General features: G+C 46.3%; 14 protein-coding genes and 2 long non-coding RNA genes across 34 annotated transcripts; 8 read left to right on the top strand and 8 right to left on the bottom strand.

The window, feature by feature from the left end:
* The first annotated feature begins 27,749 nt into the window (after nt 1-27,749).
* Nucleotides 27,750-46,258, top strand: GOSR2 (golgi SNAP receptor complex member 2). Of its 4 annotated transcripts, none has more exons than XM_064582897.1 (6): nt 27,789-28,245; nt 34,485-34,549; nt 35,966-36,102; nt 36,934-37,066; nt 39,555-39,695; nt 42,926-46,258. In XM_064582897.1, exons 1-6 carry the CDS (start codon nt 27,975-27,977, stop codon nt 43,085-43,087), a joined length of 909 nt encoding a protein of 302 aa, XP_064438967.1. In that variant the 5' UTR covers nt 27,789-27,974; the 3' UTR covers nt 43,088-46,258. The 4 variants fall into 4 exon arrangements, with proteins under 4 accessions (XP_064438968.1, XP_064438967.1, XP_064438970.1 ...); XM_064582899.1 differs by having other exon boundaries at nt 28,093-28,245; nt 35,994-36,102; XM_064582898.1 differs by lacking the exon at nt 39,555-39,695 and having other exon boundaries at nt 27,750-28,245.
* Nucleotides 46,259-71,729: 25,471 nt separating this feature from the next.
* Nucleotides 71,730-73,078, bottom strand: RPRML (reprimo like). Its single transcript, XM_064582901.1, has one exon. The coding sequence runs from the start codon at nt 72,341-72,343 to the stop codon at nt 71,981-71,983; it is 363 nt and encodes a 120-aa protein (XP_064438971.1). The 5' UTR covers nt 72,344-73,078; the 3' UTR covers nt 71,730-71,980.
* A 20,261-nt stretch (nt 73,079-93,339) lies between these two features.
* LOC135363028 (lysozyme-like protein 6) lies at nt 93,340-95,626 on the top strand. The gene is made up of 3 exons (XM_064583316.1): nt 93,340-93,475; nt 94,575-94,761; nt 95,461-95,626. Exons 1-3 carry the CDS (start codon nt 93,340-93,342, stop codon nt 95,624-95,626), a joined length of 489 nt encoding a protein of 162 aa, XP_064439386.1.
* A 2,105-nt stretch (nt 95,627-97,731) lies between these two features.
* On the top strand, nt 97,732-114,120 carry LOC123842537 (RAD52 motif-containing protein 1-like). Of its 3 annotated transcripts, XM_064583049.1 has the most exons (7): nt 97,732-97,928; nt 98,300-98,479; nt 101,272-101,394; nt 101,786-101,954; nt 102,933-103,031; nt 105,855-105,940; nt 107,428-109,258. In XM_064583049.1, the coding sequence occupies exons 1-7, from the start codon at nt 97,815-97,817 to the stop codon at nt 107,527-107,529; spliced, it is 873 nt and encodes a 290-aa protein (XP_064439119.1). In that variant the 5' UTR covers nt 97,732-97,814; the 3' UTR covers nt 107,530-109,258. The 3 variants fall into 3 exon arrangements, 1 of the variants encoding a protein (XP_064439119.1); XR_010408630.1 differs by lacking the exons at nt 105,855-105,940; nt 107,428-109,258 and adding an exon at nt 114,049-114,120 and having other exon boundaries at nt 101,877-101,954; XR_010408629.1 differs by lacking the exon at nt 107,428-109,258 and having other exon boundaries at nt 97,734-97,928; nt 101,877-101,954.
* Nucleotides 100,087-158,137, bottom strand: LOC135362996 (uncharacterized). Of its 2 annotated transcripts, XR_010408631.1 has the most exons (5): nt 157,117-158,137; nt 154,136-155,705; nt 148,776-148,862; nt 100,970-101,063; nt 100,087-100,420 (listed from the first exon to the last, which is right to left on the bottom strand). It is a non-coding gene; the product is annotated as an uncharacterized LOC135362996 (long non-coding RNA). The 2 variants fall into 2 exon arrangements; XR_010408632.1 differs by lacking the exons at nt 100,087-100,420; nt 100,970-101,063 and adding an exon at nt 120,800-121,633.
* On the top strand, nt 107,874-154,370 carry LOC123842581 (leucine-rich repeat-containing protein 37A2-like). Of its 3 annotated transcripts, XM_064583026.1 has the most exons (14): nt 107,874-111,679; nt 114,049-114,120; nt 119,622-119,693; nt 123,775-123,846; nt 124,523-124,603; nt 132,609-132,680; nt 133,247-133,321; nt 143,831-143,949; nt 146,135-147,948; nt 148,344-148,448; nt 152,449-152,498; nt 153,835-153,889; nt 153,971-154,113; nt 154,208-154,370. In XM_064583026.1, exons 1-14 carry the CDS (start codon nt 107,874-107,876, stop codon nt 154,308-154,310), a joined length of 6,639 nt encoding a protein of 2,212 aa, XP_064439096.1. In that variant the 3' UTR covers nt 154,311-154,370. The 3 variants fall into 3 exon arrangements, with proteins under 3 accessions (XP_064439096.1, XP_064439097.1, XP_064439098.1); XM_064583027.1 differs by lacking the exon at nt 119,622-119,693; XM_064583028.1 differs by lacking the exons at nt 119,622-119,693; nt 123,775-123,846; nt 124,523-124,603.
* A 5,199-nt stretch (nt 158,138-163,336) lies between the features above and the next one.
* On the top strand, nt 163,337-183,938 carry LOC135362994 (RAD52 motif-containing protein 1-like). 9 transcript variants are annotated; one of them, XM_064583045.1, is made up of 10 exons: nt 163,338-163,559; nt 166,485-166,628; nt 169,988-170,076; nt 171,392-171,623; nt 172,261-172,442; nt 173,322-173,948; nt 176,017-176,200; nt 176,506-176,583; nt 177,566-177,664; nt 180,276-180,361. In XM_064583045.1, the coding sequence occupies exons 4-7, from the start codon at nt 171,480-171,482 to the stop codon at nt 176,036-176,038; spliced, it is 975 nt and encodes a 324-aa protein (XP_064439115.1). In that variant the 5' UTR covers nt 163,338-163,559; nt 166,485-166,628; nt 169,988-170,076; nt 171,392-171,479; the 3' UTR covers nt 176,039-176,200; nt 176,506-176,583; nt 177,566-177,664; nt 180,276-180,361. The 9 variants fall into 9 exon arrangements, with proteins under 9 accessions (XP_064439110.1, XP_064439115.1, XP_064439114.1 ...); XM_064583044.1 differs by having other exon boundaries at nt 176,438-176,583; XM_064583043.1 differs by having other exon boundaries at nt 176,417-176,583.
* Nucleotides 177,698-219,048, bottom strand: LOC135362993 (leucine-rich repeat-containing protein 37A-like). Its single transcript, XM_064583037.1, is given in 11 exon segments — nt 177,698-183,484; nt 183,880-184,509; nt 184,511-185,691; nt 187,874-187,992; nt 198,474-198,548; nt 199,121-199,192; nt 207,411-207,491; nt 208,168-208,239; nt 212,319-212,390; nt 216,322-216,393; nt 218,765-219,048. Coding segments are annotated over 11 exon segments (2,871 nt in total). The 3' UTR covers nt 177,698-183,271.
* A 65-nt stretch (nt 219,049-219,113) lies between these two features.
* LOC135362995 (leucine-rich repeat-containing protein 37A3-like) lies at nt 219,114-220,087 on the bottom strand. The gene has a single exon (XM_064583050.1). The coding sequence runs from the start codon at nt 219,351-219,353 to the stop codon at nt 219,114-219,116; it is 240 nt and encodes a 79-aa protein (XP_064439120.1). The 5' UTR covers nt 219,354-220,087.
* LOC123842139 (leucine-rich repeat-containing protein 37B-like) lies at nt 220,087-222,507 on the bottom strand. Its single transcript, XM_045871548.3, is given in 1 exon segment — nt 220,087-222,507. A coding segment is annotated over 1 exon segment (1,233 nt). The 3' UTR covers nt 220,087-221,274.
* A 93-nt stretch (nt 222,508-222,600) lies between these two features.
* Nucleotides 222,601-232,668, bottom strand: LOC123840828 (RAD52 motif-containing protein 1). Of its 2 annotated transcripts, XM_064583048.1 has the most exons (7): nt 232,471-232,664; nt 231,920-232,099; nt 228,998-229,120; nt 228,438-228,606; nt 227,356-227,454; nt 224,444-224,529; nt 222,601-222,953 (listed from the first exon to the last, which is right to left on the bottom strand). In XM_064583048.1, the coding sequence occupies exons 1-7, from the start codon at nt 232,582-232,584 to the stop codon at nt 222,852-222,854; spliced, it is 873 nt and encodes a 290-aa protein (XP_064439118.1). In that variant the 5' UTR covers nt 232,585-232,664; the 3' UTR covers nt 222,601-222,851. The 2 variants fall into 2 exon arrangements, 1 of the variants encoding a protein (XP_064439118.1); XR_010408628.1 differs by lacking the exon at nt 222,601-222,953 and having other exon boundaries at nt 228,438-228,515; nt 232,471-232,668.
* A 1,563-nt stretch (nt 232,669-234,231) lies between these two features.
* On the bottom strand, nt 234,232-237,081 carry LYZL6 (lysozyme like 6). The gene is made up of 4 exons (XM_045870577.3): nt 236,923-237,081; nt 235,665-235,823; nt 234,859-234,937; nt 234,232-234,301 (listed from the first exon to the last, which is right to left on the bottom strand). Exons 1-4 carry the CDS (start codon nt 237,059-237,061, stop codon nt 234,232-234,234), a joined length of 447 nt encoding a protein of 148 aa, XP_045726533.1. The 5' UTR covers nt 237,062-237,081.
* A 17,164-nt stretch (nt 237,082-254,245) lies between these two features.
* Nucleotides 254,246-257,680, bottom strand: LOC135362909 (uncharacterized). Of its 2 annotated transcripts, none has more exons than XR_010408342.1 (3): nt 257,594-257,680; nt 254,917-255,008; nt 254,246-254,838 (listed from the first exon to the last, which is right to left on the bottom strand). It is a non-coding gene; the product is annotated as an uncharacterized LOC135362909 (long non-coding RNA). The 2 variants fall into 2 exon arrangements; XR_010408341.1 differs by having other exon boundaries at nt 254,917-255,175; nt 257,594-257,656.
* Nucleotides 257,681-258,063: 383 nt separating this feature from the next.
* On the top strand, nt 258,064-259,794 carry LOC123840826 (reprimo-like protein). The gene is made up of 2 exons (XM_045870576.3): nt 258,064-258,823; nt 259,698-259,794. Exon 1 carries the CDS (start codon nt 258,064-258,066, stop codon nt 258,424-258,426), a length of 363 nt encoding a protein of 120 aa, XP_045726532.1. The 3' UTR covers nt 258,427-258,823; nt 259,698-259,794.
* Nucleotides 259,795-274,990: 15,196 nt separating this feature from the next.
* LOC123842579 (leucine-rich repeat-containing protein 37A2-like) lies at nt 274,991-278,549 on the top strand. Its single transcript, XM_064583315.1, has 2 exons — nt 274,991-275,518; nt 275,826-278,549. Exons 1-2 carry the CDS (start codon nt 274,991-274,993, stop codon nt 276,963-276,965), a joined length of 1,668 nt encoding a protein of 555 aa, XP_064439385.1. The 3' UTR covers nt 276,966-278,549.
* A 743-nt stretch (nt 278,550-279,292) lies between these two features.
* LOC123841944 (leucine-rich repeat-containing protein 37A3-like) lies at nt 279,293-281,392 on the top strand. The gene has a single exon (XM_064583314.1). The coding sequence runs from the start codon at nt 279,332-279,334 to the stop codon at nt 281,390-281,392; it is 2,061 nt and encodes a 686-aa protein (XP_064439384.1). The 5' UTR covers nt 279,293-279,331.
* The last annotated feature ends 1,548 nt before the right edge of the window (nt 281,393-282,940 follow it).

Below are 282,940 nucleotides of genomic sequence, written 5' to 3'. Positions count from 1 at the left end.
GGAGAAGCAGGCTCCCCGCGGAGCAGGGAGCCCGATGCGTGACTCAATCCAGGGACTCCAGGATCATGACCTGAGCCGAAGGCAGTCGCTTAACCAACTGAGCCACCCAGGCGCCCCTGTCCTTTCTAATTTTGTGTGTGTGTGTGTGTGTGTGTGTGTGTGATCCAGAATCCACTTGAGAATCAGGCCTTGCATGTTGTGGTCATGCCTCTCCAGCCCCCTGTGATCTAGAACAGTCTCCCTGCCTTTGTTTTCATGCCATTGATATTTTAAAGCGTTCAGGGCAGCTGTCTTGTAGAATGTCTCTCCATTGAGATGTTTCTGATTGTTTCCTTATGACTAGATTCTGGTTCAACATTTTGGTAAGAATTCTCCTTGGGTGATGGGTGTCCCTCTCTGTGTGGGCTGTGAGGAGCCGTGGGATGTTGGCTTGTCAACATGATTGGTGATGTTGAATCTCATCACTTGGCTCAGGTGGTTTCCACCAGATCTCTCTGATATGAAGTGGCCCTTTTCCCCTGGTGATTCATGATTCATTTGCGAGGTGATGTTTTGAGACTGTGGGAATATCTTGTTGCTCAACAAACATTTTACCCAAAACTTCCAGCATCCACTGATGTCCTTACCGAAACTGATTGCAAATGGCGATTTTCGAATTCCATCATTCCTTGCCTATTTTGTAGTTGGCATTCTGCTATAAAGAGCTTTTCCTTCTTCCTTACCCTCCCCGGTATTCTTTTTAATCTTCACAATCCACCTTGCAGGGTAAGAGTTGTTACCCTCATTTTTTTTTAAGATTCTATTTATTTATTTGAGAGAGAGGGACAGAGCACGAGCAGGGGGAGGGGCAGAGGGAGGGGGAGAAAAAGACTCCCCACTGATCAGGGAGACCGACATGGGGCTCGATCCCAGGACCCTGAGCTGAAGCCAGATGCGTAACCGACTGAGCCACCCAGATGCCCCAAGAATGGTTACCCCCATTTTAGAGATGAGGGAACTGAGATCTAGGGAGCTTCAGTCATTGGCTGAGTGAGTGGCAGAAGCAGGATTCAAACACAGGCCCTTCTCCTGTTTGAGCCCTCACCCACTGCCCTCTGGAATCTTCTCAGATTTCTGGGTTTCTTCTCTGATGACTCAGCTCCGAACAGGGGGTGAGGAGCGGTGCCCTCTCCCAGTGGAGTTCCTGTAGCAGGTGGGAGATAACTGTAGGGCAGCAGGGGTGGGGTGGGAGACAGAGATTTCCTCTCTTGGAAATCATGAGATGGCCTCCCACCTTAGAGGCTGTGTAGTGCTGACAAATCCGTCTTCGCTGCTCCCTGAGGCCCTCCACCCCTGCGGGCTGTGTTCCATTTTTTGCTGGGCTCCTAGCTCTGTGGAGTATGACCATGGTGACCCCAAGTCCCAGAGCTCTGGAGAAGGGCCCAAGGTCAATTACTCTGCCCCACTGACTCCTAAAGACACAGGGAATGATTCTGCAAGTCTGATTTCCGGTCAGGGAGTTAGAGTCACTGTCTAGCCAGCAAGCATACTCCGCCTAAATCCTGCTCCAGGAGAAAGGTTGTAAAGGCCCAGAGGCAGGAGCGGTCATTGGAGTAGGGGACATTCCGGAATGAGAGCAGTGGGGTGGAGTCCTCTGCCTACCTCCTGCCCTTCCCATTCATTCTCCACTTTTACTTTGTTCTGTCTCTCATCTGGGATCCCTTCCTATAGCCACTTGCTCAGCAAACCCGTGTGCCAGGCATGCGCTGGGATGCCCCGGTAACAAGACTGAGACGCTGGCTTCAGGGAGGTCATGGACAAGGAGACAGGCAAGGGAAGAGGTCACTAGGTGCTAAGCTCTGTGAGAGATGCCTGATGGCACTGGAAGTCCGGCGCCCTTCCCCAGGTCATCAACTTTAGTTCCCACTGCAACCCCTGGCATATATACAAACATGATCCCCATTGCACAGATAAGGAGACAGAGGTTCAGAGAGGTTCCCTGCCATGCCCAAAGCCCTACAGTACATGACAGGGCTGGCCATTAAACAACCCCTTCGTGCCTCTTGTCCCAAGTGCAGGGCGGGGCACGGCTGGTGCAGAGACCAAGGCACCAGGGAAATTTCGAGGGTTCAGTGTGGTTGCTGGGGTCCCCTCCCTCTCCCTCAGTCCTCCTGCTTCCCTCTCCCTCTCGCTCCTCCTTGCATACCTGCAGAGCTGAGGCTGACTGCCTCTGGGGTGTCTGATCCCCTCTCTGCACCCCCCCAACCCGTCCCTCCCCTAGTCCCCAGGGGCTGTGAGGCCCACATTCCTCCCCGGCTCTCTCGGTCCCATTAATGTGTTTACGCTGGAGCGGGCCCAGGGGAGCCCGACCGGACTCTCCCCACCCCGCCCCGCCCCCACCGTGCAGTGGACAGGTGAGAGGTGGAGGCCGGTGAGAGTCGCAGGAGAACCTGACCCAGAGTCCAAATTCCTGCCCCCGTCTGAACAAGTCCAGGGCGGCCAACAGTAGCCCCCGGGTCCCCGCACCCCTTCCCGCACAGCCCCTCCAGTGGCTGACAGGCCCTAATCTCAGCTGTCTTCATGCAGCCAGCCCTCCAAGCTTGGGGTCACCTGACGCCAACACAGTTTAATTCAGAAGCTGATTTCTGCTTGTCGGCAACATGTCATTTCTGAAATTGCTTTCTCTGCCCAGAGGCGGGAGATGTCAGAGCTGCGCAGGTGTTACCGCGGTGCCGCCCCCCCCCCCCACCAAGTTCAGGAAGGATTAAGGGGCATGGGGGGTGCACATTAGATCCTCCAGCTCTGCTTCTCATGTTTCCCCAAAGGCCGGGGGCCAGGGATGGGAGATGCTGGGAACAGCCTCGGCTTTCCTCTCCTGCCCAGAGACAGAGGCCCAGAGGTGGGGAAATGAAGCTGCTGCCGCCGCTGATACTGACCATATCAACAGGACATTGTTTCGAGCATGTTCTATGCAGGTGCCAAGCACCTTGCAGAGTGCCTCTCATTGCCCTATTTGAATCACAAGACAGCCCTCCAAGTTGGTGTTGTCCCTCCCTTACAGCTGAGAAGACTGAGGCTCAGAGAGGTTAGATCTCTTACCTGAGGTCACACAGCAAGTAGGTGGGGGATCTAAGACTCAGACCCAGTGAGGGCATCAGCCAGACCGGGATTTGGAGGGCATCAGCCAGACCGGATGTGGCCCATCAACAAGAGATGGGCCACAGGGTTGGGAGGACTTGGGGGCTGGCTTCTAGGCTTGCTTCATGGCTTGGCCTAAATATCTTCACTGAAATTTACCTGCCCCCCTCAACTCCTCCACCCCTGCAACCCCTTAAATCGTTGTTTGCCCCCTCATTTACATTTTCTTAGCATGTTGCATATACCTTGACTAGCAAATAGCTCTTAATATTGACATTCTTTGCCTTATTGGATGAATGAAAAGATGAATGAACCAATGAATTTGTGAATCTTGCCCTCCATACGGTTCCCTGCCTAGCAGCGTCCTACCAGAGCAGGCTTCCTGTTTCAGCCTCCCGGACACCCTGGCTCATCACCAGCCATGCTCCCTGCCCTTCTCTCTCTCCTTTTCCTTCCCCATCACTCCCTCATGCCTCACCTTCCCCGTTCCCAGGACCCTCTGCTGCCCCACCATCAGTAACAAGGCCGCTCAGAAGCCCGAGCCTGAAGCTTCCACAAGATGAGAGCTGCTTTCTGCAGCCCCAGGCCGGAAATGAGCTAATCAACTGGAAAGTAGCCTGTTGGTCTCCTTATAAAGAGGGTGTGTGGGCCAACCCGCCCTCCCCGAGGAGGTCCTCACCCCTCACCTCCACCTGCTTCCCCAGGCTGAGTTTCTCCCCTGCCTCTCCCTTCAGCACTTCAGAGGACCCCCAGCTGTGCGTACTTGACCCTTGCCTGGGCCAGAGCTAGGACATGGCTGGATTGGCTGGTGTAGATCCCAGGACAGAAACTGTCCTCACCCACCTCATGCATTTCTTGCATTAGTATCAAGCATTCACTTCAGTCAAAAGGCACAAAGCAGTACCAGCTGGACAGGAACTCATCAAAGATCCATAGAACTTCGGACCTAATGGGCTCTTCCCATTTTACAGATGAGGAAACTGAGTCCCAAGGCAAGTAGCCGCCATAACATCCTGAACGCATGTTGGGATCAGGGTTGGGCTGGCGGCAGGGGGACTTCTGAAGTGGGGAGACACTATTTCCCGACACATGGCTCTTCCCTTGTGATCATTTATTGAGGGGTACTACTTATGTTCCAATTACAAATTAGGGTTTAAAAAAATGAAATCAGGATCCACTTCACAGAAGGTGCTTAAATGTCCACGAAGAAAGGATAGGTAGTCTTTAAAAGTCAGATAAACAGAGTTCTAGGTGAGCCAAGCAGCCACGTTACCTTTCTTCTCTGAGCCTCATTCGTTAAAAGAAACGAACGGGACAAAAAGCTCTATATAGGTATCCCTCGATAGATAGATGATTGATAGATAGATAGATAGATAGATAGACAGATTGCATACATAGTATGCTTATATGTGCCAGGCGCTGTGCCTGGCCCTGGGGATGAAGCAGTTAACGAGGCAGGCACAGTCCCAGCTCCTAAAGGACAGAAGACAGATAAACAAGTCGTCACTGTTCAGTGTGATAAACTGACAACCCTGGTCGCCCCAGGCAGCTGAACCCGGTGGCTGGGGAACAGGGGTGGGAGCCTAGGGAGGCTTTTCACTGTATTCCTTGTTGTTGCTCTTGGATTGTGAACCATGTGAATGCATTACTTACCCCCGAAAATAAACAAAATAAAAAATAGAATGAAAATCAAGTGTGATGAGTGGTGACAAGGGATGAGTACAGGGTGCTTTGGGGAAGACAGGGACGGGGGCAGGTAAGCGGGGTGCAGACCTGGCCTGGGGAAGTGAGAGAGGGCTCCTCGGAGGAGGAGAACCCAGCTTCAGCCTGCCGCATAGCGAGGCCTTGGCCCGGTGAGGAGCTTGAGGGGGGGATAAGGGAGGTGCCGGCGGGGAGGTTATGGGGTGTGCAGGGTCGTCGAGGGGCTCAGACGGTAGTTCTAGAAAGGGCCTGGCACATGATGTGCTTAATATAAAACAGTCGCTACTACTATTAGCCTCCGATTACGGCCGCTGCCGTTGGCGGGGACGAGGGAGGGGGCCCTCATGTTGCTGCTGCCCCTACGGTATATTCCGGGGCCTCCGGGAGTCCCTTGGCGACGGGCGCTCCCGGCACTTGCGGCGGCATTTTATCGTCCACGTGGACCCGGCCCCGGGTGCCGGGCGACAGAGAGAAGGCCCAAGCTGAGGGTGCCTTGTTCCGGGGAGGGGGTCCTTGGCTCCTCTCGCCGCGGTTCCCCCTCGAACACAGGGCCCAGACAACCCTGGATTTCTGATGCAGAGGACGGCTGCCTGGGTCCTTTCATTTCACGTCACAGCCCAAGAGACCCCCCCCAGGCTGGGAAGGACCACGGACCCAGGACAGCGTATGGCATAGTGGCGAAAACCAGCATGGTAAGCACGAAGGGTGCACCAACCCCTCGGCCTCACCACCACCCCATCAGCAGCAAGGGACTGAAATTACTCCCCCATTTTACAGATGAGGATGCCGAGGCATGCAAAGGTTAAGTTAACCTCCACGAGGTCACGTTCTTGAGGCCATGCGGTCAGGCTTTGACCCCGGGCGGCCTCGTGGCCACTTCCCGGCCCCAAAGCAGAGCTCCTGTGTCTCAGATTCTCTCTGTATGTCTGCTCAGCCCTTCCCTGCAACAGGAAGAGAACCATTTCCTCCAACTCAGTAAAGCCCACTAAGCACATCGAAAACCTTATTTGTGTTCTGGACTTAGAACCCATGATCACAACAATAAAATTTTGAAAATTTGATTTCCAGGGAGGCCGGATGGTCAGGAGTTGACTACATCTAGATGCAGGATGGGGTGGGGGTGCACAGTTCCCTGAGAGGTGTTCCCTTTGGAGTCAGGACCTCTGGGGTGTGACAGCCTTAGCCTGACAGGAAGAGGGGGTCAGTATGTGACCCTGTGGCTGGGGTCCAGCGGGGAAGGGCCCTGACCCCAGGCAAGCTGTGAGCTAGTGAGCCACAAGGAAGCAGGGCTGGCGACCATGGCCCCTCTCTACTTCTTGGGAGAAAGCAGGAGTCACGTAAGCACAGAGCTTCATCGTGGCCTTGGTGGGGTTCGGCCAGCTGTCAGTGGTCATGGCCTCCAGCCCCTGGGTTGACCAAATGGACTTCAGATCTCTGACTCCTAAAACCTAATTCAGACCTCTGCCCTCTGTGTTCCTGGCCCCCCTTCTCCCTGGCACTCAGTTGACCCCCATCAGCCGTGAAGGTGCGTGGTAGTTACAAGAACATGTATTTTCTTCCCTTCCAGACCCTGGAGGGAGGATCTCCACACAGCCTTCCGTGTGCTGGTTGCATCTCATTGACTCCTGAGTGAGGCCTTTGACTTTGGACCTTTAGAGAGTAGAAGAAGGCCTCCTGAAGCAACAGACCCCAGCCTTGCGGACAGGATCAGCAATCTGTCGGACAATCTCTACGGACAGATCTCTCTGTGCCGTAATTTCTACATTCATCTGTAAAATGGGGATATGCTAACCCCTGCATTGTGAGGATTCCACTCATTAATACAGGAGCTCATAACAGGCCCGGACCACTGTCAGCTCTAAACCAGCGTTAGCTGCTATGATCATTACCATCAGCGCTCTTCCTGGAAGACTCTGCCCCCCAGGCTCCTGGGCTACCCCTCTCCTACCACCACTTGGGCCCTGCCTGAGCCTCCATCCCCGAGGCCCTGCCTCATTCCCTGTTGGCTGTGTGTCTCTGTCCCTGGGCCCCCCTCCCCCTTTGTCCCCTTCCCTCCCTATTAACCCACTGCTCCTAATGCCTTTGGCCAGCTAATAACGCTGCTGTCAGTTCAGATTAGAGCCCATTACGTTCCTTCATCTCAGCTTAAAATTTTTGTGGTTTCCCAGCTCTGCCTAAAGTGCTCCACAAGGGGCAAGGGCTGCCCAGCTGGAGGAAGCTTTGGGAGAAGGAATGCGGGGTCTGTGAATTCCCCAGGTGGGTTCCTGCCTGGGACATGGAGCTGCACTGGGGGGTGGGGGCCAGGAGGAGTGGCCCCTCTGTGGGCTGTGAGCAGGAGACCAGGGAACTGAGGGTCTTGGGATCTTGACCTCATTGTCCTGGGGTAGACTCTCAGCCCAGCGTCCCCTGACAGACAGAGTCCACTGAGGCCTGCGTCTTGGGTACTCAGTCCAAGAGGAGTCCTGGAGTCACAAGAATTCTGCAACTGGGAGGCTCCTGGCCAAAGCATGGGGCCAAGCCTCTCTCCTGAGCCCTGCTCAGCCTTGTTCGGCCCTTCCCTCCAGGGGTCTCGCCAGCCACAGTGTTCCTCGGGAAGAGACAAGAGTGGGAGCAGGGGGCTGGGAGGGGGTTGCGTGCAGGTAGGGGGGCAAGACAAGCAAAAGGCCACTTTGGTGTGTGCTCCCCATGGCCCGGCAGGGAGTGTGCCAAGGACTTGGCCAGCCTCGACTTCCTTAATTCCCACAACAGCCACCTGAGGTAGGCTCTCCAGTCACACAGCTAGGAAGGGAGAAAGCAGGTTTCAGATTCAGGTTGGCCTGTCTCCCTTGTAGAGCATCTAATGAAGGTGACAGAGGAGGGGCCCCCTGCAGCTCTCCGGGCTCTCCCGGGCAAGTCCCAGACCCTGGCAAAGGTTCTGGGTACAGAACCCTGACAACCCACATCTGGGTCTTTCCTGCTCTGGGACTCAGGTTTTACATTTTAATCATCACATCTAACTTTTGTATAGGACACTCCCATTTACAAAGTGTCTTCCATGGCTATTATTCATTTGTTGAGCACCCCAGCAGCTCCCAGGGGAGGCCGAGACATCTCTTTTTGCAGATGAGGAAACCAGGGCTCAAAGAAGTGAGGCCCTTGCCTGGGCTGCAGGTGGAAGATGGTGAGCCAGAACTCAAAGCCAGATCTGCGGGAGCCAGGCATGCAGAGGCGGGGCACCGCGCTCCTGCTTCTCTAAGGGGAGAGTCATCCTTTACCCCACCCTCTGCAGGGTTCCCAGCCCTGTCGCCTGCTGCCTGAGAGCTAAGAGATTTCCAGCGGGTACCCAAGTCGGGGGATCTCATCCGGGCCCCTTTAACCTTTCCCTGTTCCAGTCCCCCTGTTCAGTGGGGAGGATGTCAGTTTGTAGAGAGTGTCCGGGAGAAAATGAAATGGCTCCCATATCACCCGGCCCAACAGCCTTCCGGCTGCGATGTCCTCATCCACGGCCCAGGCTCACCCTGTCACCAGGTCCTGGTCCTTTTTTGTGCTTTACTCATGAGGGTCAGAGGATCACTCTCTGCAGGGCCTCAGGGACCCCAGAGATTTCTTGGCTCCAGATGGAATGGTCTCTGTTTCTAGTGAAAGTTAATGCCAGTCCTCCAAGTTTCAAAGTCCTTCTTTACACTTCTTACAGGCTGGACACGTCACAGCTCTGCTTGGAACCGTGGCTGTCATCCCCAGGTGTGCCCCTCAGCCTTTCCCCACCATCTCAGCTCGTAGCTCCAGGCCCTGAGCCCATGTCCCAGGCCCCAGCCAGCCGATCCACTTCCACTCTCCCTGCATGTGGCCACATTTTCCCGCTTCTGAGCCTCTGCTCGTGCCAGTCCTGCTGAGAATGCCTTTCCTTCCTTTGTCCACTGTCCTCACTCCTGCCCCACCTTAAAGCTATAGAAAGAAGCTTCCCACGGCTCCCCAGAGTGAATCATGCCTTCCTGGGAGCTCCTACCATCAGACCGCTTTTCCCTTTACCTTGACACTAAGCGCCCTGCGTTGCGGGCACCTGGGCAATCATCTCCCTCTCTCCGCTCCCCCTCCCCGGACTATGAGCTCCTTGGGAGCAAGGCCCGGCTCTCATCCACCTCCATTCCTGCAACAGTTCTGCCCCTTCTTCCTGCCGTCTTTCCTTCTTCCATTCCTCCCTCCTTCAACAAATATTTGTTCCACGACAGTCAAGGGCTGCCCAGCTGGCAGAAGCTTCAGGAGGTCTGGATGATAAATAAATTATCATTCACCATGGGGAGAGGTGAGAACAGCACCAAATTCTGAGTTGAGGTTGGAAGCCTAAAGAAACCAAACCGGAAAGGCTCTGGTTTCTAGAGGCTGGGAGAAAAGAAAGAAGCAAGGAGCCTAATTCATCCTTCTGGGCATGGGCAGTTGCTGGCCACACAGGGCTATGGGTCCCTAGAGGGGCCAGAGAGTGGACACCATGCTTCCAGGGGCTCCGTGGGGGTGGAGGCGTGTTAGTGGACATCTTTGTCAGGACACACAACGAAGACGAGCACAGCGGGCCACCCTGCCTACAGTCCGTCGGCAGCACTCAGCAGCCCCTCCGACCCCGGCTTCAGTTTGTTCTAATAACTCAAGACCGTAATAGTCACCTACATCCATTCTTCAGGCCAGTGAACGACGGCACCCTGGCCTTGACAACTCGCAGCTAATCCCTCTGGTTCCTTTCAGTGTAAAGAGGAGAGATTGAGGATACAGCCCACACCCTCAAGGGACTTCCAACCTCGTGGGATTAACCACCCGGCAATGTGATTGAGTGAGTCCCTTCCCTTCTCTGGGCCTTAGGCTCCCGCTCGGCAGTAACGAGGAGGATCAGACTCTCTGACCTTGAGTCCTTGCCAGCCTCACATAACTCCAAAGTAGGTTCTACACATAAGGTCACTGGGTGATGTGGAGGGATCATAAGTCCCCCTAGGACAGGTGCCAGGAAGTCTACCAATTGGATAATTAGGCTTGCCCCGACCCCTCATCCCTCGAGGGAGCAGATGTGGACCTCAGCTCCACTCCCCGCAGTGGCGGGCGGAAGTGCCGGGCGCTGTGGGGGTCCCCTGGTGGAATGTGGCTTTGGTGGGTGCTGGGACCGAGGGCTCGGCTGACAGATCTAAGGCTGCCGCCTGCCACCAGCTCTCCATAGGGCGGCTTGCCGGCCTCCCTCCTGTGGAATGAGGAGCCCTGCTCCCCCCTACCTGGCGTTTAATCTTTAATGCAGCCCCAACTGCCCTCGGGCAGGACCCATCAACCCACCCGCTCTGATAAAAGCGATAATTAGCTCTTTTTCAACTTTTCACTTCTCCCCCCTCTACTCTGATGTGTGAGCATTGGGAGAATTCCAGCTAATGGGTCTGCCCTCAGCCAATTCCCCGGCCCATGCGGGCCGGAATGCACGGGGTCATTAGCGGGGCCTCCCGGGCAGGGGCCTGTGCTTGGGACGTGCTTGCCTGCCCGCTCTGGGGTGCTCCAGCCACCCAGGAGAGGGCCCGGCCTCAGCAGAGCAGACCTGCCCAGACCTGCTGGATCCCACTGTCCTCGGTGGTGGCCCCTCCCTGCACCTCCACAGAGCCCACTGGGAGGTGGCCTGAGGCTCCCATGGGGCCAGGCCAAGAGGACAGGAGGCCACCCATCCCCAGGCATCGCCCTGCTCCCAGGGCAGGGAGCCCAGCTCGGGTTCAGCCACCGGTCAGTGTGGAGGCTGCTGGCTGGGATCCCCCGAGTCCCGCCCCGTCAGTGACTTGTAATAACTAACTTGTGTGCTGTCCCTTTCAAAGTGCCTCCAGATAGCTTAGCTCAGAGGAGTCCGCAGCCCAGGGCTTAGCCATGCAGGCTCAGGAGCTGCCCTCAGGACTGGGGGTGGGGGGTGGAGGGGGCAATTCTGGCTTAGCTCCTTTCCCCTTCTTCTGACCAGCTCGGGCCAATGCTCACAGACTTCTTGGCCAACCTTGTACCAGAGGCTGCCAGCACCCAGAACCATGGGGCCTCCGTCACTAATGCCACAGGATGAGAGGCACCCAATTAGCCAGGGATACCAGAGTCTAGAGCTACTACCTTAGTGGTCGTAAACAGGGTCCTTGATGTCTAGGATTAGAGGTCCCCGTTAGTCAGGGCCACCTTCTTCTAAAAACCCAAGGCCACCTCCACCTGCTGCTGTTGACCACTAGAACCACTTAGACCCACAGGACACAGGCACCTAGTACCCAGAAAAGCCCACCCAGGGCTGCCATCAACCAAACCTCGAGGGTCACCATGAGCCAGCACGTCGAACCACAAAGTTGCCGATGTCCGGTCCATCCTTGGACTTGTATGGGATTAAGGAACTTTGTGGTAAGGTCACGTTGGCACTTAGCACATGGCCTCTCTTGCCTAGGCTGTGGGTATATTTTCCTTTACTGACTCTGCAGCAATAAGATATCACGGGGTCTTGTGGGCGGCTTCTCCCACTGCCTGAACTTCTTCCCCTTGCTCAGCTGGGTCCTGGATTCTCACTGCGAACTTTTCAAAGAGGAAAGCAGGTAATGTGTGTCATGGGGGTGAGTTCTGGATACCCAGCATCCATCCCTGAGTGGGGCCTGTTCAGCGAGAGAGGGAGTGCGTGGCCTTTGAATGTAGTCTCCTCATTTTCCAGAAAGTTATTGAGGAGTGGGATCCAAGGACTTCCTGGAAGAGGCGACATTAGTTCCCTAGAGACAGAGCAGACTATCAGGGACAGGGACTCCCTAAATCACAGGCTCTCCATCCCAACTACTCAAGGGCTAACATTTCTCCATGCTTTTCAGCTTTGGACGAGACTGTGACCTTGCTGAGACACCCAGGCAAGATGTGGAAGAGGACTCTTCTCTCTCTACTTCTCTACCTTCTCCCAGCCAACAAATACACAGCTTCAGAATATCACAAATGTACACAAAGTTCCAGGGTTTTAACAATGGAACTCTTAGTAATTTCAATTTTTAAAAATGGTATACATTTTCTTTTTTTTTAATTTTATTTATTTATTTGAGAGAGAGAGAGAGAGAGTGCATGAGTGGGGAGAGGGGCAGAAGCAGAGAGAGAGAGAGAAGCAGACTCCCCACTGAGTGGGGAGCCCCAAGTGGGGTTTGATCCCAGGACCCTGAGATCATGACCTGAGCTGAAGGCAGCTGCTTAACTGGCTGAGCCACCCAGGCACCCCCCAAAAAGATATACATTTTCAATAATTCCAATAGGATCCTTGGACTGCTACCTCAAGAGTTTCCACTGCCAAGTTCAAGGGTCCCCCAGGAAGTGAGCTACGTGGTTGCTCTGTTCTCCTCTGGCCACAGCCTGTGCACATGGCTGTTGTCATGAGACGCGGTCTCATCTCTCGCCCACGGGGGGCCTCCAGCTGCCCCACTGTGTGTAACGAGGGCCACAGGCGAGACCTGCGGGGGTGACAGAGCCAAGGGGTGAGGTAGGTCTTACGGCAAGAAGGGAAGTGAAGAGCAGAGATAATCAAACAGAGATAAAGGTCATGCTGGGGGTTCTTGCCTTGTGGAACCACAAAATTCAGGAAGGATCCTTGTCTAAGGGAGCCAGCCTCAACAGAGAGTCAGATGGCTGTCTATTTCGAATAATCGCAGCACCTAGAACCCTTGTGCATTACAAGCCTCATACCCTGCTGGTAGGAACATAACATGGTGCAGCTGCTTTGGAACACACTTTGGCAATCCCTCCAAATGTTAAACATGGAGTTACCATATGGTTCAGCTGTTACACACCTGGGGATTTACCCAAGAGAGCTGAAACATATGTCTGGACAAAAACTTGTGCAGGAGTGTTCCCGGCAGCATTATCCACAATAGTGAGAAGGTGGGAACAAGCCAAAGTGCACTAACCAGTGAATGGATAAACCACACCATCTACCCACACAATGGAATAGTATTCCGCCATCAAAAGGAATGACGTCCGGATGCCCAGTGCAGCGTGCGCGCACCTTGCCACTATTCGGCTGAGTAAAGGAAGCCAGTGACAAAACATGGCACATTGCATGATCCCGTTTACAAGAAATGTCCAGAAGAGAAAAATCTATAGGGACAGAAAATAGAGCAGTGGTTGCTTAGGTCCGGGCAGGGGTGGGGGAGTGGGGAGGGAGGATCAGGAGTGGTTGCCAACAAGCATGGGTTTGGGGGGGCAGGTGGTGAACAATTCTCTGAAAGTAGGGTCGTGGTGATGGTGCACAATTCTGTGAATGTACGACAAACCACTGACTTGTACACTTGAAAAAGGGTGAACCTTATGGTCTGTGAATTCTCCCAATACAGCTGTTATTTAGAAAAGTGCTAGGAAACGGTGTCAGGTGAGTTGATTGTTACTGCATTTAATTCTTACAGAGACCCGCCGGAGAGCTAGGGAAGTGGCCTAGGAGAGCAGTGTGGAGCACAGAACTTGCAGTCCTACTGTGACCTTGAACAGGTCCCTCAGCCTTCCTGAGACTCATAGTCCTCATCTGTAAAATGGGTACCATGATCCGAATGCTATACACACAGTACGACCTGGAGCGCATGGGCATCATTGCCATTAGAGATAGTACACGACGTCCTCCCATTCTTTTCTACTTCTCAAGCCCCCTAAAGTCCAGTCACTCTTAGAGGATGAGGATGATGAAGAATAAGGAGAAGGAGAAGCGTTTATGAGGGTCTTATATCTGCTTCTCTGTCAAGTCACCTACCTGCGTGTTCAGCACTTCAGGACACGGCAGGGTGGGAAGACTATGGTTGTAGCTAATCTCTATCAGGCATTTTTGATCTCACAACATTTTTTTTAAGCAAGCTCTATGTCCAGCGTGGGGCTTGAACTCAAGACCTTGAGATCAAGAGTCACATGCTCCACCAAGTGAACCAGCCAGGCGCCCCGATATCAAGCACTTTTGCAGCAGACTGATGTTGGTTTGTTTGTTTTTTTCATTTCATCTCAGAAAAGTGGTCTAGTCTGGAGATATCATTAATTCATTCATTATTGAACACCATCTACAGGCCAAGCTCAGTGCTCTAGGATAGATAGACCAGGCCAGTCCAGGGTGTGGTCCTCATGGGGCTTCTATTCTGGGGCTGGGGGAGGTAGATAATAAAGAAGTAAACATAAAAGGATGCATTTTCTCACCAGCTATAATGCAATTGAAAGAAATAAAATAAAGGTGGGAGGGACTACCTTATACAGGTGTTCAAGGAAGTTTCCTTGAAAAATAGGCTTGTGGGCTAAGATAGGATTGGGGGCATGTGAGGTACAGGGAAGTGAATTGGGAACGAGCCTGGCACATTTCAGGAACAGCAAGAAGGCCAAGGTGGCCGGAGCAGAGGGAGCAGCAAGGGGAGACCCTGACGTAGACAGGGGTCTCTTACGCAGAGCAAGCAGGTCTGCATTAGGGACTCGGTTTTTGTATGTAGGGCCGCGGGCTGCATGGGAAGGCTCTCCAGACTTCTTGCGAGGGGGAATGAGAGGGGAACAGCAGTTCCCCAAGGCACGGTGTCTAGTATGGTGTCTCCCTATGCTCACAGCAATGGAGTGGGGCTGGGTCATTTGCAACAAATCTTTTGGTTTCCTCCACAGTGTGCAGTTGCCAGGCATCATCTCTGAGCAAGCTGGAGCAAGAATTTTACCCCGGAGATTCCTTCTGGGGTCTGCTATGGATCCAGCTAGATGAGCTGCCCCCTCCCTGAATGCTGCCTCGTAAGCATCTTCCTTCTGGTTGGGCCACATGGAGCACACATGTCATTTTCTCCTTTGCTTTAGATCAAGCCCGGTCTTTGGCTGTGAATTGTTTATGAAAAAATGGAGGCTCACGGATGCCTACTTGTGCATACCTTGTCAGAGACAGATGGGGGCGGTGTCCATGCAGGAGACTGGGCAATGTACTGGAGAAGGCATTTTGCTCATACATATGTGGGGTTCAGAGTAATTCAGGGGACACTAGATAGTGCGCACGTGTGTGTGTGCGTGTAAGAGAGAAAGAGAGAGAACGCTGTGGCAGGAAGTTTTCACTTGGCCAAGTTTTAACAACAAACAAGGAGCAGTTTGTGGCCAAGTAGTCCTTCTAGAGGGAAAAACAAACAGAGCAGGGAGCTGAGAGAGCCAGGGGTGGGTTTACCGCTCCTGGGGTGGGGGAAGAAACACAAAACGCCTGGATTTTTCATCAATTGTCAACAGACACTGTGAGTAGCCAGCTACCCCTTCTTGCTAAAGAGAACCCCAGTTCTGATGAGATACCCATCCCCTCCGGGGAAGAGATCTCCACCCCCCAGCTCAGGGGTAAATCCAGGTGTGATCATCCCTTTTTCCCTTTTCAGAGATTAATTTGAACATGGGCAGGTAACACAATACTAACCAAAGAGACTTGAAAGCAAGTTCTGCTGGGTTTGTGAGTAAGTTTCCCTCTCTCTTAAAAAGGGACATGAGAAGAAACTGTTTCTCTTACGTTTCAATTATTTACAGCATTGGCCTGCAAGACCTGGATGTGTGGCAGCCACTTTGACACCACGAGGTGAGCTGGCAAGCACTTGGGGCGTAGTCAGGCTGAAAGAGAGAAAAAATCCTAATTCTCAGGGATGCCATTGAGTCCATGACCCTGAGCCCCCTTGCCCAGTGTTTCCTGCAGAACTCTGCCTCTCCCTTGGAAATGAGGTGCTCCCATCTCCTGGGCCTCCACCTCCCAAAACACAGAGCCGGAGCTGCCCACTCCCACCACCAAGGAACCAGCTCTGGGATCTTGGAGCAGGTCTCCACTTGTCCTAAAACCTCTGTTTTTACACAGTGGCCCTAGTGATATGATCTTAGCCTGCATCACAGAATCCAAAGGTCCCCCGTGAAGATGATGCTTATAATAACCCACCCCTACCTAGCCAGAGTGGGCCAAAGCAACAAGACACAGTTGTACCCTTCTGCTAAGTCATAGCTGATCCCTTTTTGTACGTGTTGCACATGCATGAGAGAGGAAGGCCTGGTACAGGGTGGCATGGAAAAGAAGGAAATCTCTGGCCCTGTCTAAGGACTGACCCATGACCTTGACTTCTTGGGCAATGAACACGGACAGTTAAACCATCATTCCCAAAAGTTCACGGTGCGTCCAGGCAGCTGGGCCAGCCCAGTGGAATGTGGTTGCTTCGTCCCACAGCCCCTGGACTGTGTGTATGTGTGTGTGTGGCGGGGGGAGTGGGGGCAAGGTGGAGAGATTGTGTGCCTCTGAGTGTGTGCCCAGCCCTGCAGACCAGGGTCCTCCAAGGGACCTGCCCCAGCGTGAAGGAAAGACCCCGCCCAGCAATGACGAAGTGGCTGGGACATTTTTCCACAGCATCTGGGAGGAACAGGCAGGGCCGGATGTGGGCCGCTGACCTTCTCCCTTCCTCCTCGAGAGGAAGCTCCTCCTGCAGCCACCTTTGTGCTGACTGCTGGGCGGTTACAAATGCCTTCCCTGCCTGTCCGATCTCTTCCTGAGAGTGAGGGGCAGCCCAGCCCAGCCCAGCCCCCACCCTGGAGAAAGCCAGCCCAGGAAAGGAGCTGCAAGCCCTGGCTTCTGACCAGTGCTGATGGGCGGGGTGGGAGGCAAGGACCAGAGGCCAAGCCGAGGCCTTCCCCGGGCCTCTTCTAGAGCTTGGCTCCCTCCCCTCTCCCATAAGAAAATAGACACAGGGTCAGAAAGAACTTCCCTGAACGAATAGGACAGAGCCTGCCAAAGGTCTGGACTGGGACCAGCAGATGGATGGTGAGCATCTCTGGGCAGGGAAGGTGATCAATAAAACACTCCTGCAGCATGTAGCATGTGCCCTTTATAATTATCACCTTATTTAACACCCCCTCCCAACCCTATGAAGATGGTGCCATCATTCTGCTCACTTTACAGATGAGCAAGTTGAGGCACAGAGAGGTTAAGCAACTGGCCTGAGATTGCCCATCCAGGAAGCGGCAGAGCCAGCTTTTGAACTCAGGCTGCAGAATTGTTGATGCTCTTAACTCATATGCAACCCTACCTACCAAAGATGCAAAAATAAGAGCACTGCTTGAGCACCCATGTGTGCTAGGCGCTATCACAGGGTCCTGGCTGCAACCCACCGCCTGAGAGACCAGCATCGAACTCTGCCATGGCTACACCGCACTTAGGGCGATGAGGGTGATCAGAGCTCTGTTGTGAAGGCACCAAGGGCAGTTATACTGGGAAGCGGGAGGGCAGGACACAAGAGCATGAATTCCATCCGATCACCGCACCCACCATGTGTTGTGCCGGGTACTTTCAAATATGTGATTTCATTTGATCCTTGTAAAAACCTCATAAGGAAAATGTAGGTCAGAGTAGTCAAGTAACCTACCCAAAGATGCACAGCCAGCCGCTGGCCCCCACCTGCGTCTCTCTGATAGCAAGGTCAGATAGCTTTCCACTATCCTAGGAGTGTAGTAGGAGCACATGCCAATTAAGGAAACGGGGCTCAGAGAATTCAAGTAGCCTGCCGAGGTCAACGGGGGCAGGGGGCTGAGCCAGGATTTGAACGTAGGCCTTTCTGATGCCTTGATGAGCAACTGTCAGGGTTTGAGGTTCTTCTTGGCCCTGCTATTCTCAGGACTAGAGGGCCCCAGTTGGGGTTCCCTTGGGAGGGAATGAGAGAAGGGAAGTCCATACTCTTGTCCCTCCTGGCAAAGAAACCTAACTGCGGCTGTGAGCTGAGCGCTCAGGGCACCTGAGGCTGGCTGATCCCCAGTGTGTGAGGAGGGTGGGCCAGGCGCACGTTGGCTTCGGTGGGGAGGATGACACTGGTCCTCCTACCTAAGGGGCCCTTCCCACACTCCAACCCCAGCGCTTGGCTTACACAAGGCTTTGGAGACCCCCACTGCCACCCAGCTCTCCTGATTTAAAAAAAGAAAAGATAGTAAATATTGCCTCTCAAATTGTGTGCTACTTTCTTAAAAGCAGGGGCAGACAAAAAGGCCCCACCAATTTCTGCCTTGCCTGGGGCCCTGTAACCGCAGCTCCAGTTGGGGGGGGTGGCGTAGGGAGGTTCAGTCCCAGCACTGTGGGTGAGCAGGTGGGGGCCAGCCCAGCCTGGGTTGCCAACCCCCTCATCCCTCTCCAATGGAATGTGCTTGATTTCAGGAGGCTAAGGTTTTGGGGTGGGGGAGCTGCAGAAGTCCCCTTTAAAAAGCCAAATGTTCAGGCAGGCCTGTGGCCCTGCTGTTTGACGGTTCTTGATGGATGAGCCCCCAACCCTCTTGTCGAGCCTCCTTGTCCCCCCTCCTCATGCAGCCCCCTCACTCTGTGAGGTCTGGCTTGTGCAAGGAAGCCTGTCAATGTTGGGACACGTTGGCCCCATGGCCTGCAGCGGACGGAGGCCTCTGAGGGATGCCTGCTGTCTGGCCCTCTCCTCAGAGAGCTCCTGTAGCCCCATGCCTCAGGGTCTTGGGCGCTTCCCTTTCAAAGCTGCAAAATTATCGCCATTAATGCAGCTTCTCTCCCAGAGGCCCTCAAAGTACAGCGAAGAGGCCTTAGCTGTGGAGGATTCACAGCTAGATCTGGCTTATTTGGGGTTGACTTGGTGGGGGTTGAGTGGGGTTTTTGCCCTGGAAGGTGGCTGTTAGGATCACCCTGGGACAGCGGTGAGTTCAGCTGTGGACCCCTGTGGAGATGTGGCTCCTGCCTGGGTCCCTCTGAAGGAACCGTAGTGGAAGCTGACAGAGCTGGGGGCAGGGCAGGTGGCAAGTGAAGTTTCTAGCCCCATCCTGAGAATGAGTGCCTCCTTAAATTCTGTGCCCTTGCTACCTGGCTTGCCTTATCCTGGACCTGAACCTGAAGCCCCATTCATCTGCAATGGAAAGCCTGCCTTGATCACTCTCAGACGCCATTCTGAGACTCTGTGGACCCAAAGGAACCCAGAGGAGCCCATATGGCCAGGCTCTGCGTTCCGAAGAACTGAGAACCCAATTTATGCATCAGCATGTGCCAGTCCTGGGGGGCCTGTCCGGGTGGGACAACTTGAGGGGAGAAGTACTATTCAAGTCAGCTCCCTGCCCTCAAGAGCCAGCAACCTCAGAGGGAGGCCAAGGGCAAATACTCCAGACCAGGGCTGCCCACATAGAAACATAGCAGAAGCGATGAATGTGAGCCACATATTCCGTTTTAAATCTCTAGAAGTCATAGTAACAAAGGAAGAAGAAACAGGTGAAATTCATTTTAAGAACATTATCGTTTCACTGTGAATCAGTGTTAAAAGGTACTTATATATTTTATGTATTTTTGTACTAAGTTGGTGAAAGCCGGTGCATATCTTATACTTACAGGACACATTGATTTGCATTAACTGCACTTCAGGTGCTCTGTGGCCACGTGTGGCTAGCAGCTTGTGACAGCGCATGGAGCTTGGACTGTGGGGGCAGCACTTTCATTTCTTTTTTTTTTTTAGATTTTATTTATTTATTTGAGAGAGAGAGAGAGACAGCACGAGTAGGGAGGAGAGGGAGAAGCAGGCTCCCCACTGAGCAGGGAGCCCAATGTGGGGCTCAATCCCAGGACCCTGGGATCATGACCTGAGCCGAAGCCTAACCAACTGAGCCACCCAGGCGTCCTGACAGCACCTTCATTTCAAGGGGAGAAAACAACCAGATAGGATGTACCAAGGTATGGCAGGTTAGAGGCCTTGGAGAGGGGCCTAGAGACTCCTTCTTAGAGACTTTTCAGTCTGGATCAGCCTGCTTCACTTCTTGGCATGTTGAAGACAAGGCTTCAGGGATGGTTCCTGAGCTCTGGTTCCCAGACCTGCACTTCTAGAAGCCCTGACTACAGGGCCTTGTCATGTGTGTGTCACCCAGAGGTAGGGAGGTAAGCCCTGGACTGGAATCAAAACATGCAGATTCCAACCCCAGCTAGGCTTTGAACTCTGGGTGATATGCGTAGGTCACATCCCCTCTTAAGGACTCAGCTCCTCTGATGGTAAATGAGCAGGTTGATTGGTTATCAGTTCACTGGTTATCAAGGGCATGGGAGGAAATTTCTGCATGCCTCCTGCTTCCCACTCCACACCTAAAACCCAGAAGACTCAGTGAAGGGCAGAGATGAAAGGGGATGGCACAGGGGTTCCTACATGCTTGGGGCAAGCCCATGGGGCTGTAGAATAGAGGACTTCTAGATTGGCACCCTTTGCCAGGTCCCACTAAGTTGTCACCTGCTAAACACCAACCCCCAACACACACACACTGGCCTGCTACAGCTCTAGTCAATTCATGGATGTATGTTGAGCCCTCATGTGAGCCAGATCCTCAAAGTACTGCTGCTCAAGGGGCACATGTTGGGGTAAGGCACTGTCTCCTGACATGCAGATGGAGTGATTGCTGAGGACATTCCCTTAAGCCCACTGCCTCTCTAGCCTAGATTAGTTGAGCAGATTGATTGGAAGACACTAGCAGGTCTTTGTCCTCAAGAAGCTTATGATCTAACCTGGAGACATATTATCCATGGAAAGCCAACACTCCCAGGAGGTGAATGCTAAGGCACAGAGAAAGATGAAGACAAGAGGGTAGAGAGGCTGCTACAGGATGGGCGGTCAGGAAGTCGGCTGGAGGAGGGGTTGGGATCTGAGCCAGTTTGGAAAAGGGATAGATCACTTTAAGGAGCCACAGGCCCACAGGTATCAGAGGATGAGAACACACAGTGTGTTTGGACACCCCAAGTGGGATCTGTGACTCAAGCCCATGGTCAGGCAAGGAAGCAGAGGCTCTGGGTTTGGGAGCTGGAGATGGGCCAGACCAGGAAAGGTGAGTTCCAGGCCAAGGAAATAGTAGCAGGGAGACACCGATGGTCCCCGAGCAGAAGACGTGCATAAGGTAGTATTTTAGGCAGGTGGATCTGAAAGCGATATGCCTGGAGAGGCAGGTGGGCGGTGGAGAGAAAACTGGAGGCAAGAAATTTACTCAGGAGGTCTCGCAACAGTCACTGTGAAAATAATGAACCCTCGAATCTCATGCAAAACCCTTCGTTTCCCTTCTCATTAATCCTCCTTCAACTCGGTAAAGTACACAGAGTGGGTATTATTGTCGCCGTCTAACAGAGAAGGAAGCGGAAGCTCAGAGGAATGAATTGATTTGTCCAAAGAATCAAGTTCAAAGGAAAATCAAACTCAGGCTCTCTGTATCCAATACTGAAGTCTTCCTACTATCCTGTGCCTCCATGGTCCAGGAAAATGCGAACCCAAAAGGAGGAGATCGAGAGGACCAAGGAAGGCTCTTGGGATGGGTAAAGTATGTTCAGAGGAAAGCGGAACTCAGTTGAGCCACGCATCCCTCAGAAGTTGCCACACTTACCTATCGACCAGGTACACCTACTCCAGCTGAAGTTGCCATGCCCTGGCTGCTGGCTAGTGAGGACTGAGCGCAGGCCACCCACTGGGTCACTTTGGGCACTTAAACTCCCTGAGGCTTGGTTTTCTCATCTGTAATTTAATGTACCTGCCCACAAGGGGCTTGTAAGGAATGAATGAGATCATTAGAGTCCAGAGGGCAATCTCTCAGTTCCTCAAGTCTGAATTAAGCCAATCTATTGCTCCATGTGCTGACACACAGACCTCCTTGTCCCCCGCGATGAACCAGGCGACCACCACCCTCCCCCCTACAACAACTCCCAACCTCATGCTGCCTCTGCCTTCCTCAGACCTCCTCTCCTCCCTAGGACACCCGCAGCACATACAGCCTGCTCCATGTGACCCCAAAGAGCCGAGGACCAGAAGGCGTTTCTCTAGTCTGGCAGAGGGCCTCCTAAAAACTGTGCTGATCCCCACAAATGCCTAATGACCCTGGGAATCACTTAGCAAGAGGAAAAGCCAGACCTTTGCCCTGGCTCTGTTCACAGGTGATGGGGTTAATCGGGAATTCTCTTTTCCTTGCTCAGGGCTGTCGGTGGGGGTCTAGCTCCCCGATGACCTGGGGACACATTAGCAATGATAAGTGGGGCTTTCCAGCCCCTTTTATCCTGTTTACAATACATTGGCTCTCCTTGGACAAAACCCTGCTTCCCCCACCTTGCTCCTGGCTGTTATGTGCTACATGAGACAATTTGCTGATGGACTGTCCATGGAGGGCAGCTTCCTTGGACCCCCCTCCCCACCTCCCACAGCACCCGGGGCAACATCCCCTCCACCTGGTGGGTCCTGGAAGGAGCCACAGATGCTTGTTTTTCTTAGCTCATTGCAGCCTCTGAATTCAGAAATGCCATCCCCTCTGTCTGCTCAGCTTTAATCGAAGGGGTTGGGGAGCAAACCCAGAGGCGGTGAGATTATGTTTCTCTGGCTTTGGAGAATGACTAGGGTTTTGTTGCTGTCCAAAGCAGAAGCCATCAGAGGTGTCTTAACTTCTCTATGGCAAGGCCCTCTTTGGGTTGAACGGCAGGATGAACCAACAGCCCCTCGGGGGGCGGTGTGTGGTTGCAGCCTGGACCTAGCTCCCCTACCCACCGTCAGCTTGGGCAAGCAAGCTCATTTCTGTGAGGCTCAGGATGTGTGTCTAGAAAACCGGGGTGGCGATGCTGGTCCTGTCCCCTAACCAGGTACTTACAAGCACAGAATGAGAACCTGTTGAGAAAGTACTTGAGAAGGAGGCATTTTGTTTAACACTCTGCACTGGTTGCAAGTGATGAGGCTTTCAGCAAGAATGGCCCCTCTGGGGGCGCCTGGGTGGCTCAGTCGTTAAGCGTCTGCCTTCAGCTCAGGTCATGATCTCGGGGTCCTGGGACTGAGTCCCGCGTCAGATTCCTTGCTCAGCGGGGAGTCTACTTCTCCCTCTCCCTCTACTGTTTCCCCCACTTGTTTCTCTAGCCCTCTCTCCGTGTGTGAAATAAATAAATAAAATCTTTTTTTTTTAAATAAATAAAATCTTTAAAAAAAGATGGCTCCTGTGATGCAGGCCGTTTCTAATTGCCCAAAAGTCGACCCTCAAATAATTCTGGGCTTCCGAAATGGCAGGCAGGTAGAATACTGAGGAGAACAAGTTGATTAAAACAGAGTCCATTGCAAGGCAACAGATATTCAGCAAGCACATAACTAATACCAGTCACTGAGCTGGATGCTGGGAAGGCGCAGCGGAGAAAGCCCCATCTCCCGCCCTCAGGCTGGTGGACACAGAACTGGGACACCCGTGACAAGTGCGAAGTAGGAGCACCAGGTGCCAGAGCGGCACGGGGGAGGGGTTTCCCTCCAGCCTGGGTGTCAGGGGTGCTCCCCAAGGGAGGTGAAACCAGAGCTGAGACCTGAATGAGTGGGAGTTAATCGGGCCTGAGGCAGAGGGAAGGATGTCTGAAGCACAGGGAATAGTGCATGCAAAGGCAAGAGGACACCAAAGCCGTTGTGAGAACAGCTGCAATCATGTTAGTGAGGATGGAGGGAATGGCCAGGGATGTGGTCAGTAAAGAAGGCTCTGCCTGCCAAGATAAGAATTTTTTACCGGGTTCTGTAGGCACCAGGGAGCTATCAAAAATCCCAGTGTAACTATGACAGCAAATCTCTGTGTTAGAAGGATCGCTTGGGCATCATTCAAGAAGATGATTGAAAAGGGGAGGGAGTGGTTGAGGAATGATGGGACCTCTCGACGGGCTCTCATAGTCCGGTAGGGGAATTGAGCTGGTATGCTGGTGTGTGGCACAGATGGGATGGACAGTAGGGGCAAGGGGGCTCAGAAGGAAACAGGACTAGGAGATGCGCCGGGAGCGGGGGGCAGAGACCAGGGTGGGGAGTATAGGGAGCACTGACAGTTTAGGAGAAGGAACCGAACGAGGCAGCCAGAGACACACAACAGATTAATTTGGTTTCAGAGACAAGAATTAAGTTCCATCAAATTGGACAGGTCAAAAATACTCTTCAGAGGTTTCAAGTTTAGCACACCACAAAGGGAACACACAGGTTGATCCCGAGTTGGTGTGCCAAATCCTGGAACCATAGAACGGTGTGGCACCTCTTGAAGCTTAAATAAAAGGAGAGAGCATGAAGGCATCGTATTGATTTTCCTGAAATGTTGCTTGACTCCATTAGCCAAGGCTCAAAGCCCTGCAGACGTTCCCCATGCATCTGTCCTGTCAGCATCCCAGCGTCATCTTTCTCTACTGCAGCGACCCTCTGCTCTGGCCCAGAGGAACCACACAGACTGCCCGGGACTCCCTCCACCTTGCCAAGTTTACCTCCCGGCTTGCCAGGAATGCCCTGCGCCTGCCTCTCCATACGTCTTAATCTTTCCTGTTACTTCAAGGTCCAGCTGAAATCTCATCCCTTCTGGAAAGCCTTCTTTCATCATCCACGTTCAAAGGTATCTCTTCCTTCCCTGCATTCTGACAGAACCTAATTGTCTTTATGGCATTGTTACCTTTTCATAAGTCCTGTACCCTGTCTCTCCATCTAGATAACAAACTTTTTGAGGTCAGGTATTTATTGCTGTATAACAAACTATCCCCAAATTCAGTGGCTTAAAATCTCATCCAGTTTGCTGTTATCTCTTGATTTCCTGGGACAGGAATTCAGGCATAGCCTGAGTTCGATGATCCTTCAGTTCCATTCTTCTTCCTGTTGAGGTCACTGGGTGAAATTCAGCTGGCAGATAGACTAGTACAGAGGGTACGAGATGGCTTCTCCTACATGTCTGGTGCCTTGGCTGGGAGATCTGGCTCAGCTGAGCATGTTGAGTGGAGCACCTACACATACGGGCCTTCCAGAATGATAGTGTCAGGGTAGTTGAACTTCTTCCAAGGTGACTCAGGTTTACCAGCATGAGTGCTCCCAAAAGCTGGGTGGAAACTGCAAGAGTTCTTATGACCTGGCCTTGGGAAACCCAGCATTTCTCTTCTGCCACATTATATTGATTACACAAGTCACTAAGTCCAGCTCAGATTGAAAAGGAAATGGAATTAGACTCCATCTTTTAATGGGAGCAAAGAATATGAGACCACCTTTATTCTGCAACATGATATAGTCCTAAGATCCGGGCAAGTGAAGTCCCTGGCCCAGGTCCCAGGCCTGTGGGACCCCACTTTGGTGTGCTATTTCTGAATTTTTCTAAGTCCCCCTTCAGTGGCTGGGATCATTTTCCTCTGTTTCTGCACTTCGGGATACTGTCCAACCTTCCACCCCATACGTGGTATCGATTGACCAAGTGCCCTGAAAAGCTCCAGAGCCCATGCCTGTGGGTTGTCCAGGGCGATCTGGCAAGAAGATTGCTTCTGTCTACCAGCACAGTATTTCTTTTGTGGCATTGCCCAAGGTCACCCCACCTGAATGGTACTGACTTGCTGATTTGGGGTGATTCCCATTCATACTGGATACAGGATGAGTTCAGGACTCTGGGCTACTGACAGTCCACCATTGACCCTTGGAGCTGAGCCACCTGTTTGGGTCCACGTCATGGCTCTTGCCAGCCTGTGTTCTGACCACAAGCCTGCCTCCAGTCTACAACACACCAGAATAGTGGGGCTGGCAGCATTTTTTGCCCCATGTGGGGCTCCCCACCTTCCCTGGTAAGGGTGATTACCCCACGCCCACCACAGGTTTTGCACTGCACATCAGGCAGTCCACCAGAGGTGGCCATGTCTGTCTTCTCTGCTCGAGACAATTACTCTGCCGACTGGCTTTTACAATCAATGTCTTCTCTTTCCTTTGATCACTCTATTGATGTCATGAGCCACTGAGTCAGTCTTAAGTAGGGCTAGGGGAAGGCCATGTATTCCTTGCATGAATGGGACTTCTTTTTTCATCCATGCACCTCCAGACTAACTACCCTTTCTCCTCTGCCAACTGGTTTCAGTGTGGGGAAGGCAGGGGTGCAGTCAACACTGAAAGAGATCATATTCTAGGAATGCAGGGATTAAGGCCTAAAGAATGGAAGAAAAGACATAGTTGGAAGATAGATATATATATACATAATATATAATAGCTTATATATAAGTTATATTATTATAAATTTATACTAAAAAATTCTTAACAGTGAATTATTATTCATCTTTTCCTGCATACCCTGGGGAAAATTTGCCATTAGTGTCATCATCAGTGAAGCATAGTAACAAACTTTGGGTCGTCGGTATTCATGTCAGTGTGAAGGTTGATGCAGCATCATGAGTAATAATGTAACTAGCTTTAAAGAAATAAATCAAGACTCAGTTCGGGTATCATCTTCTCTTTGAAGTCCTCTTGAATCCCCAAACTAGGCTAAGTGTCACTTCTCTGTCATCACATAGTTCGTAATCACCTCTATTCCACACTCACCACATGATATTCTAAATATCTCTGTGGATGTTTCCCTTCTGTGTAGATGTGTATATTAAAGAAGGAAAAGTAAGACAAAATCAAAGAGAGAGACAAACCATAAGAGACTCTTAACTGTAGGAAATAAACTGAGGGTTGCTGGAGGAGAGTTGGGTGAGGGATGGGGTAACTGGGTGATGGGCATTAAAAAGGCCCTTGATGTAATGAGTACTGGGTGTTATATGCAACTGATGAATCACTAAACTCTACCTCTGAAACTAATAATACACTATATGTTATTTAATTGATTTTAAATAAAAAATAAAGAACTTCTATGGCAAGCTGATGGATGTTTTATTCATCTTTGTGCCCCAATCCTTGCATTGTGCCTGATACATAGTATGAGTTTAATGAATATATGTATGAAGATTCATGGAAAGAGACCACTGGACTAAGTGAGGTAGACTCTGGTGAGCTAGAAAACAGTTCTAGGAGAACAGAGGAGAGGTTGGAAGGCAAGCCACCCACAGAGATGTTGGCAGTGTAGATCAACTGTCCAGATGGCTTAGTCATAAAAGAAAATGAGATAGAAGTTAAAAATGCAGCAAGATGGAGGGATGGAGTTTTCTTCTCTTTAGAGAAAGCCCTATGCCCATATAAAGACCTAAGAGCCTGAGAAGCAGAGGGGAGGTCCTCTGGACTTCAATTTCCTTATCGGCCTTACCCACCTCACGGGGATGCTGTGAGGTCCAAAGAAGAGCAAAATGTAGGTATAAAAATTCTTTGAGAAAATTTAAAATTTCTATCCAACCTCTAAAAGCTTCTAACTACCTATAGAATTTTTAAAAAATTTGTAAATAAAAATCTACACGTGACATTTAAGATCCTCCATGATCTGGCTCCAACTTTCTTTCTAACACTACTATTGCCCCAAGCTCCCTAAACCCAGCCACGGGAGGTCTAATGTTCTTTCTCACGATTTTCCTCTTCTCAAGCTATATCCTCACCTTCAAATGTCCTTCCCTTCATCTCTATTTAGTCCATGAACCCTTTGTGCTTTTCTTCAGAAAAATGGTACTTTGTACCATTTATAGCACTTATTCTACCTGATCATGTAGCTTGAGGGCATAATTAGCCCTCTCAACAGACTATGAGAGATGAGACGTTTGAGGGTAACTTACCTTGTATTCCTCCCCCCAGGATCTGTGCCTAGTAATAGTAGGTGCTCATGAATAAATAAATATTAGAATAAATGGAAAAATGTTAGGGAAAGAATGTACATGAGTGGACAGTCTCTTGGGACACAAAACTGGGTGGGCTCCAGGATACAGGAAAATAAAAGCATCAACTTGTCAAAGGAAGAGGAACATCTCCTCCCTTGAGAGGAACTGCAGATAAGCCTGGGAGGGTGGACACGGGTTAGGTCTACGTGGAGAGACCGAAGCGTCCAAATCCTTCAAGCCCCAACTCAAATGCCAGCTCCTACATTAAGTCTTTCCTGAATCTCCGACGGGGCTGACCCCAGCTCGGCTCAGTCTCTTTGGACTTTCTCCCTTGTAGATGTTTATTTGTACTTTTATCTTACTTCCTTTCCTAGAACGCGACCTCTTTTGAGGGCAAGAGGAACCCGGTTTCTCCCACAGCACACACGACACGTGGTAACCACTCATTCATTGTGAGTTTATTGGAAGGATGAATGGGGGGGGGCAGTAAACGGACAGATTTGACATAGGAGAAGCTTGGGTCAGAAAGGCCAGTGAAGAGCGAAATCTCCGGACCCACAGTTAGGTAGTTTACAGCGAAGGGCAGGTATGCACCTGCTCTCCCGCAGCCGGGCTCTGAGCACCTCACGTCAGTCCTCTCCGACTGCCCTTGTCAAACGCCTGACTCGATGCTGACGATCGCCCCCTGCCAAAACCTATGCTTCCTCGTCCCCAACCTGCGGCAGCGCCTCTGACTACACTTAGCCTTCTCGCCCGGGCCTCTTCTCCCGTTGCCCTCCTCCTCTCTCGCCACCACCGCCAGCAGGGCGCGCGTGGGGACAGCCCTGGTCGGCAGGAGGGGGCGGGTCCTGCGACCGGAAGCCGGAAGCCGCAAGCCGGAAGCGGGGCTGGGAGGACGTGTTCCGAGGAAGCCAGGGCCGGACCGGCGGGGCCGGCGACATGGAGCCGCTTTACCAGCAAACGCACAAGTGAGGGCCGCGTCGGGGCACGGGCGGGGGCGCAGCCAGGCTGGGCGAGGCCGGCTCCCCTGGCTGGGGCCTCGGGGCGTCCGCCAGTGTGGAGGCCGAGTCCTTCCGCCGGGGCGCTGCCGGGGGCAGCTCGGAAGCGCTCCATCTCTGGCGGGATGCCCAAGTCAGCGGCGGATGGAGGGTCCCGCCTGATGCGTGGGGACGTTGGGCCGGACGGCTCCTGGGATCTTCGAGGCCGTGACTACCTGCTAGGTAGACTAGGCGAAGGGAAAGTCACACTTACAGATTATACTACTTTGTCCAGCACCTGCCAGCTTGATGCTCTGGGTTGGTAGAGCTGGTGGGGAGTGAGGCCCCTACACATAGTTTACTATTTACTTGGACCAGTCAAGGGACGTCCGAAGAAAGATCTAAGGTGTGGCCGGATGGGATGGAGGGTAAATGAGCAGTACAGACGGAATCTTCTTTAACAATTTGGAAAGATCCATCACTGGACTAAGGTCGTCAGAAAAAGCTTCCTTGTAGCCCACAGCTCCTAAATGATGTCAGCCCCTACTCTTATTGACACTGATCTTGTTGCTGCTGCACTTTTCCCCTTTTTATTCTGCTATGGTTTATACTAGAGAGCATAATGATGGAGTGTTTGGTTTGGGTGAGTGAAAATATAGAGCCTACTTTGTAACGGTATTAAAATGACAGAATTTGCTCTCACCCTGGGAGCCTCAGTCTCATATAAAAATTATAGGAAGGGGCTTTAAAAATTTGACCTATGAGTCAGTTGGAAAAGGAATGACAGTTCTCACGTTGCTAAGAAAGGGCAGGTCTTTTAAAGTCTGTCTTTCCCCTCAAGTACTGAACCTGGGAGTTCTGATTCTAGACTTCTTCACCTTGTTTTTCTGATCTATAAAATGTTAGTTTTGGGCCAGTTAAACTTCCAGGCTCCTTTCAGCTTCATAATCCTGGTGATTGAGTGTCTTGAAGAAAACACACAATTCTGTGAGCATCAGCAATTAACTTTTGCAGTTGCGAAAATTAATGATTGTAGCTGAATTGACACAGCAGTAACTGAGCATATGAATTGCACTGGAACTTTGAACCCAATTTGTGGTTATCTCTTGCCGTGTCCCTGAAATTACATTGAGATCAATACTTTAAAGTTATGTATCTTGAAAACTCCTGAACCGCCTGAGCAACGAGTGAAAAAAAAAAAGATGAAAATCAGAATAAACATCTTACAGTTAAATAATACTGCATTCGGATGAAATTTGTAGAGGAATAAGTAGCCAGGCTTCTATTTTTGATATTCCAGTGGTTGTAAAGGTGCCCATACTTGTCCCCTATATCGTCCAGCCTCATTCACCTTATTATCCCCAGAGATTCTGATTCATTAAGTCTGGAGGACAAGAAGCTCTATTTTTAAAAAGCTCTCCAAGTGTTTTTGATGAGCAGCTGGGTGTAAAAACTATTACTTTATCTCAAGACCAGTTTTTCCTTTTTTTGATTTTGCCTTCTGGTGGGAGGCTAATTATAGTAGAGGCAAAGTCAGGGAGATGAGAATGACCAGATGGTTCCCACTACTTTTAAGTAAAAACAACCGCAAAGGTGTGTGTGATGCTATGTAGGTTACATAGCAGTTTCATACTGCATTTGGATCTCTGAGCCTTTAAATAATGGTGATTATTAGTACCCTATTTTACCTAAGACTGAGGTGCCAAGGAGTTAAATGACTTGTTCATGGTCCCTCAGCCACTACATAGTGGAAGCAGAACTTGCATCCAGTATCTTTTAACTCCAAAACATTCCTGCTCACAGTGGTCAGAGGCAGCGTGGATACAAAGTGGTGTTTATGAAGGGGGATGATGGTAGTTCCATGACTTTTAAAAAGCAATTTCATTCTAAAATTCTTCCTAGATCTTCTACATCTTTTACAGACTTTTTTTTTTTTTTTTTAAGTCAGCTACAGTGACTTGCTATCAGATCTCTCTGCTTATTTATGTTACTACCCAAGCCCACCATGACTCCCATGCTGGACAGGGCTAGGACTTCCGGTTTCTAGTGTCCACACCCCCAAGTCATACCTTTGTATCACCTGTTCCTTACTGGCTTCAAGTGTGTGGTCTGAATTCCCAGTTCAGTTTAAAACAGATTTCCCACTTGGTATATAGTGGTTCCCACCGTGCCATTCATACTTGCTTTGTTATTTTGCATTTACTTCCTCTCAGACATGCAATGTAGAGATTGGAATAATTTTCTTGGCTCTATCTCTCCTAGTTCATTCTAAGCATAGATGGGAAAAGTCAGTAATGTTTCCCTACAGACTAAAGTTTATCCGTTTTAGCTTGGAAAATAGTAAAAGCCACCTGAAGGATGTTTATAGGGTGGGTGTTGCCATCATCTCTCCCTCTGTCCTCATAGAATTTAAGATCTGGAAGTGGGGGTGGTGGTGCCTGGGTGGCTCAGTTGGTTAGGCATTCTTGGTTGCGGCTCAGGTCATGGTCTCAGGGTTGTGAGATTGAGCCTGGTGTCGGGCTCCGCCCTGGGCAGAGAGCCTGCTAGGAGTTCCCTCTCTCTCTCTCTCTCTCTCTCTCTCTCTCTCTCTGCTGCACACCTCCCCCCGACTCGTGCACATTCTCGCGCGTGCTCTCTCTCTCAAGAAATTTAAAAAAATAAAAGGGACTGACAAGATCTTCCATTCCAACACACTTTGGTCAGGAAAAGGCTTTATAAAACCCAAGACAGTTCATGTACCCTGTGTTTAAGCATGCAGGAGCTCTTGTTTTTCTTCCTTTTCTTGAAGAGAGAGAGTTCATAATTATTCTCGGGGTTCTTTTCATGGGGGAGGGGCACACTGCGCTGAGATCTGTCGTCTTGAAATTTGCACCTTTTGGTTCTGATCTCCCTTAAGGAACAGCAGTGGAGGACAAACCCGTTCCTCTTCGAATGTGTTAACTCTAGATACTTGAAGAGCACCAGCTGCCCCATTTAATTTAGGGTTTTTTCCCTTTTCTTTCCTCAGAGGCTTACTATCACTAGCTCTTTTGACCATTCCTCTTTGTGACTTGAGTTCTAGACTTTCCCGGTCATCTTGTTCATCCATCTTGCATTAGGGGAAGCCTTTAATAGACAGTGTCCTTTAACAGATGGCTCCCAGAATGAAGTGCCAGTCGATATTGTACATTGGACTTTTTTTAAAAAGTCTTAAGTCAAAACGCTTTTCGTCCCTGACAAATTTCATCTTACTACTTTAGCCTAAATGAAAAATGTTAATACTTGTTTTGTGGTACAATATCCTACCTGTTCATTATAGTACAGAATCATATGCAAACTTCATAAGCGTAAGTTGGTTTAAAAAAAAAAAATATTGAACAGAACATAGAGCCAAAGGCAGTCCTGTGGTAGAATGCTAGGAATCTTCCCTGGCATCCCTTGGGTACCATCATGTAGCCCACCGTGAAGCCCTCATCCTTAAAGTTTAAAATACTTGTCAATCCAATGGGAGAAATGTGATATCTCATTATTTTTAATTTGCATTCTCCTGATAACTAGTCAGGTGGAGTGTCTCTTTATATACCTATTGGCCTTTTGGGTTTTCTTTTCTGTCAGTTGCCCTTTGCCCATTTTACAGAAGTGCTTTGTTTGACTTTTCCTATTGACTTATAGCATTTTTCTTAAATATTCTAGACATTAGTCCTTTCTCATCTGCTCCAGGTGTTTTCCAGTCTCTGCCTGTCTTTTTATTTATTTATTTATTTTAATAGTGCCTTTGCTATAGAAAAGTTGTTTTAATGTAGTCAAATTTACCAGCCTTGTGGTTTTTGAGGTTTGGGGGATAGTTTTGGTTATTGTCTTGTTTAAGAAATTCTTTAACCTGGGGCGCCTGGGTGGCTCAGTCGTTAAGCGTCTGCCTTCGGCTCAGGTCATGATCCCAGGGTCCTGGGATCGAGTCCCAGATCGGGCTCCCTGCTCTGCGGGAAGCCTGCTTCTCCCTCTCCCACTCCCCCTGCTTGTGTTCCTGCTCTCGTTATCTCTCTCTCTCTGTCAAATAAATAAATAAAATCTTAAAAAAAAAAAAAAAAAAGAAATTCTTTAACCTGAATCATAATACGTACTCCTGTGTTTTCTTCAGAAAGTTGTTTTTTTTTTAATTTAAATTCAGTTACTTAACATCTAGTGTATTATTAGTTTCTGAGGTAGAGTTCAGTGATTCATTGGTTTCTTCAGAAAGTTTTAAAGCCTCACTTTTTCCGTTTGGGCTTTAAACCATTTTGAGTTTATTTTTGTGTATTATGTGAGATACCGTCTTCTGTGTGGGTAACAAACTGAGCCTTTGGCATTGATTATAGTCCATTCTTTTCCCACTCGTTTATGTCATTGAGTCCCCAAACACAGAGGACTCTTTCTAGCCTCTGTTCTTTGCTCTTGAGTCAGCGTTGGGGTCAGGGTTTGTCTGTCTCTGCACTGCTACCATATTGGTTTTATTATTACAGCTTTGTAATAAGTGTTCATAGGAGGTGGGGCAGGTCATCCCTCTCATACTTAACTCAGAGTTGTCTTGGGATATTTTTTGCCCCCCACCCCTTTTTTTATTATGTTCCTGTTCCTGTCATTAATGCTGCTAATTTTCAGATTTGCTCTGTGAAGCTACCATTGAGAATTTACCTCACTGCCTACATGCAGGCCTTCTGTGAAATCCTAATTCTCCTTTCCTTCAGTGTGCCATGCAGTCCTCTACTGCTGTTTCTATGGTAACCTGATCCAGATGTTGGTTAAGTCAAGCTGCATCCCTATATCTGCCTCCAAATCTCCACGTGCCCCATTCTGAACTCTCAGGACTTACCTTACTGGAGTAGCAGTCTGGTCCCACCATCTCTAGTAGTGATTTCTAGTTTCCTCTCAGGGCCATGGGTCTCACCCAGGTGCACTCAGAGTCATTGGAGAGTTGGCCTTGCTTCTGGTGCCATGGGTCATGTTTAGAGGCTACAGGAAAGCCCTGGAAAAGACAAGAGGAAGTTGAAACCAAATTTGGGCTCCTTTGCTTGCATTGGTCAATTTGGGTTCACAGTTTGTGGTGCTCATGGTGGAGGATGGCTGCTGATGTTTCCCTCAAGGGTTGGAGAGGAAATAAGAGCTCAGCAGATTCCTTCCCTGTGCTTCTAAGGTACAGAGGCCAAAAGCACCAGGAACCAGTTGTCAGGGGCAGCATAAGCAGTAGTCCAGGCCTGATCACAGAGGCCTGCTAGGAAGGGCTCCGAGGGTGACCTTGGCCAAGCCCTGGGGAACCTCCAGAGAGTGCTCTAGGGCCTGATGTCTGGGACCATGCTAGGGGGCCAGGGTACGGTGTTGCATTTCCACACAAGATAGCAAGCGCCTGGTATTGCCAGGGAGAGGTGTTTACCAAACAGGAGATCCCTATCTTTCAGGACCTTCTCTGATCGTTTTCTGCAGCTCATCACCTCATCCCTTCTCCCCTCCGACCCCAACTCTCTTTCAGGCCGGCCAGCCTGCTTGTAATCCACATGACATGCCTTTTTGCCTATCATTTTCTTCATCTCTTCCCTCCCCAGATCATGTCTCCCCTCTTCAGAATGATCTTCAGAACTCGCTTCGCCCCACCAGTTTCCCCCAGCGTACTCGTTTATGTTTGTGCCTTTGCTTGACACCAGCACTCCTCCGCTTCCTGTTTGTTTATACTAGTACGTATGAGTGCTCTCTCAAATCTGGGGACTTTCCATGTCCCTCTGGCCTGTCATTGCTAATTACCTTGTTTCTCGAGGACCAGGATTATATCTGTCCTGCCCTTTGACTCTCCCTAGTACAGACCAGCACTCGGCACATTGGGTCAAAGAACAGAGAGTGGGATTGGCTGGGTCCAGATTGAGGTTTATCACTTGCTGTGTGACCTTGAACAAGCTACATAACCTTTCTGGGCTTCAGTTGTCTTATTTACAAAATGAAGATGATAATGGTGTTTTCCTCGTGGGGTTATTGACTTCGAGAATGTCTTAGATGTGGCAAGTGCTCAGTAAATGCTGCCTGTCAGTATTATTATTCATATCCGTGTTAAATTATTAGAAACCCTGCCAAAACATGTGGCCTAAAGTGCCACTTACAAATTTTACAGTTCAGCGATGCTGTCCATTTAAATCAGTTACATGTTGGCATCAGAAAACGTGTCTTTCCTGACCAAAGCACTGTTGATTACTCCTGTCTCGCTCATTTCCTCTCTCTTCCTTTGATAGGCAGGTCCACGAGATCCAGTCTCACATGGGACGCCTGGAGACGGCAGACAAGCAGTCTCTGCACTGTGAGTAATTAACTATGGAGACCAGAGTCCTTTCTCTGATGACACGATGCTAATGGGCTGGGTTTCCTGACCGCGTTTCTGCCTCAGGGGCTTAATGATTCAGCGCAGAATGAGTTCTGTTGTTAGGGTGGACAGAAAAACCCTCTGGCAAAGTCGCTGACTTCCCTCATTGCGCCCTGTGGAATCCCACCAGTCTTATCCCCCATTACCCCTCCACTCAACCTGACATGGCCCTATGGGAATGGACATTCTCTCCTCCATCTGTCTTAATCTAATTACCGAGCGCTTAGAGGAATGTACTCCCTACCAACTCAGAGATACTCAACTGGAATCGGTCATTTCTTCTGAGCTGAGAACTGTGGCTTTTTAGGAGGATTATTCAGAAACGAATAGCAGTATTAATTAGTTTAGTTCCCACACCCTGGTTTCTTTGGAGAAGAGCTCTGCTTTTTGTTTCGAGGTTTCTTTGCCGTTGTAAGGAAAGGTCCTCTCTCGGAGCTGGTGAGACAGGCACCGCTGGTTCCCCACACGCTGCGGAGGCCACCCCGTCACCTCCCTGCCTGGCTGTCAGCACGCCCGATTCTGGCCACCTCTGCCTCCTTTCCACAGCCTCAAAAGCATCTCTGGGTTCTGTGCCCACCTCGTTCTCATCTAAACTGTATATCAGCTGTAGGTTGGACAGGTCCACTGTCATGTCTTTCTGGGGCGAGAAGCAGTCTGGGTGCCTTTCTTCTGTGCACAGATTAGTGTCCAATCGGCTCTGTTTGCCTTCCCAACATTCCCATCGTCATACGATTAAAAATGGAAAAGCGGTAATTTCGACTGTTTATCAAAAGGGATAAGGAAAATGAGTGTATTTATCATATCTTTACCTCTGTGGATTCTTTCCTGGGCCTTTCCTAGTGATATTTGGTCGATCTTGGGGACATCAGCGTCAGCCTGCCCATTCTTACGGAAAGCCTTAAGGGAGCACTCCTCTGTGTTTCACACACTCATCTTCCCCTTTGCTTTTTTTTTCTTTTAACCTCATTACTGTAGGGAATTCAATTGGCAGCCTTTTTACTAGATATTTATAACTCGTATCTGAGAATAATCTCAAAGGAAAAGAGACCTCATTCTGTTTCAGAAGATACTGCATTTTGCTTAAAATATTTCATTTCTAAAAGCAAGAAATTTATTTCTACAGATTCATCTAGCTTTTTTAAAAATTGGCATTGTTATGGCTTTAACAGTTACGTGTGTGTGTGTTTAGAACAACATTTACAGAGTCACTTAGTATAACTTGAATTTTTTCCAGTTACTCACTAGTATATGTGTTTTTCTCCTTTTAAAATGTGTTTCTTTGAATTTATCGGATATGGAAAAAAGATGTGTTTAATGTATCCTTCTAATTTAAGTTTGCTGTCTCTTTTCCAGCAATTATTCTTTTTTCTCTTTTGTGCAGTAGTAGAAAACGAAATCCAAGCAAGCATAGACCAGATATTCAGCCATCTAGAACGTCTGGAGATTTTGTCCAGCAAGGAGCCCCCTAACAAAAGACAGAATGCCAAACTGTGAGTGCTCTGACACCCTCAGCCCGTGAGGGCTAGCCCAGGGGAGGCTAGCGAATATTCTGAAAATCCATTTACGCATTGAAAAATGAGACTCTGTAAAGATAAAGTTCCCCTAAAGGGCACGATTCCCTTTCAGTGATGCTTCCTCAAAATAAAAACCCTGTAAGGTTAGTGGCTCAGAAGCCTCGTGTCTCCTCACGTTGGGTCATTTTGAAATTTTGCCTCCGGTACTGCTGTTCTGACCAGACCCAGGGCCACTTGAAGCCTACTGCTGTCGGAGAGGTTGGCTCTGGCCTTTGGTTCCTGCTGCCTTCTTGGGTTGAAATGAAATCTTGCCCTTAATCACTTCAGTCAGTCTGTTTATAGTGAGATGCCAATCTTACGTTTGATACTCCCCCATGAAATTAAAATGAAACCCCCCTCACCACCTCCACCCCAGCCCCTGCTCCCGAAAGTTTTATGAAACTTTGTTGGTGCTTTACTCGAAAGATGCCCTTGGGCTTCTTCTTGGAAAGCGATACAGTCCATCGAAGGTCAGGGAGAGGTCCTTGAGCCTGCTTCCTGTCACCTGTTCCCTGTCATGCATCCAGACTCAGAGACCAGCAGAGCTTAAGTAAAGCTGCTGGAATCTCGTGGGCGACCACCCGACTGGAACCACAGGCTGCTGCTTTTTTTTCACCATCCTCGATCAAAATCAGATGATGCTGTCGGGGATAATGCGAAGCGGTGTGGGGAGAAGGGAGGAAGCATCTTCCTTGAATACAGAGCCTGGCCACTGCAGTGTGCTACCTCGGGTTCCTGACATGTAGTCTCGCTCTCCATCAATTCCAGGCGTGTTGACCAGTTGAAGTATGACGTCCAGCACCTGCAGACCGCTCTCCGAAACTTCCAGCATCGGCGGTACACAAGGGAACAGCAGGAGAGACAGCGAGAGGAGCTTCTGTCTCGCACGTTCACCACTAACGTAAGCCGGGCTCCGGGGTGGGGGATCTGCAGGTACCTGGCAGCTCCCGGGAGCTGCGGCTGGGGTCTTGGAGCTTCATCCTCTTCGGGGATGTCTGAAGGCGACCGAGGAGGAGGAGACTAACCAGAAACGACAGTGGCCTTCGTGCATTGCCGCCGACCCTAGACCCAGACAGGGAATCTCTTTTGCTGACACAGAAGCCCGACAAGGAAGCGGTTACACCGAGGGAACGGGCAGAGGTGAAAATGACCTGGTTGGACCGGGAGGTGGAAGTTCATGTGGTGGAAACGTTTTTTTCTGGTCAGATAGAGACATGATGATGAGAACGGAGACCGTTTGTGAGGAGGGCAGCGTCCCAAAGCTGCCTTCGGGCGCTCGGCACGGCTCTGTCTGCAGCTCCAGGGTCGGGTCCGTGAAAATGTTTTTGCCCCGAATCTGAGCAGCAGTTTGGAGGAATTTGTTAACAGATATTTTGTTTTGGACAGATTGCTTAACTTTGAGCCTGTTCGAAAGTGGCCTGTTGGCTTGCATGTTTGATTTGGGGGACACCCTTGGCCCTGCCCTTGGGTTTCGATAGGATCATTTCCTGCACACGGCTGTACAGCACGCTGGCCTTTTGCGTGTCCTGCATCATATATTTCCACCAGGCGAGGTGGGTTTGGGGGCCTTTATGTTTTTTGTTTCGTTTTACAGAGAAGTTCATTTTCTGATGAGGTCTTAGCGTTCTGAGCCTGCCGTTAGAATTCAGATCAGTCCACATGTCACAGAGGTTTGTCTTTTTGCCGCGTCCCCACTGGCAGTAAATCTCCCTGAGTGTTTCAGAATGTGCCCGCATAGATTTTGCTTCTCTAGGGTAAGCAGTCACATATCAGTGGTTAACAGTTGGAAAGTGTAATGAGGATGTGCTTGGTGGTAGAGCGGTAAGCGTAGTTCCTTTCCTCTTTTTTTGGTAGTTTCCAAGTTTTCATAGATGCCTTTCAAAAGCGTAATGAACTATACAACACACTAAAAGGTTTGTGGGCTTTTGATAGTCATGGCACTGGGTATTCAGGCCTGTTTTAGGCCAGGGACGATCACTTAGAATTATTTTGTTTCTCATCAGCTTGGTGTGGTGCGGAGCACACAGTGCCCTTAGTAAAACTTGACTTGCCAAATGAACTACTTGCTGGTCATTCTGTGAGCTAAAACTAGGATACGTTTTTCTGAGCGATGGTGCCCCATTAGCTATTAGAGGGTAAGAAAGATTTGTATATAAAAGGCAGATCTGCAGATGCTGGTCAGGTGAAGAGAAGTCGCTCATTGATTCATTCAAACGCTGGAGTCTTTCGCCCCCCTGAGCACTGGCCATGTGCAGAAAACACTGTTGAAGGTGCCGAGAGTAAAGCTTGGGAAGAAAGGCAAAGCCGGGGCTCCTCCCTGGGAGACGCTCCCGTGTGAGCCGCAGGGACAGAGAGCAGGTGCGTGGGAAATGATTCCGGACTTGTGCAGCAAAGAAGGAGGTGGTTTAGCCTCTTGGTGGTGATTGAAGGAGGTGAGAAGGGCACTGCTTGCCAGGCCGAAGAGTGTGCCATGGTCAGGAGGCAGGAAAGCGGAAGTACGGCCAGTCCCGACCGGGACTGTATACGGCCCACTTTGGTGTAAACTTAGAGCCCCAGGACCAGTCTCAGGGTTTGTCTCCACAGGGTGGTTAAGAGGGCAGGGTCTGCACTCAGTAGTGAGATGCAGGCCCTGCTGGACTTAGCAGCTCCGCCTGATCTCAGACAAGCTGTTCCACCTCTCTGGGTTTCAGTTTCTTCACCTCTAAAATGGGGACACTATAGTAACTATGTCGTCATGTTAAGAGTGAGGATTAAGTGAGCTTAGGGTAATGCGCACACAGAGGGGAAAGCACTTGATCAGTGTCTGTTTTTCCCTCCCTTCCTTTCTTTACAGCCCTTTCTTGCCTGCTTAGGAGAATTGTCATTCAGGCTACCATTAGCCTTCCATGGAAATGGGCTCCTCTGTCCTGAGTCTCCCATCTAATGGCAGAGATAAGCTGTAGATAAAACAGCTGCAGAACCAAAGCAAACCTTTAATACTGTGTTAAGGGAAAGCCAAGGAGAGGAACACGTGGACCACGCTAAGTTCATAGTCAGGGAAGTAGTCAGAGAAAGCCTTTAGGAGAAGGCCAGCGAGGCCTTGAAGGCCTGATGTTTTTCCTAGGCTGTGGTCATGGTAGAGAGGCAGGAATGAACGGGCCTTGTGTAGCGGGACTCATTTGCAGAGTGCCAAGTAGGAGGGAAGTTGCTCTTCCTCTGAGCGAACAGAGGCCACCCCAGGTCTTGGCTTTGCTTTCTCCTCTCTGTTAGGTTCCTCTGATTCTTGCACCATTTCCTCTGGCTGTTCCTCTGGCTTGGCCTTGGCCAAAAGGCAGAGCGGCCAGATGCGGTGGGACCCCAGGAGCTGACCAGCCAGCAGAGCTAATCCAGTGCCTGCGTCTCTTTCACAGGACTCTGATACCACCATCCCAATGGATGACTCGCTGCAGTTCAACTCCTCCCTCCAGAAAATTCACCACAACATGGATGACCTCATTGGAGGAGGGCACAGTATTCTGGAGGGACTGAGGGCCCAGAGACTGACCTTGAAGGTGGGGGCCCTTCTGGGGGACAGGGAAAAGGCCCCTTGTTTTGGCCTCATCCAACGGTTTGGTACCTGCGTTTACATTGCGGTTCCGTATCCTCACATTTTGAGATTTTGATGGAGTCTGGGATCCTTCCTATCAGAGCTGAATTATTGTGAGTCCACAGGTCACCACACTATCTTCGCCAGGAGCTATTTCTTGTGCTTGCAGCGAAGCATAATTTAGCATCTCTCGGTGTCTAGGTCCTTTTCCATTTACTGAACCTGTCATGAAAGTGACTGCTACAAAAGGAACCAATAAGACCAAGAAATTCCACAATTTCAAAAATGACAGAATCCACGATTCTAAGAAGGCAGATGCGGCCGTATGGGGCACCTCCCCTTCCCATGGCTTCCCAGAGAGCACTACACACACACACACACACACACACACACACACACACACGACCACCTTGGAACCGAGACCTTTTGTGCTCCTGTAACTGAGCCCCCGTGGGTGGGGTCTTAGGGCCGCCCTGGTAGGCCGGCAGCAGACGGCTTCTAGAGCACCAGCCGTTGACCCACAGCACCGCTAGCACTCTCGTTAGTCACAGGTGTTTCTAGAAGCCCTGCCGCATTGGCTGAGACTCAAACCTCCCCCCACCCCACCCCCGATCCCGGGAGTGGTTTACAGAAACATTACACAGATTCTGATGTCAGTCGTGGTGTTTCAGCCTCAGCCCTTTTCCTGTATCAGCGCTGATGGATAATGGGGTGTGGGCTGTGCCTATTATCAGGGTGTGGTCCCCTGCGAACGAAGCACTCCCAGCCACTGAGCTGTGAGAAACAGTCACTCGGAAGTGTGAGCCTTATCTTAGTTTTTGTTGGACCACGTTGAGCCTGTCAGCTCCGCAGGACTTCAGTACGTGGCTGGACAGCCCCTGCCATCTTTACGAAGGAGAAGGTCAGGCGAGCCGTGAGGGACACTTGACCTCCTGCCGCTGGCCGTGGTGCTTCTGATGGTCTAGAAGTGTGGTCTCTGACAGCTTCACAGGTGCCCCTCTTTCCGAGCGGCCACCTGCAGTAATCTCAACTGATAAGTGATGACTCATCTGCCCTTTCTTTAGAAAACTGTCCATATCCCAGAAAAACAGTAAAACCCTTTTGTTTATTTGTGTTAGAGAGCGTGTGCGAGAGCGGGGTTGGGGGGAGCTTGCAGAGGGAGAGGGAGAATCTTCAGCAGGCCCCATGCCCATCAGGGGCTCGATCCCACGACCCTGAGATCATGACCTGAGCTGAAATCAAGAGTTGGGACACTTACTGACTCAGCCCCCCAGGCGCCTCAGTAAAACCCTTTTAGAATAAGACTCACCGTATTGCACTAAGGTCGACCTGGTGGGGGTTAGTTAGAGCTTCTTGTTAAACCCAGTGTTCATTTCCCAGCAAAGTCTGGTGTCACGGGGGGGTCCAAGCAGCATCTGCCCCTAGGCTGTCCCCAGAAGGAAGTGCAGGGAAGCCTGAGAGGCGGGTGGGGTTGGAATGTGAGTTTTCTAATTCACTTTCCTCCACGCACCTACCCTACTTGCCTTTTGTCTCTTGATTCCCGCCACCCGCCTCCCACCCCGCTTCCATCCGGGGTTTTCCTGCCTAAACCATTTGAAAGGAATATAGGAGAGAGCATGAAGGAACTGGGCCGTGATTTGGAGAAATTTGTGGTTGGAAAGGAATACATTTTTTTTTTGAAATTTATGTTAATTTTCAGGTGATTTTAGAAGCTTGATACTTGCACTTTGTACAGTGATGAAATAATCTGCTCTCAGAGCTAAGCAGAATCTTTAGCGTGAGCCTAAATTTTACCATCACTGTCGTGGAAAAAAACACATCTCTGGCCTCCTCTGGCAACAGTTAAGTTGGACTTGAGAGATCCCTCTCAGGCTTATTCGTCATTGCCTGGGCTGAACCCAGGTTTTGAATTCCTGTCCTCATGTTGTTTTCACTTCTGCCTCTTCTCTCTTGCTCGTTAATGCATCGTTCATTTAAAAAATGCACGGAGGGCATTAGATGCCATCCGTAAGGATGCGGTGGGTGGTGTGTATGGAAGTAGGTTAGGGTCTGCCCCAGGAGTCATTTATACTTGTTACTTCGTAAGAAATTGAGTGTGCTTAAAAAGAAAACTTAGAAAGCAGAGAGGAAGGGCACGCTGGGTGGTGTGTGCTGTTGATTTAGGAGTAAAATACCCTTTTGGCTTTGGTGGCGTTTATGTAAGGGGTCGCTGTGTTGGTGTCTCATTCCGTGTCACCCACGTCAGACCCTCTGGTAAACATGGATGTTGACCCACACGTTACACCGGAGAATCCCAGAGGTTTCTACTCTACAAGGTGAACAGGTTAGGGAGCAGAGGAAGAGTTTTTTGATGTTGCCCTTTCAAAAAAAATACATAAAACATTCCAACATAAAAAAATTTTCTTGAGGTATAATGTACATACAGGTGTACAGATGTAATTTGCCTGGGTCATTGGATTCTGGCAGACGCGCACCCCTTTGTAATTCACACTGCTGTCCAGACAGAGACTCTTTCCATCGGCCCTGGACAATCCGTCCTGCTTTTCCCAGCCAGATGATTCCTCCTTCCAGGCAACCATTGTTTTGATTATCTCACCATAAAGGAGTTTTGCCTGTTACTGAACTTCATATAAATGTATTCGGAAGTGTGGCTTCCTCTCAGGAGTGTTTTCCAAGCTCTTTCATATTGTTCATGTCGGTCATTAGGTCCTTTTAATTGTCAAGGAGTGTCTCCATCATGCAGACTCACCGGACATTGTTTACCCATTCTCTGGTTGACGTACACCTGGCTTGCTTCCAGTGTTTGGATATTCTCCTGTGTTTTCCTTCAGAAGCTTTATGTTTAATTCTGCGATCCATCTCAAATTCATTTTTGTGCATAATATGAATTGAGGATCTTCTCACACACGTACACGTATATGATATACAGGAGACGTGTGTGTGTGTATGTCCGTGATACGTATGTGTGCTAGAGTCCATTGTTCCAGCACATTTGTGGAGAAAACTTTTCTTGCCTCCTTGCTTTGCTCTGGTACCTTAATCAAAAGTCATTTGACCGTAAGCGTCGATCTGTTTCTGATTAATGCTGCATTTTATGTGCTTTAGGCATGACCAGGAGACTGTCTGTTGGTAAAGTCCCATTCCTTGGCAAGACGAGTTGATCATTGTTTTCCGTTCTCTGCTTGTCTGCCCCAGGGGACTCAGAAGAAGATCCTCGACATTGCCAACATGCTGGGCTTGTCCAACACCGTGATGCGGCTCGTTGAGAAGCGGGCTTTCCAGGACAAGTACTTTATGATCGGTGGGATGCTGCTTACCTGTGTGGTCATGTTCCTCGTGGTGCAGTACCTGACGTGAGCCAGCCACGGCCCAAGGCTACCATCGTTCCCGCCGAGTGAGCGTCTGCGTGAGAGTGTGTGCGTGAGCGCGAGAGGGGGGCCCAGAGGCTGCCTTCTGAAATGTATGCCCTTCTTAACTGTGAAGACCACTCGGAAGTAATTGTGATCTGTAACCTAGTGGGAGTTTCAAACCTGCTCTGTGTTCTGTGGTACCTTGGAGGGGGGAGTTAGTGCCCCCACGATGCACGGCGCTTAGGAAATGAAAGAAGTACCTGTTCTCTCTCTCTCTTTCTTGCCCTCACTGGGGGAGGAAGTGACGGTAAGGGTAAGGGAGGAAGCAGGAAGGAGAAGATGGCTTTGCCGGTTTTGTCCACGTAGCTGCTGCGCACCCTGGGAAGGCTTTCATAGTGAGCCTTGCAGATAGGACTGTCCACTTTGTCATCGTCTGGCCTCCTGGCTCCTAATGGGTAGGTCAGAGCAGAAGCAAAACGAAGGAGGGGAAAGAGGCCTTCTTTCCCTACATCGTTGTAACAGATGGATTTCCATGCTCTTTTTTTTTTAAAGATTTTATTTATTTATTTGAGAGCAAGAGAATGAGAGGGAGGAGGGTCAGAGGGAGAAGCAGACTTCCCGCCGAGCAGGGAGCCCGATGCAGGACTCGATCCCAGGACTCTAGGATCATGACCTGAGCCGAAGGCAGTCACTTAACCAACTGAGCCACCCAGGTGCCCGATTTCCATGCTCTTGTTACTAGCTTCCCCCATCCGCCAGGGACATGCAGGTGATTAACTGCCGGTACTTGTCACCCTTCCCTGGAAGCAGCTACCTAGAGGAGACAGAGGCACTGATGCTATTGCAGAAGCTCGTAAGATTTTCCCCATGAGGGTGTTGGGTGTTGCTCCTTTCTAAAGTGAGGCCAGTATTATTCCCTGAGAATGTTCGGTCTTGAGACTGAAGACCCTGATCGCTGATTTTTTTTTTCCCAGTGGTTAATAGAATGGGTGGTTTCTGCGGTTCCAGGACTGCAGCCTGGGGTCACGGCCAGGCCCTGGTGGGCCTTTGCCCCTGAGAAAGTCGCCGTATGCGGAGGTTAGTGTTGTGTCCATTACGGCGTCTTCTCTCGTTTTAGCGTCTCTGATTCTCTGGCTGTCTTCCCTTCCCTGAAATCTAGCAGCTGCCAGCCAGGCCCCCATTCTGCCCAGCCAGTGTGGGCAGGCACCACCCTGGAGACATCCCTGGTGTCCTGTGGGTCTCTGTTGTCAGGGACCAGGACATTTTTCCCTCTCTGACCAACCCTGGATCAAGGCTGCACCAGGACCTGGTGCACTGTGGAATTTATTATAAAGCCAGCCTCTCTGTTGTGAGTGAGCACTGCAGGTTCCAGAAAGACGTGGTTAGCATGTGTTTTCATCTGTCACAGGCCCTACCAGCCCCTAAGCTCACTAGCCTTGTGGCAAGACATAAAATAATACTTGGAATTTCCCAGAACTGGAACCCGGGTCAGTATTAATCCACCTGGGATTGTCCTGCCCCACCTGCGTCCTATGTTTGTTTTTTGTCACCTGGACGGTCATCTGTCTTCTCTTCCTTTTCTGTGTGTGTTCCATTCCACCTCCCTTGTTTACCTCCCACCTGTTTCTGTAGCAATTTTGGTCTTTTTAGGCATACCTTCTGGCGAATGTGTCTTAATTGTCACAGATTTTTCAACATGAGTTTCCCCTGGCACTGATTTCACACTTGGTGGGCCCTCCATTGCTCCTACCCCTCTGTGCTAACCAGGGGCCCTGGGTTTCCAAGGAAGGGGGGGTCTAGGACCCCTTCATAAAAGGGTTGCGGGTCCTGCCGGAGTAAGAGCAGTGGCCTGGAGGGTAGACAGAGGAGTCTGGGCGTCTTCAGACCTAGGTCTGACTTTGGGGAGGTGAAATTTCCAGCACCCCTAGCCCCCCTGCCAGCACGGGGATCTCAGCAGTCCATAAAAAGGGTTCCATAAAATGGATTTTTGAACTGCACAGACCCGGTTGTCCTATTCCCTTGGGCATCTAAGGATCCTGCCGAAGAGCATCCTTTAGAGGAAGGTGCGTAAGGAACAACTAAGCCATGTGGACCTGACTCGGGGCGGGGGCGGGGGGGTGGGCGGTGGGTGTGGAAACTCCCCCAGCACCCCGTCCTGCACGGCTGATGTGATAGATCTATTTGTAGTGTACGCCAGCGTGCTTCCACACACGCCCTCCCAGTGAGCGCTGGTCTTGGTGAGCCAGAGCTAAGGCTTTCTGTCCTGCTGTACTTAGAGAGCCATCCTCCCGACTTTGTAATAAAAGTTATGAAGGCAGTTCGTGGGTCTTTACCACCTGGGGCTAAGGAACAGCCCCCACAGTGTGTCTGGAGACCCAGAGGCACTGAGATGGCACAAACTGGCTTTCAGGGCCTTGTGAGGAACACCCCTTGGCCTAACTGGGTGCTCCTGTCTCCACAACACCCCCCTCTCCCCTGCCAGAGCGAAGGGAAGCGCTCCAGGCTGGGGAAGGAGCACCCTCTGGTGGAGCTGGGGTGAAGTCTTAGGTCACGCAGGTGCACGAACCTCCAGGGGACAGGATCTGTGACCCTGTACAGGATTTGGGTGTGTGTGTGGCAGTTGAAGACAGGTGTTTTGTCAAAGAACTTGGGATTATCTTCATTCCATGGACGTTTACTCCAGGGGTGACCACTTTAAGAAAAACCAAACTCAAAGACCCAAGTCAGTAGGAGAGTCTTGATTTTTATACGAGGCTTCAACTGCTGGGATTTCCCAGGGTCTTTTGCCCTGATGAATTTAAGTGGATTTGATTTGCAGATTTGCATTTACACCCATTGTTTTTGAAACACGTCAGTTAAATAGAGTTGAGATTGATACATTTTTTAGAAAATTGTCTTTTATAACTAATGGCCCCTTTTTTAAAGTTTCCAGGCCAGAGATTCTCAAACACTGCTCTGTGGCCAGGGGCTAGGCTGGCTGCCTCAGAAGCAGCTGGGAAACTTTTTTAAAATTCTAGATTCCTGGGGGCCTATCCCAAACCTTCTAAATTAGAGTATTTTTTAAGTCTCTAAGGTAATTCTGATGTGTGTATTTTGGAACCACTGTCTTTTAGACACAAGGCTTTTGTCTTAATCAAAGATGGTATCATTTGAAAATAAATGCTGAACTAGGCGGGCATATATGTGTAAAAAACAAAACTTATCAAGTCCAAAATAAAGTCTCATTTGTTTATATCCTATCTTATTCCAGAAAAGATTTGAGGAAATTTACAGGCACTAACTAAAACAGTGCAGTATGAAGAAGTGACCAAGAGCGAATCAGAGTAGAGTGTCATTACTAAGGAAAAAAACCCAAATGCAAGCATGAAGCCCTTCCAGAATTGTTCTGGGTCTGGTTCTGAACCCCAGCAGCCAGAACAAAGAGAGACGCATGATCCGTTACTGTCTCAGTGCGAGTGGCGATGTCATTTGCTCATAGGAGAACCCAGACCCTTAATACTGCTAGCTTGTGTGTGGTGGCCCTTACCGGAAGTCAGGTGTGGTTATTCTCCTGGGTTTCCCTCCCCTCTGCTCTTCACAAACCCTCCGAATCAGGTCATGTATTATCCCCATTGTGCAAGGGGCTGAGATTTAGTGACTTTCTCCAGGCCCCACATCTGTCTGGCTTTATAGCCCAAGCTCATAACCATGGTATCGAGGCGCCTCCCGTGCCCGGGATGAGGGGCAGGAGATGTAGGCAGGATGCCAGGATTGAGTTTAGGCTGTAAGGCACTTGTGCCTCACAGGGCAGGTTCTCTGTCCGAAAGTATTTTCCTAACTGAATGCCGGAGAGGGGATTTGTGGGGAAGTTTCTCAAGTGGAGAATGGGCGTTGTACTCAGGCCTCGCCACTAGGGAGCGACATAACCCTACCTGTGGCTGAGCTGTCCAGCACCGGGCTCTGGGCCTGAGGCCTGGTATGTTTGGAAGAGGAGGAAATAGCCGTACACTTGGGTTGGTTCCTTTTAGATACAAAATTCCCTGCCGAGTAGTGGTTCTGGGCTGTTCCTTGGGGTTCTCAGGATATGGCCAAAAAGGACCTGAAATGTATTAGTTCTGATTTTCAGACTCCCCTGCCGTTCAGTCTTTCCCTCAGCACATGGACATTATCACAAACAAGCATGGAAAACATTTCTCAAAGCGCGTGTTTGTTCCTACTCCCCTTTTTGTGTCCTTTCGTTTCATGTGGCACGTGGGACAGGAGGGAGGTGGGATGGGGCAAGGGCATCTGGTAGGTCCTTGGCGCCCTCCAGTGCAGTTGGTAAGTTCCCTGCCTTAGGAACCCCTCTGGGAGCATGCCCTCTCCACCTCCTCCCTACATCCTTCTGGCACAGGGGTCTCAATCTTGGCTCTACACGGGGATTCCTTCCAGAGCTTTGTGGGTCTTACCCTGATCTGATGTAATTGGCCTGGGTGCACCCTGGGCATGAGGAGTTTTAAGGGTTGTCCAAGCGATTGAAACATGTAGACGAGGGTGAGAAAGACTGCTTTAGCCCTAGAGCCTTCTACCCGAGGTGAGGCTGTCCCCCTGTGAACTTCCCTGTGGCCACACCAGGGACCCACGGCCCTGAGCCGCTGGGGTGGGCTTCGGGAGGGTGGAAGCTTCACTCTCCCATCAGGTGGGGGAAGGGGCCAGATCCTTCCTGGCCAGCGGGGCCCCCTCATTGACTGGCACCTCTGTGTCTGTTGGCCGAAGCACCTCAGTGGGACAGGCCAACCTCGCACTGTCACCTCTGGTGCACCTGTCAGCCCTCCCCACCACCCCCTCCCCAGTTCTGCATCCTCCCTGGACCGCTTGGGCTTCTTGGAACCTTCTGCACCTTTGCACAAGATGTTTCCTCTGGGGTGTGCCACAGACACCCCACAATGCCGTGTCCCCTCCAAGAAGCCTGCCCCGCCACCCCCCAACATACCACTGGCACCGCGCATCTGGGGAACGGTGGCGGGAAGGGCTTCACTACGGGGACCTGTGTGCGTCCTGCGTACGGAGACAGAGGTGTTCAGTAGTGGTTGGGGCCACTGGCCTGTAGGAGGGCACTTGATGAGCCCAGCCCATGCAGGTAACCGGTTTCTGAGAAATGGGTACAATGGCTCAGCAAAGCTTTTGTGGCCAGGCCGGGAGGAAGCCAGAAGGTTCAAGGCCACTGATTCCACTAGCCATGTGCTATGATTGAAGTAAAAGGGTGTGGGACTTTGTGAGCAAGAATGCATCGAGGACCGTTAGGGGAGAGGCCAGTAGGGTGACCAGTTCCTCTTGGTTTTAAAGCTCAGAGTCCTGACTCCTGGTAAGCTCCCCGGGCCGGAGCAAATCCGGATGGTTGGTCACCGCAGCCACGCTAGAGGCTCAGACCACCCTGACGGATGCAGAGCGCCCAGGGATGGGGACTGTGACCTTGGAGGCTGACCCCTGACCTAGGGATTCCACTAGTGGGGGCTCATCGGCCCTTCCTCCTGGGCACCCGTGATGCCTCCCGGAGAGTGGACGTGGCCTTGACCGGGCCCTACAGCCGAGCCCGCCCGGCGCCCCAGTCCTTTAGGACGGCAGCCACCAGAGCCCGGCATGCACCTGGCACCCTGTTCACTGTTTCAGGGCCCAGGTGGGTTGGAAGCAGCCCCTGTCTCTGCAGCTGCAGTAAGGAGCAGTGAGGGCCCAGAATCCAGGGTGCAGGCGGCAGCCTCAGCTTTGGGGTAACCCCCATCCCGTGTCCCTTCCCACAGCAGATGCGGGGCCCAAGTGACCTGGTGTTTGTAGAGACCCGGAGGTCTGGGGGCCACGGCTGCTTCCTGGAGAGCTTACCAAGTTGGGATTCGGGGTCTTGCCCCCAGAGCTGCGGAGCTGCTTGATTTGGGGGGCGGCCCGGAGCTCAGGGTATTTGTTTGAATTTTCCAGGAGAGTCTTCTGCACAGCCAAGGTTGAGACCACTGCTCTAAATGCCTCCCAGGTGTGACCGGTGGTTATTCCTGTCTAACTGGGAGGACGGGAAGGGCTCACATGAAACAACTGGAGAACAGAGTGCCCTGCGGATGTGTCCAGGGTAAGGGACAAGAGTCTAGAGTGGCTGTCACAGTGGGCTAACTAGGAGGGGCTTTCTGGGAGAGCGAGGTGCTGGCCACAGTTAGAGAGCTCCGACCAGCCTGGAGCTGCCAAAGGCAGCAGGGAGCGCTGCTGGGAGGGCTGACGCCGGTGTCCCCTTGGCTCACAGCTTCCTGGCACAGGAAGGTTGCCGCTCAGAGGCCCGAGAAGCCCGAGGTGGAGCCAGATCGCTGGTGGGCAGTAACTCCTCAGAGGCAAGCGGGGGTGCCCGCCCTGGGCAGCCAGGAAGCCATGCCACCCCCCTCCCCGGTCCAGCCAGCACAATGGGCTCCCTGTTCCTGACCCTGGGACCGCGTGGGCAGAGCCCACCGTCTGGCTCTACCCACCTCCAGGCCTGCTCTGCGAAGAGTTTCCCGTGCCCAGGGCGTGTGCAGAGACGGAGGCAAGGAATTGGGAAGTTGGACCTCTGTAGGAGGAGAAGACTCACCGCTGCTCCTCCAACCTCTCCACATTGGCATGAATAGCAGCAGATAAAACCCTGAACTCTCCTGCATGTTGTCCAAGTTCTGGGTGCTGTATGCACGGGGCGGGTATAAATTCAGTGTCCTCGAGAATTTCTTCCAGGAAACTTTTTGCCTTCCCCCTCCTTTACTCCCTTGGCAGAGGGCAGCCTCTTTCACGGAAGCAGAGCCTCTGGGAAGAAGAGCGGAATTCCAGAATGGAAGTTGTGGCCGCCTCCTTCCAGGAGAAAACACCTTGGAATCAATTTTCTGAGGTCCTCCATTTGGAGGGAACAGCACTTAATGAACGATGTAGAGGGCCTGAGATACTTAGGGGCGAGGGAAGCTCAATCCTAGTATTGTACCCTCTTACTACAAAAAGTCAATTTAATAATGACAAGGGGGCGCCTGGGTGGCTCAGCCGGTTGAGCATCTGACTCCTGGTTTCGGCTCCGGTCACGATCTCGGGGTGGCGGGAGCGAGCCCTTCATTGGGCTCCACGCTCAGTGGGGAGTCTGCATGTCCCTCTCCCTCCCCCTCTGCCCCTCCCCCTGTTCACGCTCTCCCCCCTTCTCTAAAATAAGTCTTTTTAAAAAATGACAAGAGATTATCATTGGTGGTGGTGGTGATAGGTGCCAAGCAAGTGGATTGGACACTAGAGACCATGTTCAGAGGACAGTTTGTCCAGACAAGGGTGGGAGTGGTGACGGAGCACTTCCTGGAGGAGGGAGGATTTGAGCTGGGTAGAGAATGGATTCGTGGCCAGAGCTGTGGTACTGACTGATATTCCTGAGGACTCGGAGGAGAGCTCAGTTCTCAGCTGGCTGGGTTTGGGGTGTCCTGTGGAAAGGGTGGGGAAGTATTGTGTAGGAAGCAGGAAGGGGGTGACAGGAGGCACTGGTGTGGATGCCAGTGTGGGGGTCCCTAGCTGTCCTGAAACCAGAAATGTGGGAAGGAGCCCTGCTCACACCCTGGACTCTGGCCCCAGGAGCTCAGTAAAGGGGTGCATGCTCGTACGGCAGCCGCATCTGGTGTGAGGGTGCAGGAGAGCGGATGTGCTGGGGCTCTGGGTGGCCAGCCTCAGGAGCAGCCAGCAACCTGGACTCCCCCGACCTGGTGAAACCGCCAGATGGGCTTGGGTTGGGGGGGCTGGCACTGCTGCATAGCCTGAGAGCCCCTAACAGCTCATTTTCTTGATGGTGACATGCGGATGAGACCTAGTGGAGAAGTCAGCCTGGTGTGGGGTGCGGACAGGCTCACCTGTCCTGAGGAGGACCTGACCCCCCAGGACCCTGTTGCATTTTTTGAGATGTGACGTAGGGTGATGGCGGTGGTGCCATGCTGTTTGGGATGCGGCTGGCAGACGTGGTTTAGAATCCTGACTTTTCCACTCTTAGCAGGGCAGCCTTGGGCCTAACCACCCCAACCTGTTCCTCTGTGTGTATCATGGGAATAATACTACTACAGAATGGTGGTTCGTATGGCCACACTCGGAGCTTTGCCAGGAAGTGGCATTGATTTGTAAGGAGGCAGAAGAGTTTATGATGGGAATCGAGCAGGCCTGGGTATGCAGCTCAGCTCCATCCCTTATTAATTGTGTGACCTTGAGCAAGTCACATCACTCAAGCCTCTGTTCTCTTACCTTCTAGGGATGAATAGCGCCCATCTCCCAGGCCGGCTGGGGGCCAGTGAACATTGCAATGTAGATAAAGTGCTTCCTGCACGGGCCGGGCCATAAAGAGACAGTAGCTGAAGTTGTGTTGTTAATCTGCATTGCAGAAGACCCGAGTCTGGTCCCTTCCTCTTCAGCTTGATATGCTGGTTAGTCAAGGATCTGATATCCCTGCAGAAAGTACCACCAGTCTCCTCCAGTTGGACTGGGTTTGGGAATAGGTATCGTGTGGATATAATACTGAATTTGGCATCAGAAGACCTGAATTCAGGTCCCCACTTGATTACCCCCATCTCTTTCTCGATCTCAGTGCCCTCATGTGTGAAATGGGGATGGTTTTAATGACCTCCCTCAGAGTTGTAGTGAGGACAGAATGATCGGGCATGTGGGGACCAGTGAGGATGCTCTGGACTGTGAGAAGCAGCACCCCCAACTCCAAATAGCTAAACACTGAGAGCTTGTGGAGCTGGGGCAGGCTGCAGGGTTGGGCGATTCAGGGCTCGGGGCCCTCACGCCTCAAGGGCAGGCTGGGGACTGCCTCGGTTCCCTGAGGGTAGTGGAATTCTGGGGAAGGGATGGAAGAGAGGCCAGAGTGATGGCTGAAAGGTCAGACTGGAATTGTTGCCCGCTCAGGTTCCTTAGTTTATTCACTCAATAACTGGTACTTGAGCACCCACTACGTACCAGTCATGGGGCTGGGCCTTGCAGCACCAACGTGATTTCACAAGGTCCCATCTGTAGGAGTGATCTACTGTTGTGTGACAAGTCACCACAAACACCCAGGGGCTTAAAACAACAATACTCAGTGGTTAACCTCACGTTTCCATAGATCTGGAATTAGGACAGGGCCTGGCTGGGACGGCTCGCCTCTGCTCCATGGTGCTGGAGTCTCAGCTGGAAGATTCCAAGGCGGGGGCGGAGAATCATCGGAAGGTTGAGTCACGCATGTGGTGCTTGATGCCCGCTGAGCTCTCAGCCAGGGCCGTGCGCGGGACCGCCCGCACAGGCTGTGCCTTGTGGCCAGGCCTTCCTCGCAGCGTGGCGGTTCCCAGAGTGAGCGGTGCGAGGGAGACGGCCAGGTAGGAGCTGTATCCCTTTCATGACCAAGTCTCAGAAGCCACATGCCATCAGTTCTGCCCTACTACCTGGGCTGTGCCAGTCTCAAGCCCCCCCCCCCCACCTCTCGGCAGGGGGAAAAGTGTGAGTCACAGTGTTAGGAAGAGCAGGTGGGATAAACCCATGGGCCTGGCCGTCTTTGGAAAGTACAGCCTGCCACACTCCCCTTGAATAATGCACACATCTAGCTCACAACAATAAAACGTGCAAACTCTATTACCATAGGTACCAGGGAGTGTCTAGCCACCTGAGACACTGGGGGAGGCTTTTGAGCTGAATCCCCAGATGAGTCAGATTTGACCGAGCACAGCTTGGGAGGAAGGTCTCAGAGGGAAGAGTGTGAGCAAAAGGGTGTACCCAGGAGGGGTGGAGCTCAGGCTTGGGGTTGAAAGCCAGACACAGTTCCTGAAAGCAGGGTCATTACTCTCTGCCCTCCTCCATTCCCCACCCCTCTGCACACAGTAGGCACTTAATAAATGTTTGAATTTGGAGTGAACAGTGTGTGTCAAAGTGATGCAGTTGGGCCTCCTGGAGGAGGTGTGGGATGAAAACAGGCAAGAAGTCACTGTTTTATTGTAGGAACCTGGCGTCCTCCTTCTTAGTCGCTGGCTTTTCTGTATTTTTTAGTGTCTCTGAAAGAGTTCCCAGGAGCTGGTAGCAGTACCCAAATCGCTTCTTTTTCCTGGCCCTCGCCCCAGGCAGGATTCTTAGGTCCTCTTCCCCTGCTTCCCAGACCCCAACCCGCACTGCTGCCCCTCTTAGGGTGGGAAGGAGGCCGCGGGCTGAGGAGTCTGGGATGGAGGTGGCAGAGGGGGAGTGAAACGGTCAAGAGGGAGGGGATGGAGAATGAGGGGAGAGAAGATTAAATTGGTAAGTGTGTACAGTGCCAGAGCCCAAGTCCCACGCTGCAAATTGCTTTTTCCCTTGACACTTGTCCCAGAGAAAGGCCCAATTAAAATAGCACCTACTGGAAGTGGCAGAGTAATTGCAACAGGCAACTGGTTCAGCCCATCTCCTGAAGCGCGGGGCAAGTCTCGAGCTTCAGGAACATCCCTGTGTGAGTTCAGACCCCCCTGAGCTCAGGGGCAAGAGGGCCCGAAGCAGCAAAGACCAGCAGAACAGGGGCTGCCCCAGCATCAGGCCTGTCTCAGACCTGGTACAGCAGCCTGAGAAGAGCCTGGACATGTCTCTGGGGGCGGGGCGGGGTGGGGGGGGCAGTCTGCGTTGGCAGGGTAGTTCAGTGGGCTGGCACGAGGGGTTGAGATGAAAACTGCCGGGTTCTAAATCCCAGAAGAGAGGAAAAGTGAAGGAGGAAGGAGTCTCGGGGATCACCAAGGCTGACCTTGGGGAGAGTGACTTGCCAAGGGTCATTTAGCCAGTTGGTAATGATCGATCTGGAATCAGAGTGGAGGTCACCTACTCCCAATCCAGCATCCTGCTGCCCACGGGCATTCACACCATGCCCCCGGGCCTGGCCCTAGTGTGTGGCCCTCACCCCAATACAATCCCATGGCCTGGCACTGTACTATTTTCTAACTCAGGGTGGCAGCCCCAGAGGCTTTTCTGATTTGGGGGCATCTCCCAAGGCCCCTCAGATATTGACATGAACTGGCAGGCACATTGCAGATCGTGATGACCCTAAGAGGATGCAAGACAGAGGCGGAGAGAGCCCATGCCCACAGCCGGGATAGTGGGTTCCAGAGGTGCCCACTTGCCACCATAGTGAAGCCTGGTGGTAGATGGCATTCTCCCCGTTACCCACTAGACTATAGCTCATCCACCCAGAGTCAGTTTCCATGGTAACAGCAAACTCCTTACCCATCATTTTCATCCTTAAAGATTCCTACCCCAGCTGCCTGAGCCTGGGCTCCTTGCCCAGCTGCCACACCAGGCAGAGCTCCAGATCCCAGGTTTAATGGTAAATTGTCAGGCTGCCAGCTAGGGCCTCCTGGGAGGTGCCTGGTAACTGGCATAGCCCTTGAAAATGACCATATAATCACTTCTTAATTGGGTTAGGAACTTGCTCCCAGTGGCCCCCTCTTGCTCCTGTGTCAGAACCACCTCCCTCCTCTCCTTTGGAGCTTAGCAGTAGAGATCTTCCCCATTCCCCTCTGCCCAACCTCCCAGACCAAGATAATGCTAATCAAGGCTTCTCCAAAGCCAGCTGCAGCTGCTAACCCGGGGGCCATTGGCGGCGGTGGGGGGGGGGGGAATCCTCTAGTCTGTGGGGCCCAGGAAGCCTAGCCTCCATGGCCGAAGGGCAAGAGAACACTCAGGGTGGTCTGTACATCCCACCCTCCCTCACCCTCCCAGCCAGCCCTGTTCATGGCCTCTGTGTGGTGCTTCCCCCTCTAACCATCACCACCTTGACTCCCCAGCTCCAAGTGCCCTCCCACCAGGAAGTCTTCCTTTCTAAACCATTTTTCTCTGCATCCTCTCCACATGGTTATATTTGGTTTCTGCAACATAACTTTGTATATATTGCGTCAGGGAGAGGGGGAGATTCCTGGACCTTTTTTCTTCTTTATGAAGCTATTTTCTGGTGTATTTTCTGTACTGGAAAATTATTGTAGTGGGTGTATGATGTTTATCTGCTCAGCATTCCATCTCTGGACTACAAGCCCATATGCCCTTCTGCTGGCAACATAATCTCTCTTTCCTATGTAAGACCTGTTCCGTGGGATTCAGCTAGGACTGCCTCCTCCACAGGGGGAAGCACCAGAAATAGGCCTCGTCAATCCGGGGACTCTTATCAGGAGGCCATAGTGGTTGGTTCAGGGATGACTACATGACCATGCAGAGCCAATCAGAATCTTCCCTGGTATTCCTGTGGACACTGCTGGTTCCCTGACCAATGTCCATTCTCCCCTTGGTTCTCACTGACAAAAGCGTAGTTTTGTTAATACAGCAGGAAGCCCGGTTGAAAATACTTACCTCTCTAGATTTTCTTTCCACTAGGAATGGTCATGTCACCCAGTTCTGGTCTATAATATATGGGGAGAAATTACTGGGAGGAACTTCTGGGAAAGAATTTCAGAAGGAACCAACTCAGCTGGCATGGCCCTTTTTAGCAGTAATCCTAAGTGATCACTGACCAAAGATGAAGACATCTTCACCTGGAGGCCTTTGCTCCTGCTGTGTGGAAAGGCTGCCTGAGAATGAAGTCCTCTAAGGTGGGGGGGGGGGGGGCGGTGCAGGGTGAGAAGGAGAAGACTGTATTAGTTAAGCACCTGGATTGAGCCATGCCTGAAGCCTCAGAACTTCCTAATTTGGGAAGCCAATAATCCCATTTCTACTTCAGTGGGTTTACATTGAGTTTCTCTTTCAGTGAAGGAGCCCCAAAGAAAACTCTCCATAAGACCAAGACCATGTCTTTGTCTCTGCTCTCCACTCCCAAGCTACCCACATCATAAGATGTTAGATGCGAAGCTGGCACACAATGAATAGACTTTGAGTCCCCCCAATTATTTTCTCAACAATGTTGAGTCAAATAACAGCTTGAAAACTTGAGATCTGAACTAGACTCATTGATATCAGGAACAGAATTTCCAATCTTTAAGAGACGGCTCAGGCCAAACACATGTTGGTGGCAGTACATGGTGTGGAATCCCTTCTCTTCACCAAACCATTCCTTCAACACTCACCTCCTCCAGGAAGGCTTCCAAACCAGGTCTTAACTCCATCATCCTTCCTACCTTTGTGATTACTTCCTTTCATTAGCAGTTTGGTCCAGCTGTACTTGGTTAGACGTATCATTTGGGCAGAGCTTATGTGTGTCATCCCTCCCACCCCACCTCCTGCTAACCGACTAAAGAGCTTTTTAGAACAGGGGCTATGTCTCCACCATCAGACTAGGCACATTCTGGGGTCAGGGCCTCTAACTCCTCTGTTAGATTGGGGGTCCAGGGGCTACCTCTCCTCACATCACTACAGGACCTGCACAATCAAGAATCATCTTCACACCTCATGAAATCTCATCAGCAGGACAAGAAAATATGGTCTGGACTACAACCCTGTAGAGATGGAGAGTGGACAGGGTAGGGGGAAAGAGCAGTTGGCAGGAGGATCCATCTTAACCTTCAGGGAAGAACTGATTAACAGCCCCTAAGATTAGTCCTGGATCAGATACGTTATTCAGCAACTCGTACACTATTCTAATTCAGGTCCTGTCTCCTCCTGTGCAGTCATATAAACAGAAATCCAGTCCCCACATAAGGCCAGAATTCTGCCTTACAAGCTTTCCTATTTCCCTTGTTCCACTACTGTTGTGTAATGATGACTCCTTTATTGGGAAGCTTGTCAAATCCGAGTAGACACTGAGGGGGCGGCCATGTGTATGCTGTCTCATGGCTCCCGTTGGATGGCAGCCCTGGAGATACCTGCGTAGCTGATAGTACCAGAGGGACAGGATCCCACCATCCTGCTCTGCTCCAGCATGTTGCAGTGCCACTGTAGCCCCTTGCCCCCATCCCTACACGGAACGCTTTAAACAGCAGTTGCGCAATGGGTAGAGGAAGGATGCTACTGTCGGTAGGGTCTTGAAGGTGATGCATTCCCAAAAGAGTCAGGGAAAGTTGTTCATTCTGGAAGGACAGATAACCTGAGTAAAGGCAGTGTGAGTGAGGTGGGTGAGGCTGCCATTGGAGCGCTGACTTGCAAGGAACTACTGAGAGCAGAGAGCAAAAGGGAAGAGGGGAAGGGCAGAGAGGACATTAAGGGCTGGTTGGTTTGGCGGGAGAGGAGGGATTTGACGGAAGCCCTTGAATGCAAGTTGAGTCTGTATTTGGTAGAAAAAGCAATGGGGAGACAAGGGCAGATCTTGGATAGGAGAGAGACATGCTAAAAAATAGTGCTAATGATCCCATCATCTGCATGTGGGAGGATGAATGCTCAGGGGAAAGGGAGGCGAGGCGTGCAGCCAGGGTTCTGCACTGGGGACCAGTGTGCATGAAGACGGTTATGGAAGCTGGATGGAGTTGAGGTCTGTGTGAGCAACTCCTCCACTTGTAGACAGGCTTTGTCTCTTGGAGAAAGGTGCTGGGAGCTCTAGCTCCGTTCCCCATCCAGGGATTGGTGGCCCCAGGAATCTGGGCTGCTGCTTTGGAGATCAGTTGCCACCAAATGTCACTGGATCTGGGCCACCCATTCAACCCACAGAGTGCAGGTCTCCTTGTCCTCAGCTGGCAGGACTTCCTTTCCATTGACAGTGACTGGCCAGAAAGCCTCAGGGAAGACAGAAATGGGAAGCAGGCCGCCAAGAAGCTTTGGCCCAGGTGAACCAACTTGGAGGGCAAGGGAGAGAGGTGAAGAGCCTTCAACCTCACCATTTTGCAAGCATCCATATCACACACCAAATAAGGAAGAAGATGGGACACATTTGCACAATAACTCAAGGCAGAGTCTCCATGGCAACAATTACCCAAAAATTCACTCCTGACAGTTGCAACAGCAGGAGCTAGCAAAGAAGACTCTGGGGGTGGGAGACATGCGTGGGGACTCAGAGGATGGCTTCCTTTTATTCTTAAACTGAAGGAAGTGCTGACGGCAGGAACCAAGGCGTCTCAGAGCCTGACTAAGCCAAGAACCATTGGAAACAGAAGCTGGAAGGAGCCTTAAAGATGAGCTAGTCTGAGGCTTGGCTGTGAAACCCTCCAGGAGGATGTGCCAGGTGGGGGGTGAGGACTGGGCCATCAGGGCGTTACCTTCCCTCCCCCACCAACTTCTGGTGGACAGAAGTTCTCCCTGCCTCCAGAGATCTTGGGATGGGGACAACAGATGGACCCAACTTCCTGGGAAGTCAAAGGCTCTGGGGAGTTTGAGTTTGCCTGAAGACGAGTCCAATCCTTAAAAATCTCACACGTGACATGGGTTGGGAGAACCGAGCTCTAGTCACTCTGCTCTCTGACTTGCTGAATGGCTCCCCACAGTGAAATGTGCAGCCTACCTTGAAGAACTATTACAAGGCTGAGTGAGTAGAGTGAGATGGGAAATGTTTTACCAAAGTCAAGTCCAACCCAAAGACATAAGAGATGTCTGTAGGGCCATGCAGGGCAATCGGATAAATTAGCTGCACCCAAGACTCTCCTCCTCAGGCAGAGACGTGTCCTAGGACAAGTGAGTCAGTGTCAAGAATGCAAGGAGGAACCTAGAGTGTGACCAGAGAGGGGTACAAGGAAGATGGTGGGAAGGTGGGGGTAGAGAGTGGCTTAGCAGAAGCATCATCTGCTTCCTACCAGCAGACAGATAGACAGTCTGACTGATCGAGTGAACTCAGAGGCAGGCAGCAAAGCATGCAACCTCCAATTTTTCATCTTTCATTTTTTCCCCAATTTTTAATTTTTTAAAGAAGTTGTTTACCTCAAAGGGAAAAGTATAATGCTTTCTTTTTAGAAAAACCTAAATCCACCACCCCCATCCCCACCCCCGTTCTACCTTTATTTCTCTTTGTCCAATAATGCTTCAGAGCCATTGACTAATTTTCAGCCTCTGTAGCTCAGGCTGCATTAAAAACTCTAGAGACAGAAGAGGTTTTTCATTTTTCCTTTGGAAACTAAGAAAAGAGGCAATTTGACTATCTTTAGAGCAAAGAAAAAGGCTCTGCTGGGTCTCATCTGCGTTTGGAAGTAAAACTTTGTTACCAACGCCCATGGATGGCAAACCCCTTCCACCAAGTATGGTAAGAAGGGATTAAGCTAGAGCATTTCTTGAGCACTTTCCTGTTCCAGGCTCTCTCCTGTGCCATCCCTCTCTCCACCCCGAAACTCTTCCCTTCCTTTTACTCTCCCTAACAATGGAAAGTCCCCCATCCTTGGAGGTCCTCAGAAGCCATTCTTCTCACTTCTGGACTGAGCAGGGAAGAGAGAGATACAAGAGAAAAGCCACAGGAGGAAGGTTGGCTGCATCCTCAGGCAGGACCTCCCAGCCCGGAATTCAGAGCGATGACCATGGTCCAGGCTTCAGGAGAGTCCCAAAGCTCAGTGGGGTCAGGACACTCGGAAGGGGGCCAGCCTCTCAGGACTGACCAAGTTCAATGATGAGCCACTAGAATGCTGCTTCCTAAACTCAGAACGGGAGGGGGATGAAGGCTGCCTATTCAGTCACTAGGCTACTCATGCTCATTATTCTGGGGAGGCCTTTCGGGGACTCAGGAGACCAAGGAAGCCAAAATAGAGCTCGGAAGGTCACTTGAAGAACAGAAACCATAGCAAGGAGGCAGTAGTTCTGAGGGGAGCAATACGTAGTCACCTACTCAGGGACCAGAAAGCTCAGCTCTCCCACTCCTTCATGACTTCATCCATTCAACAAACATTTGTGGGGTACCTACTATGCAGACATTTGCTAGGTACTGCAGGCACAGTAGCAGGAGGGAAAAGGCGGTGGGTCGGGGAGGTGTGGAGCTCTGTGAGCGACACTGTTCAGAGAATGGAAAGACAAGCCACAGATGGGGAGAAAATATTTGCCAGCCACCTCTCTGTCAAAGGACTGTATCTGAAATGCGTAATGAACTCTTCAAAACTCCACAATGAGAAAGCAGCCCCACTTAAAAACTGAGCTAAAGACACATCGTCAAAGAAGATATACAGATGGGAAATAAGCACCTGAAAAGAGTTCAACACCATCATTCACTAGAAAGTGCAAATTTAACCCACAATGAGATACCATCACACACATAGAAAGGCACACATACAAACAAATGAAACACACGCACACACCCACAACTGACCAAACCAAGTGCTCGTGAGGAGGGCAGCAGCTAGAACACTCATACTTTGCTGGTGGGAATGCAAACTGTAATAGCCGCTGTGGAAAACAGTTTGGCAGGTTTTTTTATAGAGTTAAACATCTACTCTCTGCATGACTCAGCAGTGCTCCTCCTAGGTATTTTCCGAAGAAGAATGAAAACTTTTGTTCACACATACACACAAAAACTACGTGAATAATTATGTTGGCTTTATTCATAATCACCAAAGCCTGATTCAGCCCAAATGTCCTTCAACTGAAGATGGATAAAAATAAAAATTTGACTTAAAAAAAACCCCGTGATACATCCATATGATGGAATACTGCTCAGCAATAAAAAGGAATGAACTATGGACACTTGCAGCAAGTGGGTATATGAGGCTAAGCGGAAGAAGCCAGACTGAAAAGCCTACCTATCATGATGCCATTTATTTGACATTCTGGAAAAGAAAAAACCATAGGGACAAAGAACAAATCAGTGCTCATCAGGGCCTAAGGGAAGGAAGGGGGTTGTGACTCCAAAGTGGCAGCATGAAGAAGCATGTTTGTCTGGTAGAACCCTATCTTGATTATGTTGGTGATTACATAGCCCTAAGCATTTGTCAAGGCTCTTAGTACTGTATACCCCCCCCAAAAAAAGTGAATTGTACTGAATGTAAATTTAAAAATAAAAATACATATAATGGGGACGCCTGGGTGGCTCAGTCGGTTAAGCGGCTGCCTTCGGCTCAGGTCATGATCCCGGGTCCTGGGATCGAGTCCCACATCAGGCTCCTTGCTCGGCGGGGAGCCTGCTTCTCCCTCTGCCTGCCTCTCCCCCAGCTTGTGTTCTGTCTCTCTCTCTGACAAATAAATTAATTAATTAAAAAATATACATATAATGACCACTTTGGAGAGAGTTGTTTTTTTTTTTTAAAGGTGGAATAAGAAAACTTCGTAGATAGGAGAGGTCATCAGAGTTTAAACATTTGAAGTCTTTGTTTTGTCCAGGATGAAGGCAGAGATACTGATGAATTTCAGACTGGTCAAGAATGCTGTTAAAAACTGAAGGTGACCACTAAGAGGAACAGAAATAAAATGTGTAACTTCTGAATTGGTAGAAGTCATGAAAGAAGGGGAAAAAAGAAGCAACTAAAAAAGTGGTAAAAACAAAACACCAAATAAGATGGTAGGAGCAAATCCAACTATATTAGTTATCACAAGAAATGAAAACAGATGAAAGAAAACAGATGAAAGGCACCAGGAAAAAGATTATATTTTTAAAATCCAGCTATATTTTATGTGCCTTACATAAACATTGACAGGGAAAACATACAAGGAAGAGTTTTTTTTTTTTTAAGATTTTATTTATTTATTTGAGAGAGAGAGAATGAGAGACAGCATGAGAAGGAGGAGGGTCAGAGGGAGAAGCAGACTCCCTGCCGAGCAGGGAGCCCGATGCGGGACTCGATCCCGGGACTCCAGGATCATGACCTGAGCCGAAGGCAGTCGCTTAACCAACTGAGCCACCCAGGCGCCCAAGGAAAAGGTTTTTAAAAAGATACACAAAGAAAATATTAACCAAAATAAAGCTGGTATAGAACTATTAATATCCAACAAAATGTGCAGCTTTTATTTAATATTAATACCTACTGTATGCAGAGCCCTTCCTAGGCTGGTGGGGTGATATGGGAGAAACAAACATGACACCCATCCCAGGGGACTGTAGTTTGGGTGGCGTCCACATGACTCTAAATTACTCTATGTAGTCAACAAATACTTTTCAGTAACTCTGTGCAAACCCAGCAAGAGATGACATTTCTAAAAAAAGAGACAGGGGAGGGAAACATACTTGGAATTCCAATGATAAAACTCATGTATTGATCAGTGTAGCAGTTGGTTTCCAAAGACACCTGCCAATGAACCATGCCTCCCAGTCTTCATGGCCTTATGTAGTCTCCCCTCCCACAATGCATCTGGACTGGCTCTGTGACTCATTTTAATAAATAGGATGTGGCAGAGAAGAAAATATGCCAATTCTGAGCCTAAGCCTTATGAAGGCCTGGCAACTGTGCTTCTGCACTTTGGGGACAAAAGCTGCCGTGTAGTAAGTACAGCTATCCTGCTGTAGAAACCAGCTGGAGAAGGAGAAGCCGTGAGACTGAGGGAGAGAGCGGCCCAGCCATCAGGGCTGAACCCTGCCTTCCAGCCGTCCCCGCCAAGGCTCCAGACAACCCCCAGATGTGCCCAGCTGGCCCACAGTGGCCCGGTCAACCCACAGAACCAGGAGACACAATAAAGTTATTTCAAACCATAAAGTTTTGGAGGTAGTCTGTTATGCAGCTATAGATAACCAAAACAGTCGCTTCTGAGGTGTGCCAGACACTGCTAAACCTTTTCCTAAATGCCGTTATTTAATCCTTTCAACATACTTAGAGATATGTATCATGAACACCCCCCCCCACCGATTTTACAAATGAAGAAACTGAGGCTTGGAAAGAATGTCTTACAACTAAGAAGGAGCAGAAGCCGGCTTGAATCAAGGGCCCTTCTTGATATGGACTCCACACTCCCAACCATCGCATTATGTGGCCAAGCGGGGAAGTCGAAGGCTGAAAAACACAAACCGTTTTGGAGTGAATCACAATGTCTGTGTCTCCCCTGGCATGAGCGCCCTTCAAGCTTTTCCCTCATTGTCTTTTTCATCCTGGACTATGGAAGAGTGAAGGGGTTCTGGAAAGATGATCAATAAGTAGGCGGATGGCATAAATTGGAGATTTTATTATAGTTTTGACACATTTCATAAAAAGCACTAATCATCCTCAGTGTTCGGTTGTCATTTGAGAAAGTGTAAATGCTGCATCTGCCACTGCCTATCTTTTCTTCCAGACAAAAGAACACATGTTCCTGACCAGGAAATGTGCTTTGTTCCCCACGCTTCATCACCACTAGAGAAGCCTGAGCTTTGGGACAGGTGGGGAATGGCTGCCTTTATAGGCTCTCCCCTCCCCCACAGCCCAGGCAGGCTTCCAGGACCATTCTGGGCCCATCCGGTGTTAAGAGATCATCTTAGTCCCTACCTCAGGTTCACAGATGAGAAAACAAAGGTCCCCAGGGGAGGTGTGGCTTCATCAAAATCGTACTGAGAGCTGTGTCAGAGTCAGGCTAGGACCACTTCCCCAGATTCCTTCTCCAGGGCTCTCTGAATTCTAAGACTCTCTGGAGTCTCGTCTCCAGCTGCAAGCAGGCACTGGACTCCTGATGGGGGTGAGTCTAGAAGTCTGTAAGGTGCTGAGAACAGCCAGGTCTTTTGAGAACGGAGCTGAGAACCCAAGAGCCCAGCAGCCAGATGTTCAGCACCACAGACAGCTCAGCTGGCCTAGGACTTGGGAGGCTGTTTTGCAGGGTCATGCGAGAGAAAGGGAGAAGTGTTAGGAGTGATCTTAGAGTCGATCCAGTCCACCCCCCCCCCCCCACTTGGCACAGGAGGAAACCCAGGAACATATAAATGGCTGGTCCAAGGTCACACGGCAAGTCAGGACAGAGCTAGAGAGGAGGCCCAGTAGCCCATCTCCTCACGCCTCCTCAGGGCCCACAGATACCTGGTCCCCGTGACTTATTAGGGGCTTAGCCAGTGCTTAATCTCCAAAATCTAAATCTCTTGCCTTTGGGGATGGCAAAGAAAGGAAAGGAATAAAAAAACAAAAAAGAGGAGTAAATAAAGAAACTGAAAGAGCACCCGGCCCTGATGGGAAGGTCTGTGATTTGGCCTCTAACTTCAAGTCCTTGACAGGAGCTTTCGACTTCCCCAAGGTGGTGTGGCCTTTTAGAAACAATTTAGTTACCATGGCAACCTCATCCCAGGTTTCATCTCCGTGGCAATTCATTGGGGTTTTTCACCCGCCTGGTAAGTACACATGTGACTGCCCATATGTACACTGCAGAAAAATTAATATACGATCACATTTTTAGAAGTGGCATATCTCATTATCCGAGTCTGCAGTCGGGAACGTAACAAGGCAGGTTCCAGGGTGGACAGGGGCCGTGACATCAAGGACCCAGAGCAGTCTTTGGGGCCGCTCAGCCTTCTCACCGCCATTGTGAACCTTTCCTAATCTTTACGGGTCAGTGCATCTTAAGCTCCCCATGGGCATAAATAATTTCTCCTCTTCCGTATCCTCCCTGGTGTCCCACCCATGACAAAACCTCAGAGTTGCCTCTGATGGCAAGAAGGGCTGGGATAGGGAGGAGGCTGATCCTTCTGACTACAACCTCTGCGGGACTCGGGAATGCTTCCTCCTGCTTCCTTTGTCCCTGCATCCCAGTTGGGGGCACCCCTGGCACTGTTCCCGCTCTCTGTGGCAGACCTTGCATGCCTGACCTGTGGGCTTTGGGCACCCTCTTCAACATGACCTAATCTGCCATCTATTTTCAAGGAAATCTTCATCACTTCTAGTCCACTGAGGGCACTCTTGCTGTTTTCCTGCAATGCCATGGATTTTCTTTACTGTCCGTCCTGATGTTTAGAATGATGTAGAGCCAGCTGGAGTGCTCTGTCTACCACCCTAAACTAAGCCCCTCTTTCTCTATTTTTATAATAACAGCTTTCACTTTATAGTCTGTCTAGTGATGGTGCCAGGTTGTTTCTCTTACCCTAAGCATCTTCCTCACCAGAAGTAGTACATTTCGTGATGGACGAGTCACCATCACATCTGCAACAGAGAAAAGTGAGAAGTGCTCACAAAAAATATTCCTCCCACATCCCAAACAATGAAACAGAAAAATCAAGGCATGGTTTCATTTCAAAATTTCGATTGAAATTGTGAAATGTACCAGGTATTCACCTTCTAGATATCCTTTGAACTCAGATAGACTTGAATTTGAACTCTGATCATACCAATGATTCACTGCGGTCTTAAATGAGTGACCTAAGCAATTTGAGCCTTGTCTTCTTAAGCAAAGATGACAACAATATCTGCCTTGCAGGAATGATTAGATACGGGTTATAGAAAAATCAGAAAGGATTATGAGATAAAATAGGAAGAGTGTTTCACTCCATTCCTGGCATGTGCAAGATCTTCTTTAAATGCTTATTAGCACCTAAAAGGGGAATCATTCCCACGAAATTTTATTTGCATCTGACCGAAGAGAGTGCCCACCCTCCTGCTTGTGTTTGATTTGGTTATATATCTTTGATCCCTATGATGAATGGGGCCCCTTGGAAACAGGAGCTGTGTCGTCAATTCAACAGAGGTTTGTGATATCCCTAAACTGAATAAAGCATCATTCTGGGTGCTGTAGAAAATACACACACCGGGAAGACAGTTCTCAGGGATAATGCAGTGAAGGAGACAGACATGAACACGGACCCATAACGGCAAGGCAGAGCAAGGCACATGCCACATACTTTGGCCGTGTGCCTGGTGGTTTGGAGGGTGAGCTCAGAAACCAGTCTGCCTGGGTTTGGATCCCTGTTCCACTTACTGGCTATACAACCTCAGACTAGTCTCTTAACTTGGCTGGACCTCGGTTTCCTCAAATGTAAGGATGTTAGTAGAAGCACCTCTTAGGAGAGTTAGAACGGAGCCTAACACATAGAAGGGCTTAATGAACATTAGCTGTTGTTATGTAGATGTCCAAAGATATGCAGCATTTTCAGAGTAGAGCTTGGGGGCTGGACCCTCGGAGCAGAGGGAGGAGTGCCGGGAAAGGGGCTGGCACCGAGGTGTAAGACAGCCCCTCCAAGGTCAACCAGCATCCTCACGACACTCGCAACCAGTTGTCCAACACCTACCGTGGGCAGAGCCCTGTGCCAAGCTCAGCCATCATCATCCCATGGACCCTTCTCAACAAACACAGGAAGCGGGCTTTATGATCCCCATTCGACAGATGAGCAGAGTGTGACTCAGAGCAGTTAATTAACTTGCTGCTGCGCACACAGCTGGTTCTGTAAAGTCTGAACTCATTCCATTCCCTTCGCCTGCTCCCCAACACCAGCGCGCCTGCACAGATGGTCACGAGGGTCTTGAGGATGCGGGTGGCAAGCAGGGCCTGCATAAGCCTGAAATGCGGGGGCATCTCTCCTGTGACCAGCAGCCCCTGACAGTCACTGAACAGGGAAGGGTCTTCTAATTCCGAAGCCTGGTTCCACCCGCAGAGATTTTGCTGTAATTGGTCTGGGGTGCAGCGTGGGCGGCAGGATTTTAAAGCTCAGCCAGGTAATTCTCATGAGCTGCCAAGTTTGGAAATCATGGGTCCAAGGGGAGGTCTTGCACTGAAAGCTTCACTGCTGATGCCTGGCCCTTGCTGTGGCTCTCCCCAGAGCCGCTCCGGTGCACCAGGACTGGGCCATGGCAGGGGCCTCCTCGGCTGGGGCCCCCTCCAGCCCTCTACTGCTCTGGGTCCCTCGTCCTGCCCCCGAGTCTTTCCTCGTCCTCTCCCTTCCCAGGTCTCCAGAGCCTTCTTATGGCCCAAAGTTTCCCAACCCCAGGAGGGGCCAATCCGGCTGCCCCCCTGGAAAGGACTCAAGACCCCAAATTGATCCCATTTGCCTCCCTGATCCCCGGCCAGAGCACCGCTCTCATTTTCCCCACACAGAACAAGGCAGGGAGACGGGCTGGTTTCAGCAGGAGGGGGTGATGGCAGCACGCTCCCCCCCTCTCCCTCCCTGCACTGAGGGTGAAGCTTCGGGAAGCAGAGAGGGGGCAGAGCCCAGGGCCCTGCTTTGAGGAAAGGTCACCCTCCCAGCGAGGCCTGGGCCTGGGGTGGTGGGCAGAGGGCAGAGTCCACCTGGGTAGGGGGGAGCCCCCTCAAGGCAAGTACCTGCTTTTTCTTTGAAGCCCAGCCACAGTCACTTTCGGTGTCACTACGGGAACGGGACCCAGACCAGGAACGGCACCCCAGCAAGAAGGCGAGGGTGGCATGCAAGGCCCCTGGAGTCCTTGCTGAACTTCCCCTTCGGAGCACAGGTCTGTCAGCCTGGCCCAGCTCACAGGGAAGCAGCAGCTCCTGCAGCATGACCATCGGTGATGGAGGTTGGCCTCTGCCTGTCTGGTTTGTCATCATCAACCTCCAGGTCCCCTGTCCTGGGCTCTCTGCCCAAGCATTCCATTGCCACACAGGCCCCACGAGAAACCGAGGCTCACAGCCAGCCTGCAAGCTCCCACCAGAAGCCCGAACCCCACGGGCTGGCTACGCCCCCCCCCCACAGTGGAGGCACAGAGGGTGGCCCCACTGAGTCCCCATGTGGATGGTTGTTCCACTATTGTGTTACCAGCGTCTCAGGGCAGAGTTGCCTTCAGCTTAGCGACCTCTCAGCGGCAGCCCCAGGAGAACCAGCCGCCTGGGACACAGCTGGTTGTACCGGAACCAGGGGGCACGCTCATAAGGCCCGGGTCTGCATGTCACCTGCGCCACCCTTTAGGTGCCGCTGTGACCTCGAGCCCACTACCTAACCTCTTTGGGCCTCAGATTCATCATCAGTAAAAAGGAAAGTGGGGATGATGCTAATATCTGCCTTAAAGAATTGCTATGAGGACGAATTTAGATAATGCCCTGAAAGCGAGTAGCAAAGCAACCATTCAAAAAGAAAAAAAGATAGTTTACCACCGTTGTAATCTGGTTTGTGGAACAGAGCACAAGGAAGGGTGCAAAGGAAGACTCAAGGTGTCCGCCGGGGTGTCTGTGTCAGGAGGTGTCCCCTGGCCTGTCCGCCTGGGTCAGCCCACGTGTGGAGGGCTACCGGGCCCCACCGATGTGGCCTCTGGCTTCTCCAAGATGGTAGAACACACAGAAAGCCAGATGTTGATCTTATAAGAGCTAGCTTTCTGACTGTTGCTTTATTTGTTTCTCCCGAAAATTCTAGAGTGTTCCCTGTGGATTAAGCTCTTTCTATCTATGGACTAGAATTGCAGATTCTTGAGTTTAAAGGCATATGGCTGCAAGAGTAAGCAAGTGCTGCCTCCGGGCTGAGAAGCTTGGCTGGCCTCGGGGGGTCAGGGATCCAGACATCCCGAATACCTCTTGTGACCTTGATTACCAAGAGGGAATCGTGAGCTGCACTCGATGGCTGCTATTCAGAAATCCTACTAAAGTCTTTTGTATAAAACGTGTGTGTGTGTGTGTGCGTGCGTGCGCGCGCACATGCGTGTTCCCGCGGGCATGTGCACCCGTATGTCTTTTCCCCCATATTGGAATGCTCGGTGTGAACCCTTTCTGTTTGTACCCATAACCATCACACGTCACCCTTTGCCTCTGAAACCTCCCTAAGTGCTCCAGGCTGCTCTTGGTCTGCTGCTGGCTTGGGGTCTGGGGGGGTTCAGGGAGGGGGACTCCCAGCAGCGAGCTGAGCACGTGTGAAGTGGGCCTCAACAAACAAGCAGGAAAGTGAGCGGATGTTCTGGAGTAAGCCCTCCCTCTGTCCTCCCTTCCAGGGGCCGTCTTGCTCGTGAGGGCACCTGACCCCAGAAATTGCATCCCTGACTCAGAGGGAGGGAAGCAGAGGGTCTGACTTAGTCCTTGATATTGGTGGAACCAGCGCCCAGGCCCAGGGCTAGTGGCCTTGAGAACGGATGTGAGTATCTGGGGCTTGGTGGGCTGCAGGCTGAGCTAGACTCTAGCTCTGCCACCCCCTTGCTCACCCCGGTGCCTGGTGCAGAGCCCGGTCCACAGCGGATTCGCAAGAGACCCTGGGTGAATGAATGAACTTGGGCAGGCCTGTTTAACTGAACTTTAGTTGCCTCTCCTACAAACTCGCCCACGGGAGAATATCTGCTCTTACTCACTAAGCCATTGTGGGAAGCAAACAGGACCACGTAGAGTCGAGTCTGGGGTCACACAGGCAGGGGTGAATCCTAGCTCTGCCCGTTCTTGGCTATGTGATGTCAGGCAACCTCTTTGAGCCTTAGTTTCTTCATCAGCAAAATGGGAGTAATAATGAAACCCCCCTCACAGGAGTGCAGCTCAGTGCTTCGCACACTGTCTAATACATTATTAACATGATACATTATTTTTGTCCTGCTTACGAAAGTGCTTTGGAAACTACAGAATGCGTTGCATATATGAATGACGATTTTTCTGTCCAAGGATCTCACTTCAGAGAACAAAATATATTTGGCTGGGGAAAACGTTCATGCAATAAACTAAAATAACAATAATCATAATAATCGTAGGTAATCACGTTATTATCTATTACATGTCAGGCTACTTTACACACATCATTTCCTGGGAGCTCTGGGGTCGGTTGCTTCCCGTTTTCTAGATGAGGAAACCAAGGCACAGAGAGGTTGAGTTACTTCCCCAGAGTCACAGAGCTAGGAAGCGTGGCAGCTAAGATTTCAAAGACCAGGGTCCCAGGTCATCTTTTGTGAACCTGGGACCTTCGGAGATTTGGCCCCAGCATCCTGGGCAGGCCTTGTAAGAGGAGCTCTCCCTGCCTGAGAGTAGGGGTGGGGAAAAGACTTTGGAGAAGCAGGTCCCTCCTCCGTCCTCCAAGCTCCAGGCTCAGGATTCTGATCCAGCCTCACCTTTCCCCGGCAGCCTAGACCTCATATGCTCTTATGTAACTCCGTTTCCTGCTCCCCTGCCCCCACGCTTTATATAAGACAGCTCAGCAAACACTGGGGGACCCCACTCGAACTCGCTGTTGTTCTCCTTGAGGCTGGAGCCTGTCTTTGAGTGTGCGTGCATGCGTGAACATACACTCATGCACATGTGCCCGTGTGTATTTGTACACGTGAGTGTACTCGTCATGGGATGGAGGGCACCAATACGCATGTGAGGACACAGACATGTCTTCATTGGCCTTTTTTTTCTTGCAGTGAGAATAAGGCTTCCCCACTACGGCTTTCCTTTTTCAACAAATTCAGGCAGCTCAACTCTTGAATGCCCTGCTCTTGCCCCGGTCACAGGTAGTAGCAGGTCCATGTTAGTAGAGGAAAGTTCTCACAGTGCTGACTCTCACTTGGTCAGCCAGGAAAGTGTCTAAGCCTCTGTTCCTCCTGGAACTCCCACTTGCCAGTCACTTGGGGTCACTTGGGGTTTTAAGGGAACCCCTGCGGCTGTCTGAGCTGCGTCCTGCAGGCATTGGGTCAGCTCAGGCTCCAGACACCTGCGCTACACGAGGCCAGATACCCAGGCTACCCACAACATTCAAGGCTGCTCTCCCCACATGGCGCTGGGCTACCTGCCTGTCCAAGCTATCAACACAATGTTCTCCACATTGTAGGTTTTGCCCCATGGACACTTCACAAGTAATCTCTGGCCCCTTTACTGGCCTGACCTGTCAAACTGGACGAATTCTCCCAGGTCTGAGATTGGGGTGGGGAGGTGGGTGGGCAGGCGACACGTCCCAATGATGAGGATTCTCACTACCCAGGAGGGCTCAGGAGCCAGCAAGATTCTGGATTCTTCATAGTCCAAGACCATCTATGCTTTTGTTGAGGTACTGTCCCCTCTGCCGGTGTGGAACTAGGTGCTGAAGACAGGGGACTGTGTTCCCTTCGCTTCTCTTCCCAAAGCCAAGAAGGGCTTCAGCCATCTTCCTTCTCATTCACCTTCACTTCCACGCCGGGCAAAAGAGGATAGGGAGAAATCCATTAGAACCCCATCCCCCACCCCCAATCTTCCAAGCACCAAGGTGCCGGCCTGGGGTCAGACAATGGGGTCTATACATAGGCTACAAAGCCCAACGTTCCTTCCTCCTGTCTGCCCACCCACCCCAGCCCATCCCAGACCAGACAGCAGAGCCACCCACTCCCCCTTGGCCGGTGAATGCCGAGGTTCTTAGGCATTAACACTGCTTTAAGTTAATTCTGCATCTGCAAGAGGTGGCAGGGTTCTGGGCAGCAGGGGGCATCTCATAATGGGAAGTTCGAAATTCCCTCCACACGGCTGCATTTGGAGGCCTTTCTGCATTTTAAACATCCTGGGTCCTTTGCACCACAAAGCCTTCACCTGAACTTGCTTTCCCCGCTCCCCAGGCGGCAAGGGCGTATTTTCAGCGCCCCACTACTACTCGTCCACACTCGACAAGGGTGGGGTCCAAACCAGCCCTTAGAGGAGGCTTTTGCCCCTGTAATGTAACTAGATCTAGCCACCCCCCCCATTAAATTTTATTTGACCACGGTCTTGAGGTATTAATTTTGCTGTTCGCCCCCTTTGCACTTAAGTCACTGAATTTTTTTTTTTTTTTTAATCTCACGGAGTAAATTAAAATTTCCCAAAGGTTTACTCTCCCTGCCGGACCAGCCCTTTCCCCTCCGGAGCTATAGCCTCCTTAGCCTCCGCGGAGTGGGGTCTCAGGAACCCCGGACCTGGGCCCCCTGCCCCGGCTCCGCAGTCAGGCGGCCAGGGGGCCCAAGGGGTACACACCGCGCTCCCGCCCGTGCCCCAGCCAACACACATCCCAACACACATGCACACACACCCCGGCGAGGTGCCGCTGGAAGCGGCCGGAAGCCCGACGGCTGCAGTTTTATTACAAGGTTTCTTCTCAAAGGCGACATCAGGCCGACAAGGCTCAGCGACTCGGATTCTCCAACGACTCCCCCCCCCCATCTACAGACCCCCAAACTCCCACGCACGTGACCGCGGCCCCGGGCGGCCTCGCACGACCTCTCCCACGCGGCCACGCCGAGGCGCACACAGCACCAGCCGGGTGTGGACGACCCTCTCCGCGCCGCCGCCTCGAGTCCCGCGGTGTCCGGGTCCTGGCGGGGGCAGGGGGCCCGAGGTCCGTGGCTGTCCCTCGCGCGGCCGGCGGAGCCCGCGCGGGGCACGAGGGTCCTGGTGTCCCTCTCGTCTGCTTGCGGGCCGGGCGGCCTCAGTACAGCCCCAGGATGGCGGCGCCCACGTCCTTGGAGGGCCGGCGCTCCTGCGCCAGGAAGTTGATCCTGCTCTCCGACCTGATGAGCAGGTTGCAGCCCAGGAAGAACACGCCGAAGACCACGGTGAGCGACAGCACGCCGAGCACAGCGATCTGCGCCCCGCGCGACCCCCCCAGGCTGCGCTCGTCGGGCGCCAGCCCCGCGGGGACCCTGTCGCTGGCGGCCAGCGGCGCGCCCCCGGGGCAGCAGCCCAGCCCCGTGCCCAGCCCGTGGCTGCGGTTCCCCAGGGCGGCCCCGCCGCTGCCGCCCAAGCCGCCCGCCGCCTCCAGGCCGCTGTGGTTCAGGAAGGTCGCGTTCATCGCCGTTGGGCGCCGGGGGTCTCGGCGCGCCGGCCGGGGCGCACGGGGAGGCGGCGGGCGCCCGCGCTCCCGGAGACGCTGGGGGCGGGCTGCGCGCGGGGAGGGGGGAAGGCGGGAGGCCGCCCGCGCGCCGGCGCCCCTCGCGCCCCCTGCCCCTGGGCGCCGGGCGGGAAGCGGCGGCCCGGAGTGGCGAGCAACAGGCGGCGCGGGAGCTGCAGCAGCCGGAGAGCCGCTCGCTCGTCTCGGTCGCCGGCTGCGCTGCGCGACCGCCCCGCCGCCCCTCCCCTAGCAACGGCCCAGGCCCCGCCGTCCCCCTCCGTCCCCCCGAGTGCGGGCGCCGGCAGGCGTCGGAGAGGCGGGCAGCCCCGCCCTCGGGCCGGCGGAGGTCGAGCCCCGGGGGGCAGCGGCGGACTGTTTCGGGGTGCAGGATCTGCCAAGGCGCCCATTCCGGGATTCGGTGCTCGTCGCCGGTACGTTCTTCCTGAAGTCTGCCCTAAATCTCGTCTCCGCTCTTCCGCGCCTCCTAACTCTTCCGACACATCAGGAGTAGCCGTGACCCCCGGCATGGGCTTCCCTCGCCTCTCTCTTCGCCGCCGCGGCGGTGGCGCTGGGTGCGGGGCGCTCCCGCACGGCCCTCCCCGCCCCTCCCCGCTGTCCCCGAGCTGCAGGTGTGGCGGCGGGGCGTGCTGCCTCCTTCCCACCCTGCCCCCACCCTGCCTCACTTGATTTTTTTTTTTTATTTTAATTTAAGAAGAAGTTTATTGCGGGTCCCCCCCCCCGCTTTCATTCCTTTTTACAAAAAAACGCATCATTGTAAACTAGAGAGTATGGATTAGCAACATTTAAAAAATCTAAAATAATCCTACCACCCAGGGTTGTCGACGTTACCAGCTTGGTACAGAATCTTCTGGGCTTTTTTCTTTGCGTGTCTCAATACATACGTATATTCAAATAACGATTCACTGTTCATACCTACTGTTTTGTAGCTATTGTTTTGCAGCCTTTTGTCATTTGTGTATTTTTAAGTAGTGATAAATATTCTTCTACAACAGTGGTTCTGAATAGCCTGGAGGACTTGTTAAGACCCAGATGGCTGGGCCCAGACCAGAGTTTCTGAAGCAGTAGGTTGGGGATGGAGACCCCAGGATGTGCATTTCTAACAAATTCCCAGGGGATGCTCTTGGTGGCTACTCCGGGGTCGTGTTTTGAGAACCACTGATCTGTAATACCAGTTTAAGTGAAGGGATGGTGTTCCAAGGTAGAGACTACACAATTTATTTTACGAAGGTGTTTATTTTGGGGTATTTTAGTTGTCCCCCCTTTTTTGTGTGGAAGGCAATATTACGGTAAAGACCCGGTAACAAAGGCTGTGCAGACTTTTCCATAGTCTAATTGTTTCCTTTATATTTTGAAAAATGGACCTGCAGAATCAAAAGGTTACATCCTATCAAATTGTTCTGCAGAAATATACCAGTTTAGGGGACACCTGGGTGGCTCAGTGGGTTGAGCATGAAACTCTTGATTTTGGCTCAGGTCATGATCTCAGGGGTCCTGGGATCCAGCCCTGCATTGGGCTCCCCCTCTCGGGGTGGGGGGAGTCGGCTTGAGGATTTCTCTCCCTCTCCCTCTGCCCCTCCCACCCCCCCACCTCATGCACCTGCGTGTTCTCTCTCCTAAAATATATATAAATAAATCTTTTAAAGATTAATTAGAAATATACCAGTTTACACTCTAGCCCTGTGGGGAAGGGGGGCATTGCCCCCGATCCTGGTTATTGTCATTATTTTAAGAATCTGCCTGAGTTTATGGGATGTGGGATGGTTTCTCACCCTGATGTAAGTTGCATTGTTTGAGCTGTGGAGAAGGAGGGAAAGCGTTTAGGAGTCTTTTCCATAGTCCAGGCAGAAGATGCTGCGGGAGGCTTGGATGATGCTCTTGGTGGTAGAGGGAGAGACCCGGGGATGGAAAGGGCTTGGCAAGTGGGAGTGAGGGGACTCACGACGCCCCCAGTATGAAGCATCTCAAAGCCACAGCCCCACCATTAGAACTAATTCACGTGTGTGTGCCTCCTGGGAAGCTCTTACATTTCTCATTTTAGAGACAAAGAAACTGACACACACACACACAGACACAGGAGAGATTGGGGGAAGAAGACCTGGCTCACCCTCCCGGGTCCTGGGAGAGCCGCCTGGCACAAGGGTCTCCCTGCCCTGACCACCCTTGAGAGCCGGGATAGAACAGGGAGACAACAGGTTTCTGGCCAGATATTTTGTCCTCTGCTTTTGACCAGTGGATTTCTTTAGAGAAATGCTTGGTTATGTCCTTTGCCCATCAGTCTCCCGAGACCAGCCCCTGAGCTTTGATATGCCCTGGCCATGGAGTCTGTGCTCCTGACTCAATGTCGCTCACGGTGGGCTGCCTGCTGTACAGAAAGCAGGGGTGGGAGGAAGAATGGTGGGGACCAGAGAGGCCTGCCTGCCCCAGCAGGAGGCTGTGAGGGGACTGATGGCTGGCCTTTCCTTTATTAAACACCTATTGTAGGCTCAGGGCGTTAAACATATTAGTACCTCACTGAATTCTTTTTTTTTTTTTTAAGATTTTATTTATTTATTTGACAGAGAGATAGAGAGAGAGCACAAGTAGGCAGAGTGGCAGGCAGAGGGAGAGGGAGAAGCAGGCTCCCTGCTGAGCAGGGAGTCGGATGCGGGACTTGATCCCAGGACCCCGGGATCGTGACCCGAGCCAAAGGCAGCCGTTTAACCCACTGAGCCACCCAGGTGCCCCATCTCTTAATTCTTATAACAGCCCCGAAAGGTAAGCATCTTAGGTATTACTGCTGCATCATGGCTTATCCCCAAATGTAGCCAACATCTATGACTTCACACAGCTTTCGCGGGGCCAGGAAGGCGAACGCAGCTTAGCTGGCAACTTCCAGCTCCGTGTCTCAAGAGGTTGCAGCCAGGGTGGTGGCCGGCGCCACGGTCGCCTGAGAGCTTGCCTGGGGGTAGAGGATTGGCTTCCGAGAAGGCTCCCTGACACGGCTCTTGTCTCAAGGCCTCAGTTCCCGTCCATGTAGACCTTTCCACGGGGCTGACATGCAGTTGGCTTGCCTCAGAGCCACTCTTGAAGAATGCGCCGGACGGATGGTGAGCAACTGGTGGGAGGGAGAGGGGCAGAAGAGTGAGGCTACAGTGTAAAATATGTTGGTTCTCTTTGTCATTTAGGTTTCACAGCCACCTTAGGGAGAGAAACCATTAGCCCCATTTGACGGATGAGAAAATGGAGGCTCAGGAAGGAGAGAGATTTTGCCGGAGGGCACAGAGCCGGTTGGTGACTGACACAGCCAGAATGTAAGCCCTTTGCTACCTTAAAACCTGACCCCGGCTTTTTCCAGCACTTGGTGTGTGGACGGGTCGGGGGGGGCTTCATTGTTAGGGAAAGACCCCCCCAGCCCCCAGAGCTTGGGGGAGGCCTCGGGAGCCTACGAAGTTGTCTGTCAACTGAGCTACCTTCTCTGCTCCAGAGACAAGGAAGCCAGGGCCTCTGGGCCCAGCTGCCACCCACACAGGACTATTTTTACCCTCCACCTCAGTGACAAGTCTGCATCTTCCAGCTCTGGAAAGGCCATCTGGGCAGTCTGGCTGTCCCAGGAAGAGCATCTACCCTGAGGCCACCGTTGATGCCCTGCTGTCCCCTGCAGCTGTTTTTAGATGAACCTTTAGCTTTCTGGCATGTCATGGCTGCCCAGGGTCAGTCAGGTGCCTCCCTCGCCTGGATTCAGAGGTTAATAAAACCTCCTTAACTAGTATCACTTACTAGATGGACTTTTCTGAACTAAAACGTTTAAATCTGCAGATATTTTAAATTGCTCACATTTCAAACAATGTTAAAAAGTGTCCTGTGCATGAGCCATTTTTTTTAAGGATTTTATTTATTTATTTGAGAGAGAGAGTATGAGCGTGGGGGGGGAGGGGGGAGGAGGGTAGGAGAGGGAGAAGCAGACTCCCCACTGAGCGGGGAGCCTGACGTGGGGCTCGATCCCAGGGCCCCCGAAATCATGACCTGAGCCGAAGGCAGGCAGACGCTCAACCTACTGAGCCACCCGGGTGCCCCCTGCATGAGCCATTTTTTTTTTTTTAAAGATTTTATTTATTTATTTGAGACAGAAAGAATGAGAGGGAGGAGGGTCAGAGGGAGAAGCAGACTCCCTGCCGAGCAGGGAGCCCGATGCGGAACTCGATCCCGGGACTCCAGGATCATGACCTGAGCCGAAGGCAGTCGCTTAACCAACTGAGCCACCCAGGCGCCCCTGCATGAGCCATTTTAATGATGAGATGAGAATGATTTTATTTTGCATCTTCAAACTACACACACACACACACACACACACACAGAGATGAAAAATGTAAATGGATGGCCATTGTATAACATACTTCAGGGGGAAGTCTAAGAACCTTTGGACGTAATTTATTTTCTGAAGTGGTCTCAAACAACCCCCTAGGATCCCGTTTACACTATTCATTTGTTTGGCAAACTCTCCCTGGAGCGGGCAAAGGTTGCCTTCTGTCAGGTTCCTACCCAAATGATCTCATGTTTCACGCTGGCAGAGGGGAAGTTAATAATGATTTACTGCATCTCTCACAGAATTAAAATAAACACGGTTGCCCGGTTCAGCCTTTGTCCCGCACACCAAGTGGAGAGCAGCGGAGGGCCCCCAGGCAGCTCGGGCCGTGGGAGCTTGACCCACAGCAGCAGGAGAGACTCTGCAGAAGTGTCTGCGCAGGAGTAGAAAGGGGCAGTTCCTGTGTACGCACCTCGAAACAGATAACCGAGACAGGTATCACAGGGATCATGGAGCTTCACACCCCGCCTCCCGCCACCTCACCTCCCACCACCTGTCTGATTTGTGTTTTAGAGAAAACCTGGATTTTGGAGATCTAGGATCTGTTTCTGCCTCTGCCCCTGATTGGCTGCTGTGACCATGAGCAAGTCAGCCACCCTCCCTAGGCCTTGACTGGCTCATCTATAAATCAAGGGACCTGGATCAGATCATCTTCAATAAATCTACATTTACAGAAACAGGTGGTGGACCAGATGGGCCATAGTCTACCTTTGCTTTACATTTCCTGTGGGGTTCAGAGAGCCTGGGGCCCAAGATCTGTGGCTGGTCTGCACCTAAAGCCCTGCCTGGGCCTCCATGATCCCACCCATAAAATAAGGAGCACGTTAATACCTGCATTCTGCAAACTGCTCAACAGAGGTGACACTGAGCTAAAGAGGTCTGATCAGTACAGGACTTCTCAGGGCCTTTAGTACTTTGGTATGCATTGTGAATTTCCTAGGGGGGGGATGCAGGATGCAGGGTTTAACTAACACAAAGTAGTATTTTTTGCACTATGTACCACTCAGCACGGCTTGGGAAATGCCCTGTGAGCTCCCTGAAGTCTCATTTCCTTCCCTGTAAAACAGGGGTGACCATAGCACCTGCCCCCTGAACTGTCGGGAAGGCTGAATGGGGTGATGCCTGGAAACGGGCCTGGCACAGAGTAGATGTTCAATAAATGCTGGCAGCTATTATTTATAATAAGATTCTCCCTTTCCAGCTCTGACATTCTGGGTTTCCAACTGCAGCATGTAATTAAACTCCAAAGCATCTGGCTTCCCGAGTTGAAAGAACAAGCCCGGAGGAAGGAAAAAGGAAGAGAAAGATCCTTCTGGATCGTCCATTTGTGCACCAGCCTCACTGCCAGTTGTCACAACAGGGGAACATAGCGAGATGCCAACCCCTAACGACAAGGCTTGGGGGAGTCTGGGGTTCTCTGCTGAGCTCAGATGCTGTGGAGCATATTTCAGAGGCAGACTGGGGAGAGGTGGGATCAGTGCCCCTTTAGACTCAAACAGGAGGACCCAACAGCATCCCCCTCATGGATCAGCTTCCCTTTCCCGCTGTCCTGGGCACAGTGATCCCGACCACTTTCCGGTATGTGTGACATGCTGGGGGAGCAGTGAAAGGGAGAGCTGAGTCAGAAAAGGTAAATAGGAGAATTCAGGCAAGGAAAGGCAATCCGCAGAGAAAGAGCATCTGCTATGGCTCAGAAGCCCGCAGGAGCGCAGGGCTGTGGTGGCGGGGGCCCAGGGGTAGGGTGGTAGTATAGAGGGTCATCAGGAGAGAAGGCTGAAGAGGGGGCGGGCACCTGGACCCCAGAGACTTTAGTAAAGTCAGCCATACACGTCAGTTACACTCCCCTGTATTACACACACACCCACTCACGCTCACTGTTTTCTGTAGTTTTCAAAATTTGACCGTGAACATGTATACCTTTTACATGAAGCATGTTCATGTATACGAAGGAAAATAATGCTTTTGAAAAAGAAAAGAAAATGATCACCCTTACGACCATGTGGAGGCCAGTTTGGAGGACTGCAACTGACCAGGTAAATGGTAATGATGAGCCACTCCACTCACAGACATCTCCCCAAAAGGATGGAAAACGGATGCAAATACATGTATGCGCATGCTCATAGCAGCACCGTCTACAATGGCCACAAGGAGGAAACAGCCCAAGGATCCACCAACAGATGGATGGGCAAGCAGAATGTGGTCTCTCCATACAGTCGGGTCTTACTCATACAAAGGAATGAGGTACTGGTGCTCGCTACGACATGGATGAACTTCGAAAATGTTACGCTAAGTGCAAGAAGCCAGACACAAAAGGTCACACCTTGTACGATTCCGTTTACATGAAATACCCGCAATAGGTAAGCCCACCGAGACAGAATGTGAGACTGATGGTTGCCAGGGGCTCGCAGAAGGAAAACAGGGAGCAGCTGCTTCATGGGTATGAGAGAAAGTCCCAGCAGGTCGGACCCTGAGCTCTCCCCACAGTTTGGTAATACAAGCCATTAAATCCTTAGCTATGAGTTAAGCTCCCTCGAGCTGACTTTTGGTCGCTTGCACCAGGAAATTATCTTATTGCAGTGGTTTTCAAATTGTGTCTGTCGTGGAACACCAGGGTTCCATAGAGATGTTATGTTGGTTCTGCAAAACTTTGAACGCCACAGGTGCTGAGGCTGATTAGAAAAAAAGAATTTGTAACCATCATCTACAGCCCCCAATTGACTTCCTAAACGTGCTACGTACATTTGCATTTGTAAAATATGTTCAGCTAACAAAATGCTTCTCTGACCTGTTATATGTATGAGTTCTAGTTAAAGTTTCATTTGAAAAAGCGTCCAACTTCTAAAAATAAACAGTATAAAATCACTGTCCCAAGAAAATGATCATTACATACTGGAAGGTTTAGCTTCTAGGAGACTCACTGCAGCTCTGTTTGTACCAGGGGTCAGCCATCTGTGGCCCATGCGCTACATTTGGCCAGCCCCTGTTTTTGTAATAAAGTTTTATTTAAACAAACAAACAAACAAAAAATAAATTCTTTTATGCATCCTGGCTGCTTTTGCACTACAATGGAAGGATTAAATCATTGCAACAGAGACCTCAGGTGCCACAAAAACTAGAACATGCATTATCTGGCCCTTAACAGGAAACACTTGCGAACTCCTGGTTCTTAATGATGAAAAATTGGAAGCAACCTAAATGTCCAAGAAAAGGGGATTGGTCAGATTACGAGAGAGCATCCCTTCAGCAAAGAGAATGCCAGGCCCCTGTTGAAAAATGATGCTGTGGCACAGTGACTCTCAAACTTGGCTGCACACTGGAACCCCCGGGGAGTCTAAAAGTCCCCTCCCTAGTCCAGCCCCATCCCTGATGTCTGGGCAGAGTGCAGACGTCAGTATTTGTTAAGCTTTTCCAGGGGGTTCTAACGCGGAGCCACTGTTGTAGAGGAATATTCACTGACATAGAAATATGACCACTCTGCATTGTTGAGGGAAGAAAAGCACATAATCTAACAGTCTACCCTATGACCCCTTTTTGGTCATTTTTATTGGTCATTTCTCCACGCGCTCACATTCCGGCCTTGCCTAGAGGAACAAGAGATGCCAAAACATCGACAGTGCTCGTCTCAGGACGATGTGGCTATGCGACATTTTAATTTTTTTTCTTTTTGGTTATCTGTATTTTCTATGTGTTTTACAATGAACATTGTACCTTGTACCAAGTATGAAAAAAGATAATCAGCTTAAAAAGTATACCTCTTGGGTTGTTGTTTTTTTTTTTAAGATTTTATTTATTTGACAGGCAGAGACGAGACATAGCGAGAGAGGGAACACAAGCAGGGGGAGTGGGAGAGGGAGAGGGAGAAGCAGGCTTCCCGCTGAGCAGGGAGCCCGATGCGGGGCTTGATCCCAGGACCCTGGAATCATGACCTGAGCCGAAGGCAGATGCTTAACGACTGAGCCCCCCAGGCGCCCCTATTTCTTGTTTTGAAAAAACAAAAAAACAAAAAAACCAACACTACGGAGATGAGCACTTAATCAAGTGAGGCGTTCCTGGGTCATGTGTGTATACAGCACGCCCTGGCGGGGGGGTGGGGGGCTGCCACTGCAGGTCCCAGGCTTGTGGCGACCCCAGGGCTCTGTGAGTCAGGCAGCCGGAGTTAAGCCCCCTCGAGTGTGAAATGGGTTGAGGGTGCCCACCTCACAGGATCAAAGGCATGGAGGTGCAATTTCTGGCACAAGGTAGTGCTCAACCAAGTCTGCTTCTTTCTCCATAAGCGGCTCCCAGAGTCAGAGCCTGCAGCTGGTCAGCTTCCTCATGCCTGCTGAAGGAAAAGGATTGGCTTTGCCCAAACTGGGCCCGTCCAGGTTCATCCGCAGCTGCTGGTCCCTGGTGCTGTTGGCAGCCGCCACTTAACGGCTCTGGCTTGGAATCGCTGCCGCCCCTGGAATTTTCCCGTGCTCCCCAGAAAGACCCTGGCTTCTCATCAACACTACCTCTTGACCCTCTTCTCCATATAACCTGCGTCCCCTCTCCCCAGATTGGGTCCCTCCTGCATAAAGAAGGGCTTTCAGTCTTCCTGGGGTTGCTCACTTTTAATCAACATGACAGTAGTGTCTGCCATTTATTGACCCTGCATGGGCCTGGGCTTACATCCTCTCTCTCTCAGCCGCAGCTCTGCAGGGCATGTGGTAGTGTTCCCATTCCACAGGTGAAGCTCAGAGAGGTGGAGGAACCCCTGCCAGGTCACACAGCTGGTGAGTGGCAGCCCTGTCTGGCTCCCAAGTTTCTCCCCCATACCACACTGCCTGCTTAGTTAGCTGTCTCCGTCCCGGCTTCTACTTCAAAAGGCAGACATTCTCCCACGTGACTCTAATGTGCAGCCAAGTTGGATAACCATTGGGTTTTTTTAGAAAGATTTTATTTGTTTGAGGGCGCCTGAGTGGCTCAGCTGGTTAAGCGTCTGCCTTTGGCTCAGGTCATGATCCCAGGGCCCTGGGATCGAGCCCTGCCTCGGGCTCCCTGCTCGGCGGGGAGCCTGCTTCTCCCTCTCCCTCGGCTCCTCCCCGCTGCTCATGCTCTCTCTCTTTCTCCCTCTGTCTCCCAAAATTTTATTTATTTGGGAGAGAGAGGGAGAGACCACAAGCGAGGGGAGGGGCAAAAGGATAGGGAGAAGCATACTCCCCGCAGAGCGCGTTGTTATAAAAGCAGTGATTCTCAGCATCGACTATGGAATCGCCTGGAAAGATTTTCTAAATGTCAGCAGTGGGGAGGGAAGGGTGGATTTGGGGGCAGGGGAAGTAGGTCGTGACTGGAAGGGGATACTCAGGACTTCTGGGGTGGTGGTAATGTTCAACTTTTTAATCTGGGTGCTGAAGACTTGGGTGTGGTCACTTCTGTGAAAATTGTTGCGTTGTACGTTTACGATTTGCGTCCTTTTCTACGTGTATGTTATTCTATAGTAAAAAAGAAATTTAATTAAGGAAATAAAAAAAGGCAATTGTCATCAGCTACCTCCCTGTCCCCTGGGGAAAGGTGCAGTCTGGGGCTCTGGACTCATCATCTTGAGGATGCTTTTCACAGCCTCGAGCAGTGGTTGGCCTTGGAGTGTGCGCCGTCTTTGGCAAGGAGCGCATCTGTTTTCTTGCTGCTGCTGAGTCTCGTTGGGCTGGTGCCACGCTGAGCTCCAGAATGCCCACTGTTGCTGCGGCGGAGGTACTCATCAGGCCCCACGGCTAGGGGCACAGCTCCCCCCTCCCCACAGCGGGACTCATACAACCCCACGCAGCCCAAGTCCCAGGACTTAGGGCGGCAGGGAGGTCAGCAGCTACAGCCCAGCACCTCCTGGGCCCAAGCCCTGAGTCCTCTGCTCACTTCTGCCTTGTAGCATAATCCGAGTCACTGGACACGGGTTCTCTGGTCTTCACTTACAGACTCTGCGGTTTTCAGCCGGACGCCCGGCCGTGTGAGATGAAGACGATTATTTCCCATGGTCCTTTGCAGCGAGATGTCGTCACGTGACTCAGTTCTGGCCAATAGAATGTAAGTGAAGTAGTCTGCACAATTCTGGGAGTTGCCCTAAGAAGAAGAGCGCTCTTCTTTTCCCTCTGTTCTTTCCCGCTACTTGGAATATGACGTGGGAAGGATGAGTGCCAGCAGCCATGTTGTGCCATGGAGCAAAAGACATGCTTGAGGATAAGAGAGCAACATGACGGGAGCTGGGGTCCTCTCTCTCTCTCTCTGCCATCTTCCTTGCCCCATGGAGCACCCTGTTGGCTGTGAACGGACTCCCTCAGGGCCTTTAACATGAGGGAGAAATGAGCTTCTACCCTATCTGAACCAGTAACATTTGGGGTTCTCCATTCCGGTCAACCCAACGGAGTCCTAACGCTCAGGGCTTCGCACTTGATCTTTGGCCTGAGTTCCCATCCAGTGAGAGAATGAGGGTCCTGGCTTGCTCCTCCTACAGACTGGGGCTCTGCCCCCCACCCCGTCTCAGGGGCTGAACCCTGCCACCTGCTGGTGCACCCCATCCATGCTGCCGGCAGGATTTTGTGTCGCTGGGCTTGTCTCTTGCCAGGGTGGAGGAGAGCCTGTCACTCCAGTTGCTTTCTTGGAGTGAGCCCTGCTTCCCTCTCATCCCCTGACCCTGGGCTCCTGCCCTGTGCCTGACAGCCTGGCCACTCTCTGGACAGCTACCGCAGGCCCAGTGCCTATAATACCTTCCCCAGTGGACAGGTCCAGGGGCAGCCAGTTCCTGAGATATAAAGACAATGGGACCTGCACTTCTTCATTCAACAGATACTCACTGGGGACCCAACAGTAAGTAAGATGAGGGGGAGAGGCCGTCCTGGGCAGCGGGTACGAGGGGTCCAGACGCAGCGCTGGAACCCATCACAAGAATTTTCCGGGGTTTCCTTTAAGAATATGCCCATGACCTTGGCTACCCGGGCAAGCCTGCACTTCTCTGGTCCTCAGCTTCCCAAATAAACGTGACAAGGCTGAACTGGATGATGTTTAAGATTCCGGGCAGGTCTGTCCTCCTATGAAGGGAGAAAGGGCCCCGGAGCTCTTCGGCCTGGCTTCGCTGCTCACGGGCTACTGCCTGACTTGGGGCCATAAAGCAACTCCCGTTTATTTATTATGATTCCATGAGTTGACCGGAGCTCATCTGGACAGTTCCGATGACAGCACCCTTAACCAGTCTGACTTCAGTGTGCTCGCATCGCCGTGGGGATCATCACATGTACCCAGAATCCTCGCAGAATTCATGAGATAATCCCCTGGGTAACTGAGAGTAAATGAGGGAAGTTTCTCTTTATAGAAATAATCCAGCTAATAAATGAAGAAGAGATGATGAAATGTCACCATGTTTAACCCCCAGGGAATTAGCGGGTCTAGGCATTGAGCATCAAGAGCTGCCAATGTCATAAGAAGGAGGCCAACTAGACATTATGTCCTTCCTGTGGGAGAACACAACACCTACTATGAAGTAGTCTTGCCAAAAAAAAAACCCCCAAAACAAAACAAAACAAAAACCGTAAAACAAAACCCAAACCTTCATCTGATCAAACCTCTAGACTCAAATACAGGAAATACAGAAAACAGAGCAATACGCTAAGCTACATTATAGCTTTGCAATTGTCAAAATCCAGACTCGGGACAATCTACAGGATACATGACGCCTTCTACAATGATAAGTTGCAGGGGAAGAGAGAAAGATGAAAGAAGAACGTATGGATTAAAAGAGATTTAAGAGACTTCAACCAATCACAACCGAGTGCATCTATTTCCATCTTGATTGTATCAGACTGTTGAAAATGCTTTTTGACAAATAATGAATCATGGAACAGTACATCAAAAACTAATGATGTAATGTATGGTGATTAACATAACATAATAATAAAAAAAAGAAAATGCTTTTTGACATGACAACATTGGAAATTTGAATAATGAATGTGTTATGATATTAAAGGATTATGGTTTTAAGAAAGACACAGAGAGATGATATGTGAATAACAATTGACAAAGTACAGAGAAGCACCCAGCAGCAGGGACCTATTATGAAATACGACTGGGAGTGGGGAGAAGAGACTGCTGGGAGTCTTACCCCCAGCTCGGCCATTAGCTCACTCGAGTCCCTTCACTTCCCCAGGCCTCAGTTTCCCCATCTATGAAATGAAGCCGATGGACCCAGTGTTTAGCTTTGGCCTCCTTTTGCTTTGTCTTCACATGGGCAGCCCCGGGAGCTTTTCCTTGGTACCCGTATCCACCCCACCATGTGGCCATAGGAGCATAAAATCAGCAGGATGGGCAGAAGCTCGGAGCTGTTGGCCCTTGCAGAACCTAGAACAGAAGAGGCCATCTCCCTTGGAGGATCAAGCTGCGTGGTCCCAGGTGGGATGTTTTCTTCAGGAGAGAAACCTCTGGAGGACTTCACTTACCCATGAACCATGGGCATGAGTTATCTGCTCACTGGCTGCTTTGACCTTGTTCTGATAACTGGGCGTTCTGGTGAGTTCTTTTAGGTCTGGTTATCTGCTGAGGACTCCAGTGGAAGTGGGGCGCTGCTGCCTCTGGACACAGTCCTCTGGGAACAAATGGACCATGCACTGAATGGCTATAGGTCACTTACCCCTGATTCCTTGGTGCTGGCCTCTGCCCACTTGCCCTTCAAGTACCATCCCTATGAGAGTATCAGTCCTACCACGGAGCCTCACACAGTGTAAATGCTCAGCAAAAAAAGAGAGAAGACTTCCTTCCTGGACCTTCAGCAATGCTTAAAATTCTCCTGAAACACCAGGAGCTTTATCTTCAGAAGGTTCAGCTGAAATACCCACCACCTGCTAGCCCACCACCCACCACCACGTTGGTGTCAAACCTGGGTTCAAATCCTTGCTCTACCTCCCACTAGTTCTGTGACCTTGGATGAGTTACTTAACCTCCCAGCATTAAAATTAAAAACGTTGGTGCCCAGCAACCCACACTTCCTGTATATGGGCCGCTGCTGGCCTCTAGTGGCCACTGGATAGATTGCACAGCGAGTTGGCCTGAGGACGATGACAGTTTTTCCCCACTTCCGCATCGGCCTGACTTGGGGGTTCTCAACCATGACAGACCTACAACTCCCTTTTCATAAAATTGTATTGTGTGTAATTGTAATATACCTGACCCAGGTATTGACATATACTAAAGACCTATTTATAGTGTGCGATTTTGTTTGACATATGTATATACCCCTGAATCCACCATCGTAATCAAGATAGTGAACATCTCCTCACTCCCAAAAGTTTCCTTGTGCCCCTCAGTAATTCCTCCCTCTGCCCCTTCCTGTTCCCCCATCCCCAAGCAACACTGATCTGCTTTCTGTCATTCTAGATTCGTTTACATTTTCTGGAGTTTCTCATAACTGGAACAATGCAGTATATGCCTCTTTCTTTTTGGTCTGGCTTCTTTCAGCGTTATTTTGAAATTCACCCATGTTGTTGTGTGTACCAATAGGTCATTCCTTTTTGTTGCTGAGTAGTATTCCATTATACGAGTGTACCACAATGTGTTTATCCATTCAGAAAGGTGGTAAATTTAAACATCAATAATAATGCCCTAAATAGAAGAGAAACTGAAGGAAAGTAATAAAATAATGGGTAAGTTCTGTGTAAATGCTCAGGCATGATCACACTGGAACATAAAGATGTAGTCAGATACTTCACCTATACATACAGTTACAACATGAACCCACTTTGCTCCAAAGCCCAGGGGTTGGCCACTCCGAGGGTAAAATGCTGAGTGGCCTGATGCATGGGGGCTGAGAGTGGGCGGAAAGGGTGGACACAGGCAGATTTCAGCTCAGTGGAAAGATTTATTTCTCACAGGGCTGACCATCAAGAAGGCATGTTTCCTTTTAAATGATCAGCATTGACACAGCTAGATCGAACCCTAAACATCCACGCTCTTGACTAACAATGTTCAGGCCCCAGAGAGATACTTCACATCTTACTCTAGATAGATGGGGAATGCATCTGCATGGAAAGGTTTAATGAAAGCTTAACAGGACCCCTGCTAGGTAATATCTCGGATTGCAGAGAGACTTTGAGCAGCAAAGTGCTTAGGTAAGAGAAAAGACGAATTAATGAACTTGTCAGATCTTTCCTCTCGGCCTGAATGCAATAGATTTGAACACAAAGAAATGTCCTTTTCTAGTAGTACTGAGTGTACAGTTTCTCCTTGCTTCATGTGCCTATTCGTGGTTCTGGGGGTACACATGAATTTGTACAGTACTTGCCTCCGTTGTAAATGGAAGCTGAGGAAATGTTTGCACTATCACATAAATCACATTACACATTACTCAAGTTTGTATATACATCTAGACTTTAAACATAACAATACTAATTCTTTACATTGGCAGCGAGATGGACATTGAATGCTAGAATTATGAATTTTAACGCTTTCATTTAAAAACTTACTTATTGGGATGCCTGGGTGGCTCAGTTGGCTGAGCGTCTGCCTTCGGCTCAGATCATGATCCCAGGGTCCCGGGATCGAGTCCCATATCGGGCTCGCCTGCTTCTGCCTCTGCCTCTCCCCCTGCTTGTGCTCTCTCTCTCAAATAAATAAAATCTTTTTAAAAAAAGAAAGAAAGAAAGAAAAGAAAAAGTTACTTATTTGGGGGGGCACCTGGCTGGCTTCAGTCGGTTAGAGCATTTGACTCTTGATCTCGGAGTCATGAGTTTGAACCCTACATTGGGGTTAGAGATTACTAATAATTAATTAACTAATTAAAAGTTACTTTTAAAAAATATTTACTTGAGAAAGAGAGCGAGAGAGAGAGAGAGGGAGGGAGGGAGAGTGTGCAAGCGAGCAGGGGGCAGAGGGAGAGGGAGAGAAATCCTCAAGCAGATTCCCTGCTGAGCAGAGCTGAAACAGGGCTCAATCCCACTGAGATCATGACCTGAGCCAAAATCAAGAGTCCAACGCTCAACCCACTGAGCTACCCAGACGCCCCCAAATTTACTTATTTTTAAATAAAAATTTAAATGAAGTGTATAATTTAAATAAAATTTAAGGTAAATTGTAAAAATTAAGTTACTTAATAAAATTTAATTCAGGGATGCCTGGGTGGCTCAGTCAGTTAAGTGGCTGCCTTCAGCTCAGGTTGATCTTGGGGTCCTGGGATCAAGCCCCACTTCAGACGCCTTGCTCAGCAGGGAGCCTGCTTCTCCCTCTGCCTATTGCTCTCCCTGCTTGTGCTCTCTCTCTCTCTCTCTGATAAATAAATTTTAAAAATTTAAAAAAATAAAATAAAATTTAATTCAGCTTTTAAAGAGTAGAATCATATATTTGAAGTAGTGTCTATTTGATATAAAATTTGATATTTATTAATACTCATGGGTACTTTGCCTTTTGAGTTATTAGATACTTTCCAATATGTAAAAAGCCTAACTTTGGGGGAAAACATTGGAAAAAACTAATAAAACATTTTTACACAACTTTCTATTTTTGATGAAAATATATTTACGGTTTTGTTCTTTGAATACAATTGTGTTTTTAGTCCTTAAATATTTTTTAAAAACTTTGTAATCGTAATGTAATTAGTGATTTTGCTGAAAGGAAAAGAAGAAAAATAAATTTCATAGACTAGTCATCATCACTGATGAATTAGGTATATGTTTATTACTCATTCGAACATTGTTTTTTGTTTTTATTTGAGAGAGACAACACGCGCTTCGGGGGGAGGGTGGGCAGAGAGAGAGGGAGAAGCAGGGTCCCCGCTGAGCAGGGAGCCCCATGCTGGGCTGAATCCCAGGAAGCAGGGATCATGCCCTGAGCCTGAGCCGAAGGCAGATGCTTAACCAGGCAGATGCTTAACAGACTGAGCCACCCAGGCACCCCTCCTTCCAATATTGTTAGCCCAAGCCGCAATGTCCTGCTGCCTGCTGGGAAGGGGAGTCTGGAGACAGAAGTACAGGGCAGCACTGTCCACCTAAAAGCTCTTCCTACCTTCTTACCGTCAGCCCCTGCCCTCCAGTTTCAGAGGGTAGAGTGGCCACCAGTCAGAGAACTTTCTTTTGCCTCCTTTCTGCTACAGTTGGTGGGAGTATCTCTCAGACTTCATTGGTGACGAATGACACTAAGATGGGCCACCTTCATGGGGAGATGACAGGTTGTCTGGTCACCACTTCCCAGAGGGTTAACCCTACGCTCTCCACCAGGCAGGTCTCTCTTGGCTGCAAATGACAGAAACTCACCTCTGCAGGAAGGCACGTTTAGATTTGAACACAAAGAAATGTCCTTTTCTAGTAGTACTGAGTGTACAGTTTCTCCTTGCTTCATGCGCCTATTCGTGGTTCTGGGGGTACACATGAATTTGTACAGTACTTGCCTCCGTTGTAAATGGAAGCTGAGGAAATGTTTGTACTATCACATAAATCACATTACACATTACTCAAGTTTGTATATACATCTAGACTTTAAACATAACAATACTAATTCTTTACATTGGCAGCGAGATGGATCGTAGGATCGCAAGAAGGGCGAGAGTGTGTTTAGGTCTCAGAAAGGGTGGACTCTAGGATTGGAATCTTGTCTGGACTCTGCTCCCTCTTCGGGGAGGTTTATCCTCTCAGATGGGCTGTATCCACATGATTCCACAGTGTCAGCTTCTGGCCTCACCCTTGAAGGCTTCCCGTGGGAAGCTGAGCTCCTCCCCTTAGTTTCAATTCAAAATGCAGTAGTGGGGCCCTAGGCACACCCTGTCCCCTGGAAGACAGGGCCCTGTGACCAGCAGTCTCCACTACTACCCCCACGGGGGAAGGAGCTCCCCACAAAGGCAGTACCATTCACTGAAGGGAAGGGAGGTGGGCAGCCAGCAGGACCAGAGCAATCTGCCCTGCCCCACCCAGTGATCTTCATCACAGTTATCACCGGTCCTTCCAGACCCGCCTGTACTTTCTGCAGGAAGCTTGAATGGGCCTCAGTTTGCATGGTTAAGACCAGAGTATTTCCAGGAGAATGATGACATCACAGAACTGGGATTCCAGAGGGCAGGCTGGCCCAGCACTCCCACCTTCTTTAGAACATGGGGAGCTGTGAACTGGGCGGGGTTAGAGTATAGCTCATGTGGAAGAGACTTTGTTCTACTGACTCTCGAGGAAAGCCCTGGCCTTTCTGGGACCTGGGGTCAGAGAAGGCTAGGAGAAAGGTACGCTTTGGAAGGGGAGGTGGGAATGCACCAGCCAGAAGGACTTTATTCCCCCATGGAAACCCCAAGAGGGGACTTCATGGGCAGAGATAGAACTCCCTGCTTCCCAAGGCTCAGTGACAGCTGTCTCTGAAGGAACCTATGGAGTCAGGGTAGAGTAGGGTTGCATGAGATATACTTATACTAAACAATTATTGGTGGCTTGTCTGAAATTCTAATGTAATCGAGCATCCTGTAATTCTACTGGCTAAATCTGGCAACTCTAGGGTGAGAGAGAGAAGCAAAAGAAAGTTCACAAGCTCAGGCTGGTATGGAGTGAGTCTTAGAAGATATCTGCGAGGTAACAAGGCCATCAGGGTAGCCATCTTGTCCAAGCAGAAGTTGCCTGACTCTGAAGCCCGTGGATGGAGGAACCCAGGCCTTTGCCCTTGGGAACATACACTTAGTTCAAGGGGAAAGATACACACACACACACACACACGCACGCACGCACGCACATGCGCGCGCGCACACACACACTTACTGACAGAAATAGCCCCATTTTTTGCTTTCATTGCACTGACAGTTTTGAAGAATAGAGGCCAGTTATTTTATAGATTTTCCCTCCGTTTGGCTTTGTCCAACATTTCCTTGGGCTTAGATACAAGTTATGCATCCCTGGCCAGAATACTATATAAGCGGTATGTGTCCTTCTTACGGTATCACTTCTAGAGGCATATGATCTTTCTCTGTCTTTCATTGGTGGTGTTAATTTTGATTGCAGGTTCCAAAACCTGTCCGGTTTCTTTGCTGCATGGTTGCTGTTTTTCCCATGCAACTAATATAGGATCTGTGGGGAGACACTCCGAGAGCATGCGTAGATCCAGTTCATCAAGCTGCCCACCACCTCAGATTTAGCATCCATTGATGATCCTTGCTCAAACCAATCTTCGATGGTAGTAGAATGATGATTTTCCAACTTCATGGCTACCTCCACATTTATCACTCACCCTTTTATTGTCAGGAAGAGTCCCCCCATCCCCCTTATGTGTCTATTTATTACTCTTAAGGACTCATGGATTCCTATCTCATTCAATAGATTATAATCTATCACTATCTTTATTTTGATGGTCAGATTGTCCCAGACTACCTTAGAAACCATTGTGCATTAGTTCTGCAGATATGACTCCAAAAGCACAAGCAACAAAAGAAAAAATAGATAAATCAGTCTTCATCAAAATGTAATTCTTCTGTTTCAAAAAACACCGTCAAGAAAGTGAAAGGTAGCCCACACAATGTGAGAAAATACTTGCAAATCATGTATCTGGTAGAGAACTTTTACAACTCAATAATAGAAAGACAAATAACTAAAAAATGGGCAAAGGATCTGAATACTAGACATTTTCCCAAAGATCTACAAATGGCCAATGAGCACCTGCAAAGTCACTAGGCACCAGGGAAATACAAATCAAAACCACCACATGATACCACTTCACACCGATTAGGGATTAAGATTAGAAGATTTTTGATCAGAAGGTGTTGGTGAGAATGTGAAAAAAATTGAACCTTCATACGCAGGCACTGCTGATGGCGCAGCCAAAATGTCTGGCAGTTCCTCCAAAGTTTAAGATTGATTTATTTATGTATTGGAGGGGTGGAGGGAGAGAGGATCTCACGCAGACTCCCAGCTGAGCGTGGAGCCCAGCCCTGGGCTCCATCCCACGACCCTGAGATCATGACCTGAGCCAAAATCAAGAGTCAGATGCTCAACTGACTGAGCCACCCAGGTTCCCCAGTTCCTCCAAAGTTTAAACTTAAAGTTACAAATGGCTCAGCAATTCCACTCCTCGGTATATGCCCAAAGAAATGAAAACATTTGTCCACATGAAAACTTGTACGTGAATGTTCATAGCACCGTCATTCATAATAGCCCCAAAGTAGAAACAACCCACATGTCTATCAAATGGTAAGTATAGAAACAGACTGTGGTCTATCCATACAATGGAGTATTATTCAGCCATAATGAGATCCTGATACATGCTACATCATGAATAAATCTTGAAAACATTGTTAAGTGAAAGAAGCCAGACACAAAGGCCACACAGTGTATGACTCTATTTATGTGACATGTCCAGAAGAGGCAAATCTATAGAGATAGAAAGTAGATTTGAGGTTGCCAGAGGCAGGAGGGAAGTGGCACAGGGAGTGACTGCTAACAGGTATGGGGTTTCTTCTTGGGTTGATGACAATGTTTTAAAATTGACTATGGTGATAGTTGTAAAGCTCCGCCAACACACTAAAGAACTATTGAATTGTACACTTTAAGTGAAGTGATGGTATGGCATAGTGAATTGTGTATTGTGAATTTTAGCTCAATAAAGCTGTTACCAAAAATAATGTTCCAGATTTGGCCAGTGGGTGCCCCTTGGAGCTGATTCTCTTGTCCATTTGACATGCTCCAATCCATATTTTGAGTGTTTCCTTACTTTCCAGCACAAGATAATCCGGACTTACCTCATGCCCTTTCCTACTCCAGCCTAGGAATCAACCTTTTCCCCAGAAGTCCGGCTTCCTGTTTGGGGGAAATGCAAAACCAAGATCGTATTTCCTTTAATCATCCTGACAGCCTTATTAAGTAGGTATTAGCGTATCTTCCTTTTACAAATGAGGCCCAGAGAGACCCAAGTAAATTGTTCAAGGTCACACAGCAGCCCTATCTTTGAAAGTAGGCAATGTGAATCCAGAGCCCTTGCTCCTCACTCCTCCCCCTACACAGAGAGAGTGTGAAGGTGAAGGTCATTCTATTGCTTTATGATATGCACCTTTGAGTGGAAATCAAAGTGTAGAACCCATAAACAGCTTCCTAGGACTTGCACAAGGAAGGGTATGCCCTTGGGAAAAGTCATGTGTCGTGTATCTGGGGGTGTGGGGTTGGGGGGAGTTCACCGTGCAGTGTCCTAGCCCTTCCCCTGCAAGCACATGCTCAAATCCACACACACAAACACCAGTGAAGTGCAGTTCTCATTAATCTCCTTTGCCATCCTCTCCCCCCACACTGTACCCAAATACTGCCCACAGCTAGGTGCCCATTACAAGAGTGAGAATAGCTAAAAGGGGTGAAGATCTATAGATGGAAGGGGATCAGCCTTGGTTTTTCGATGTTGACACTGGGCAATGGGTACATGAAGATTCATGATACTATTCTCTCTTATTTTGTAAATATTTAAAGGTTTCTGTAATAAACAAGTATACAATAATAAATGAGAGGAAAGAGAAATAGCCAGGTGGGGAGCTCTGTGTGAGCGAGGACATATGGCTGCTCTCTCCAGATTCCTCAGGCACTCAGAGAAGACCAGCGGCACATCTGGGAGAGCCTCAGAACCACGGACCCTCGACAGCACCTTCTCCCCTCCAAAGATGATGGGGACGCTACTCATGTCCTTGGTCAGCTGCCTCATTGCCATAAGTCAGGCCAGCCTCATCAATCGCTGTGACTTGGCCAGGGTGCTGTACAAGGAGGACTTGGATGGGTTTGAGGGCTACTCCCTCACTGACTGTGAGTGCTGCTTCTCACACTCCCCCCTCCCCCATTTCTCCTCCTCCTCTGGTCATGCCCTAGGTGGCCGTCTTTCTCTCTGTCATTCATCTTTCAAAGCCAAGTTCAAAAAGCAGCCCTCCCCAAGAAGCCCTTCCCAACATTCCATATTCGGTCCACAATTTTTTTTTTTAAGATTTTATTTATTTATTTGACAGAGACACAGCGAGAGAGGGAATACAAGCAGGGGGAATGGGAGAGGGAGAAGCAGGCTTCCCGCGGAGCAGGGAGCCCGATGCGGGGTTCGGTCCCAGGACCCTGGGATCATGACCTGAGCCGAAGGCAGACGCTTAACGACTGAGCCACCCAGGCGCCCCTTGGTCCACAATTATTAACTGAGCACTTATTATGTACCGGGAACTATTTTCAATGCTGGGGATAGAGACATCAACAAAGCCCCTTCCTCCACAGTGTTCACATTCTAGGGGAAGAGGCAAGCAAGAAGCACACACACAACTATATATGATAAAGGTTATGCAGAAGAATAAAGCCAGGGCAGTGATAGGCAATGTTGTCCTAGAAGGGGAAGTCGAAGAGGTGACATTGAGCAGCACTGGTCACCCAAATGTCTGGGGAAGAGCATTCCAGGCAGAGGGAGCAGGCAGTGCAAAGTCTTCATCCTACTCCGTGGTAAGGATAATTCCCTTTCGCCCAGAATTTGTGCACACCGCTCTTGTGCTATCCTTCTCCCCTTATCTTGTCCTGTGGCTTTTTAAGGTATGTATCTTCATCCTCCTACTATAGGCCCCTTGAACGCAGCATCGACATTTGACCCAGCTAAATGTCTGGCACTGGGCTTTGCACAGTTCCTGGCACACAGTAGGTGATCATTAGGTGCAGGAAGCATGGATGGACAGATAGGTGATGAGTGGTTGTACTGAGGGGCGGGTGGGTTGGACAAAGGGTGAGGGGACAAGCACATGGGTGTTTCTAGCCCACTTGCCCCATCCAGCCTCTTAGGCCTTGTTCCTTTCTTCTCCTTCCTGATCTCCCTCTCTCCTCCATCCCCCTCCTCCCTCAGCTCGGCACCCTCTGAAAACCCTCTTCTCCCTGTTCAAAGGGCTGTGTCTGGCTTTTGTGGAAAGCAAATTCAACATATCAAAGGTAAATGAAAATGCAGACGGCAGCTTTGACTATGGAATCTTCCAGATCAACAGCCACTACTGGTGCAATGATTACCGAAGTCACTCAGAGGACATCTGCCACGAGGACTGTCAAGGTCTGGCCAGGGCCCCAGGGTGGGAGAGGTGAGAGAGAGGACCAGGCTCTACTCACAGGACTTCTCTTCCCACTCAAAGCCTGGCAATATCCCCAGAGAGACAGCCCAAGGAGTCCATTTCACCCAGCTTTTCATGCAATGGAAATTATTTTGGTGCCCATGTTACAGATGAGCAAACTGAGGCTCATAGAGCCGGTGCTGAATGCCAGGCTGGTGGCCCTGAAGGCTCAGCTCTAACCATCAAGTACTAACTTTGGCTAATGATCTGATTAAAGGCCAAGTGCAAATTCCCCACCTCAAAGCCACTCCAGGAGGCTCCATAGGTCCATGACTTGGACCTTCTCCCCCTCCTTCATACTCTGATTAATATCCCTGGACTCTTCACCTGAAGAGCCTCCCTCATCAGGCAAGATTTACCTTGGTCTCTGTGCTGCCTGTTTTGACATTTCCTTTCCCTAGAAATCCTCAAACGTGGGCTGAACCACCATCTACCCTAGTTAGGAAGTATGGTGATAAACAGTTGTCCTGCCCCTCCTGCCCCAACCCCCAACACCCCCGACCGCCATTGTAGGGATGTCTAAATGGGCCTCTGGAAGGGAGGCCTTGCTTAATCTGGAAGTACTCAGCCCCCAGGTGGCGCATGCCAGCGCAGGGACAGCCATGTCTGCCTCAGTCTTTGGGACTGTCCTCTGTGTTCTTACAGGTACTCTCTCTCTCTCCCTTTCAGACCTACTGAGCCCCAATCTTCTCTCAACCATCAGCTGTGCAAAAAAGATTGTGTCCAGAGCAGGGGGGATGAAGAACTGGTGAGGAGGACACTGTGGGACTACGTTAGCGGGCAGAGCCCCAGGAAGGATGTAGTGACAGAGAAAGGCACACTAGGCAAGGACTAGACCCTTTCTAGTCCTCTCTAGGCTGTCTCTCTAGGCGTCTGTGGGGATGGAGGAGTCAAGTGCCTTGCCTACTCTAGAAATACCAAGCAGAAGGGACACTGATGACTATTAGGGCTGACCCTTTCTGGAGGGAGAGTCAATGGTTGTGCCTGAGATTGATTGATTGATTATTTATTTATCTTTTTATTTATTTAGGAACTCTCAGCCTCGTAAAATGGTGCTCTCCCACTTCAGAGGGAGATAGGATTTGAAAATGTGGAAGCATACTGAATGGGGGAAGCGGACAAACACCAGAGATAAGGAAATTTAAAGGAAGAATCAGAGGGGCCACAGGGGGACAGACCAGAAAGCTAGGAATGAAGGAGGTTCTGAGCACTGCTCTGCCTAAGAGACTCACTAAGAGTTGGGCCATGTATGTGGAGAAGGAGCTTACTAAGCGGTAAAGCAAGAACCAATCTTTCTCTCCTCAGGGTAGCGTGGAGGTTGCACTGTGCAGGCCGGCCCCTCTCCTACTGGATGACAGGATGTTTCTTGGGATGAGACGGGGGAAGGGCTGCTGTGGAGTCATTTCAGAGCTCCTCTTCTCACTCGGGAATTCTTCATCTCCTCTTCCTCTTGCCTCCACTTCATGTTATTTTCTTTCCTTCCCATTTACAAATAAAACTGACCAGAGCCCCAGGAATAAATGGTTTTCTCGGGCTTCCTCCTTGCACCCATCTAGGCCCAGACCTTCTGGTTCCTGACTGTCATTGCAAACCAAGAGGACCACAATGAAGAAGTTGTTATATTTGGGGAATTATTAAAGCATTCCTTGTGCAAAGAATGTGTTGATTTATTCATTTTTAATTCCACATATATTGGAGTACCTAATCTAGTAGGAGTGTGGTAGGTACTAGAAGAAGGAAAATAAACCATAACTATTGTTCCTGAGGTGTTCATAATCTACCCAGAGACATACACAATTAATGGGTACAATGAGTGGATACATACAATGAATACAACGGATAATGAAATGGGTAATAAAATCTACAATTTTTGGTTTGAAACAGCATCAGGATCCCAGTTATTCCTCCAAGCCAACTACTTTCAGAGTAAAAGAGAAAGTTCAGAAGTAGGTAATGGGTGGAGCTAAGGGTCTTGTATATTGAGGTGGAGAAAGTGCTGTTGGGGCTGATAGATGGTGCCAGGTGCCAATGATTTGGGTGGTTTCAGAGAATGGGCTAAAATCTAGATGTTAAAAAAAAAAAGGCATCGCTGTTTGGGATCTGAAGGTGCTGATGTGGAGAAAAACCTGCAGAAGGACAATGCAAAACAGAAAAGGGGCCGTTGGAGAAATGTCTTGCACATAGCTACCATCAGTACCGTTTGACTAAACTGTCCCACTTGGGCCACTGATGTCCCTACTTCTGAGCCTTGACTTTTGGATTTCACAGACCACTAAAACGTCAAAAAAGTTAACCCATGTTAAAATTCCTAACTTTTTATTTTAATACCCAAGTAAGAGTATTAATCAAAACAACTATTGTAAAACAATTTTTAACATGAAAAATGAACGTCATGGAGTGCCTGGGTGGCTCAGTTGGTTAAGTGTCTGCCTTGGGCTCAGGTCATGATCTTGGGGGCTCCTGGGATGGAGTTCCCCATCAGGCTCCCTGCTCAGCGGGGAGTCTGCTTCTCCTTCTACCCCTCCCCCCAGCTTGTGCGCGCGCGCTCTCTCTCTCTCTTGCTTTCTCAAATAAAATATTTTAAAAGTAAAAAAATAAAAAAGAAATTAAAAAAGAAAGAAAAATGAAGGTCATATTTGTAGCATAGTAAAATGGAATAGATTTTGTTTTATGAAAAAAAATTTTAAACCCTGATTATATTATCCTTTTCTTGTTTTTCCAAGGACTGGTGAAAACTTCCTAACAGACCAGCACCAGTCTGAAGACCATTGTTTGGAAACCTCAGGAGATGTTTTTAAAAAAAAAAAAAAAAAAAAGCAGCACTAAACACGACTTTGATGTGGTGGGGCTGCTGGAGGGGAAGTAGTCAGAGACCCGCCCCGAGTGGGAGGGGCCAGGGAGAGGACTGGGAACAGCCCTCGCCCCACCCCCGCGGGGCTGGCCCCGCCCCTCGCACGAGACCTTTTTAAAAAAGCGCGGGCCCGCCTTGCGCAGGCGCACTGCCGCTTGAACCTTAGCCGCGCATGCGCAGTGGTGGTAGGATGGCGGAGGTGGTCTCGTTTGCAGTTCCCAGCGAAAGCGACAAAACCTTGCTGGTGTGGGAGCTGAGTTCTGGGCCCACGGCCGAGGCTTTGCATGTGAGCCCAGTCAGGAGGGAGGGAGGGATGGAGAACGCCGTGTGCCCCCCCGCCCCCGTGACTGGGAGCCCTGGAGTCTGGCCTTAGCCTCACGCGCCTCGTAGTCTCCGCCGTGAGGAATCTTAGTTCTGGAGGGGACCTCAGCAGTCTGTCAGCCCCCACAGAGTTCTGAGAGGTAACTCTCAACAGCCAGCACGTGTTGCCTTCTAATGCTTCTCGAATCCTAAGATTTCAGAGGGAGACCTGTTCATGAAATGAGAAGAGCTTGGGGTTGTATGTGCAGAAGGGTTTAGGGAATATAAGGGAACGGGCAGTTTTGGTTTCTGGGCGTGAAATTTCATGCACTTACTTGGCGTGGGACCACCCCACAGCATTCTCTGTTCACAGTATTCTCCCAGTTGGACCTTCTGTATTCGCTCCGAGTCTTCCCAAACGCTGCAGTGGCCCGTCCTGGTTTCTATGGCATCATCAAGTTTTATTCTGCAAGGGATGCTCACAGAGCTCAAATGGCATGCCACGAGAAGCATCTTTTTCAGAAGTCTCCAGTGCAGGTGGGTCCAAACAGGAAATTCCTAACTCCCCTGGGACGGAGTGCTGAATTCCGTTATAATAGACTAGCATTTGTGCAGCACTCTGATTTACAGAATGCTTTCAGATGCATTGCTACATCGACCCTCCGGTTTCCCTGGGTTTTTGTTTGTTTGCTTTTTTTTAGACGAAGAAACTCGAACTGAAGACAGTTAAGTGACTTACTTACGGTTCATGATAATAACTGGAAGCTAGAGATCAAACCCCAACTTACTGATATTAAACCCCGTGGCATTTTATCCTGCCCTTTAATTTAAGAAATCTTAACAGGAAGAGTCTTGCTTGTATTTACTATTATGTGGATTTAAAATGACAAATCTAGGGGTGCCTGGGTGGCTCAGTCGGTTGAGTATCTGCCTTCAGCTCCGGTCATGATCCCGGTCCGGCTCCCTGCTCAGCGGGGAGTCTGCTTCTTCCTCTTCCTCTTCGCTCTTGTGCTCTCTCTCTCACTCTCTCTCTCAAATAAATAAAATCTTAAAAAAAAATGACAAATCCTTTCATCTGTTGTATTTATAAAGGATGCTTCATCGTCATTATCATCATCATCAGTCTCAAACTGCCTATTCAGGACTCCCTTCAATTCCCAGAAAATGGTTAAAACATTCTTTAATGCACTACAGGAACTTTATTCCATACTAACCATGCTGTCCATTTTACTTTCCCAGAGCCCCAGAATTATATTTCAGTATGTGCCTCAATTCAATCACCATTTCTTTATCAAGGACCATGTCATTTCCTCTGAGTAAGTGAGTGAGACTTAGATTTCCAAACCTTTCACTTTGTAATTGTATGTCTTTGTCAGCCTTCTCTAACTGGCTTCTTAATCTGGCTACTTCATACTGATGTGGCTGCCTATTCTTTTTTTTCTTTTTTTTTTTAAGATTTTATTTATTTGACACAGAGAGAGTGTGTACAAGTAGGCGGAGTGGCAGGCAAAGGGAGAGGGAGAAGGAGACTCCCCGCCGAGCAGAGAGCCGGACGTGGGGCTCCATCCCAGGACCCTGGGATCATGACCCGAGCCGAAGGCAGATGCTTAACCAACTGAGCCACCCAGACGCCCCACGTGGCTGCCTATTCTTATCATTTGCCTTTCCTTATTGATTTAACCTTGATTGAATCTGAGAACTCTGCTCAGATGTGACTCTAGGTATACTGCCTACTTATTCAACACCCTCTTCAGTCTTGGCTTCACTCCCTGTGATTGAAATGATGACCTGTCAGACGTTCTTTAGTTTGCAAACTGTGGTCTGCCTGTTTCTAGCCTGTGAAAAGTTCACATAGCCACTCAGATATTATAGATTATGAAACAATTACTTTGTATCAGTTGTAAGAAATGAGGTTTTTGTCTCTCATTGGACATTAAGATCATTTCATAAATTTAGGTTTTGAGATTTCACAGCATAAAGCCCATCACTGAGAGTGATGAAGGAAATGTTCTACAAGTCAGTATATAGTTGACAGGAGAGCGTATTCATATTAGATCTCTTTTTTTATTTAACACAGAACCTTGGGTTATTACCCCTGCTTTCCAAAATTGTTATCCAATTTACTTATGTGTTCTTTTCTACTTTGGCAACTACATATAGTTCCTGGTTGGGTTTGTTGTTGTTGTTTGCCTTTTATAAATACAGGAAAAAGAATAATGTCTTAAATAAAATAAATCAAGGAAAGGCCTAAGGTATTTGAGAGAGTTTTTTTCAGTAGCATGAAGGAAAATGGTTGGCAGCAGGAACTGGCAAGCTTTCCCAAGGTGACAACTATTTCTCCGACAGAGAGGCTCGGGGCCCTTCTGAAGCTTCCTTCATATCCAGAACAGCTCCACTATGGCTCGCCATTAGCCTCCCCTGCAGCACTCAACATTTAAAACTTCATCTTCATTTCTTCTTTCCAGCATGCAGCTTCAGCTGGAGAAAGTAATTTTATTTTCTTATCACCCATTCTTTCATTCGTTCACTCAATCAACAACAGAATGTGCTCGGTTTTAGGAATGAGAAAAGAGTAAGAGATGGTTCCTTCAAGCACTTAAGGAGCTTATAAACTAGTGATAGAGGAAGGTGCATGAACAAATCAATAAAGAATTAATAGTGCTGTGACTTCATTTGCATTATTTGAATCTTTATGAATATATTACTATACTACACCCTGCTTAAAGTTGAAATAGACATTTAAGACAGAACATTTAATAAATTCACCATAGAGCATAAGTTAGACTGGAAGTATTTGCATTCTCAAAGGAGCTTATTAATGCAAATGAACCTCTAGTTGTTTAGTTGCTTATAAAATTTTTAGAGGTATGTATATTCCTTGTTCTAACAGGTTAGTAACTTGGGGAGGAGGGTGCTGCAGGTTAAGGTCCTACCTCCCTGTCAGGTCCATCTTGTCGGCTCTTCAGGTCATGTTCTCGAACGAGCTACAGGATGGGACAACAAAAACAATTTCTTTCCTTTGCTCACCTACATAATTTGCTTCTGGAGGGCTTCCTTAGTGGCTTTCATCATCACTCTCACCACCAGAGGTCAGGGAAATCTTCCAATTCAATCAGGAGCCCTGGAAATGATGCAGAAAAGTACTGGAGCTTAAAAATAATGAATACCATTTATTCAGGGCTTACTATGAGCTCATTGCTTACAATGGTGTTTCCTTTCTAATCTTCACAGCCAGTCTCTGAAATAGGTATTGATCAATCTCAGGTGTATCCAAAATAAGCCTCTGTGGCAGGTTGTGATATTTTTCAGTCTCTCTCTTATGTCTTTAGGTTCGTCTGGGCACCAAACATAAAGCAGATCAACATCAGGCCCTTGCCCTAAATAGCTCCCAGTGCCAAGAATTGGCAAATTATTACTTTGGTTTCAATGGATGGTCAAAAAGGATCATCAAGGTAAACTTTATAGATTTTCTTTGGCTAATCAGACTCATTTCAACATTGAAATCCTGGACTTCAGAGAGGAGAGAACTGGGTGTGGGGAGAAGATGTGAGAGGCTTCTAAGTGGAAGGACCTGAGCATCGGCCTGCCACCTAGAATTAATACTACTTTCAATGACTTGGGTAGTGATGTCCAGAATTTTTGCCAGTATTTGTAGGGTATAGAGTAAAAAAAACTAGTTGTCTGTATTTAATAATGCATTTGCAAGTCCTACTTGATTTTGAAGCTATAGGACCTCAACTGTTAGCTGGGTTTACTGGAGTTTAGTTTTTATTTCTAATAACAAAACATCTTGAAGTCTATGTTGAGATCCTAGGAAGGACCTTTAATGTAAAATCCTAACAGCTTCAGGACCTTTCTGACCTCGAAGAAAGAGAAAATGAAGATGCTACGGTACCACTTGAGAAGCAGAGCCTGAAATTCTTCTGTGCTTTAGAGGTGGTGTTGCCGTCCTATGAGTGCAGGAGTCCTAGAGTTGGCATGGCCGAGGAGCCTTTGGAGAAGCTGGAAGAAGGTCTGTTTATGGTGGGGGTGGGGGTGGAGTGGAGTGGAGGTAGAATCTCTCTTTCTTTCTGAAACTCATCTTTTCAGATATATCATCAAGCCCTCCCCTTGCTAAGCTACTAAAACCCTGGGCAGAGCTTTTCTACCGTACAATACAGGTTTTTATCATACACAATACCTAAAAGAACTTAGCTTTACAATTCTAAAACTGACTTTCTGCCAAGAAATTTAGGAAGAGGGAAGTAATGTTTTTCCCATTTTTGGTTAAGAATCTGCCTTGTGCTAAAAAAAAAAAAAGAAGAAGAAGAAGAATTTGCCTTGTGCTAAAATAGTCCTTTAAATACAGATCTCTTGTAGCCTTCAATGATCCCAGCAAAATCATCATCTAAAGATTTAAATAAACCCTTGTGCAAATGTTCAGTCCTTTGCCTCCTATAAAAGGGCTGGTGTGTAAAGAATCAAATATAGATTCCTAGAAAAGGTATTCCAATTGGTACTGATTTTTCCAGAGTCCGTAGCACTTCGGCTTAGGGTTTTAAGGCAGAGGCAGGGCTGTTAGCAAATGGAGGGAAGTAGGTTCCCATGGGTGATGCTCAGGAAAAGACCAGGTCATGTGTGCTACCACCTAATCTTTCTCACTCTTCCAGCCCTTGATGCCCAGGAGAGTAGGTAGGGTCTGTAGGATTATAGTTTCAACTTGTCCATTTGAAATCTGTGAGTGATGTGAGATTTGTGCCACCTTCTTGGCTTGCATCTCCCTTCTGGTACTTCAGGAACTTCTGGGGTAGATCAGGGCAGTAAAAATGTGCCCGGCCAGGATATACCTACAGCAGAGCCATTCCACCAAGTGTTTGTCTTGTGCCTGCTCTTAGTTGCTAAGATAATGATCTACGAATCATGGATGCACTTTCATATCTAAACACATAACATAAAAATCAGTTATCATTCAGCTAGGTATTTTAAATCCATTTGTTTTGGTTGAATTTAGGGCCATTATCAGTTCTGATGAAAAGGAAAACAACCCAGAAGCTTGCTATTCAGAAGGCTGTGTCAGATGCATTCCAGAAACTGTTGATTGTGGTTTTAGGTAAGACTTTCTTGATTGTCCTTTACTTCTTTCTTTTCTTTTCTTTTCTTTTCTTTTGATTGTCCTTAAACAACTTCAGTTTCCATGAGCAAATAAACTCATTTTGAGAAGTTAGTTGGATGAAAACACTTCACATTCTTTTATTCACCAAATGCTTTCAAAGCAGCAGTCTCAAATTTGTTCTTTGTAGTATTTGTGAGGAAAAATGACAGTAAATATTATTGTCCCCAGGGTATAGATATACAGTGACTTGCCTCCGCGTAGAAAGTGCTTGATCCAGTGTTCCTTGATTGATTGCCCATAACACAAAGTAGTATAGTGATTGTAAGCTTTGGACATCTGTTGTTGAATCCTAACTCTGTCTCTTAGATTTCTGATGCAGTTTTAGGTTTTATAGTCAAATTTGAAGGTATTTAGTCTCTCTAAGCTGCAATTTCTTTATCTGCAAAATAAGGTTAATAATTCAGCTTACCTCATGGAGATATAGCAAGAATAAATGAGATGATGAATATAAAAAGCTTAGAACTATCTCTGGAACGTGGTAAGCAGACAAAATATGTTAACTTCTTATCATTATTATTTTCCTGTTGGAGAATTTATTAGATTATGCTTTTGCAATCAATTCAGTTTCAGTTTTTGTTTCTGGCACTGACATATTGGGTGACCATGATTCTTATGTAATGATCAGCTACATTTTTGTGAACCTTGAAAGTGGCCATCCTATTGAATGATGTTGATTGTATTCCCTATTGAGTTCTACAGTAGTATGAATGTTATAGGCTGTGCTCAAAGGAAATTTTATTTTTTTTAAATATTCTTTTATTTTAAATAAAATAAAAGAGGGAGGCAGGGGAGGCGTAGAGGGAGAGGGAGAGAGAGAATCAATCCAGGCTCAAAGGAAATTTATTTTATTCATTTTATTTTATTTTATTTTATTTTATTATTTTAAATAAAAGAGGGAGACAGGGGAGGAGTAGAGGGAGAGAGAGGGAGAGAGAGAGAGAGAATATCTTAAGTAGGCTCCACACGCAGCATGGTGCCCCATGCAGGGCTTGATCTCACAATCCTGAGATCCTGACCTGAGCCGAAATCAAGAGTGGGACACTCAACCGACTGAGCTACCCAGGTGCCTTTTTTTCTGGAAATTTTATAATTAGTGGAGAGTCCCCAAACAGTTGCTCCCCTGCTTCAGAGCCTTGAGTCTTAAAGACTAAGAAATCCTAGCTACGTTTCAGAGACCTTATTTGCTTGTAAGAGTTGACCGTGGATTGGTCTCAGGTTTTCAGCCTGGGCAAGTCTTCCCGTGAAGACTGACTTCCCTGGTCATCAGGTAGACTCTCCATTAGCTGTCAATTCTGAATGACAACCTTTAAGAAGCAAACTAAGCGTTTGGGTTGTTGACCTCTCCATAATATGCTATGGTATCCCTTGTACACATTCAAAATTCCTTGGACTAAAAAGTCTCGTAGCTGTAGTTTGCCCTAAGGTAAATTGTGTTGTCTATAAGTTACACGGGCCTGTTTCTGCCAATAAAGTGTTCAAATGCATGCCCTGCCCACCCCCCTCCAAAGCATTGTTCATTGTATCTGGTGGGATTTGGGTTCTCAGGGAGTAGACACTTGCCTTGTTTCTAATATGAAGTATCAGCCATAGTCCAGTGGTCTCTATTCCAGGTTTGAACTTACATTGACCCCTACCTAATATCTTACTGTTGTTTTTTTTTTTTTTTTTAAGATTTTATTTATTCATTCATGAGAGACAGAGAGAGAGAGAGGCAGAGGGAGAAGCAGGCTCCCAAGGAGCAGGGAGCCCGATGCGGGACTCGATCCCAGGACCCTGAGATCATGACCTGAGCCGAAGGCAGACGCTTAACCATCTGAGCCACCCAGGCACCCTAATATCTTACTGTTTAATCATACTATGATTGAACAGTTTTGCTTCCACAGTTTTAACGTCCTATGTCATTATTCCTTAGTTCCTATCTCTGAGATCATGAAGTTTTTTTAACCACATGGTTGATAACTTCACATATATTTTTTCACAGATAGTTATGATAGTGGTGCCTAAGTGGCTGAGTCGGTTAAGCGTCTGCCTTCTGCTCAGGTCATGATCCCAGGGTCCTGGGATGAAGCCCTATGTCGGACTGCCTTGCTCAGTGGGGAGTCTGCTTCTCCCTCTCCCTCTGCCCCTCCCCCCTGCTCGTGTTCTCTCTCTCAAATAAATAAATAAAATCTTAAAAAAAAAAAGTTATGATAAAAACTAAAGTGTGAGATGAGAAAACTTCTGAGAAGATGCTTTTATTTTCTGCTTTTAGAAATCAAAAGAATGTCTATGGGGCAGCTGAGTGGCTCAGTTGGTTAAGGTCTGCCTTCGGCTCAGGTTATGATCCCAGGGTCCTGGGATTGAGCTCCTCATCAGGCTCCCTACTCAGCAGGTTGCTTGCTTCTCCCTCACCCTCTCCTGTTCCCCCTGCTTGTGCACTCTCTCTGTCAGTTAAATAAATAAAATAGTTTTTAAAAATCAAAAGAATGTCGGGCGCCTGGGTGGCTCAGTTGGTTAAGCGACTGCCTTCGGCTCAGGTCATGATCCTGGAGTCCCGGGATCGAGTCCCATATCGGGCTCCCTGCTCAGCGGGGGGTCTGCTTCTCCCTCTGACCCTCCCCCCTCTCATGCTCTCTCTATCTCATTCTCTCTCAAAAAAAAAAAAAAAAATTAAAAAAAAAAATCAAAAGAATGTCTAATTACTAAGTGCTATCCCAGTTATATACAGCAAGTTTTAGAACAAGAAAAATTTTGATATGCTACTTGTTAACTTTATTTCAGAAAGTGGTAAAATAGCTGTGGAATATAGACCCTGTGAAGAGATTACAGATGCCAGAACCAAAGAGGAGCTCCAGGATTTAATTCAAGTATGTGGAGATTAGAGCTCGAGGATTCCACAGCCAATGTAACCGTATTTTAAAGCAACCGGCAGGATTTGGAAGACTTGGGCACGTACAGTTAGCTCTATCATCCTTTGGGAAATGTACAACTCTGAAACTGCTTTTGAGTGCAGAGAATCTCTGGGGCTTTTCCTGAAGTCCTGGCCCTTGGCTCTGACCCCTGATTTCAAATTTGGAGAGCAAATTGCATCAGAATACTCCTACTGTTGTGGACATAGGAGAGGACACAGCCTTTTAGAGCTCCCCTCCAACAGAATCTCAAGGATTTGGGAACAGAGTAACTCTGGCCTTAAGTGAGATTATGCTACAGTGTTTGAAAACCATTATGCCTTTCAAATAAGGTGTATTACCCAGATGTCAGCATCTCATACATACCTTGTATGAAATATTTTGCTGAAGAACTTTTCTGTAAATCACTCATCAATGCCCTGAATTAGGGATTAAGTTGCCAAAGTAATTTCTAAAAGAAGATATTAATATACTGCATATAGAATGTTTAAAAAAAAAGGAGAAAAGGATGTGTTTCATGTCATTGAAAACTTAATTTGGGGCTAGATTTCTGATTATTTAATTCACTCCAAAGTTGCAAAGTTTGTTTGTTTTGAAGGGAAGAGTGGAGAAAGGAAAGATGGTTACTTTCTGAAAAAGTATTTGAAGTTTTTTTTGTGTGCAAAAGAATTATTTTAATTCAATTTAAATCAAGCCAGTCAAGGAAACTTCAGACTTATCCAAGTTTACACTTTAAGAAGTCTAGCTTCCTGTGAAACGTGAAAGAGATTCCGTATTGACGCTAAAGTTTTCAGAAACCTGATTGGAACTCAGATCCATTCCTAAATAAGGCCAGTCTTGGAATCCGTTCCATTTAAAAACCATTACTATGTGCTAGACGCTGGGAATAAGATAAAACCCTTCTCTCTTAGGGTTTGCGTGCTAGAGCTAGTGCCAGACCATAAACAAGGACTCAAATAAAACAGATTGTGAAAAGGGCTGTGAAGGATGTAAACTGTTGCAAACTACGTGGCTAGTTACAGTATTTCAAGAAAATTGTTTAACATGCTAACTTGAACATCCTAAGTGCCTTCTCCATGTGCACACTCAGGGTCAGACCTCTAAAAAGTGGTGGTGTTACTTTTTCTAGACTGACGGCTGTGTTGAATCAAGGTGGGATGGGGGAGGTTTTCCCATGCCAGCGTAAATAGAGGGCTATTCTCTTGGTTTCAGACCCTCATTCCCAGAATGAAATGCTCACCTGCCCCCTCAACCTCCACCCGAAACCCCTCCTACAGAAATTTTGGAGACATCACTGATTCAGTGGTAGGAAGCCTCCTAACAGAGTGGCGACTTAATGCTCGGACATGCGTATTGAGAATTTAGAGGAAATGGCAACATTTTAGAATAAGTAACTGTAAAATGTGTTCCCTTCCCCACTGCCCTGCCTGGTACTTATTCTGCAGGTCAGCTACTTTTCTTGGAAGCAGGATGGCCGAGGGGAGGAAGAATGTCTCTCGGATTTAAGCTTTGAAGAGGCCGAGTTCAAACCGCCAGAATTGGACTAGCGTTTTTTAATTTCCCGGGATGCCGGGTCCTGTGGCGTCCTTGGGAAACTGCCCCCTGCCCCCTTCCACCCCAGAGCTGCTGGAGTCCGGGGCCATCCTGCCTCGCTGTGAGCCCCAGGAGGTGGTTGTGCCCTTCGTAGGGGGAAGGGAGGCTTGGGCCCTGGTGATTCTGGAAAAGGGGCTTGCTCCGAGGGGCGCGGTGCCCCTCGGCGCTGAGCTAATAAAGGTAGCGTAATAAAGGGTGGAATGTAGGCGGGGGAGGGGCGTGCAGTTCTTAATGGTGCGCCCGTCACGGGGCTGCCATAACGGTTCGGCTCCCATTCGGCGGGTGCTGATTCATTAGTATGGGTCGCTGCGCCCCAGAGCATCCGGGTGTCATGTCCTGGCTGCGCCTCTGGGCCCCACTGCTGCTGAGCACGTGGCAATTATTGTGGCTGATGGTGCAGGCAGCTCAGCCTCCGGAGTGGGCCCTGGACCATGCCCAGCTGACCGCCGACCTCCTGGGGCCCACCGAGCCCTGGTCTTCACAGTCCTCTCAATTCCCGCCCGAATCGCTCCAGGCACTTACACCCCCAGGAGAGGGGTCCTCTGCTCCAGCCCGATTGTCTCTGCCTAAGGAGTTGACTGAGACTTTGGTTCCATTCCCGGACACGGATTCAGTTGGTAAGCTGCCCCCAGAGGCAGATCAGGATCTGACTGACAGGCTAACTCGGCTGGAAAGACTCCCAGAGGTGGTTCCAAGGCTAGGTTGGGATCAGAATCAGACCATAGCTCCGCCTCCTCGACTCCAAAGTACGATTAAAACTGTAGGTCTAGATCAGGCTGAAGATCACCAGTCATTTGAAATACTTGTTCCACCTCTGGATAGTCACAGTTCAAAGCCAACGAAGTTTATTGTTTCACCCCCAAACCTGGAGAAAGATCTAGCTCAGCATCAAAGGCTTGCCAAAGTTGTTGGAACTCCAAACCAATTTGCAAATAAAGACCACCTACAACAACAGTTGCAGGATGGTTATTCAGATTCCAGTATGGATATCCTATATCCTGAGGTGAATGTACCAATGGATTTCCCAGGGGGATCAGATCAACCTCCAAAGCTCCCTGAGGAGGTTGAAATTCCTCCACTCCTGCAGGAGACCCCAAATCATTTAGAGTTGCCTGAGGAAGCTGAATCTTTTTGGCCTCAGGTGGAGGCCCAGGCCCAACATTCAGACCCCCCTGAGGAGATAGAAACATCTCCAATTCAGCAGGGGGCTCCATCTCCGCCTCCAGAGATCCTTAAGGAAGGTGTAAACCCACAGGAGGCCCTGGCTGAGCCTTCAAGTACCCCTGAAGAAATCAAACTTTCTTTACTAGAACAGAAAGCCTCAGCTCAACCCACAGAGGCCGCTGAGGAAGTAGAACGTTCGATCCCTCAGGAGTCCCCAGCTCAACCTCCAGAGCCATCTAAGGAGATGGTACCTCAACCAATAGCACATGAGGTGAATGTGCCATCTTTAAGTAAGAATGAAGCTCAGTGGCCAAACTTCTCCAACGTCACTGTTAAACCTGTGGATCTGGTACTTACTTTAACTCTAACTCAGCCTCCAGAGCGCACCGAGGAGGCTCAGGCTTCTCCAATCCAGCAGGAGGCCCCAGCTCAGCCTGTAGAGCGCCCCGAGGAGGCTGGGTCCACCCAAGTCCAGCTGGAGGTGCCGGCTCGGCCAGCAGAGCACCCCGAGGAGGCTGGGCCCACTCCAGTCCAGCTAGAGGCCCCAGTTCAGCCACTAGAGCTCCCCGAGGAGGCTGGGCCCACCCCAGTCCAGCCGGAGGCGCCGGCTCGGCCAGCAGAGCATCCCGAGGAGGCTGGGCCCACTCCAGTCCAGGTAGAGGCCCCGGTTCAGCCACTAGAGCTCCCCGAGGAGGCTGGGCCCACCCCAGCCCTGCCGGAGGCCCCGGCTTGGCCAACAGAGCGCCCCGACGAGGCTGGCCCCACCCCAGGCCAGCCAGAAGCCCCGGCTTGGCCTGCAGAGCGCCCCGAGGAGGCTGGACCTAGTCCAGTCCAACAGGAGGCCCCAACTCTAGTTCCAGAGTTTCCTATGGAGTATCTATTTCAAACTTCAGTAAGTGATGAGGTGATAAGTCAACCTATAAGCCACTATCCAACTTATTTAAGGTTTTCCAGTGTTACACATAAATCTGCGGATGTGGAACTTACCGTAACTCCAGAGCTGGCTAAGGAGGTTGAATCTTCTACAGCCCAGCAGGAGGCCCCAGCTCAGTCCCCTGTCCCCCAGCAGGACCCAGCTATGTCTCCTGAACCCCCTAAGGAGGTGGAACTTTCTCCCACACAGCAGGAGGCCCCAGCTCAGTCCCCTGTCCCCCAGCAGGCCCCAGCTATATCTCCTGAGCCCCCTAAGGAGGTGGAATCTTCTCCCACACAGCCAGAGGTCCCAGCTCAGCCTTCAGAGCCCCCTCAGAAGGTAGAACCATCTCCAGCCCAGCAGGAAACCCCAGCTCAGCCTCTAGAACTCCCAGGCAAAGTAGAACCTTTTCCAATCTCTCAAGAGACCCATTCTCAGCTTCCACAGTCTCCTGAGAAGGTAGAATCCTCTCCAGTCCTGCAAGAAGCCCCATCTCTACCTCTAGAGCCCCTTAAGGAGGTAGAACCTTCTCCAACCCAGCAGGAGGCTCCAGCTCAGCCTCCAGAACCACGTAAGGAGGTTGTAGCAGAACCTCCAGTCCGTCATGAGGTGATAGTTCCACCTCTAGGACAAGAGCAAGCTCAGCCTTCAAACTTGCCCAGTGCCACTGTTAAACCTGTTGACCTGGAGCTTACTGTAACTCCAGAACCTACTACAGAGGCTGAGCATTCCATGGCCCTGCAGCAGACTCTGTCTCTTCCAGAGGACCCCAAGGTGACACGTTCACATCCAGAGCACGTTCAGGCTCAGCAACCAAATTTGACTGAAGTCACAGTTCAGCCTTTAGACCTGGAGCTTACCGTAACTCCAGAACCCACTACGGAGGTTGAACATTCTACAGCCCTGAAGAAAACTGTAGCTCCTCCAAAGGACCTCGAAGTGACATTGGCACACCTAGAGCAGGTTCAGACTCAGCATCCAACTTTGGCTGAAGTCACAGTTCAACCTTTGGACCTGGGGCTTACCATAACTCCAGAATTTACTAAGGAGACTGAACTTTCTCTACCTACGCAGGGGACCCCAATTCAGGCTCCAGAGCCACCTAAGGAGGTTGTTGTAGCTCAATCTCCAGTATATCAGGAGGAGATTGTTCAGACACCAGTTCAAGATCAAGCTCAGCATCCATCATCACCCAATGTAACAGTTCAACCTTTGGACCTGGAGCTTACTGTAAGTCCAGAACCCACTACAGAAGTTGAACATTTTACAACCCTAAAAAAGACTACATCTCCTCCAAAAGACCTTGAGGTGACACTTGCACATTCAGAGCAGGTTCAGTCTCACCATCCAACCTTAAATAAAGTCACAGTTAAACCTTTGGACCTGGAACTTACCATAAGTCCAGAATCTACTACTGAGGTTGAACCTTCTCCAGCCATGCACGAGACCCCACATCAGTATCCAGAGCCGCCTAAGGAACTTGTATCTCAACCTCCCGTATATCAGGAGGCAGCAGTTCCAACACCACGTCAGGATCAAGCTCAGCATCGGTGGTCACCAAATGTGACAGTTCAACCTTTGGACCTGGAGCTTACCATAACTCCAGAATCTACTACAGAGGTTAAACAGTCTACAACCCTGCAGCAGACTACAACTCCTCCAAAGGACCTTGAGGTGACACTTGCCCATCCAGAACAGGTTCAGAGTCAACGTCCAAACCTGACTAAAGTCACTGTTCCACCCATGGACCTGAAAATTACTGTACGTCCGCAACCAGTGTCATCTGAGACAGTTTTTCCCCCAACGACCCTGCGTTCATTGCTGCATTTTGTAAAATATACCCCAGAAAAGGCATACACAACTTTAACTGAGCCACCAGAAGAGAACACTACCACGAACATCAACATATGTGAGCTCTGTACCTGCAAAAATGAGACGCTGTCGTGTACTGGTTTCAGCCCAAAGCAGAGGCTCCACAGAGTGCTTGTGCCAGAGCCCAACACCTACAGCGGCACCTTCACCATCTTGTAAGAATTGTCTTTCCTCATTTGTTCTCTGCCTCCTGCTTGCCATGGCAGCCTTTTCTTCGAGGCCTTCCTGGGCCTTCCTTATCTTCCCAACCCATGTTGACTTTCTGTTTTTACCTTTTCTTTGTCAACTGTCCCTTATCTTTGTTTTGCTCTTTGCTATTGTTCCCCCTTCTCCAATCTTTTGCTTGCCATTGTCCTTATTCCTTTCTCTAACCCAGTGTTTTATCCCCATCATTTCATTCCTTAACCTCTACTCTCCCACTTTTGCTCCATCCTCTTTATAGCAACATGTCCTTCTCTCCATCTCGTTGGTGGTGATAGAACAAAGGGGTTAAGAGTAGAGATTCTGGAACTAGACCGCCTGGGTTTGAACCGAGGTCTGTCACTTACTACCTTTTGATTCATTTTCCTTTTCCGGAAAATGGGGATTATGGTAGTTACCATCTCATGGGCTTATTGTGACATTTAGATGAGTTAATACTTATAAAGCACTTACATTGGTGCCTAGCATATATATGAGTGTTATCTATTATAATTTGACTCCTCAGTTATGTTCAGAACTCATCTTTGTTCCCCGGCCTTCTATATATAGCACCTATTTTGTGCCCAGCCCAGGACTCAGTACTGTGGGATCCATGGGAGTATGACATTGTCTTTAGAACGTGAAATGATAAGTGGGACGAAAGGAAACAGGCATAGAAAGGGAGGTGACCTATGATTAAGTACAGACCATAGGTGCTGTAATTCACCAGAATCTGTAATCAATAGAGTGTGGAGGTGTGGGAGAGCTGCATGGATAAGCTAAAACTTTAGCTGAGACTTAGAGAGTGGCTATGATTTGTTAAACAGAGCAAAAGTAGGGAGTATAGTCTAGGCAAAGTCAGTGCTGCAAGACTGATCAGGAATTAAGAATTAGTTTAGGACGCTGTGAAAGATATGATTATGAAAACCCTTAACTATCAGCTAGAGGGGTTTGAAAGTTACACTCGGAGATATAGAGAGTCACTGAAAGTTTTCCCACAAGAGATAAATACCATTAAAACAAGAGGATTGTTTTTGATTCCCTATGTAGAGCGATCTAGAGAGGGAAGCTTGATCTAGGGAGACCAGATAGAAGGCTCTAGCAAAAGCTGGGAGTAAAATGACAAGGGGCCGGATCAGAGTGGCTGTGATAGGAGTAGAAAGAAAATCCTGAGAGCACCACAAAGGAAGAAGCGGCAAGACTGAGTAACTGATGAGAGTAGCGGGTAGGGTGTGTCCAGGAAAGAGAAAAATGAAACATGACTCTTGAAGTTTCTGTCCTGTATGAGCAGTACAATGGCGGAAGAACAGGTGGAAACACAGCAGTTGGGAAGGAGAGCCAGTTTGAGGGAGATAAGTTCAGTTTGGGGCATCTTTTCTCAGGGAACATAAAGCAACCAGAAGGCTTCTGGTTCCTGGAAATGACCACTAGGCAGATGGGCAGATGGGTACCTGTGTTGCCTTGTTTCTAACTCCTAGAAAAAATGTGTATATAAACTGAATAGGTAAGTTGTTGCTGAGTAAAGCTAAAGGTAAAAATACATAGAGTTAGTGGATGAAATGGAGTCTCAGACATTTCGTGGCTTCTTTTAAACACATGCAATTCGTGGATATATTCTCACTGGGGTTTTTTGTTTGTTTGTTTTGTTTCTTTGTTTTTAAATGGCACAAGCATATAGGATAAAATGTAAAAATCCCACCCCACCCTCCCTACCACCTGTAAGATAACTCCTGTTACCATTTCGCTGTGTGTCCTTCCTTCCCATCGCTTTCCTTTGCAATTTTTCCCCTAATGAGGTAATACTTTCTATTCCTTGCTCAGTGATTTGTTGCTTTTCCTTATGCAGTGCGTCTAAGAAATCTCTCCATATTAGTTCCTCTAATTTCTAACTTCCTTTATCCGAACAGCTGAAGAGGTTTCAACAGAGGGCACTGAGCCAAAGCTTTGGTGTTGCCTGGCTTAGGATTTCTTTACCTTTGTTTGCTGATAAGTGATACATTTTTGCCATGTTTCTGTTGAATTCTTATTTTCTCACTGATTTACGAAGGAGCCATTTTGGACACATAAGTGATTTTGGAAAAAACGCTCATAGTCAAAGTAATTCACTGGCAATATCTGTCCAAGATAGGAAGTTCAGGTTCTAGGGAGATGCCTTGTTTGCGCACAGCAGTCCCACCTCATCTCTTCATTAATTGCGCAAACTGGGATGCTGATAACTGTGGAAATTAGACCGCTGGTATTTTCTGCATTTGAATATTGCCCACAAGGTTGCCAATGCTTCTTCGACTTATTCTGTTCATTCTTTTCCTACCTATTCAAGGATCTGAACTGTGTTTCTTCACAGAAATTTCAAAGGAAATTCTATTTCTGAGATCGATAAAAATATATGGAAGGCATACCGTTGGACTGAGAAACTGTGAGTATATTCTCTCCAAATACAAATACAAAAAACTGAACTGCATTCTAAGATCCTTCTTGGTCCAGAATTTTGAAGTCAGTAGCTCTGAGGAAAGGTATTTCCCCCTCCATATCCCAATTCAACCTCTATTGATTGCACTTCAGTGTTTATTTTAAAAATTAAATTTGGCAGGCTCTCTTTAAAATTAGAGTCAATCTAAACTTATATTCTATTATACAAGGAATACATGATTATATTCTCAATGTATAAAAATAAAAGAATATTGTGATATAGTGAACATCCTCCTTGTGTTCTGATCCCCCACCGCTGCGATAGCCACTACTCTGGGTATCATATATATCCTTCCAGACCTTTATCCATGCATTTGTCTACATACATATTTATAGACAACAAAATAGGTTTGTTGTGTGATTTTCTTTCTTTCTTTTTTTTCTTTTACATAAATGGTAACATCCTACAACTCCATTCTTTTGCTTCATGGTAGGTCTTAGATTTCTTTTCTTCTAGTACATAGGGGGTTACCCCATTCACGTAAACTCCTGCGTAATATTCCGTAGTATGAATGTATTATAATTTAATAATTCCCCTGTGGATGGATGTTTAGACTGTGTCCGGTTTTCTTGTCACATGCATTGCTGCAGTGAACCACCTCATCCATGCATCTTTGTGTACACGGGCAGGGATTTCTGTAGATTAGAGATCTAGAAATGGAATTGTTGGGATGAAGACTATGTAGATGTACAATTTTAATTGCCCTCGAAAAAGTTGTGCCGACTTGTATACACCCCAACCCATAGACCATGACAGCATTCACCTCCTCACACCCCTCCACCACTGGATATTCTCCATTTCTTGGCTGATCTGATGGGTGAATAAAAGGGGTCTCATCTGAATTTGAAGTTTTCTTGTAAATGACTTGTAAATTTAAATGTCTCTCTTTGTTTACTGAACATTTGTATTTCTTATCTGAATTTTCTGTCCTTTGCCAACTTTTTGTTATCTTTTTTTTAATTGATTTGTAGAAAAAGTCAATGTAGATAGAAATGATTTTGGAAAAAATAGTACACTCAAAGCAATTAACTGGCATTTTTCATGACAGCTTGTGTATCGTATCATTAGTTCAACTTGAGTAGATAAGTCATAAATGACTTCTGAATTAGTAATAAAAGACATAGTAGTCATAGTAATCTAAAAATAGGGGTTATGATCCCACTAAAGTAGACCCCCCACCCTTAGTTTGTTATCTTATTGGAGAAATGCTAGAACCAAGCAAAATGTTTTTATTTTATGAATTTCTTAAATACTATTTATAGTTTGTATTTCCCCATGATAGTGTCTGACTTGGAGATTTTATTTCCCACACTTGTAAGAAAACTGAAAGTCATTTGGCACGTTACTTTTCTTTAGGGAGTGGAGGGGGATGGGTAGGCTGAGGGACAGGAGTAGCAGAAAAACTTTGAATTGTGTACTATATACCTTTGGAATTTTGAGCCATGTGAATACATATATATAAAACATATTTTTAGAAAGTAAATAGAAATTTAAAAATTAATTTTTAAAAAGCATGTGTTTGGGAGTTTATATACTAGAACATGAATCTAGTAAGATTTGCAGATTTCTAACTCAGCTTGAGGCAGAGGTTCCTAACTATGGATCACTGGTCCCCTGGGGCAGGATTTTTAACCTTTTTTTCTATATATCTATTTGATGACCTGCAGAGGACTGTGTTCTTGGGATAATGTTTATCTATGTATAATAATTTAAAATGTATAGTAAAAGGAAATTATGTTGAAATACAGTTTTCAAAATATTTTTTAAAAAAGATTAGTGATATAGCAATAAACCTGCTTCTGTTCACACATTAAATAACAAGATATAGTGGTAGGTATAATAACAATTCAAGGTAGTGATGAGAATAAATGATATTTTGAGATATCTACAACAAATATGTGATATATCATTTTATTATCCACCCAAGTTTGGCCCTCCTCCGAATTCAATCCATTCTCCTCACAGACCTGTGCCCAAAAGGGATGATTCATAAATTGAAATCACGTGCACACCTTTGCACATATTCAAGAAAGTGTGGTTTTCTAGGGAAAAGGTCCATAGCTTTTATGAAACTCTCAAAAGGTTCTTGTCTCAAAAGATTGAGATTGAGTCACAAATTAAGGGGTGGAGGTGGAGAAAGACATTTATTATTTATTTATTATGATTATAAATTGTTATAATTTATCATTATTATTATAAAGACATTATTATTATTTATTATTAAGTTGTACTTATCCTCACCTGTGATAATAAATGGATACTTTGTTTTAAATAAAGGCAGTATGTTTGCATATTGATACCTGTCACTTTTTGAATTCATTCAACAAATATTTATGGAGCATCTACTATATACCAGGAACTGTTTTTACATGCCTGGGATAGAGGCTCAAGAATAAAATTGACCAAATATCCCAGTTCTCGAGGGGTTTACAAATATATAATATAAAAACAAATATGTAAATAGAATAAATAGATATAATTTCAAGTACTGATAAGAAATCGTCAGCCAGAGCTCTGTTTTCTAATTATTCAACTACCATTTCTGCTGCTCATAGACTGAGTTTTTTATTAATGATAACACTTTTCATTCATATAATCTTGAGTTGATGTACTGTTTACACCTGTCTGAGGATATTAATTATGCTGTTCTAAAATCCCCTTGGGCTTTCCCCGTTAACTTTGATTCGTTGGCTTTGAGCTCTTACGTTTGTTTTTCTTTTCCGTCCTTAATGGAGTTGGCTTTCTCACACTGTTTGGTCATTCCTGAGTGCAATTTATCTTTGTAGTTGAGATTCTACCGCTTCTGTTTTCTGGCACTAGGGAAGAGGTGGAATGAGCTGCTGGGGCTTGTTTTTCTGTGGTGGATTCCCCTAAGAATTAAGGACAAGGTGGGAGGTGACTTCTAGTGGCGAGTCAGAGAAGGCCTTCCTTCCCTGCCTCCAGGGTTCTGGGGCCCTGCCCCCTTCCTAACACCAACTGCTCCAAGCTGGAGGAAGACACCCTTTGTTGCCTGGCCCAAGGAGGAAGGATGCGGGGTTGCTGTGCCGTCGCTGGCCCTCCTGCATGACCCATGGTTAGCTGTAACCACCCTGTCGTCGCTCCAGGGCATTTCTAGGAGGGGAGTGTTTGTGGAGTTACTCCCGTGGCTTTGAGCTGAGGCTGTGGATTTTTAAATTTATCTTTTCTATCATTCTTAGGGATTTTGGTGGAGGTTGGAAGCGTAGAGACTTGGCATATTTCAATCTGCCAACTTGAAATAGCACAACCTCTTAGGAAAATAATTTTGTACCCCTATTAAATCCTAGAGAAACTTAGGCACAAGTACAAGAACGTTCAAAGCAGCACTGTTTGTAATAACTAAAAACTAGAAAAATCTAGTATCCACCAACAGTAGAATGAATAAATAAAGTGTGGTATCGTCTTAAAATGGAATACTATTCATTTGAAATATAATGTAAGCCACACAAGTCATCTCAAATTTTCTGGTGGCCACTTAAAAATTAAAAGTAAAAAGAGATGACATAAATGTTAATGTATTTTGTTTAGCTCTTATCTCCAAAATATTATCATTTCAATGTGTAATCATTATATACATTATTAATAAGGTAGTCTACATTTCAACTGTCTTCAAAATATCCAAACTATTATCATTTCTACATGTATTCAGTATAAAAATTGTTAATGACAGAGTTTATGTTCTTTTTCCCATACTGACTCTGAAATCTCAATTTGGTTACTAATTTTTTTATCAGAAATACTTGACCGTATTTAGATTTCATAAAATTTACACTTGAAAAGCTAACATCACATACCCACATTGTTGCAAACATATTTAAACTTTTTCTAATAACTGTTGAGTATCAGTTTTTTAATTTAAATTTTAAAATAATTGAAATTAACTAAATTCAAAATTCAGCTCCTCAGTCACACTAGCTACTCCCAAGTATTCAGTAGCCACATGTAGCAAGACATGCAATACTAGGCATTGAAATGAACCAACCTCAGCTACATGCAACAATATAATGAATTTACAAGATAATGTTGAATGAAAGAAGCAACATAGAAAATAATACATATAATATGATTCCATTTATATAGAGTTAGAGTTCAATTACAAAGAGCCCTGTCCCACGACCCTGAGATCATGACCTGAGCCCAAGTCATGAGTTGGATGCTTAACCAATTGAGCCACCCAGGCACCCCTAATTTCCTCTCTTTTTAAATGTAGTTTTATCTATCATAGGGCAGCTGTAAACAACATAAGTTAGTTTTGCCTCTTCTTGAACTCTAACTCTATATAAATGGAATCATATGTATTATTTTCTATGTTGCTTCTTTCAGTCAACATTATCTTGTAAATTCAATATATTGTTGCATGTAGCTGAGGTTGGTTCATTTCAATGCCTAGTATTGCATGTCTTGCTACATGTGGCTACTGAATACTTGGGAGTAGCTAGTGTGACTGAGGAGCTGAATTTTGAATTTAGTTAATTTCAATTATTTTAAAATTTAAATTAAAAAACTGATACTCAACAGTTATTAGAAAATGTTTAAATATGTTTGCAACAATGTGGGTATGTGATGTTAGCTTTTCAAGTGTAAATTTTATGAAATCTAAATACGGTCAAGTATTTCTGATAAAAATATTAGTAACCAAATTGAGATTTCAACTCCCCACTCTGTGGGGAGTCTGCTAGAGATTCTCTCTCTCCCTCTCCCTCTGCCCCTCCCTCTCTCTTTCAAATTAATAAATCTTTAAAAAAATAAAAAAAAACAAAAAGCAAGGAAATTATTATTAAAGTCAGCATAGTGGTTACTTCTGGGGAATCAGAGAGAGGGTTGTGATTGGAAGGGGCACACTGGGGGCTTCTGGGATGCAGGCAGGGCTTTTTCTTGACATGAATGGTGTTACATGGGTATTTGCTTGATAATTATTAAACTGAACATTTATTAATGAACATTTTTTTAGTTCTCAAAAATATTTTTTAGTCGGAGTGCAAAAAAACGAACGGCTTTCTCTGCCACGCTGCTATAGTTGTGTATGGGGCTTCCGAATAGAATTTGGGAAAAGAGAGGAGGAAATGGCAGTTCTGCCAGGGTTGTTGGCACCCAGAGCTGGGTTCTAGCAGAGACTTTGTGATCCAGAGAGTAGGCATTAAATATGCATTTTGGTGCAAAGAGTAGATAGGGGTGTGTGTGTGTGTATGACAGAGAGAGAGAGAGAGAGGGAGAGAGAGATGAAGAGAGATGGACACAAAGGAGTACATGAAAAGAAGGATTTGAATGGAAACAGAGCAGAGATCAGTACTCCTAAATTAAATAAGAATTAGTGTATTTACGGGGCACCATTTCCCAAGTTTCCCCTCCCATATGGAAGTTAATCCTAGGTAGTAAATAGTTGTAGGTATTTTGCATTTTGATGCAAAAATAACCTTTTCGTTTTTCAGAATTCTCAGTGAAAATTATTTGACCGAATTACATAAGGACTCATTTGAAGGCCTACTATCCCTCCAGTATTTGTAAGTTAATTAATCATTTATTATGACTTTTTAGTTATCTATAAAATAAATATGGGGTTCAAATTAGATAATCGCGACAATTTCTTCTAACAATAAAATTCTACAGTTCTGTAAGTCTGTAGGGCCCCAACCCATCTCTAGCATTAAATATCTTCTCTGTGTTTTCAGTTTTTTTAATTTTATATACAAGATATAGACAGAAAAAGACCCTATAGTTATAGAGCAAAAGGGGTAATGAGGTCTGAGCAATTATGGACACCCATATGAACCTTGTTTCATAAGTGTTCATATACCATCTGCTTACATTTATATTTAGTTTATGGCTCATGGATCAAATCCCGCCCATGGTCTGTCTTTATACAGCCTATGAGTTAAGAATGATTTTTACATTCTTAAAGGGCTATAAAAGAGAAAAGAAGAGAAAGAGAAGAATATGCAACAGAAACGGCATGTGGCCTGCAAAGCCCAAAATATTTACTATCTGGCTTTTACAGAAAAGGTTTTAAAAATTGGTTTAGTAAAATGAGAGGAATTAAAGTTAACCTCAAATTATCACCTACAGGGGTGCCTGGGTGGCTCAGTCGTTAAGTGTCTGGCTTCGGCTCAGGTCATGGTCCTGGGGTCGCAGGAAGCCTGCTTCTCCCTCTCCCACTCCCCTTGCTTGTGTTCCCTCTCTCGCTGTCTTTCTCTCTGTGTCAGATAAATAAATAAAATCTTTAAAAAAAAAAAAAGATTCAAAAAAAAAATTATCACCTACAGGACAAGAAAATATAGACCACTTAGATTAATTTGAATGCCATTAACCCAGAATTTTTTTCAAATTTAAGCTAAATTAAATATTTAAATATTAAATATTTAAGTAAGCAGGTAAATTATGTAAGCAGTATTATCAAGTACATATTAAGTTACCAAGAGAACAGATTAAGGATTTCAGTGTGGGAATTCTTATACCAATATTAAAAATAGATGTCTAAAATGATGGTTAAGGGGTGCCTGGCTGGTTCAGTTGGTAGAGCAAGCGACTCTGGATCTCGGGGTTGTAGGTTCAAAACCCACATTGGGTATAGAGATTACTTGAGAAAAATAAAATCTTTTTAAAAAAAGTAAAATAAGGGGCTCCTGGGTGGCTCAGTCGGTTAAGCATCTGCCTTCGGCTCAGGTCATGATCCCAGGACCCTGAGATCGAGTCCCTGTCGAGCTCCTTGCTCAGCGGGGAGCCTGCTTCTCCCTCTGCCTGCCGCTACCTCAGCTTGTGCGTTCATCCATTCTCTCTCTCACAAATAAACAAATAAAATCTTTAAAGAATAAAATAAAATGATGGTTAAGTGGTATAGTTAGAAATGTTTACGCTAAATAAACATATCAGAAATGCCCCTAACTTCACAAATTACAAAATAAAATCTCTCCAGCCTCATTGTAAAGGAGGAAATGCTTGCGTGGTATTTCTATGGATTTAGACATACAGGGATACTATATTCTTTGTTATGAAGGTTCAATTTTTATTCTTTTTAAAAATTTTTAAAAAGATTTTATTTATTTGTTTGACAGTGAGAGAGAGAGCATGAGCAGGGGGGAGGAGCAAGGGGAGAGGACTCCCCACTGAGCAGGGAGCCTGATGCGGGACAACGCAATCCCAGGACCCTGGGATCATGACCTGAGCCGTAGTCAGACGCTTAACCAGCTGAGCCACCCAGATGCCTGGTTCAATTTTTCTTCTTTGTCCATGGCATCCACAGCTGTGTATGTCATGAATCCTTATTAATGATGCTCTTTAGCAAATGGATTCTTCTTGTAAATGTAGAAGGTTTAAGGGTAGTGGGTAAAAAGAGCCGGATATGATATTAAGAATAGTCTTTTAAATGATCAAACCTTCCAAGGCTTAGGAAACAGCCACTCTTGTATTGGTCTTCTTGGATACCTCTGCCATCTGGACTCCAAACCTTACAAACACAGTTTGGAAAAAAACAAAGGAGATAAACTGCTCAATGGATTAGGTCCTTCATTACTTCTACTGTGAAATACTTTGTAAACCAGTCACTTCATGTTAGCTGAAGTATTCTCATTCATTTAAAAACATGTCAATCAAAAGCTAATATGACAGGCACTATGCCCAGTATCATAGGCTCACAGATGGTTAAGACAGGCTTCTTACCCTTGTAGGAACTCATGATCTCACAAGGAAAATAAACAGAAGCTCAAACCATAATGTGTAAAGCACTAAGCGGACAAGGTGCCAGAGAGGTGCAGAAGAAGCCATAAAGTCATAGAACTACATTTCTTTTAAAACAGTCATTTTGCTTCTGCTACTCATTACCCAGCTATTTGTTTATTTTATAAATATTTGAGTTTATTTTCGGTCCCTGTGTCAGTTTTAAACATGGTAGGCAATGCAGATGAACACAACTAGTCCATAGTTTCAAGGAGTTTATGCTCAGTGGACATGGGATGCAAAAATAACTATATTAAAAAGAAATTGGGGTGCCTGCCTGGCTGAGTCGGTAGAGCATGTGACTCTTGATCTTGGGATCATGAGTTCAAGCCCCCGGTTGGGCATGGAGCCTACTTAAAAATTTTTTTAAAAAGAAGGAGGAGGAGGAGGAGGAGGAGAAGGAGGAGAAGGAGAAATGGATATGGGCAATGAGAGATCTAAGTTGTTTTTGGAACACAGATGAGGGAAAAAAGACTTCACGTTGGATCAGGGAAGCTATTAGAGCAATGCTGTTTGAACAGGACCTTGAAGAGCTATTGGGTATCATCAGACAGACATCTTGGGAAGAATAAGGTTGCAAAGGAGAATGGGAGAAAGGCAAAATGCAGGAATATCTGGTACTTGTAGAGTAGGAGGTTGGAGCCAGATCTTCTAGGATTTTGAAGGCCATGGATAACATGCCAAGCTACTGGGTTATCACAGCAGTGCTCCAGGACAGACTTTAGCCTACAGCAGAGTCACCTGGAGGGCTTGTCAGAACACAGTTACTGATTACAGACTACTCCGTCCACAGTAGGGCTGAGAATTTGCATCTTGATTAAGTTCCCAAGGGATGCTGGTATTCGAGAACCACTTCGGGAGAATTAATCTGGTAACTGTGTGTAGGATGGATTAGAAAGGGAGAGACTGGATATGGCAATGCCCATCAGAAGACTAGGTGGAAAGTGAGGAACTAAGCTGGGATGAGTGGAAGTAAGAAGGTCAGCTATAATCAAGAATGGGTGTTTTCAAATAAAAATCCAGTACCATGTGGTTTTTATTGTTGTCTCACTACCTGCAACTGAAGCAGTTAATAAATTCATGGACTATTAAGGCAGTGTATGACCAAAAATGAATTTCTATTCATATGATAATATAATTCTGAGTTAGTTCAAAGTTATGTATTGATTAGAGGAGTGATTTCCTTTCAAGTTAAATGAAAGGACATCTTTTATTTCTTCTGCTATTGAATTGGCCTAGAAAAATAGAACTAAAGCAAGAAGTTGTGCTAATGTGAGAATATCCCTTTTAATATTAGAAATTGTAATTATAGGGGCACCTGGGTGGCACAATTGGTTGAGCATCTGACTCTTGGTTTCAGCTCAGGTCATGATCTCAGGGTCCTCAAATGGAGCCCCGCACTGGGCTCTGTGCTCAGTGCAGGGTCTGCTTGGGATTCTCTGTCCCTCTCCCTCTGCCCCTCCTACTTGTGCTCTCTCTCGCTCGCTCGCTCACTCTCTTTCTCTGAAATAAATAAATAAATCTTGAAAAAAGAAATTCTAATTGTATGTGGAGATAAAAACTTTGACCTCATAATCTAGAAATTGATGAGACCACAAAAGATCCTCTAATCAATTCTTCTGCTCTCAGGAGAGATTACTTCCAAGATCTATCAAGATCTATAGTTGTGGATTTTATTTATGAAGATCTTGAAGGTGAGACTCTCTTAAGAGAGGTGAGGACAGAATAAGTAGAGTTAGGGGCTCTGGAAGGTTCAAAAAACAATTCCTGAGATTCAGAGTTTAGGCAAAAGCTACTTATTCAATACTATCATCCTACTAATTAGATATCGAATAGATAATTGAGGCAATATTTTCCTTTTCCTTTTCCTAGAGATTTATCCTGCAATAAAATACAATCTATTGAAAGACGTACATTTGAACCACTACCTTTTTTGCAGTTTATGTAAGTTACAAATATAATTTCATTATACTTGGAATTTTTGTTAAACTTAATTGTAAGCCTCTTTGTTATAATCATTTTGAAATATGATTGAAATTTTATTAGTAGAAAGCTACTAAAATTATGTAGCAAATCTTTTTTGTCTGTAGCAAAGATTAGTGTGAGACTTTTGTATAGATCAGACTGAATCATTCTAGAGCAGTGGTTCTCAACCGGGGTGATTTTGCCACCGGGTGACATTTGGCAGTGTCTGGAAACATTTATGGTTGTCAGACTGTAGATGAACTACTGGCATCTAGTGGGCAGAGGCTGCTAAACACCCCACAATGCGCAGGACCGCCCCTCCTAACAGAGACGATCCAACCATAGATGTCAATAATGCTGATGTTGTGAAACATTTTTCTAGAGAAATAAAGATTACTTAACACAAGTATTTATAGAACATTGACTGATTTGTATCTAATGCACCACATGTATAAACATGAAAGTATAAACCTTTCGTGCAAATTTTTTTCCAAAAGTATCTTCCATAGTGAGATTTCTTCAGTGTATGGAGAGCGTATTGAGGTTATGTTTCATCATATATAAATTGGAATCACTGCCAAAGGATAAATGTTCTGAAAGAATATCTTTTGTTCTTCTTTTGCTTGTGTCTTTTTTTTTTTTTTTTTTTTTTTAGAAATCTTGGTTGCAATTTACTCACAGAACTGAGCTTTGGAACATTTCAGGCCTGGCATGGAATGCAGTTTTTACACAAATTGTAAGTGAAATAGAAAATGAATACATGTAAGAAAAAATAACTATGTGTAAAAACATCATCCAGTTATTGGTTCGGTGGGTGTAATAAGCCTAGTATGAACTCTGAAAAGTATGTCTTAAAATCCATTCATTTTTTCAAATGAGGAAACTAAGGTACAAAGAGGCCAAGAGACTTGTCTGTCTCATAAATGGCACACTCTGCTTTCTCTAGTACTCAGCTTTGGTGTGGGCAGTAAAAGACCCCAAGCAAATAACACCCAAATCAGCATTATCCTGGGACTCCGTGACAATGATGCTTCTCCGATAGGTGCGTGGTCCTTGAAATTCCACTTTCGAACTTAACTTTGATTCCTGCTCATGTGCAAAGTTCCTAACTGCTTCAATACATGCAAAATAAAGCTTCAAAGAACTAAGTTTAGCACAGAGTTCTCCAGGGAGCAAGAGTGTGTGTCCTTCCTCAGCCATCAGCTTCTTTTAAATGGTAAAGCAGAAAGAACTCCTGAAAACTTACCACAAGACCCCTCTCTCCGCAGTCACCCAGAGCAAAAAGTATATACCTCTGAAGTAAATTATCTGGGGGCAATAGCAACCTTTGAGGTATGGAAAAAGATGTGTTTATGTTAAGTTGGAGTGTGAAAAACGTTCATGAAGAAAATACATTGCTGTAGCCTAATTTCATATGCTTTCTTTCCTGACTGTTCTTCAGTAAGAAGCGTGTTATTCCCTTTCAGCTGGAAAATTCCGTGATTTCTCTGTGACATAGCAAGTCATAAGTGGGTATGTTCAATGGCCTGAGTGGGATTTTAGACACAAGGTGAAGATCCTCCTCTAAACCTGCCTTTGGAAAAGACTACCTTACCTGTCTCGTGGTTCAGAAATACAATTTCACACAGTTTATTTTAGAATAGATGGAGGTGTTGAGGGCGTGTCTGGCGCTGAGTACCTGTTGCCGCCGATGTCCATCTGCAGCGGCCTCCTCTCTCCTCTCATTAATTTGCTGATGCCTCACTTGGGGAAGGAGTCCTCAGGGTCAGTTTTTTGTTTGGCCAGCACACCAGAGAACAGGCTCTTTGGGTTTCTCCACCAAGAGGTATACTGTCTCAGACTCACCACCTTTACTAAGCACTCTGTAACACCAAGAGTCTCTTACGAGAGTCTGAATTTCATTATAGTTAGGTGGGAAACGTAGGAAAAAACTGGGTGGAATCAGTTGATAAAAATTCATGGATTCACTGAAAAACATTCACCGAGTGCCGTGCCCACCATGTGTTGACACTGTACTAAATGCTGGGGGTGCAAAGAAGAACAGGACAGGGACGGCTCCAAGGAACTCTCATGCCAGGAGGAGGAAGATGGGTGTTGAGGGGAAGGCCCACAGGAGTCCTGCGGGCATCTGTTCAGCAGGGTCCCAAGGTGGGGGGGCGACAAAGTAGGCAATGGGTTGCGGGATAGGAAAGATTCGTAATGGATGAGGCAACAACTTGTTTGTGTTGACTTTCTGCGTGCATCTTAAATGACAGCAAAAGGTAATTAAAGAACCAGAGCTAGCTGGCGTTGAAAATAAATTCATACCCATGTCACATGATTTGAATAGAGCTGCACTACCGAAACGAATTCACGGCTCCTTCCGAAAGAAATCCCAGTATAGTAAGTGTGTATTGGGGGCGAGGCTCCTTCTTTGTTGGGAGCCACATTTGTCTAAGAGACAAAGCTCGTCTGCTTCAGGAAATGTTTGCCATAGTGAGACAGGGACTTTATTGCATCTCTTTTCAAAGGCAAGTTGCCAAGGGAAGGTGCTACCCCTTGAATTAAGTCATGTTATTTCCTATGTGACATATTACTGGGGTGTTTGTAAGTGGAAACGATACTTTCTCTGGCATTAGCTTAGTTTGTAAAACTTAGAGGCCCCAGCTGAGGTGGATTTATCTTGAACTTACGCCTCAGGACTCCTTGCTTACACAGGCCCCTTCCAGGGTCTTGGGAGAGGGTCCTAGCAATTTTTTGTATTCATAATTTTGCATGTTTTTATTAGACAGGATTTCCCAAAGTAGATGAGGTTCAGGCCCCACAAGATCCTTGATTTACCCCTGGGTTTCAGATAATTATAACTCAGTAAGTTTCTTGAATGAAGCCTCTAAGTTATTGATAAACACAGAGTGAACTAGTTAGCAGTGTGGTAAAGTCTATTTTGAGTGGGCATGGCACTCGGTGAATGTTTTTCAGTGAATCCATGAATTTTTATCAACTGATTCCACCCAGTTTTTTCCTACGTTTCCCACCTAACTATAATGAAATTCAGACTCTCGTAAGAGACTCTTGGTGTTACAGAGTGCTTAGTAAAGGTGGTGAGTTGGAGACGTTATACCTCTTGGTGGAGAAACCCAATGAGCCTGTCCTCTGGTGTGCTGGCCAAACAAAAATCTGAAATCCACCTCAAAGACGTTCCAAGAGCTTATTAATAAGGTAGCACTTTCGGGGTTTTGTGTTACATTTTGTTTTAATAAGGTACCACTTTTTGAATGGTAGTAATAATCATATCTCTTTCAGATGAAATCAGGAATGACATATATTATGGAAAACCAGCAGTGGTTGATAATCCTAAATGTTAAGTATACTTTTTTTGCTGACTTTAAAGTGCTTCTCCTTCATTCACCTACACAGGTCCAGACTGATGGCTTATTTTTTAAAATTCTTTTAGTCACTTCATCGGTTCTAACAATACAAGCTCCATGATTTTAGAAACTGAAGGACTCTGCAATGTAGAAGGGCTCTACCTGATCCACGTAGAGCACATCCACATGCTGGCTTGTCTGTGGTGCATCAGTGTTGTGCCAAGAACATAAGCACTAAGAGAGAATGAGGAAAATCTAAGCCTTATCCCTACTGAATTATTTACCCCACTCTTGAGAATACCATTGAGGTAGTCATGGCCACACTGTGAAGGCAAATCGAGCCGCAGTCACAGAGACACCCTAATGCTCCCCCGTCATCCAGCATCGGTTTCCTTTAGATGGCTGTGTGCACACACAAGTTTATACACCGCGGGGTATCGTCATCACTTTTTGCTGTGTACTGGAAATCCTGGCAGCTTCTTCTCCGATTCAGAAAGGCATAAACATTCAGGATGAAAATAATAACTCGGGTCTGTCCTTTGAGGGAACTTCGGGTGGCTGTTTTATTATTTTCTATTTGTAATAGTTCAAAAGGTTTGAGATAGTCCTACCCAGCAACTACCATACTTTCCTTCTCCCAGCCGCATCCCTTCTTCCCACATATCTAACAACATATCTTCTTTCTCTTGGAAGCAGAGTAGTTCTTCCTCTGCCCCTTAACGTTTCTTTATGACCTATATCTAGTAGGCACTTACTGTGTTTCAGGCACTAGGCTAGGGACCTTTACGTATTGTACAAGCAAGATAGTGTGCCCAACACTCTCAGATAGTGCCTGGCACATGGAAAATGCTCAATACATGCTCTCTCACACTGTGTCTCATTTTCATGTTTCCAACAGCTCTTGCAATGTAGATATCATTATCTCCACTTTGGGGATGAGGAAATTGAAACTCAGAGACGTTGGGTCACTTGCCTAGGTTCACACTGTTAACAAGTGGCAGAACCGCCTAGGAGCTTTGCAAGTAAGGCAACTCCGCATTCCCTTGGACTGGGAGCTGAATGATGACTATCTGGCATTTTGTGCATTGTCTCCTGGAGTTGGTTTCCAACTGGAATAGGACCTTTTGGGGAAGAGAGCTCCTTTTCCCCATGACAGTCGCATGCTTCTGGAGCTCCTGGCCATGCCACCTCTGGGCATCCCCAGACTTTCTGCTTACTGCCCAGTGCAAATGTAACATCATTATTACTAGGCACCTACTCTGTGCCCAGCCTTATGTGAGGTGCTTTGCACATGCTCTTTCATTTAATCCTCAAATTGCCTTATGAAGTAAATGGTGCTAGGTGAGACTCCGAGATGTTTCTTACTCCAGTCACTTCACCAGGATGTGACAGCCAGAATTCAAACCTAGGTCTTCCTGATTCCAGAGGCCCTTGCTTCTTCTGCTGTTCCTCACCGCCAGGAACTCTTCTTCAAAGCTATTCTCAGAACTTTGATTAAAATATAGGCCCACAATTTCAGATCCTTTAGACTTCGCCCTCCCCTCCCACCCGAGAAAGGATTTACGTCATGAAATTAGATGTCTTGTATTGAGGAGCTTCACATGGGGAGTCATGTTCTCCTGGCTCATGGACCTATGTAGATGAATAAAGGAAAGGGGTTACTCCATCCCCAAGTACTTCAAACATACTGGAACAGGTTCTAGGTCACTCTGCTTATTTCTTGGACTGCCTTCCTCCAAAGAGCCAGTTTTCCCTGCCTGCCTTGGGATTCTAGCATAGAGAGTTTGGAGTTGGTCCTATTTTAAATTTATTTTCACTGCCTGCTTTGGACACTTTTTCAGCTAAACCTGTTAGGATTTCAGTACATTCAGGACAGTGATGACATGCTTCAGTCCTCAGTTCTTCTCTGTCTCCTCAGTTAATAGAAAGGAAACATAGCCTATCTGTCTGGACCTGTATAGAAGAATTTGGAGGAAAAAAAATAACGGCTAAGAAATGTTCCCTCATTTTTTGAGCTACCTTTAATCTGTCCCGTTGTTCTACAGCAAAAGGCTTTTGCAAAAATACTTGAGTTTTCCTCTTCAAATAAGGTATATTTTTAAAAATCATTTAGAAGCCCGTGAATAGCAAAAAGCTGATGGACTAGGAGAAAAAGAAAAAGAAAATTAATAGACCATAAATGTGAGTATTTATTTCTGGACAGTCAGTTCTGTTCCATCAATTTATATGTCTATTCTTTTTTTTTTTTTTTTAAAGATTTTATTTATTTATTTGACAGAGAGACACAGCGAGAGAGGGAACACAAGCAAGGGGGAGTGGGAAAGGGAGAAACAGGCTTCCCGCTTAGCAGGGAGCCCGATGCGGGGCTCGAACCCAGGACCCTGGGATCATGACCTGAGCCGAAGGCAGACGCTTAACGACTGAGCCACCCAGGCGCCCCTATATGTCTATTCTTATGCCAGTATCCCACTATGATTACTGTAGCTTCGAATTGGGTTTTGAAGCCGGGGCATATGAGTCTTTCCACTTTGTTCTTCCTTATCAAGATTGTTTTGGCTGTTCTGGGTCCCTTGATTTGACGTATGAATTTTAGAATTAACTTGCCAATTTCTGGAAAGAAGTCAGCTGTGATTTTGATAGGGAATGTGCTGAAACCATAGTTCAATTTGGGGCATAGTGCCATTTTAACAATATTTTCTTCTAATCCATGAACGTGGCATATCTTTCCATTTATTTTGATGTCCTTTAATGTCTTTCAACAATGTTTTATAGTTTTCAGTGTAGTCTTGTACTTCTTTGGTTAATTTTTTCCTAAGGATTTTATTCTTTTTAATATTGTTATACATGGAATTGTTTTCTTAATTTCATTTTGGACTACTCATTGCTAGTGTATAGAAATACAGCTAATTTTTACACATTGATCTTGTATCCTGCAACCTTGCTGACCCCATTTATTAGTGCTAAGTTTTTTCCTACATTCCTAGGAATATGTCTTGTGGTCTTCTGGTTTCCCAGGAATATGTTGAAGCATTTCAAAGTCTCTGTGGACATCTTATTTCTCAGCTTTTTCCTTTTAAGATTTTTGGTTAGGCTATTTTTTTGTCCCGCCTGTTAATCCATTGCCTCACACGACCACCAGGATAAAACATTTACCTGTAATTGTTTTTTAAAAATGCCCCTTGAGAAGAAGAGGCTTTTAGCATTGTGCAGCTCTCAGTGAGGTCAAAGACAAGCTTTTCAAGCGAGGTTTTCCAGGGAACCCACTATACAGGTAAAACACTGACAGTTCTTTGAAAATGAGGCTTTAAAATAGCCAAACTGTGGAAAGAGCCGAGATGCCCTTCAACAGATGAATGGATCAAGAAGATGTGGTCCATATATACAATGGAATATTACTCAGCCATCAGAAAAGATGAATACCCAACTTTTACATCAACATGGATGGGAGTGGAGGAGATTATGCTAAGTGAAATAAGTCAAGCAGAGAAAGTCAATTATCATATGGTTTCACTTATTTGTGGAACATAAGGAATAACATGGAGGACATTAGGAGAAGGAAGGGAAAAATGGGGGGGGGGAATTGGAGGGAGAGATGAACCATGAGAGACTATGGACTCTGAGAAACAAACAGGGTTTTAGAGGGGAGGGGGGAGGGGGGATTGGTTAGCCCGGTGATGGGTATCAAGGAGGGCACGTACTGCATGGAGCACTGGGTGTTATACGAAAACAATGGATCGTGGATCACCACATCAAAAACCAATGATGTATTGTATGGTGACTAACATAACATAATAAAATGAAAAAAAAGAAAATGAGGCTTTAAGGAACTCCAGCTCCATTTTGCTCCCCTGGGATGTGGGCCATTTTTCAAGGTGACCATCAGGATAGAGAGCAGAGGTCTAGGACAAGTTAAAACAACAGATCTCACTGTTCTTACGGAAATTAGTTTTTATTTAATGAATGCTCTCTGGGTTGCTGCAAGCCCATTGGTTAAATTTTCCAAACTTCTAACAGAGTTAATTCTGACCATTTTTGCCAGTTTTTGTCATTGTTGTTATTGCTTTTATGAGAGATGAATTTTCAGATGTCCTCACTTTCCCATTTTAGCTGATTTGCCTATAACATGGTTTTTTAAATCTATAAAGTCTCAATGACCATTGGCTAATTAAACACTTAGTCATGTGAGATGATTAGAGAAAAGGAATAAAAATAGAAAATGTCTTTCTCGGAGAAGCTCTCCCAGATGGAGAGATGAAGTCCAACAAAGTATTTCTGTATTTAGTGCTCTCAAAGTTAAGTTTAAGGTAACAGCTATTTTTAAATCCCCTTTTCTTCATACGAGTTAAACACAGGCTTTGAAGTCAAAACTGATTTCAAATTCCAGCTCTGCTTCGGACTCTCTTGACAATCTAGGACAAATTACATAACTTCTCTGTACCTCAGTTTCCTCGTTTGTAAAATGGGGGAATGATCATATCTATCACATAAGGTTATTGTGAGGATTAAATGTGAAATGCTGATCACAGATGCCTTACAGTCCAATAGTATTGGTTGTGATGATTATCTTTCTAATATTTGGCAAAAGTACAGTAATGATTCTTGAGTAGAGTCAACCTCAAGGAAGATTTTCTTCTCTTTCTTCCTATTTCTTTTACCTTTTTTGTATTTAAAGCATTGAGAAGAAAATGTATTCAACACTTTGGAATAAAAACTTGTGTCAAAGAATGAAAAAATGTTATTTATTTATTCGACAAACATTCATTAAGTAACTAGTAAATAGCAAGCACTGTGTCAGGCACAGGGACAATGACAATCAAGTATGGTCCCTGCCCTCAAGGAGCCCACAGTCCAGGAGACTGACAAGGAAACAGGTGATTACATGCCATGACAAAGGCTGTGATACAAGGATACACGGAACATGTGGTGGGAGTATAGCTTTCACCAGTTCCTCCTACATTTAGCCCCTATTGTTTGGCTCCAAAACTGAGGAATTGGTCCTCTTTTTGTCTTTAACTGCGTGGTTTAAGCTGTGGAATTTTTTAAATTTCTAGAGATAAGAGAAAAACACCTTAAATCATGGAGGACACTAGAAATGGTATTTCCTACAGAGCCAGGGCTTCCTACTAGGGTAGTCACTTCTGGGGTTTTCAACCTGAAAAGTTCTTTGGCATAGTTTTTCTTTGCCGTCCACTTAAAAAAAAATGTTTTTTCTCTTTCCCACTTTATCATTCAGAGACCTGGGTAGTTCCCAAAGGAAGACTGCTTTACAGATTTATAGGCAAAGGCGGAAAATGATTACTTTTGACCTTCAAGTCCCATACCAAAAAAATGAACATAAACTTTCATGGTAGTTACTGAAAATGCAGATAATTTTAATTCCATTGCATTTTTCAGAATTCTCAATCGTAACCCTCTGACAACTGTTGAAGATTCGTATCTTTTTAAATTGCCGGCATTAAAATATTTGTAAGTATTCCAACGATCTCATGGCTCATGAGATGATTTCTGCTGTTTTTTAAAGATTAAGTATCTTGCATTTTGGTTAAAAAGTCATAATTTAAATTTTAACTGGGTTATTGAAATAAGAATTATTGGCAAAGAAACAATGTATATGGGCAAGACTGCCTGCAGAGGAAGAAAGCAGTATTGAAGAACACATATAGATATGGAACATACAGATGTATGCAGAAATATCATTTATCATGTATGTAGAAATACCATTTGTCTCAAAAAGCAAAGTGGAATAAGATGTACATTATTTAAAAAAAAAAAGATTAATCAAGAGAGGTGGATGCAATTGAGAATGAGAAGTAGGATAATGGTAACAAGAGATTGTACTGTTCATCACCAAGGTGATAAATTTGATGATGCACATAAATTTCTTCAATAAAAGTTCTCTGAAATTACTGTCCATAGCAAGGTAACTCTTGAGCTGGCTTGACGGAATTTAACTAATCGCATGTCGTTAAGTCTCTTTTTAAGTATAGAATTTTTGTCTTTGGTATCATTCATGTTTGGACTTTCTCCTTCAGAGACATGGGAACAACACAGGTGTCACTTCCAACAATTGAGAGCATCCTCATGATGACCCTTGAATTGGAAAAACTGTAAGTTGATTTTTCTTATGTTTATTTTCACTTAGTTGTTTATGTTTGTTTTATTCTTTTCTTAAGTCAGATTTATTGAGGTATAATTTTCATTTAATAAAATTTACTCTTTTTAAGTATACAGTTTGATGAGTTTTGGCAAACATATAGCTACGTAACCACCACCACATATGAGATATAGAACATTTTTGTTTGCAGTCAATCCCTTTTCCCACCATCAGCCCCTGGCAGCCACCAGCCTCATTTTTGTCCCTATAGTTTTGCCTTTTCCACCACGTCTTATAAATGAAATCATACAGTATGTAGTCTCTTGTGATTGGCTCCTCTCACTCAGCATAATCCTTTTTTTTTTTTATTTTTTTATAATCCTTTTTTTTTAATTCTTATGTTAATCCCCATACATTACATCATTAATTTTAGATGAAGTGTTCCATGATTCATTGTTTGTGCACAACACCCAGTGCTCCATGCAGAATGTGCCCTCCTCAATACCCACCACCAGGCTAACCCATCCTCCCACCCCCCTCTCCTCTAGAACCCTCAGTTTGTTTTTCAGAGTCTATCGTCTCTCATGGTTCGTCTACCCCTCAGATTTCCCCCGCTTCATTCTTCCCCTCCCGCTACCTTCTTCTTTTTTTTTTTTTCTTAACATATATTGCATTATTTGTTTCAGAGGTACAGATCTGAGATTCAACAGTCTTGCACAATTCACAGCGCTTACCAGAGCACATACCCTCCCCAGTGTTTATCACCCAGTCACCCCATCCCTCCCACCCCACCCCCCACTCCAACAACACTCAGTTTGTTTCCTGTGATTAAGAATTCCTCATATCAGTGAGATCATATGATACATGTCTTTCTCTGTTTGACTTATTTCACTCAACATAATACCCTCCAGTTCTATCCACGTCGTTGCAAATGGCAAGATCTCATTCCTTTTGATGGCTGCATAATATTCCATTGTATATATAGACCACATCTTCTTTATCCATTCATCTGTCGATGGACATCTTGGCTCTTTCCACAGTTTGGCTATTGTGGACATTTCAGCATAATCCTTTTGAGATTCATCAAGGTTGTTGCATCTATCTGCAACTCATTCCTTTTTATTGCTGGGTAGTATTCCAGTTGTATGGATACACCAGTCTGTTTATGCATTCATCAGTTAATGGACATTTGAGCTATTCTTAGTTTTTTGTCTATTATGAATAAATCTGCTAAAAGCAGTCACATGCAGGTCTTTGTGTGAGCATATGTTTACATTTTGGGGGAGGTAAAATACTTAATGGTAGGACTGCTACATCATAGGCTAAGTGTATATTTAACTTTTTAAGAAACCGCTTACCTGGGGGCACCTGGGTGGGTCAGTCGGTTAAGTGTTTGACTCTTGATATTGGCTTAGATCATGATCTCAGGGTCGTGAGATCAAGCTCCCAGTTGGGCTCCACGCTGAATGTGGACCCTGCTTAAGATCCTCTCTCTCCCTATTCCTCTCCCTGCACCTCCCCACCCCCGGCTCATATGCACCCATATGTGTGCTCTCTCTAAAAAAAAGAAACAAACAAACAAAAAACACACAAAAAAACTGCTTACCTGTTTTTAAAATGGATGTACCTTTTTGCATTCCAACCAGCAGTGTATGAGATCTTCACCTTATATTTCAGTTAAAAAATTTTTTTAAACTTTCTTATAGGTATGTATGTAGGCTGTATCTCATTGTGGCTTTAATATGCATTTCTCTAATAGCTCGTGATGTTGAGTGTGTACTCATGTACAGATACCTTTTTTTTTCCTAATTGCAGGAGAACCAGTTTTTTTTTTTTTTAAAGATTTTTCTTTATATATTTGACAGAGAGAGAGACAGCGAGAGAGGGAACACAAGCAAGGGGAGTGTGAGAGGGAAAGCAGGCTTCCCGCTGACCAGGGAGCGCAATGCGGGGCTCAATCCCAGGACCCTGGGATCATGACCTGAGTCAAAGGCAGCTGCTTTAACCACTGAGCCACCCAGGCACCCCATGTACCAGATACCTTTTTAAATGATGTGTCCTTCAAATCCATTTTTTCTTTTCCTTTTCTTTTTTTGAAGATTTATTTATTTATCTTAGACAAAGAGAGAGAGAGTGAGTGAGTGTGGTGGGGAGAGAGGCTGAAGGAGATAGAGAGAGAGAATCTCAAGCAGACTCCCCGCGAAGCATGGAGCCTGACTCAGGGCTCAATCCCACAAGCCTGAAACCATAACCTGAGCCAAAATCAAGAGTCGGACACTCAACAGACTGAGCCACCCTGGCACCCCCAAATCCATTTTTTAATTGGATACATATATTGAGTTTTAAGAGTATGTTATATATTCTGGAAAAAGTCCTTTCTCTCAGATAGGTGTTCAGCAAATTTCTCCCAGGTTGTGGTTTGTCTTCATTCTGTTCTATCTCTGAAGACCAGAAGTTTTTAATTTTTAAATTTTGATGCACTTACCTATTTCACCTATCCTCCCACCCCCTGTCCTCTCTGGTATCCATCAGTTTGTTCCCTAGAATTAAGAGTCTGTTCCTTGATTTGTCTCTCTCTTTCTCGATTCGTCTCTCTCTTTCTTGCTCTTTTTTTCCCTTTGCTCATATTTTTGGTTTCTTAAATTTCACATATGAGTGAAATCATATGGTATTTGACTTTCTCTGACTGACTTACTTCACTTACATTGTACTCTCTAGCTCCATCCATGTTGTTGCAGATGGCAAGAGTTCATTCTTTTTTATGGCTGAATAATATTCCATAATTTATATATATGAATCTCTTCTTTATCCATTTATCTATCAATGGACACTTAGGTTACTTCCATAATTTGGCTATTATAAATAATGCTGCAATAAACATAGAGGTGCGTGTATCCCTTTGAATTAGTGTTTTTGTATTCTTTGGTTAAATACCCAGAAGTATAATTACTGGATTATAGAGTAGTTCTGTTTTTAATTTTGTGAGTTATAGAACTCCATACTGTCTTCCTCAGTGGCTGCATCAGTTTGCATTCCCACCAACAGTGCCTAAGGTTCCTATTTCTCCATATCCTCACTAGAATTTGTTGTTTGTGTTTTTTATTTTAGCCATTCTGACAGATGTGAGGTTGATATCTCATTGTGGTTTTGATTTGCATTTTCCTGATGATGAGTGATGTTGAACATCTTTTCCTGTGTCTGTTGGCCCCATCTGTAGGTCTTCTTTAAAAAAAAAAAAAAAAAGATTTTATTTATTTATTTGGGAGAGAGCACAAGCGGGGGGAGAGGCAGAGGGAGAGGGAGAAGCAGACTCCCCACTGAGCAGGGAGCCTATGTGGGGCTCGATTCCAGGACCCTGAGATCGTGACCTGAGCTGAAGGTGGACGTTTCATCGACTGAACCACCCAGGTGCCTCTGTGTGTCCTCTTTGGAGAAATGTCTGTTCATGTCTTCTGCCCACTTTAAATTGGATTATTTGGGGGTTTTTTGGTGTTGAGTTGTATAAATTCTTTATATATTTTGGATACTAAACCTTTATTGAATATGTCACTTGCAAATATCTTCTCCCATTCAACAGGTTGTCTTTTAGTTTTGTTGATTGTTTCCTTTACTATGCAGAAGCTTTTTATTTTGATTAGTCCCAATAGTTTACTTTTGCTTTTGTTCCCCTTGCCTCAGGAGACATATTTAGAAAGATGTTGTTAAAGCCAATATCAGAGAAATTACTGCGTGTGCTCTCTTCTAGGATTTTTATGGTTTTAGGTCTCACATTTAGGTCCTTAATCCGTTTTGAGTTTACTTTTGTAAATGGTGTAAGAAAGTGGTCCAGTTTCATTCTCTTGCACGCAGTTGTCCAGTTTTCCCAACAACATTTTTTGAAGAGACTGTCTTTCTCATTGCATATTCTTGCTTCCTTTGTCGAAGATTAATTACCATATAATTTTAAGTTTGCTTCCAGGCTTTCTATTCTGTTCCATTGATCTATGTGTCTATTTTTGTGCCAGTACCATACTGTTTTGATTACTACAGCTGTGTAATATAACTTGAATTCTGGGATTGTGATATCTCCAGTTTTGTTTTTCTTTTTCAAGATTGCTATGGTTATTCAGGGTCTTTTGTGGTTCATACAAATTTTATGATTGTTTGTTCTAGTTCTGTGAAAAATGCTATTGGAATTTTGATAGGGATTGTATTAAATCTGTAGATTGCTTTGGGTAGTAATCATAGATCTGCTTTCTGTTACTAAAAATTAGCTTGCATTTTCTAGAATGTTATATAAATGGAATCATGTGGTAAGTACTCTTTTCTAACTGGCGTCTTTCATTCATCATAATTATTTTGATTCATCCATGTTGTTATGTATATCAATAATTCATTTTTATTGCTGAATAGTATTCCATTATATGGATATGCCACAATTTATCTGCTCACCATTGATGAACATTTGATTTGTTCTAATTTTCGGCTATTAAAAATAAAGCTTCTATGTGTGTACAAGTCTTTGTATGGATACATACTTCCATTTCTCTTGGGGTAAATACCTGGAAGTGGATGGCTGGTTCATATGGTAAGTGTGTGTTTAAGTTTTTTTTTTTTTTTTTTTTTTTTTTTTTTTTTAAGATTTTATTTATTTATTTGAGAGAGAGAGAATGAGAGACAGAGAGCATGAGAGGGAGGAGGGTCAGAGGGAGAAGCAGACTCCCTGCCGAGCAGGGAGCCCGATGCGGGACTCGATCCCGGGACTCCAGGATCATGACCTGAGCCGAAGGCAGTCGCTTAACCAACTGAGCCACCCAGGCGCCCTGTGTTTAAGTTTTTAAAAAATTATTTTCCACAGTGGTTGTACCATTTTACATTCCCACCAGCAATGTATGAGGTTTCCATTTTCTTCACATTTTTGCTAATACTTGCTATAGTAAGTGTTTTTAATTGTAGACAGTTGAATAGGTGTATAGTGGCATCTCTGTGGCTTTTATTTGCATTTCCTTTCTAATTATTGATGTCAGATATCTTTTCGTATGCTTGTCTTTTGGCTATATTATTATTGCATTTTGAGAGTTCTTTATATATTCTGGAAACAAGTCCTCTATCAAATATGTAATTTACTAAGTATTTTCTCCCATTTTGTAGCTCGTATTTTCATTCTCTTAAGAGTGTCTTTTGCGAGATAGAAATTCTTAATTTTGATGGTGTCCAATTTATCCATTTTTTTTGGTAGGCTATCCTTATGGTGTCATATCTTAAGAAATCTTGCCCAACACAAGGTCTCCTGTGTTTTCTTTGAGACGCTTATAGTTTTAGGTTTTATATTTGGATCTTTGAACCCATTTGAGTTCATTTCTGTATATGGTTTGGATTGATGTTTGCTTTTTTGCATATGGATGTCCAGTTGTTCCAGCACCATTTGTTGGAAAGACTATCCTTTCTCCACTCAGCTGCCTTGGAACCTGAAAATAAGTTGTTCCTATCTCTTTCCTTCTGGACTTTCTATTCTGTTTCTTTGATCTGTTTGTCTAAATTTATACTAATATCACAAAGTCTTGAAAGTGTAGCCTCATAAGTCTTGTAATCTGGTAGTGTTAGTCCTCCAATTTTGTCTTCTTTTTCAAAGCTCTTTGGCTATTCTAGGAGCTTTACATTTCCATATGAATTTTAGCATTAGCTTGCCAATTTGTACAGACAAGTCTGGTGGGATTTTTATCTGTAAATCAATTTGGGGAGAATTGACATCTTAACAATATTGAATCTTCTGATCCATGAACGCTTTATGTCTCTTCATGTATTTAGGTGTTCTTTAATTTTTCCCAGGAATATTTTATAGTTTTCAGTGTGTAAGCCTTTTACATCTCTTCAGACTTTTCTAAGTATTTTATACTTTTGATGCTATTATAAGTAATATTTTTTTAAATTTCAATTTCTAATTGTTTAGTGCTAGGTATTAGAGATAAATTAATTTTTTGTATATTGATCTTTTTCCTGCAAACTTGATAAACTCGTTTATTACTTCTAGTAACCTTTTTATAGATTCCATCAGGTTTTCTCCATAGATGATCATTTTATCTGCAAATAAAGATAGTTTTGCTTCTTCCTTTCCATTTTGAATACCTTTTCTTTCTTTTTCTTGCTGTATTGCACTGACTGGAACCTTCAGTGCACTATCAAATAGAAGTAATGAGAGAAGACTTCCTTTCCTTTGTCCTGATCTTGGAGAGAAAGCATTTGTCTTTCACTATTAAATATGGTGTTCGGGATTTTTCTGTAGAAGTCTCTTATCAAGATGAAGTTTCCTTCTGTCCCAGTTTGCCAAGGGCTTCTTTTTTTTTAAATTGGTAATCAGGAATGGATGTTAGATTTGTCAGATACTTGTTCTCCATCTATTACAATGATTGTATAATTTTTTTAGTTTATTAACTTGGGTAAATTACATTGATTTTCAAATATAAACCAATCTTGCAATCCTGAGATAAACCCCACTTCATAATGTAGCTAGCATCTTTTCATATATTGTTGGATTTGATATAGTAAAATTTTGTTTAGAAGTTTGCATCTGTGCTCATGAGAGATATTGGTCTGTTGTTTTCTTTTCTTGTAATGTCTTTGTCTAGTTTGGATAAAGCAAAAGTTGGCCTTAAAAATGAGTTGGGAAGTTTTCCCTTCTCTTCAGTTCTTTGGTAGAGTGTGTGTAGAATTGGCATTATTTCTTCCTTAAATGTTTGGTAGAATTCACCAGTGAAGCATGTGGGTTTGAAGCTTTCTATGTGAGAAGGTTGTAAACTACACACTCTATTTCTTTAATAGTGCTATTTAAGTTACATATTTATTTTTGAGTAGTTTATGTCTTTAAGGACTCTGTCCATTTCATTTTGAATTTATTGACATGAATTAGTTTATAATATTCCCTTATCATCCTTTGAATATATGTAGAATTTGTATTGATGTCACCCCTCTCGTTTCTGTTATTGATAATTTGTGTCTTCTCTTGTCTTTTCTTGATCAATATGGTTAGAGGTATATCAATTTTATTTACCTTCTCTAAAAACTGTCTTTTCATTTCACTGACCTATTTTTCTGTTTTCCATTTTATTTCTGCCTTGATCTTTATTATGCTATTTATTCTCCTTACTCAGTGATTAATTTTCTTTTTCTAGTTTCTTAAAAGTGGACGCTGGGGAAGCTGAACACTGTGTTAGCAACATCCCACATGTTGACATGTTTTCAGTTTCAGTCAGTAAAAAACATAGTTCTTAATTTCCCTTTTGCTTTATTTTACCCACAGGGTTACTTAGAAATGTATTGTTTCGTTTCCAAATATTTGGAGATTTTTCAAATCTGTTAATTTCTAATTTAATTCCATTGTGGTCACAGAACATGTGTTGAATAACTGAAATCCTTTTAAACTTATTGAGTCTTGTTTTATATCCATGTATTCTGGTAATAGATGAGAATATGGTCTATTTTGGTAAATATTATGTGTCTACTTGAAAAAAACGTGTATTCTGATTTTGGGTGATCTATAAATATCAATTAGATCAAGTAGGTTGATAGTGTTCAAGTCGGGTATAATATCTTTACTGATTTTTTATATTTTTTTTCTGTCAATTATTGAGAGAGGGGTATTGAAATCTCCAACTATAATTGTGTATGTATTTGTTTCTCTTTGCCATTCTCCTTAATCTATTTTGAAGTTCTTTTATCAGATGCATAAATATTTAGGTTATGTCTTTTTTATTAGTTGACATTTCTATCATGATGGAATAACCTCCTTTATCCTTGGTAATATTCTTTGCTGAAATTGACTTTGTCTTATAGTAATATAACCACTCAAGGTCTATTTTGATTAGTGTTAGCATAGCATAATTTTTTCCATACTTTTAACCTACTTGTATCTTTCTGTTGAAGATCATTCTTGTAGACAGCATGTAGTTTGGGCTTGTGCTTTTTTATCTGGTGTGACAACTCTATCTTTTAATTAGGGTGATTATACCTTTTATATTTAATGTAAGTATATATATGATTACATTTAAAGCTACTGTCTAATATTTTCTATGTGTCCCATCTGTTCTTTGTTTCTTTTTTTTTTTTTTTTCTTTTTCTTCCTGCTTTTGGATTGACTGAGTACATTTTATTATTTTATTTGTTGACTAATTAGTTACAACTCAGGTTTTGTTATTATAGTAGTTGCTTAATGGTTTGTAGTGTTCATCTTTAACTTATCACAGTCTATCTTCATATTATATTATATGATTGCGTGATTGGTATAAGAACCTTACAATACATAGTATACTGCCATTTTCCCCCTCCTGGCCTTTGTGCTATTGTTTTCATACATTTTACTTTTTTTTTTAATAAAGATTTTATTTATTGATTTGATAGAGAGAGACAGCCAGAGAGGGAACACAAGCAGGGGGAGTGGGAGAGGGAGAAGCAGGCTTCCTGCTGAGCAGGGAGCCCGACGCGGGGCTTGATCCCAGGTCCCTGGGATCGTGACCTGAGCCGAAGGCAGACGCTTAATGACTGAGCCACCCAGGTGCCCCTACTTTTACTTATAAACATCACACCATATTATGTTTTTTGTTTAACCAATAAGTTAACTCTCTTATTGAAGTATAGTTGATGTAATATTAAATTAGTTTCAGATGTACAACATAGTGATTCAACAATTACATACATTTTGAAATGCTAACCACAATAAATGTATTACAGTATTATTGACTGTATTCCCTACATTATACTTTTCATCCGGTGACTTATTTATTTTGTAACTGGAAGTTTGTACCTCTTAATCCTTTTCAGCTATTTTGACCATATCCCCATCCTCTCTGCTTTAGCAACCACCAGTTTGTTCTCCATATTTATGAGTGTGTTTCTCTCTTTGTTGTTGTTGTTGTTTGTTCATTTGTTGTTTGTTTTTTTTTTAAAGATTCTACATATAAGTGAAATCACATTGTATTTGGATATTTAAATAGTAAGAAAAATCTTATATATTTACCTATGTAGTTACCAGTTCTACTGTTCCTCATTCTTTTATGTGGATCCACATTTCCATCTGGTATCATTTTCCTTCCACTTAAAAATATTTCCTTTAGCATTTCTACAGTGTAAGTCTACTAGTGATGAATTCTTTCAGCTTTTGCAAGTCTCAGATAGTCTTTGTTTTGCTTTTGCTTTTGAGAGATCTGAATATAGAATATTAGGTTGATAGTTGTTGGGTCCCCTCTCCTCTTCACTGCTTTAAAGACTGAGTTCCATTATTTCCAACAAGAAATATGTTGTCATTATTATCTTTGTTTCTCTATATGTTGTGTGTGTTGTTTTTTCCTTTGGCTGCTTTTAAGATGTTCTCTTTATTGATGGTTTTGAGCAGTTTGATTATGATGTGCATTCATGTAGTTTTGTACATGTTTCTTTTTTTTTTTTTTAAGATTTTTTATTTATTTATTTGACACAGAGAGACACAGCGAGAAAGGGAACACAAGCAGGGGGAGTGCGAGAGAGAGAAGCAGGCTTCCCGCCAAACAGGGAGCCCGATGCGGGGCTCGATCCCAGGGCCCTGGGATCATGACCTGAGCTGAAGACAGACGCTTAACGACTGAGCCACCTAGGCACCCCAATTGTCCATGTTTCTTGTGCTTAGAGTTTATTGACCTTCTCGGTTTTGTGGGTTTATTGGGTTTGCCTGTTTGGGAAATTTTAGGCTATTATTTTTTCAAAATGTCTTCTATTTCCTCTCCTTCATTCACTCTAAGTACACATATATTAGGCCACTTGAAGTTGTTGTACAACTCACTGAGTTAAGTAGAGGCATGGGTTTTTTAGTCTGGGTTTTTTTTAACATATGAAATACAGTTATAACTTTTTTTAAAAGATTTATTTATTAGAGAGAGAGCATGAGCGGGTGGGGCAGAGGGAGAGGGAGAGGGAGAGAGAATCTCAAGCAGACTCCACGCTGAGCTAGGAGCCCAGTGTGGGGCTTGATCTCACGACCCTGAGATCATGACCTGAGCTGAAACCAAGAGTCAGATGTTTAAATGACTGCGCCACCCAGGCACCCCAGTTACAACAACTTTTTAAATGTCCTTGTCTGCTAATGGTAATATCTGTGTAGATTATGGGTCAGTTTTGATTGATTGCTTTCTATCTTCAGTATGGGTCATATTTCAGACTTACTCAGACTCTTCTTAGAAGTCTACCCTCTTCCTGTGTGCTCTCAACCCAGAGTGAGACTTTTGGGGTGGAAGGAGATACTTCTGAACTAAACTACAGATCAGCGTCACCCAGTTCTCATCTTTATCTGATTCTAGGCACACCATCCCCCCTACCATCCTTACCTTTCTGTTGGACACCTCGGTCCTTCTGTTTACTTACAATACTCAAGAGCAGCAATTGGCCAACTGGTCCCTACCCAAACATCCAGGCCACATGCCTCAAGAATTCCTTTTTGCACAGCCCTGTGATGCCCTTGGCATGCCTACTCAAGTAAGTCCTTTAGCACTAATTTAATTCTCTGTGTTTCCATTTATAGGATTTTACCTAGCCATATGGCCTGCTGTCTCTGCCAATTCAAAAATAATATTGAGGTTGTCTGCAAGACAGTCAAGCTGCATTGTGACAGTGAATGTCTGACAAATGCCACACATTGTGGTGAGTCTGAATTGCCTCATGATAAATTTTTTAATTTTTATTTTATTTATGTTTTTTTATTTTTAATCAACAATGATAAAATTTTTAACTAATGATGTCATTGCATTATTTTTATTCATTCAGAGTCAAATCCCTAAATCTCTCTTTTTTAAAAAAAGATTTATTTATTTATTTTGAGAGAGAGAGAGCACGTGAGTCGAGGGAGGGGCAGAGGGAGAGAATCTCAAGCAGACTCCCTGCTGAGTGTGGAGCCCAACGTGGGGCTCGATCCCGTGACCTTGAGATCATGACCTGAGCCAAAACCAAGAGTTGTATGCTTGAGCCACCCAAACACTCCTCAGATCTCTAAATTTCTAAGAACTATTCTTTTGTTAAAAGTCAGATTCTCAGTTATGTTATTAAATTAATTACCCCCAAATGAAAACTAGTTCATATAGTGCATCACAGTTTGTAAACTGATTTTTTAAAAATATTTTATTTATTTATTTAATTGAGAGAGAGAGAGAGACAGCGTGAGGGGGAACACAAGTAGGGGGAGTGGGAGAGGGAGAAGCAGGCTTCCGGCTGAGCAGGGAGCCTGATGCGGGGCTCGATCCCAGGACCCCAGGATCATGACCTGAGCCAGAGGCAGTCGCTTAACCAACTGAGCCACCCAGACGCCCCTGTAAACTGATTTTATATGCATTAGATCTCAGGTGCCCTTTGTCCTATAGGACAGGTAAAGATACATTTTTGTTTATTTTATTTTTACAAGTAATATAAGAGTAAAAGTAATGCTGATTTATAAAAAAAGTTTTATTCAGAGGCTGAGACTTTCTGTTCCCTAACCAGAAGCTGCTACCTTCTAATGGATAGAGAGGGCTCTTCTATTCTTGGATTGTCCAACTCTGAACTTGTTCTGAATCTTAAGCTTTTCTGTCCAAAAACACTCAGGGGCTTTTAAGAATTTTTCTGTATACTATGTTTTATTGGCACTAACTTGATGACTTCCAAAATGTGCTTTTGCCCTTGGATAGATGGAATACGGGTCCTTATCAATGATCTAGGGTACATCAGAAATAGTACTTTGCTACTTCTGTAAGTACAGTGTTGCTTATTTTTCAAAACAATTTTTTACCAATTATATTGCTCCCTTCTCCCTTAGAGGTGGAAAGAATAGGCATGTTTAATCTCCTTTTACAGGTGAGGAAAACTGTGATCAGAGGTGTTAAGGGCTGTAGCCTAGCACTCAAGTGTCTCATTTTGCACTCTCTGCAAGCCTGTTGCTCCTCCTTTCCCGTGACCTCCTCTGACCCTCACCACCACCACTAAAAATACTTCCAATTCTTCTGGAAAAGAAACCCAGCAGCACAATGCTGTGCAGTCTACACAAGCTGTACACTTGACCTTCAGGTAGTTGGAAGCTCTGGACAGTTCCGTAAATAAAGCTGGAAATATTAGAAATGAAAGTGAAGTAGGCATCTGGCAAAAGATTCTTTATCCCTTCCGCATTTTAAAACCTCAAGTATCATTCCATTGATTTATTGAACATTCCACATTGACCTATCTCTCACACCTGGGAAATCTCTTCACCTAGACCCCAGATCCCTGCCCAAATGTAAGCAAAGAGCCAGGGTGGACATAGTGGGTTTTTTTCTGTTTAGAGCTTATGTTATGTGAGCTGCAATATACGGGAGCAGGGACCAAGCAAAGGAATTGGTGGGTGGGTAGAGAGGGCATGTCCAGATGAGGACCTGCTAACAGTGGGTGTTGTCATGGGCATCTGCGATGGCAGCAAGAACACAAGCATGCTGAAGAGTGGAAGGAGGAAGCATCTGAAGCAGGACAGGATGGGGTATATGAATGCCAGGAGTCACATTAGATCTGCACACAGTTTAGCTGAGTGTCTTCCAGCCTTGACTTTTTTTGAGTACTGCACAATCGAGCCTTGGGGACCCATGGAATAATCCCAAATACAGTTATTCACACTATGGAAGGTTCTGAGTACATAGCTGCTTTTTCAAAAAATACCCTTTTCTCCTTTTGTTGTTGCCAATCATAGATTCAAGTTTGAGTTTGTCTCCTCTCTAAATGGTACTCAAATATTTGTTGGTTCTTAATTTATTTGGGATGTATGACTGTGGACTGACAAAAAGCTGTACTATCAGTCTTTCATTGTCAAAACTAGTCTCTTTTTTGTTGACAGATGAAGAAGTATCTATAAGGAGTGCAGAAGGATCATTCATGAAGGTATTGAAATCCCGGAAGAAGAGCACCAGTACTGAGCTGACAATTGAGCCAGAGAAGCCATCCTCAGATAAAAATCACTTCAGTTTAGCCTTTATGAATGAGCAGCTAGACTTTAATGATGAAAGTGATGTTATTAGTGCGCTGAATTACATATTGCCTTATTTCTCAGAGGGAAATCTAGAAGATGTAGAATCAACATTATTACCATTCATTAAACTTCTGTTTTCAAATGTGCAAGACGGAGACAAGCCCATGGGTCCCTTGACAAACAACACAGGGAACCCTTTTCTTAAACCTGGACCCAACAGTTCAACTTACAAAAATAAACTGAGGAAACTCCATTTTCTAGAAAATTTGTTAGATGCAGAAATTCAAGAAAAAATTGATGAGGTGAAAAAGAAAGAAAAAACTGCCATGCTTATACGTTCCGGCCTTTTCGGTCCCAAATTCAAACGCCAAATCTTTCCAAAGAAATTGGAAACTGCCCAAGCACAGGAAAAGAGCCTCACCAAGGCTGAGAGTGTAGGGAAAAAGTTTCTGAGAGTAAAGCAGGTTATCAAGGGCCCAAAGGGCCTACAGAAAAGGTACCTCAAACAAAGGCGCAATCAGAGAAACCAGGGGAAACAGAATGCCCAGCCATTTGTGGAGAATATGGCCAAAGAAAGAAGGCTCAGTAGACCGTCCCCAAGGGAGCTGGAGCAGCTTCACATGGCGCAGAGGCCCAGGAAATTAGTGGGAGACTCCTTTAATACGGAGCCTTCATTCATAAAGGAGCACAAGGCAGCAGTCTCTTCTTTTCTGAAACAGTACTCCTTGGGCAGGCCTTCTGCCTCCACTCCTCCAAAATCCCTACCTGAGGTGAAAAACAAATCAAAAGCCTTAACCGACACCATTTTTGTTTTAGAGGATGCAAATGCTAGAGTTAGGAATATGAAGGCTTCTAAACCAGTCTCACATTCCAGAAAAAAGTACCTCTTTCATAAAACTCGCTCGCGTGGGGTCCACAGAGCACCCAAGGCCAAGCTGAGTCGAAAATTCAGAAAGGGAAGTCCTATCAGTAATAGGCTGATGCTTGCAAAGAGGCCTCCGTTCTCTGCCATCAGGAGCCTCATAAATTCCCCTTCACGGGAGGCTTTTCCATCTTCAGGAGAACTGAGTTCTCAGGAAAATCCTTTTCCAGAATTACTTATTCTTTCAGAACCTTTTAGAGAAAACACTACTATAGAAAACACTACTGCACAGAATGTTTTTGAGAAACCTGTTTCTACAAGAAACATGACTGTGCCAGAACAAACCCTCCCTGCATTCAGGAACCATAAGAATCTTTCCAGTGCATATTCTGTGGCCACCACAGGCAACTTTATGTCAACTGTTAAACAAACCAATGAATCACGACGGATATACCACAGCGTGGGCACTGGATTGCCCCCGAAGCCCACAGGCTTCACTGGGTCGAAGCTCTCAGCCCCAGGTGACCTCTTTGAAATTCAGCTAAACCAGCAGCTATGGTCCCTCATCCCGAACAACGACGTGAGAAGGCTCATTTCTCACGTTATCCGGACTTTGAAAATGGACTGCTCTGAGAGCCACGTGCAACTGGCCTGTGCCAAGCTCATCTCCAGAACAGGCCTCCTGATGAAGCTTCTCAGTGAGCAGCAAGAAGTAAAGGTGTCCAAGGCAGAGTGGGATACGGACCAATGGAAGACTGAGAACTACATCAATGAGAGCACAGGAGTCCAGAGTGAACAGAAAGGGCAGGAGTCCAGTGAGGTGAGGACAACTCCTAAAACATGGGATCTGGACTTTGAGTCAGTTTAGGACGTGCCATGAAAGCACCCAAGCACATAGGCCAGGGGGCTCCTAGTCTGGGTCTTGTCTTGGCCAGGTAACGTTGGCTAAGACAGTGATCTGCCACTTTGCTCATTTAGAGAACAGTGCCACTATCCCCAGGGTAGATGAGAAGGGGACCTAACATACAAGATAGATAAAATTTTGAAGAAAATGCTAATGGTAAGATTACATAACACATTAGATTTGGTGTGTTCCTTAAGAACCTGTAAGCCACTCATCTGAAAGAATGGGGTCTATTTTAGAGTAGCTGAAGAATAGCTAGCTTTCATCTTGTCTCTTTGTTTTCTAAAAAAAATTATTCTTTATTTTTTTAGCTCACAAAAGAAGTTCCAGGTTATGGCTATAACAACAAACTCATCTTGGCAATATCTGTGACTGTAGTAGTGATGATTTTGATTATAGTTTTCTGTCTCATCGAGGTAAGGACAACTGTTAATTTAGATTTCCAGAGTATCTTCTATCTTTATAATAGATTCAGAACCCACAAACTGAAAATCAAAGCCACTTTCCCACCTACTACTACTTGATGCTCCTCTTCAGTCGGGAGGACTGAGATATGCTTTGTTCTCTTTTTGCAAAGTATATTCCAGGGAATTTTAAAGGAACCCCACTGACAGGAGATCTGTGGATTGTAACCAAGGCAACAAGCCATTAGACTGTTCTGAGACATTAAGTTTAGGAAGGCCAGAGTTGACATGATAGTAACATTTCTTCAACTCAAAATTATGTTGATTAGATGTACTCACCAGTGACTCTCAGACAACCACTGATTTCTTTCCTTGGCTGAAATGATGAGAGAGAGAGTCTCCACCCTCCTGGAGCTATCAGTCATCCTAGAAGAAAGGACATGGCTTACAGATAAGAATGTCATCTTGTTGATTAATTAGATTTACTTAGCAGCTTTCTCCTCCACTGTGAAAGGTGTTATGTGACTAGGTTCAGTTAAAACACTGCAGCTAAAATCCTGCATCAGACTCCTCCAAAGCGTGTCATATTTATAGTCGCCTGTTCCTGGAGCTTGTCTGTTTACCTTTTCTTCAATCTTATAATGACTTCTTACTTTTCCCAACAGGCAGGTGCTAACATTTTTAAAAGAATGATTTAACAAGTTGACAGTCTTGACTCTATCCTACCCAACCAACCTAATTTGCCTTATCTACCTTTTCTACTGCTGTGACAGGCCTCCATTCTAACCAAAGCAGCCCCTCACCACACCCTAGTCACCCCATGCCCATTCCTGTTTCTGTCGGTGACTTTGCCCATCTGAAATTCCCTTAATCTGCTCTGCCTGTGGCAGTACCAGGAATCTCTCAAAAGCCAACTGAAGTTCATCTTTCTCCATAAAGCCTTCCCTGAATACTCCAGCGCTCGTGGTCCTAGTCCTTCTGTGAGATTTGTCACCATTTCTTAGGGTCTACAGTGATGCATTCCCCTCCCCTGATAACAAAAATAAGGTAAACAATTTTTTAAAAGGCAGTTCCCCAAGAGAGAAACACCAAGGTCAACACATGGAGCAGAGCAGAGATATGTAAGGATCAAGTGGCTTCCTGGTTTATCAGACTTGAGTAAAACCTGACTGGATATATTAACTGTTAAAGAGAAACATGTCTGTCTTCAGGAAGGTTGGTCAGTGGTAAAAACATAGAAATGGTGAAGAAGAGCCCAATATGGGCAGTGCCCATCCTAGGCTTGCCCAAGAGTAGGGACGGCACCTCAGGCAGCAGATGAAAGTCAGGCCCACTAGTGAGGCTGTGCCTGTGGGGGAGATGGATGGATCTGGCTACTTCAGTCCTTTCCATGAAACACTGGATTCAGCTGGTTACTTTCCTTCTAATTTCTCTTCTCACCAAGTAGCCTTCTGATTGTGCTTCAGTGTGCCACGGAGGCCTGTGTCCACGGGAGGTAATTCCCAATCATGTAGACACAGATGCCCTATCTGTGGAACAGATACGTTTCTCATTGTCAAGTCATAACCTGGCATTCTGATTTTGATCAATCCTGGGGCATTGATAAAGTGAGATTGCCTCTGTAGGAAGAAGTGAGTTCGCTTTTGATGAGGACAGAGTCTGATTTCTGAGCCCAGGAGGGTAGGAACTGGCGTGGAGTCAGCTTACCAAGGTCTCTGGGAAGATAAATCATTGGCCATTGTCCAGATAGTACCCTCTGCATCTTCAGGTGGCATGTGGCCTTTGGTTTTTAGGGAAGTTCTATAAATTCCTATTGCTGTTTTTAATTTCTTAACCTTGTGTTCGTATTTATGTGGTTTCATTATTTTGCCTCCCTACTTTGATGGTAAGCTTTTCGAGGACAGAGACCATGCAGTGTTTTTCCTTTAGTAGACAATAATAGTGTTCATAGGAAGAGAGATGAGGCATTATGTCAATTTCACAATGAGGAATAAGGCAGCCTAATATTTATTTGAAGTAGCATACAGAGTCCAGCAATAGACAGACCCATGTGTTATTAGGACTTCTGAAATGTTACCTTTTAGTATTCAAACCAGCGGAAGAAAATAAATGAATGGTAAGAGAACAACTGCGTCATTATTTGGGAGGAAAATAACAGCAGATACCCATTCCTCACCTTAAAACATATTTCAGTAAATGTAAAAAAAGAAAAGAACCCAGAAAACTATTAGAAGAAAACAGAAGCAATATTTTCATCATCTGGTGGTGGGAAAGAGCTTTCTGACCTGACACCACAGGCAGAAACCTTTGATAGATTTGATCATCCATCCAATGGTGTCTGTGATACCATTAGCAAACTTGGCCCTGGTGTATGCCAAGCATAGGAAGAAGAATTTTCCATATCTGATTTAATCCCCACAATCCTGTGATGACGATAGTACCATCCCTCTTTGATAACTAAAAGAGGATGAGCTGAAGGTCCCAGTGGCAAAACCCAAAGCAGAACCCGTTCTGCCTGACTGCAGACCCTGTGCTCTGGTTCCACGTGTTCTGTCTCCTTAAAGATGAAAACACTGGCAAATATTTGAAGCACTGAAATTCAATGAAAGCCCCTGAAAGGATTACTGTATTTACTATGAAGACAGTTTTATAAATCAATAGGAAGACCAACAATCCAGGGAGGGTGAAGGGGGCAAGGACTATGAATGATGGGCAAGGACCTATCTGCCAGTCCTCTCCTCACGCCTTCTGGGATGTGGGTTTTGTTAACGAGGCCTTTGTTGACTCTATACTGTTTTCTTCTATGCCCTTATAACGTTTGTTGTTATTTATAGTTTTTAATATGTATAGAATCTGTTTTGTTTTTTGGTATGGTTGAGGTAAGGGATCTAACTTTTTTTTCTCCCTACGTAAAGGTCCAGTTACTTTAAAATCTTTTATTGAATGGTTCATTCATTCTTCACTGATCTAAAATACTATTTTTATCTGGACTCTATCAATCCAGTTTTCTTTCCCTGTACCAGTCTCACACTATGTACTTAATCCCAGTTGCCTTATAATAACATATTTTGATGTCTGGTAGGGTAAGCTCCTGCTCTTTGGTCTTCTTTTTCATACATTTCATAGCTAGGCTTGCATATTTTCGCCACCAAATGTCAGCTGGCCAGTTTTTGTTAAAAAAAAACACAAAACAACTATCTTGAGATTTGAATAGGATTGTTTTGAATTTGTAGGTTATTTTGAGGAGAACTGACATCTTTGCAATATTCTAGGAACACGGTATCTCACATCATATATTCATTTCTTCTTAATGTCCTTCAGGAGAGTTTTAATATTTTCATCTCGTCTTACCCATTCTTTGCTATAAGTTTTTTCCTAGGTACTTTATGCCTTTTATTGATATTGTAAACGAGATCATTCTTCCATTTGTTGATTAGTTATTTGCGGAAGGTAGGAAAGCTATTGTGGTTTGCATGCTGAGCTCTTGATTTTGTATCTAGCCATCTTATTGACTTCTCATACTTCAGTAAAATTTTAGTTGATTCTCTTGGGCCTTTTAGGTTGTGCATAATTTCATATGCAAATATGTTTTGTTTCTTCCTTTCCAATACTTCATTTTTCCTATTGCACTGATTAGGACCTCATCAACAATGATGAATAATAGCAGGAATAATAGGCATCCCACTCTTGTCCTTGACTTTAAACAATGCTGCTGCTTAGGTTTCTAGTAGATACTTATATCTTCTTTTCCTACCTCTAAGAATTTTTATTAGGCATGACCTGTTGAATGTCATCTAAAACCGTCAATAAGATGTATTGCCAACTACACACAAGATCCCAAGTTAGGTACAGTGGAAGAGTCAAAGGACTATTAAGCAAACCGAATTCCTGTCCTCAAAAAAGTTATCATCTCACTGGCTAGATAAGACTTAAAATACAAAGGAATGAATAAAGATTTGGAGGCAGTGGTCATCAAGATGGGTAACTGTGATCACGTTTTCTTCCAAAACAGATTTATTCTCACAGAAGAGCATCCAAGGAAGGTAAAGAAGGAAGCTCAAGGTAAATATGAGTCTGACAATTGTTAAAGTAGAATTTTAGAACTAGATTTTAGAACTCCTCTCTATTTCAATCCCCTTGTTTTACGCCCAGGACACCACCAAAGGCAGAAAGAATACTTATTTGGCCTAATGCTCTGCCTGGATCCAGCAAAATTAGCTCCCCAGCCAAACCTGAGTTAGAATGAGACTGGCAGAGAGCATCTGCTGTCACCAGTCCTTTAAAGAAAGAGGGTGGAGGTGGGGAGATGTTGGTTCCTGCTGGTAGTGAGCATCAGGCCTGGCTGGAGGCCCTTCTCGGAGGCTCTGGGGAAAGGATAGGGAGGGCCACAAAGTCTTGGGCTAAGAGGGCTAGTCTTCAAGGCTGATGGAAGGCAGGTTATAGGACTCCTTCCTGTAAAGTGGCAGGAAAACTTTTCCCTCCTCCTCCTCCTGGTTTTCGAGCCCCCACTCTCCATTCCCTTTGTCCAGATCCCATAGAATTGTAACTGGGAGAGGCCTTAGATAATAGTTTGTCTTTTCCTTTTATAATAAGGAAATGGAGAAGGAGAAAGGGAAGGTAAATTGCCCCATGGTCATACTGCTAGTGAGTGTCGGAAGATGGTTCCTTTCCATTTGGGCACTCCTCCTCTGATTACACTGTTCTTGGGCTGCAGGCTACATTTTATGTCACAATTCAGTACACACATACTGTAGAGACATAAGCAGTTTCTAAGACAAACTTCCTATACACTCTTTCTCTACATTGTTTGTATTCAAAAAGAATATTTTGTATTTTAGTGCTGGTTGTGACCTTTAAGCTGATTTCACGACTCACTCACTCATCAGTGACAGCCTGCAGTGTGAAAGTCAGTGAGCTAGATATCTTTGCTGGTTGGACTCAGGCATTTTCCTGGTACAATTCAACTTGCAGGATAAAGCAGCTAGGAAAATAGAAGCACCTCTCCTTCCCCCTCCCCAGCAAATGATGCCTATGAGACTAAGCGCATAGGAGACCAATGTAAAATACTTCCGGAGAGAAAGGTGCTTCTGCCGTGCGGTTGCACGGTTTGTTCACTGCACTTGGCCAAGGGCCCAGGTGAGCAGGATGAAAATCCTGCCTATACTCCATGCCGAGCCACATAGAAACATCTCCAACATTGTGGGGCCATTACAGACAGACATGGGAAAATTCTGGAAGCCCAGCATGCATGGGATTATTTTCAAGATCCCAGGTCTGTGGGGATTTTGCTTCCTGTGATTATGGACAGAGGTGTCCTAATAAGACCAGAGATGCACATTGTGAGAGGCAAAGGAAATGGCATGAATCACTAATTGTCTGCGTGTGTGTTTCCTCCAAGGGGCTTCTTTCGATCTCTGCTGTGGAAGAGATGCTCAACAGAAAGTGAGAGTCAGGTAAATCTGAGCAGGGTAAAGTCCTGTGGCTGGAGAGTGCAGGGGAAATGCAGAATTATCATCGTCCTTTCTGTTTTCTAGGAGGGCTTTTTCTGGAGGAGGCGGCCACTTTGGCTTCGGGACATGTACAGACCTCTCAATGCCACACGCAAGAAAAACATGGCACAGAAGCTGCATGACAGGGATTCTTCTGATGAGGATGAGATTTTCAACAAGGAACTAGGGTACCTGACTGACAATTCTTACCTCAAATGAGTAAATTATGAAAAGTTGAATTGTTCCTCTGCAGAGTAAAAGCCTTTGGTATTCTTTTCGCAGAGCGAGAAGTGAAGACCTGGCAGAGAAGCGTCAGTTCACAGATTCCACCGGTGAAGAGCTGGGTGACGAGAGCGACACTGTCCCCGAGATCGTCATTGAGTGAGCCCATCCTGCCTCAGGTCACCTACAAAGTTTATCTTCTGATATTGGCTTCTCAGCATTGCTTGTAAAAGACTTATTTTTCTCGTATTAAAATGTATAAATTCATAACCAATTCTAGCCATGTGGTAAGGAATTAAAATGGAACTAGTTAAACATGTCTATCCAGGGAACAGGGGCCACAGGCGTGAGGAGCAGGACTAAAGCTAGAATCCCTTGTGGGAGCCAGTATACTTCCACAAGAGCAGTGTGGGCAAAGGAGGATGGGTAGGGGCATCTTTCCCTCGTTTCCCTGATCAAATCAGTCTCTGGAAACTGGAAAACATATATTCAGGGGATGTAGACTCTTAAATCAATTAGCAGTTTATTCTGGTGCTCTCTCCCCTGGCTCACCAAGGACCAGCTATTCACAACACGCTTGACCTCCTGCCCAGAGAGGACCATCTATTTCTGGCCCCTCTCGTAAGGTCTTCGGCATTGCCAGAATATTTGGATCACTGAGCCTAGCTCCACTGTAGAGCTAAGCCCTGTCTTTCTTCCCAAGTGCTCAAACTCATGCACAAAATGTGTGCCCTGTCTTGGCAAGTAGAGGGCTCTTCACCCTTACAAGCCCGTGGATAATTCACATTGGGGTGTTTTGGGTTTGTTTTCTTAAAAAAAAAAAATCCCAACCCTTGGGTAGCTAGCAGGGAGGGAGGGGCTGAGGTCTAGGGTAAAGAAGAATGTGTGAGAGCAGTAATTACCCAAGACTGCCCTCCTCAGGCCTTTATTTCAGAAAACATACTGGTGGGGTCATTTACCCATTCGCATGCATGTACCGCCCTAGCCTCTCCTGACCCCACTGAGGGTCAGACGTGTGCGGCTTGGCTCTCGCCAGCGCAGCCCAGCGCCAAACCTACCACCACCTTCCTCACCCAACACAGATCATGGCTGCATGATTCCAAGGGATAATGTGGCGCAGTCTGCGGAAAAGGCAAAAATTCCTCCACTCCTGCGGCGCCTGGGTGGTTAGGTTGGTTAAACATTCAACTCTTGGTCTCAGCTCAGGTCATGACGGATGTCCATAAACATAATTGGTGCTCATCACTGGGGGGCTAGCGGTGGTGAATGTCGGGGGCGGGGGGATCACATCACTAGCTTTCAGGTTACAGCTGCTTTCCATAGATTCAAAGCTGCTGCCACCGCTCAACAGACTGCTGAGGTCACAGCAGCATCCCCCCCACAGTCCCAAGCCCGGTGACCAGTGGGGGAATATGGAGTCCAGCGTGCAGCCTGCGTGTCTGCTCTGCAGAGGAGGAGAGAGTGGCTTCCACCTTCCAGATTTCACACAGGTACATTTTATTGGCAGAACTCTGCTGTCAAGGGAATCTGTGAAATGTGGTTCATGGGCTTCTAGCACCTGCAAAGAAAGGGATAGAAGTGGGTGTCAAAAGCCAACCAACACTATCCAACAAATGGGTGGGTGTTCAAGTCTTTTTAAAAGGGGGGTGGTGTCTACAAGGAGTAACATGGTGGAGAGCTAGCTAAGTCAGAAACCTAGAAAGGTGTCATTCTAGCTGGGCAGCAGGTGAGGTACCAGATACTGGATACTGATGACATGCAGTCGTCCCCAGAGGTGACTGGAGAAGCACCGGGAGTTGATTCTTAGTTTGGTCTCTGGAGTGTTCTCACTGGAATGAGAGCTGGATGGACTATGGGCAATGAGGTATCTGAGGAAACACAGCCCTCATTCAAAAGGGCTGCCAGAGAAAAGGTATCCATAGGGAAACACAATTTCTCAAAATATGGTCTTTGAACCTCGAAACTCAAACATCCCTGAGATGCTTATTTAAAAGACTGATCCTGAAAAATAAACAGATTAATTAAATTTAAAAGGCTGATCCTGTGCATCTCCCCTGTTGAAAATAAACCAAACCAGACACCACTGAAAGTGGTCCAGACAGATCTCAGTCAGTAATAAAGGACTGCTGTAGTACATGGAATACGGGACTGCTGTAGTACAGGGAATACGGAACTGCTGTAGTACGGGGAATACGGGACTGCAGTACTACAGGGAATATGGGACTGCTGTAGTACAGGGAAAAGGGCTCAACGTGACCGGAACTTAACTGGGGCCAGTACAGAGGTGACTGGGTATTTCACAGGGAGACTGAGGGAATAGGGAAGGGAATGACTGGGGACTCTATAATCAGAAGTGAAAAACTACAAAAAGCAGGACGGTGGGTTGGCCCGTATGAAACCACCTGGGCTTGCTAACTGGCACTTATCAAAGTTAGGCTCTTACCCTCTCCCGGAAGCTGGGATACAAGGGCCCTATCCTCAGGTGTCCCTGGAATAAGCAGCAAATTCTTTAGACAGCCTTGAGCTTTTGAGGCAGGCACTTGAATGGAGGCTTGGGTTCTACTCGGGAGGCGGCCATGAGCTGCTTGAAACTATGTTAGTGTTTGTTCAAGTCTTCAAGGGCCAAGCAAGGCTGAATGAAGAAGAGGAGCCTGGCTAGCATTTAGAGAAAGAATCTGTCGCCCTCGAAACCCACATGCCCACCCCTCCTGAGCTGGTCTCCGAAAGAGAGGGACCATTCTAACAAGGCTATTTTTTAAGATTGATTGATTGATTGGTTGATTTGAGAGAGACAATGAGAGAGAGCATGAGAGGGGAGAGGGTCAGAGGGAGAAGCAGACTCCCTGCCAAGCAGGGAGCCCGATGCAGGACTCCATCCTGGGACTCCAGGATCATGACCTGAGCCGAAGGCAGTCGCTTAACCAACTGAGCCACCCAGGCGCCCCTCTAACAAGCCTTCTGATGCTCACCAAACTACTGCAGTAGGGCAAAGAGAGCCGGGAGGCGGTGGAGCAGAGGTTCTCTGGCTTCTTCAGGACTGGAGGTCAACAGGGATTGGAGGGTGGGAGAGGCAGGGCAGAGCCGACTGAAGAGGACCAGAAGGCACCACTGGATTCTTACCCTTGGAGTCCCGAAGGCTCACGCCGGCTGGCAGCCAGCCGCCCCCATGGAAGTCAGGGCCTCTCAGTCCTGGGGAGCGCCAGGCACGACCAGCTCTGGCTCCTGAGGTCCTAGTGGGGAGGAGATGTTGTTGAGACCTGGGGGATGGGGAGGGGAGCACACTCCTTCAAGAGTTAAAGTCCTGGAGGCCTGAAGCCGAAGTGGGAATGGGGCTTCAAGGCGGAGCTTTGTGTGTTCAAGGCTAGTGTTGGAGAAGGTTCGGCGCCCGCTGTGGAGGGTTCCAGCTTGCAGGGCCAAGGGAAATGAAGACCTCAACCTGTGAACAGCATAAAGACCTCACGTGGATGAGGGCGACACCCCAGAATGGTGGAGCCGTCAAATAGAAGGCGCCTGGCTCCCTGACATGCGAACCGCCAAACCAGCCCTGGACTACAGTCCTTAACCAGATGATTATATCAGAGATCAAGGAGCTGCTTTTTTATCTACCACACTGTTGTGTTGGGTCTCTACTGCGACTGAACCTATAGCCTAATGAAGGAGTGAGTACGTGCACTGGTTATCCTTCGCTACAACAATGCTAACTGATAAACCATCCCCAAACTCAGCGGACTGGAACACCGATTCTCGCAGGATGGCCGGTACAGCTGTACTCGAATGCTCTGCCGGCTGGGTCAGTGCTGCTTCTCACTGCTGGTCTGCAGATCGGCGGGGCTAGCTCTTTTCCACCTGTGTTGGTTCTGGGGCCCCAGCTGAAGAGGCTACCGGAAGGAAGCATAATAAGAGGCGAAGCAGAAACTTCATTGGACCTCTTCAAGCCCAGACACAGAACGATCACACTTTCATTTCTGCCCATTCCATGGGCCAAAGCAAGTCACATGGTCAAGCCCCGGGCCAGGGGACAGGAAGTACACTCTGCCCACAGGGAGACAAAGCAAGAGTGTGGCTGTAGGGAGAGCCAATAATCCTCTCTATCCTGGGATGGGACCGAGCCCTGGTTTAGAGGTTATGTACAAGGCCCCTCTCTTTTAGGTGTCCCCTGTAAATGGAGCAGAGGGAAAGATAGTCCATCAATGTGAAAGCCCCACCGCAGTTCTCTGTTAGGGCAGGAACCCTGACAAGGCAAGAATCACATCTCCTTCCTCTCCCCAATACCTAGTACCAGGCCCTGCCCGCAGCGATGACTCAGGAATCTTACTGGGTGGATTTTAAACCATTTCTTCACTCTCCACATATGATTTCCTTTTGAAATACAGACTGACCTCCTAAAGGTCAGCACATAGTGCTGAGTTTGCCCCAGAAGCTGCAAAGGGACTATGCCATTAGGAGCTGGGATTTGTACCTAGATCTGTCTACACTGAATCCTGTATCCACTGCTTCCCATAGGAACCTCCACAAGAAAGGGCTTCTACAAGTTAAACATCAAACCAGGGTAGTGAGGGGCACCTGGGTGGCTCAGCTGGTTCCGCGACCCACTCTTGGTTTTGGCTGAGGTCATGATCTCAAGGTCCTGGGATCAGCCTGTGTGGGGCTCCACACTCAGCGGGGAGTCTGCTTGAGGATTCTCTCACTCCCTCTGCCCCTCCCCTGCCCAAATAAATAAATCTTAAAAAAAAAAAAGGTAATGAAATTTCTTTCTCTTGAGGCCTTTTGAAACTAGAAAGATTCTCATTGCCTGAAATGTCCTAAGAGCGAGGCTGTCTAAAGGCACAGCCCTAGTCAGGGATCTGCATGGACTTCGGACAATTTGAAGAACAGTGAGATTCACCATCAGAGCCCCCAAGGCTCCACAAGGCCTCCGGCCCCTGTCATCGTCTCTTTTGTCAGCTTTCAGGGCAAAAGCAGAACCGGCCCCAGATGTTCTACCTTAATTGCTGCCTTTCCCCACATACTTTGCACTCCAAAGGAGTACCACTTGAAGAGGGCCAGGATTAACCCTAGAGAATGCCACCATCACCACCGAATTCCAGGCACGGGGCATGTGGGTGGAAAGTATATTTTAGGCCAGTGACTCATGCTAAGTTGCTTCCTCCCGTCCCTAAATGGGACTATTCAATGTCAAGCTATCTCAGGCTCAGGCTGACAAAAGCAGAGGGATAGGGAACCTAGTGTCGCTGTAAGCTGTAGGTCAGGATACATGAATATATACACTGCTTGTATAACTTGACCAAGTTCACAAAGACAAATATATCAGTCTCTGTTCTTTATGCTCCAAGTGAAAGAAATCCAACTAAAGTATGCTTGAACCAAAAATGGCATACAGTGGAGCAGCTCATATACCCGGGAAGCCTAAGTGCTTAAAGCTGGCTGCATCTAGGGCTCAAACAGCGTCATCCTTTCCCCATCTGTTCCTCAACTGTGCTTTCCTCTGGCTTCAGGCTCTGAAGGATGCAAGCCCCAAGGCTGCAAAGATGGTCATTAGTAATTCCAGCTCTACACCGATGTAGAGGAAAACCCATCCTCAAAATGCCTCTGGTTGGTCTGCTTGCACGCTACCTCTGGGAAGAGGAGATTTCTGATTGGCCAGCCGTGGTCACGTGCACACGCGAGGTCAGGCCTTAAACCAGTACTTAAGTTCGGTTAAAGCACAGGGACTGGGTTGAAAGTTAAGAGGGAGGTTGTCTTACCGCAAGACAAGGAGGCGAGGTGGCAAATGGAGGATGAGAGACTGAAGCTAGATTGAACAAACCCTTAAGCCTAAACTTGGAACAGGCTTTCACACATTCATAGATGCTATTGTGGTTAAGTAAAACACAAACTCACTTAGGAGCAGGAGTGCCTTCATGATAATTTGGGGGCCTTGTGTATTTTTTTTCCCAATTCGTAGCTACTAAACGTATAATTACTATCATGAGCAGGTCCCCAGACCATTCTGTTCTTTAATATTCGATAGGGATTCTTAACTGCGATGAGCTCCAGCAGAGAGAGAGAGTCAAGAAAGCAGGAAGAGAAGGGAGCCAGGAAAAGGCCAACCCAGGAAGCAGTGAGGGAAGGTTCCAGGGTGGCAGCTGTGGGACAGGTGGAGGAGGTAGCTGGAGGGCACGGGAAGGCTAAGTACCAGCCAGAGCACTGGAGGGGACCAGAGGAGTGCTAATGGCAAGTAGCACAGAAGGAGGAGAAGAACGGAAACGTTCTGGGGGTCAGGGATGGAAACGATCATAATCAGAGTACATGAGGAAGCTCGGCAGTGAACAATATTTACACAGTCACAATTCTGTAAACACTATCAGTTATCTTGAAAGAGTGACATAACTAAACCCCAAGAATGGACTGGGTTGTTAAAGAACTAACTTCTTGTCTGTGGTATTAGGAAGTCGGTAGACAGTGTCTAAAATGGATAAATCAAGAGCTAGAAGCGCAAGATAGGTGCGGATAAGCACCAGAAGATTCAGCTAGAAGTAACCAGCCCCGGTGAGCTGGCTCAGGAGGGTGGGGATGGGGGTGGGGGGGCGGCAAGAAAATGCTGTGGGTCATTAGGTTTCCTCACCATTTCATTTCATATTATTTAAACTGTAAACTATGTGTATAACAACATTTGGGGGTTTTTTAAATGCATTATTTTGTCAAAGCTTTATTTTTGTCCAGCTTTATTGAGGTATCATTGACAAATCAATAATTAAAAACCCTTTAAATCCATTTTTAAAAAGAGAGTGGGGAGAACCAGCATTCCTATAACAGAACCCAAGAGAACATTAGCGATTCCAGTTTTGAGAGAAAGGGCTGCATTCGTACTAGTTGGATGATTTCAGTCAGCTGCCAAGTAGGGATACATCTGGGGTTGAAACAAGAAAGGCTCTCAAAAAAAGAAAAGAAAAGAAAAAAGAAAGGCCCTCACTCCAGTCTCAGAGAGAAGTTAAAAACAGAGATCTGACTGGATTGGGAAGGGAGAATTAGCCCAAACTATAATAATATAGCCAGTCATCTTTTCTTTTTCTTTTTAAGATTTTATTCATCCAGGGGTGCCTAAGGATTCCTGGCTCCAAACCCCACTTGCTCCACCACCGAACTATGCCAGCCCTCCAACTAGAATTAGAGCTGGGTGAGAGTCCTCCCTCTACCATTTCTTAGTTGTGTGGCCAAGTTACTCAACTTCTCTCTTAAGCCTCCTTTCTTATCTGTGCTTTGGAGATAACAATGGCAACCTACCTTCCCAGTGGTTGATAAGGACAAATCACAATCTATTGGCGGTGAGGGCTGGGCACAGGAGAGGTGGTCAAGCCGAAATTCTTGGACCCCATCCCAGAGGGACTCTCCAGGGTAGGGGTGGGGTTCAGGAATCTACACGTTGGACCTGTCCCCAGGGAATTCAGACACCCTCAGTTCTCCTACCTGACTTTTTGCATAATTCTGCATAGTGCTTGAAATCTAAGCTGACAGACCAGTGGCCTGTAAGGGGCCTTTGGGAATGTTTCACCCCTTCCTGCACTGGCCTCCAACTGTGTCCATGCATCCTCCCTTTCCCCCTCACCCAATCTGTCTTTATCACCCCTCCTATCTGAACCTGAGCTCAGCCTGCATTCCTACTCACCAGCCATTTCTCTTCAGTCTCTTCACCTGCAATGTTCTTTCCTCTATCCACCTGGAAGGCTCAGATACAAGTTGCCTCCTCCAGGATAACCTTCAAGCCCTCTTCTCTGGCACCATGGCACTTTGCATGTGCCTTTATTACTGTTCAAATGACATGGTAGTGTGCGATTTTTTTCTGCCTGGAGACTACCTGGTGGACTCACGGCCCATGAATGGTGGAAGTGTACACCAGAGCAAGATGAAGAGAGGAAGACAAGCCCATAGACTTTGCAGAGGGGCCAAGAGGCATGGGAAGTAAGAGAAGATCATGAGATGGGGGCTCCTGAAAAGGCAGACAAGAGATTACTATGTGGGGGTTCCCACGGTTTTTGCAGACAGCGGCTGTGCAAAAATTCATTGGAAGAACTGAGGACTGTTGCTTGCTCCATTTAGGGGAGGGCATGCTTCTGTCAAGACACTGATGCTCTTGCTGTGCTAATGATAACGAGAAACACTATCCTTTTGCCTAGGAAACGGGATTTCCCTAGTAAATCCCTTACTTTCCACCTTGTTTAACACCAAGAGAATACTTTGCCTCTATGTCTTTATTTCTAACTTCCTCCTCAATGATTAACCATACTGAATGCATTCAGGCTCATCTAGTCTAAAACCAGGAAGAGGTGGTTCTCACTCCTGGAGAGAGAATTACTGAAGGGGCAGCCCCCACGCGCTCAAGTGCCACATCTCCAACAGCTGGTGTTATAAATGGAAACAGGCACTGGGACCTGGACCTTCCCAGAAAGGCCAGTGAAGCCCCTGACCCAGATCAGTGGAGCTTGCTTCCAAGAACTGTCCTGTTCCTAGACCAGCCCTGTAGATACTCCCTAAGTTCCCCTGGACCTGCAGGTAGCAATACCTCTCCACCCCAGCACTCACCCCACACTCAGGCCCTAAGCTCCCATTTGACCAAAGCCTTCAGGTGTGAAGTATCGGAAGCAAAGACATCCCCCCCAAAAACACACACTTTTGACCTTTTGTTCTGAGTTCATCTGAAAGAGAAATAGCAACTCTACCAAGGAAAGCAAACAAACAACTACCTGGCTGGATGAGAATAACCGGGCCCTTGATTTTCGCGCCTCCGGGCTGATGGGCAGGTTACGCGAGAAAGCCCAAGGGACCTAAAGGCGCTCCCCTGGTATAAGGTGTGGTCAAAACACGTATGCTTCTTCCCCAGAGCCGCAAGGCGGGAAGCACCACCTGCGCTGATGCCCTCAGGGAGGCAAAAACAGGGTAGGCTATTGGTCCGATTTTACAAGTGGGAGCCTTCCCCGCAGGAGGCCAAGAGACAGTCCCAATGTTACACAGGCGGTGCTGTGGCCCGGCGAGGTCATGAACCCAAAAGCCAGCATCTAGTCTGACACAGACACTGCTAGAGGCGGACAGGAGGACACGTTCCGCCCGACGCTGGTGGCCTCGCCTAGTGACCTCACCTGTTCGCGCGCCCCTGGGGGGGTGGGGGGGGGTGGAGTCGGGAGCCTCCCAGATCACTCACCTGCTTGCGGTTTGGCAATTTGGGCGTGCGGAAGCGCTGGCCCCGCCCCACGGCTCCTCCAGCCCTGCGATTGGCTTCGGGGGCCGGGGGCGGGGCCGGGCGCTGAACGACGTGATGGCGTCAGGCGCCGCGAGCGCCGTTTCCTGTTGTCAGTGGGGGAGAGGCCGCCGCTTCGGGTCGGAGGTTGAGAGGCTGCAGCGGCCACGAGCGCCCCTCACCCCGTCCCCGCTCCCTCTGGTGAGTTAGGGGTCGGGGGCGAGGAGGGCGAGAAGGGGCGGCGGGGCCGAGACGCGAACGGGCGCTGGGCCACCAGCCCTGTCCATGCTCCCAAACCCCTGGTTGCCTTGACACTGTCCTGCTTTAGAGCCCTTTCCCTTCCCCGCCTAAGCCCCGCACCCCACCCCACTCGGACCCGAGCCTTCAGCCCGCGCAGCCACTGCTGACCCGTCCCCTCCATCTTCTCCCGCCCGGGACCCGAGCCAAGCCCCTACCCCCCACCCCCTCACCACTGGTGCTGCGTAAATGCAGCCACACTTTCGACCCCACGGTAGCCCAGTTCCATCCCCCAGCGCAGCCACATCCCGCGGCGTCCCTCTAACGCATCTCCTCCTCACCCCTCAACCCCTTTGGCAACTCCAGTGTCCCACGCCAGCCTCCTCTGATCCCCACCATTCTGGCTTTCCCCTATTCTGGCTCACCTTTCTTATCCCAGCCCCCCAGCCCCCAAGGTCTGCTCAGCCGTAACACCCCACCTCCACCCAGCCTCATTTAATACCTACCACCAAAGCAGACGCTCTGTTGAGCTCACGCCCTCTTCTTACTAACTCTGATCTCAGCCCTATCCTAAGTCTTATTACATGTATCTTCTTGTCCTCACAGACTCAACCCCTAACTTCCGAGCCCACCACATAATTTCTTATCACCTCCAGCCGTCCCGAGGACACTTCATCCCTAAGTCTTTGCGAAACTGCCCCCAACTCTTGCTGCCCCACTTCCTACCACCCCTCCCCAGTCTTATTAAAATGAGGTCTCCATGTCCCCATTTCTTCACCCCAACTCTGCACCCATTCTTCCCTTGAAGTGGTCCCCATTTGATCTGAGAACTTAGTGCAGCCCCCTGCCAACCCCACCTGCTTCCCCTCAACAGCCAAGTCAAGGTGCTTCCTCAGAGCCAGGCACTTGCTGAGCAGCTCGATGGGTACAGGGCCTCAGATGGTAAATAGGTGTGGAGGAGTAGAGCTCCACCTCCTGTGGTTCAAGGGTTTTTCCTGGATGTCTGGTCCCCCTGTACCTGTCGTCCCCCGTTTCTAGCATTCATATTACATTACTTGTGCTGTCTGCTGGAATGGTAGGTATCATCCAAATAAATACCTGGAAGGTGAGGGATGGCTACTCATTGAGCCTGGGACAGTGGAAACTTATCACTTCCTTTTGGATGGTAATCTGTAGAAACTCAGAGGGTCCTACCCTGTGGGGTTGGCTGTGGTCACAGAGCCATGTCCAAAAGTGTTGTCCTGGCACTTAGAAAGGACCCTCACCCAGTGCTTCCCCCAGCCAGAGCTGATTGCAGATTAGTCCCAATACCGAACACAGGGAAACACAGTACCAGAGGTGATGTTACATGTTGTGAAGAGTATAGGTGAGTGGTCCTGGGGAGGCTGAGGCCTAGGTGGATTCAGAGGCTGTTGAATTGCTTCCTCTTTTTGCAGGTACTGGATCATTGAGTTTTGACCATTTTGATGACCCATGAACTCAGAGAGCCAAGTTACCTCAGAGTAGCTAGACCTTCTTGAGGCATCCAGGCCCCATTGTTAATATTTATAATCTCCTGGGCTTTTTGGGTGCACATCCCCTCTTAGTGGGTGACCTCTTTGGTGACCAGGCTCCAAAGGATTGGCCATTTCACAGCAATTGTAAAGGGCCCCAAAGAGGACCCCTTGTCTTTGCTTGCCATTTATAGTCTCACTTCTTTGAAAATTGAATGCTCTTCTACCTTCAATATCCCCCTACCCACCCCCCCAACTAAGGTGTGATCTATCTAAAGGGTTTTCAGCCAGTTGGCAGCTTGGTGTAATGGAAGGAATTCCACAGTGGCCCTACCACTGAAAAGTTGTAAACCTCAACTTCTCCCTGAGCCTTTTTATTTTACTCACCTGTTCATTCAGCAAGTATATTTTGAGCACCACTGTGTGCCATGCAGTGTTCTAGGCACTAGAAATGCAATGGTGAATGAGTTGGGCAAAGTTTCTGCTTTCATTCCTTCAGAGTTTGGTCCTTGCTGGAATCCTAAGGGATGTGGGACAAGAATATGGGGGAGAGGGTGCCTGGGTGGCTCAGTCCTTAAGCGTCTGCCTTCAGCTCAGGTCATGATCCCAGGGTCCTGGGTTCGAGCCCCACATCGGGCTCCCTGCTCAGCGGGAAGCCTGCTTCTCCCTCTCCCGCTCCCCCTGCTTGTGCTCCCTCTCTCGCTGTCTTTCTGTCAAATAAATAAAAAAATACATATATAAAAAAAAAAGAATATGGGGGAGATGCAGGGCGCCTGGGTAGCTCAGTCAGCTGAGTGTCAGACTCTTGGTTTCAGCTCAGGACATGATCTCATGGATTGTGAGATCGAGCCCCGCATTGGGCTCCATGCTGGCCATGGAGCCTGCTTAAGATTCTCTCTCTCTCCCCCTGCCCCTCCTCCCACTCATATGCGTTCTCTCTCTCTCAAAAATAAATAAATCTTAAAAAAAAAAAAAAAAAAAGAATGTGGGGGAGATGGGTGTTGTTGGGTAGGAGGAGGGAGGGAGTAAAGAAAGATACCCACTGTTCATAGACTTCACATTTCTGGCCTCACCCACTAGCCTTTAGACTGAGAATCACAAGCTAGAAGTTTCTTGCCCTCCAGCTGGGATTCAGTTGCTTCAAAGGCCTAGTTGCTTTCACCCCCATACACACACACACACCCATCCCACCCCTCACGGGACCCTTGTCCAGAACTCCAACTTTCTTCAGGTGGAAGGAGGTGCTGTTTACTCACTCAGCACTCACATGTCTGAAGGATCAGCTGCCTTTCTGAATCAGAAGATAACTTTGTCATTTGTTTCCAACTGAAAACCCTGACTCATCACCTGGTACAGCAGCTGGAGGGCTTAAACACCGGCCTGTTGTTCTGCATAGCCAGGTGCAGGATCGGATTCAGGCTGTGGAGACTGAGGCTGTCAGGGATGGCGGGGAAGTCTCCAAGAAGAGGAGGTTGCTGTTGACTGATGAATGGAGTGTTTCGAAAGCGGTGAAGCCAGGTCATCCGTTTCTTCTTTTAATGTAAGTCTCATCTGGGCCTTTCTCCTCTTTTCATTCTTCCTTAGTCTCCGGAGGAAGTGAAATTGGAAGTATATAGAAGGGCATATAATAAAGAAAATCAACCAGAATGTTTCCTTCCTGTGTGTAGGAACATTTAAGAAAGGATAGGAAAGAATCTGTGCTCCGGGGGTACTTTGGGAGTATCTACAGGGCTGGCCTGGGAACAGGACAGTTCTTGGAAGCAAGCTCCACTGATCTGGGCCAGGGGCTCCACTGGCCTTTCTGGGAAGATCGGGGTCCCAGTGCCTGTTTCCATTTATAAAACCAGCTGTTGGAGATGGGGCACCTGAGTGTGTGGGCCTGCCCCTTTGTTATGCTACAGATCTGATGGGCAAGATTGTTTCTTGTTGGTTTTAGGCCTTCTTTAATAAAATGGAGCTTCGGAGTGCCCCTAAACGGTCTCTGAGTAATAAGTTTGCCTGCAGCTCTTTGAACCAAGGAGCTGAGACAGTTTGATCTGGTGAAAGGCACAGGACTTGGAATGAGGAAACCAAAGAATTCTGTCCTTTACCTGAGACCTGTTTCGACTGAGCCTCAGTTTTCTCCTCTATGAAATGGGAGATAATCATCCTCCTTTCACAGGATTGTTTTAAGAATTAAATGAGATTAGAGAATGAGATCCTGTGCCAGGGTGAATCAATACTGAGGGACAGAAGTAGACTTAGGATGGGTTGGAGTTTCCTAAAGGCAGACGCCACTCACCTTTTCTGCTCAACTGCACTTGTGATGTTTGAAACTCTCTATTTGCTCTCGTCAGCCTGGGTGTCCCGAAGAGACACCCGTCTTTGGTTTGGTTCTTGGTGTCAGTGAAGACTGTTCTGAGGATAGGAAGTGAAGCCAGTCCCATAGGACGGTAGATTGGGGGTCTGGGCCCCCCAGGAGCCCTGCTGACCTAGCAGTCAGGAGACCCAGACCCCAGAGATCTCATAGACTGTCACGTTCCTGCCTCTGAGCTGGTTTCTTGCCTCCCTGACGTGTTAGGGAACAGACAAGCCTCGGTAGGGTGCTCTGGCTTCTTGCAAAGAAAGATGTGCCCTTAACTTTGGCCTGACCCCAGAGTCTCATCCTATTTTGTGAATCGTCAAGTGGCTCTTCTGGATTTGCCTGCGCTGTTGTCATTTTGTGGCTTTTCTGACTCTTCACTTTGTTTTAGACCACAGTTGTCTCCTATCTGCCCCTGCTCTGATCTCTCAGTGTCCGTTGACTTTGTTTTTTTAGCAGACCCTGACTTGGCCAGAGCACCCACTCACTGATAAGCCTCCCTCCCTCCCTCCGTGAATACTCTATTATTTTTGGTTAATTAATTAATGAGGCCTTAATGGACCTACTATTCAAATTGTTGAGGTCCAAGTCATAAGGCTGCCTGAGGGAAGGGCAGTTTTGGAGCTTGAGGCTCTGTTGGGAAGGACAGGACTGAAGGGAGGCCTCAGGCCTCTGGAATTGCTGAAAGGGATTGGATGCCAGGGTCTTGGAGCCAGAGAACCTGGACTTGACCTGCAGGGCTGTAAAGGGTAACCTCGAAGGAACCTCGCCTCCAGGATCAGGCACAATTTTAGGAGGGACTCTGACTGCAGCCTTTTCCAGTCATCCTGGTGGCCAGAGCATGGAGCTGGTCTGCAGAGGAGGGTCCTGAGAACTCCCGGCGGGTAGGAGCCAGGAACATGGTGAGGGAGACGCAGTCAGACAGACAGGGGCTGTGGCCAGGGGCCGGCGCGCTCTTCCTGCCAGTCTGTCATGGGCTGACCAGAGCTGGTGCTGCAGGGGCCGTTCCCCACACACACCTACCTCCCTCTGCATGCCCTTCCTTAGGAAGGTTGGCTCTGGGTCCTGTTTACTCTTGGCCAGCTCCAGGGGCCAGGGCTTGAGTCAGAGCATCTAACATCACTTAGGGCCACCCTGCTGTTCTCCATGCTCTGCTGTTCTCTGTAAATCTTTCCCAGCAGACTGACCTTGATGTTCCCTTGCACCCCCTCACCTGGGCCCCCAGCTGGAGAGCCCTCCTCCCAGACCCCCCCACTCCCTCCCTACCCATCCCTTAGCCCTAGCTCACATTCGCCTCTTCCAGAAGGGTTGACATCGTCCTAGAGGGAGGTGGTGGAGTCTCCCACTATCAGCCCTGCAATCGTGGGAAGGTCCTTGACCTGGGTCAGCTTCTATTTCTTATCTGTTAGATCAGGATAATAAAACAGCCCTCCTAGGGTGACTAGGAGGAATGCAAGAAGCAATATATGTAAAGAGTACAAAATCCATTTAGCATGCCTTGGCTTTATTAACGTCTTTGGACAATGACCTGTTTTTTGGTGTCTCCTCCTGCTCAGGCTATGTGGTCACTAGAAATCTGTTTAGATGGGAAGGTGCCTGCCCCATGCTGTCCATCCAGGTGGCTGGGGTGGGGCCAGGCCAGCCAGCAGCCCCCCCACTCCTCAGGCTCAGGTTGAAGCCCTCCCACCTCAGCCACCCCCCAGGAGGAAGCCAGTGCCCTGAGGGAGTCACTTCAGCTACTTGTGCGTGCACATTCATGCCCTGGCAATCTTTGCCTATAGGTTTGGATGGCCACAAACACTAGGGTTGTAGGTGCCATTTCTCCTTAGGACCTTCAGGCCCTGTGCTAGGCATTTTCCACATTCATATCTCCATCTGAGAGGTATGATAAGGTGCCCCAGCATGCGTAGCTGGTTAGTGGCAAATCGAGAGTCAGACCCGTTTCCCTTTAGACGTGTCCCTGTGCTGCTCCAGCTTAGACCCTCGCGCCTGAAGGAGGAGCAGATGTGTGGCCAGAGAGCCCTCCCTTTGGAAGCTGTTGCAGTTATCCCTATCACTGCTGAGCTGGCAGACACCAGACTGGGACAGGAGTCAGAGGGGATAGTTGCAGGGCCCAGGCCCCGAATGTGAATTGTGAACCCCTGCTTCCTGGTCCATATGGGCCCTTGGCACCTTCAGCGGCAGCATCCCCCTTGCACCCTTAGCTCCATGTCTAAATCAGCCTTGCGCACCCTGCTTTTTGTGCCCGCACTGGGTGTGGAATCCGGAGCCCTTTCCAAGCACTGCTTGGGCTGGACCTACCCATGGCGCACAGGACTCCTCACCTCCTGAGATCCAAGCCCTCAGATTTGCTTTCCTTCCTCGCTTCCTTCCTTAAAATCCACTCTTAGCTTTTACTTTTGTATTCAAACGCCCTTCCATTGCAGTTTGAGGAAGATGGGCTGACCTGCTGCCTGCGGGGGGGGGGGCGGGGGGGGGGCGGGGGCGGGGGGGGGGAGAGAATTGGCTGGGGGCGCTGAGCTGGAACTTGCTCATCTGGCCACCGTCTGTCTCTGCAGGTGTCATGTGATTCTCCGAGGGTGCTGCTTTGTGAGTGGAAATGCTCTCAGTGGTGGAGAATGGACTGGACCCCCGGGCTGCCATCCCGGTAGGCAGCAAGGGAGGCTCAAGGGTGGGGAAGGGTGCACAGGACAGCCATTTCATTGATTTTTCTTGCTTTGAAATGAACGAGGACTGTCCGGAAAGTGAGGCCTCGGGTTGAGAAAAAGTTATAGCAGAGCAGGCTCTAAGGAGATCCTGCCCTTTCCAGAACATCTTATCGGTGATTAATGGGAATTTATAGAAAATGATGGTGATTTAATATAGGCTACCTGAGGACCAAGGATTTCTCCAAAGAAGGCATGCATATGACCCATAAGTACATGAAGAGATGCCTAACATCATCAGACATTAGGCAAATGCATTCAAAACCACGAGAGGCTTCTTCACACCTCTGGGATGGCTAGAATCAGAATGACATCAGAGTAAGTGGTGGCCTTGTAGAGAAATTCGAACCCTCGTGCATTGCTGGTGGGAATGTCAAATGGTGCAGCTGTCGTGGAAAACAGTTTGGCAGTTCCTCAAAAAGTTAAACTCAGAGTTACACATGACCCAGCAGTTCCACCCCTAGGTATATACCCAGGAGAACTGAAAACACATGTGCATGAATGTTCATAGCAGCATTATAGCCAAAAAGTAGGAACAACCCAAATGTCTAGTAATGGGTGAATGGGTAAATAAAATGTGGGGTGTCCACACAGTGGAATATTATGGGGCAGTAAAAAGGAAGTCCCGATACACGGCGACAGCATAGACAGACCTTGGGAATAGGCCCAGTGCAAGAAGCCAGACACAGAAGGCTGCACCCTGTATGCCTCCATGTCTACACAATGTCGAGAACTGGTAAATCCATCAAGGCGGAAAGTAGATGAGCGGTTGCCAGGGATTGGGGGAGAGGCGAATAGGGAGTGACTGCTTATGGGCACGATGTTTCTTTCTGAGGCAATGAACATGTTCTGAAATGAGGTAGTGGTTATAGTTTCACAATTCTGTGAATATACCCAAAACCATTGGACTGTATACTTTAAATGAGTGAATTTTATGCTATGTAAATTAGGTCTCATTAAAGCTGTTGTAAAAAAAAAAAAATTAGACTTAAGAGAACATTAACATGAATTGTTTGGGCTATCAATACATCAAAAAATGTCTTGGCAAAAAAAATATATCAGTACCCCTGGGTGGTGTAAGTATGTGATTTTCCTTTTCTTCTCTAGGCTTTGTCTTTGTTTTCTGTAATTCGCTTGTGTGAGTTTTGCTAGATAGACACACACATGGGTGCACGTGTGTGGTTGCTTCTGTACGTGGCAATGAGCAGGTACGTTGCAGGATCTCCTAAAGGCTGTGTTATGTCTGGCGCTGACTAGGTCATCAAGAAGAAGCCAGTGGGATCCGTGAAGGCATTGCAGAAGCAGTACGTGTCCTCGGACATGGTGGTCACTAGTGAAGACGGAGATGCCAGCTAGAGGCTGTCTTTATCCACGGCCTGCACGCCAAGCACATCCGCGCCGAGGCCGGAGGGAAAAGGAAGAAAAGCGCCCACCAGAAGCCTCTTCCTCAGCCTGTCTTCTGGCCCCTCCTGAAAGCCGTCACCCACAAGTGAGATCAGCTGGGGAGGTTTTGTTGTGGGGAGGAGCTTCACAGTGGGGGACACGGGGCTCTGCCTCGCCAGCTGTACGGGAAAGCACCAGAGACACTCTGTTCTAGAACAGAGATGGGTGAGGTAGGGCTTCTTGTTAGACCAAGCCTCAAGAGCCCCTCAGCCCTCAGGCAATGGCTGGGGGCTGCTGCACGCGCCCGGCTGGTCGCCGGTAGCCGGGCCACCGTTACCACACCGTGGCAAACTGAGGTGGTCGCACCCGAGAGTGTGCGGCCTGCAAAGCCGAAGAGCTTTGCTATGTGGCCTTTTACAAAAGAAGTTGGCCGACCCTGCCTTAGAATGGTTGAACATCTGTGTTGCTAAATATTATACTCGTAACCAGGGATGGCATTCTTCAAAAAAAGTGGAGTCCAGATCATCTGACTATTCAGCCTGGGATGGTTGTCTCCGGGGCCCTACCGCTGACCGCCTGGGCTGTGGAGCAAGCAGCTGGCCCTGGGCCTCGAAGGGCCACGTGATGCCACCTTCGGCCTGAGGTGCCTGGCCGGTCTCTGTCTTCCTGCTGCCGGCCGCTGCCCCGTCTCAGGCTCTTACCCCACTCCTGGGTGACAGTGGCTTTCTCATGGTCCTCCTTAGCTCATTCTCTCTCTTGAGCCCAGCCAGCGGGGCAGCCCTGACGGAGCTGAAGCTAACCAGAGCTCGCTAACGGAGCCCCGCGGAGCTTGGTCTGCACTCCCACGGGCGAGACGTGCGCAGGGCACCATGGTAGTCAGAAGAGGGGCATTTGCATCAGATCAAGGATTCAGGAACTCAGTTTGGTACGTGTGGGATATGATCTTATCCAGAGCGGCCCACCAAGACGCCTGCATAAGTGTGGTCAAGTCAGTTTGCTGTGTAAAAACCCGCAGGCTCTCAAATGCTAGCCTGGAGTCTGATTCACTAGGCGGGGGCCCCAGAATCTGCATCCTGACCAAGTTCCCAGGTGATTCTGATGCATAGCCAGGCGTGGGGACCACTGCCCCGCTTTGCCTTACCAGTTGCATCCTCAAGACCCTGCATTACCTGACTTTGCAACCCAGTCACCCACTCCTCCTCCCCAGCTTCTAATCGGAATGTGCTCGCCACTCCTGTTACAGAGCTGTTGCTTTCCTACCCTTGGTGCCTTTTTTCTGTCAGTCCTTTGTGCCTAGAAGGTTCTCCTTCCGTTTTTGCCTCTTGAGATCCCTTGCGGCCCAACCCAGATACTGCCTTTTCTATGGCATTTTTCTTACTGTGACCCGGAAATGATTGCCCACTCCCACCCCAGCTCTGCTGACAACAGGGTTCACCTCAGTGTGCCTGTGAAAGGTGGTTACCTGGATTGAGGGCAGGACCATGTCTTTACCCTGTATCTTCACAGCTCCAAAGACTTGCACGTAGGGGCTCATCAGATGTGTGCTGGATGAGCACATGATGTCAGGGGTCCCCCAGGTAGTTGTAATGAAAATGGTGGTTATCCTTTATGACAGCAACCTCAAAAAGTTGGGGGTTATAGCTTAATATTTCTAAATTTCCCATAGAGCACTATTATCCAAGATTTTTTCAAGCCTGTATATATGGGCAGTCGTTATTATGGGCTTTTGCTACCCAGTGGATAAAACGAGACCTTCGGTGATTGGAAGCCATTTCTTGACACAAGCCTGTCCTCCCCACCCCAGGCACATCATCTCGGAATTGGAGCACCTGATCTTTGTGAGCACGGACGTGGGCCGCTACCGGGCCTGGCTGAGGCTGGCCCTCAACGACGGCCTGATGGAGTGCTACCTGAAGCTGCTCCTCCAGGAGCCGGCCCACCTGTGCGAGTGTTATCAGCCCACAGCCCTGCTTCGAGATGCTGAGGAGGGGGAGTTCCTCCTCAGCTTCCTGCAGGGACTAACATCCTTATCCTTCGAGCTCTCCTACAAGTCCGCCATCTTAAACGAGTGGACGCTTACCCCTCTGGCTCTCTCTGGGCTTTGCCCGCTCTCTGAGCTTGACCCCCTCACTACCTCCGGGACAGAACTACCGCGGAGAGAGTCTCCGGATTCAAGTTCCCATTCCTCAGGCTCGGAGGACATCGAAGTCCAGCACTCAGGCCCCAAGATCCGACGGAACAGGAAGCTCACGGCCTCCTCCCTCAGCCTGGACACGGCCAGTTCGTCCCAGCTGTCTTGCAGCCTAAGCTCTGATAGCTGCCTACTCCAAGAGAATGGCGGCAAGAGTCCAGACCATTCTGAGGAGCCCGTGTCCTACGACTCAGACCTGGGGACAGCAAATGCTGAGGATTCAGACCCGTCTCTGCAAGAGTGAGTGCTCCTCCCCCGCTCTTCCCCCACTCTCTTCCTGCCTGCCTCCTTCTCTTCCTCTTCCGAGTCTCCCTTCCTATAGCATGTGATTGCCTGTCATTGAGCACTGACCTCTCTAAGGGCATAAAGAGAGACAAAGGGGACGTCGGCTGTCTTCCTCAGGGACTGGAGGCCACATGGGGCTGTGAGGAGGATGGATTTAGGTAGGGCTCAGAGCTGGGCCAGGCTCCATCCAGTGCTGCCCCTGGGTGAACTTCCGCAAGTTACCTCATTTCTCTGAGGCACATTGTAAAATATTATTGCCTCTAGAGGGAAGGAAACTAACAGTTCAGGGTGATATTTACAATTCCAAACAATGCAATGAAGCAGAACGGATAAGGGTGCTCTTCTGTGACCTCCCAGAAGGCCTCGGAAGGACACAGACCCTGAACAGTGACTGGAGGATATGGCAGACAAAAGGGGCCAACAGGTGGGTGGAGGAAGAGTCCATGGAACAAAGAACTTGACTGGAGGAGGGAGCCTGGACAGAGCCTTCTCTTTAAAAAAATTTTTTTAATTTGAATATAGTTGAGACACAATGTTCTATTAGGCTCAGGTGTACAACATAGCGATTCACCATGTCTGGGTTATGCCATGCTCACCACAAGCAGAGCCTTCTTTATCCAGGCTTTTTAACAGTAATTTTTGAATAGATGATCTCTTTTTATGGTTAGAAAAAGGCTAAAATGCATACGGTGAAAAGCCTTTCACACCTCTGTCACCACAGTTATTAATTCCTTAGATTTTCTTCTGATGTTTCTAAATGCATCTAACAAATACGAATATACAGATTTTTTAAATGTTTTTTATTTCTTGTCCCTGCCCCCTTTCCCACAAAAGATATTATAAATACACTGTTTGACATCTTGTTTTGGAAGAGATCATATCAGAGTTTTTGTTTTGGAGTGTCCTATCAGAGCTTCTTTATTATTTTTTTTTAATTGCCTGTTTTTCCATCGCTGGTTAGTTTATTTAACCAGCCCTGTATCTAATGGGCATTGGAGTTCACATTTTTAGAAATAACTTTGTGTATGTGGTCTCTTAAGTCTATGCAAGTAACTCTGGTCAGTCAATTCCCAGAAACAGAATTGCTGAGCCAAAGGATACATTAATGTGTGGTTTTCACAGATACTGCCTGGTTACCCTCTGTCAGGGATGGGCCTTTGTCCTCTCAGCCTTGTCAGCAGAACGTATAATCAAACTTTTGGATATTTTCTCCTCTAATAGGTAGAAAATGGTAAATTTTATTAAGTACTTCCTTCAGCCGTGCTCCCGCAGCCTGTGTTTAGGACCTTCTTATCTACTCCTGGGTGCTCCCCACCCTCTTGGTTCAGGCCTTTACAGGGTTCCCAGCTGGTGTAGGAATAACACCGGATTGGGTGCTGGTGTGGACTGGCTTGCAGTGGATCTAGTTTCAAGTCCTGTTCTACCACTTACAAGTTCAGTAACGGCTGCCAAACTGCTGACTCTTTGAAGTTGTTTCTTCATCTTTAAAATGGGGACTCCCGCGGGACGCCTGGGTGGCTCAGTCGTTAAGCTTCTGCCTTCGGCTCAGGTAATGATCCCAGGGTCCTGGGATCAAGTCCCTCACTGGGCTCCTTGCTCAGCGGGGAGCCTGCTTCTCCCTCTGCCTGCAGCTCCCCCTGCTTGTGCTCTTGCTCGCTCGCTCTCTCTCTCTCTCTGACAAATAAATAAATCTTAAAATGGAGACTCCCTCAAATGGCTGTCTGCGAATCAGATCAGATGCCTGGGAGTGAGCTGCACACATAACAGCGTCTGGTAGACCCCTGAAGTGGCTTCTGAGCGCTGAGCACATTAGCTAGAACTTTCAAATGTCAAACGGAAGAATTTAGATAGAACATGCTGGAAAGGAGCAATCCCCACCTATCCACTGGGCGGGTGGCGTGACTTGGGTTCGTTCACCTATCTGAGCCCTTCGTTCGCTCCCTCCTCCCACAGGCCAGCCATGTGTCTTTGTCATGTGTCTTGCTTTTATATTTCATGAGTCTTGTGATTGGAAAATGTCCAGCTTCAGGTCATTGAATCAGTGACCGTCCACCCTGTGTGGGAAGTGTTGTCCTGGGCGTTATGGGAGAACTCGAGGGAAGAGGGTCAGGACGTACAGACCAGCACTGGGCAGTGGTGTGAGGACCAGCACCCACTGGGAGCACACAGATGCACAAAGACACCCCAGCACCAGCTCTTCTTAGGGGGTATGTCTTAAGAGTAAAGATTCTCATCAATGTTTAAGAGTTCCCTTATTTTTATTGTATTACTTAAATATTTGTAACTTAAAATTAGGCATAAATAACATGGGTTTATAACTCCTACAACTGTAAAATCAAAACACTGACAGATTAAACAGAAAGTACAAAAGACATAACATTCCAAGTGAAATGTACTAATTTAATCTTTTCTGGAAACCAAAGTGCAGTTTGCTTTGTGAACAGAGGATTGATGCCCTGAATAGCTTCGGTACCACTTCAGAAGCAGAGCCTGAAATTCTTCTGTGCTTTAGAGGTGGTGTTGCCGTCCTATGAGTGCAGGAGTCCTGGAGTTGGCATGGCCGAGGAGCCTTTGGAGAAGCTGGAAGAAGGTCTGTTTATGGTGGGGGTGGGGGTGGTGTGGAGCGGAGGTAGAATCTCTCTTTCTTTCTGAAACTCATCTTTTCAGATATATCATCAAGCCCTCCCCTTGCTAAGCTACTAAAACCCTGGGCAAGCTTTTCTACCGTACAATACAGGTTTTTATCATACACAATACCTAAAAGAACTTAGCTTTACAATTCTAAAACTGACTTTCTGCCAAGAAGTTTAGGAAGAGGGAAATAATGTTTTTCCCATTTTTGGTTAAGAATCTGCCTTGTGCTAAAAAAAAAAAAAAAAAAAGAAGAAGAATTTGCCTTGTGCTAAAATAGTCCTTTAAATACAGATCTCTTGTAGCCTTCAATGATCCCAGCAAAATCATCATCTAAAGATTTAAATAAACCCTTGTGCAAATGTTCAGTCCTTTGCCTCCTATAAAAGGGCTGGTGTGTAAAGAATCAAATATAGATTCCTAGAAAAGGTATTCCAATTGGTACTGATTTTTCCAGAGTCCGTAGCACTTCGGCTTAGGGTTTTAAGGCAGAGGCAGGGCTGTTAGCAAATGGAGGGAAGTAGGTTCCCATGGGTGATGCTCAGGAAAAGACCAGGTCATGTGTGCTACCACCTAATCTTTCTCACTCTGTGATTCCAGCCCTTGATGCCCAGGAGAGTAGGTAGGGTCTGTAGGATTATAGTTTCAACTTGTCCATTTGAAATCTGTGAGTGATGTGAGATTTGTGCCACCTTCTTGGCTTGCATCTCCCTTCTGGTACTTCAGGAACTTCTGGGGTAGATCAGGGCAGTAAAAATGTGCCCGGCCAGGATATACCTACAGCAGAGCCGTTCCACCAAGTGCTTGTCTTGTGCCTGCTCTTAGTTGCTAAGATAATGATCTACGAATCATGGATGCACTTTCATATCTAAACACATAACATAAAAATCAGTTATCATTCAGCTAGGTATTTTAAGTCCATTTGTTTTGGTTGAATTTAGGGCCATTATCAGTTCTGATGAAAAGGAAGACAACCCAGAAGCTTGCTATTCAGAAGGCTGTGTCAGATGCATTCCAGAAACTGTTGATTGTGGTTTTAGGTAAGACTTTCTTGATTGTCCTTTACTTCTTTCTTTTCTTTTCTTTTGATTTTCCTTAAACAACTTCAGTTTCCATGAGCAAATAAACTCATTTTGAGAAGTTAGTTGGATGAAAACACTTCACATTCTTTTATTCACCAAATGCTTTCAAAGCAGCAGTCTCAAATTTGTTCTTTGTAGTATTTGTGAGGAAAAATGACAGTAAATATTATTGTCCCCAGGGTATACATATACAGTGACTTGCCTCCTCATAGAAAATGCTTGATCCAGTGTTCCTTGATTGATTGCCCATAACACAAAGTAGTATAGTGATTGTAAGCTTTGGACATCTGTTGTTGAATCCTAACTCTGTCTCTTAGATTTCTGATGCAGTTTTAGGTTTTATAGTCAAATTTGAAGGTATTTAGTCTCTTTAAGCTGCAATTTCTTTATCTGCAAAATAAGGTTAATAAATCAGCTTACCTCATGGAGATATAGCAAGAATAAATGAGATGATGAATAAAAAGCTTAGAACTATCTCTGGAACGTGGTAAGCAGACAAAATATGTTAACTTCTTATCATTATTATTTTCCTGTTGGAGAATTTATTAGATTATGCTTTTGGAATCAATTCAGTTTCAGTTTTTGTTTCTGGCACTGACATATTGGGTGACCATGATTCTTATGTAATGATCAGCTACATTTTTGTGAACCTTGAAAGTGGCCATCCTATTGAATGATGTTGATTGTATTCCCTATTGAGTTCTACAGTAGTATGAATGTTATAGGCTGTGCTCAAAGGAAATTTTACTTTTTTTAAATATTCTTTTATTTTAAATAAAATAAAAGAGGGAGGCAGGGGAGGCGTAGAGGGAGAGAGAGAATCAATCCAGGCTCAAAGGAAATTTATTTTATTCATTTTATTTTATTTTATTTTATTTTATTTTATTTTAATAAAAGAGGGAGACAGGGGAGGAGTAGAGGGAGAGAGAGAGAGGGAGAGAGAGAGAGAGAGAATATCTTAAGTAGGCTCCACACGCAGCACGGTGCCCCATGCAGGGCTTGATCTCACAATCCTGAGATCCTGACCTGAGCCGAAATCAAGAGTGGGACACTCAACCGACTGAGCTACCCAGGTGCCTTTTTTTCTGGAAATTTTATAATTAGTGGAGAGTCCCCAAACAGTTGCTCCCCTGCTTCAGAGCCTTGAGTCTTAAAGACTAAGAAATCCTAGCTACGTTTCAGAGACCTTATTTGCTTGTAAGAGTTGACCGTGGATTGGTCTCAGGTTTCCAGCCTGGGCAAGTCTTCCCGTGAAGACTGACTTCCCTGGTCATCAGGTAGACTCTCCATTAGCTGTCAATTCTGAATGACAACCTTTAAGAAGCAAACTAAGCGTTTGGGTTGTTGACCTCTCCATAATATGCTATGGTATCCCTTGCACAATTTCAAAATTCCTTAGACTAAAAAGTCTTGTAGCTGTAGTTTGCCCTAAGGTAAATTGTGTTGTCTATAAGTTACATGGGCCTGTTTCTGCCAATAAAGTGTTCAAATGCATGCCCTGCCCACCCCCCTCCAAAGCATTGTTCATTGTATCTGGTGGGATTTGGGTTCTCAGGGAGTAGATACTTGCCTTATTTCTAATATGAAGTATCAGCCATAGGCCAGTGGTCTCTATTCCAGGTTTGAACTTACATTGACCCCTATCTAATGTCTTACTGTTTAATCATACTATGATTGAACAGTTTTGCTTCCACAGTTTTAACGTCCTATGTCATTATTCCTTAGTTCCTATCTCTGAGATCATAAAGTTTTTTTAACCACATGGTTGATAACTTCACATATATTTTTTCACAGATAGTTATGATAGTGGTGCCTAAGTGGCTGAGTCGGTTAAGCGTCTGCCTTCCGCTCAGGTCATGATCCCAGGTCCTGGGATAAAGCCCTATGTCGGACTGCCTTGCTCAGTGGGGAGTCTGCTTCTCCCTCTCCCTCTGCCCCTCCCCCCTGCTCGTGTTCTCTTTATCAAATAAATAAATAAAATCTTAAAAAAAAAGTTATGATAAAAACTGAAGTGTGAGATGAGAAAACTTCTGAGAAGATGCTTTTATTTTCTGCTTTTAGAAATCAAAAGAATGTCTATGGGGCAGCTGAGTGGCTCAGTTGGTTAAGGTCTGCCTTCGGCTCAGGTCATGATCCCAGGGTCCTGGGATTGAGCCCCTCATCAGGCTCCCTACTCAGCAGGTTGCTTGCTTCTCCCTCACCCTCTCCTGTTCCCCCTGCTTGTGCACTCTCTCTGTCAGATAAATAAATAAAATAGTTTTTAAAAATCAAAAGAATGTCGGGCGCCTGGGTGGCTCAGTTGGTTAAGCGACTGCCTTCGGCTCAGGTCATGATCCTGCAGTCCTGGGATCGAGTCCCGCATGGGGCTCCCTGCTCAGCGGGGGGTCTGCTTCTCCCTCTGACCCTCCCCCCTCTCATGCTCTCTCTATCTCATTCTCTCTCTCAAATAAATTAAAAAATTTAAAAAAAAATCAAAAGAATGTCTAATTACTAGGTGCTATCCCAGTTATATTCAGGAAGTTTTAGAACAAGCAAAATTTTGATATGCTACTTGTTAACTTCATTTCAGAAAGTGGTAAAATAGCTGTGGAATATAGACCCTGTGAAGAGATTACAGATGCCAGAACCGAAGAGGAGCTACAGGATTTAATTCAAGTATGTGCAGATTAGAGCTCGAGGATTCCACAGCCAGTGTAGCCATAATTTAAAGCAGCCGGCAGGATTTGGAAGACTTGGGCACGTACAGTTAGCTCTATCATCCTTTGGGAAATGTACAACTCAGAAACTGCTTTTGAGTGCAGAGAATCTCTGGGGCTTTTCCTGAAGTCCTGGCCCTTGGCTCTGACCCCTTATTTCAAATTTGGAGAGCAAATTGCATCAGAATACTCCTACTGTTGTGGACATAGGAGAGGACACAGCCTTTTAGAGCTCCCCTCCAACAGAATCTCAAGGATTTGGGAACAGAGCAACTCTGGTCTTAAGTGAGATTATGCTACAGTGTTTGAAAACCATTATGCCTTTCAAATAAGGTGTATTACCCAGATGTCAGCATCTCATACATACCTTGTATGAAATATTTTGCTGAAGAACTTTTCTGTAAATCACTTATATCAATGCCCTGAATTAGGGATTAAGTTGCCAAAGTAATTTCTAAAAGAAGATATTAATATACTGCATATAGAATGTTTAAAAAAAAAGGAGAAAAGGATGTGTTTCATGTCATTGAAAACTTAATTTAGGGCTAGATTTCTGATTATTTAACTCACTCCAAAGCTGCAAAGTTTGTTTGTTTTGAAGGGAAGAGTGGAGAAAGGAAAGATGGTTACTTTCTGAAAAAGTATTTGAAGTTTTTTTTGTGTGCAAAAGAATTATTTTAATTCAATTTAAATCAAGCCAGTCAAGGAAACTTCAGACTTATCCAAGTTTACACTTTAAGAAGTCTAGCTTCCTGTGAAACGTGAAAGAGATTCCGTATTGATGCTAAAGGTTTCAGAAACCTGATTGGAACAACAGATCCATTCCTAAATAAGGCCAGTCTTGGAATCCGTTCCATTTAAAAACCATTACTATGTGCTAGACGCTGGGAATAAGATAAAACCCTTCTCTCTTAGGGTTTGCGTGTTAGAGCTTGTGCCAGACCATAAAAAGGACTCAAATAAAACAGATTGTGAAAAGGGCTGTGAAGGATGTAAACTGTTGCAAACTACGTGGCTAGTTACAGTATTTCAAGAAAATTGTTTAACATGCTAACTTGAACATCCTAAGTGCCTTCTCCATGTGCACACACAGGGTCAGACCTCTAAAAAGTGGTGGTGTTACTTTTTCTAGACTGACGGCTGTGTTGAATCAAGGTGGGATGGGGGAGGTTTTCCCATGCCAGCGTAAATAGAGGGCTATTCTCTTGGTTTCAGACCCTCATTTCCAGAATGAAATGCTCACCTGCCCCCTCAACCTCCACCCGAAACCCCTCCTACAGAAATTTTGGAGACATCACTGATTCAGTGGTAGGAAGCCTCCTAACAGAGTGGCGACTTAATGCTCAGACATGCGTATTGAGAATTTAGAGGAAATGGCAACATCTTAGAATAAGTCACTGTAAAATGTGTTCCCTTCCCCACTGCCCTGCCTGGTGCTTATTCCGCAGGTCAGCTACTTTTCTTGGAAGCAGGATGGCCGAGGGGAGGAAGAATGTCTCTCGGATTTAAGCTTTGAAGAGGCCGAGTTCAAACCGCCAGAATTGGACTAGCGTTTTTTAATTTCCCGGGATGCCGGTCCTGTGGCGTCCTTGGGAAACTGTCCCCTGCCCCCTTCCACCCCAGAGCTGCTGCAGTCCGGGCCCATCCTGCCTCGCTGTGAGCCCCAGGAGGGGCTTGTGCCCTTCGTAGGGGGAAGGGAGGCTTGGGCCCTGGTGATTTTGGAAAAGGGGTGGGCTCAGCCTCCTCGGGGAGCTCTACAGGCTGAGCTGGGGCCTCCTGCTGGATTGGAGAAGCCTGAGCCTCCTCGGTGCGCTCTGGAGGCTGAGTTAGAGTTACAGTAAGTACCAGATCCACAGGTTTAACAGTGACGTTGGAGAAGTTTGGCCACTGAGCTTCATTCTTACTTAGAGATGTCATGTGCTATTGGTTGAGGTACCATCTCCTTAGATGGCCGTGGAGGTTGAGCTGGGGCCTCCTGAGGGTTCGAAAGTTCTACCTCCTCAGAGGCCTCTGTCGGTTGAGCTGAGGCTTTCTGTTGGACTGGAGAAAGTTTGACCCAGGGTCAAACTCCTGGAGCCCTCTGCTGAACTGGAGATGTTTCTATCTCCTCAGGGGGCTCTGTCGGTTGAGCTGAGGCCTCCTGAGGGGTCGAAGGTTCTACCTCCTCAGGGGCCTCTGTCAGTTGAGCTGAGGCTTCCTGCTGGAGTGAAGAAAGTTTGATTTCTTCAGGGGTACTTGAAAGCTCAGCCAGGGCCTCCTGTGGGTTTATAGCTTCCTTAAGGATCTCTGGAAGCAGAGATGGAGCCCCCTGCTGAATTGGAGATGTTTCTATCTCCTCAGGGGGCTCTGAATGTTGGGCCTGGGCCTCCACCTGAGGCCAAAAAGATTCAGCTTCCTCAGGCAACTCTAAATGATTTGGGGTCTCCTGCAGGAGTGGAGGAATTTCAGCCCCTCAGGGAGCTTTGGAGGTTGATCTGATCCCCCTGGGAAATCTACTGGTAAATTCACCATACTGGAATCTGAATAACCATCCTGCAACTGTTGTTGTAGGTGGTCTTTATTTGCAGCGTGGGTCACTGCGCCCCAGAGCCTCCGCGTGTCATGTCCCGGCTGCGCCTCTGGGCCCCACTGCTGCTCCGCACGTGGCAATCATTGTGGCTGCTGGTCCAGGCAGCTCAGCCTCCGGAGTGGGCCCTGGACCATGCCCAGCTGACCGCCGACCTGCTGGGGCCCACCGAGCCCTGGTCTTCACAGTCCTCTCAATTCCCGCCCGAATTGCTCCAGGCACTTACACCCTTAAAATTCCCTGGAATATACTTTGCAAAAAGAGAACAAAGCATATCTCAGTCCTCCAGACTGAAGAGGAGCATCAAGTAGTAGTAGGTGGGAAAGTGGCTTTGATTTTCAGTTTGTGGGTTCTGAATCTATTATAAAGATAGAAGATACTCTGGAAATCTAAATTAACAGTTGTCCTTACCTCAATGAGACAGGAAACTATAATCAAAATCATCACTACTACAGTCACAGATATTGCCAAGATGAGTTTGTTGTTATAGCCATAACCTGGAACTCCTTTTATGAGCTAAAAAAAGACAGAACAATTTTTTTTAGAAAACAAAGAGACAAGATGAAAGCTAGCTATTCTTCAGCTACTCTAAAATAGACCCCATTCTTTCAGATGAGTGGCTTACAGGTTCTTAAGGAACACACCAAATCTAATGTGTTATGTAATCTTACCATTAGCATTTTCTTCAAAATTTTATCTATCTTGTATGTTAGGTCCCCTTCTCATCTACCCTGGGGATAGTGGCACTGTTCTCTAAATGAGCAAAGTGGCAGATCACTGTCTTAGCCAACGTTACCTGGCCAAGACAAGACCCAGACTAGGAGCCCCCTGGCCTATGTGCTTGGGTGCTTTCATGGCACGTCCTAAACTGACTCAAAGTCCAGATCCCATGTTTTAGGAGTTGTCCTCACCTCGCTGGACTCCTGCCCTTTCTGTTCACTCTGGACTCCTGTGCTCTCATTGATGTAGTTCTCAGTCTTCCATTGGTCCGTATCCCACTCTGCCTTGGACACCTTTACTTCTTGCTGCTCACTGAGAAGCTTCATCAGGAGGCCTGTTCTGGAGATGAGCTTGGCACAGGCCAGTTGCACGTGGCTCTCAGAGCAGTCCATTTTCAAAGTCCGGATAACGTGAGAAATGAGCCTTCTCACGTCGTTGTTCGGGATGAGGGACCATAGCTGCTGGTTTAGCTGAATTTCAAAGAGGTCACCTGGGGCTGAGAGCTTCGACCCAGTGAAGCCTGTGGGCTTCGGGGGCAATCCAGTGCCCACGCTGTGGTATATCCGTCGTGATTCATTGGTTTGTTTAACAGTTGACATAAAGTTGCCTGTGGTGGCCACAGAATATGCACTGGAAAGATTCTTATGGTTCCTGAATGCAGGGAGGGTTTGTTCTGGCACAGTCATGTTTCTTGTAGAAACAGGTTTCTCAGAAACATTCTGTGCAGTAGTGTTTTCTACAGTAGTGTTTTCTCTAAAACGTTCTGAAAGAGGAAATAATTCTGGAAAAGGATTTTCCTGAGAACTCAGTTCTCCTGAAGATGGAAAAGCCTCCCGTGAAGGGGGAATTTATGAGGCTCCTGATGGCAGAGAACGGAGGCCTCTTTGCAAGCATCAGCCTATTACTGATAGGACTTCCCTTTCTGAATTTTCGACTCAGCTTGGCCTTGGGTGCTCTGTGGACCCCACGCGAGCGAGTTTTATGAAAGAGGTACTTTTTTCTGGAATGTGAGACTGGTTTAGAAGCCTTCATATTCCTAACTCTAGCATTTGCATCCTCTAAAACAAAAATGGTGTCGGTTAAGGCTTTTGATTTGTTTTTCACCTCAGGTAGGGATTTTGGAGGAGTGGAGGCAGAAGGCCTGCCCAAGGAGTACTGTTTCAGAAAAGAAGAGACTGCTGCCTTGTGCTCCTTTATGAATGAAGGCTCCGTATTAAAGGAGTCTCCCACTAATTTCCTGGGCCTCTGCGCCATGTGAAGCTGCTCCAGCTCCCTTGGGGACGGTCTACTGAGCCTTCTTTCTTTGGCCATATTCTCCACAAATGGCTGGGCATTCTGTTTCCCCTGGTTTCTCTGATTGCGCCTTTGTTTGAGGTACCTTTTCCGTAGGCCCTTTGGGCCCTTGATAACCTTCTTTACTCTCAGGAACTTTTTCCCTACACTCTCAGCCTTGGTGAGGCTCTTTTCCTGTGCTTGGGCAGTTTCCAATTTCTTTGGAAAGATTTGGCGTTTGAATTTGGGACCGAAAAGGCCGGAACGTATAAGCATGGCAGTTTTTTCTTTCTTTTTCACCTCATCAATTTTTTCTTGAATTTCTGCATCTAACAAATTTTCTAGAAAATGGAGTTTCCTCAGTTTATTTTTGTAAGTTGAATTGTTGGGTCCAGGTTTAAGAAAAGGGTTCCCTGTGTTGTTTGTCAAGGGACCCATGGGCTTGTCTCCGTCTTGCACATTTGAAAACAGAAGTTTAATGAATGGTAATAACGTTGATTCTACATCTTCTAGATTTCCCTCTGAGAAATAAGGCAATATGTAATTCAGCGCACTAATAACATCACTTTCATCATTAAAGTCTAGCTGCTCATTCATAAAGGCTAAACTGAAGCGATTTTTATCTGAGGATGGCTTCTCTTGCTCAGTTGTCAGCTCAGTACTGGTGCTCTTCTTCCGGGATTTCAATACCTTCATGAATGATCCTTCACTCCTTATAGATACTTCTTCATCTGTCAACAAAAAAGAGACTAGTTTTGACAATGAAAGACTGATAGTACAGCTTTTTGTCAGTCCACAGTCATACATCCCAAATAAATTAAGAACCAACAAATATTTGAGTACCATTTAGAGAGGAGACAAACTCAAACTTGAATCTATGATTGGCAACAACAAAAGGAGAAAAGGGTATTTTTTGAAAAAGCAGCTATGTACTCAGAACCTTCCATAGTGTGAATAACTGTATTTGGGATTATTCCATGGGTCCCCAAGGCTCGATTGTGCAGTACTCAAAAAAAGTCAAGGCTGGAAGACACTCAGCTAAACTGTGTGCAGATCTAATGTGACTCCTGGCATTCATATACCCCATCCTGTCCTGCTTCAGATGCTTCCTCCTTCCACTCTTCAGCATGCTTGTGTTCTTGCTGCCATCGCAGATGCCCATGACAACACCCACTGTTAGCAGGTCCTCATCTGGACATGCCCTCTCTACCCACCCACCAATTCCTTTGCTTGGTCCCTGCTCCCGTATATTGCAGCTCACATAACATAAGCTCTAAACAGAAAAAAACCCACTATGTCCACCCTGGCTCTTTGCTTACATTTGGGCAGGGATCTGGGGTCTAGGTGAAGAGATTTCCCAGGTGTGAGAGATAGGTCAATGTGGAATGTTCAATAAATCAATGGAATGATACTTGAGGTTTTAAAATGCGGAAGGGATAAAGAATCTTTTGCCAGATGCCTACTTCACTTTCATTTCTAATATTTCCAGCTTTATTTACGGAACTGTCCAGAGCTTCCAACTACCTGAAGGTCAAGTGTACAGCTTGTGTAGACTGCACAGCATTGTGCTGCTGGGTTTCTTTTCCAGAAGAATTGGAAGTATTTTTAGTGGTGGTGGTGAGGGTCAGAGGAGGTCACGAGAAAGGAGGAGCAACAGGCTTGCAGAGAGTGCAAAATGAGACACTTGAGTGCTAGGCTACAGCCCTTAACACCTCTGATCACAGTTTTCCTCACCTGTAAAAGGAGATTAAACATGCCTATTCTGTCCACCTCTAAGGGAGAAGGGAGCAATATGATTGGTAAAAAAATTGTTTTGAAAAATAAGCAACACTGTACTTACAGAAGTAGCAAAGTACTATTTCTGATGTACCCTAGATCATTGATAAGGACCCGTATTCCATCTATCCAAGGGCAAAAGCACATTTTGGAAGTCATGAAGTTAGTGCCAATAAAACATAGTATACAGAAAAATTCTTAAAAGCCCCTGAGTGTTTTTGGACAGAAAAGCTTAAGATTCAGAACAAATTCAGAGTTAGACAATCCAAGAATAGAAGAGCCCTCTCTATCCATTAGAAGGTAGCAGCTTCTGGTTAGGGAACAGAAAGTCTAAGCCTCTGAATAAAACTTTTTTTATAAATCAGCATTACTTTTACTCTTATATTACTTGTAAAAATAAAATAAACAAAAATGTATCTTTACCTGTCCTATAGGACAAAGGGCACCTGAGATCTAATGCATATAAAATCGTTTACAGGGCCGTCTGGGTGGCTCAGTTGGTTAAGCGACTGCCTCCGGCTCAGGTCATGATCCTGGGGTCCTGGGATCGAGCCCCGCATCAGGCTCCCTGCTCAGCCGGAAGCCTGCTTCTCCCTCTCCCACTCCCCCTACTTGTGTTTCCCCTCACGCTGTCTCTCTCTCTCTCAATTAAATAAATAAATAAAATATTTTTAAAAAATCAGTTTACAAACTGTGATGCACTATATGAACTAGTTTTCATTTGGGGGTAATTAATTTAATAACATAACTGAGAATCTGACTTTTAACAAAGGAATAGTTCTTAGAAATTTAGAGATCTGAGGAGTGTTTGGGTGGCTCAAGCATACAACTCTTGGTTTTGGCTCAGGTCATGATCTCAAGGTCACGGGATCGAGCCCCACATTGGGCTCCACACTCAGCAGGGAGTCTGCTTGAGATTCTCTCCCTCTGCCCCTCCCTCGACTCATGTGTGCTCTCTCTCTCAAAATAAATAAATAAATCTTTCTTTAAAAAGAGAGACTTAGGGATTTGACTCTGAATGAATAAACATAATGCAATGACATCATTAGTTAAAAATTTTATCATTGTTGATTAAAAATAAAAAAACATAAATAAAATAAAAATTAAAAAATTTATCATGAGGCAATTCAGACTCACCACAATGTGTGGCATTTGTCAGACATTCACTGTCACAATGCAGCTTGACTGTCTTGCAGACAACCTCAATATTATTTTTGAATTGGCAGAGACAGCAGGCCATATGGCTAGGTAAAATCCTATAAATGGAAACACAGAGAATTAAATTAGTGCTAAAGGACTTACTTGAGTAGGCATGCCAAGGGCATCACAGGGCTGTGCAAAAAGGAATTCTTGAGGCATGTGGCCTGGATGTTTGGGTAGGGACCAGTTGGCCAATTGCTGCTCTTGCGTATTGTAAATAAACAGAAGGACCGAGGTGTCCAACAGAAAGGTAAGGATGGTAGGGGGGATGGTGTGCCTAGAATCAGATAAAGATGAGAACTGGGTGACGCTGATCTGTAGTTTAGTTCAGAAGTATCTCCTTCCACCCCAAAAGTCTCACTCTGGGTTGAGAGCACACAGGAAGAGGGTAGACTTCTAAGAAGAGTCTGAGTAAGTCTGAAATATGACCCATACTGAAGATAGAAAGCAATCAATCAAAACTGACCCATAATCTACACAGATATTACCATTAGCAGACAAGGACATTTAAAAAGTTGTTGTAACTGGGGTGCCTGGGTGGCGCAGTCATTTAAACATCTGACTCTTGGTTTCAGCTCAGGTCATGATCTCAGGGTCGTGAGATCAAGCCCCACACTGGGCTCCTAGCTCAGCGTGGAGTCTGCTTGAGATTCTCTCTCCCTCTCCCTCTCCCTCTGCCCCACCCGCTCATGCTCTCTCTCTAATAAATAAATCTTTTAAAAAAAGTTATAACTGTATTTCATATGTTAAAAAAAACCCAGACTAAAAAACCCATGCCTCTACTTAACTCAGTGAGTTGTACAACAACTTCAAGTGGCCTAATATATGTGTACTTAGAGTGAATGAAGGAGAGGAAATAGAAGACATTTTGAAAAAATAATAGCCTAAAATTTCCCAAACAGGCAAACCCAATAAACCCACAAAACCGAGAAGGTCAATAAACTCTAAGCACAAGAAACATGGACAATTGGGGTGCCTAGGTGGCTCAGTCGTTAAGCGTCTGTCTTCAGCTCAGGTCATGATCCCAGGGCCCTGGGATCGAGCCCCGCATCGGGCTCCCTGTTTGGCGGGAAGCCTGCTTCTCTCTCTCGCACTCCCCCTGCTTGTGTTCCCTTTCTCGCTGTGTCTCTCTGTGTTAAATAAATAAATAAATAAATCTTAAAAAAAAAAAAAAGAAACGTACAAAACTACATGAAGGCACATCATAATCAAACTGCTCAAAACCATCAATAAAGAGAACATCTTAAAAGCAGCCAAAGGAAAAAACAACACACACAACATATAGAGAAACAAAGATAATAATGACAACATATTTCTTGTTGGAAATAATGGAACTCAGTCTTTAAAGCAGTGAAGAGGAGAGGGGACCCAACAACTATCAACCTAATATTCTATATTCAGATCTCTCAAAAACAAAAGCAAAACAAAGACTATCTGAGACTTGCAAAAGCTGAAAGAATTCATCACTAGTAGACTTACACTGTAGAAATGCTAAAGGAAATATTTTTAAGCGGAAGGAAAATGATACCAGATGGAAATGTGGATCCACATAAAAGAATGAGGAACAGTAGAACTGGTAACTACATAGGTAAATATATAAGATTTTTCTTACTATTTAAATATCCAGGGGCGCCTGGATGGCTCAGTTGGTTAAGCGACTGCCTTCGGCTCAGGTCATGATCCTGGAGTCCCAGGATCGAGTCCCGCATCGAGTCCCGCATCGAGTCCCGCATCGGGCTCCCTGCTCGGCAGGGAGTCTGCTGCTCTCTCTGACCCTCCCCCCTCTCGCGCTCTCTCTCTCTCATTCTCTCTCTCAAATAAATAAATAAAATCTTTAAAAAAAAAAAATAAATATCCAAATACAATGTGATTTCACTTATATGTAGAATCTTTAAAAACAACAACAACAAATGAACAAACAACAACAACAAAAAAGAGAGAAACACACTCATAAATATGGAGAACAAACTGGTGGTTGCTAAAGCAGAGAGGGTGGGGATATGGTCAAAATAGGTGAAAAGGATTAAGAGGTACAAACTTCCAGTTATAAAACAAATAAGTCACCAGATGAAAAGTATAATGTAGGGAATACAGTCAATAATACTGTAATACACTTATTGTGGTGAGCATTTCAAAATGTATGTAATTGTTGAATCACTATGTTGTACATCTGAAACTAATTTAATATTACATCAACTATACTTCAATAAGAGAGTTAACTTATTGGTTAAACAAAAAACATAATATGGTGTGATGTTTATAAGTAAAAGTAGGGGCACCTGGGTGGCTCAGTCGTTAAGCGTCTGCCTTCGGCTCAGGTCACGATCCCAGGGACCTGGGATCAAGCCCCACGTCGGGCTCCCTGCTCAGCGGGAAGCCTGCTTCTCCCTCTCCCACTCCCCCTGCTTGTGTTCCCTCTGGCTGTCTCTCTCTATCAAATCAATAAATAAAATCTTTATTAAAAAAAATAGTAAAATGTATGAAAACAATAGCACAAAGGCCAGGAGCGGGAAAATGGCAGTATACTATGCATTGTAAGGTTCTTATACCAATCACGCAATCATATAATATAATTTGAAGACAGACTGTGATAAGTTAAAGATGAACACTACAAACCATTAAGCAACTACTATAATAACAAAACCTGAGTTGTAACTAATTAGTCAACAAATAAAATAATAAAATGTACTCAGTCAATCCAAAAGCAGGAAGAAAAAGAAAAAAAAAAAAAAGAAACAAAGAACAGATGGGACACATAGAAAATATTAGACAGTAGCTTTAAATGTAATCATATATATACTTACATTAAATATAAAAGGTATAATCACCCTAATTAAAAGATAGAGTTGTCACACCAGATAAGAAAGCACAAGCCCAAACTACATGCTGTCTACAAGAATGATCTTCAACAGAAAGATACAAGTAGGTTAAAAGTATGGAAAAAATTATGCTATGCTAACACTAATCAAAATAGACCTTGAGTGGTTATATTACTATAAGACAAAGTCAATTTCAGCAAAGAATATTACCAAGGATAAAGGAGGTTATTCCATCATGATAGAAATGTCAACTAATAAAAAAGACATAACCTAAATATTTATGCATCTGATAAAAGAACTTCAAAATAGATTAAGGAGAATGGCAAAGAGAAACAAATACATACACAATTATAGTTGGAGATTTCAATACCCCTCTCTCAATAATTGACAGAAAAAAATATAAAAAATCAGTAAAGATATTATAGCCGACTTGAACACTATCAACCTACTTGATCTAATTGATATTTATAGATCACTCCACCCAAAATCAGAATACACGTTTTTTTCAAGTAGACACATAATATTTACCAAAATAGACCATATTCTCATCTATTACCAGAATACATGGATATAAAACAAGACTCAATAAGTTTAAAAGGATTTCAGTTATTCAACACATGTTCTGTGACCACAATGGAATTAAATTAGAAATTAACAGATTTGAAAAATCTCCAAATATTTGGAAACTAAACAATACATTTCTAAGTAACCCTGTGGGTAAAATAAAGCAAAAGGGAAATTAAGAACTATGTTTTTTACTGACTGAAACTGAAAACATGTCAACATGTGGGTGTTTGCTAACACAGTGTTCAGCTTCCCCAGCGTCCACTTTTAAGAAACTAGAAAAAGAAAATTAATCACTGAGTAAGGAGAAGAAATAGCATAATAAAGATCAAGGCAGAAATAAAATGGAAAACAGAAAAATAGAGAGGTCAGTGAAATGAAAAGACAGTTTTTAGAGAAGGTAAATAAAATTGATATACCTCTAGCCATATTGATCAAGACAAGACAAGAGAAGACACAAATTATCAATAACAGAAACGAGAGGGGTGACATCAATACAAATTCTACATATATTCAAAGGATGATAAGGGAATATTATAAACTAATTCATGTCAATAAATTCAAAATGAAATGGACAAGTCCTTAAAGACATAAACTACTCAAAAATAAATATGTAACTTAAATAGCACTATTAAAGAAATAGAGTGTGTAGTTTACAACCTTCTCACATAGAAAGCTTCAAACCCACATGCTTCACTGGTGAATTCTACCAAACATTTAAGGAAGAAATAATGCCAATTCTACACACACTCTACCAAAGAACTGAAGAGAAGGGAAAACTTCCCAACTCATTTTTAAGGCCAACTTTTGCTTTATCCAAACTAGACAAAGACATACAAGAAAAGAAAACAACAGACCAATATCTCTCATGAGCACAGATGCAAACTTCTAAACAAAATTTTACTATATCAAATCCAACAATATATGAAAAGATGCTAGCTACATTATGAAGTGGGGTTTATCTCAGGATTGCAAGATTGGTTTATATTTGAAAATCAAAGTAATTTACCCAACTAATAAACTAAAAAAATTATACAATCATTGTAATAGATGGAGAAAAAGTATCTGACAAATCTAACATCCATTCCTGGTTACAAATTAAAAAAAAAAGAAGCCCTTGGCAAACTGGGACGGAAGGAAACTTCATCTTGATAAGAGACTTCTACAGAAAAATCGCAAACATCATATTTAATAGTGAAAGACAAATGCTTTCTCTCCAAGATCAGGACAAAGGAAAGGGAGTCTTCTCTCATTACTTCTATTTGATAGTGCACTGAAGGTTCCAGTCAGTGCAATACAGCAAGAAAAAGAAAGAAAAGGTATTCAAAATGGAAAGGAAGAAGCAAAACTATATTTGCAGATAAAATGATCATCTATGGAGAAAACCTGATGGAATCTATAAAAAGGTTACTAGAACTAATAAACGAGTTTATCAAGTTTGCAGGAAAAAGATCAATATACAAAAAATTAATTTATCTCTAATACCTAGCACTAAACAATTAGAAATTGAAATTTAAAAAAATATTACTTATAATAGCATCAAAAGTATAAAATACTTAGAAAAGTCTGAAGAGATGTAAAAGGCTTACACACTGAAAACTATAAAATATTCCTGGGAAAAATTAAAGAACACCTAAATACATGAAGAGACATAAAGCGTTCATGGATCAGAAGATTCAATATTGTTAAGATGTCAATTCTCCCCAAATTGATTTACAGATAAAAATCCCACCAGACTTGTCTGTACAAATTGGCAAGCTAATGCTAAAATTCATATGGAAATGTAAAGCTCCTAGAATAGCCAAAGAGCTTTGAAAAAGAAGACAAAATTGGAGAGGACTAACACTACCAGATTACAAGACTTATGAGGCTACACTTTCAAGACTTTGTGATATTAGTATAAATTTAGACAAACAGATCAAAGAAACAGAATAGAAAGTCCAGAAGGAAAGAGATAGGAACAACTTATTTTCAGGTTCCAAGGCAGCTGAGTGGAGAAAGGATAGACTTTCCAACAAATGGTGCTGGAACAACTGGACATCCATATGCAAAAAAGCAAACATCAATCCAAACCATATACAGAAATGAACTCAAATTGGTTCAAAGATCCAAATATAAAACCTAAAACTATAAGCGTCTCAAAGAAAACACAGGAGACCTTGTGTTGGGCAAGATTTCTTAAGATATGACACCATAAGGATAGCCTACAAAAAAAAAAAGGATAAATTGGACACCATCAAAATTAAGAATTTCTATCTCGCAAAAGACACTCTTAAGAGAATGAAAATACGAGCTACAAAATGGGAGAAAATACTTAGTAAATTACATATTTGATAGAGGACTTGTTTCCAGAATATATAAAGAACTCTCAAAATGCAATAATAATATAGCCGAAAGACAAGCATACGAAAAGATATCTGACATCAATAATTAGAAAGGAAATGCAAATAAAAGCCACAGAGATGCCACTATACACCTATTCAACTGTCTACAATTAAAAACACTTACTATAGCAAGTATTAGCAAAAATGTGAAGAAAATGGAAACCTCATACATTGCTGGTGGGAATGTAAAATGGTACAACCACTGTGGAAAATAATTTTTTAAAAACTTAAAACACACACTTACCATATGAACCAGCCATCCACTTCCAGGTATTTACCCCAAGAGAAATGGAAGTATGTATCCATACAAAGACTTGTACACACATAGAAGCTTTATTTTTAATAGCCGAAAATTGGAACAAATCAAATGTTCATCAATGGTGAGCAGATAAATTGTGGCATATCTATATAATGGAATACTATTCAGCAATAAAAATGAATTATTGATATACATAACAGCATGGATGAATCAAAATAATTATGATGAATGAAAGAAGCCAGTTAGAAAAGAGTACTTACCACATGATTCCATTTATATAACATTCTAGAAAATGCAAACTAATTTTTAGTAACAGAAAGCAGATCTATGATTACTACCCAAAGCAATCTACAGATTTAATACAATCCCTATCAAAATTCCAATAGCATTTTTCACAGAACTAGAACAAACAATCATAAAATTTGTATGAACCACAAAAGACCCTGAATAACCAAAGCAATCTTGAAAAAGAAAAACAAAACTGGAGATATCACAATCCCACAATTCAAGTTATATTACACAGCTGTAGTAATCAAAACAGTATGGTACTGGCACAAAAATAGACACATAGATCAATGAACAGAATAGAAAGCCTGGAAGCAAACTTAAAATTATATGGTAATTAATCTTCGACAAAGGAAGCAAGAATATGCAATGAGAAAGACAGTCTCTTCAAAAAATGTTGTTGGGAAAACTGGACAACTGCGTGCAAGAGAATGAAACTGGACCACTTTCTTACACCATTTACAAAAGTAAACTCAAAACGGATTAAGGACCTAAATGTGAGACCTAAAACCATAAAAATCCTAGAAGAGAGCACACGCAGTAATTTCTCTGATATTGGCTTTAACAACATCTTTCTAAATATGTCTCCTGAGGCAAGGGGAACAAAAGCAAAAGTAAACTATTGGGACTAATCAAAATAAAAAGCTTCTGCATAGTAAAGGAAACAATCAACAAAACTAAAAGACAACCTGCTCAATGGGAGAAGATATTTGCAAGTGACATATTCAATAAAGGTTTAGTATCCAAAATATATAAAGAATTTATACAACTCAACACCAAAAAACCCCCCAAATAATCCAATTTAAAGTGGGCAGAAGACATGAACAGACATTTCTCCAAAGAGGACACACAGAGGCACCTGGGTGGTTCAGTCGATGAAACGTCCACCTTCAGCTCAGGTCATGATCTCAGGGTCCTGGAATCGAGCCCCACATAGTGCTCCCTGCTCAGTGGGGAGTCTGCTTCTCCCTCTCCCTCTGCCTCTCCCCCCGCTTGTGCTCTCTCCCAAATAAATAAATAAAATCTTTTTTTTTTTTTTTTAAAGAAGACCTACAGATGGGGCCAACAGACACAGGAAAAGATGTTCAACATCACCCATCATCAGGAAAATGCAAATCAAAACCACAATGAGATATCAACCTCACATCTGTCAGAATGGCTAAAATAAAAAACACAAACAACAAATTCTAGTGAGGATATGGAGAAATAGGAACCTTAGGCACTGTTGGTGGGAATGCAAACTGATGCAGCCACTGAGGAAGACAGTATGGAGTTCTATAACTCACAAAATTAAAAATAGAACTACTCTATAATCCAGTAATTGTACTTCTGGGTATTTAACCAAAGAATACAAAAACACTAATTCAAAGGGATACACGCACCTCTATGTTTATTGCAGCATTATTTATAATAGCCAAATTATGGAAGTAACCTAAGTGTCCATTGATAGATAAATGGATAAAGAAGAGATTCATATATATAAATTATGGAATATTATTCAGCCATAAAAAAGAATGAACTCTTGCCATCTGCAACAACATGGATGGAGCTAGAGAGTACAATGTAAGTGAAGTAAGTCAGTCAGAGAAAGTCAAATACCATATGATTTCACTCATATGTGAAATTTAAGAAACCAAAAATAATGAGCAAAGGGAAAAAAAGAGCAAGAAAGAGACAAATCGAGAAAGAGAGAGACAAATCAAGGAACAGACTCTTAATTCTAGGGAACAAACTGATGGATACCAGAGAGGACAGGGGGTGGGAGGATAGGTGAAATAGGTAAGTGCATCAAAATTTAAAAATTAAAAACTTCTGGTCTTCAGAGATAGAACAGAATGAAGACAAACCACAACCTGGGAGAAATTTGCTGAACACCTATCTGAGAGAAAGGACTTTTTCCAGAATATATAACATACTCTTAAAACTCAATATATGTATCCAATTAAAAAATGGATTTGGGGGTGCCAGGGTGGCTCAGTCTGTTGAGTGTCCGACTCTTGATTTTGGCTCAGGTTATGGTTTCAGGCTTGTGGGATTGAGCCCTGAGTCAGGCTCCATGCTTCGCGGGGAGTCTGCTTGAGATTCTCTCTCTCTATCTCCTTCAGCCTCTCTCCCCACCACACTCACTCACTCTCTCTCTCTTTGTCTAAGATAAATAAATAAATCTTCAAAAAAAGAAAAGGAAAAGAAAAAATGGATTTGAAGGACACATCATTTAAAAAGGTATCTGGTACATGGGGTGCCTGGGTGGCTCAGTGGTTAAAGCAGCTGCCTTTGACTCAGGTCATGATCCCAGGGTCCTGGGATTGAGCCCCGCATTGCGCTCCCTGGTCAGCGGGAAGCCTGCTTTCCCTCTCACACTCCCCTTGCTTGTGTTCCCTCTCTCGCTGTCTCTCTCTCTGTCAAATATATAAAGAAAAATCTTTAAAAAAAAAAAAAACTGGTTCTCCTGCAATTAGAAAAAAAAAAGGTATCTGTACATGAGTACACACTCAACATCACGAGCTATTAGAGAAATGCATATTAAAGCCACAATGAGATACAGCCTACATACATACCTATAAGAAAGTTTAAAAAAATTTTTTAACTGAAATATAAGGTGAAGATCTCATACACTGCTGGTTGGAATGCAAAAAGGTACATCCATTTTAAAAACAGGTAAGCAGTTTTTTTGTGTGTTTTTTGTTTGTTTGTTTCTTTTTTTTAGAGAGAGCACACATATGGGTGCATATGAGCCGGGGGTGGGGAGGTGCAGGGAGAGGAATAGGGAGAGAGAGGATCTTAAGCAGGGTCCACATTCAGCGTGGAGCCCAACTGGGAGCTTGATCTCACGACCCTGAGATCATGATCTAAGCCAATATCAAGAGTCAAACACTTAACCGACTGACCCACCCAGGTGCCCCCAGGTAAGCGGTTTCTTAAAAAGTTAAATATACACTTAGCCTATGATGTAGCAGTCCTACCATTAAGTATTTTACCTCCCCCAAAATGTAAACATATGCTCACACAAAGACCTGCATGTGACTGCTTTTAGCAGATTTATTCATAATAGACAAAAAACTAAGAATAGCTCAAATGTCCATTAACTGATGAATGCATAAACAGACTGGTGTATCCATACAACTGGAATACTACCCAGCAATAAAAAGGAATGAGTTGCAGATAGATGCAACAACCTTGATGAATCTCAAAAGGATTATGCTGAAATGTCCACAATAGCCAAACTGTGGAAAGAGCCAAGATGTCCATCGACAGATGAATGGATAAAGAAGATGTGGTCTATATATACAATGGAATATTATGCAGCCATCAAAAGGAATGAGATCTTGCCATTTGCAACGACGTGGATAGAACTGGAGGGTATTATGTTGAGTGAAATAAGTCAAAGAGAGAAAGACATGTATCATATGATCTCACTGATATGAGGAATTCTTAATCGCAGGAAACAAACTGAGTGTTGTTGGAGTGGGGGGTGGGGTGGGAGGGATGGGGTGACTGGGTGATAGACACTGGGGAGGGTATGTGCTCTGGTAAGCGCTGTGAATTGTGCAAGACTGTTGAATCTCAGATCTGTACCTCTGAAACAAATAATGCAATATATGTTAAGAAAAAAAAAAAAAGAAGAAGGTAGCAGGAGGGGAAGAATGAAGCGGGGGAAATCTGAGGGGTAGACGAACCATGAGAGACGATAGACTCTGAAAAACAAACTGAGGGTTCTAGAGGAGAGGGGGGTGGGAGGATGGGTTAGCCTGGTGGTGGGTATTGAGGAGGGCACATTCTGCATGGAGCACTGGGTGTTGTGCACAAACAATGAATCATGGAACACTTCATCTAAAACTAATGATGTAATGTATGGGGATTAACATAAGAATTAAAAAAAAAAGGAGTATGCTGAGTGAAAGGAGCCAATCACAAGAGACTACATACTGTATGATTTCATTTATAAGACGTGGTGGAAAAGGCAAAACTATAGGGACAAAAATGAGGCTGGTGGCTGCCAGGGGCTGATGGTGGGAAAAGGGGATTGACTGGAAACAAAAATGTTCTATATCTCAAATGTGGTGGTGGTTACGTAGCTATATGTTTGCCAAAACTCATCAAACTGTATACTTAAAAAGAGTAAATTTTATTAAATGAAAATTATACCTCAATAAATCTGACTTAAGAAAAGAATAAAACAAACATAAACAACTAAGTGAAAATAAACATAAGAAAAATCAACTTACAGTTTTTCCAATTCAAGGGTCATCATGAGGATGCTCTCAATTGTTGGAAGTGACACCTGTGTTGTTCCCATGTCTCTGAAGGAGAAAGTCCAAACATGAATGATACCAAAGACAAAAATTCTATACTTAAAAAGAGACTTAACGACATGCGATTAGTTAAATTCCGTCAAGCCAGCTCAAGAGTTAACTTGCTATGGACAATAATTTCAGAGAACTTTTATTGAAGAAATTTAAATTTATGTGCATCATCAAATTTATCACCTTGGTGATGAACAGTACAATCTCTTGTTACCATTATCCTACTTCTCATTCTCAATTGCATCCATCTCTCTTGATTAATCTTTTTTTTTTTAAATAATGTACATCTTATTCCACTTTGCTTTTTGAGACAAATGGTATTTCTACATACATAATAAATGATATTTCTGCATACATCTGTATGTTCCATATCTGTATGTGTTCTTCAATAGTGCTTTCTTCCTCTGCAGGCTGTCTTGCCCATATACATTGTTTCTTTGCCAATAATTCTTATTTCAATAACCCAGTTAAAATTTAAATTATGACTTTTTAACCAAAATGCAAGATACTTAATCTTTAAAAAACAGCAGAAATCATCTCATGAGCCATGAGATCGTTGGAATACTTACAAATATTTTAATGCCGGCAATTTAAAAAGATACGAATCTTCAACAGTTGTCAGAGGGTTACGATTGAGAATTCTGAAAAATGCAATGGAATTAAAATTATCTGCATTTTCAGTAACTACCATGAAAGTTTATGTTCATTTTTTTGGTATGGGACTTGAAGGTCAAAAGTAATCATTTTCCGCCTTTGCCTATAAATCTGTAAAGCAGTCTTCCTTTGGGAACTACCCAGGTCTCTGAATGATAAAGTGGGAAAGAAAAAAACATTTTTTTTTAAGTGGACGGCAAAGAAAAACTATGCCAAAGAACTTTTCAGGTTGAAAACCCCAGAAGTGACTACCCTAGTAGGAAGCCCTGGCTCTGTAGGAAATACCATTTCTAGTGTCCTCCATGATTTAAGGTGTTTTTCTCTTATCTCTAGAAATTTAAAAAATTCCACAGCTTAAACCACGCAGTTAAAGACAAAAAGAGGACCAATTCCTCAGTTTTGGAGCCAAACAATAGGGGCTAAATGTAGGAGGAACTGGTGAAAGCTATACTCCCACCACATGTTCCGTGTATCCTTGTATCACAGCCTTTGTCATGGCATGTAATCACCTGTTTCCTTGTCAGTCTCCTGGACTGTGGGCTCCTTGAGGGCAGGGACCATACTTGATTGTCATTGTCCCTGTGCCTGACACAGTGCTTGCTATTTACTAGTTACTTAATGAATGTTTGTCGAATAAATAAATAACATTTTTTCATTCTTTGACACAAGTTTTTATTCCAAAGTGTTGAATACATTTTCTTCTCAATGCTTTAAATACAAAAAAGGTAAAAGAAATAGGAAGAAAGAGAAGAAAATCTTCCTTGAGGTTGACTCTACTCAAGAATCATTACTGTACTTTTGCCAAATATTAGAAAGATAATCATCACAACCAATACTATTGGACTGTAAGGCATCTGTGATCAGCATTTCACATTTAATCCTCACAATAACCTTATGTGATAGATATGATCATTCCCCCATTTTACAAACGAGGAAACTGAGGTACAGAGAAGTTATGTAATTTGTCCTAGATTGTCAAGAGAGTCCGAAGCAGAGCTGGAATTTGAAATCAGTTTTGACTTCAAAGCCTGTGTTTAACTCGTATGAAGAAAAGGGGATTTAAAAATAGCTGTTACCTTAAACTTAACTTTGAGAGCACTAAATACAGAAATACTTTGTTGGACTTCATCTCTCCATCTGGGAGAGCTTCTCCGAGAAAGACATTTTCTATTTTTATTCCTTTTCTCTAATCATCTCACATGACTAAGTGTTTAATTAGCCAATGGTCATTGAGACTTTATAGATTTAAAAAACCATGTTATAGGCAAATCAGCTAAAATGGGAAAGTGAGGACATCTGAAAATTCATCTCTCATAAAAGCAACAACAATGACAAAAACTGGAAAAAGTGGTCAGAATTAACTCTGTTAGAAGTTTGGAAAATTTAATCAATGGGCTTGCAGCAACCCAGAGAGCATTCATGAAATAAAAACTAATTTCCGTAAGAACAGTGAGATCTGTTGTTTTAACTTGTCCTAGACCTCTGCTCTCTATCCTGATGGTCGCCTTGAAAAATGGCCCACATCCCAGGGGAGCAAAATGGAGCTGGAGTTCCTTAAAGCCTCATTTTCTTTTTTTTCATTTTATTATGTTATGTTAGTCACCATACAATACATCATTGGTTTTTGATGTGGTGATCCACGATCCATTGTTTTCGTATAACACCCAGTGCTCCATGCAGTACGTGCCCTCCTTGATACCCATCACCGGGCTAACCAATCCCCCCTCCCCCCTCCCCTCTAAAACCCTGTTTGTTTCTCAGAGTCCATAGTCTCTCATGGTTCATCTCTCCCTCCAATTCCCCCCCCCCATTTTTCCCTTCCTTCTCCTAATGTCCTCCATGTTATTCCTTATGTTCCACAAATAAGTGAAACCATATGATAATTGACTTTCTCTGCTTGACTTATTTCACTTAGCATAATCTCCTCCACTCCCATCCATGTTGATGTAAAAGTTGGGTATTCATCTTTTCTGATGGCTGAGTAATATTCCATTGTATATATGGACCACATCTTCTTGATCCATTCATCTGTTGAAGGGCATCTCGGCTCTTTCCACAGTTTGGCTATTTTAAAGCCTCATTTTCAAAGAACTGTCAGTGTTTTACCTGTATAGTGGGTTCCCTGGAAAACCTCGCTTGAAAAGCTTGTCTTTGACCTCACTGAGAGCTGCACAATGCTAAAAGCCTCTTCTTCTCAAGGGGCATTTTTAAAAAACAATTACAGGTAAATGTTTTATCCTGGTGGTCGTGTGAGGCAATGGATTAACAGGCGGGACAAAAAAATAGCCTAACCAAAAATCTTAAAAGGAAAAAGCTGAGAAATAAGATGTCCACAGAGACTTTGAAATGCTTCAACATATTCCTGGGAAACCAGAAGACCACAAGACATATTCCTAGGAATGTAGGAAAAAACTTAGCACTAATAAATGGGGTCAGCAAGGTTGCAGGATACAAGATCAATGTGTAAAAATTAGCTGTATTTCTATACACTAGCAATGAGTAGTCCAAAATGAAATTAAGAAAACAATTCCATGTATAACAATATTAAAAAGAATAAAATCCTTAGGAAAAAATTAACCAAAGAAGTACAAGACTACACTGAAAACTATAAAACACTGTTGAAAGACATTAAAGGACATCAAAATAAATGGAAAGATATGCCACGTTCATGGATTAGAAGAAAATATTGTTAAAATGGCACTATGCCCCAAATTGAACTATGGTTTCAGCACATTCCCTATCAAAATCACAGCTGACTTCTTTCCAGAAATTGGCAAGTTAATTCTAAAATTCATACGTCAAGTCAAGGGACCCAGAACAGCCAAAACAATCTTGATAAGGAAGAACAAAGTGGAAAGACTCATATGCCCCGGCTTCAAAACCCAATTCGAAGCTACAGTAATCATAGTGGGATACTGGCATAAGAATAGACATATAGGGGCGCCTGGGTGGCTCAGTCGTTAAGCGTCTGCCTTCGGCTCAGGTCATGATCCCAGGGTCCTGGGTTCGAGCCCCGCATCGGGCTCCCTGCTAAGCGGGAAGCCTGTTTCTCCCTTTCCCACTCCCCCTTGCTTGTGTTCCCTCTCTCGCTGTGTCTCTCTGTCAAATAAATAAATAAAATCTTTAAAAAAAAAAAAAAAGAATAGACATATAAATTGATGGAACAGAACTGACTGTCCAGAAATAAATACTCACATTTATGGTCTATTAATTTTCTTTTTCTTTTTCTCCTAGTCCATCAGCTTTTTGCTATTCACGGGCTTCTAAATGATTTTTAAAAATATACCTTATTTGAAGAGGAAAACTCAAGTATTTTTGCAAAAGCCTTTTGCTGTAGAACAACGGGACAGATTAAAGGTAGCTCAAAAAATGAGGGAACATTTCTTAGCCGTTATTTTTTTTCCTCCAAATTCTTCTATACAGGTCCAGACAGATAGGCTATGTTTCCTTTCTATTAACTGAGGAGACAGAGAAGAACTGAGGACTGAAGCATGTCATCACTGTCCTGAATGTACTGAAATCCTAACAGGTTTAGCTGAAAAAGTGTCCAAAGCAGGCAGTGAAAATAAATTTAAAATAGGACCAACTCCAAACTCTCTATGCTAGAATCCCAAGGCAGGCAGGGAAAACTGGCTCTTTGGAGGAAGGCAGTCCAAGAAATAAGCAGAGTGACCTAGAACCTGTTCCAGTATGTTTGAAGTACTTGGGGATGGAGTAACCCCTTTCCTTTATTCATCTACATAGGTCCATGAGCCAGGAGAACATGACTCCCCATGTGAAGCTCCTCAATACAAGACATCTAATTTCATGACGTAAATCCTTTCTCGGGTGGGAGGGGAGGGCGAAGTCTAAAGGATCTGAAATTGTGGGCCTATATTTTTTTTTTTTTTTTTTTTTTTAAAGATTTTATTTATTTGAGAGAGAGAATGAGATAGAGAGAGAGCATGAGAGGGAGGAGGGTCAGAGGGAGAAGCAGACTTCCCGCTGAGCGGGGAACCCGATGCGGGACTCGATCCTGGGACTCCAGGATCATGACCTGAGCCGAAGGCAGTCGCTTAACCAACTGAGCCACCCAGGCGCCCCATGGGCCTATATTTTAATCAAAGTTCTGAGAATAGCTTTGAAGAAGAGTTCCTGGCGGTGAGGAACAGCAGAAGAAGCAAGGGCCTCTGGAATCAGGAAGACCTAGGTTTGAATTCTGGCTGTCACATCCTGGTGAAGTGACTGGAGTAACAAACATCTCGGAGTCTCACCTAGCACCATTTACTTCATAAGGCAATTTGAGGATTAAATGAAAGAGCATGTGCAAAGCACCTCACATAAGGCTGGGCACAGAGTAGGTGCCTAGTAATAATGATGTTACATTTGCACTGGGCAGTAAGCAGAAAGTCTGGGGATGCCCAGAGGTGGCATGGCCAGGAGCTCCAGAAGCATGCGACTGTCATGGGGAAAAGGAGCTCTCTTCCCCAAAAGGTCCTATTCCAGTTGGAAACCAACTCCAGGAGACAATGCACAAAATGCCAGATAGTCATCATTCAGCTCCCAGTCCAAGGGAATGCGGAGTTGCCTTACTTGCAAAGCTCCTAGGCGGTTCTGCCACTTGTTAACAGTGTGAACCTAGGCAAGTGACCCAACGTCTCTGAGTTTCAATTTCCTCATCCCCAAAGTGGAGATAATGATATCTACATTGCAAGAGCTGTTGGAAACATGAAAATGAGACACAGTGTGAGAGAGCATGTATTGAGCATTTTCCATGTGCCAGGCACTATCTGAGAGTGTTGGGCACACTATCTTGCTTGTACAATACGTAAAGGTCCCTAGCCTAGTGCCTGAAACACAGTAAGTGCCTACTAGATATAGGTCATAAAGAAACGTTAAGGGGCAGAGGAAGAACTACTCTGCTTCCAAGAGAAAGAAGATATGTTGTTAGATATGTGGGAAGAAGGGATGCGGCTGGGAGAAGGAAAGTATGGTAGTTGCTGGGTAGGACTATCTCAAACCTTTTGAACTATTACAAATAGAAAATAATAAAACAGCCACCCGAAGTTCCCTCAAAGGACAGACCCGAGTTATTATTTTCATCCTGAATGTTTATGCCTTTCTGAATCGGAGAAGAAGCTGCCAGGATTTCCAGTACACAGCAAAAAGTGATGACGATACCCCGCGGTGTATAAACTTGTGTGTGCACACAGCCATCTAAAGGAAACCGATGCTGGATGACGGGGGAGCATTAGGGTGTCTCTGTGACTGCGGCTCGATTTGCCTTCACAGTGTGGCCATGACTACCTCAATGGTATTCTCAAGAGTGGGGTAAATAATTCAGTAGGGATAAGGCTTAGATTTTCCTCATTCTCTCTTAGTGCTTATGTTCTTGGCACAACACTGATGCACCACAGACAAGCCAGCATGTGGATGTGCTCTACGTGGATCAGGTAGAGCCCTTCTACATTGCAGAGTCCTTCAGTTTCTAAAATCATGGAGCTTGTATTGTTAGAACCGATGAAGTGACTAAAAGAATTTTAAAAAATAAGCCATCAGTCTGGACCTGTGTAGGTGAATGAAGGAGAAGCACTTTAAAGTCAGCAAAAAAAGTATACTTAACATTTAGGATTATCAACCACTGCTGGTTTTCCATAATATATGTCATTCCTGATTTCATCTGAAAGAGATATGATTATTACTACCATTCAAAAAGTGGTACCTTATTAAAACAAAATGTAACACAAAACCCCGAAAGTGCTACCTTATTAATAAGCTCTTGGAACGTCTTTGAGGTGGATTTCAGATTTTTGTTTGGCCAGCACACCAGAGGACAGGCTCATTGGGTTTCTCCACCAAGAGGTATAACGTCTCCAACTCACCACCTTTACTAAGCACTCTGTAACACCAAGAGTCTCTTACGAGAGTCTGAATTTCATTATAGTTAGGTGGGAAACGTAGGAAAAAACTGGGTGGAATCAGTTGATAAAAATTCATGGATTCACTGAAAAACATTCACCGAGTGCCATGCCCACTCAAAATAGACTTTACCACACTGCTAACTAGTTCACTCTGTGTTTATCAATAACTTAGAGGCTTCATTCAAGAAACTTACTGAGTTATAATTATCTGAAACCCAGGGGTAAATCAAGGATCTTGTGGGGCCTGAACCTCATCTACTTTGGGAAATCCTGTCTAATAAAAACATGCAAAATTATGAATACAAAAAATTGCTAGGACCCTCTCCCAAGACCCTGGAAGGGGCCTGTGTAAGCAAGGAGTCCTGAGGCGTAAGTTCAAGATAAATCCACCTCAGCTGGGGCCTCTAAGTTTTACAAACTAAGCTAATGCCAGAGAAAGTATCGTTTCCACTTACAAACACCCCAGTAATATGTCACATAGGAAATAACATGACTTAATTCAAGGGGTAGCACCTTCCCTTGGCAACTTGCCTTTGAAAAGAGATGCAATAAAGTCCCTGTCTCACTATGGCAAACATTTCCTGAAGCAGACGAGCTTTGTCTCTTAGACAAATGTGGCTCCCAACAAAGAAGGAGCCTCGCCCCCAATACACACTTACTATACTGGGATTTCTTTCGGAAGGAGCCGTGAATTCGTTTCGGTAGTGCAGCTCTATTCAAATCATGTGACATGGGTATGAATTTATTTTCAACGCCAGCTAGCTCTGGTTCTTTAATTACCTTTTGCTGTCATTTAAGATGCACGCAGAAAGTCAACACAAACAAGTTGTTGCCTCATCCATTACGAATCTTTCCTATCCCGCAACCCATTGCCTACTTTGTCGCCCCCCCACCTTGGGACCCTGCTGAACAGATGCCCGCAGGACTCCTGTGGGCCTTCCCCTCAACACCCATCTTCCTCCTCCTGGCATGAGAGTTCCTTGGAGCCGTCCCTGTCCTGTTCTTCTTTGCACCCCCAGCATTTAGTACAGTGTCAACACATGGTGGGCACGGCACTCGGTGAATGTTTTTCAGTGAATCCATGAATTTTTATCAACTGATTCCACCCAGTTTTTTCCTACGTTTCCCACCTAACTATAATGAAATTCAGACTCTCGTAAGAGACTCTTGGTGTTACAGAGTGCTTAGTAAAGGTGGTGAGTCTGAGACAGTATACCTCTTGGTGGAGAAACCCAAAGAGCCTGTTCTCTGGTGTGCTGGCCAAACAAAAAACTGACCCTGAGGACTCCTTCCCCAAGTGAGGCATCAGCAAATTAATGAGAGGAGAGAGGAGGCCGCTGCAGATGGACATCGGCGGCAACAGGTACTCAGCGCCAGACACGCCCTCAACACCTCCATCTATTCTAAAATAAACTGTGTGAAATTGTATTTCTGAACCACGAGACAGGTAAGGTAGTCTTTTCCAAAGGCAGGTTTAGAGGAGGATCTTCACCTTGTGTCTAAAATCCCACTCAGGCCATTGAACATACCCACTTATGACTTGCTATGTCACAGAGAAATCACGGAATTTTCCAGCTGAAAGGGAATAACACGCTTCTTACTGAAGAACAGTCAGGAAAGAAAGCATATGAAATTAGGCTACAGCAATGTATTTTCTTCATGAACGTTTTTCACACTCCAACTTAACATAAACACATCTTTTTCCATACCTCAAAGGTTGCTATTGCCCCCAGATAATTTACTTCAGAGGTATATACTTTTTGCTCTGGGTGACTGCGGAGAGAGGGGTCTTGTGGTAAGTTTTCAGGAGTTCTTTCTGCTTTACCATTTAAAAGAAGCTGATGGCTGAGGAAGGACACACACTCTTGCTCCCTGGAGAACTCTGTGCTAAACTTAGTTCTTTGAAGCTTTATTTTGCATGTATTGAAGCAGTTAGGAACTTTGCACATGAGCAGGAATCAAAGTTAAGTTCGAAAGTGGAATTTCAAGGACCACGCACCTATCAGAGAAGCATCATTGTCACGGAGTCCCAGGATAATGCTGATTTGGGTGTTATTTGCTTGGGGTCTTTTACTGCCCACACCAAAGCTGAGTACTAGAGAAAGCAGAGTGTGCCATTTATGAGACAGACAAGTCTCTTGGCCTCTTTGTACCTTAGTTTCCTCATTTGAAAAAATGAATGGATTTTAAGACATACTTTTCAGAGTTCATACTAGGCTTATTACACCCACCGAACCAATAACTGGATGATGTTTTTACACATAGTTATTTTTTCTTACATGTATTCATTTTCTATTTCACTTACAATTTGTGTAAAAACTGCATTCCATGCCAGGCCTGAAATGTTCCAAAGCTCAGTTCTGTGAGTAAATTGCAACCAAGATTTCTAAAAAAAAAAAAAAAAAAAAAAAGACACAAGCAAAAGAAGAACAAAAGATATTCTTTCAGAACATTTATCCTTTGGCAGTGATTCCAATTTATATATGATGAAACATAACCTCAATACGCTCTCCATACACTGAAGAAATCTCACTATGGAAGATACTTTTGGAAAAAAATTTGCACGAAAGGTTTATACTTTCATGTTTATACATGTGGTGCATTAGATACAAATCAGTCAATGTTCTATAAATACTTGTGTTAAGTAATCTTTATTTCTCTAGAAAAATGTTTCACAACATCAGCATTATTGACATCTATGGTTGGATCGTCTCTGTTAGGAGGGGCGGTCCTGCGCATTGTGGGGTGTTTAGCAGCCTCTGCCCACTAGATGCCAGTAGTTCATCTACAGTCTGACAACCATAAATGTTTCCAGACACTGCCAAATGTCACCCGGTGGCAAAATCACCCCGGTTGAGAACCACTGCTCTAGAATGATTCAGTCTGATCTATACAAAAGTCTCACACTAATCTTTGCTACAGACAAAAAAGATTTGCTACATAATTTTAGTAGCTTTCTACTAATAAAATTTCAATCATATTTCAAAATGATTATAACAAAGAGGCTTACAATTAAGTTTAACAAAAATTCCAAGTATAATGAAATTATATTTGTAACTTACATAAACTGCAAAAAAGGTAGTGGTTCAAATGTACGTCTTTCAATAGATTGTATTTTATTGCAGGATAAATCTCTAGGAAAAGGAAAAGGAAAATATTGCCTCAATTATCTATTCGATATCTAATTAGTAGGATGATAGTATTGAATAAGTAGCTTTTGCCTAAACTCTGAATCTCAGGAATTGTTTTTTGAACCTTCCAGAGCCCCTAACTCTACTTACTCTGTCCTCACCTCTCTTAAGAGAGTCTCACCTTCAAGATCTTCATAAATAAAATCCACAACTATAGATCTTGATAGATCTTGGAAGTAATCTCTCCTGAGAGCAGAAGAATTGATTAGAGGATCTTTTGTGGTCTCATCAATTTCTAGATTATGAGGTCAAAGTTTTTATCTCCACATACAATTAGAATTTCTTTTTTCAAGATTTATTTATTTATTTCAGAGAAAGAGAGTGAGCGAGCGAGCGAGAGAGAGCACAAGTAGGAGGGGCAGAGGGAGAGGGACAGAGAATCCCAAGCAGACCCTGCACTGAGCACAGAGCCCAGTGCGGGGCTCCATTTGAGGACCCTGAGATCATGACCTGAGCTGAAACCAAGAGTCAGATGCTCAACCAATTGTGCCACCCAGGTGCCCCTATAATTACAATTTCTAATATTAAAAGGGATATTCTCACATTAGCACAACTTCTTGCTTTAGTTCTATTTTTCTAGGCCAATTCAATAGCAGAAGAAATAAAAGATGTCCTTTCATTTAACTTGAAAGGAAATCACTCCTCTAATCAATACATAACTTTGAACTAACTCAGAATTATATTATCATATGAATAGAAATTCATTTTTGGTCATACACTGCCTTAATAGTCCATGAATTTATTAACTGCTTCAGTTGCAGGTAGTGAGACAACAATAAAAACCACATGGTACTGGATTTTTATTTGAAAACACCCATTCTTGATTATAGCTGACCTTCTTACTTCCACTCATCCCAGCTTAGTTCCTCACTTTCCACCTAGTCTTCTGATGGGCATTGCCATATCCAGTCTCTCCCTTTCTAATCCATCCTACACACAGTTACCAGATTAATTCTCCCGAAGTGGTTCTCGAATACCAGCATCCCTTGGGAACTTAATCAAGATGCAAATTCTCAGCCCTACTGTGGACGGAGTAGTCTGTAATCAGTAACTGTGTTCTGACAAGCCCTCCAGGTGACTCTGCTGTAGGCTAAAGTCTGTCCTGGAGCACTGCTGTGATAACCCAGTAGCTTGGCATGTTATCCATGGCCTTCAAAATCCTAGAAGATCTGGCTCCAACCTCCTACTCTACAAGTACCAGATATTCCTGCATTTTGCCTTTCTCCCATTCTCCTTTGCAACCTTATTCTTCCCAAGATGTCTGTCTGATGATACCCAATAGCTCTTCAAGGTCCTGTTCAAACAGCATTGCTCTAATAGCTTCCCTGATCCAACGTGAAGTCTTTTTTCCCTCATCTGTGTTCCAAAAACAACTTAGATCTCTCATTGCCCATATCCATTTCTCCTTCTCCTCCTTCTCCTCCTCCTCCTCCTCCTCCTTCTTTTTAAAAAAATTTTTAAGTAGGCTCCATGCCCAACCGGGGGCTTGAACTCATGATCCCAAGATCAAGAGTCACATGCTCTACCGACTCAGCCAGGCAGGCACCCCAATTTCTTTTTAATATAGTTATTTTTGCATCCCATGTCCACTGAGCATAAACTCCTTGAAACTATGGACTAGTTGTGTTCATCTGCATTGCCTACCATGTTTAAAACTGACACAGGGACCGAAAATAAACTCAAATATTTATAAAATAAACAAATAGCTGGGTAATGAGTAGCAGAAGCAAAATGACTGTTTTAAAAGAAATGTAGTTCTATGACTTTATGGCTTCTTCTGCACCTCTCTGGCACCTTGTCCGCTTAGTGCTTTACACATTATGGTTTGAGCTTCTGTTTATTTTCCTTGTGAGATCATGAGTTCCTACAAGGGTAAGAAGCCTGTCTTAACCATCTGTGAGCCTATGATACTGGGCATAGTGCCTGTCATATTAGCTTTTGATTGACATGTTTTTAAATGAATGAGAATACTTCAGCTAACATGAAGTGACTGGTTTACAAAGTATTTCACAGTAGAAGTAATGAAGGACCTAATCCATTGAGCAGTTTATCTCCTTTGTTTTTTTCCAAACTGTGTTTGTAAGGTTTGGAGTCCAGATGGCAGAGGTATCCAAGAAGACCAATACAAGAGTGGCTGTTTCCTAAGCCTTGGAAGGTTTGATCATTTAAAAGACTATTCTTAATATCATATCCGGCTCTTTTTACCCACTACCCTTAAACCTTCTACATTTACAAGAAGAATCCATTTGCTAAAGAGCATCATTAATAAGGATTCATGACATACACAGCTGTGGATGCCATGGACAAAGAAGAAAAATTGAACCAGGCATCTGGGTGGCTCAGCTGGTTAAGCGTCTGACTACGGCTCAGGTCATGATCCCAGGGTCCTGGGATTGCGTTGTCCCGCATCAGGCTCCCTGCTCAGTGGGGAGTCCTCTCCCCTTGCTCCTCCCCCCTGCTCATGCTCTCTCTCTCACTGTCAAACAAATAAATAAAATCTTTTTAAAAATTTTTAAAAAGAATAAAAATTGAACCTTCATAACAAAGAATATAGTATCCCTGTATGTCTAAATCCATAGAAATACCACGCAAGCATTTCCTCCTTTACAATGAGGCTGGAGAGATTTTATTTTGTAATTTGTGAAGTTAGGGGCATTTCTGATATGTTTATTTAGCGTAAACATTTCTAACTATACCACTTAACCATCATTTTATTTTATTCTTTAAAGATTTTATTTGTTTATTTGTGAGAGAGAGAATGGATGAACGCACAAGCTGAGGTAGCGGCAGGCAGAGGGAGAAGCAGGCTCCCCGCTGAGCAAGGAGCTCGACAGGGACTCGATCTCAGGGTCCTGGGATCATGACCTGAGCCGAAGGCAGATGCTTAACCGACTGAGCCACCCAGGAGCCCCTTATTTTACTTTTTTTAAAAAGATTTTATTTTTCTCAAGTAATCTCTATACCCAATGTGGGTTTTGAACCTACAACCCCGAGATCCAGAGTCGCTTGCTCTACCAACTGAGCCAGCCAGGCACCCCTTAACCATCATTTTAAACATCTATTTTTAATATTGGTATAAGAATTCCCACACTGAAATCCTTAATCTGTTCTCTTGGTAACTTAATATGTACTTGATAATACTGCTTACATAATTTACCTGCTTACTTAAATATTTAATATTTAAATATTTAATTTAGCTTAAATTTTAAAAAAATTCTGGGTTAATGGCATTCAAATTAATCTAAGTGGTCTATATTTTCTTGTCCTGTAGGTGATAATTTTTTTTGAATCTTTTTTTTTTTTTAAAGATTTTATTTATTTATTTGACACAGAGAGAAAGACAGCGAGAGAGGGAACACAAGCAAGGGGAGTGGGAGAAGGAGAAGCAGGCTTCCTGCGACCCCAGGACCATGACCTGAGCTGAAGGCAGACGCTTAACGACTGAGCCACCCAGGCACCCCTGTAGGTGATAATTTGAGGTTAACTTTAATTCCTCTCATTTTACTAAACCAATTTTTAAAACCTTTTCTGTAAAAGCCAGATAGTAAATATTTTGGGCTTTGCAGGCCACATGCTGTTTCTGTTGCATATTCTTCTCTTTCTCTTCTTTTCTCTTTTATAGCCCTTTAAGAATGTAAAAATCATTCTTAACTCATAGGCTGTATAAAGACAGACCATGGGCGGGATTTGATCCATGAGCCATAAACTAAATATAAATGTAAGCAGATGGTATATGAACACTTATGAAACAAGGTTCATATGGGTGTCCATAATTGCTCAGACCTCATTACCCCTTTTGCTCTATAACTATAGGGTCTTTTTCTGTCTATATCTTGTATATAAAATTAAAAAAACTGAAAACACAGAGAAGATATTTAATGCTAGAGATGGGTTGGGGCCCTACAGAGTTACAGAACTGTAGAGTTTTATTGTTAGAAGAAATTGTCGCGATTATCTAATTTGAACCCCATATTTATTTTATAGATAACTAAAAAGTCATAATAAATGATTAATTAACTTACAAATACTGGAGGGATAGTAGGCCTTCAAATGAGTCCTTATGTAATTCGGTCAAATAATTTTCACTGAGAATTCTGAAAAACGAAAAGGTTATTTTTGCATCAAAATGCAAAATACCTACAACTATTTACTACCTAGGATTAACTTCCATATGGGAGGGGAAACTTGGGAAATGGTGCCCCGTAAATACACTAATTCTTATTTAATTTAGGAGTACTGATCTCTGCTCTGTTTCCATTCAAATCCTTCTTTTCATGTACTCCTTTGTGTCCATCTCTCTTCATCTCTCTCTCCCTCTCTCTCTCTCTCTCTCTCTGTCATACACACACATACACCCCTATCTACTCTTTGCACCAAAATGCATATTTAATGCCTACTCTCTGGATCACAAAGTCTCTGCTAGAACCCAGCTCTGGGTGCCAACAACCCTGGCAGAACTGCCATTTCCTCCTCTCTTTTCCCAAATTCTATTCGGAAGCCCCATACACAACTATAGCAGCGTGGCAGAGAAAGCCGTTCATTTTTTTGCACTCCGACTAAAAAATATTTTTGAGAACTAAAAAAATGTTCATTAATAAATGTTCAGTTTAATAATTATCAAGCAAATACCCATATAACACCATTCATGTCAAGAAAAAGCCCTGCCTGCATCCCAGAAGCCCCCAGTGTGCCCCTTCCAATCACAACCCTCTCTCTGATTCCCCAGAAGTAACCACTATGCTGACTTTAATAATAATTTCCTTCCTTTTTGTTTTTTTATTTTTTTAAAGATTTATTAATTTGAAAGAGAGAGGGAGGGGCAGAGGGAGAGGGAGAGAGAGAATCTCTAGCAGACTCCCCACAGAGTGGGGAGTTGAAATCTCAATTTGGTTACTAATATTTTTATCAGAAATACTTGACCGTATTTAGATTTCATAAAATTTACACTTGAAAAGCTAACATCACATACTCACATTGTTGCAAACATATTTAAACATTTTCTAATAACTGTTGAGTATCAGTTTTTTAATTTAAATTTTAAAATAACTGAAATTAACTAAATTCAAAATTCAGCTCCTCAGTCATACTAGCTACTCCCAAGTATTCAGTAGCCACATGTAGCAAGACATGCAATACTAGGCATTGAAATGAACCAACCTCAGCTACATGCAACAATATAATGAATTTACAAGATAATGTTGACTGAAAGAAGCAACATAGAAAATAATACATATGATTCCATTTATATAGAGTTAGAGTTCAAGAAGAGGCAAAACTAACTTATGTTGTTTACAGCTGCCCTGTGATAGGTAAAACTACATTTAAAAAGAGAGGAAATTAGGGGTGCCTGGGTGGCTCAGTTGGTTAAGCATCCAACTCATGACTTGGGCTCAGGTCATGATCTCAGGGTCGTGGGACAGGGCTCTTTGTAATTGAACTCTAACTCTATATAAATGGAATCATATTATATGATTTCTTATCAGTACTTGAAATTATATCTATTTATTATATTTACATATTTGTTTTTATATTATATATTTGTAAACCCCTCGAGAACTGGGATATTTGGTCAATTTTATTCTTGAGCCTCTATCCCAGGCATGTAAAAACAGTTCCTGGTATATAGTAGATGCTCCAGAAATATTTGTTGAATGAATTCAAAAAGTGACAGGTATCAATATGCAAACATACTGCCTTTATTTAAAACAAAGTATCCATTTATTATCACTGGTGAGGATAAGTACAACTTAATAATAAATAATAATAATGTCTTTATAATAATAATGATAAATTATAACAATTTATAATCATAATAAATAAATAATAAATGTCTTTCTCCACCCCCACCCCTTAATTTGTGACTCAATCTCAATCTTTTTAGACAAGAACCTTTTGAGAGTTTCATAAAAGCTATGGACCTTTTCCCTAGAAAACCGCACTTTCTTGAATATGTGCAAAGGTGTGCACGTGATTTCAATTTATGAATCATCCCTTTTGGGCACAGGTCTGTGAGGAGAATGGACTGAATTCGGAGGAGGGCCAAACTTGGGTGGATAATAAAATGATATATCACATATTTGTTGTAGATATCTCAAAATATCATTTATTCTCATCACTACCTTGAATTGTTATTATACCTACCACTATATCTTGTTATTTAATGTGTGAACAGAAGCAGGTTTATTGCTATATCACTAATCTTTTTTAAAAAATATTTTGAAAACTGTATTTCAACATAATTTCCTTTTACTATACATTTTAAATTATTATACATTGATAAACATTATCCCAAGAACACAGTCCTCTGCAGGTCATCAAATAGATATATAGAAAAAAAGGTTAAAAATCCTGCCCCAGGGGACCAGTGATCCATAGTTAGGAACCTCTGCCTCAAGCTGAATTAGAAATCTGCAAATCTTACTAGATTCATGTTCTAGTATATAAACTCCCAAACACATGCTTTTTAAAAATTAATTTTTAAATTTCTATTTACTTTCTAAAAATATGTTTTATATATATGTATTCACATGGCTCAAAATTCCAAAGGTATATAGTACACAATTCAAAGTTTTTCTGCTACTCCTGTCCCTCAGCCTACCCATCCCCCTCCACTCCCTAAAGAAAAGTAACGTGCCAAATGACTTTCAGTTTTCTTACAAGTGTGGGAAATAAAATCTCCAAGTCAGACACTATCATGGGGAAATACAAACTATAAATAGTATTTAAGAAATTCATAAAATAAAAACATTTTGCTTGGTTCTAGCATTTCTCCAATAAGATAACAAACTAAGGGTGGGGGGTCTACTTTAGTGGGATCATAACCCCTATTTTTAGATTACTATGACTACTATGTCTTTTATTACTAATTCAGAAGTCATTTATGACTTATCTACTCAAGTTGAACTAATGATACGATACACAAGCTGTCATGAAAAATGCCAGTTAATTGCTTTGAGTGTACTATTTTTTCCAAAATCATTTGTATCTACATTGACTTTTTCTACAAATCAATTAAAAAAAAGATAACAAAAAGTTGGCAAAGGACAGAAAATTCAGATAAGAAATACAAATGTTTAGTAAACAAAGAGAGACATTTAAATTTACAAGTCATTTACAAGAAAACTTCAAATTCAGATGAGACCCCTTTTATTCACCCATCAGATCAGCCAAGAAATGGAGAATATCCAGTGGTGGAGGGGTGTGAGGAGGTGAATGCTGTCATGGTCTATGGGTTGGGGTGTATACAAGTCGGCACAACTTTTTTGAGGGCAATTAAAATTGTACATCTACATAGTCTTCATCCCAACAATTCCATTTCTAGATCTCTATTCTACAGAAATCCCTGCCTGTGTACACAAAGATGCATGGATGAGGTGGTTCACTGCAGCAATGCATGTGACAAGAAAACCAGACACAGTCTAAACATCCATCCATAGGGGAATTATTAAATTATAATACATTCATACTACGGAATATTACGCAGGAGTTTACGAGAATGGGGTAACCCCCTATGTACTAGAAGAAAAGAAATCTAAGACCTACCATGAAGCAAAAGAATGGAGTTGTAGGATGTTACCATTTATGTAAAAGAAAAAAAAGAAAGAAAGAAAATCACACAACAAACCTATTTTGTTGTCTATAAATATGTATGTAGACAAATGCATGGATAAAGGTCTGGAAGGATATATATGAAACCCAGAGTAGTGGCTATCTCAGCGGTGGGGGATCAGAACACAAGGAGGATGTTCACTATATCACGATATTCTTTGATTTTTATACATTGAGAATATAATCATGTATTCCTTGTATAATAGAATATAAGTTTAGATTGACTCTAATTTTAAAGAGAGCCTGCCAAATTTAATTTTTAAAATAAACACTGAATTGCAATCAATAGGGGTTGAATTGGGATATGGAGGGGGAAATACCTTTCCTAAGAGCTACTGACTTCAAAATTCTGGACCAAGAAGGATCTTAGAATGCAGTTCAGTTTTTTGTATTTGTATTTGGAGAGAATATACTCACAGTTTCTCAGTCCAACGGTATGCCTTCCATATATTTTTATCGATCTCAGAAATAGAATTTCCTTTGAAATTTCTGTGAAGAAACACCGTTCAGATCCTTGAATAGGTAGGAAAAGAATGAACAGAATAAGTAGAAGAAGCATTGGCAACCTTGTGGGGAATATTCAAATGCAGAAAATACCAGCGTTCTAATTTCCACAGTTATCAGCATCCCAGTTTGCACAATTAATGAAGAGATGAGGTGGGACTGCTGTGCGCAAACAAGGCATCTCCCTAGAACCTGAACTTCCTATCTTGGACAGATATTGCCAGTGAATTACTTTGACTATGAGCGTTTTTTCCAAAATCACTTATGAGTCCAAAATGGCTCCTTCGTAAATCAGTGAGAAAATAAGAATTCAACAGAAACATGGCAAAAATGTATCACTTATCAGCAAACAAAGGTAAAGAAATCCTAAGCCAGGCAACACCAAAGCTTTGGCTCAGTGCCCTCTGCTGAAACCTCTTCAGCTGTTCGGATAAAGGAAGTTAGAAATTAGAGGAACTAATATGGAGAGATTTCTTAGACGCACTGCATAAGGAAAAGCAACAAATCACTGAGCAAGGAATAGAAAGTATTACCTCATTAGGGGAAAAATTGCAAAGGAAAGCGATGGGAAGGAAGGACACACACCGAAATGGTAACAGGAGTTATCTTACAGGTGGTAGGGAGGGTGGGGTGGGATTTTTACATTTTATCCTATATGCTTGTGCCATTTAAAAACAAACGAACAAAACGAACAACAAAAAAAAACCCCAGTGAGAATGTATCCACGAATTGCATGTGTTTAAAAGAAGCCACGAAATGCCTGAGACTCCGTTTCATCCACTAACTCTATGTATTTTTACCTTTAGCTTTACTCAGCAACAACTTACCTATTCAGTTTATATACACATTTTTTCTAGGGGAGTCAGAAACAAGGCAACACAGGTACCCATCTGCCCATCTGCCTAGTGGCCATTTCCAGGAACCAGAAGCCTTCTGGTTGCTTTATGTTCCCTGAGAAAAGATGCCCCAAACTGAACTTATCTCCCTCAAACTGGCTCTCCTTCCCAACTACTGTGTTTCCACCTGTTCTTCCGCCATTGTACTGCTCATACAGGACAGAAACTTCGAGTCATGTTTCATTTTTCTCTTTCCTGGACACACCCTACCCGCTACTCTCATCAGTTACTCAGTCTTGCCGCTTCTTCCTTTGTGGTGCTCTCAGGATTTTCTTTCTACTCCTATCACAGCCACTCTGATCCGGCCCCTTGTCATTTTACTCCCAGCTTTTGCTAGAGCCTTCTATCTGGTCTCCCTAGATCAAGCTTCGCTCTCTAGATCGCTCTACATAGGGAATCAAAAACAATCCTCTTGTTTTAATGGTATTTATCTCTTGCGGGAAAACTTTCAGTGACTCTCTATATCTCCGAGTGTAACTTTCAAACCCCTCTAGGTGATAGTTAAGGGTTTTCATAATCATATCTTTCACAGCGTCCTAACCTAATTCTTAATTCCTGATCAGTCTTGCAGCACTGACTTTGCCTAGACTATACTCCCTACTTTTGCTCTGTTTAACAAATCATAGCCACTCTTTAAGTCTCAGCTAAAGTTTTAGCTTATCCATGCAGCTCTCCCACACCTCCACACTCTATTGATTACAGATTCTGGTGAATTACAGCACCTATGGTCTGTACTTAATCATAGGTCACCTCCCTTTCTATGCCTGTTTCCTTTCGTCCCACCTATCATTTCACGTTCTAAAGACAATGTCATAATCCCATGGATCCCACAGTACTGAGTCCTGGGCTGGGCACAAAATAGGTGCTATATATAGAAGGCCAGGGAACAAAGATGAGTTCTGAACATAACTGAGGAGTCAAATTATAATAGATAACACTCATAAATATGCTAGGCACCAATGTAAGCGCTTTATAAGTATTAACTCATCTAAATCTCACAATAAGCCCACGAGATGGTAACTATCATAATCCCCATTTTCCGGAAAAGGAAAATGAATCAAAAGCTAGTAAGTGACAGACCTCGGTTCAAACCCAGGCGGTCTAGTTCCAGAATCTCTACTCTTAACCCCTTTGTTCTATCACCACCAACGAGATGGAGAGAAGGACATGTTGCTATAAAGAGGATGGAGCAAAAGTGGGAGAGTAGAGGTTAAGGAATGAAATGATGGGGATAAAAAACTGGGTAAGAAAAAGGAATAAGGACAATGGCAAGCAAAAGATTGGAGAAGGGGGAACAATAGCAAAGAGCAAAACAAAGATAAGGGACAGTTGACAAAGAAAAGGTAAAAACAGAAAGTCAACATGGGTTGGGGAGATAAGGAAGGCCCAGGAAGACCTCGAAGAAAAGGCTGCCATGGCAAGCAGGAGGCAGAGAACAAATGAGGAAAGACAATTCTTACAAGATGGTGAAGGTGCCGCTGTAGGTGTTGGGCTCTGGCACAAGCACTCTGTGGAGCCTCTGCTTTGGGCTGAAACCAGTACACGACAGCGTCTCATTTTTGCAGGTACAGAGCTCACATATGTTGATGTTCGTGGTAGCGTTCTCTTCTGGTGGCTCAGTTAAAGTTGCGTATGCCTTTTCTGGGGTATATTTTACAAAATGCAGCAATGAACGCAGGGTCGTTGGGGGAAAAACTGTCTCAGATGACACTGGTTGCGGACGTACAGTAATTTTCAGGTCCATGGGTGGAACAGTGACTTTAGTCAGGTTCGGACGTTGACTCTGAACCTGTTCTGGATGGGCAAGTGTCACCTCAAGGTCCTTTGGAGGAGTTCTAGTCTGCTGCAGGGTTTAGACTGTTTAACCTCTGTAGTAGATTCTGGAGTTATGGTAAGCTCCAGGTCCAAAGGTTGAACTGTCACATTTGGTGACCACCGATGCTGAGCTTGATCCTGACGTGGTGTTGGAACTGCTGCCTCCTGATATACGGGAGGTTGAGATACAAGTTCCTTAGGCGGCTCTGGATACTGATGTGGGGTCTCGTGCATGGCTGGAGAAGGTTCAACCTCAGTAGTAGATTCTGGACTTATGGTAAGTTCCAGGTCCAAAGGTTTAACTGTGACTTTATTTAAGGTTGGATGGTGAGACTGAACCTGCTCTGAATGTGCAAGTGTCACCTCAAGGTCTTTTGGAGGAGATGTAGTCTTTTTTAGGGTTGTAAAATGTTCAACTTCTGTAGTGGGTTCTGGACTTACAGTAAGCTCCAGGTCCAAAGGTTGAACTGTTACATTGGGTGATGATGGATGCTGAGCTTGATCTTGACCTGGTGTCTGAACAATCTCCTCCTGATATACTGGAGATTGAGCTACAACAACCTCTTTAGGTGGCTCTGGAGCCTGAATTGGGGTCCCCTGCGTAGGTAGAGAAAGTTCAGTCTCCTTAGTAAATTCTGGAGTTATGGTAAGCCCCAGGTCCAAAGGTTGAACTGTGACTTCAGCCAAAGTTGGATGCTGAGTCTGAACCTGCTCTAGGTGTGCCAATGTCACTTCGAGGTCCTTTGGAGGAGCTACAGTTTTCTTCAGGGCTGTAGAATGTTCAACCTCTATAGTGGGTTCTGGAGTTATGGTAAGCTCCAGGTCTAAAGGTTGAACTGTGACTTCAGTCAAATTTGGTTGCTGAGCCTGAACGTGCTCTGGATGTGAACGTGTCACCTTGGGGTCCTCTGGAAGAGAGAGTCTGCTGCAGGGCCATGGAATGCTCAGCCTCTGTAGTAGGTTCTGGAGTTACAGTAAGCTCCAGGTCAACAGGTTTAACAGTGGCACTGGGCAAGTTTGAAGGCTGAGCTTGCTCTTGTCCTAGAGGTGGAACTATCACCTCATGACGGACTGGAGGTTCTGCTGCAACCTCCTTACGTGGTTCTGGAGGCTGAGCTGGAGCCTCCTGCTGGGTTGGAGAAGGTTCTACCTCCTTAAGGGGCTCTAGAGGTAGAGATGGGGCTTCTTGCAGGACTGGAGAGGATTCTACCTTCTCAGGAGACTGTGGAAGCTGAGAATGGGTCTCTTGAGAGATTGGAAAAGGTTCTACTTTGCCTGGGAGTTCTAGAGGCTGAGCTGGGGTTTCCTGCTGGGCTGGAGATGGTTCTACCTTCTGAGGGGGCTCTGAAGGCTGAGCTGGGACCTCTGGCTGTGTGGGAGAAGATTCCACCTCCTTAGGGGGCTCAGGAGATATAGCTGGGGCCTGCTGGGGGACAGGGGACTGAGCTGGGGCCTCCTGCTGTGTGGGAGAAAGTTCCACCTCCTTAGGGGGTTCAGGAGACATAGCTGGGTCCTGCTGGGGGACAGGGGACTGAGCTGGGGCCTCCTGCTGGGCTGTAGAAGATTCAACCTCCTTAGCCAGCTCTGGAGTTACGGTAAGTTCCACATCCGCAGATTTATGTGTAACACTGGAAAACCTTAAATAAGTTGGATAGTGGCTTATAGGTTGACTTATCACCTCATCACTTACTGAAGTTTGAAATAGATACTCCATAGGAAACTCTGGAACTAGAGTTGGGGCCTCCTGTTGGACTGGACTAGGTCCAGCCTCCTCGGGGCGCTCTGCAGGCCAAGCCGGGGCTTCTGGCTGGCCTGGGGTGGGGCCAGCCTCGTCGGGGCGCTCTGTTGGCCAAGCCGGGGCCTCCGGCAGGGCTGGGGTGGGTCCAGCCTCCTCGGGGAGCTCTAGTGGCTGAACCGGGGCCTCTACCTGGACTGGAGTGGGCCCAGCCTCCTCGGGATGCTCTGCTGGCCGAGCCGGCGCCTCCGGCTGGACTGGGGTGGGCCCAGCCTCCTCGGGGCGCTCTACAGGCTGAGCTGGGGCCTCCTGCTGGATTGGAGAAGCCTGAGCCTCCTCGGTGCGCTCTGGAGGCTGACTTAGAGTTAAAGTAAGTACCAGATCCACAGGTTTAACAGTGACGTTGGAGAAGTTTGGCCACTAAGCTTCATTCTTACTTAAAGATGGCACATTCACCTCATGTGCTATTGGTTGAGGTACCATCTCCTTAGATGGCTCTGGAGGTTGAGCTGGGGACTCCTGAGGGGTCGAACGTTCTACTTCCTCAGGGGCCTCTGTCGGTTGAGCTGAGGCCTCCTGAGGGGTCGAAGGTTCTACTTCCTCAGCGGCCTCTGTGGGTTGAGCTGAGGCTTTCTGTTCTAGTAAAGAAAGTTTGATTTCTTCAGGGGTACTTGAAGGCTCAGCCAGGGTCTCCTGTGGGTTTACACCTTCCTTAAGGATCTCTGGAGGCGGAGATGGAGCCCCCTGCTGAATTGAAGATGTTTCTATCTCCTCAGGGGGCTCTGAATGTTGGGCCTGGGCCTCCACCTGAGGCCAAAAAGATTCAGCTTCCTCAGGCAACTCTAAATGATTTGGGGTCTCCTGCAGGAGTGGAGGAATTTCAACCTCCTCAGGGAGCTTTGGAGGTTGATCTGATCCCCCTGGGAAATCCATTGGTACATTCACCTCAGGATATAGGATATCCATACTGGAATCTGAATAACCATCCTGCAACTGTTGTTGTAGGTGGTCTTTATTTGCAAATTGGCTTGGAGTTCCAACAACTTTGGCAAGCCTTTGATGCTGAGCTAGATCTTTCTCCAGGTTTGGGGGTGAAACAATAAACTTCCTTGGCTTTGAACTGTGACTATCCAGAGGTGGAACAAGTATTTCAAATGACTGGTGATCTTTAGCCTGATCTAGACCTACAGTTTTAATCGTACTTTGGAGTCGAGGAGGCGGAGCTATGGTCTGATTCTGATCCCAACCTAGCCTTGGAACCACCTCTGGGAGCCTTTCCAGCTGGGTTAGCCAGTCAATCAGATCCTGCTCTGCCTCTGGGGGCAGCTTACCAACTGAATCCGTGTCCGGGAATGGAACCAAAGTCTCAGTCAACTCCTTAGGCAGGGCCAACAATTGGGCTGGAGCAGAGGACCCCTCTCCTGGGGGTGTAAGTGCATGGAGCGATTAGGGCGGGAATTGAGAGGACTGTGAAGACCAGGGCTCGGTGGGCCCCAGGAGGTCGGCGGTCAGCTGGGCATGGTCCAGGGCCCACTCCGGAGGCTGAGCTGCCTGGACCAGCAGCCACAATGATTGCCACGTGCGGAGCAGCAGTGGGGCCCAGAGGCGCAGCCGGGACATGACACCCGGATGCTCTGGGGCGCAGCGACCCATACTAATGAATCAGCACCCGCCGAATGGGAGCTGAACCGTTATGGCAGCCCCGTGACGCGCGCACCATTAAGAACTGCACGCCCCTCCCCCGCCTACATTCCACCCTTTATTACGCTACCTTTATTAGCTCAGCGCCGAGGGGCACCGCGCCCCTCGGAGCAAGCCCCTTTTCCAGAATCACCAGGGCCCAAGCCTCCCTTCCCCCTACGAAGGGCACAACCACCTCCTGGGGCTCACAGCGAGGCAGGATGGGCCCGGACTCCAGCAGCTCTGGGGTGGAAGGGGACAGGGGGCAGTTTCCCAAGGACGCCACAGGACCCGGCATCCCAGGAAATTAAAAAACGCTAGTCCAATTCTGGCGGTTTGAACTCGGCCTCTTCAAAGCTTAAATCCGAGAGACATTCTTCCTCCCCTGGGCCATCCTGCTTCCAAGAAAAGTAGCTGACCTGCGGAATAAGCACCAGGCAGGGCAGTGGGGAAGGGAACACATTTTACAGTGACTTATTCTAAAATGTTGCCATTTCCTCTACATTCTCAATACGCATGTCTGAGCATTGAGTCGCCACTCTGTTAGGAGGCTTCCTACCACTGACTCAGTGATGTCTCCAAGATTTCTGTAGGAGGGGTTTCGGGTGGAGGTTGAGGGGGCAGGTGAGCATTTCATTCTGGGAATGAGGGTCTGAAACCAAGAGAATAGCCCTCTATTTACGCTGGCATGGGAAAACCTCCCCCATCCCACCTTGATTCAACACAGCCGTCAGTCTAGAAAAAGTAACACCACCACTTTTTAGAGGTCTGACCCTGTGTGTGCACATGGAGAAGGCACTTAGGATGTTCAAGTTAGCATGTTAAACAATTTTCTTGAAATACTGTAACTAGCCACGTAGTTTGCAACAGTTTACATCCTTCACAGCCCTTTTCACAATCTGTTTTATTTGAGTCCTTTTTATGGTCTGGCACAAGCTCTAGCACGCAAACCCTAAGAGAGAAGGGTTTTATCTTATTCCCAGCGTCTAGCACATAGTAATGGTTTTTAAATGGAACGGATTCCAAGACTGGCCTTATTTAGGAATGGATCTGTTGTTCCAATCAGGTTTCTGAAACCTTTAGCATCAATACGGAATCTCTTTCACGTTTCACAGGAAGCTAGACTTCTTAAAGTGTAAACTTGGATAAGTCTGAAGTTTCCTTGACTGGCTTGATTTAAATTGAATTAAAATAATTCTTTTGCACACAAAAAAAACTTCAAATACTTTTTCAGAAAGTAACCATCTTTCCTTTCTCCACTCTTCCCTTCAAAACAAACAAACTTTGCAACTTTGGTGTGAGTTAAATAATCAGAAATCTAGCCCCAAATTAAGTTTTCAATGACATGAAACACATCCTTTTCTCCTTTTTTTTTTTTAAACATTCTATATGCAGTATATTAATATCTTCTTTTAGAAATTACTTTGGCAACTTAATCCCTAATTCAGGGCATTGATAAGTGATTTACAGAAAAGTTCTTCAGCAAAATATTTCATACAAGGTATGTATGAGATGCTGACATCTGGGTAATACACCTTATTTGAAAGGCATAATGGTTTTCAAACACTGTAGCATAATCTCACTTAAGGCCAGAGTTACTCTGTTCCCAAATCCTTGAGATTCTGTTGGAGGGGAGCTCTAAAAGGCTGTGTCCTCTCCTATGTCCACAACAGTAGGAGTATTCTGATGCAATTTGCTCTCCAAATTTGAAATAAGGGGTCAGAGCCAAGGGCCAGGACTTCAGGAAAAGCCCCAGAGATTCTCTGCACTCAAAAGCAGTTTCTGAGTTGTACATTTCCCAAAGGATGATAGAGCTAACTGTACGTGCCCAAGTCTTCCAAATCCTGCCGGCTGCTTTAAATTATGGCTACACTGGCTGTGGAATCCTCGAGCTCTAATCTCCACATACTTGAATTAAATCCTGGAGCTCCTCTTCGGTTCTGGCATCTGTAATCTCTTCACAGGGTCTATATTCCACAGCTATTTTACCACTTTCTGAAATAAAGTTAACAAGTAGCATATCAAAATTTTTCTTGTTCTAAAACTTGCTGTATATAACTGGGATAGCACTTAGTAATTAGACATTCTTTTGATTTTTTTTTTAATTTTTTTTTTTTTTTGAGAGAGAGAATGAGATAGAGAGAGCATGAGAGGGGGGAGGGTCAGAGGGAGAAGCAGACCCCCCGCTGAGCAGGGAGCCCGATATGGGACTCGATCCCGGGACTCCAGGATCATGACCTGAGCCGAAGGCAGTCACTTAACCAACTGAGCCACCCAGGCGCCCGACATTCTTTTGATTTTTAAAAACTATTTTATTTATTTATCTGACAGAGAGAGTGCACAAGCAGGGGGAACAGGAGAGGGTGAGGGAGAAGCAAGCAACCTGCTGAGTAGGGAGCCTGATGAGGGGCTCAATCCCAGGACCCTGGGATCATGACCTGAGCCGAAGGCAGACCTTAACCAACTGAGCCACTCAGCTGCCCCATAGACATTCTTTTGATTTCTAAAAGCAGAAAATAAAAGCATCTTCTCAGAAGTTTTCTCATCTCACACTTCAGTTTTTATCATAACTTTTTTTTTTAAGATTTTATTTATTTATTTGAGAGAGAGAACACGAGCAGGGGGGAGGGGCAGAGGGAGAGGGAGAAGCAGACTCCCCACTGAGCAAGGCAGTCCGACATAGGGCTTCATCCCAGGACCCTGGGATCATGACCTGAGCGGAAGGCAGACGCTTAACCGACTCAGCCACTTAGGCACCACTATCATAACTATCTGTGAAAAAATATATGTGAAGTTATCAACCATGTGGTTAAAAAAACTTTATGATCTCAGAGATAGGAACTAAGGAATAATGACATAGGAAGTTAAAACTGTGGAAGCAAAACTGTTCAATCATAGTATGATTAAACAGTAAGATATTAGGGCGCCTGGGTGGCTCAGATGGTTAAGCGTCTGCCTTCGGCTCAGGTCATGATCTCAGGGTCCTGGGATCGAGTCCCGCATCGGGCTCCCTGCTCCTTGGGAGCCTGCTTCTCCCTCTGCCTCTCTCTCTCTCTGTCTCTCATGAATGAATAAATAAAATCTTAAAAAAAAAAAAAAAACAACAGTAAGATATTAGGTAGGGGTCAATGTAAGTTCAAACCTGGAATAGAGACCACTGGACTATGGCTGATACTTCATATTAGAAACAAGGCAAGTGTCTACTCCCTGAGAACCCAAATCCCACCAGATACAATGAACAATGCTTTGGAGGGGGGTGGGCAAGGCATGCATTTGAACACTTTATTGGCAGAAACAGGCCCGTGTAACTTATAGACAACACAATTTACCTTAGGGCAAACTACAGCTACGAGACTTTTTAGTCTAAGGAATTTTGAATGTGTACAAGGGATACCATAGCATATTATGGAGAGGTCAACAACCCAAACGCTTAGTTTGCTTCTTAAAGGTTGTCATTCAGAACTGACAGCTAATGGAGAGTCTACCTGATGACCAGGGAAGTCAGTCTTCACGGGAAGACTTGCCCAGGCTGGAAACCTGAGACCAATCCACGGTCAACTCTTACAAGCAAATAAGGTCTCTGAAACGTAGCTAGGATTTCTTAGTCTTTAAGACTCAAGGCTCTGAAGCAGGGGAGCAACTGTTTGGGGACTCTCTACTAATTATAAAATTTCCAGAAAAAAAGGCACCTGGGTAGCTCAGTCGGTTGAGTGTCCCACTCTTGATTTCTGCTCAGGTCAGGATCTCAGGATTGTGAGATCAAGCCCTGCATGGGGCACCATGCTGCGTGTGGAGCCTACTTAAGATATTCTCTCTCTCTCCCTCTCTCTCCCTCTACTCCTCCCCTGTCTCCATCTTTTATTTAAAATAATAAAATAAAATAAAATAAAATAAAATAAAATAAAATAAAATGAATAAAATAAATTTCCTTTGAGACTGGATTGATTCTCTCTCTCCCTCTCCCTCTACGCCTCCCCTGTCTCCCTCTTTTATTTTATTTAAAATAAAAGAATATTTAAAAAAAATAAAATTTCCTTTGAGCACAGCCTATAACATTCATACTACTGTAGAACTCAAGAGGGAATACAATCAACATCATTCAATAAGATGGCCACTTTTAAGGTTCACAAAAATGTAGCTGATCATTACATAAGAATCATGGTCACCCAATATGTCAGTGCCAGAAACAAAAACTGAAACTGAATTGATTGCAAAAGCGTAATCTAATAAATTCTCCAACAGGAAAATAATAATGATAAGAAGTTAACATATTTTGTCTGCTTACCACGTTCCAGAGATAGTTCTAAGCTTTTTATATTCATCATCTCATTTATTCTTGCTATATCTCCATGAGGTAAGCTGAATTATTAACCTTATTTTGCAGATAAAGAAATTGCAGCTTAGAGAGACTAAATACCTTCAAATTTGACTATAAAACCTAAAACTGCATCAGAAATCTAAGAGACAGAGTTAGGATTCAACAACAGATGTCCAAAACTTACAATCACTATACTACTTTGTGTTATGGGCAATCAATCAAGGAACACTGGATCAAGCACTTTCTATGCGGAGGCAAGTCACTGTATATCTATACCCTGGGGACAATAATATTTACTGTCATTTTTCCTCACAAATACTACAAAGAACAAATTTGAGACTGCTGCTTTGAAAGCATTTGGTGAATAAAAGAATGTGAAGTGTTTTCATCCAACTAACTTCTCAAAATGAGTTTATTTGCTCATGGAAACTGAAGTTGTTTAAGGACAATCAAAAGAAAAGAAAAGAAAAGAAAGAAGTAAAGGACAATCAAGAAAGTCTTACCTAAAACCACAATCAACAGTTTCTGGAATGCATCTGACACAGCCTTCTGAATAGCAAGCTTCTGGGTTGTTTTCCTTTTCATCAGAACTGATAATGGCCCTAAATTCAACCAAAACAAATGGATTTAAAATACCTAGCTGAATGATAACTGATTTTTATGTTATGTGTTTAGATATGAAAGTGCATCCATGATTCGTAGATCATTATCTTAGCAACTAAGAGCAGGCACAAGACAAGCACTTGGTGGAATGGCTCTGCTGTAGGTATATCCTGGCCGGGTACATTTTTACTGCCCTGATCTACCCCAGAAGTTCCTGAAGTACCAGAAGGGAGATGCAAGCCAAGAAGGTGGCACAAATCTCACATCACTCACAGATTTCAAATGGACAAGTTGAAACTATAATCCTACAGACCCTACCTACTCTCCTGGGCATCAAGGGCTGGAATCACAGAGTGAGAAAGATTAGGTGGTAGCACACATGACCTGGTCTTTTCCTGAGCATCACCCATGGGAACCTACTTCCCTCCATTTGCTAACAGCCCTGCCTCTGCCTTAAAACCCTAAGCCGAAGTGCTACGGACTCTGGAAAAATCAGTACCAATTGGAATACCTTTTCTAGGAATCTATATTTGATTCTTTACACACCAGCCCTTTTATAGGAGGCAAAGGACTGAACATTTGCACAAGGGTTTATTTAAATCTTTAGATGATGATTTTGCTGGGATCATTGAAGGCTACAAGAGATCTGTATTTAAAGGACTATTTTAGCACAAGGCAAATTCTTCTTCTTCTTCTTTTTTTTTTTTTAGCACAAGGCAGATTCTTAACCAAAAATGGGAAGAACATTACTTCCCTCTTCCTAAATTTCTCGGCAGAAAGTCAGTTTTAGAATTGTAAAGCTAAGTTCTTTTAGGTATTGTGTATGATAAAAACCTGTATTGTACGGTAGAAAAGCTCTGCCCAGGGTTTTAGTAGCTTAGCAAGGGGAGGGCTTGATGATATATCTGAAAAGATGAGTTTCAGAAAGAAAGAGAGATTCTACCTCCACTCCACTCCACCCCCACCCCCACCATAAACAGACCTTCTTCCAGCTTCTCCAAAGGCTCCTCGGCCATGCCAACTCTAGGACTCCTGCACTCATAGGACGGCAACACCACCTCTAAAGCACAGAAGAATTTCAGGCTCTGCTTCTCAAGTGGTACCGTAGCATCTTCATTTTCTCTTTCTTCGAGGTCAGAAAGGTCCTGAAGCTGTTAGGATTTTACATTAAAGGTCCTTCCTAGGATCTCAACATAGACTTCAAGATGTTTTGTTATTAGAAATAAAAACTAAACTCCAGTAAACCCAGCTAACAGTTGAGGTCCTATAGCTTCAAAATCAAGTAAGACTTGCAAATGAATTATTAAATACAGACAACTAGTTTTTTTTACTCTATACCCTACAAATACTGGCAAAAATTCTGGACATCACTACCCAAGTCATTGAAAGTAGTATTAATTCTAGGTGGCAGGCCGATGCTCAGGTCCTTCCACTTAGAAGCCTCTCACATCTTCTCCCCACACCCAGTTCTCTCCTCTCTGAAGTCCAGGATTTCAATGTTGAAATGAGTCTGATTAGCCAAAGAAAATCTATAAAGTTTACCTTGATGATCCTTTTTGACCATCCATTGAAACCAAAGTAATAATTTGCCAATTCTTGGCACTGGGAGCTATTTAGGGCAAGGGCCTGATGTTGATCTGCTTTATGTTTGGTGCCCAGACGAACCTAAAGACATAAGAGAGAGACTGAAAAATATCACAACCTGCCACAGAGGCTTATTTTGGATACACCTGAGATTGATCAATACCTATTTCAGAGATTGGCTGTGAAGATTAGAAAGGAAACACCATTGTAAGCAATGAGCTCATAGTAAGCCCTGAATAAATGGTATTCATTATTTTTAAGCTCCAGTACTTTTCTGCATCATTTCCAGGGCTCCTGATTGAATTGGAAGATTTCCCTGACCTCTGGTGGTGAGAGTGATGATGAAAGCCACTAAGGAAGCCCTCCAGAAGCAAATTATGTAGGTGAGCAAAGGAAAGAAATTGTTTTTGTTGTCCCATCCTGTAGCTCGTTTGAGAACATGACCTGAAGAGCCGACAAGATGGACCTGACAGGGAGGTAGGACCTTAACCTGCAGCACCCTCCTCCCCAAGTTACTAACCTGTTAGAACAAGGAATATACACACCTCTAAAAATTTTATAAGCAACTAAACAACTAGAGGTTCATTTGCATTAATAAGCTCCTTTGAGAATGCAAATACTTCCAGTCTAACGCTCTATGGTGAATTTATTAAATGTTCTGTCTTAAATGTCTATTTCAACTTTAAGCAGGGTGTAGTATAGTAATATATTCATAAAGATTCAAATAATGCAAATGAAGTCACAGCACTATTAATTCTTTATTGATTTGTTCATGCACCTTCCTCTATCACTAGTTTATAAGCTCCTTAAGTGCTTGAAGGAACCATCTCTTACTCTTTTCTCATTCCTAAAACCGAGCACATTCTGTTGTTGATTGAGTGAACGAATGAAAGAATGGGTGATAAGAAAATAAAATTACTTTCTCCAGCTGAAGCTGCATGCTGGAAAGAAGAAATGAAGATGAAGTTTTAAATGTTGAGTGCTGCAGGGGAGGCTAATGGCGAGCCATAGTGGAGCTGTTCTGGATATGAAGGAAGCTTCAGAAGGGCCCCGAGCCTCTCTGTCGGAGAAATAGTTGTCACCTTGGGAAAGCTTGCCAGTTCCTGCTGCCAACCATTTTCCTTCATGCTACTGAAAAAAACTCTCTCAAATACCTTAGGCCTTTCCTTGATTTATTTTATTTAAGACATTATTCTTTTTCCTGTATTTATAAAAGGCAAACAACAACAACAACAAACCCAACCAGGAACTATATGTAGTTGCCAAAGTAGAAAAGAACACATAAGTAAATTGGATAACAATTTTGGAAAGCAGGGGTAATAACCCAAGGTTCTGTGTTAAATAAAAAAAGAGATCTAATATGAATACGCTCTCCTGTCAACTATATACTGACTTGTAGAACATTTCCTTCATCACTCTCAGTGATGGGCTTTATGCTGTGAAATCTCAAAACCTAAATTTATGAAATGATCTTAATGTCCAATGAGAGACAAAAACCTCATTTCTTACAACTGATACAAAGTAATTGTTTCATAATCTATAATATCTGAGTGGCTATGTGAACTTTTCACAGGCTAGAAACAGGCAGATCACAGTTTGCAAACTAAAGAACGTCTGACAGGTCATCATTTCAATCAGAAGGAGTGAAGCCAAGACTGAAGAGGGTGTTGAACAAGTAGGCAGTATACCTAGAGTCACATCTGAGCAGAGTTCTCAGATTCAATCAAGGTTAAATCAATAAGGAAAGGCAAATGATAAGAATAGGCAGCCACGTGGGGCGTCTGGGTGGCTCAGTTGGTTAAGCATCTGCCTTCGGCTCGGGTCATGATCCCAGGGTCCTGGGATGGAGCCCCACGTCCGGCTCTCTGCTCGGCGGGGAGTCTCCTTCTCCCTCTCCCTTTGCCTGCCACTCCGCCTACTTGTACACACTCTCTCTCTCTCTGTCAAATAAATAAAATCTTAAAAAAAAAAAAAAAAAAAAGAATAGGCAGCCACATCAGTATGAAGTAGCCAGATTAAGAAGCCAGTTAGAGAAGGCTGACAAAGACATACAATTACAAAGTGAAAGGTTTGGAAATCTAAGTCTCACTCACTTATTCAGAGGAAATGACATGGTCCTTGATAAAGAAATGGTGATTGAATTGAGGCACATACTGAAATATAATTCTGGGGCTCTGGGAAAGTAAAATGGACAGCAAGCATGGTTAGTATGGAATAAAGTTCCTGTAGTGCATTAAAGAATGTTTTAACTATTTTCTGGGAATTGAAGGGAGTCCTGAATAGGCAGTTTGAGACTGATGATGATGATAATGACGATGAAGCATCCTTTATAAATACAACAGATGAAAGGATTTGTCATTTTTTTTTAAGATTTTATTTATTTGAGAGAGAGAGTGAGAGAGAGAGCACAAGAGCGAAGAGGAAGAGGAAGAAGCAGACTCCCCGCTGAGCAGGGAGCCGGACCGGGATCATGACCGGAGCTGAAGGCAGATACTCAACCGACTGAGCCACCCAGGCACCCCTAGATTTGTCATTTTAAATCCACATAATAGTAAATACAAGCAAGACTCTTCCTGTTAAGATTTCTTAAATTAAAGGGCAGGATAAAATGCCACGGGGTTTAATATCAGTAAGTTGGGGTTTGATCTCTAGCTTCCAGTTATTATCATGAACCGTAAGTAAGTCACTTAACTGTCTTCAGTTCGAGTTTCTTCGTCTAAAAAAAAGCAAACAAACAAAAACCCAGGGAAACCGGAGGGTCGATGTAGCAATGCATCTGAAAGCATTCTGTAAATCAGAGTGCTGCACAAATGCTAGTCTATTATAACGGAATTCAGCACTCCGTCCCAGGGGAGTTAGGAATTTCCTGTTTGGACCCACCTGCACTGGAGACTTCTGAAAAAGATGCTTCTCGTGGCATGCCATTTGAGCTCTGTGAGCATCCCTTGCAGAATAAAACTTGATGATGCCATAGAAACCAGGACGGGCCACTGCAGCGTTTGGGAAGACTCGGAGCGAATACAGAAGGTCCAACTGGGAGAATACTGTGAACAGAGAATGCTGTGGGGTGGTCCCACGCCAAGTAAGTGCATGAAATTTCACGCCCAGAAACCAAAACTGCCCGTTCCCTTATATTCCCTAAACCCTTCTGCACATACAACCCCAAGCTCTTCTCATTTCATGAACAGGTCTCCCTCTGAAATCTTAGGATTCGAGAAGCATTAGAAGGCAACACGTGCTGGCTGTTGAGAGTTACCTCTCAGAACTCTGTGGGGGCTGACAGACTGCTGAGGTCCCCTCCAGAACTAAGATTCCTCACGGCGGAGACTACGAGGCGCGTGAGGCTAAGGCCAGACTCCAGGGCTCCCAGTCACGGGGGCGGGGGGGCACACGGCGTTCTCCATCCCTCCCTCCCTCCTGACTGGGCTCACATGCAAAGCCTCGGCCGTGGGCCCAGAACTCAGCTCCCACACCAGCAAGGTTTTGTCGCTTTCGCTGGGAACTGCAAACGAGACCACCTCCGCCATCCTACCACCACTGCGCATGCGCGGCTAAGGTTCAAGCGGCAGTGCGCCTGCGCAAGGCGGGCCCGCGCTTTTTTAAAAAGGTCTCGTGCGAGGGGCGGGGCCAGCCCCGCGGGGGTGGGGCGAGGGCTGTTCCCAGTCCTCTCCCTGGCCCCTCCCACTCGGGGCGGGTCTCTGACTACTTCCCCTCCAGCAGCCCCACCACATCAAAGTCGTGTTTAGTGCTGCTTTTTTTTTTTTTTTTTTTTTAAAAACATCTCCTGAGGTTTCCAAACAATGGTCTTCAGACTGGTGCTGGTCTGTTAGGAAGTTTTCACCAGTCCTTGGAAAAACAAGAAAAGGATAATATAATCAGGGTTTAAAATTTTTTTTCATAAAACAAAATCTATTCCATTTTACTATGCTACAAATATGACCTTCATTTTTCTTTCTTTTTTAATTTCTTTTTTATTTTTTTACTTTTAAAATATTTTATTTGAGAAAGCAAGAGAGAGAGAGAGCGCGCGCACAAGCTGGGGGGAGGGGTAGAAGGAGAAGCAGACTCCCCGCTGAGCAGGGAGCCTGATGGGGAACTCCATCCCAGGAGCCCCCAAGATCATGACCTGAGCCCAAGGCAGACACTTAACCAACTGAGCCACCCAGGCACTCCATGACGTTCATTTTTCATGTTAAAAATTGTTTTACAATAGTTGTTTTGATTAATACTCTTACTTGGGTATTAAAATAAAAAGTTAGGAATTTTAACATGGGTTAACTTTTTTGACGTTTTAGTGGTCTGTGAAATCCAAAAGTCAAGGCTCAGAAGTAGGGACATCAGTGGCCCAAGTGGGACAGTTTAGTCAAACGGTACTGATGGTAGCTATGTGCAAGACATTTCTCCAACGGCCCCTTTTCTGTTTTGCATTGTCCTTCTGCAGGTTTTTCTCCACATCAGCACCTTCAGATCCCAAACAGCGATGCCTTTTTTTTTTTAACATCTAGATTTTAGCCCATTCTCTGAAACCACCCAAATCATTGGCACCTGGCACCATCTATCAGCCCCAACAGCACTTTCTCCACCTCAATATACAAGACCCTTAGCTCCACCCATTACCTACTTCTGAACTTTCTCTTTTACTCTGAAAGTAGTTGGCTTGGAGGAATAACTGGGATCCTGATGCTGTTTCAAACCAAAAATTGTAGATTTTATTACCCATTTCATTATCCGTTGTATTCATTGTATGTATCCACTCATTGTACCCATTAATTGTGTATGTCTCTGGGTAGATTATGAACACCTCAGGAACAATAGTTATGGTTTATTTTCCTTCTTCTAGTACCTACCACACTCCTACTAGATTAGGTACTCCAATATATGTGGAATTAAAAATGAATAAATCAACACATTCTTTGCACAAGGAATGCTTTAATAATTCCCCAAATATAACAACTTCTTCATTGTGGTCCTCTTGGTTTGCAATGACAGTCAGGAACCAGAAGGTCTGGGCCTAGATGGGTGCAAGGAGGAAGCCCGAGAAAACCATTTATTCCTGGGGCTCTGGTCAGTTTTATTTGTAAATGGGAAGGAAAGAAAATAACATGAAGTGGAGGCAAGAGGAAGAGGAGATGAAGAATTCCCGAGTGAGAAGAGGAGCTCTGAAATGACTCCACAGCAGCCCTTCCCCCGTCTCATCCCAAGAAACATCCTGTCATCCAGTAGGAGAGGGGCCGGCCTGCACAGTGCAACCTCCACGCTACCCTGAGGAGAGAAAGATTGGTTCTTGCTTTACCGCTTAGTAAGCTCCTTCTCCACATACATGGCCCAACTCTTAGTGAGTCTCTTAGGCAGAGCAGTGCTCAGAACCTCCTTCATTCCTAGCTTTCTGGTCTGTCCCCCTGTGGCCCCTCTGATTCTTCCTTTAAATTTCCTTATCTCTGGTGTTTGTCCGCTTCCCCCATTCAGTATGCTTCCACATTTTCAAATCCTATCTCCCTCTGAAGTGGGAGAGCACCATTTTACGAGGCTGAGAGTTCCTAAATAAATAAAAAGATAAATAAATAATCAATCAATCAATCTCAGGCACAACCATTGACTCTCCCTCCAGAAAGGGTCAGCCCTAATAGTCATCAGTGTCCCTTCTGCTTGGTATTTCTAGAGTAGGCAAGGCACTTGACTCCTCCATCCCCACAGACGCCTAGAGAGACAGCCTAGAGAGGACTAGAAAGGGTCTAGTCCTTGCCTAGTGTGCCTTTCTCTGTCACTACATCCTTCCTGGGGCTCTGCCCGCTAACGTAGTCCCACAGTGTCCTCCTCACCAGTTCTTCATCCCCCCTGCTCTGGACACAATCTTTTTTGCACAGCTGATGGTTGAGAGAAGATTGGGGCTCAGTAGGTCTGAAAGGGAGAGAGAGAGAGTACCTGTAAGAACACAGAGGACAGTCCCAAAGACTGAGGCAGACATGGCTGTCCCTGCGCTGGCATGCGCCACCTGGGGGCTGAGTACTTCCAGATTAAGCAAGGCCTCCCTTCCAGAGGCCCATTTAGACATCCCTACAATGGCGGTCGGGGGTGTTGGGGGTTGGGGCAGGAGGGGCAGGACAACTGTTTATCACCATACTTCCTAACTAGGGTAGATGGTGGTTCAGCCCACGTTTGAGGATTTCTAGGGAAAGGAAATGTCAAAACAGGCAGCACAGAGACCAAGGTAAATCTTGCCTGATGAGGGAGGCTCTTCAGGTGAAGAGTCCAGGGATATTAATCAGAGTATGAAGGAGGGGGAGAAGGTCCAAGTCATGGACCTATGGAGCCTCCTGGAGTGGCTTTGAGGTGGGGAATTTGCACTTGGCCTTTAATCAGATCATTAGCCAAAGTTAGTACTTGATGGTTAGAGCTGAGCCTTCAGGGCCACCAGCCTGGCATTCAGCACCGGCTCTATGAGCCTCAGTTTGCTCATCTGTAACATGGGCACCAAAATAATTTCCATTGCATGAAAAGCTGGGTGAAATGGACTCCTTGGGCTGTCTCTCTGGGGATATTGCCAGGCTTTGAGTGGGAAGAGAAGTCCTGTGAGTAGAGCCTGGTCCTCTCTCTCACCTCTCCCACCCTGGGGCCCTGGCCAGACCTTGACAGTCCTCGTGGCAGATGTCCTCTGAGTGACTTCGGTAATCATTGCACCAGTAGTGGCTGTTGATCTGGAAGATTCCATAGTCAAAGCTGCCGTCTGCATTTTCATTTACCTTTGATATGTTGAATTTGCTTTCCACAAAAGCCAGACACAGCCCTTTGAACAGGGAGAAGAGGGTTTTCAGAGGGTGCCGAGCTGAGGGAGGAGGGGGATGGAGGAGAGAGGGAGATCAGGAAGGAGAAGAAAGGAACAAGGCCTAAGAGGCTGGATGGGGCAAGTGGGCTAGAAACACCCATGTGCTTGTCCCCTCACCCTTTGTCCAACCCACCCGCCCCTCAGTACAACCACTCATCACCTATCTGTCCATCCATGCTTCCTGCACCTAATGATCACCTACTGTGTGCCAGGAACTGTGCAAAGCCCAGTGCCAGACATTTAGCTGGGTCAAATGTCGATGCTGCGTTCAAGGGGCCTATAGTAGGAGGATGAAGATACATACCTTAAAAAGCCACAGGACAAGATAAGGGGAGAAGGATAGCACAAGAGCGGTGTGCACAAATTCTGGGCGAAAGGGAATTATCCTTACCACGGAGTAGGATGAAGACTTTGCACTGCCTGCTCCCTCTGCCTGGAATGCTCTTCCCCAGACATTTGGGTGACCAGTGCTGCTCAATGTCACCTCTTCGACTTCCCCTTCTAGGACAACATTGCCTATCACTGCCCTGGCTTTATTCTTCTGCATAACCTTTATCATATATAGTTGTGTGTGTGCTTCTTGCTTGCCTCTTCCCCTAGAATGTGAACACTGTGGAGGAAGGGGCTTTGTTGATGTCTCTATCCCCAGCATTGAAAATAGTTCCCGGTACATAATAAGTGCTCAGTTAATAATTGTGGACCAAGGGGCGCCTGGGTGGCTCAGTCGTTAAGCGTCTGCCTTCGGCTCAGGTCATGATCCCAGGGTCCTGGGACCGAACCCCGCATCGGGCTCCCTGCTCCGCGGGAAGCCTGCTTCTCCCTCTCCCATTCCCCCTGCTTGTATTCCCTCTCTCGCTGTGTCTCTGTCAAATAAATAAATAAAATCTTAAAAAAAAAAATTGTGGACCGAATATGGAATGTTGGGAAGGGCTTCTTGGGGAGGGCTGCTTTTTGAACTTGGCTTTGAAAGATGAATGACAGAGAGAAAGACGGCCACCTAGGGCATGACCAGAGGAGGAGGAGAAATGGGGGAGGGGGGAGTGTGAGAAGCAGCACTCACAGTCAGTGAGGGAGTAGCCCTCAAACCCATCCAAGTCCTCCTTGTACAGCACCCTGGCCAAGTCACAGCGATTGATGAGGCTGGCCTGACTTATGGCAATGAGGCAGCTGACCAAGGACATGAGTAGCGTCCCCATCATCTTTGGAGGGGAGAAGGTGCTGTCGAGGGTCCGTGGTTCTGAGGCTCTCCCAGATGTGCCGCTGGTCTTCTCTGAGTGCCTGAGGAATCTGGAGAGAGCAGCCATATGTCCTCGCTCACACAGAGCTCCCCACCTGGCTATTTCTCTTTCCTCTCATTTATTATTGTATACTTGTTTATTACAGAAACCTTTAAATATTTACAAAATAAGAGAGAATAGTATCATGAATCTTCATGTACCCATTGCCCAGTGTCAACATCGAAAAACCAAGGCTGATCCCCTTCCATCTATAGATCTTCACCCCTTTTAGCTATTCTCACTCTTGTAATGGGCACCTAGCTGTGGGCAGTATTTGGGTACAGTGTGGGGGGAGAGGATGGCAAAGGAGATTAATGAGAACTGCACTTCACTGGTGTTTGTGTGTGTGGATTTGAGCATGTGCTTGCAGGGGAAGGGCTAGGACACTGCACGGTGAACTCCCCCCAACCCCACACCCCCAGATACACGACACATGACTTTTCCCAAGGGCATACCCTTCCTTGTGCAAGTCCTAGGAAGCTGTTTATGGGTTCTACACTTTGATTTCCACTCAAAGGTGCATATCATAAAGCAATAGAATGACCTTCACCTTCACACTCTCTCTGTGTAGGGGGAGGAGTGAGGAGCAAGGGCTCTGGATTCACATTGCCTACTTTCAAAGATAGGGCTGCTGTGTGACCTTGAACAATTTACTTGGGTCTCTCTGGGCCTCATTTGTAAAAGGAAGATACGCTAATACCTACTTAATAAGGCTGTCAGGATGATTAAAGGAAATACGATCTTGGTTTTGCATTTCCCCCAAACAGGAAGCCGGACTTCTGGGGAAAAGGTTGATTCCTAGGCTGGAGTAGGAAAGGGCATGAGGTAAGTCCGGATTATCTTGTGCTGGAAAGTAAGGAAACACTCAAAATATGGATTGGAGCATGTCAAATGGACAAGAGAATCAGCTCCAAGGGGCACCCACTGGCCAAATCTGGAACATTATTTTTGGTAACAGCTTTATTGAGCTAAAATTCACAATACACAATTCACTATGCCATACCATCACTTCACTTAAAGTGTACAATTCAATAGTTCTTTAGTGTGTTGGCGGAGCTTTACAACTATCACCATAGTCAATTTTAAAACATTGTCATCAACCCAAGAAGAAACCCCATACCTGTTAGCAGTCACTCCCTGTGCCACTTCCCTCCTGCCTCTGGCAACCTCAAATCTACTTTCTATCTCTATAGATTTGCCTCTTCTGGACATGTCACATAAATAGAGTCATACACTGTGTGGCCTTTGTGTCTGGCTTCTTTCACTTAACAATGTTTTCAAGATTTATTCATGATGTAGCATGTATCAGGATCTCATTATGGCTGAATAATACTCCATTGTATGGATAGACCACAGTCTGTTTCTATACTTACCATTTGATAGACATGTGGGTTGTTTCTACTTTGGGGCTATTATGAATGACGGTGCTATGAACATTCACGTACAAGTTTTCATGTGGACAAATGTTTTCATTTCTTTGGGCATATACCGAGGAGTGGAATTGCTGAGCCATTTGTAACTTTAAGTTTAAACTTTGGAGGAACTGGGGAACCTGGGTGGCTCAGTCAGTTGAGCATCTGACTCTTGATTTTGGCTCAGGTCATGATCTCAGGGTCGTGGGATGGAGCCCAGGGCTGGGCTCCACGCTCAGCTGGGAGTCTGCGTGAGATCCTCTCTCCCTCCACCCCTCCAATACATAAATAAATCAATCTTAAACTTTGGAGGAACTGCCAGACATTTTGGCTGCGCCATCAGCAGTGCCTGCGTATGAAGGTTCAATTTTTTTCACATTCTCACCAACACCTTCTGATCAAAAATCTTCTAATCTTAATCCCTAATCGGTGTGAAGTGGTATCATGTGGTGGTTTTGATTTGTATTTCCCTGGTGCCTAGTGACTTTGCAGGTGCTCATTGGCCATTTGTAGATCTTTGGGAAAATGTCTAGTATTCAGATCCTTTGCCCATTTTTTAGTTATTTGTCTTTCTATTATTGAGTTGTAAAAGTTCTCTACCAGATACATGATTTGCAAGTATTTTCTCACATTGTGTGGGCTACCTTTCACTTTCTTGACGGTGTTTTTTGAAACAGAAGAATTACATTTTGATGAAGACTGATTTATCTATTTTTTCTTTTGTTGCTTGTGCTTTTGGAGTCATATCTGCAGAACTAATGCACAATGGTTTCTAAGGTAGTCTGGGACAATCTGACCATCAAAATAAAGATAGTGATAGATTATAATCTATTGAATGAGATAGGAATCCATGAGTCCTTAAGAGTAATAAATAGACACATAAGGGGGATGGGGGGACTCTTCCTGACAATAAAAGGGTGAGTGATAAATGTGGAGGTAGCCATGAAGTTGGAAAATCATCATTCTACTACCATCGAAGATTGGTTTGAGCAAGGATCATCAATGGATGCTAAATCTGAGGTGGTGGGCAGCTTGATGAACTGGATCTACGCATGCTCTCGGAGTGTCTCCCCACAGATCCTATATTAGTTGCATGGGAAAAACAGCAACCATGCAGCAAAGAAACCGGACAGGTTTTGGAACCTGCAATCAAAATTAACACCACCAATGAAAGACAGAGAAAGATCATATGCCTCTAGAAGTGATACCGTAAGAAGGACACATACCGCTTATATAGTATTCTGGCCAGGGATGCATAACTTGTATCTAAGCCCAAGGAAATGTTGGACAAAGCCAAACGGAGGGAAAATCTATAAAATAACTGGCCTCTATTCTTCAAAACTGTCAGTGCAATGAAAGCAAAAAATGGGGCTATTTCTGTCAGTAAGTGTGTGTGTGCGCGCGCGCATGTGCGTGCGTGCGTGCGTGTGTGTGTGTGTGTGTGTATCTTTCCCCTTGAACTAAGTGTATGTTCCCAAGGGCAAAGGCCTGGGTTCCTCCATCCACGGGCTTCAGAGTCAGGCAACTTCTGCTTGGACAAGATGGCTACCCTGATGGCCTTGTTACCTCGCAGATATCTTCTAAGACTCACTCCATACCAGCCTGAGCTTGTGAACTTTCTTTTGCTTCTCTCTCTCACCCTAGAGTTGCCAGATTTAGCCAGTAGAATTACAGGATGCTCGATTACATTAGAATTTCAGACAAGCCACCAATAATTGTTTAGTATAAGTATATCTCATGCAACCCTACTCTACCCTGACTCCATAGGTTCCTTCAGAGACAGCTGTCACTGAGCCTTGGGAAGCAGGGAGTTCTATCTCTGCCCATGAAGTCCCCTCTTGGGGTTTCCATGGGGGAATAAAGTCCTTCTGGCTGGTGCATTCCCACCTCCCCTTCCAAAGCGTACCTTTCTCCTAGCCTTCTCTGACCCCAGGTCCCAGAAAGGCCAGGGCTTTCCTCGAGAGTCAGTAGAACAAAGTCTCTTCCACATGAGCTATACTCTAACCCCGCCCAGTTCACAGCTCCCCATGTTCTAAAGAAGGTGGGAGTGCTGGGCCAGCCTGCCCTCTGGAATCCCAGTTCTGTGATGTCATCATTCTCCTGGAAATACTCTGGTCTTAACCATGCAAACTGAGGCCCATTCAAGCTTCCTGCAGAAAGTACAGGCGGGTCTGGAAGGACCGGTGATAACTGTGATGAAGATCACTGGGTGGGGCAGGGCAGATTGCTCTGGTCCTGCTGGCTGCCCACCTCCCTTCCCTTCAGTGAATGGTACTGCCTTTGTGGGGAGCTCCTTCCCCCGTGGGGGTAGTAGTGGAGACTGCTGGTCACAGGGCCCTGTCTTCCAGGGGACAGGGTGTGCCTAGGGCCCCACTACTGCATTTTGAATTGAAACTAAGGGGAGGAGCTCAGCTTCCCACGGGAAGCCTTCAAGGGTGAGGCCAGAAGCTGACACTGTGGAATCATGTGGATACAGCCCATCTGAGAGGATAAACCTCCCCGAAGAGGGAGCAGAGTCCAGACAAGATTCCAATCCTAGAGTCCACCCTTTCTGAGACCTAAACACACTCTCGCCCTTCTTGCGATCCTACGATCCATCTCGCTGCCAATGTAAAGAATTAGTATTGTTATGTTTAAAGTCTAGATGTATATACAAACTTGAGTAATGTGTAATGTGATTTATGTGATAGTACAAACATTTCCTCAGCTTCCATTTACAACGGAGGCAAGTACTGTACAAATTCATGTGTACCCCCAGAACCACGAATAGGCGCATGAAGCAAGGAGAAACTGTACACTCAGTACTACTAGAAAAGGACATTTCTTTGTGTTCAAATCTAAACGTGCCTTCCTGCAGAGGTGAGTTTCTGTCATTTGCAGCCAAGAGAGACCTGCCTGGTGGAGAGCGTAGGGTTAACCCTCTGGGAAGTGGTGACCAGACAACCTGTCATCTCCCCATGAAGGTGGCCCATCTTAGTGTCATTCGTCACCAATGAAGTCTGAGAGATACTCCCACCAACTGTAGCAGAAAGGAGGCAAAAGAAAGTTCTCTGACTGGTGGCCACTCTACCCTCTGAAACTGGAGGGCAGGGGCTGACGGTAAGAAGGTAGGAAGAGCTTTTAGGTGGACAGTGCTGCCCTGTACTTCTGTCTCCAGACTCCCCTTCCCAGCAGGCAGCAGGACATTGCGGCTTGGGCTAACAATATTGGAAGGAGGGGTGCCTGGGTGGCTCAGTCTGTTAAGCATCTGCCTGGTTAAGCATCTGCCTTCGGCTCAGGCTCAGGGCATGATCCCTGCTTCCTGGGATTCAGCCCAGCATGGGGCTCCCTGCTCAGCGGGGACCCTGCTTCTCCCTCTCTCTCTGCCCACCCTCCCCCCGAAGCGCGTGTTGTCTCTCTCAAATAAAAACAAAAAACAATGTTCGAATGAGTAATAAACATATACCTAATTCATCAGTGATGATGACTAGTCTATGAAATTTATTTTTCTTCTTTTCCTTTCAGCAAAATCACTAATTACATTACGATTACAAAGTTTTTAAAAAATATTTAAGGACTAAAAACACAATTGTATTCAAAGAACAAAACCGTAAATATATTTTCATCAAAAATAGAAAGTTGTGTAAAAATGTTTTATTAGTTTTTTCCAATGTTTTCCCCCAAAGTTAGGCTTTTTACATATTGGAAAGTATCTAATAACTCAAAAGGCAAAGTACCCATGAGTATTAATAAATATCAAATTTTATATCAAATAGACACTACTTCAAATATATGATTCTACTCTTTAAAAGCTGAATTAAATTTTATTTTATTTTTTTAAATTTTTAAAATTTATTTATCAGAGAGAGAGAGAGAGAGCACAAGCAGGGAGAGCAATAGGCAGAGGGAGAAGCAGGCTCCCTGCTGAGCAAGGCGTCTGAAGTGGGGCTTGATCCCAGGACCCCAAGATCAACCTGAGCTGAAGGCAGCCACTTAACTGACTGAGCCACCCAGGCATCCCTGAATTAAATTTTATTAAGTAACTTAATTTTTACAATTTACCTTAAATTTTATTTAAATTATACACTTCATTTAAATTTTTATTTAAAAATAAGTAAATTTGGGGGCGTCTGGGTAGCTCAGTGGGTTGAGCGTTGGACTCTTGATTTTGGCTCAGGTCATGATCTCAGTGGGATTGAGCCCTGTTTCAGCTCTGCTCAGCAGGGAATCTGCTTGAGGATTTCTCTCCCTCTCCCTCTGCCCCCTGCTCGCTTGCACACTCTCCCTCCCTCCCTCTCTCTCTCTCTCGCTCTCTTTCTCAAGTAAATATTTTTTAAAAGTAACTTTTAATTAGTTAATTAATTATTAGTAATCTCTAACCCCAATGTAGGGTTCAAACTCATGACTCCGAGATCAAGAGTCAAATGCTCTAACCGACTGAAGCCAGCCAGGTGCCCCCCCAAATAAGTAACTTTTTCTTTTCTTTCTTTCTTTCTTTTTTTAAAAAGATTTTATTTATTTGAGAGAGAGAGCACAAGCAGGGGGAGAGGCAGAGGCAGAAGCAGGCGAGCCCGATATGGGACTCGATCCCGGGACCCTGGGATCATGATCTGAGCCGAAGGCAGACGCTCAGCCAACTGAGCCACCCAGGCATCCCAATAAGTAAGTTTTTAAATGAAAGCGTTAAAATTCATAATTCTAGCATTCAATGTCCATCTCGCTGCCAATATAAAGAATTAGTATTGTTATGTTTAAAGTCTAGATGTATATACAAACTTGAGTAATGTGTAATGTGATTTATGTGATAGTGCAAACATTTCCTCAGCTTCCATTTACAACGGAGGCAAGTACTGTACAAATTCATGTGTACCCCCAGAACCACGAATAGGCACATGAAGCAAGGAGAAACTGTACACTCAGTACTACTAGAAAAGGACATTTCTTTGTGTTCAAATCTATTGCATTCAGGCCGAGAGGAAAGATCTGACAAGTTCATTAATTCGTCTTTTCTCTTACCTAAGCACTTTGCTGCTCAAAGTCTCTCTGCAATCCGAGATATTACCTAGCAGGGGTCCTGTTAAGCTTTCATTAAACCTTTCCATGCAGATGCATTCCCCATCTATCTAGAGTAAGATGTGAAGTATCTCTCTGGGGCCTGAACATTGTTAGTCAAGAGCGTGGATGTTTAGGGTTCGATCTAGCTGTGTCAATGCTGATCATTTAAAAGGAAACATGCCTTCTTGATGGTCAGCCCTGTGAGAAATAAATCTTTCCACTGAGCTGAAATCTGCCTGTGTCCACCCTTTCCGCCCACTCTCAGCCCCCATGCATCAGGCCACTCAGCATTTTACCCTCGGAGTGGCCAACCCCTGGGCTTTGGAGCAAAGTGGGTTCATGTTGTAACTGTATGTATAGGTGAAGTATTTGACTACATCTTTATGTTCCAGTGTGATCATGCCTGAGCATTTACACAGAACTTACCCATTATTTTATTACTTTCCTTCAGTTTCTCTTCTATTTAGGGCATTATTATTGATGTTTAAATTTACCACCTTTCTGAATGGATAAACACATTGTGGTACACTCGTATAATGGAATACTACTCAGCAACAAAAAGGAATGACCTATTGGTACACACAACAACATGGGTGAATTTCAAAATAACGCTGAAAGAAGCCAGACCAAAAAGAAAGAGGCATATACTGCATTGTTCCAGTTATGAGAAACTCCAGAAAATGTAAACGAATCTAGAATGACAGAAAGCAGATCAGTGTTGCTTGGGGATGGGGGAACAGGAAGGGGCAGAGGGAGGAATTACTGAGGGGCACAAGGAAACTTTTGGGAGTGAGGAGATGTTCACTATCTTGATTACGATGGTGGATTCAGGGGTATATACATATGTCAAACAAAATCGCACACTATAAATAGGTCTTTAGTATATGTCAATACCTGGGTCAGGTATATTACAATTACACACAATACAATTTTATGAAAAGGGAGTTGTAGGTCTGTCATGGTTGAGAACCCCCAAGTCAGGCCGATGCGGAAGTGGGGAAAAACTGTCATCGTCCTCAGGCCAACTCGCTGTGCAATCTATCCAGTGGCCACTAGAGGCCAGCAGCGGCCCATATACAGGAAGTGTGGGTTGCTGGGCACCAACGTTTTTAATTTTAATGCTGGGAGGTTAAGTAACTCATCCAAGGTCACAGAACTAGTGGGAGGTAGAGCAAGGATTTGAACCCAGGTTTGACACCAACGTGGTGGTGGGTGGTGGGCTAGCAGGTGGTGGGTATTTCAGCTGAACCTTCTGAAGATAAAGCTCCTGGTGTTTCAGGAGAATTTTAAGCATTGCTGAAGGTCCAGGAAGGAAGTCTTCTCTCTTTTTTTGCTGAGCATTTACACTGTGTGAGGCTCCGTGGTAGGACTGATACTCTCATAGGGATGGTACTTGAAGGGCAAGTGGGCAGAGGCCAGCACCAAGGAATCAGGGGTAAGTGACCTATAGCCATTCAGTGCATGGTCCATTTGTTCCCATAGGACTGTGTCCAGAGGCAGCAGCGCCCCACTTCCACTGGAGTCCTCAGCAGATAACCAGACCTAAAAGAACTCACCAGAACGCCCAGTTATCAGAACAAGGTCAAAGCAGCCAGTGAGCAGATAACTCATGCCCATGGTTCATGGGTAAGTGAAGTCCTCCAGAGGTTTCTCTCCTGAAGAAAACATCCCACCTGGGACCACGCAGCTTGATCCTCCAAGGGAGATGGCCTCTTCTGTTCTAGGTTCTGCAAGGGCCAACAGCTCCGAGCTTCTGCCCATCCTGCTGATTTTATGCTCCTATGGCCACATGGTGGGGTGGATACGGGTACCAAGGAAAAGCTCCCGGGGCTGCCCATGTGAAGACAAAGCAAAAGGAGGCCAAAGCTAAACACTGGGTCCATCGGCTTCATTTCATAGATGGGGAAACTGAGGCCTGGGGAAGTGAAGGGACTCGAGTGAGCTAATGGCCGAGCTGGGGGTAAGACTCCCAGCAGTCTCTTCTCCCCACTCCCAGTCGTATTTCATAATAGGTCCCTGCTGCTGGGTGCTTCTCTGTACTTTGTCAATTGTTATTCACATATCATCTCTCTGTGTCTTTCTTAAAACCATAATCCTTTAATATCATAACACATTCATTATTCAAATTTCCAATGTTGTCATGTCAAAAAGCATTTTCTTTTTTTTATTATTATGTTATGTTAATCACCATACATTACATCATTAGTTTTTGATGTACTGTTCCATGATTCATTATTTGTCAAAAAGCATTTTCAACAGTCTGATACAATCAAGATGGAAATAGATGCACTCGGTTGTGATTGGTTGAAGTCTCTTAAATCTCTTTTAATCCATACGTTCTTCTTTCATCTTTCTCTCTTCCCCTGCAACTTATCATTGTAGAAGGCGTCATGTATCCTGTAGATTGTCCCGAGTCTGGATTTTGACAATTGCAAAGCTATAATGTAGCTTAGCGTATTGCTCTGTTTTCTGTATTTCCTGTATTTGAGTCTAGAGGTTTGATCAGATGAAGGTTTGGGTTTTGTTTTACGGTTTTTGTTTTGTTTTGTTTTGGGGGTTTTTTTTTTGGCAAGACTACTTCATAGTAGGTGTTGTGTTCTCCCACAGGAAGGACATAATGTCTAGTTGGCCTCCTTCTTATGACATTGGCAGCTCTTGATGCTCAATGCCTAGACCCGCTAATTCCCTGGGGGTTAAACATGGTGACATTTCATCATCTCTTCTTCATTTATTAGCTGGATTATTTCTATAAAGAGAAACTTCCCTCATTTACTCTCAGTTACCCAGGGGATTATCTCATGAATTCTGCGAGGATTCTGGGTACATGTGATGATCCCCACGGCGATGCGAGCACACTGAAGTCAGACTGGTTAAGGGTGCTGTCATCGGAACTGTCCAGATGAGCTCCGGTCAACTCATGGAATCATAATAAATAAACGGGAGTTGCTTTATGGCCCCAAGTCAGGCAGTAGCCCGTGAGCAGCGAAGCCAGGCCGAAGAGCTCCGGGGCCCTTTCTCCCTTCATAGGAGGACAGACCTGCCCGGAATCTTAAACATCATCCAGTTCAGCCTTGTCACGTTTATTTGGGAAGCTGAGGACCAGAGAAGTGCAGGCTTGCCCGGGTAGCCAAGGTCATGGGCATATTCTTAAAGGAAACCCCGGAAAATTCTTGTGATGGGTTCCAGCGCTGCGTCTGGACCCCTCGTACCCGCTGCCCAGGACGGCCTCTCCCCCTCATCTTACTTACTGTTGGGTCCCCAGTGAGTATCTGTTGAATGAAGAAGTGCAGGTCCCATTGTCTTTATATCTCAGGAACTGGCTGCCCCTGGACCTGTCCACTGGGGAAGGTATTATAGGCACTGGGCCTGCGGTAGCTGTCCAGAGAGTGGCCAGGCTGTCAGGCACAGGGCAGGAGCCCAGGGTCAGGGGATGAGAGGGAAGCAGGGCTCACTCCAAGAAAGCAACTGGAGTGACAGGCTCTCCTCCACCCTGGCAAGAGACAAGCCCAGCGACACAAAATCCTGCCGGCAGCATGGATGGGGTGCACCAGCAGGTGGCAGGGTTCAGCCCCTGAGACGGGGTGGGGGGCAGAGCCCCAGTCTGTAGGAGGAGCAAGCCAGGACCCTCATTCTCTCACTGGATGGGAACTCAGGCCAAAGATCAAGTGCGAAGCCCTGAGCGTTAGGACTCCGTTGGGTTGACCGGAATGGAGAACCCCAAATGTTACTGGTTCAGATAGGGTAGAAGCTCATTTCTCCCTCATGTTAAAGGCCCTGAGGGAGTCCGTTCACAGCCAACAGGGTGCTCCATGGGGCAAGGAAGATGGCAGAGAGAGAGAGAGAGGACCCCAGCTCCCGTCATGTTGCTCTCTTATCCTCAAGCATGTCTTTTGCTCCATGGCACAACATGGCTGCTGGCACTCATCCTTCCCACGTCATATTCCAAGTAGCGGGAAAGAACAGAGGGAAAAGAAGAGCGCTCTTCTTCTTAGGGCAACTCCCAGAATTGTGCAGACTACTTCACTTACATTCTATTGGCCAGAACTGAGTCACGTGACGACATCTCGCTGCAAAGGACCATGGGAAATAATCGTCTTCATCTCACACGGCCGGGCGTCCGGCTGAAAACCGCAGAGTCTGTAAGTGAAGACCAGAGAACCCGTGTCCAGTGACTCGGATTATGCTACAAGGCAGAAGTGAGCAGAGGACTCAGGGCTTGGGCCCAGGAGGTGCTGGGCTGTAGCTGCTGACCTCCCTGCCGCCCTAAGTCCTGGGACTTGGGCTGCGTGGGGTTGTATGAGTCCCGCTGTGGGGAGGGGGGAGCTGTGCCCCTAGCCGTGGGGCCTGATGAGTACCTCCGCCGCAGCAACAGTGGGCATTCTGGAGCTCAGCGTGGCACCAGCCCAACGAGACTCAGCAGCAGCAAGAAAACAGATGCGCTCCTTGCCAAAGACGGCGCACACTCCAAGGCCAACCACTGCTCGAGGCTGTGAAAAGCATCCTCAAGATGATGAGTCCAGAGCCCCAGACTGCACCTTTCCCCAGGGGACAGGGAGGTAGCTGATGACAATTGCCTTTTTTTATTTCCTTAATTAAATTTCTTTTTTACTATAGAATAACATACACGTAGAAAAGGACGCAAATCGTAAACGTACAACGCAACAATTTTCACAGAAGTGACCACACCCAAGTCTTCAGCACCCAGATTAAAAAGTTGAACATTACCACCACCCCAGAAGTCCTGAGTATCCCCTTCCAGTCACGACCTACTTCCCCTGCCCCCAAATCCACCCTTCCCTCCCCACTGCTGACATTTAGAAAATCTTTCCAGGCGATTCCATAGTCGATGCTGAGAATCACTGCTTTTATAACAACGCGCTCTGCGGGGAGTATGCTTCTCCCTATCCTTTTGCCCCTCCCCTCGCTTGTGGTCTCTCCCTCTCTCTCCCAAATAAATAAAATTTTGGGAGACAGAGGGAGAAAGAGAGAGAGCATGAGCAGCGGGGAGGAGCCGAGGGAGAGGGAGAAGCAGGCTCCCCGCCGAGCAGGGAGCCCGAGGCAGGGCTCGATCCCAGGGCCCTGGGATCATGACCTGAGCCAAAGGCAGACGCTTAACCAGCTGAGCCACTCAGGCGCCCTCAAACAAATAAAATCTTTCTAAAAAAACCCAATGGTTATCCAACTTGGCTGCACATTAGAGTCACGTGGGAGAATGTCTGCCTTTTGAAGTAGAAGCCGGGACGGAGACAGCTAACTAAGCAGGCAGTGTGGTATGGGGGAGAAACTTGGGAGCCAGACAGGGCTGCCACTCACCAGCTGTGTGACCTGGCAGGGGTTCCTCCACCTCTCTGAGCTTCACCTGTGGAATGGGAACACTACCACATGCCCTGCAGAGCTGCGGCTGAGAGAGAGAGGATGTAAGCCCAGGCCCATGCAGGGTCAATAAATGGCAGACACTACTGTCATGTTGATTAAAAGTGAGCAACCCCAGGAAGACTGAAAGCCCTTCTTTATGCAGGAGGGACCCAATCTGGGGAGAGGGGACGCAGGTTATATGGAGAAGAGGGTCAAGAGGTAGTGTTGATGAGAAGCCAGGGTCTTTCTGGGGAGCACGGGAAAATTCCAGGGGCGGCAGCGATTCCAAGCCAGAGCCGTTAAGTGGCGGCTGCCAACAGCACCAGGGACCAGCAGCTGCGGATGAACCTGGACGGGCCCAGTTTGGGCAAAGCCAATCCTTTTCCTTCAGCAGGCATGAGGAAGCTGACCAGCTGCAGGCTCTGACTCTGGGAGCCGCTTATGGAGAAAGAAGCAGACTTGGTTGAGCACTACCTTGTGCCAGAAATTGCACCTCCATGCCTTTGATCCTGTGAGGTGGGCACCCTCAACCCATTTCACACTCGAGGGGGCTTAACTCCGGCTGCCTGACTCACAGAGCCCTGGGGTCGCCACAAGCCTGGGACCTGCAGTGGCAGCCCCCCACCCCCCCGCCAGGGCGTGCTGTATACACACATGACCCAGGAACGCCTCACTTGATTAAGTGCTCATCTCCGTAGTGTTGGTTTTTTTGTTTTTTTGTTTTTTCAAAACAAGAAATAGGGGCGCCTGGGGGGCTCAGTCGTTAAGCATCTGCCTTCGGCTCAGGTCATGATTCCAGGGTCCTGGGATCAAGCCCCGCATCGGGCTCCCTGCTCAGCGGGAAGCCTGCTTCTCCCTCTCCCTCTCCCACTCCCCCTGCTTGTGTTCCCTCTCTCGCTATGTCTCGTCTCTGCCTGTCAAATAAATAAAATCTTAAAAAAAAAAACAACAACCCAAGAGGTATACTTTTTAAGCTGATTATCTTTTTTCATACTTGGTACAAGGTACAATGTTCATTGTAAAACACATAGAAAATACAGATAACCAAAAAGAAAAAAAATTAAAATGTCGCATAGCCACATCGTCCTGAGACGAGCACTGTCGATGTTTTGGCATCTCTTGTTCCTCTAGGCAAGGCCGGGATGTGAGCGCGTGGAGAAATGACCAATAAAAATGACCAAAAAGGGGTCATAGGGTAGACTGTTAGATTATGTGCTTTTCTTCCCTCAACAATGCAGAGTGGTCATATTTCTATGTCAGTGAATATTCCTCTACAACAGTGGCTCCGCGTTAGAACCCCCTGGAAAAGCTTAACAAATACTGACGTCTGCACTCTGCCCAGACATCAGGGATGGGGCTGGACTAGGGAGGGGACTTTTAGACTCCCCGGGGGTTCCAGTGTGCAGCCAAGTTTGAGAGTCACTGTGCCACAGCATCATTTTTCAACAGGGGCCTGGCATTCTCTTTGCTGAAGGGATGCTCTCTCGTAATCTGACCAATCCCCTTTTCTTGGACATTTAGGTTGCTTCCAATTTTTCATCATTAAGAACCAGGAGTTCGCAAGTGTTTCCTGTTAAGGGCCAGATAATGCATGTTCTAGTTTTTGTGGCACCTGAGGTCTCTGTTGCAATGATTTAATCCTTCCATTGTAGTGCAAAAGCAGCCAGGATGCATAAAAGAATTTATTTTTTGTTTGTTTGTTTGTTTAAATAAAACTTTATTACAAAAACAGGGGCTGGCCAAATGTAGCGCATGGGCCACAGATGGCTGACCCCTGGTACAAACAGAGCTGCAGTGAGTCTCCTAGAAGCTAAACCTTCCAGTATGTAATGATCATTTTCTTGGGACAGTGATTTTATACTGTTTATTTTTAGAAGTTGGACGCTTTTTCAAATGAAACTTTAACTAGAACTCATACATATAACAGGTCAGAGAAGCATTTTGTTAGCTGAACATATTTTACAAATGCAAATGTACGTAGCACGTTTAGGAAGTCAATTGGGGGCTGTAGATGATGGTTACAAATTCTTTTTTTCTAATCAGCCTCAGCACCTGTGGCGTTCAAAGTTTTGCAGAACCAACATAACATCTCTATGGAACCCTGGTGTTCCACGACAGACACAATTTGAAAACCACTGCAATAAGATAATTTCCTGGTGCAAGCGACCAAAAGTCAGCTCGAGGGAGCTTAACTCATAGCTAAGGATTTAATGGCTTGTATTACCAAACTGTGGGGAGAGCTCAGGGTCCGACCTGCTGGGACTTTCTCTCATACCCATGAAGCAGCTGCTCCCTGTTTTCCTTCTGCGAGCCCCTGGCAACCATCAGTCTCACATTCTGTCTCGGTGGGCTTACCTATTGCGGGTATTTCATGTAAACGGAATCGTACAAGGTGTGACCTTTTGTGTCTGGCTTCTTGCACTTAGCGTAACATTTTCGAAGTTCATCCATGTCGTAGCGAGCACCAGTACCTCATTCCTTTGTATGAGTAAGACCCGACTGTATGGAGAGACCACATTCTGCTTGCCCATCCATCTGTTGGTGGATCCTTGGGCTGTTTCCTCCTTGTGGCCATTGTAGACGGTGCTGCTATGAGCATGCGCATACATGTATTTGCATCCGTTTTCCATCCTTTTGGGGAGATGTCTGTGAGTGGAGTGGCTCATCATTACCATTTACCTGGTCAGTTGCAGTCCTCCAAACTGGCCTCCACATGGTCGTAAGGGTGATCATTTTCTTTTCTTTTTCAAAAGCATTATTTTCCTTCGTATACATGAACATGCTTCATGTAAAAGGTATACATGTTCACGGTCAAATTTTGAAAACTACAGAAAACAGTGAGCGTGAGTGGGTGTGTGTGTAATACAGGGGAGTGTAACTGACGTGTATGGCTGACTTTACTAAAGTCTCTGGGGTCCAGGTGCCCGCCCCCTCTTCAGCCTTCTCTCCTGATGACCCTCTATACTACCACCCTACCCCTGGGCCCCCGCCACCACAGCCCTGCGCTCCTGCGGGCTTCTGAGCCATAGCAGATGCTCTTTCTCTGTGGATTGCCTTTCCTTGCCTGAATTCTCCTATTTACCTTTTCTGACTCAGCTCTCCCTTTCACTGCTCCCCCAGCATGTCACACATACCGGAAAGTGGTCGGGATCACTGTGCCCAGGACAGCGGGAAAGGGAAGCTGATCCATGAGGGGGATGCTGTTGGGTCCTCCTGTTTGAGTCTAAAGGGGCACTGATCCCACCTCTCCCCAGTCTGCCTCTGAAATATGCTCCACAGCATCTGAGCTCAGCAGAGAACCCCAGACTCCCCCAAGCCTTGTCGTTAGGGGTTGGCATCTCGCTATGTTCCCCTGTTGTGACAACTGGCAGTGAGGCTGGTGCACAAATGGACGATCCAGAAGGATCTTTCTCTTCCTTTTTCCTTCCTCCGGGCTTGTTCTTTCAACTCGGGAAGCCAGATGCTTTGGAGTTTAATTACATGCTGCAGTTGGAAACCCAGAATGTCAGAGCTGGAAAGGGAGAATCTTATTATAAATAATAGCTGCCAGCATTTATTGAACATCTACTCTGTGCCAGGCCCGTTTCCAGGCATCACCCCATTCAGCCTTCCCGACAGTTCAGGGGGCAGGTGCTATGGTCACCCCTGTTTTACAGGGAAGGAAATGAGACTTCAGGGAGCTCACAGGGCATTTCCCAAGCCGTGCTGAGTGGTACATAGTGCAAAAAATACTACTTTGTGTTAGTTAAACCCTGCATCCTGCATCCCCCCCCTAGGAAATTCACAATGCATACCAAAGTACTAAAGGCCCTGAGAAGTCCTGTACTGATCAGACCTCTTTAGCTCAGTGTCACCTCTGTTGAGCAGTTTGCAGAATGCAGGTATTAACGTGCTCCTTATTTTATGGGTGGGATCATGGAGGCCCAGGCAGGGCTTTAGGTGCAGACCAGCCACAGATCTTGGGCCCCAGGCTCTCTGAACCCCACAGGAAATGTAAAGCAAAGGTAGACTATGGCCCATCTGGTCCACCACCTGTTTCTGTAAATGTAGATTTATTGAAGATGATCTGATCCAGGTCCCTTGATTTATAGATGAGCCAGTCAAGGCCTAGGGAGGGTGGCTGACTTGCTCATGGTCACAGCAGCCAATCAGGGGCAGAGGCAGAAACAGATCCTAGATCTCCAAAATCCAGGTTTTCTCTAAAACACAAATCAGACAGGTGGTGGGAGGTGAGGTGGCGGGAGGCGGGGTGTGAAGCTCCATGATCCCTGTGATACCTGTCTCGGTTATCTGTTTCGAGGTGCGTACACAGGAACTGCCCCTTTCTACTCCTGCGCAGACACTTCTGCAGAGTCTCTCCTGCTGCTGTGGGTCAAGCTCCCACGGCCCGAGCTGCCTGGGGGCCCTCCGCTGCTCTCCACTTGGTGTGCGGGACAAAGGCTGAACCGGGCAACCGTGTTTATTTTAATTCTGTGAGAGATGCAGTAAATCATTATTAACTTCCCCTCTGCCAGCGTGAAACATGAGATCATTTGGGTAGGAACCTGACAGAAGGCAACCTTTGCCCGCTCCAGGGAGAGTTTGCCAAACAAATGAATAGTGTAAACGGGATCCTAGGGGGTTGTTTGAGACCACTTCAGAAAATAAATTACGTCCAAAGGTTCTTAGACTTCCCCCTGAAGTATGTTATACAATGGCCATCCATTTACATTTTTCATCTCTCTGTGTGTGTGTGTGTGTGTGTGTGTAGTTTGAAGATGCAAAATAAAATCATTCTCATCTCATCATTAAAATGGCTCATGCAGGGGCGCCTGGGTGGCTCAGTTGGTTAAGCGACTGCCTTCGGCTCAGGTCATGATCCTGGAGTCCCGGGATCGAGTTCCGCATCGGGCTCCCTGCTCGGCAGGGAGTCTGCTTCTCCCTCTGACCCTCCTCCCTCTCATTCTTTCTGTCTCAAATAAATAAATAAAATCTTTAAAAAAAAAAAAATGGCTCATGCAGGGGGCACCCGGGTGGCTCAGTAGGTTGAGCGTCTGCCTGCCTTCGGCTCAGGTCATGATTTCGGGGGCCCTGGGATCGAGCCCCACGTCAGGCTCCCCGCTCAGTGGGGAGTCTGCTTCTCCCTCTCCTACCCTCCTCCCCCCTCCCCCCCCACGCTCATACTCTCTCTCTCAAATAAATAAATAAAATCCTTAAAAAAAATGGCTCATGCACAGGACACTTTTTAACATTGTTTGAAATGTGAGCAATTTAAAATATCTGCAGATTTAAACGTTTTAGTTCAGAAAAGTCCATCTAGTAAGTGATACTTTTTATTATCACACTAGTTTTATTAACCTCTGAATCCAGGCGAGGGAGGCACCTGACTGACCCTGGGCAGCCATGACATGCCAGAAAGCTAAAGGTTCATCTAAAAACAGCTGCAGGGGACAGCAGGGCATCAACGGTGGCCTCAGGGTAGATGCTCTTCCTGGGACAGCCAGACTGCCCAGATGGCCTTTCCAGAGCTGGAAGATGCAGACTTGTCACTGAGGTGGAGGGTAAAAATAGTCCTGTGTGGGTGGCAGCTGGGCCCAGAGGCCCTGGCTTCCTTGTCTCTGGAGCAGAGAAGGTAGCTCAGTTGACAGACAACTTCGTAGGCTCCCGAGGCCTCCCCCAAGCTCTGGGGGCTGGGGGGGTCTTTCCCTAACAATGAAGCCCCCCCCCCGACCCGTCCACACACCAAGTGCTGGAAAAAGCCGGGGTCAGGTTTTAAGGTAGCAAAGGGCTTACATTCTGGCTGTGTCAGTCACCAACCGGCTCTGTGCCCTCCGGCAAAATCTCTCTCCTTCCTGAGCCTCCATTTTCTCATCCGTCAAATGGGGCTAATGGTTTCTCTCCCTAAGGTGGCTGTGAAACCTAAATGACAAAGAGAACCAACACATTTTACACTGTAGCCTCACTCTTCTGCCCCTCTCCCTCCCACCAGTTGCTCACCATCCGTCCGGCGCATTCTTCAAGAGTGGCTCTGAGGCAAGCCAACTGCATGTCAGCCCCGTGGAAAGGTCTACATGGACGGGAACTGAGGCCTTGAGACAAGAGCCGTGTCAGGGAGCCTTCTCGGAAGCCAATCCTCTACCCCCAGGCAAGCTCTCAGGCGACCGTGGCGCCGGCCACCACCCTGGCTGCAACCTCTTGAGACACTGAGCTGGAAGTTGCCAGCTAAGCTGCGTTCGCCTTCCTGGCCCCGCGAAAGCTGTGTGAAGTCATAGATGTTGGCTACATTTGGGGATAAGCCATGATGCAGCAGTAATAACCTAAGATGCTTACCTTTCGGGGCTGTTATAAGAATTAAGAGATGGGGCACCTGGGTGGCTCAGTGGGTTAAACGGCTGCCTTTGGCTCGGGTCACGATCCCGGGGTCCTGGGATCAAGTCCCGCATCCGACTCCCTGCTCAGCAGGGAGCCTGCTTCTCCCTCTCCCTCTGCCTGCCACTCTGCCTACTTGTGCTCTCTCTCTATCTCTCTGTCAAATAAATAAATAAAATCTTAAAAAAAAAAAAAAAGAATTCAGTGAGGTACTAATATGTTTAACGCCCCGAGCCTACAATAGGTGTTTAATAAAGGAAAGGCCAGCCATCAGTCCCCTCACAGCCTCCTGCTGGTGCAGGCAGGCCTCTCTGGTCCCCACCATTCTTCCTCCCACCCCTGCTTTCTGTACAGCAGGCAGCCCACCGTGAGCGACATTGAGTCAGGAGCACAGACTCCATGGCCAGGGCATATCAAAGCTCAGGGGCTGGTCTCGGGAGACTGATGGGCAAAGGACATAACCAAGCATTTCTCTAAAGAAATCCACTGGTCAAAAGCAGAGGACAAAATATCTGGCCAGAAACCTGTTGTCTCCCTGTTCTATCCCGGCTCTCAAGGGTGGTCAGGGCAGGGAGACCCTTGTGCCAGGCGGCTCTCCCAGGACCCGGGAGGGTGAGCCAGGTCTTCTTCCCCCAATCTCTCCTGTGTCTGTGTGTGTGTGTCAGTTTCTTTGTCTCTAAAATGAGAAATGTAAGAGCTTCCCAGGAGGCACACACACGTGAATTAGTTTTAATGGTGGGGCTGTGGCTTTGAGATGCTTCATACTGGGGGCGTCGTGAGTCCCCTCACTCCCACTTGCCAAGCCCTTTCCATCCCCGGGTCTCTCCCTCTACCACCAAGAGCATCATCCAAGCCTCCCGCAGCATCTTCTGCCTGGACTATGGAAAAGACTCCTAAACGCTTTTCCTCCTTCTCCACAGCTCAAACAATGCAAATTACATCAGGGTGAGAAACCATCCCACATCCCATAAACTCAGGCAGATTCTTAAAATAATGACAATAACCAGGATCGGGGGCAATGCCCCCCTTCCCCACAGGGCTAGAGTGTAAACTGGTATATTTCTAATTAATCTTTAAAAGATTTATTTATATATATTTTAGGAGAGAGAACACGCAGGTGCATGAGGTGGGGGGGTGGGAGGGGCAGAGGGAGAGGGAGAGAAATCCTCAAGCCGACTCCCCCCACCCCGAGAGGGGGAGCCCAATGCAGGGCTGGATCCCAGGACCCCTGAGATCATGACCTGAGCCAAAATCAAGAGTTTCATGCTCAACCCACTGAGCCACCCAGGTGTCCCCTAAACTGGTATATTTCTGCAGAACAATTTGATAGGATGTAACCTTTTGATTCTGCAGGTCCATTTTTCAAAATATAAAGGAAACAATTAGACTATGGAAAAGTCTGCACAGCCTTTGTTACCGGGTCTTTACCGTAATATTGCCTTCCACACAAAAAAGGGGGGACAACTAAAATACCCCAAAATAAACACCTTCGTAAAATAAATTGTGTAGTCTCTACCTTGAAACACCATCCCTTCACTTAAACTGGTATTACAGATCAGTGGTTCTCAAAACACGACCCCGGAGTAGCCACCAAGAGCATCCCCTGGGAATTTGTTAGAAATGCACATCCTGGGGTCTCCATCCCCAACCTACTGCTTCAGAAACTCTGGTCTGGGCCCAGCCATCTGGGTCTTAACAAGTCCTCCAGGCTATTCAGAACCACTGTTGTAGAAGAATATTTATCACTACTTAAAAATACACAAATGACAAAAGGCTGCAAAACAATAGCTACAAAACAGTAGGTATGAACAGTGAATCGTTATTTGAATATACGTATGTATTGAGACACGCAAAGAAAAAAGCCCAGAAGATTCTGTACCAAGCTGGTAACGTCGACAACCCTGGGTGGTAGGATTATTTTAGATTTTTTAAATGTTGCTAATCCATACTCTCTAGTTTACAATGATGCGTTTTTTTGTAAAAAGGAATGAAAGCGGGGGGGGGGGACCCGCAATAAACTTCTTCTTAAATTAAAATTAAAAAAAAAAATCAAGTGAGGCAGGGTGGGGGCAGGGTGGGAAGGAGGCAGCACGCCCCGCCGCCACACCTGCAGCTCGGGGACAGCGGGGAGGGGCGGGGAGGGCCGTGCGGGAGCGCCCCGCACCCAGCGCCACCGCCGCGGCGGCGAAGAGAGAGGCGAGGGAAGCCCATGCCGGGGGTCACGGCTACTCCTGATGTGTCGGAAGAGTTAGGAGGCGCGGAAGAGCGGAGACGAGATTTAGGGCAGACTTCAGGAAGAACGTACCGGCGACGAGCACCGAATCCCGGAATGGGCGCCTTGGCAGATCCTGCACCCCGAAACAGTCCGCCGCTGCCCCCCGGGGCTCGACCTCCGCCGGCCCGAGGGCGGGGCTGCCCGCCTCTCCGACGCCTGCCGGCGCCCGCACTCGGGGGGACGGAGGGGGACGGCGGGGCCTGGGCCGTTGCTAGGGGAGGGGCGGCGGGGCGGTCGCGCAGCGCAGCCGGCGACCGAGACGAGCGAGCGGCTCTCCGGCTGCTGCAGCTCCCGCGCCGCCTGTTGCTCGCCACTCCGGGCCGCCGCTTCCCGCCCGGCGCCCAGGGGCAGGGGGCGCGAGGGGCGCCGGCGCGCGGGCGGCCTCCCGCCTTCCCCCCTCCCCGCGCGCAGCCCGCCCCCAGCGTCTCCGGGAGCGCGGGCGCCCGCCGCCTCCCCGTGCGCCCCGGCCGGCGCGCCGAGACCCCCGGCGCCCAACGGCGATGAACGCGACCTTCCTGAACCACAGCGGCCTGGAGGCGGCGGGCGGCTTGGGCGGCAGCGGCGGGGCCGCCCTGGGGAACCGCAGCCACGGGCTGGGCACGGGGCTGGGCTGCTGCCCCGGGGGCGCGCCGCTGGCCGCCAGCGACAGGGTCCCCGCGGGGCTGGCGCCCGACGAGCGCAGCCTGGGGGGGTCGCGCGGGGCGCAGATCGCTGTGCTCGGCGTGCTGTCGCTCACCGTGGTCTTCGGCGTGTTCTTCCTGGGCTGCAACCTGCTCATCAGGTCGGAGAGCAGGATCAACTTCCTGGCGCAGGAGCGCCGGCCCTCCAAGGACGTGGGCGCCGCCATCCTGGGGCTGTACTGAGGCCGCCCGGCCCGCAAGCAGACGAGAGGGACACCAGGACCCTCGTGCCCCGCGCGGGCTCCGCCGGCCGCGCGAGGGACAGCCACGGACCTCGGGCCCCCTGCCCCCGCCAGGACCCGGACACCGCGGGACTCGAGGCGGCGGCGCGGAGAGGGTCGTCCACACCCGGCTGGTGCTGTGTGCGCCTCGGCGTGGCCGCGTGGGAGAGGTCGTGCGAGGCCGCCCGGGGCCGCGGTCACGTGCGTGGGAGTTTGGGGGTCTGTAGATGGGGGGGGGGGAGTCGTTGGAGAATCCGAGTCGCTGAGCCTTGTCGGCCTGATGTCGCCTTTGAGAAGAAACCTTGTAATAAAACTGCAGCCGTCGGGCTTCCGGCCGCTTCCAGCGGCACCTCGCCGGGGTGTGTGTGCATGTGTGTTGGGATGTGTGTTGGCTGGGGCACGGGCGGGAGCGCGGTGTGTACCCCTTGGGCCCCCTGGCCGCCTGACTGCGGAGCCGGGGCAGGGGGCCCAGGTCCGGGGTTCCTGAGACCCCACTCCGCGGAGGCTAAGGAGGCTATAGCTCCGGAGGGGAAAGGGCTGGTCCGGCAGGGAGAGTAAACCTTTGGGAAATTTTAATTTACTCCGTGAGATTAAAAAAAAAAAAAAAATTCAGTGACTTAAGTGCAAAGGGGGCGAACAGCAAAATTAATACCTCAAGACCGTGGTCAAATAAAATTTAATGGGGGGGGTGGCTAGATCTAGTTACATTACAGGGGCAAAAGCCTCCTCTAAGGGCTGGTTTGGACCCCACCCTTGTCGAGTGTGGACGAGTAGTAGTGGGGCGCTGAAAATACGCCCTTGCCGCCTGGGGAGCGGGGAAAGCAAGTTCAGGTGAAGGCTTTGTGGTGCAAAGGACCCAGGATGTTTAAAATGCAGAAAGGCCTCCAAATGCAGCCGTGTGGAGGGAATTTCGAACTTCCCATTATGAGATGCCCCCTGCTGCCCAGAACCCTGCCACCTCTTGCAGATGCAGAATTAACTTAAAGCAGTGTTAATGCCTAAGAACCTCGGCATTCACCGGCCAAGGGGGAGTGGGTGGCTCTGCTGTCTGGTCTGGGATGGGCTGGGGTGGGTGGGCAGACAGGAGGAAGGAACGTTGGGCTTTGTAGCCTATGTATAGACCCCATTGTCTGACCCCAGGCCGGCACCTTGGTGCTTGGAAGATTGGGGGTGGGGGATGGGGTTCTAATGGATTTCTCCCTATCCTCTCTTTTGCCCGGCGTGGAAGTGAAGGTGAATGAGAAGGAAGATGGCTGAAGCCCTTCTTGGCTTTGGGAAGAGAAGCGAAGGGAACACAGTCCCCTGTCTTCAGCACCTAGTTCCACACCGGCAGAGGGGACAGTACCTCAACAAAAGCATAGATGGTCTTGGACTATGAAGAATCCAGAATCTTGCTGGCTCCTGAGCCCTCCTGGGTAGTGAGAATCCTCATCATTGGGACGTGTCGCCTGCCCACCCACCTCCCCACCCCAATCTCAGACCTGGGAGAATTCGTCCAGTTTGACAGGTCAGGCCAGTAAAGGGGCCAGAGATTACTTGTGAAGTGTCCATGGGGCAAAACCTACAATGTGGAGAACATTGTGTTGATAGCTTGGACAGGCAGGTAGCCCAGCGCCATGTGGGGAGAGCAGCCTTGAATGTTGTGGGTAGCCTGGGTATCTGGCCTCGTGTAGCGCAGGTGTCTGGAGCCTGAGCTGACCCAATGCCTGCAGGACGCAGCTCAGACAGCCGCAGGGGTTCCCTTAAAACCCCAAGTGACCCCAAGTGACTGGCAAGTGGGAGTTCCAGGAGGAACAGAGGCTTAGACACTTTCCTGGCTGACCAAGTGAGAGTCAGCACTGTGAGAACTTTCCTCTACTAACATGGACCTGCTACTACCTGTGACCGGGGCAAGAGCAGGGCATTCAAGAGTTGAGCTGCCTGAATTTGTTGAAAAAGGAAAGCCGTAGTGGGGAAGCCTTATTCTCACTGCAAGAAAAAAAAGGCCAATGAAGACATGTCTGTGTCCTCACATGCGTATTGGTGCCCTCCATCCCATGACGAGTACACTCACGTGTACAAATACACACGGGCACATGTGCATGAGTGTATGTTCACGCATGCACGCACACTCAAAGACAGGCTCCAGCCTCAAGGAGAACAACAGCGAGTTCGAGTGGGGTCCCCCAGTGTTTGCTGAGCTGTCTTATATAAAGCGTGGGGGCAGGGGAGCAGGAAACGGAGTTACATAAGAGCATATGAGGTCTAGGCTGCCGGGGAAAGGTGAGGCTGGATCAGAATCCTGAGCCTGGAGCTTGGAGGACGGAGGAGGGACCTGCTTCTCCAAAGTCTTTTCCCCACCCCTACTCTCAGGCAGGGAGAGCTCCTCTTACAAGGCCTGCCCAGGATGCTGGGGCCAAATCTCCGAAGGTCCCAGGTTCACAAAAGATGACCTGGGACCCTGGTCTTTGAAATCTTAGCTGCCACGCTTCCTAGCTCTGTGACTCTGGGGAAGTAACTCAACCTCTCTGTGCCTTGGTTTCCTCATCTAGAAAACGGGAAGCAACCGACCCCAGAGCTCCCAGGAAATGATGTGTGTAAAGTAGCCTGACATGTAATAGATAATAACGTGATTACCTACGATTATTATGATTATTGTTATTTTAGTTTATTGCATGAACGTTTTCCCCAGCCAAATATATTTTGTTCTCTGAAGTGAGATCCTTGGACAGAAAAATCGTCATTCATATATGCAACGCATTCTGTAGTTTCCAAAGCACTTTCGTAAGCAGGACAAAAATAATGTATCATGTTAATAATGTATTAGACAGTGTGCGAAGCACTGAGCTGCACTCCTGTGAGGGGGGTTTCATTATTACTCCCATTTTGCTGATGAAGAAACTAAGGCTCAAAGAGGTTGCCTGACATCACATAGCCAAGAACGGGCAGAGCTAGGATTCACCCCTGCCTGTGTGACCCCAGACTCGACTCTACGTGGTCCTGTTTGCTTCCCACAATGGCTTAGTGAGTAAGAGCAGATATTCTCCCGTGGGCGAGTTTGTAGGAGAGGCAACTAAAGTTCAGTTAAACAGGCCTGCCCAAGTTCATTCATTCACCCAGGGTCTCTTGCGAATCCGCTGTGGACCGGGCTCTGCACCAGGCACCGGGGTGAGCAAGGGGGTGGCAGAGCTAGAGTCTAGCTCAGCCTGCAGCCCACCAAGCCCCAGATACTCACATCCGTTCTCAAGGCCACTAGCCCTGGGCCTGGGCGCTGGTTCCACCAATATCAAGGACTAAGTCAGACCCTCTGCTTCCCTCCCTCTGAGTCAGGGATGCAATTTCTGGGGTCAGGTGCCCTCACGAGCAAGACGGCCCCTGGAAGGGAGGACAGAGGGAGGGCTTACTCCAGAACATCCGCTCACTTTCCTGCTTGTTTGTTGAGGCCCACTTCACACGTGCTCAGCTCGCTGCTGGGAGTCCCCCTCCCTGAACCCCCCCAGACCCCAAGCCAGCAGCAGACCAAGAGCAGCCTGGAGCACTTAGGGAGGTTTCAGAGGCAAAGGGTGACGTGTGATGGTTATGGGTACAAACAGAAAGGGTTCACACCGAGCATTCCAATATGGGGGAAAAGACATACGGGTGCACATGCCCGCGGGAACACGCATGTGCGCGCGCACGCACGCACACACACACACACACACACACGTTTTATACAAAAGACTTTAGTAGGATTTCTGAATAGCAGCCATCGAGTGCAGCTCACGATTCCCTCTTGGTAATCAAGGTCACAAGAGGTATTCGGGATGTCTGGATCCCTGACCCCCCGAGGCCAGCCAAGCTTCTCAGCCCGGAGGCAGCACTTGCTTACTCTTGCAGCCATATGCCTTTAAACTCAAGAATCTGCAATTCTAGTCCATAGATAGAAAGAGCTTAATCCACAGGGAACACTCTAGAATTTTCGGGAGAAACAAATAAAGCAACAGTCAGAAAGCTAGCTCTTATAAGATCAACATCTGGCTTTCTGTGTGTTCTACCATCTTGGAGAAGCCAGAGGCCACATCGGTGGGGCCCGGTAGCCCTCCACACGTGGGCTGACCCAGGCGGACAGGCCAGGGGACACCTCCTGACACAGACACCCCGGCGGACACCTTGAGTCTTCCTTTGCACCCTTCCTTGTGCTCTGTTCCACAAACCAGATTACAACGGTGGTAAACTATCTTTTTTTCTTTTTGAATGGTTGCTTTGCTACTCGCTTTCAGGGCATTATCTAAATTCGTCCTCATAGCAATTCTTTAAGGCAGATATTAGCATCATCCCCACTTTCCTTTTTACTGATGATGAATCTGAGGCCCAAAGAGGTTAGGTAGTGGGCTCGAGGTCACAGCGGCACCTAAAGGGTGGCGCAGGTGACATGCAGACCCGGGCCTTATGAGCGTGCCCCCTGGTTCCGGTACAACCAGCTGTGTCCCAGGCGGCTGGCTCTCCTGGGGCTGCCGCTGAGAGCTCGCTAAGCTGAAGGCAACTCTGCCCTGAGACGCTGGTAACACAATAGTGGAACAACCATCCACATGGGGACTCAGTGGGGCCACCCTCTGTGCCTCCACTGTGGGGGGGGCGTAGCCAGCCCGTGGGGTGCGGGCTTCTGGTGGGAGCTTGCAGGCTGGCTGTGAGCCTCGGTTTCTCGTGGGGCCTGTGTGGCAATGGAATGCTTGGGCAGAGAGCCCAGGACAGGGGACCTGGAGGTTGATGATGACAAACCAGACAGGCAGAGGCCAACCTCCATCACCGATGGTCATGCTGCACGAGCTGCTGCTTCCCTGTGAGCTGGGCCAGGCTGACAGACCTGTGCTCCGAAGGGGAAGTTCAGCAAGGACTCCAGGGGCCTTGCATGCCACCCTCGCCTTCTTGCTGGGGTGCCGTTCCTGGTCTGGGTCCCGTTCCCGTAGTGACACTGAAAGTGACTGTGGCTGGGCTTCAAAGAAAAAGCAGGTACTTGCCTTGAGGGGGATCCCCCCTCCCCAGGCGGACTCTGCCCTCTGCCCACCACCCCAGGCCCAGGCCTCGCTGGGAGGGTGACCTTTCCTCAAAGCCGGGCCCTGGGCTCTGCCCCCTCTCTGCTTCCCGAAGCTTCACCCTCAGTGCAGGGAGGGAGAGGGGGGGAGCGTGCTGCCATCACCCCCTCCTGCTGAAACCAGCCCGTCTCCCTGCCTTGTTCTGTGTGGGGAAAATGAGAGCGGTGCTCTGGCCGGGGATCAAGGAGGCAAATGGGATCAATTTGGGGTCTTGAGTCCTTTCCAGGGGGGCAGCCGGATTGGCCCCTCCTGGGGTTGGGAAACTTTGGGCCATAAGAAGGCTCTGGAGACCTGGGAAGGGAGAGGACGAGGAAAGACTCGGGGGCAGGACGAGGGACCCAGAGCAGTAGAGGGCTGGAGGGGGCCCCAGCCGAGGAGGCCCCTGCCATGGCCCAGTCCTGGTGCACCGGAGCGGCTCTGGGGAGAGCCACAGCAAGGGCCAGGCATCAGCAGTGAAGCTTTCAGTGCAAGACCTCCCCTTGGACCCATGATTTCCAAACTTGGCAGCTCATGAGAATTACCTGGCTGAGCTTTAAAATCCTGCCGCCCACGCTGCACCCCAGACCAATTACAGCAAAATCTCTGCGGGTGGAACCAGGCTTCGGAATTAGAAGACCCTTCCCTGTTCAGTGACTGTCAGGGGCTGCTGGTCACAGGAGAGATGCCCCCGCATTTCAGGCTTATGCAGGCCCCGCTTGCCACCCGCATCCTCAAGACCCTCGTGACCATCTGTGCAGGCGCGCTGGTGTTGGGGAGCAGGCGAAGGGAATGGAATGAGTTCAGACTTTACAGAACCAGCTGTGTGCGCAGCAGCAAGTTAATTAACTGCTCTGAGTCACACTCTGCTCATCTGTCGAATGGGGATCATAAAGCCCGCTTCCTGTGTTTGTTGAGAAGGGTCCATGGGATGATGATGGCTGAGCTTGGCACAGGGCTCTGCCCACGGTAGGTGTTGGACAACTGGTTGCGAGTGTCGTGAGGATGCTGGTTGACCTTGGAGGGGCTGTCTTACACCTCGGTGCCAGCCCCTTTCCCGGCACTCCTCCCTCTGCTCCGAGGGTCCAGCCCCCAAGCTCTACTCTGAAAATGCTGCATATCTTTGGACATCTACATAACAACAGCTAATGTTCATTAAGCCCTTCTATGTGTTAGGCTCCGTTCTAACTCTCCTAAGAGGTGCTTCTACTAACATCCTTACATTTGAGGAAACCGAGGTCCAGCCAAGTTAAGAGACTAGTCTGAGGTTGTATAGCCAGTAAGTGGAACAGGGATCCAAACCCAGGCAGACTGGTTTCTGAGCTCACCCTCCGAACCACCAGGCACACGGCCAAAGTATGTGGCATGTGCCTTGCTCTGCCTTGCCGTTATGGGTCCGTGTTCATGTCTGTCTCCTTCACTGCATTATCCCTGAGAACTGTCTTCCCGGTGTGTGTATTTTCTACAGCACCCAGAATGATGCTTTATTCAGTTTAGGGATATCACAAACCTCTGTTGAATTGACGACACAGCTCCTGTTTCCAAGGGGCCCCATTCATCATAGGGATCAAAGATATATAACCAAATCAAACACAAGCAGGAGGGTGGGCACTCTCTTCGGTCAGATGCAAATAAAATTTCGTGGGAATGATTCCCCTTTTAGGTGCTAATAAGCATTTAAAGAAGATCTTGCACATGCCAGGAATGGAGTGAAACACTCTTCCTATTTTATCTCATAATCCTTTCTGATTTTTCTATAACCCGTATCTAATCATTCCTGCAAGGCAGATATTGTTGTCATCTTTGCTTAAGAAGACAAGGCTCAAATTGCTTAGGTCACTCATTTAAGACCGCAGTGAATCATTGGTATGATCAGAGTTCAAATTCAAGTCTATCTGAGTTCAAAGGATATCTAGAAGGTGAATACCTGGTACATTTCACAATTTCAATCGAAATTTTGAAATGAAACCATGCCTTGATTTTTCTGTTTCATTGTTTGGGATGTGGGAGGAATATTTTTTGTGAGCACTTCTCACTTTTCTCTGTTGCAGATGTGATGGTGACTCGTCCATCACGAAATGTACTACTTCTGGTGAGGAAGATGCTTAGGGTAAGAGAAACAACCTGGCACCATCACTAGACAGACTATAAAGTGAAAGCTGTTATTATAAAAATAGAGAAAGAGGGGCTTAGTTTAGGGTGGTAGACAGAGCACTCCAGCTGGCTCTACATCATTCTAAACATCAGGACGGACAGTAAAGAAAATCCATGGCATTGCAGGAAAACAGCAAGAGTGCCCTCAGTGGACTAGAAGTGATGAAGATTTCCTTGAAAATAGATGGCAGATTAGGTCATGTTGAAGAGGGTGCCCAAAGCCCACAGGTCAGGCATGCAAGGTCTGCCACAGAGAGCGGGAACAGTGCCAGGGGTGCCCCCAACTGGGATGCAGGGACAAAGGAAGCAGGAGGAAGCATTCCCGAGTCCCGCAGAGGTTGTAGTCAGAAGGATCAGCCTCCTCCCTATCCCAGCCCTTCTTGCCATCAGAGGCAACTCTGAGGTTTTGTCATGGGTGGGACACCAGGGAGGATACGGAAGAGGAGAAATTATTTATGCCCATGGGGAGCTTAAGATGCACTGACCCGTAAAGATTAGGAAAGGTTCACAATGGCGGTGAGAAGGCTGAGCGGCCCCAAAGACTGCTCTGGGTCCTTGATGTCACGGCCCCTGTCCACCCTGGAACCTGCCTTGTTACGTTCCCGACTGCAGACTTGGATAATGAGATATGCCACTTCTAAAAATGTGATCGTATATTAATTTTTCTGTAGTGTACATATGGGCAGTCACATGTGTACTTACCAGGCGGGTGAAAAACCCCAATGAATTGCCACGGAGATGAAACCTGGGATGAGGTTGCCATGGTAACTAAATTGTTTCTAAAAGGCCACACCACCTTGGGGAAGTCGAAAGCTCCTGTCAAGGACTTGAAGTTAGAGGCCAAATCACAGACCTTCCCATCAGGGCCGGGTGCTCTTTCAGTTTCTTTATTTACTCCTCTTTTTTGTTTTTTTATTCCTTTCCTTTCTTTGCCATCCCCAAAGGCAAGAGATTTAGATTTTGGAGATTAAGCACTGGCTAAGCCCCTAATAAGTCACGGGGACCAGGTATCTGTGGGCCCTGAGGAGGCGTGAGGAGATGGGCTACTGGGCCTCCTCTCTAGCTCTGTCCTGACTTGCCGTGTGACCTTGGACCAGCCATTTATATGTTCCTGGGTTTCCTCCTGTGCCAAGGGGGGGGGGGGGTGGACTGGATCGACTCTAAGATCACTCCTAACACTTCTCCCTTTCTCTCGCATGACCCTGCAAAACAGCCTCCCAAGTCCTAGGCCAGCTGAGCTGTCTGTGGTGCTGAACATCTGGCTGCTGGGCTCTTGGGTTCTCAGCTCCGTTCTCAAAAGACCTGGCTGTTCTCAGCACCTTACAGACTTCTAGACTCACCCCCATCAGGAGTCCAGTGCCTGCTTGCAGCTGGAGACGAGACTCCAGAGAGTCTTAGAATTCAGAGAGCCCTGGAGAAGGAATCTGGGGAAGTGGTCCTAGCCTGACTCTGACACAGCTCTCAGTACAATTTTGATGAAGCCACACCTCCCCTGGGGACCTTTGTTTTCTCATCTGTGAACCTGAGGTAGGGACTAAGATGATCTCTAACACCGGATGGGCCCAGAATGGTCCTGGAAGCCTGCCTGGGCTGTGGGGGAGGGGAGAGCCTATAAAGGCAGCCATTCCCCACCTGTCCCAAAGCTCAGGCTTCTCTAGTGGTGATGAAGCGTGGGGAACAAAGCACATTTCCTGGTCAGGAACATGTGTTCTTTTGTCTGGAAGAAAAGATAGGCAGTGGCAGATGCAGCATTTACACTTTCTCAAATGACAACCGAACACTGAGGATGATTAGTGCTTTTTATGAAATGTGTCAAAACTATAATAAAATCTCCAATTTATGCCATCCGCCTACTTATTGATCATCTTTCCAGAACCCCTTCACTCTTCCATAGTCCAGGATGAAAAAGACAATGAGGGAAAAGCTTGAAGGGCGCTCATGCCAGGGGAGACACAGACATTGTGATTCACTCCAAAACGGTTTGTGTTTTTCAGCCTTCGACTTCCCCGCTTGGCCACATAATGCGATGGTTGGGAGTGTGGAGTCCATATCAAGAAGGCCCTTGATTCAAGCCGGCTTCTGCTCCTTCTTAGTTGTAAGACATTCTTTCCAAGCCTCAGTTTCTTCATTTGTAAAATCGGTGGTGGGGGGGGGGTGTGTTCATGATACATATCTCTAAGTATGTTGAAAGGATTAAATAACGGCATTTAGGAAAAGGTTTAGCAGTGTCTGGCACACCTCAGAAGCGACTGTTTTGGTTATCTATAGCTGCATAACAGACTACCTCCAAAACTTTATGGTTTGAAATAACTTTATTGTGTCTCCTGGTTCTGTGGGTTGACCGGGCCACTGTGGGCCAGCTGGGCACATCTGGGGGTTGTCTGGAGCCTTGGCGGGGACGGCTGGAAGGCAGGGTTCAGCCCTGATGGCTGGGCCGCTCTCTCCCTCAGTCTCACGGCTTCTCCTTCTCCAGCTGGTTTCTACAGCAGGATAGCTGTACTTACTACACGGCAGCTTTTGTCCCCAAAGTGCAGAAGCACAGTTGCCAGGCCTTCATAAGGCTTAGGCTCAAAATTGGCATATTTTCTTCTCTGCCACATCCTATTTATTAAAATGAGTCACAGAGCCAGTCCAGATGCATTGTGGGAGGGGAGACTACATGAGGCCATGAAGACTGGGAGGCATGGTTCATTGGCAGGTGTCTTTGGAAACCAACTGCTACACTGATCAATACATGAGTTTTATCATTGGAATTCCAAGTATGTTTCCCTCCCCTGTCTCTTTTTTTAGAAATGTCATCTCTTGCTGGGTTTGCACAGAGTTACTGAAAAGTATTTGTTGACTACATAGAGTAATTTAGAGTCATGTGGACACCACCCAAACTACAGTCCCCTGGGATGGGTGTCATGTTTGTTTCTCCCATATCACCCCACCGGCCTAGGAGAGGGCTCTGCATACAGTAGGTATTAATATTAAATAAAAGCTGCACATTTTGTTGGATATTAATAGTTCTATACCAGCTTTATTTTGGTTAATATTTTCTTTGTGTATCTTTTTAAAAACCTTTTCCTTGGGCGCCTGGGTGGCTCAGTTGGTTAAGCGACTGCCTTCGGTTCAGGTCATGATCCTGGAGTCCCGGGATCGAGTCCCGCATCGGGCTCCCTGCTCGGCAGGGAGTCTGCTTCTCCCTCTGACCCTCCTCCCTCTCATGCTCTCTGTCTCTCATTCTCTCTCTCTCAAATAAATAAATAAAATCTTTAAAAAAAAAAAACCTTTTCCTTGTATGTTTTCCCTGTCAATGTTTATGTAAGGCACATAAAATATAGCTGGATTTTAAAAATATAATCTTTTTCCTGGTGACTTTCATCTGTTTTCCTTTTTTTTTTTCTTTCATCTGTTTTCATTTCTTGTGATAACTAATATAGTTGGATTTGCTCCTACCATCTTATTTGGTGTTTTGTTTTTACCACTTTTTTAGTTGCTTCTTTTTTCCCCTTCTTTCATGACTTCTACTGATTCAGAAGTTACACATTTTATTTCTGTTCCTCTTAGTGGTCACCTTCAGTTTTTAACAGCATTCTTGACCAGTCTGAAATTCATCAGTATCTCTGCCTTCATCCTGGACAAAAAAAAGACTTCAAATGTTTAAACTCTGATGACCTCTCCTATCTATGAAGTTTTCTTATTCCACCTTTAAAAAAAAAAAAACTCTCTCCAAAGTGGTCATTATATGTATTTTTTTTAATTAATTAATTTATTTGTCAGAGAGAGAGACAGAACACAAGCTGGGGGAGAGGCAGGCAGAGGGAGAAGCAGGCTCCCCACCGAGCAAGGAGCCCCATGTGGGACTCGATCCCAGGACCCGGGATCATGACCTGAGCCGAAGGCAGCCGCTTAACCGACTGAGCCACCCAGGCGTCCCCATTATATGTATTTTTATTTTTAAATTTACATTCAGTACTATTCACTTTTTTTTGGGGGGGGTATACAGTACTAAGAGCCTTGACAAATGCTTAGGGCTATGTAATCGCCAACATAATCAAGATAGGGTTCTACCAGACAAACAAGCTTCTTCATGCTGCCACTTTGGAGTCACAACCCCCTTCCTTCCCTTAGGCCCTGATGAGCACTGATTTCTTCTTTGTCCCTACGATTTTTTCTTTTCCAGAATGTCAAATAAATGGAATCATATGATAGGTAGACTTTTCAGTCTGGCTTCTTCCGCTTAGCCTCATATACCCACTTGCTGCAAGTCTCCATAGTTCATTCCTTTTTTTCTTTTATCTTAATTTTTTTTCTTATATTATCCCCATACATTGCATTATTAGTTTTAGATGTAGTGTTCCATGATTCATTGTTTGTGCACAACACCCAGTGCTCCATGCAGAATGTGCCCTACTCAATACCCATCACCAGGCTAACCCATCCTCCCACCCCCCTCCCCTCTAGAACCCTCAGTTTGTTTTTCAGAGTCCATCGTCTCTCATGGTTCGTCTACCTCTCCGATTTCCCCCCCTTCACTCTTCCCCTCCTGCTACCTTCTTCTTCTTCTTCTTTTTTTTTTTCTTAACATATATTGCATTATTTGTTTCAGAGGTACAGATCTGAGATTCAACAGTCTTGCACAATTCACAGCGCTTACCAGAACACATACCCTCCCCAGTGTCTATCACCCATTCACCCGATCCCTCCCACCCCACCCCCCACTCCAGCAACCCTCAGTTTGTTTCTTGCGATTAAGAATTCCTCATATCAGTGAGGTCATATGATACATGTCTTTCTCTGTTTGATTTATTTCGCTCAACATAATACCCTCCAGTTCCATCCACATCGTTGCAAATGGCAAGATCTCATTCCTTTTGATGGCTGCATAATATTCCATTGTATATATATACCACATCTTCTTTATCCATTCATCTGTCGATGGACATCTTGGCTCTTTCCACAGTTTGGCTATTGTGGACATTGCTGCTATAAACATCCTAGCTACGTTTCAGAGACCTTATTTGCTTGTAAGAGTTGACCGTGGATTGGTCTCAGGTTTCCAGCCTGGGCAAGTCTTCCCGTGAAGACTGACTTCCCTGGTCATCAGGTAGACTCTCCATTAGCTGTCAATTCTGAATGACAACCTTTAAGAAGCAAACTAAGCGTTTGGGTTGTTGACCTCTCCATAATATGCTATGGTATCCCTTGTACACATTCAAAATTCCTTAGACTAAAAAGTCTCGTAGCTGTAGTTTGCCCTAAGGTAAATTGTGTTGTCTATAAGTTACACGGGCCTGTTTCTGCCAATAAAGTGTTCAAATGCATGCCCTGCCCACCCCCCTCCAAAGCATTGTTCATTGTATCTGGTGGGATTTGGGTTCTCAGGGAGTAGACACTTGCCTTGTTTCTAATATGAAGTATCAGCCATAGTCCAGTGGTCTCTATTCCAGGTTTGAACTTACATTGACCCCTACCTAATGTCTTACTGTTTAATCATACTATGATTGAACAGTTTTGCTTCCACAGTTTTAACTTCCTATGTCATTATTCCTTAGTTCCTATCTCTGAGATCATAAAGATTTTTTAACCACATGGTTGATAACTTCATATATATTTTTTCACAGATAGTTATGATAGTGGTGCCTAAGTGGCTGAGTCGGTTAAGCGTCTGCCTTCCGCTCAGGTCATGATCCCAGGGTCCTGGGATGAAGCCCTATGTCGGACTGCCTTGCTCAGTGGGGAGTCTGCTTCTCCCTCTCCCTCTGCCCCTCCCCCCTGCTCGTGTTTTCTCTCTCTCAAATAAATAAATAAAATCTTAAAAAAAAAATTATGATAAAAACTGAAGTGTGAGATGAGAAAACTTCTGAGAAGATGCTTTTATTTTCTGCTTTTAGAAATCAAAAGAATGTCTATGGGGCACCTAAGTGGCTCAGTTGGTTAAGGTCTGCCTTCGGCTCAGGTCATGATCCCAGGATCCTGGGTTCGAGCCCCTCATCAGGCTCCCTACTCAGCAGGTTGCTTGCTTCTCCCTCACCCTCTCCTGTTCCCCCTGCTTGTGCACTCTCTCTCTCAGATAAATGAATAAAATATTTTTTAAAAATCAAAAGAATGTCTAATTACTAGGTGCTATCCCAGTTATATACAGCAAGTTTTAGAACAAGAAAAATTTTGATATGCTACTTGTTAACTTCATTTCAGAAAGTGGTAAAATAGCTGTGGAATATAGACCCTGTGAAGAGATTACAGATGCCAGAACCGAAGAGGACCTACAGGATTTAATTCAAGTATGTGGAGATTGGAGCTCGAGGATTCCACAGCCAGTGTAGCCATAATTTAAAGCAGCCGGCAGGATTTGGAAGACTTGGGCACGTACAGTTAGCTCTATCACCCTTTGGGAAATGTAAAACTCTGAAACTGCTTTTGAGTGCAGAGAATCTCTGGGGCTTTTCCTGAAGTCCTGGCCCTTGGCTCTGACCCCTGATTTCAAATTTGGAGAGCAAATTGCATCAGAATACTCCTACTGTTGTGGACATAGGAGAGGACACAGCCTTTTAGAGCTCCCCTCCAACAGAATCTCAAGGATTTGGGAACAGAGTAACTCTGGCCTTAAGTGAGATTATGCTACAGTGTTTGAAAACCATTATGCCTTTCAAATAAGGTGTATTACCCAGATGTCAGCATCTCATACATACCTTGTATGAAATATTTTGCTGAAGAACTTTTCTGTAAATCACTTATATCAATGCCCTGAATTAGGGATTAAGTTGCCAAAGTAATTTCTAAAAGAAGATATTAATATACTGCATATAGAATGTTTTAAAAAAAAGGAGAAAAGGATGTGTTTCATGTCATTGAAAACTTAATTTGGGGCTAGATTTCTGATTATTTAACTCACTCCAAAGCTGCAAAGTTTGTTTGTTTTGAAGGGAAGAGTGGAGAAAGGAAAGATGGTTACTTTCTGAAAAAGTATTTGAAGTTTTTTTTGTGTGCAAAAGAATTATTTTAATTCAATTTAAATCAAGCCAGTCAAGGAAACTTCAGACTTATCCAAGTTTACACTTTAAGAAGTCTAGCTTCCTGTGAAACGTGAAAGAGATTCCGTATTGATGCTAAAGGTTTCAGAAACCTGATTGGAACAACAGATCCATTCCTAAATAAGGCCAGTCTTGGAATCCGTTCCATTTAAAAACCATTACTATGTGCTAGACGCTGGGAATAAGATAAAACCCTTCTCTCTTAGGGTTTGCGTGTTAGAGCTTGTGCCAGACCATAAACAAGGACTCAAATAAAAGATTGTAAAAAGGGCTGTGAAGGATGTAAACTGTTGCAAACTACGTGGCTAGTTACAGTATTTCAAGAAAATTGTTTAACATGCTAACTTGAACATCCTAAGTGCCTCCTCCATGTGCACACTCAGGGTCAGACCTCTAAAAAGTGGTGGTGTTACTTTTTCTAGACTGACGGCTGTGTTGAATCAAGGTGGGATGGGGGAGGTTTTCCCATGCCAGCGTAAATAGAGGGCTATTCTCTTGGTTTCAGACCCTCATTCCCAGAATGAAATGCTCACCTGCCCCCTCAACCTCCACCCGAAACCCCTCCTACAGAAATCTTGGAGACATCACTGAGTCAGTGGTAGGAAGCCTCCTAACAGAGTGGCGACTCAATGCTCAGACATGCGTATTGAGAATGTAGAGGAAATGGCAACATTTTAGAATAAGTCACTGTAAAATGTGTTCCCTTCCCCACTGCCCTGCCGGGTGCTTATTCCGCAGCTCAGCTACTTTTCTTGGAAGCAGGATGGCCCAGGGGAGGAAGAATGTCTCTCGGATTTAAGCTTTGAAGAGGCGGAGTTCAAACCGCCAGAATTGGACTAGTGTTTTTTAATTTCCCGGGATGCCGGTCCTGTGGCGTCCTTGGGAAACTGCCCCCTGCCCCCTTCCACCCCAGAGCTGCTGCAGTCCGGGCCCATCCTGCCTCGCTGTGAGCCCCAGGAGGTGGTTGTGCCCTCCGTAAGGGGAAGGGAGGCTTGGGCCCTGGTGATTCTGGAAAAGGGGCTCGCTCTGAGGGGCGGGGTCCCGTCCACGCTGAGCTAATACAGGTAGGGTAATAAAGGGTGGAATGTAGGCGGGGGAGGGGCGTGCAGTTCTAAACGGTGCGTGCGTAACGGGGCTGCCCTAACGGTTCGTCTCCTGCTCAGAAGCGCATCGACCCACTAGCGTGGGTGGCTGCGCCCCAGAGCCTCCGCGTGTCATGTCCCGGCTGCGCCTCTGGGCCCCACTGCTGCTCCGCACGTGGCAATCATTGTGGCTGCTGGTCCAGGCAGCTCAGCCTCCGGAGTGGGCCCTGGACCATGCCCAGCTGACCGCCGACCTCCTGGGGCCCACCGAGCCCTGGTCTTCACAGTCCTCTCAATTCCCGCCCGAATCGCTCCAGGCACTTACACCCCCAGGAGAGGGGTCCTCTGCTCCAGCCCGATTGTCTCTGCCTAAGGAGTTGACTGAGACTTTGGTTCCGTTCCCGGACACGGATTCAGTTGGTAAGCTGCCCCCAGAGGCAGAGCAGGATCTGATTGACTGGCTAACCCAGCTGGAAAGGCTCCCAGAGGTGGTTCCAAGGCTAGGTTGGGATCAGAATCAGACCATAGCTCCGCCTCCTCGACTCCAAAGTACGATTAAAACTGTAGGTCTAGATCAGGCTGAAGATCACCAGTCATTTGAAATACTTGTTCCACCTCTGGATAGTCACAGTTCAAAGCCAACAAAGTTTATTGTTTCACCCCCAAACCTGGAGAAAGATCTAGCTCAGCATCAAAGGCTTGCCAAAGTTGTTGGAACTCCAAGCCAATTTGCAAATAAAGACCACCTACAACAACAGTTGCAGGATGGTTATTCAGATTCCAGTATGGTGAATTTACCAGTAGATTTCCCAGGGGGATCAGATCAACCTCCAAAGCTCCCTGAGGAGGTTGAAATTCCTCCACTCCTGCAGGAGACCCCAAATCATTTAGAGTTGCCTGAGGAAGCTGAATCTTTTTTGCCTCAGGTGGAGGCCCAGGCCCAACATTCAGACCCCCCTGAGGAGATAGAAACATCTCCAGTTCAGCAGGGGGCTCCATCTCCACCTACTGAAATACTTAAGGAAGGTGTAAACCCACAGGAGGCCCTGGCTGAGCCTTCACCCCTGAAGAACAAACTTTCTTCACTCCAGCAGGAAGCCTCAGCTCAACCGACAGAGGCCCCTGAGGAAGTAGAACCTTCGACCCCTCAGGAGGCCTCAGCTCAACCGACAGAGGCCCCTGAGGAAGTAGAACCTTCGACCCCTCAGGAGGCCCCAGCTCAACCTCCAGAGCCATCTAAGGAGATGGTACCTCAACCAATAGCACATGAGGTGAATGTGCCATCTCTGAGTAAGAATGAAGCTCAGTGGCCAAACTTCTCCAACGTCACTGTTAAACCTGTGGATCTGGTACTTACTGTAACCCTAACTCAGCCTCCAGAGCGCACCAAGGAGGCTCAGGCTTCTCCAATCCAGCAGGAGGCCCCAGCTCAGCCTGTAGAGCTCCCCGAGGAGGCTGAACCCACCCCAATCCAGCTGGAGGCACCAGCTCGGCCAGCAGAGCACCCCGAGGAGGCTGGGTCCACTCCAGTCCAGCCGGAGGCGCCGGCTCAGCCAGCAGAGCACCCCGAGGAGGCTGGGCCCACTCCAGTCCAGATGGAGGCGCCGGCTCGGCCAGCAGAGCGCCCCGAGGAGGCTGGGCCCACCCCAGCCCAGCCGGAGGCCCCGGCTCGGCCTGCAGAGCACCCCGAGGAGGCTGGACCTAGTCCAGTCCAACAGGAGGCCCCAACTCTAGTTCCAGAGTTTCCTATGGAGTATCTATTTCAAACTTCAGTAAGTGATGAGGTGCTAAGTCAACCTAGAAGCCACTATCCAACTTATTTAAGGTTTTCCAATGTTACACATAAATCTGCGGATGTGGAACTTACTGTAACTCCAGAGTCTGGCTAAGGAGGTTGAATCTTCTACAGCCCAGCAGGAGGCTCCACCCCAGCCTCTTGAGCATACTGAGGAAGCAGAACCTTCTCCAATGCAGCAAGAGACCTCAGCTAAGCCTCCAGAGGCGGTTGAGCCTTCAAGTGAGCAGCAACCAGCTCAGCCTTCTGAGTCTCCTGAGGGGTTTGAACCTTTTCTAACTCAGCAGGAGACCCCAGCTCAGCCTTCAGAGCCTCCTGAGGAAGCTAAGCCTCCAAGCGTACAGGAACCACCAGCTCTGCTTTCTGAGCCTAGTGAGGAATTTGAACTTTCTCTGACTCAGCAGGAGATCCCAGCTCAGCCCCCACAGAATCCTGAAGAGGAAGAACATTCTCCAGCTCAGCAGGAGGCCCCAGCACCGCTTCCAGAGCCTTTTGGAGAAGCTGAACCTTCCTCAACCCAGGAGGAGACCTCAGCTCAGCCTGCAGAGCTCCCTAATGAGGCAGAATCTTCAATCCAGCAGGAGACCCCAGCTCAGTCTCCAGGAGAGATAGAATCTTCAGCAGCCCTGCAAGAACAACCAGCTCAGCCTCCCGAGCTGCCTTCTGGGGAGGTGGAACCTTCTCCAACCCAGCAGGAGCACCCAGCTCAATCTCTAGGGCATCATGAGGTGACCGTTTCGCCTCCAGGTCACCATCATGTTCAGCATTTAAACCTGCCCAATGTCAGTGTTAAACCTGCAGATGTGCAGGTTACTATAACACCAGAACCCATTACAGAGGTGGGACCTTTTCCAGTTCAGCAGGAGGCTGCGGCTCAGCCCTCTGTGCCCCTTAATGTGGAACCATTTGCAACCCAGCATGAAGCCCCAACTCTGCCTCCACAGTCCCCTGAGGAAGCTGAACCTTTGCCAGTTCAACAGGAGACTCCAACTGAATCCCCAGAATCTACCACACAGGAGAAACCTCCAACACAGCAGGAAACCTCAGTTCAGCATCCTGAGTATCCTGCAGAAGTTAAACCTCCCACAACTCAACAGGAGGCCCTGGCTCAGCAATCACAGGGCCCCGAGGGTGAACCATCTTCAAGCCAGGAGGAGGCCCTGGCCAAACCTCCAGAGACCCAGGAAGAGGGTGAACATCTTCCACCCCAGCAGGAGGCCCCAGCTCAGCTTCCACAGACCCCTGTAGAGAATGAACCTTCCTCAATACAGGAGGAGAGCCAGGGTCATCATCCACAGACTCCTGAGAAAGTTAAGCCTTCAACTCTGCAGGAGGCCCCAGTCCAGCATCCACAAGCCCCTGAGGAAGGAAAACCCATCTCCATCCCAGGAGGAGGCTCCAGCTCAATTTCCACAGACCCCTGAGAAGGGTGAATCTTCAACCCAGGAGGAGAGCCAGGGTGAGGATCCACAGACATCTGAGCAGGTTGCACCTTCTCCAACCCAACAAGAAGCCCCAGCTCAGCACCTACAGACCTCTGAGGGGATCAAACCTACAACCCAGGAGGAGTCCCCAGCTCAGCACCCTCAGGTCCCAGAGGAGGGTGAGCCTTTTCCAACCCAATCAGAGACCCCAACTCAGTATCCAGAGTCTCTTGAGGGGATTGAACCTTCTGCAGCCCAGTCAGAGGACACAGTTCAGCATCCAAATCCCCTTGGGGAGGTTAAACCTGCAACGCATCAGGAGGCCCCAAGTCAGCAACTACAGACCTCTGAGGAAGTTAACCCTTCTGCCACCCAGCAGGAAGCCACAGCTCAGCATCCAGAGCCTTCTGGTGAGGTTGAACCTTCTCCAACCCAACAGGAGGAGGTCCCAGCTTACTCTCCAGAGCATCATATGGTAACAGTTTCTCCTCTAGGTCAGGGTCAAACTCAGCTTCTGCTGTTGCCCAGTGTCACTGTTAAACCTGTGGATCTGGCACTTACCATAACTCCAGAGTCCACTAATGAGGTTGAAACTTTTCTACCCCAACAAGAGGCCTCAGCTCAGTCTGCAGTGTTCCCTGAGCAGCTGGAACCTTCTCCAATCCAGCAGGAGGCCCGAGATCATCCAGCACCCCCTGAAAATGTTGAACCTTCTCCAATCCAGCAGGAAGTCGCAAATCAGCCTGAAGATCTTTCTGAGGAAATCGAACCATCTCCAATCCAGCAGGAGGTCCCAGATCAGCATCCAGCACCCCCTGAAAATTTTGAACCTTTTCCAGTCCAGCAGGGAGTCCCAATTCAGCCTGAAGATCTTCCTGAGGAAATTGAGCTTCCTCCAAGCCAGCAGTGGAGCTCAGCTGTGTCTCAAGTGCCTGTTGTGGGTGTAGAACCTTCTCTAGTCCAGCATGCGGTCCCAGCTCAACATCCAAAGCCCAATGAGGGGATCGGGCCTTCTCCAGTTCAGTATGAGCACCCAGCTCAGCCTCCAGAGTCCTCTACAGATATTGTGTCTCAGGCTCCAGTACATCATGAGGTGACATTCTCACCTCTAGGTCCCGGTCAAGCTCAGCATCCAATGTTGCCCAATATCATAGTTAAACCTGTAGATCTGGAGGCTTCCATAACTCCAGTGCCAACTAAGGTTGAACATTCTCCAGTGCAGCAGAAGGTCCCTGCTCAGGCTCCAGTTCCCCCTGAGCAGATTGAATTTTCTCCAATCCAGTTCAAGCCTCTTTCCCAGTCTCCAGAGATCCCCAAAGATGAAACTCTTCCAGGCCAACAGGAGCTCATAGCTCAGACTCCAGACCCTCCTAACGAGGTAGAACCTGCTCAAGCCAACAGGAGGTCCTACCTGAGCCCTCAGAGCCCCCTAAGGAGATTGAACCATCTGCAAATGAACATGTAGTCTCAGCTAATCCTCCAAAGCCCACTGAGGAGGTCAAACCTCCAACCCAGCAGGAGGATCCAGCTCAGTCTCCTGTCCCCCAGCAGGCCCCAGGTATATCTCCTGAGCCCCCTAAAGAGGTAGAACATATTCCCACACAGGCGGAGTCACCATCTCAGCTTCCAGAGCCCCCTGAGAAGGTAGAACCATCCCTAGTCCAGCAGGAAGCCCCAGCTAAGCCTTTAGAGCCTCCTAATGAGGCAGAATCTTCAACCCAGCAGGAGGCCCTAGCTCAGGCTCCAGTTCACCAACAGGCCCCAGCTATATCTCCTGAGCCCCTTAAGGGAGTAGAACCTTCTCCAACCCAGCAGGAGGCCCCAGCTCAGTCCCCTGTCCCCCAGCAGGCCCCAGCTATATCTCCTGAGCCCCCCCAAGGAAGTGGAACCTTCTCCCACACAACCAGAGGCCCCAGCTCAGCCTTCAAAGTCCCCTAATGAGGCAGAATCTTCTCCAACCCAGCAGGAGGCCCCAGCTCAGTCCCCTGTCCCCCAGCAGGCCCCAGCTATATCTCCTGAGCCCCCCCAAGGAAGTGGAACCTTCTCCCACACAGCCAGAGGCCCCAGCTCAGCCTTCAAAGTCCCCTAATGAGGCAGAATCTTCTCCAACCCAGCAGGAGGCCCCAGCTCAGTCTCCTGTCCCCCAGCAGGCCCCAGCTATATCTCCAGAGCCCCGTAAGGAGGTAGAACCTTCCACACAGCTGGAGGCCCCAACTCAGCCTTCAGAGCCCCCTGGGAAGGTAAAAACATCTCCAGCCCAGCAGGAAGCCCCAGCTCAGCCTTCAGAGCCCCCTAATGAGGCAGAATCTTCTCCAACCCAGCAGGAGGCCCCAGCTCAGTCCCCTGTCCCCCAGCAGGCCCCAGCTATGTCTCCTGAACCCCCTAAGGAGGTGGAACTTTCTCCCACACAGCAGGAGGCCCCAGCTCAGTCCCCTGTCCCCCAGCAGGCCCCAGCTATATCTCCTGAGCCCCCTAAGGAGGCGGAATCTTCTCCCACACAGCCAGAGGCCCCAGCTCAGCCTTCAGAGCCCCCTCAGAAGGTAGAACCATGTCCAGCCCAGCAGGAAACCCCAGCTCAGCCTCTAGAACTCCCTGACAAAGTAGAACCTTTTCCAGTCTCTCAAGACACCCATTCTCAGCTTCCACAGTCTCCTGAGAAGGTAGAATCCTCTCCAGTCCTGCAAGAAGCCCCATCTCTACCTCTAGAGCCCCTTAAGGAGGTAGAACCTTCTCCAACCCAGCAGGAGGCTCCAGCTCAGCCTCCAGAACCACCTAAGGAGGCTGTAGCACAACCTCCAGTCCATAATGAGGTAACAGTTCCACCTCTAGGACAAGAGCAAGCTCAGCCTTCAAACTTGCCCAGTGCCACTGTTAAACCTGCTGACCTGGAGCTTACTGTAACTCCAGAACCTACTACAGAGGCTGAGCATTCCATGGCCCTGCAGCAGACTCTATCTCTTCCAGAGGACCCCAAGGTGACACTTCCACATCCAGAGCACGTTCAGGCTCAGCAACCAAATGTGACCGAAGTCACAGTTCAACCTTTAGACCTGGAGCTTACCGTAACTCCAGAACCCACTATAGAGGTTGAACATTCTACAGCCCTGAAGAAAACTGTAGCTCCTCCAAAGGACCTCGAAGTGACATTGGCACACCTAGAGCAGGTTCAGACTCAGCATCCAACTTTGGCTGAAGTCACAGTTCAACCTTTGGATCTGGGGCTTACCATAACTCCAGAATTTACTAAGGAGACTGAACTTTCTCTACCTATGCAGGGGACCCCAATTCAGCCTCCAGAGCCACCTAAGGAGGTTGTTGTAGCTCAATCTCCAGTATATCAGGAGGAGATTGTTCAGACACCAGGTTCTGAACATTTTACAACCCTAAAAAAGACTACATCTCCTCCAAAAGACCTTGAGGTGACACTTGCACATTCAGAGCAGGTTCAGTCTCACCGTCCAACCTTAAATAAAGTCACAGTTGAACTTACCATAAGTCCAGAATCTACTACCGAGGTTGAACCTTCTCCAGCCATGCATGAGACCCCACATCAGCATCCAGAGCCACCTAAGGAACTTGTATCTCAACCTCCCGTATATCAGGAGGCAGCAGTTCCAACACCACGTCAGGATCAAGCTCAGCATCGGTGGTCACCAAATGTGACAGTTCAACCTTTGGACCTGGAGCTTACCATAACTCCAGAATCTACTACAGAGGCTAAACAGTCTGCAACCCTGCAGCAGACCACCACTCCTCCAAAGGACCTTGAGGTGACATTTCCACAGTCAGAGCAGGTTCGGGTTCAGCATCCAACCTTAAATAAAGTCACGGTTAAACCTTTGGACCTGGGGCTGATCATAACTCCAGAACCTACTACAGAGACCGAAACTTCTCCAACCATGCAAGAGACCCCAACCCATCCTCCAGAGCCACCTAACGAGGTTGTAGTTCAATATCCATTCTATCAGGAGGTGACAGCTCCAACTCCAAGTAAGGATCAAGGTCAGCATCCAGCGTCACCCAGCACCACATTTCATCATGTGGACTTGGGGCTTACCATTACTCCAGAACCTATTATGGAGGCTGCACATTCTACAACCACGAAGAAGACTACAGCTCCTCCTCCAAAGGACCTTGAGGTGACACTTGCCCGTCCAGAACAGGTTCAGAGTCAACATCCAAACCTGACTGAAGTCACGGTTCCACCTATGGACCTGGAAATTACTGTAACTGCAGGATCCAATATGGAGGTTGAACCTTCTCCAACCATGCAGGAGATCCCAACTCAGCCTCCAGAGCCACCTCCAGTCCAGCAGGAGGCCCCAGCTCAGTCCCCTGTCCCCCAGCAGGCCCCAGCTATGCCTCCTGAACCCAGTTATAGTTCAATATCCATTCCATCAGGAGGTGACAGCTCCAACTCCAAGTAAGGATCAAGGTCAGCATCCAGCATCACCCAGTACCACATTTCATCATGTGGGCTTGGGGCTTACCATTACTCCAGAACCTATTACAGAGCCTACACATTATACAACCATGAAGAAGACTATAGCTCCTCCTCCAAAGGACCTTGAGGTGACACTTGCCCATCCAGAACAGGTTCAGAGTCAACGTCCGAACCTGACTAAAGTCACTGTTCCACCCATGGACCTGAAAATTACTGTACGTCCGCAACCAGCGTCATCTGAGACAGTTTTTCCCCCAACAACCCAGCATTCAGTGCTGCATTTTGTAAAATATACCCCAGAAAAGGCATACGCAACTTTAACTGAGCAACCAGAAGAGAACGCTACCACGAACATCAACACGTGTGAGCTCTGTACCTGCAAAAATGAGACGCTGTCGTGTACTAGTTTCAGCCCAAAGCAGAGGCTCCACAGAGTGCTTGTGCCAGAGCTCAACACCTACAACGGCACCTTCACCATCTTGTAAGAATTGCCTTTCCTCATTTGTTCTCTGCCTCCTGCTTGCCATGGCAGCCTTTTCTTCAAGGTCTTCCTGGGCCTTCCTCATCTCCCCAACCCATGTTGACTTTCTGTTTTTACCTTTTCTTTGTCAACTTTCCCTTATCTTTGTTTTGCTCTTTGCTATTGTTCCCCCTTCTCCAATCTTTTGCTTGCCATTGTCCTTATTCCTTTCTCTTACCCAGTGTTTTATCCCCATCATTTCATTCCTTAACCTCTACTCTCCCACTTTTGCTCCATCCTCTTTATAGCAACATGTCCTTCTCTCCATCTCGTTGGTGGTGATAGAACAAAGGGGTTAAGAGTAGAGATTCTGGAACTAGACCGCCTGGGTTTGAACCGAGGTCTGTCACTTACTAGCTTTTGATTCATTTTCCTTTTCCGGAAAATGGGGATTATGATAGTTACCATCTCATGGGCTTATTGTGAGATTTAGATGAGTTAATACATATAAAGCACTTGCACTGGTGCCTAGCATATATATGAGTGTTATCTATTATAATTTGACTCCTCAGTTATGTTCAGAACTCATCTTTGTTCCCCGGCCTTCTATATATAGCACCTATTTTGTGCCCAGCCCAGGACTCAGTACTGTGGGATCCATGGGATTATGACATTGTCTTTAGAACGTGAAATGATAGGTGGGACGAAAGGAAACAGGCATAGAAAGGGAGGTGACCTATGATTAAGTACAGACCATAGGTGCTGTAATTCACCAGAATCTGTAATCAATAGAGTGTGGAGGTGAGGGAGAGCTGCATGGATAAGCTAAAACTTTAGCTGAGACTTAAAGAGTGGCTATGATTTGTTAAATAGAGCAAAAATAGGGAATATAGTCTAGGCAAAGTCAGTGCTGCAAGACTGATCAGGAATTAAGAATTAGGTTAGGACGCTGTGAAAGATATGATTATGAAAACCCTTAACTATCAGCTAGAGGGGTTTGAAAGTTACACTCGGAGATATAGAGAGTCACTGAAAGTTTTCCCGCAAGAGATAAATACCATTAAAACAAGA

Source organism: Mirounga angustirostris, unplaced genomic scaffold (genome assembly GCF_029215605.1).
Source record: "Mirounga angustirostris isolate CCGP_5_RB_7025 unplaced genomic scaffold, mMirAng1.0.hap1 SCAF_17, whole genome shotgun sequence".
In the NCBI taxonomy this organism is placed as follows: Eukaryota; Metazoa; Chordata; class Mammalia; order Carnivora; family Phocidae; genus Mirounga; species Mirounga angustirostris.
Note: the sequence above shows the minus strand (reverse complement) of the source record. Positions and strands in the feature narration are given on the sequence as shown.

Coding starts and splice junctions, on each gene's coding strand:
- LOC123842579 (XM_064583315.1), top strand. CDS start 274,991: ATGGTACCTCAACCAATAGCACATGAGGTGAATGTGCCATCTCTGAGT. Junction 275,519..275,825: donor AGTATCTATTTCAAACTTCA/GTAAGTGATGAG, acceptor TTTCTAACTCAG/CAGGAGACCCCAGCTCAGCC.
- LOC123842537 (XM_064583049.1), top strand. CDS start 97,815: ATGCGCAGTGGTGGTAGGATGGCGGAGGTGGTCTCGTTTGCAGTTCCC. Junction 98,480..101,271: donor TTCAGAAGTCTCCAGTGCAG/GTGGGTCCAAAC, acceptor TTATGTCTTTAG/GTTCGTCTGGGCACCAAACA. Junction 101,955..102,932: donor TTTGGAGAAGCTGGAAGAAG/GTCTGTTTATGG, acceptor GGTTGAATTTAG/GGCCATTATCAGTTCTGATG.
- RPRML (XM_064582901.1), bottom strand. CDS start 72,343: ATGAACGCGACCTTCCTGAACCACAGCGGCCTGGAGGCGGCGGGCGGC.
- LOC135362994 (XM_064583039.1), top strand. CDS start 171,480: ATGCCAGCTAGAGGCTGTCTTTATCCACGGCCTGCACGCCAAGCACAT. Junction 172,443..173,321: donor GGATTCAGGAACTCAGTTTG/GTACGTGTGGGA, acceptor TCCCCACCCCAG/GCACATCATCTCGGAATTGG. Junction 173,949..177,565: donor TCAGACCCGTCTCTGCAAGA/GTGAGTGCTCCT, acceptor GGTTGAATTTAG/GGCCATTATCAGTTCTGATG.
- LOC135363028 (XM_064583316.1), top strand. CDS start 93,340: ATGGGGACGCTACTCATGTCCTTGGTCAGCTGCCTCATTGCCATAAGT. Junction 93,476..94,574: donor GGGCTACTCCCTCACTGACT/GTGAGTGCTGCT, acceptor CCCTGTTCAAAG/GGCTGTGTCTGGCTTTTGTG. Junction 94,762..95,460: donor AGGGCCCCAGGGTGGGAGAG/GTGAGAGAGAGG, acceptor TCTCCCTTTCAG/ACCTACTGAGCCCCAATCTT.
- LOC135362995 (XM_064583050.1), bottom strand. CDS start 219,353: ATGCACGAGACCCCACATCAGTATCCAGAGCCGCCTAAGGAACTTGTA.
- LYZL6 (XM_045870577.3), bottom strand. CDS start 237,061: ATGATGGGGACGCTACTCATGTCCTTGGTCAGCTGCCTCATTGCCATA. Junction 235,824..236,922: donor GGGCTACTCCCTCACTGACT/GTGAGTGCTGCT, acceptor CCCTGTTCAAAG/GGCTGTGTCTGGCTTTTGTG. Junction 234,938..235,664: donor CTGCCACGAGGACTGTCAAG/GTCTGGCCAGGG, acceptor TCTCCCTTTCAG/ACCTACTGAGCCCCAATCTT.
- LOC123841944 (XM_064583314.1), top strand. CDS start 279,332: ATGTCTCCTGAACCCCCTAAGGAGGTGGAACTTTCTCCCACACAGCAG.
- LOC123840828 (XM_064583048.1), bottom strand. CDS start 232,584: ATGCGCAGTGGTGGTAGGATGGCGGAGGTGGTCTCGTTTGCAGTTCCC. Junction 227,455..228,437: donor TTTGGAGAAGCTGGAAGAAG/GTCTGTTTATGG, acceptor GGTTGAATTTAG/GGCCATTATCAGTTCTGATG. Junction 224,530..227,355: donor ACTGTTGATTGTGGTTTTAG/GTAAGACTTTCT, acceptor ACTTTATTTCAG/AAAGTGGTAAAATAGCTGTG.
- GOSR2 (XM_064582897.1), top strand. CDS start 27,975: ATGCTTCCTCGTCCCCAACCTGCGGCAGCGCCTCTGACTACACTTAGC. Junction 36,103..36,933: donor AAAAGACAGAATGCCAAACT/GTGAGTGCTCTG, acceptor CATCAATTCCAG/GCGTGTTGACCAGTTGAAGT. Junction 39,696..42,925: donor CCCAGAGACTGACCTTGAAG/GTGGGGGCCCTT, acceptor TGTCTGCCCCAG/GGGACTCAGAAGAAGATCCT.
- LOC123840826 (XM_045870576.3), top strand. CDS start 258,064: ATGAACGCGACCTTCCTGAACCACAGCGGCCTGGAGGCGGCGGGCGGC.
- LOC123842581 (XM_064583026.1), top strand. CDS start 107,874: ATGGGTCGCTGCGCCCCAGAGCATCCGGGTGTCATGTCCTGGCTGCGC. Junction 132,681..133,246: donor TTGCCGGCATTAAAATATTT/GTAAGTATTCCA, acceptor TTTCTCCTTCAG/AGACATGGGAACAACACAGG. Junction 152,499..153,834: donor GGTAAAGAAGGAAGCTCAAG/GTAAATATGAGT, acceptor GTTTCCTCCAAG/GGGCTTCTTTCGATCTCTGC.